Source organism: Erithacus rubecula (assembly GCF_903797595.1).
Source record: "Erithacus rubecula genome assembly, chromosome: 6".
Classification (NCBI taxonomy): domain Eukaryota; kingdom Metazoa; phylum Chordata; class Aves; order Passeriformes; family Muscicapidae; genus Erithacus; species Erithacus rubecula.
This window is the reverse complement of record NC_136688.1, coordinates 41,138,985-41,427,342: the sequence shown is the minus strand read 5'-3', so window position 1 is coordinate 41,427,342 and position 288,358 is coordinate 41,138,985. Positions and strand designations below refer to the sequence as shown.

Below are 288,358 nucleotides of genomic sequence, written 5' to 3'. Positions count from 1 at the left end.
GCCACTTCAGTCCTTTAAATCTCTGTCCAAGACAGTAAAGATTTGTGAATGAAACAGTCTAGGAGTGTAGTTCCAGAACACATTTTCCTGTCTCAAAAGATGAATAAGCTACAACATGAGGGCAACCTGTTAACCAGAGTCCCTGGTAATATCAAGGAGTCAGGAGTCCCACAAATGGCTCAAAAGCCTGTCCTTCTTCTGACCTGAAAGCTCCAGATGAAAAGAAGTGTGGGATACTGAAAATGTTTATGGATAGTGATTTTGGAGAGTAGTGTATCTTGAGACACAGAAGTTTGAAGAAATTTGGGCCCACAAATTTGGTTTTACAGGGTTACCACCACTCAAGCACAAATCTGTTCAATGAATAACAGCTGCTAGGAGTGAGGGAAATTTCTCCATCACCTTTATTCCTTTCTCTTCTCAGTAACAGTAAGAGAAAGCCCATAGGAGCAGAGAAACACACAGCAGCTTACCTGGAACATGGGGCTGATTTGCAGTTCCCATGAAAACAAGCATAGTTACTAAGTCATTGACAGAGAAGGGTTCTTTCTCCAAATTTTTCTTTAAGATTTTGCCAGCCTTCTTATTTTTTAAAAAAGTCATGTGGTTTAAATCAATGCAATTCTGGTTCTTACAATTCCAGATCCAGATGAAGTGGTTTTAAGAATTAATTCTATCTCTGTTTCCTCATTGCAATGAATTGAGAGAAACAACTAAGAGCAGAATTTGCTTCATTGCTTGCAAAGCTCAAGGGCTTTCTGCAAAGAAATTCAGAGTTGTGTTAAGCAAAAAATGAAAGAGCCAGTCTGGCTTCTCTCTTCTCTGTATTTGCAACATTCTTCCTATGTACACATACTTCCTTTGCTTGCTAAAACAACCCTTTCCATTATTATCAACCTTGCCTTCCTGAGCAGGATCCTGTGATTTCTGAGCCAAAGACCGTGCTTTGAAAGCAATCCTGCATATCTAGAGTAGACAGGGGTTGGTAGCATTTGCATAGATTTGTTTGGACAAAGAATGTCATATGTTACTTCAAAGACAGTAGTATTTTTTTTTGTCCCAATGTTTTCCCCATATGTTACTTGCCAGAAATTTTTAAGGTCTAGAGCATAAGCCAAGAGCAGCTTTTACTTGGTTTTCAGCAGTGATTTCATATTTTCATTAATTAGAAGTGGGAGAAGAAAATGCAAAATTAAAATAATCCAGACATACTATTTGGATTTTTACATTTATTCCTGCAACTGCTGACAGGATTCAGAACAATACACAGAAATAAGCCATGAAGAAATCAAAAAACCATACCTTCTTCCAAACTTTTAAACATTATGGATGAGAGATTCTCTGAAACCTGCACTTATTTTAACAGACCATGCTGAGCAGAAAGGCTTTGCAGATGATCAGCTGAAGGTCTAGGTCCGTAATTTAACTCAATGGATTTTTGCACAGAGATAAGCAAGGGCTAGAAGGATGCCAGATGGGAGCATTAGCCAGGTGGCTGATGCAATTAGTCTGACAATACAAAACTTAACACCAAGTCAGACACAAACAGCTGTTGTATTTATCACATAGAGCAAAGGCAACAAACAACTGGAAGGAAGAACCACAAGTCCTGATGTAGGACCTGCAACTGGATGATGGTATACATTAAGGAAAATATAAAAGCATAGTAAGCATGACTGGACATTGTACTGAACAGGACGAGCTGGTCAGAAATGATGGAGATGACACTAAAGAAACAGAAATTCCAATTCATGTCAAATCAGAGTCAGAAACACACAAATCAAGAATCGTAATGTGGTGGCTTTATTTACTAGAGGGGGGAAAGTGATATTAGCAACTACAAGGCTGATCTCAATCAGGAAAAATATGAATTAATGAATATCATACATAAAACACCATGACAGATAACATGATCTTATTTGCCAGGTAGGTGATTTTCTGGGGAAATTAGGTAAAATCTAATCCATCAGACTTAAGGAAATCAGTGAACATGGCCTTAGATGGAATATTATTATTCAAGGTGCAGAAAATACAGAAAAACTGTACAATATTAATAGTTATCTACCATGAGGGGAAGATTTCTGGTGATTACAGTTCTAAAGGAGTCTACTGTAATATTTGAATTAACAGGACATAAAGAGAAGAAAGTTATTTTCTTGTGACAAAAATGGAAGAATTGTCAACATTAATGAAAGTTTGGGGGTTTTTAATAGGAAGACCATGATGCTGATAAGTTCCAGAAGTGTTGAAAAAATAGTGTTTCATAGCATTGTGCTTCTAGGGTCTGTAGTAGAATTACAATTTCTGCTATTAAGTGGAGAAACATATGTTTTAAACAAACAAAAAGAAAGCACAACAGTTGTGGAGTGTTATCACTGTAAATATCAAGAAATGTGACTCTGAGCATGATAAGCTCAATTCATGGTATGCACACGGTAAAGTATTTCCAGTGAAACACACTGGTATTGTGCATTTACATCATAAAAGGTTAAACCAGAAAAAATGTGATTCAGTCTTTTTCAAGAAAAAAATTACTTAAATTTGATCAAAGCGTGCTCCTGAAGGGAAAGGAGCAATTGTTTTAGAAATTACAACTGTTTGTCCAATTAAAGTGTGCACAGATAGAGGATATGACTGCTCTTGTAGAAATAGAGGCAAAAAATTAATTATTTAAGCTCAATAAAAAGGAAAACTAACAAATACATTTACAAAACAGGAACAAATACAAGTATTCTAATCTCTAAAGCAGAGAGTACCATAAAAATTTCCTAGGTTTATGACAGAGCCAACATATGAAAAATATTTTGTAAAGGACTTCAAAGATCAAGTATCTGAACTTTGTCCTTGCTTGGGTGTGCCACACTGCTCCCCACTACTCCAATGTACCCACTCCACAGTTTGCCAACAGGCAGGTAGGTGCTCTCTCATATTGAGCCTGGGTCTGATGCAGTGGCTGCTCACCTCAGTTCTGTGATCAGGATTCTCTCATCATGCAAACAACCTTTTGTCAGTACTCCCTTAAGTATTTCATTTATTGATTTATATGTAAATAAAGAGTTAATAACTAGCTGTTGTATAGAAATCAGTTTATAAATAGAAATACAGTTGCACATAAGGATTTAATATTTCTCACTAAGATATATTCCTGAGTGTAAGCAGGGAAAGGACTGGAATCAGTGCTGTGCCCTTCCTTAGAGCCACCAGAGCCCAACATGAGACAGATGTCTCCATCAAGACCCACAGAAACATGAAATTTTAATATTTGGAGGAGCATTCAAATCCATCCAATCTCAAAGAACAGGCTCTGATTTCTAACTGATAGGCTATTTCTGCAGCTAAGGGTCAAGGGCATGCAGCTGAGCAGTCTGGGTCCCTCCCACTAAAAGACTTAACACTATGCAGTGCTCAGGGCACAGTGAAATTGAGACTGATGATTGTCTGCTAACTCCACTGACTCAGTGACAGCACACTTGAAATTTTTATTACCTGTTTCCTGGTACATTAACTGGGCTGACTTACACCCCAAACTGCCATAGCAGTCAGAGAAGTTCTTCTCATGACCATTATAAACAGTTGTATTGAATTCTTGCTCATTATTCCTTGTGAAAGAAAACCACTATGCTTGGATGATTGCAAATCTGTCTCCATTAAAGCAGTTTTGTGTTAGTCACTGTCTGTGGCAGTGGATATGCTGTAGTTCTTCAAACAGCTCTACTAAAATCTCCATGGAAATAAGGATCCTTAGCACTGGGAGAATGTGACCTGCAGAGAGCTCTGTCCCACATATCCTTCTTGCTGTGTGAGCATGGGATAAGTAACCTCAGACAGCAGTGTGGAAGGTCTCTTCTCAGTAAGAGCTACTAAGCATATTCACCTCAGCAGTGAGGCCTACACGGAGCCAGTGTTCAGGAAATGATGTATTGTTATCTGCAAATCTCAAGAAAAAAATGAATTTATTAGATGCAGAAAGCATGAAAGTGCAGTCAGTACCCTAAGTGCCTCCAAGAGTTTCCTAAGGCAGGCTCACAGAAGCTGCTTTCTACAGATCCAATATGACAGTCTTGTGGGTGTGCTACTCTTCCACTGCACTGTGTTCTGACTCAGAGAGGTGACATGATGCCAACATAAATTTTCTAGAAGCTGTGTTTCAGGCTTTGATCCCTGACATCCTGACCAGAAAAACTGGAAGCTTCACCTCTTCATTTCCTCCCTGTGCAGTGTGGTTATCTTATTTCCAATAACAGATCAAATCAGAAGATACATATACTTAGTTACACTGAGTATCATGTAGAAATGATCAAAGAGTACTATGTGTCAACATTTCATCTGATGAAGATGTTGCATAGGAAAAGATTCCCTGATGTTTTAAATTCAGAAGTTCCACATAGTAGAAAAACTTTTTATTAAATAACAATAATATATACACACACCTTGTCTTCACTCATTTTTCAATGAGGTAAGAGAAACCCTGTAATTAATTCCAAAATGTCATTTCCTTGCTAGAGACCTAAATCCTCAAAGGCACAGTCATGACAGATAAAGGAGGCATTCCCCTTAAAATAATCAAATGTCTTTCAAATCCCCAGTGCTTTGATAAGACTGGCTAGTAAGGCAGTTGCAAGAGAAGTTGCTCTGCACCTTGCACTTTTATTATCTTACTCCTTTATTATGCATATGCTGCTATCTGAGACTTTTCTTAACATTTCAATTTCCAGAGACTTCAAATCCCTCAGGCTTCTTAGAGGGTAAAAAATACAGAGCATTTTTTTACATTATGAATTTTTCTGAGTACTTCTGCCAATAAGAATATTCACTTGCTGTAGTAAACCAAGATTCAGATTTTGGGGGTGGCATATAAGCCCAAAATTTCAGGATCTAGGCACCTCTTTCTTTATAACTTCTTAAAATGTTGTCTCTTTTCACTCACAGACATAACTCTGTTTCCCTATTTCCTTCATCATATCACAGTTAAGTGATTAGAGAGGCTGCAAAATCCACCTAATTGTAGCAATGCTATTATAAATGGTATTCACCCTCTGTCTACTGTCATCTCTCAGGAAAAGTTCTTTTGATACCAAGTCAGCCCCCTCTTTTTGTTAGTAAGGGAGAAGAACCACATTCAGAGAAGGGTTCAGTCCACCATGGTGCACAAATATCCATGTTTCCCTCTACTGCCTTCAATTTATGATTCTTTATTAAATGCATCTGTTGAGTCCATATGACTTAGGGTTCAAAGGCTACTAAAGCAGGTTTGGTCAACCTGCTTAGGAGTCATCCAATTAAGAGGTATCTAGTTCAAATATAAATCATATCCCTGTTCTCTCTGAACTCTTCACAATATGGCATTTGCACTGATGCACAAAAACAGTAGCAGAGCTGACAGTTGTAATAGATCCTCTTGATTAGGAGTGGATGCAAATTCACTCCTCTACAGTCAAATTCACAGCTCTACCAGTCAGTAGTTACATGCAGTATAACAGATGAGATGTCTAAGGACTCTTAAAGGGATTTGATCTGAGTAAAGGATGCAAGACAGGAGACTTCTCCATTTCTAAGTGGTGATCTCAAAGAAGCTAACTGGCTAATTATTTAGTCAGATAGCATGACACTCAGCTAACAACAAGACCACAGGGTAAGTAGCTACAATAGCTAGATTAGATTCCATCAGGATAACACTCACAAATTCCCTGAATTAAGGGTGCTTAGAATTGTGAGTAGGTGGCAATATATTCTCTCTCCTGAAATTTGAAAAGTCAAGGCCCTCAAGGCCTTGAAGTCTCTAAAAATTCCTTGAAAATGAGTTTTTTTGATTGCCCTCTCACCTTCTAAGTGACTTCATCTAACACATATGGAGCTGTGACTTGAGACTTGAAAGAACACCCATGTATTCATATTTTACACCTACTACATATAGCAAAAAACACTGCTTAATAATGTGACTAAACTCTGTAAAAATCTTACTTAGTTAAACATTTATTTTAATTAGACAGAAGGTTAATACAAATACTCTTTACTGTGGCAGCTGCCTTATTTGGTGGATCTTGATTCCACAATTCTCATAACACACCATTTCTTCCAATCAACATGCATTCCAAAATAATTGGAGGGTGAAGAAATATGTGAAAATTATATTAATTGAAAAACATTTTCAAAGGCAGCCAGTGCTAATGAGATCAACCAGAAAAGTATAGCCAGCTATAAAAGTAAAATAGCATGACACTTAACCCTTTGCTGAGGATGTTAATTAGTAGGAAGTTTAGGCTTAGTATTAATGAGGTAGTATTTTAATTTCATTGAGACTAAATTTAACAAGGCAATTAGTCTAGGCCAGGAAGAACCATTTGCTAAATACCATCCACAGCAACATGAAGAGGCAGACAGAAAATATGCCACTTAGAAAGTGCAAAGGAAACAATGGTTACATGTGGAAACCTATGTTACGGGATACCTCTGGGTACTTTAATGGTGTATGAATGATTCAATAGGCCAAATCCTGGATCTTGTAATCTGAAGTAGTTTTATAGAATTACAGAAAGGGAAAGGTTGGAAAGGACCATTGTGTGTGGTCACTGGTCTAACCTCCCTGCTCAAACTGGATCATCCTAAAGTCCATAGCACAGGATTACATCCTGTTATTGAAGAGATTCGCCAGTGAGGGAGATTCTACAACCTCTCTGGCCAATCTGTTCCAGTGCCTGGTCATCTGTGCAGTAAAGAAATTCTTCCTTATGTTCATTCAGGTGGAACTTTTTATACATCAGTTTCTGCCTGTTGCCTCTTGTCCTATTGCTGGGCACCACTGAGCAGAGCCTGGAACCTTCCTCTGGCACCCTCCTGTCAGACACTGACAGACATTGATAACGTTCCCTCTCAGCTGTCTCCTCTCAAGGCTGAGCAGGCCCCGTTCCCTCCCTCAGCCTTTCCTCATGAGACAGATGCTCCAGTCCCTCAATCATCTTTGCTGCCCTCCCCTGGACCTGCTCCAGGAGTTCCACATCCCTCTTGTCCTGAGGAGCCCAGAACTGGACACAGCACTCCAGCTGTGGCCTCCCCAGGGCTGAGCAGAGGGGCAGGATCACCTCCCTGGACCTGCTGGCAATGCTCTTCCTGATGCCCCTCACGATACCATTGGCCTTCTTGGTCACAAGAAAGGGCACACTGGTGGCTCATGGACAACTTGTCCACAAGGAACCCCAGATCCTTCTCTACAGAGCTTCTTACAAGTAGGCCCACCCCCAGCTTGTACTGGTGCATGGAATTATTCTTCTCCAGGTGCAGGACCCTGCATTTGCCTTTGTTGAATTTTAGATGGAACAGGCTGCCCACAGAGGTTGTGGAGTCTCCCTGTCTGGAGACATTAAAGATCCACCTTTTAGTGCATAACCCACTCCAGGTGACCCTGCCTGTGCAGGGGGTTTGGATTAGATGATCTCCAGAGGTTCCTTCCAATCTTAACAAGTCTATGATTCTCTGCCCATCTCTCCAAGCTGTCAGGGTCCTTCTGAAGGGCTACACAGAACTGGAGGGTATGGGCAGCTCCTGCCAGCTTTGTGACATCAGCAAAGCTGCTGAGGAGGTATATATGCCCCTTCATTCAAGTAGTTGATGAATAAGTTTAACAACACTGGCCTCAGTATTGGACTCTCTAAAACTTCCAGCCTAAAATCTGTTTCCTGTCAGGAGTATGCACCATGTGGAGGTAATATGTGGGAAGTCATTATTTTCATCCGTGCAACCAGTTCAAAACTTTCCCACACCCTTCAAACTATTCATACTGCACAGTACAGTCTAATGGAGGACATCATACACTTCTGCCCTTGACCTCATAGTGACTGTTCAGCAACTTCATGTCTACAGTTATTTTATATTCATGAGAATGCTATTTTTCCAACTATCTGCATAATGTCTTGTCTCTTCATGAAAGAAAAAAAAAATAAATCCTCAGGAGACATGGGAAATGCTATTAAAATGATTCCTACAGATCATCTATTACTTTTACTCCTTTCCCAAACCAGGTGGGGATGGATTTGAATTCTCCTTGTGGAGTACTGAGGAGGAGATTACACACGCGGTGCCACGCCCACTGCTTCTGCCAAAGCAACTGCGTGATTTTAGCTGGCTTTGAGTCTTAAATTTTGACATGTTATGTCATGCTCAGAGTCCCTGTTCTTACTGTATGATAAGGTGTCATGCTCAACTTTTACCACTAAGAATATCTGTAGCTGGGTGGTGGGATCAGGCAATAAAAACCACAAACTTCATTCTTCACTCCCCTTCTCTTACAAGGATTTCTATTCTTCTGTGTGGGCATGAGTCCCTATGCATATGGGTGATTGCAGAGCAGATGTCTCTGGAATGAGGCTCCTGCCAAGTCTACAAGTGCACACCAGTGAAAACAGTGTTTAAAGTAACCTACAGGTTTGGGCCAGGGATTCTTCTTGCTACACTTTGTCTATTTTATCAGAATTCAGCAGAATTGTGACTTCTCTTTGCTTGGTACCAATGTCTCTACACTATGAAGCATAAACCAGACACTGTCCTCTTTGGCATCCACTTACTTTGGAATTAAGAGGATAATTAACAGGGAAAATTATGAAGAGAGATTTTGTTTAGACATATCAACAATAGATTCTGGGGTACCTAGTAGCTTTTGGCTTAATTGTTCTTTGCCTGTCTCCTTTAGTACCTTTGAGCCTCTACACTGAGCATCTTCATCATCACACTTTGGAAGTTGCTCAGCAATCTGTCATTTATTTTCAAATACTAAATACTGTTATTAAATAGCAAGTCCCATCTATACTGAGATAACACTTCTCATTATAGACATTAAGAAGACCACAGTATTTGTAAACTTCAGGAATCAGACACCTAGAGCTGTTGGATAAACCTCTTCCATCAGCCCAACCAAAACAGATTTTTTCTCCAACATCTTCAGGTAGTTAAAACACTCCAGAGAATCCTGTGAGCAACAGACAATTTTGAATAAAGAATAATGCCATATATATGGGCCTAATGAAGTACTGCCATATACTTCTTGCAGTCACACCTGTGAAAATCCTCCCTGTTTTTTCAATCCAGAAAATTGTAAATTTCATGACACAAAGGGATTACTGAAACCTATAAAGACTGAGAAGTTGGTTATCTCTGCCAGTTCTCACACTAGACCCTATTAATGCAGGTTAATGTGGTGATAAGCCATTTGATAACAGCAGTAATTGACCAATTGTGAGAAAATATGCTGTATTTAATGAATAATGTCAGAAAGACAGTGCACAGAAACCTGCTGGCATTGCTATTCATATTTTTGTTGTCTGTGGTACTGAATATTAGTAAATGGTTTTTTCTAATGGCAATTTGCTGTCAGAGCCCATTACCTCATGAAATAGCAGAACTGCACTCTGTAATAAACTACATAAAAACAGGAGTTCAAAGTAAACTCAGAAGTTTTCTCTATAGGAACCTGTTGCTCCCCAAAGGCTAAAATTTGATATATGATCTCCCCCACCAAAGAGATTCACTGATCTAACAGAAGAGCTAGCTTTTCCAAGCACTCCAGCAATTCCTCTGTATTAATCAAGAACAGAAACAAGGTCTTTGGGGTCTGTGCTCTCTTTTCTTGAGTCTCTGAAAGTGCTAAAACATAATGTGGAGAGGAAGGAGGAAGAGACAAGTATTTCTGTTAAAAATTCCCCAATAATTGTCCTATCTCCAAAAGATAAAAATTCCTGTCAAGCTTGTCCCCAAAAGCTAACAAAATGTGCTTCAAAAGATTTTCATCACTTTTATTCTCCCTCCCATTCTGACATTTTTCCTGCAGTTGAATGCAACATACTAAAAAGCATTCAGACTTCCTTTCATTGCTTTCTTATCACTTTTCTCTACTCCTATCTGACAGTACATCTTTTTGGAAGTAGAAGTCTTGAAATGTCATTGAGAAAGAACAAAGTATAAACAAAACACAAACCCTCCATTGGTTTGCTTCCACTAACAAAAAGCAAGGACAATAGAGAGGAAGATTAAAAAATATTATACTACTAATTCAACATCTCTAGTTCTAAATCTAAATGAAACTTTCAGTTTGAGGAAAGTTTTGCAAATACACTTTAAAAACTAGCATAAACTTTTGATATTACAAAGATGGTAGTGGCTCTAGAAACAGTCACAACCAAGGTAGGGCTATGAAAGAGTGTCACTAGGTAGCACTCAAGCAGTAGCCAATCTAGCTAAGGGCTCTTAGCTTGTCAATTATGCAATATTTATATGAGAACAAATTCATCTTTTCATATATTCCTAATGAAAGAAGATTATTGGAACTCCAATCATTAGAGCAGGAATTAAACACTTTATGTCAAAGAATGAAATGTTATCGTTCCATACTTCTACTGAAATTTGGTAACAAAAATCAGCTTCAGCTTCCATTTGTCTAATTTTTTGCAATTCTGGAAACAAAATTCATGTCTCATGGGATTCACTGGATTCCAGAAAAGAATTGAAGATTTCTTCTAGAGTATGCTTATCAAGGAAAGTGAAATGGTATACAGTGGAAATATGGCTCCAAATTAAGACAGTTTAATTCAAGTAAAATCTACTCAGCATAATTACAGCCTAAATGAAACAAACCAATGTTCCCCAGTTTAACTATAAAAAGTATTTGTTTTAAAATACTTGCTTCTGGAGGCATTGCTAATAAATCTTAATATTTCCCAAGGAATAATGAATGGCTTGTAATTTAATTTTTATTGAGCTATTACCAAGTCCTATTCTAATTAAATGAAGGCATCAATACCAATTCCTCTAAATCAAGATCTGAAAATATAAATAATACATTAAAATAAATACCATTGTGTTGCCCTGAAAAAAGACAAGCCAAGAACACAGAGCAAGAACTAAGGAATTTAGAACTAGAAGGAACTGCCTGTCTATCTCATGTAGATTTGTTCAATATTTTATAATGCCTGCTGTATTTTGCATGTATTTCACACCAACAAATTTCCTCTTCGTGTAAGTGTTAAGGATTGACAGCTAAGGTGCCTTCTTTGACCAAAGGGCTTATAAATGAACCTTTTCCCTGGGAATGAGATGAAATAAAAGATACAGAGAGATGAGAGAACACCAGACAAAAGAGCTGCCTCCAAGGGTTCCTCTCCCCATGCTGACAGACCTTTTTCCTGCTGCACCAGGAGTCAGACACAAAACTCCAACAGAGCAGGATCTTAGATGTGTGAATATCACATTTTAGGTGTGGGCATGGCAAAGTTTAATGCATGGATCACATGAAAAATAAACATGAAGGAAAAGACTTGTGAATCTTCCTCTTTTCTCTGCAAGATATTAATATGTCTTTTTTCCTTTATTAGAATAATATCTAGGGATCTCATTCAAGCTGCAGATCCACTCTATTTATATGGAGAAAATCCTGGAATATTTTATGATTTAAGAACACAAGGTTTGAAAAAGCAAGAAAAGAAGTGGTTTTGTCACATTTTGGATATCAGTTAATGTCAGAAGATTCCCAGAAGTAGCTCTGGTATTTGCTCATCCACCTCCCAACAGAAAAATAGGGCATGCTAATTCTATAAATGGAATGTGAAGGGCAGAAAGTCTGAAGAATTCATCCAAGCTCACATGAGAAGCTGCAGAGATAGCACTAAGTAAATCCCACTATAATAACACTGATTCTTCAGGGTTTCAGAAATACCTCCCTCTCAGGAAGTTTGGCTTCCATGTTTTATTAGGGTGTGCCAGAGACCAAATACTGAATCCAAATATCTGGTCAGATATAATAAGATTAGGAATCCCAATGGAAGATGATTATGTACATTTAAGTAACAGGAGATGCTAAAACATTCTGTCCTGAAATGAGGCAACAAACATAAAATAACAAACAAAAAGGAAAGGCACACTACAACTATTTGAATAATTATTTTTCTCTAACTATAGGCCATTCTTGGTACATAAAAAAACCAAAAACAACAGTGTCAGTGCATGAACAAGTGAATATGAAAACTAACTGCAGCAAAGGAAGGGGGGAGAGTCCCTGCTCACCATTCAATGTGTCACTGCTCTGTAAATACAAATTGTGCCACATTCATGTTAGGGTAGAAGTGGAGTGTCGATCTTCAGAAATATCTGGTGGGTTGAACGTGTTTTTTACCTTTTATATACAAATTTTTTTGGCTTTGGATTTTTGAAGTAAGTTCCAAGAGCTTCAGCAATATTCTGTGTTTGAACTGTATTTTGCTTTGGTCTGAATGCCAGCACATTTCTTGACATTAATTCTGCATGTTTATTCTATGTAGATTTGTTCATCCACTTGGCTTGGTATGTTACAAGGTTGCTGGCAGTTGAAGCTTTTTATTTAGTATTATTGGGTTTTTTATTTCTATAAGTCTCACTTAGCAAAACTTTCACCCTTATATTAAAATGCACAGAGCAATATCCACCAATTAATACAGGCTCTAGAAGTGACCATGCAGATGCCATGAAATAAGTCTAATGAAGGAAATGTATTCTTCCATTGCAGAACTTTCTATCTCATTTTGTCTTCTAAAAGAAGAAAAATGTTTCTGGCCCTTTCCAAAGTCATGTCCTCTACTAAATTACAGGACGAACACACACATGCACAAGCTCACTGAAAATTAGTCAGATTTTAAAAATAAATCACCTTTGTGTCTAAACATCAGGTACTCCCTCAAGAAATAAGAACTAACCCAAGATGCCAGTAAAATCAGAAGCAGGTATCAGAGCAACAGCTGTTCACAAAAGGCAGTCCCATGACACAGCTTCCCAGACTGCACAACTTCACAGGCACATAAGGCACCTCCCTCAGCAGCTGCAGTGTAAGGATGCAAAGCCACCACAAAAAGCCCACCACAAATATGATGGTTAGTACAGCTCTAAAGGTGTTTACGTCTACTTTTCTCCTGGCTTATCCCTTCACACCCTGAGTGCTGCATCTGAAATAAATCTGTGGTGGAGTGGGAATCCAAAGCACTGTGAAGAAGAGAGTGCACTTTCCCAAGGGACACCAAGCAGAAAATATTCACCCATAGCTGCTGGCATGCAGCATCACATTTCTCTTCCTTTCCCATGACCCTGGTACAGGTTGCTGAGGTAGCCAGGCAACAGCACACAGAACCAACCATTTGTTATACAGTGACAAAGATGAGGAAGAAGAGACCCCATGAGAAATGTGCAGCAAATGTAAAGCTCACAGCAAGTGTATGAGACTGGCTAAGCTAGACCTAAGAAGTGTGGGAAAAGGCCAGATGAAAGGTATTCAAACCCCTAAAGACATGGGAAAGGTGTAAGGGAACATATTGCAGACAACTCATCCCAAAAGTATTGTTGTGGGAACAAAAAGAATTCATTAAAAGCATTTTAAAACATTTTAAAGGTTATTCAGGAAGAAATTTGAACATTTTTAATAGTTCTTGTAAAAAGGGAATAAAAATCAAGTGGTCAGCCTTCTTTTAAATTATGAGGAAGGAACTATAACCATGGGTGGTATTGTTCAAGTTTCTCTGACATTGCAGAACACTCAGGTATGGGAAGCACATCAGGGTTACAGCTTTTGCTCCCCTCTGGATGTAGAGCTTATGTTGACTGCTGTGAAGTGTGTGGGCTTGAGGCAGGTTTGCTCCCTTGACTTTTATAGACTAAATGTCTCTTACAGAGGTATGTGAGAACTGGATGAATTCACTGACCCTGGTGATACATTCCTATTTTATGAATCTGTTTCTTCCTGCAGGGTTGATGAAGATCAAATTCAACATTTACAAGGATAATTGCATAAAAGGTAGAACAGGATTTATCATGTCTGGCCATCACATTAAACATGCTTCTGCTATTTTACCTACATACCATAAGCATAACTTTTTTTGTATTTCCAGTTATTCTGAGTTCCATAACAAATATCAGGGTTAATACAGAGCAGTCATGTAATAAATCCTGAGGTTTCTCTGGGTGGGTTTTGAGATGTTAATGTCATACTTCAGCATCTCATAAATAATTGTATACACTGCATTGTAAACCCTAAAGGGAAATTCAGCTATTATAAATAAACTACAAAAAAATTCATGTTTGGAAAATCAACTCATCCATACACGCTTCTTTCCTCATAAAAATCTCCCAGACATTTTCTAATCTGTTTTAATTACAAACTTCTATTCAGGAAACAAGTGGTTTATACATTACAAAATATAAATAGCTACCCACAGAAATCTCTTTTCCCCCTAGACAGAGAGTTTTTCAAATGCTTGACAACAGGTTAAAAAAATATTTCTTATGAAGTCCATTAAAACAATGCCACAAATAGTCATTTCAGTCCAGTCTTCTACATCATAAACATTTTCTGCCAGGACAATAGTGCTTAAAACAAATACTCTTGTGTGCTCCATCTACTTTGCACCCTTACTCCTGCAAAGTTTCACATGCAATACTCTCAATGTGTTTGGCTCTTACAAAAAAACAAAAAAAAAAAAAAAAAAACAAAAAAAAAAAAAAAAAAAAAAAAAAAAAAAAAAAAACCCAAACCAAAAAAAACCTCAAAAAAAAAGCGACAACAATGACAAACAAAAAAATAAAAAAAAAAAACACAAACAAAAAAACCCAGTGCATTTGCACAGAGGACCTATCTGTCAGATTATGCTTCTTGCTTCTCCCCAGTAATACTGTCACCACCCTTTGAGATGGCACCTGGACAATGACCCAAGTCCCTGAGAGGTGCTTTTATCTAACTGCAGCAGGAAATACAGAAACAAGTTTCAGATCTTCATATGGGCAAACATTAGGGCTGCCCCAACCTGCGTTTGTCCCCAGATCTGCTCTGCTCTTTGCCCATGATCAGGTACAGCTGCACACCCAGGCACAGCCTGCCAAACTCAGCCACTGGGACAGGTGCTTCTGCTTTTTCCTTTCCACCAAGTAAATTCAAGTTCCAAACAGATGGACAAATAATACAAGAAAGCAAACAACTGTAAAGCAATCTAAGGATGGTGACCCATTAACATGACCATTCCTTTTGAACATGCCCTTCATGATTTCCCTGCTACAGAACAGCACAACTTCTACTTACAAGCTACATTTAACCTTCATGAGTCAGGCTTATACTGTTATGTCAGCTTGCTAAACAAAGAAAGAGCAGTTTTGCAGCTGAACAAACTGAAGCACTGAAAAGCAATGCAATCCATCAAAAGCAAGATCCTGTTGGAAAGACTGAATTCTTCCTTGTTTTTTCTCACTCTCCCCTTCTGTGCTGCTCTGTGTAACAGAACAAGAAAACTACCATGAGTATAAGAATAGGAAAAATTTAATCTTACTTCATCCATGACTCTAAAACATGGAAAATGGGAAAGTTGTATATTAGGCAGAGTGGAAACCTGCATCTGAGAAAATCAATTTCTTGTATCAGGCATCATAAATCAAAATGCTCCCATACACAGAATTTTTCTATTCAAACTCACTGATTTATTGCTATAAAGCTAGACATAATTAATATAATTATTAGTTGTGTGGATAAGTCCATAAGGACTAAATTTGGTTTCAGAAGTGGAGGAAAACTATTTCTTTTAAAGTTATATTTTTCTGCCTGTTGTGAGTTTTGGACACCTCCTACTTTGCACAATTCTTGAGACAGATTCACAGGTTCAAAAGGCAACTTTCCATGAATGTGTAAGTGAAGGACAGCACCTTACTGCATGCCCTTTTCACACAGGATAAATATTAAAATTATTTAGCTCTTTGCCACACTGTAAGGTCATGGGGATGCCTCTCCTTTAAAAACTTATTCAGTAAGCACTCCTGCTCTTAAAGTTGCTCCTCTAACCTCCTTCTTACAAAATAAAAAAATGTATATGAACAGCAAGGATCTAAAAGCATTTTCTTCATTACTGGTTAAGCATTCATGCTTCATATGACTCTAGCATTTATTACTTTATGTGCAAACACATAAAGAAAATGTAGAGACAGGTATGTCTGTCTTATCAGCTGACACTCTATCAAGGTGACACTATCAGGGATACTTGCAGTTTTTAACAATATTATCCTGATGAAAGCCTTTGGGGACTCTGCTTCATGGAGCAGAGGAATAAACTGAATTATATGAGAGATCCTCAAATGTGTTAGATAAGGAGTGCTAGTGAAGTAAACCCCTCCTTCATAGCACAGCTGCATCTGCCAAACCTCACACCAAGTCAAATCAGAGCTGTACATATCTCAGAGGGCTACAGCCTACATTATCAGAGGGACTCAGGGCAGCATTACAGTCCATGGAAAGGATAACTTAGTGCAGACCACTACTTCTGACAGGCATCACTATCACTAGCATCATAATTTTCCCCCAGAGACAGAGGAGATACTGTTTCTAAAACCAATAGAATACAGCTAAATTTGCTAAGCCACACACTAGATTTTTAGTGGTAAGAGCAGATTTTTAGACATGACATATGAAACAGGCGTTTATGATCACTCATTAAAGAAAAAATGTAGCACCTCAGGAATACAGCTCACCCTCAACCACCAGTTCCATTCTATTGAAGAATAAAGACCCTCTAAGGCTGTTAGTGAACAACTAATTTCTTTGATCTGTTATTTTGATTCTGGAACAAAGAGTTTCTGAGCAGCATAAAAAATTAGTTCACTCATAGTACAGTATGTCAGACATACTGTTGTCTTGAATGTTTTTCATCTCCCAGCTCTGTTTAAGATATTCAGTACCATCTACTTTTTTTTTGAGCAATCGCATATGGACACTGATCTCTCTGCACAGTAAAGAACAGGCAGTGAGAAACTGCAAGTTCCAAGGAATTAATACAGTAAGCCTCATACTCTACTCTTTTTTTTTTTAGTCTTAGCTAAGTCTATTATATGTTCTTAAATTGAAACCAGTACAATTTATTTAGTTTCAATCTTTATTTGAATTCAGTCCAAACCTCTTCTATCTTCTCCAAAATGCTTCTATGTTAGTAGGTATGATACGTCATCCATACATCAGAACAAACATGTACTGCACTATATATTGAGCCAGTAAAACACACAGCTGACAAGTACTGACATTAAATATCAGCAGAACTGCAGGAGACATGAGCACCTGGACTCTAGTGGCAATGATTTCTAATAGCAGAAACCTTCTTAGCATCGTGCCTCATTACTTTAATACTTTGTGTGAAGTATTATATCCATTATAGGTAGAGGATGACATCTTTCATTAACAGCTCTAAGACAAAAAGCACTTAACTTCTCATTACTCTGAAGAGAGTCATATTCCAGCACTAAACTTAAGAGCCACTTACAAAGCATTCAGCACCTCATGCTGTCTTATAGACACTTGCATTGAATTTAGTCCTCACTTCTGCTTACAGCAAGAATGATGCACTAGATAATTTCACTATTGTAAACTGTCATGGCAAAAGAGTCATTAATTTACTGGGGGATAAGAACATTTTGCCTCCCCTCCTTACTATCCATTACTTTATCCTATTCTTGTTTCTTGAACTGACTTATGGAATCTATAAAGTCTTTCATTGAAGCACCTGAGGTTTTTTGCATGAAAGATGTCCTTCTACTCCACACAGAAAAATTTCAAGAAAATACATAAATACTTCTTAAGAAAATGAAAAATCACACTTTTGGAGAGTTGTGCTTACTCTATGCCAAGCTACATGCTAAAACAGATGATAAAACAAAAATTTATGTTTTCTTTTGTCACAGGGTATTTATTCTAAAACTGGAGACAGTTTGTAAAAAGGTAAGCCCTGAAACCAAGATTGGCAAGAAGAAAAGAACTGGCAGATAAGAAACACAAAAATTTCTTTTCTCCCCTCCAGAACATTATGCTTTAAAAGACACCAGTTGTTTCATTTTCTAATCTTGTTCTATTTTCTGACAACATTCTGAAGACTTGATTCCTGTACCCTTTACTTGCATTGTGAAGCATTTTACTTTGTGATTACTTCCAGTCAAATTCAGAAAAAACTATTTTTAAAGTGATTGCTAGCATGATTATGGATGACAAAACTCAGTCTGTATCTTGCCAAGGTCATGAGAGAGGAAAAAAAGTGATTTGGCAAATTTTTCTTTCTTTGTTTGTTACCTCTGAGAAGCACAGAATCGATAAGTGAAAGAAAACATAATATCTGGCTCTCAGTACAAGGTAGAACAATCTAGATGACAGACCTGCATCCTGACTGCAGCTGTCCTCCAGCAGGTGCACACACCCAGAGTCTTCAGACTGTCTCTTTCCCTGTCTCACTGCATTGGGTGGCTATGGCTGGTAAAGGGTTTGGACCACACCTTCCACACACAGACACACACAGACTCCTCCTGAGACTGTCAGAGCTGTGACTCTAACCTGTTGAACTCACTGCAGGACAGCCATTCTTTTCACTAACTATGTTCATGGCACCAAATGCTCCCCCTTCTGCCTTTGTATCACCATCCAAAATACCTTAACACCTGAGGCAACTTCAGGCCATTTCCATAGGCTCTTCAGCTTTTGTTCACATAATATAAAAAAGCTTCAGTAAAAGAGAAAACTGAAATTTACAGTCCTAATAAAACTTTATTTCCTTATCAGCAGCAATAGCTACTATATTTTCAGCTGTCCAATAAGTTACAGACTTCCTTACTCATTAGCTCAAGAAATAGACCAACTCCTTTGAGTTCAGGCATAGTAAATCTACCTATAGAGCTTCTCATCACTTCTAAGCTATGCAACCAGAATTCTCTCTTCATTTAAAACAGCTTCCTCATTACCTGTGTCTGACATTATTCACCTCAGTTGTTATCTTCTTTGTTCCTTTCCCATCAATTCAGAAAGCATTCTGTTTCCTAAACTACCTCCTACATTTCTAGACATCATTCAGTGTGCAGGTATCCTCTGATGGCAGAGGCTGAAAACATGATGTATCATCAAAATACTTTGCATTTTATGAAGTCTCCTTTTCTAGCCAAACATGACCTGAAATGGGAAATATGGAATTCTAGTATTTCAGTCCTCTAAAAAAAAGCCTTGAAAGACTATAGAACTGCAGGGCAGGGGAAGGAAAAAAAAAGGAGCACTGCCTTGGGGTTGAGGGGAGAACAATTTAACTTGATTTACTCTATTGGATGTGCTGTTCTTCAAGAAACTGTACATGAATGACTGAAAAATGTAAGAAGGAATATAATAGCACAAGTTCCAAACAGCAAACCTTAATTAATTGATAAAGAAATTTTTTTCTTAATATTGTATCTATTTAAATTTCTTCATAAATATTAAAGAAAATGGAGGTAGCAATAAGGTGTCAGGTTAAATAAGAATTGGCTACAAACAATAGGAGAGAGCTCTCCAGTTTAATATTCAGTTTCACTCACCAGCATGTTGAAGGGATATGAAAGCTCCCCATTTTACTTCATTGCTATCTATCTACTTTTATCACCCTGCCAAAGTCAAAGAATCACTCAAATTTTTTTAGAAATTACTGCTATTGATCTCTCTCTTTTTCCTGTTTTTGTAGGAGAAATATGACTTATGAAGGGTTTCTCTGGTTGACTTGGGTTTTTTTATTTTTGAAAGAAAACTTCTCATTCTTCCCTCCCATTTCTTCCCCCTCTGTATTCCAAGGAGACCAGAATGAAAACCAAGAAGAAAGACACTGACAGGCCTAGTCTTTCTAAGGTCAACCACCATAGTAAAGAACACCCTTGGTGATTTCCTTATTCTACTTGAAAAAGGGTACAGACAAAGCTCACATGCTCTTTGCAGATGCAGTGCACATAACTGAACCCCCACAGCCACATAAGACAAAATTTATCTGTGCAGCAGGAATCACATCATCAGCCTAAAGAAAAAGGGATCATTTGAGAATGAAATACAGCTAAATCTCAGGATCACAACAAACAAATAAGATTGGAACTACAGGGTAATCTCACCACCCAAATACAGTTGTTACATACTCTTTAATTACTAATGAGAACTCCTGGTCCCATGGAGGAAGCTGCTCATGGCTCATGTAAGCAACACAGCATTTACAAATATTGATTCACTCTCTCTGCTTGGTAGAAATATCCACAGACAAAGAAAGACTAGCTGCAGTGCATAATCAGAATTCATTTTGGTAGGATTTCTCTTTTCTACTCTCCTAGTTTGATTAACATATCCTGATTTCAAACTATTTTTAACAAAGTCATTTTTATTCAATCAAAGGGCAAATGCTTTTTTCAAGAATGTCACTCATCTAAATTATCCATCGTTTTATAGTTTCCTGACAAGCCTCAAGAGACTCTACCATAGAAATAAAAGCTACAGCTGAATTAACTTAGACTGTTTTATAGGCACCTGCTATTATGGCAGTGCACCAAATCTTGAAGATCATTGAAGGCTGTGGTCCTTAGCACTAACTTCAGTTTTTGCAACAATTATGCACAGCACATGAGAATACTGGGACCAGAGCTCTTGTTGAATCTACATAAAGCTGAAAGGACTCTAATACTATTGGTGAAATTATTTTGTACTTACAAGGGTAGAATTTAAATAAAAACCATCTTAGCAAGGATAAGAAAAGATTTTTTATTTTAAAAATGGGATAAATGGATGAATTTGAAAACACATAGATGGCCAGTCAAGTGTTTGTGCTTTTATTGAGTTGTTCTGAGCATGAAATAGCAAAAACATCCAATTTCTCAAATTCAGGCTCTCCTGAGAGTGCAAAACCACCACTACCAGCCAAGATTTCTTGCTTGGCTGATGGTTACCGATCTTGACACTTGCTGGTACTCTGTGTTGTGAATAATTCAGGGATGCTGAGTTGTTCAGTGACAAACTATGGAGGGTAAAATGAGATCTGACATTGCTGCTTACCTGTTTTTGCTTCAGAGCAGAATTAATAAGCAGGATCTCTCTGTTAAGCCTCAGAATGACTGAGAAGAAATCTGAATCAAAATGCCCTCATCAATACTCCCAGTGTTTGCTCCACGCCAGCTGAAAGAAAGAAAGCAAAGAATGCCTTTGCCCAAAATTGCTCAGGAACCTAAAGCAATTGTCCAATTGCTGTAAACAAAACATTTGACTGAATCTAGAACAATGTTGTTTACTTCTAAGCCATAGAATTCAAAAGAAAATAACTTTTTTTCTCTGAGAAAGTAAGAACTGAAGGTCACAGCCACTTTCTGCTAGATCCAGCTATGCCACTGTAAAAGGGAGTGCTTACCATGTTCTGCTCTACCTTTTACTGAGAGTCAAAAATATCTACAGAGATGTCAGCTGAGCCCTTCAACACTTCTTAATTTGTTCAGACAAAATCACTTGTGTATTTTTGGGCCTGGTTTGAGTTGACCTGCATGGATATAGCTGACCTGCATATCCTGGATTAGAGTGCACTTTCAGCACCTACTGTAAAGAAATTGATAAGAGTACTTGATAGACTGAGGTTAAGCTCCAAAATGGATCATGTCTCCTTAGGCTAAGAGCATTTGAAGAGGAGGAATCTTGATTTACACCTGATGTGGCTGTGGGTAATCAGTTGTGTACACCAGTGCTGCATGCTGTCCACATCCTACACTGGGCTCTCTTTCCACTAAGGTTAAGAAGGCCCTAGAGTGTGTTCTTTATAACATTACCTGACCTTTGAAATATCAGCAGAAAAACCAGAGCAACACAGCACAGATGAGTCAGTACCTTCTTCCACATCCATAGCTGGATCCAGAAAATTGTGTCGTCTTGGAACAAAAGGCCAAGAACCTGCAGTTCAATCTAAGAGTGTGCATCCAGGCCATTGGTAGAGTTTCTTCTGGGGCAGTTACACATCTCAGGACTTTTGTAACACAAAGGGGTTTTGCAAAGAAAAGACTGGCATTAACTGAACCCCAGTCAAAGCAAGCCTGTACAGCTATTGACCAATAACACTGATAACCATGCAGAGGAGTCTGGCCTTGTAAGCCTTTAGCCTTAGGGACTTTTCTTTATCTCACTAATATTTATGTTGATTTCACATTTTTAAAGAGAGAAATTTAGGGACTAGAGTAATTAAAACACACTTAAATTTCAAAATGCAAATCCCTGTAGTGCCTTGAGTTTTGGCAACACAAAACAATTGTTTCTTCCCTTTATTTGCATAACAAAGACACCAAATCCCTCTTTTCTCTAAGCCCATAGGGAGGGTTTCCAATGCACTTGAGGCACAGCAGATTTATCCAGTCAGATGGAGAAGCAGAGGGCATTTATACTGCTAGCTTTCTATAGCACAAGAGTGTGGTAGTAAGCACTTATTTTCTTTAAATCAAAAATGAAAAGGGTATGCTAGTAAAAAGCCTAAGCTTTACAAAATCAAAATGCAGTCCTATAAACCTTAAAGTGCACCTGTGATTACCAAGCATGAGTAATAGCTCACTGCTAAAGACCACTAAAACTTTCCCTGAAGGGCATCAATTTATCTGCATGAAAAATTTTCTCTACAGCATTAGAAATTCAGTATTACTCATGTATAAGACTGAGAAATCTTAAGCAAAAACAAGTGTCAGCCATTAAGTTGACAATTTTCATTTTACTGCCGCAGAGGCAAACGGAGTCACACACACACAAAAATCCAGCGTGAAGAGCGAAAAATAAATGAGATTTATGACCCACATTCAGTTTCACTGATCTGCCTTTTCATGGTTGTAAATTGGCAGCCTGTTGTATCTAGGAACTCCATGTAGTATCTAAAAAACAGGAGTGTAACAATTACTGGACCAACTTTGTCACTTGACATGAAAGATATTTTGGTTAGGTTAAAAGTACTTTAGTAGTCATAAAAATTGTCTTTATGTAGTATCTGCAATTATTTTTTTATTTTTACCTTAAATTTTTATTCCTTGGTCTCTTTTTATGATAAGAAGCAGATGCAGCTATCTTTAGCTGCTTTAACACTTGCAGTCTTTGTAGGAACACCACTGAGAAGTATCCTGAGAAGGCTGACTTTGTACTATGTGTTTACTCCCATATACTGGATGCTATACACCCTCTTATTAACATTTAGCTACCTAGGAGTTCTCAGCCTCACAGAAAATAACCTGCTGCAGAAGAAATACTGTGTACAAGATAGAATTACCTGATTTTTATCTTTATGAACCCTGGGCTGGACAAAGATGTTTTTTAGTCTTGGCAGAGTCTATAGCAAGTTAAGCTGTTTAACCAGGTACATTAAACTTTATGAGTTACTAGAATTACTATATGATTGTGCAGGGGGGTTCTCATGGTTTACCCTGGTAATGCAGATTAGATGAAGAATTACTTTGTCCAATTTCTCCCTTAACTCTTGATGTGATGCAATGTTAATTTTTCATGCCCAGAACTACGCCAGCAGTCTGTCAGACAGATTTTTTCAGGTTGAAGAAAAATTTGAGTCATTCTTAACAGTAAGTACTTAACACCAAATAACATTCACAAGAAAAGCCCCATACCAGAGACTCAGCCAAGACCATTTTGAATTTTCCATGTTAAAACTGAAAACATTTCCTGATCTATTTTTATTCTGACACAGTAAAACTGGTGGCCTGAAAGTCAACTTGGTTGTTTTTTTCCACTTCAGTTCTGACCTGTTCTGTGCTCCTGGTAAACTCATAAATTACAAGATCAAGGAGGAGAAGTAGGATCAAGTATCATTCCTGCAGCTGCAGGAGTACTGAGCTGAGAAAATAAATCTTTTCAAGACCATTCTTGACCCAGATTCATCCCCAGCTCTGTCAGCTTCTCACAGCTCAGAAAAACTGTGATTGTGATGGGAAAAATGACTCTCAGAGGCTTATTTTGATCAGTGGAACCCTGAAGCAGCCTTTATAATGCAACAATGAAACACGAAATATTTACATCTTTAAAATAAATTACAGTTTCCTGTTTCCTGACATGAGTCAGATGGCACATCAGAAATAAGTCAACACTTTGTAGAGGCAAAATCAGGCAGGTTCCATGAAAGGTAGAGGAATGTGCTACCTATTATCAGGCAAGAAAGCCATTCCACATGTCTACCAATGAAAGCTCTGTTAAAGCTGATATGTAACAAATTACCTAAAAGCCTTTTCTTTTTCATGGGACTGTACACAAAGTACATAAGAGTAACAAATATTTAGTGGTAAGGTGCATTCTAAAGTGCTTCTCTGCTAATGTTTCAAACCCACTGAATTTTAGCCTGGAGGCACAGCTGGATTCCTTACTGTATGTCATGCCAACATCCCACAGTGCTGTTGCTTTGGTCACTAAAATTATCAAATTAATATCAGAAATGAAATAATATTCTGTATTCAAGGTGACAGTAAATACAATGGCAACTGAACTTCAGTCTCTCTCTTCATTTCATTTTACTGCTTTTGCCTACTAAATTAGTCTAAAGACATCATGAAAAATGACACAGTTTCTTGAAATGTATCTGAATAGTTCTGACTTGTGACACTCAGAAATAGCATTAGCACATGTTCCCTTCATAAGTTCACAGCTTATGATAATATGAAAAATAAAATCATAAGACCATATGAGAGTTACTGAAAAAATGAAGCAAAAGGAGAAATATCAGCTTCCCATTGGTAGAAAATAAATAATGAAGTAAAAAAGACAAAGTTGTAAAAGCCACTGCCTACATACTTCTGATATACCACCTGCTCTGACAATAACTTTTAGATGTCTCCAGAGAACTGCCTCAGTTGCAAGGGACCTTAAACATCACCTAGTTCCAGCTCCCCACTGTGGGCAGGGACATCTTTCACTAGACCAGGTTTCTCAGAGCCCCATCCATTCTGGACTTGAACACTTCCAGGGATGGGATGTCCATGTCTTCTTTGGGCAGCCTTTTCTACTGCCTCACCATCCTCCCAGTCAGTAAAGGATTTATTCCTAGTATCTAATTTAAACCTACTCTCAGGTTGCAACCATTTCACCTTGCTCTGTCACTACATGCTCCTGTAAACAGTACCTCTCCCTCTTTCTTGCAGGCTCCCTTCAGGTACTGGAAGGTTTCAATTATGTCACCAGAAACCTTATTTTACAGGATGAACAATTCCAGTTCTCTTAGCCTTTCATGTGGTATTTTTTCCCTGTAACATTTCACCTTCTTCCCATCTCACAGACTTCAACTGAAATTGCAAGAAAAGAAATCTCTAATAATACAAAAATTTCACAAAAAACTCAGCTGAGCCAAAAAAATCAAAACAAATTGGACTTGGGATATTTATCTTGATTTGAACTTGCTTAAAATCATTTGGCATTTTCTCATTCAAGGTATTTCCTTAGAGTAGGATTTTCTTTCTGTTCCAGGAAACAACAAGGGCTATTTTCTTGTACATGCTTTTTAATACCTGGCTTCTATATTGATTATATGAAGATTTTTGTGAACCTCAAGTACTAAATTTTTAATTTCAAGATGTAAAGTAAGTCTGACTGCAGGACCCTGAATAATCACAGCATCTCCTATTTACTTGAAAAAGATCCTTCTTGGGTATTTCTATTTGCTTGAACACAACCATATCAACAGGAACAATGTGAAACTCCAGTTCTTTGAGGTGGTTCTGCATCACACAAGTTCACATGCTGATGTCTTCTCAGAGGCTCATCACACAGACTGCATTGGCAGAATGATGGCAGCAGCTCTTGATTCTGTCAAAATTTCCATGCAGAGCTGTGGGACATAACACTCTCCCTGCAGACTGAGGGCTGTGAGACATTAAGGCATATATTGTTAGGTCAACTTTCCAAATTTCACATCTAGGTAATTTTCAATATTTTTTTATAATCTCTTTCAATACTGATTATCTGTAGTTTTAGTTAAAGTTTGAGTAGAACAGAAAACTAATCAAGATGGCACTCTCTAAATCTGTAAATCCTTGTGTGGATACCAGCTTCAATAACCTTTTGCATTATTTATTTCACTTACATATGCTAATGATCTCAAAAACACTATTCAAACTGATCAATGAACCAAATGCAAGGCTGTCTTTAGCCAGCTCCATAACAGCACACAGCAAATGGGTGCAGTACCTTAAAGAGAAGTGGCTAACAGGCTACTCAAATGAGAACATATGGAGATTTTACTTCACTAACCTATAGCAGTAACATTCAGCCTAGCCACAGTGCTCTCCTCCTTCTTCCTTGGCTTCATTTGGCAACATTTAGAGGTGAGGCGAAGGTTGTGTCTCCAGCTATTCAGTGTTCAACCAGCACAGCTGTAATCTTGGTTCTCTGCCCTCCCTGACAAAGCAGAAGTCCTTACTAAAGTACCAGACATTCAAGCTGTTAAGTGCAGCCTGGCAACAACCATTCTACTACAAATTTTGGCTCTCCTTACCTCTCACAACATCTCTCTACAGGGCATACCACAGCCATGGGAAGTGGCAGAAGTTGAAGCTCAGTAATTGTAAGAATCTGAATTGCTCAGGCTAGTATAGTTGATGCCATATCCAAGATAGGCAAAACAACCCATTGTTCTTTGGTCAGCACCTGTTCTGCCTAGTGTCTTGAACTGGCTCCAGGAATGGTTTTTTGCTCCAAGAATAAACCCTTGACACAGAACATCCAATTTCCTAGAAATGCTGGTATTTAGCTGTACTGTATCTGCAGCCTGGCATTGGTGACAGCCAAGCAGGCAGATGACCTTTCTACTTACAACTGTCTTCAAATAAAATTAAAAGCTCTGATAGCTATGAATTTGCTTAAATTTTTAAAAGTCACTTTCAAGCTTGGTTGACAGCTCCAGCTGGAGACTAAACAACTTCTATCCACTAAGTAAAATATATCCAGTTGCAATGCTGTCTCTCCAGTGAGATGAGACAAAATGATTCTGTCTCTCCAGTGAGATGGGATCAATTCTGTAGATGACAGAGGAGTTCGTAACATTTAGTTTATTCTGTCTTATCTCTCAGGTGACAGTCAGCCAGGGCACCAGCAGTGATATCTTCTCCTGCCTTCTAGTAGCTCAGAAATTGAACAATGAGCACTAGTGACCTGGATCACATTTGAACTAGAATTCTATTTTGTACAAAGAGTCTCCATAGCTGTGAGCAGTTCCTTGTTCTATTTACAGCTAAAAACCAATCTGTGCTGCATGTAAACTTGAAAGTTCACCTGAGCTGTACATTGTCCTGATTTTTCCTCACATGTTGACAACAAAACCAGGTGAATGAAAACTTTTACACACACAGATTCAAAGCACAGTATACATGCAGAAGTATGGAATTACCTTAACCATCTATGGAAGTATCCTCTCACTAACAAATGCTCAGATCTTTTAAAGGGAAAAAAAATTTTAAAAAAAGGAAAATAAACAAGTATGGGCCTATTATAGACATATAATAACCACTTAGAACTCCTCTTGTCAAGTGCTTTATATAAGAAATTTCTTCGGCTCCTCAGCTGCCTTCAAATATGTGTGATAGGATTTCAATTCAGAAGGATGCTGGCCAGCTTCACTGTTCTCATAAATATTTTGCCATTTCTTCATTCACCATCCTGTAGTTCACAGGAAGTGACTGAAAGCAAAATCACAAAGAAAGTCAAAGAAAGAACTGAAAAATAACTCCACTTTTGAAAGTTATTCCAAGGTCAGATCAGGTATAACTTAAGCCATACCCAGAAAACACGGAATTCCAGTACAAGAAGATGCCAAAGATGTTTTTACAGTTTTACCTCAGAGTTGTTTGCCATGCTGCTCCAACAAGAAAGAATACTTAATAAAACACTTGTTCTTATAGACAATTTGTTCTGGCCTGGCTAAATAAGAGGTGAGTGTGCTATTTAGAACAGTGACAATTATACCTCTTCAGTAATTACACTCTGTTGTTTTTAAAACTGTTGAATGATGAATTACTGGTGTGATCTCCAGAGAGAAGTGTATAATCCCCTTGCTGTGCTGCAGAGTGCCCCAGGAGCACCATATTGCTGAACATGGTGCAGGTTGTTCTCACCAACTGAGACAGCTGTCAGGTGTTTTCAGGGCTCAGGGCACTCCAGCGACACAACCACCTATCTAGCATTAGTTGAATTCAATGCCAAAAAGATTTCTTTACATTCACTCACGTGTTGAAGCAGCATCCACAATATATTTCACCCTCCAAAGCAAGAATCCCTAGAAAAATCAACTACCAGTAAAAAAAAAAAAAAAAAAAAAAAAAAAGTACACATTGAGAGAGATTTCTCTGGCACAATTGAGAGTTGCTCTCTTAATATAAAAGGGCAATATCAGACAAGGATTTGGCCCATCCAATTCAAATTCTATAATATATGCATTATTTAAATACTTGAACTGTCAGCTTCATCTAACTGCCTCATTACTGTCCATTCATTTCCTGTCAGCACCACAGAAATAGTTAGGAGAAGGATATTCCATAAGGAGAGAGCTCACAATGGAAAGGAGAGGTTTCTGTATGGAAAAGGGAGAGAGCATATAGGCAGAAGAGAGATGAGTGCAGGGGAAGCAGATCAGTGGGCCACTCAGTACTGAGGTACAGGATCAAACAGCAGAAAAATAAACTATACCTGGAGCAATGAGGCTTGGAGGTTTTAAGGATGTGGGTAGCTATATAAGTAGTTTAAGTTAAAGGGGACATTATGTATCAGGAAAGACAAATTTCATGTTCCCTGTGTCCTCTGAGTGTAAAAAAGGTCCATAACAAGCCATTTCTCAACAGTGTAAGGAGAATATATTAATGCTCTAACCTCTAACCCAGCATTATCACATCTAGAGATCTCCTCTGTGCTCGGGCAGAAGAAAGCCCCACAGGCAGTATTACATCATTGAAAGCAGCACTGAAAACTATCCACTTGGCATCCAATGAATAGGACCTTCTTTTCCTGCCTTTCTTATGCTACAGGCTGCAAGACAGTCTGACCATCTGAATTTCAGAGCAGCTTCAGCATGGAAAAAGGCAGCCTAAAGCTGTAATACTGCCTGCCTGTACTAGTAGTCACAGTAATCTCTTATAGTAGCCCCTACCCCCATGCTGGAAGGAAGACCAGGGCTGTCTTCCTTCTCTTTTCAGAAGAGAACAGTCAGCAACAGAATCCACTAGAGAGTGAGAGAACTTCAGAGTTTAATGCTCAGCTCCTGCTGAACTCCAACTGACCTCTATTGCTGCTCTGTGTTCAAATGGGAGCTGGGGAGAGAGAACCTGTCCATAGCAAACCAAATGGGAACCACTCACACTAACCAATCCTGGTCTTATGCCTTATAGTCCTGGTCCTTTCCTTCTAGAAGAGCATTTAATTCTGTCCTTTTTTTTTTTTTTTTTTAACAAGGGCAGTGGATTAATGTATTTTTAATAAAGAAAAATTAGCTTACAGACACATCCCTACTGCACAGTGAAGTGCAGCCCCTTCTGATACTAAGCTGACTTGCCATGGCTTTGCCTTATGCCCAGCCTGGAGAGGTGCCATCCATCAGTAAGTACACTGAATTAAATTCAGTATAGCACATGAATAATTGTAGACCTTTAAACCACCAGTCTGTGGCAAAATTTAGTCATCTTGTATGGATGTGTACAAAATTTATGTATATATGCAAATCAAGCTATCACAAGATGTCAAAATAAACAGTGGAAATATAATTGATCACACAACTGTAGCAGCCCTTTGTTTCTCTCTTCCTAAGTGCTGACTACAGGAGCAACTATGAAATTCCAACCATCACTGTATCTTGATTTGGTAATAGGACTTTTCTGCATTGTGAGAATTTAAAAATGGGTTAATAACTCAATTATGTCTGATTATGAGACTAATATGATTGACATTCTGACTAACAAGGATACTAGAGGGAATTGTCTTGGTACAGAGAAATCAGCATCTAATGACAAAAGTCATGTATTGGCAGAAGCACCATAAAGATGTTTCATATAAAAGTCCATAGTCTTGCCAGCTTCAGAAATCCAAGCTGAAATCCAGCTATATCACGTTGATAGTAACTCTTCCAGTAAGTACCACACAATAACACACAGTCATTACATGCTGTTATTGTACAATGTTTTCATGCATAGCTTGCTTCTGTCTACATTGCCAAGAATGTAATTGCAGTAAGTGACTACCATATTACTAGCATGAATAACACCCTGTTTTTCTAGGGCTCAGTTTTTTCAAAATAATGACTGCAAATCAGAGTCCAAGGCTTACCACTTACTCTCAAGCTATCACTATATGCCTGCATAAGCAAAGATTTCCAAGGGGTTTCCTGGTGCAATAGATATGCCAAATGCTGAGCACCATTCCTCGTCGACATGTCTTCATAGGGAGGGTTCAGGAAACATCGACTCAAATAGTCAGGAAGAAATGGATAGAAGGTGATGGAACATCTCAAACATAAACCACTGCACTTTATATATAAACATTTTCACTGTACTATTTTAGCCTGTATTATTCTCCACCTTAAGTGCCCATTTAAATTGTATTTCCAGCTCTCCACAGAACTGTGTGTAGAAACTTTTGTGTCTCACATGGTTCTTCCCTCTTTTCTAAAATTTATCTTTTCCTCACATTAACACAAAGAACTCACTTTCTGTTAATTGCTCAGTAAAAGAGAGTACCTTGGGGCTTTATTAAGTAAGATTTCTGAGAGACTGAACCATGTGTGACCTAAATTGGCTACATAAGTGTTTTCTGGAGGGCATGGAGCAGTATTCACAAACATAATAGTCTTTCACCTTGATGTTAATTATATACTTTGCCATTCAAAATAAGTAATGGCCATGAGCTAAAGCATTTGTAAGGTAAACATGTCAGGAAAGCAAGATATGGGAGAATTAATTAAAATAGTAAATTCAGCACTATTAAAAGTGCCTTTTCTTTTTACTCTCAATCTGTAGTGTGGCCTAAACTGAAAACAATCACTGGTCTCTAAAAGGAAGACAGCAAATTTTCAGCTCTCTAGGCTGCTTTGTTTAAAAATAAAAATACAATGCACAGGCCTTTTCCTCAGAATACAAAAATAAATGGGCCTTCTTAGTTAACAAGAATTTGACGAGATAGAAGTCGACTCATAAAATATATTTTTCCTAGAAAAAAAAATGTTTTACATAACCTATCATTTTTACATTCCATTTTCTGTTTGGGTTTTTTCTTCCCTTTTTAAAATCAAGGATATTTATACAGGAACTTTATTTCTGAACTGTGCTCTACTTCACCAAAGTCAGTATGACACATTTTTGAGAGTGAGATTTTCTGTAGGATTTGTTGCATGCTGCTTAAGGGAGGACAAAAGAACACAACAAAAATCACCATGATCCAGAAATCAAAGTCTCTGACAGAAAGAGATGGCAACCAGAATTTATTGATTGCCTGCTGTAATTAATGATGAATTTAGACAATCATGTTCCAGACCTGGTCAACTTTAAAGTACTGGCTCAGCTGAAACAAAAGTACTAGTTGAGGCATTTAAGAAAGATTATAAAGAAGATGCTTGAAAAAAACATTGGAGTATTTTTGCTTCAAATTGTCATCTGCCAGACTGTTAACAGGATGCAGTACAGTTGAGAATACAGAACAGAGATACTTTGGGTTTTTCCTGTAATTTCAAGCTTTGAAACTACCCTGCCCACCTCCTACTGGATAGCCCCCCTCAGAAGTCCCACTGGGCCACTGCCTCTGAATCCAGCGTGTGCTCTCTCCTACATCGTCTCCTACACAAAAATTCAGTGTGAACAATTCCATTTCTCATTTGACTGAGGTCTCTGTTTCCACTCTTCTCCATCCACCATATTGTTTGCCTGATGCCTAAATTCTCAGTCTCCAGTGCTCCTCTGTAAACTCATAAAAAAACCAAACTAAAATATAAAATAAATGTCTGTAGCTTCAGAAAAATATATAACAGATTTATAGAAGATTTATTCACTGAAAGGTTCAGTACGTGGGGCAGTATTTGGGGAAGTTTATTTTGTTCATCTTTATGCTTTCTTTCTAAACCAGTGCTGATGAATTGTGTTAAAGCAGACTGCTGACACAAATAATCCTTTGATCTGAGCTAGCAGGGCTTTTCTTATGCACCATCTGTACAATACCTTCCTTCTCTGTTCACTCTTTTATGTTTCTTTATAAAAGCTAAGACTAAGCTTCTTGCAAAATAATTTTGTTGATATCTGACATACTTTATAAACTAAGTAATATTTCATAAGCCTGTAACATTACTCACTGGTGATGGTGAATCACACTGGATATTAGTCACAAGTATAATAGATTGAATGAATACTAGAAGTATCATTGTGAAGCACTTTCTTTAAGATTACAATGCTAAAGTTTAGACAAAGAATTTCTCTCCTCCTTCAGGATATTAACTGCAGACCAAAAGGAATGATGAGAGCATGGACTAAGCACACAGTAGAATAAAAAAAAAAAAAAATAGGCAAGATTTTAAAACCTCTTTTACTTTATTTTTACAGATCAAGTTTGGGGGTTTCTTCCCTTTATGAGATACAGTTTAAGTCTTAACTCAAACCTCTAGAAAGTACTAGAGTCCCCATGTACTGGGCATTGGAGAGACTGGGACCACTCACAACAAGAACATAGAGGTTCTTAAGTGTGTCCAAAACAGAGCAACAAAGCTGGTGAAGGGTCTGGGGCAGAAATCTGATTATGAGCATCTGAGGGAGCTGGGGGTATTTAGTCAGGAGAAGAGGAGACTCAGGGGTGGCCTTATCACTCTCTTCAACTGACTGAAAGGAGGCTGTAGCCAGCAGGGAGTCAGCCTCTTCTCCCAACCATCCAGACAGGAGGAAATGGCCTCAAGTTGTGCCAGGTGAGGTTTAGACTGGATATTAGGAAAAATTTCTTCATTGAAAGGCTGGTCAGGCATTCAAATGTTAACAAGGTTAACAAGGGAAGCAGTGGATTCACCATCCTTGGAAATGCTAAAAAGACACGTGCATGTGGCACTTGCTACAAGTTAGTGATCAACACAGTGGTTCTGAGTTAACAGTTGGATTCAGTGATAATGGAGGTCTTTTCCAACCTTAATGATCCTAAGATTCTATGAAAGACACTCTCAGTTTTTGTTTCAATCCTCATCTAAAATACTCTGTGAGATGCTCAGAGATTTCTACTTTTGTCTTCTTCGTAGCACTTCAAGCACAGTGCTTGAAGACACACTTAATAGTACTAAAATTCTTTTAATGTCCATGAACATTTTGAGGTATTTTGAAAGAAGATGCAAGATTCTCCATTACCAATTATTAGAAAAGTTATTATACACCATTCTTATTTCTCTTCTAATTTAATGGATTTTTATGTTCTTTCTTAGGAAAAAGTGTCAACACCATTACCAAGCTGATCATTCTGCTGGCACTTTGGATAAATATCCTATCCTAAATAATGGCCCATTATTAATAATCTTTCTGAAATGTATTCTTTTTGCCAGTACTGTGTTCCCCTCTATTTTCAAGTTGTTAAATAACAGCTGAGGAATCTCATATGCTGCAGTTGATTCCGATGGATTATTATGTTCAGGTTGCACTACTGTACTTGCCATATAAACTGCTAGCTTATAGCACACGAGAAACATTTCAGAGATTATTCTAAGCTAGTCTCCTAGTGTGATGTTTTAATTATGTAAATCAACAACTACCAAGAATAATGATTCAAGGTATCAGGTTCCTACAACAGTGATGTAATTTATTAATCCACTCACTGTTACTTGCAAAATAAGCAAAGTTGAGCTGAGATAAATAAACTTTAAAATGTCATAATGAGGATAGTATCTGAAAGAGCTGAATTGCTCATAGTAGAACTGAGACAGAATGAACAGACAGTATTAGTAAGTCACAGGCAGACACACCTTCACGTCATTCAGCAGAGTTGCAGGATCATTAACTACTGAATATCACATTCCCTAGGTATATTAAAAGATAGATTACTTATACTGAAATATTTTTAAAGTATCCTTTACTTAGAAAGTATTTTACAGAAATGGCAATATGGATGTCATGAAGCATTGGTGCAACAAATACATCCTAACCAACCTGTAACTGGAAAAAACAAAAGGAAGAAAGCAATAAATTACTTGGAAAGGCTGAAATATCTACACAAGAGAGATATGATGCAGGTAAGAATGTATAGGTGAAACTAACAGAGTAGCTGGAACTGCATAGGTCCCACAGTTACAAGGGGGGTTTATGCAACTGAAAATGAGAGAGATATTAGTAATTTCTCAGTGTTTATTAGTATTAGCTGTAGTAAATTATTTAACACATTTCTGATTAGCCGCACCTCACAAAAGTTTCAGCTGCAGGAAATTATTTCAGTAGTCACTCTTAAAATCAACTTTACTCCAAAGAATAAGAAAGCATAAACAAATTAATATTTTCACCACAGTTTTCTGAAGTACAGATAAAAGTCCTTGCATCTAGATACAAATATAGACATCTGGATGTGAATATAATCACATCTAGATAGAATAACATCTAGATTAATGTAAGTACTATGAAAATTATGACATGGGAAGTAGCAATAGAAACCAAATCCAGACTGATACAAGAACACTCTTTAAATTCAATCCTTTGCTTTCTTCAAGCTTCAATCTCCCAAAGGATTGTCTAGGTCACAACATTAATTAAATATACCAACAATATTCGTTACCAATCATAAAGCAGTGTTTTATTTCAGGTATTTACTAGAATATCTAATATACTTCAAAAATTATTATATGTCCTTTTACATTTTTATCCCATTAAATTGAGTGGGAGCGTTTCTATATCTTGCCTTAGTCCTGAATGGAATTCACAGAATTTCCAATGAAAGAATTTAAGTAAAACTAATACAAATAATGAAAAGGTTTATGCAGCAAATATATGAAATATATAAAATCTATATGAGGTAACGTTAGGCATAGGTCTGGTTTAGTATGCTGACTTTGGCAAAATGAAAGCTATCTTCAAGAATGAAGAGCCAGAATTCTCTCTGTTCTTCTTCCCAGCTAACAGAATTTACAGCTCTGTGAGAAATAGTTCCCACAGGCCATTTGGCCCCTGTTCCCCTGCTCAGAACACTAACTGGTCTGCAAATTAAAACATTTTCTACTACAGGGTATATATACCCTGCTAAGTCTACATTGATGCTAGATGGTGCAATCACTTTGGGGAAAATTGCCAAAGGCTACTGGGACAATCACAAACTTGTTGATATCACTTGCTGGTCTTGGAGCAAAAGCCTTTTTTATATCACTAACTAAACTAAAACTTTCAATCTTATTGAAACATAAAAGAAACTACACTGCTCATTTACAGTAATACAGGCAATATTTCTAATGTTAAAAGATACTGTAAAAAAAATACAAACCAACGACCCCTTTCACATAAACAACAAAAAACCCACATTGGATTCCTTAATTTGCAGCTATTTTCTAACTGATTTGGATTGAGACCAGTTTCCAAGCATTAAGAAACTGCAATCTCCGAGCACCAAACCAGAAATGTTTTCTGGTCAGCATTTCTGTTCTTACTCTATTTGAAAGAAGATAAATTTATACGCTACTACTGAAAACATCATAGCCCAATTCTTAAGAAAGAGAATTGAAAATTTTTTAGTAATCATACCAAGAATTAGCTGATTTTTCAGCAACATTGTGAAATAAAAAGTAAGAATAAGGTAAGAATTAAAATAAATAAGTGTTCCTAATAAAAGAAGTCGTTGCATCATCCTTTTGATGATTCATACAATTTTAGTGATTGCCATCTAATTTGCTGAGGTCTTTCTGCAGGGCCTCCTTGCCTTCAAGGGAGTCAATAGCTTCTCCCAGTTTTGTATCATCTGCAAACTTTCTTAGTATCCCTTCCAATCTTGAGTCCAAAACATTTATGAAAATGTTGAAGAGCACAGGACTGAGGATGAAACCTTGTGGAACCCCACTAGTGACCAGTCACCACTCTGATATCACACCATTCACTGCAACCCTTTGTGCCCAACTTGTGATCCAGCTGCTCACACATCATATGATGTGTTTATCCAGCTGTGTGCTGGATATTTTATCCAGAAGGATCCTGTGAGAGACGGTATCAAAAGCTTTACTGAAATCCAAAATGATAGCATCAACTGGCTTCCACTGATCAACTAGGTGGGTTATCCTGCCATAAAAGGAAAATGAAAGTCCTTTAAAATAAGCAGACTTTACCCTTTACAAAACCATGCTGGTTGTGACTGATGACTGTGTTGTCCTTCAGATGTTTTTCAGTAACTACCAGAATAATCTTCTCCATAACCTTATCAGGCACTTAAGTCAGACTAACAAGCCTGTAGTGTCCAGGCTTCTAGATCTTTTTGAAAACTGTGACAATGTGAGCCAACTTCTAGTCAACAGGGACCTCTCCAGATTGCCAAGATCCTTCAAATATAGTTGAGAGATCTCAATATCATAAATACCCTTAAGAGTTAATTCGCAGCATTTTCATTATTTCAGTTATTGCCCAAAGCTGAGAAAAACTAAAATAAAGCCAAAAGAAATAAAACTATTTTACCACACATACAGGGAGTTGATGGCAGATCTTGGAATGCAGCAGCCTGGTTTGCTCTTGAACCATGAAGTCACACATAACACCAGGGAAGGCACTATAGTTGGAGTGTTTTGCACTACTATCACTATTACTTTGTACTGCTCATGTCTAAGATAATAAAAAATAATAAATAACACAGGGCAATAAGTAGACCTCATTCAGTTCTCAGAGGGCTTTTCTCAAGTGTGAACTCCATATACCCTGAAGACAGCTTTCAGAACCTCCCTTCCACAGAGGTCTTCCACAGAATTCTTCCCTTATAAATAATAGTACATTTGAGCTGAAGCAGAGTTTCTATTGACACTTACAAGCATGGCTAGCAGTTGATTACAAGCCATCATGTTATGAAGTTTGAAGCATACCAGCATATTTAACTTTTACAGAGAAATTTCCATTAGGAAACAGTGCAAGTGACCAGTTTGTATTTATTTATTGAGCATCATTTAAGGACTGTTAAAGCCTTTTAGCCTTCTCCTACCAAGACAGTACCAGCTTCTTCTTTGAATACAATGATATAGAAGTACATAATTGGACAGAAGATTAAATTGCCAGTACATGGCTGTAGTGATAAAGGCCAGCGCAGCACTGGGTAACATCTTCAAAAGAACATGTGAGAAATGGTCCTGCTGAGGCCAGGGCAGGGGAGAAGGAGAGAGGAGGAGCTCCAGACAATGCAGCAGGAGTTCCTCTGCAGAAACTGAGGAAAACAATAGTTTAGCAGGCTTTCACCCTCCATTTGGTGCCATTGGCAAACAGGGGTGCCCCTGCAGCCCTTAAGCCACACTGGAGGCAGGTAATGCTTTAACCCCAGCCAGAAACAAAGTGCCGCGCAGGGGCTCACTGTCCCCACCAGCTTGCAGGGACAGAGAACTAGAGGAGTAAAGATGGGAAACATTGTGGCTTCAGATAAAAGCCTATTTACTAGGGATATCAAATATCATGCAAGCAAAGCTGTCAACGGCGTCACCAAGCAGCCATTGTGACATCAGCGGTGAGGTCAGCTGTGTAAGCTGCTGGCATCACAAAGGGCTCCACCCCGGCAGCCCTATAAAAGCAGGGCAGCGGCTCGCAGCGCTCAGCGAGCACCACCACCACCACCATGGCTGGTTACAATCGGCGGGCCAGACGCCGCAGGAGCCGCAGCCGGAGCCGCAGGCGCCTGCGGAAGACGCAGCGCAGCGGCCACAGCCGCTCCCGCCGCCGCAGCGCGCGGCCCAAGGCCCAGCTCGGAACACACGGGCCCCCTGGCATCAAGCGCCGCTCCCCCAAGAGAAACAGGCGCCATGAGGAGGAGGAGGAGACGGACGTCCTGGAGGACGTGGGAGGGCTCAGTGAGCCAGTAGATGACTTTGAGGTTTAGAGCCAGAGCCCCTGAGATGAGCAGCCGCCATTTGGGCCTGGCTGCAATAATAAAGCATAGCAAGCTTTCATGATGAGTGTGTGTGTCTCCAATGCACTGTGTACTAGCAGTAGAGCTCTTGGTGTCCATTTGTTTCAGGGGCGTGGGTGGCCCACAGGCCAGTGTGTCCATGCCCAATAGCAGAACGTGTGCATCCAGGCATGATGTTCCTGTGTGTAATCTGTATGTCTGAGGATGTTCATGTGTGGCAGTGCATGTCCAGGGTGTTCTTTGTTTAGGATGAGGTGTGATTGTGTCTGCAACCCAGAGCCTGTGGACAGTGCATATGCCCCAGGACACACAGACAACCTCTGCTCCTGCCACGGGTCCCCTGGGCCCCCTTTTTGGGTCCCTCTTATTACAGGGTCCTTAGGGGCTGAGCAGAGCCCAGGGAGAGAAGAGCCCTCAGTGCCTCGTCTCTCTCCTGTAGCACTGCTGGGGATTCGAGGGTAAAGGCCAGATAAAGCAGTGCAAGTTGCTCTGCCCATCCAACCCCTGACTCTCATCCTGGCCATCCCACCACTCCTGGCAGGGTAATCACATTGCTCTTCACGTATCTTCCTGTAGAGAGATTCTCCGACCCTTCAACGTTTCTCAGTACTGCTGTGCTTGCTCCCACCTCCTCCTGGTTCTCTGTGCCTGTACTGGACTTAGGTTGGTGAAGGCTGCAGAGTGAGGAGATAGTGTGGAGAGCATCTGGAATAATACGCCTCCAGTTGCCCTATGTCAACCAGGGCTAATGCCAGCCAGGTCCAAGAGGGACTTGCCACTGGTCAAGGCTGACCGCATTTGCCAAGGTGATATCGTCAGGGATAATGTCTTTGGGAATAGATGCAAGAAACGGCTCTGGAGAGGCCAGGGCAGGGGAGAAGGACAATGCAGCAGGAGTTCCTCTGCAGAAACTGAGGAAAACAATAGTTTAGCAGGCTTTCACCCTCCATTTGGTGCCATTGGCAAACAGGGGTGCCCCTGCAGCCCTTAAGCCACACTGGAGGCAGGTAATGCTTTAACCCCAGCCAGAAACAAAGTGCCGCGCAGGGGCTCACTGTCCCCACCAGCTTGCAGGGACAGAGAACTGGAGGAGTAAAGATGGGAAACATTGTGGCTTCAGATAAAAGCCTATTTACTAGGGATACCAAAAGCTACACATGCAAGCAAAGCTGTCAACGGCGTCACCAAGCAGCCATTGTGACATCAGCGGTGAGGTCAGCTGTGTAAGCTGCTGGCATCACAAAGGGCTCCACCCCGGCAGCCCTATAAAAGCAGGGCAGCGGCTCGCAGCGCTCAGCGAGCACCACCACCACCACCATGGCTGGTTACAATCGGCGGGCCAGACGCCGCAGGAGCAGGAGCAGGAGCCGCAGCCGGAGCCGCAGGCGCCTGCGGAAGACGCAGCGCAGCGGCCACAGCCGCTCCCGCCGCCGCAGCGCGCGGCGAGGGCGCCGAGTGGCGAGACGGCGGCACTCCGCCGTCAAGAGCCGGCCCTCCAGGAGACACAGGCACCATGCGGAGGAGGAGGAGGAGCCGGACGGCTTGGATGACTTGGGATCGTTTAGTGAGCCGGTAGAAGACTTCGAGGTTTAGAGCCAGAGCCCCTGAGAAGGCCAGCTGCCTCACGGGCCTGGCTGCAACAATAAAGCATAGCAAGCTTTCATGATGAGTGTGTGTGTCTCCACTGCGCTGTGCACTAGCAGTAGAGCGCTTGGTGTCCGTTCATGGTTCGGGGGTGGGGGACACCCACAGGTCAGTGTGTCATGTTCATGCCCAACAACTGTGGGTGGCACAATGTGTGTGAGAGTTTGGGATCAGAATAAAAGGCCGTGGACACATTCACACTTCTTCCTGGACACCCTGACTTTTATCTCAAGTTACAGTTTTTCTCAGTCTTCTGGTTGTTTCCCCCAGCAAGATACCCTCGAACTCCCAGCAGCACAAAGCACCAAATGTTATTCTCTGTATGGGCTCTGCTCAGCCCGTAGGGACTTTGCAAAAAAGGGGACCCAGAAAGAACCCCGGGGGGCCAGAGAAAGCAGCATGGACACCTGTGTTGGCATGTCACAAGAACTGCACAACTGGGAGACATTACATGTATTGTTTATATTCATCTATTCACACCTGAAGACCTTCAGAACTTCTGGCTGAATACCATCCAGGCCTAGGCATTTTTACAAGTATGTTTTATAAAATTTATGTATATTTTTACAATAATCTGTATGTGCATTAGCAGCTATGTAATTTAGTACAAATGTTCTCTCCCCTTAAATCTCCTCAGATGTCATTCTAGCAGTGGTATTCCACTTAAATATGCAGAAAGTAGTTTAGCAATTAAAAATTCCATAGGTTCTAAAACTAATAAAAGTTTGCCTTCATTTAAAAAGCAGTTGGAAGGATTAATGGAAGAAAATTCTGTCAGAGGCTATGAAATATAAAGACTTCAAGCCCAGGAAAACTTGGGCGTATCCTCTGAAGGAAGTATCATATTAAGTTTGACCTGCTCAAACAGAGCTTCAGCATTCACTGTTGGCCACTGTTGGGCATTCTTTTATAATTATGTCATAGTATGAGAAGCACACAGCCAGACAAAGAGAAAGTTCCATCTTTCACCAGAAACACCCATAAGTGAGAGCCAATTTGCAGCATATAAAATAAACATTTATTTATTTATTTGCTTTCTGTAGCAAAGAAAGATGTCTTTATCAGCTTGCTACATTAAATTAGCTCTGGTCTGACATGCACTTCAACAGATGCAAAGGTACCATGGTGCTGATGGACAAGTATCCTCTGCATACAAGCAATGGCTATAATTTGAAGCTTGGTGAGCCCAAAAGACTCTCTGATGAGTCAGTGAGGTACAGAGATTGAACCTGGTATTTAGACTTCTAGGAATCTTGAAGGTGTGATGTAAAGTGCACTGCTGTATGTTGTACTGCATAAGCAGGATCAAGGCTTCTGCTGGATGGAAACGTTCAGTGCAAAGTACACTTGCAGGCTCAAGAAAAGAAATAAATATGAAGGATGGGAGGAGTGAACAATCCAGCACCAAAGAAAATTGCTAGGAATGAAGAAAAGAGCTATTTAGCATTTCAAAAGGTGTCTTTCTTCTTATATATGTTCACAGTGTTCCAAATCTGTCAACAAACCCAGAAATCCTCAAACTAGAGTAGTAGCTATTTGGCTTATTCCAAAGGAGATCACCCTGATTGATGGTAATATATAGAGCTGGTATGTTACTGTGAGCTAATCTGAAGCTACAGGGGTGATCTGCCAATTCTAACAAAGATAAATACAGCTTCTGCCTCACAGTGTTTCACAATGCCAGACACTGGCCATTGGTTTCCCCAACATGATGGATCTTATGGTCATGTGTGGTGACATCTCATGACCTAAATAGCTTTCAGAGAACAGCTGGTTTGTTTTGAATGATGATGGATTATACTCCAGAACTCCCCGTGAAAAATGATGTCTCATGCTTGCAAGTATTGCATGGATGTGGATAAGTCCCAGACAGCTCTTGAAGTCAGTAAACATCCTTGTGGTTTTATTGCAAGTTTCTGTCCATATTTTTCCCATGCTTTCTAACTCCCTCCTTTATTTCTCAATCATCCTATATAAATTGATACTCACATCCTCCTCAGTACATCCTTGTTACATATGGGATATATATGGAAATATGAAGAAGACACTGAAGTCAGTAATACTGCTAAATGAAGGTACCAAGCAACATCTGATTACAGCTACAGATCATGAATTTTAGCCATAGCAGCAACAGTGACAGCAAACTAAATAAACCCTTACTTTTCTTGTGGTATGTCACTACAGAACTACACCAGTAATGCCTCTCCCTGAGGTGCATAACCACTGGTTATGTGCTCCCACATCCCCTGGAGGAAAATCCAGGATAATAGTAAGAAACAGGAGAATTGGGCAGAAAGAGCACAAGCAGGAAGTTCTGATCATGATGAAGCCCACTCTGCACAGAACCAGATTGAATCCAGCAAATTTCTGTGGTTAAACTGTATATACACTAAAGCTAAATTTAGCCCTATATACCTTATCTACCGAACTCCAAACTAGTGGAAGAATTTAATACCACAGAGCATTGATACTGCATTAAAGAAGGGGGTCCATGTCTGAATTATCTGGAACAACAGTTCTCAAGCTATATATACATACATACATATATATATTTAACTGAGTTTTGGACTTTAATAAGGCCTAATGAAGTACACTTTCTTGCACTACAGGCTAATGCACATCAGTAGTTTCTGGTTTGAACAGAGTGCTGCTGTTTTTCTTCCTTTCTGATACTTTCCACTCTTTCCTTTAAAGAATGTCAGTGTTTTGCCTTTGTGTTAAGAATCAGCAGTTTCAATTGAAGGCGCTTTTCTCTCTGAATGTTCTTGTCATGTTTTGAAAATCAGACAGCAAGCTGGCAGCAAGGAAGACCAGGGAGGCATCCACAAGCAATGCCTAATGGAGAAGCCAAATGCCACCAACAGCAAGAAAATAAACAAAATTCCAAAATATTCCTTCCATCTGTTTGCTATACTATGACAAAGTCCATTTTTAGTGCAATAGCCAAAGGGATTTAAAAAAAAAACTTCAGTACTGAAGGAACAGGGTTCCACTAAGGAAATTATTGTACCACAATGACCTCTTTCCTATTTGAAATGCATTCAATTCTGCAGTTCTTCAGAAAGTGAGGGACTGTTTGTGGACACAGGATGAATCCAGGAGAGCATCAAACAAGCTTTTCATGCACCAATTTTTGGAATGCCTGCCTGTGACCTGCAGTTCCCAAGCTGCTCCAGTCCTTCCTCAGCCCCTCACATTAGTCACATCTCACATCTGAGATTGTTGTTGTAGTATCATAGAATCACAGAATCATCATAGAATCCTAGAATCACAGAACCATAGAATCATAATAGAATCATAGAATGGCCTGGGTTGGAAGAGACCTTAAGCATTATCTAGTTCCAGCCCCTCTGCCCTGGGCAGGGACACCTTTCACTAGACCAGTACTGAATACCTATTGAACACAGCTCAGACTGTGCCAGACCCTTCTCCCACAATTCCTCTCCAAACCCAAACTGATTTTTGCAGATAAAAGATCCACGTTACCAGAGCCATTTCAAGCTCCTTCATAAACCAGCTTGAAACAGAGTTGAAACCAAAGCCTACCATTGTGATACAGGCAAAACTGCAGAAGTCACTGAGAATAATTCTAAAGCAATGATTTCCATAGGTATTAGGGCTCCTAGGTTTTTTTTTTTTTTTGGGGGGGGGGGTGTTTGTGTTTTTTTTGTTGTTTTTTTTTTTGTTTTGTTGTTTTGGGGGGGTTTTTGAGTGTGACTGTTTTATGGGACTGAAAGTAAAGGCACAAGATAATCTGCTTTCTGTTAGTTTAGTAACCCTGCAGGCTGGAATCTTATCACTGGAATCAGAAACACAGGGAATGCTGGAAGACAATTTTTAAACTCTCACATACCAGCCAGTAATCATACATACATCTCTCACTGGGAATATCCAAATTCAGCCACGGTCACACTTCAGCTTCAGGCTAATCAACTGTACTCCAATCAACCCTGCAACTCTGCTGCAATGCAGAAAGTATCAGATCCATCAACACCAGAGGCATTTGACATGGCATACACACAAAACAAGCTCTAACCCAAATCTTCACCAAAGAGGCAGCTCCTGTGACATAGCTCCAATTAGCAATTTACACATACTGCAATATCAGATAGACTCATTTCATCTTAATTTGTTTAAACAAATACACTCCTACCATTCACTTTTATTTGTTACAAGCAGAACTCTCACTGCTCTCACTGCAGGATGTTTAATATATATTGAAATCCTGAGAAATCATTCCCTGTACATTAAGAAAAAAAAGCAATTTCAAAAGAGTTTCTTCCAGCTTAACTAAAAAGAAAGAAAGGGGGTAGAGGAAGGGGAAGTGAGAAAAGATATGTTTGTTGCTTGCCTTTCTAAGACACTTAGGGGAAAAAAAATTAAAAGTCAGTTTCTCAATTGCCTATGTACAAGGTATTATAGAAAATCCAATGTATCTGATGACAGAAGGGGCAGAAGCCTAATCCTGCTTTATTCAAAATGCACAGGTTATTTGAGCCTGAGAGAAATTTCCTCAAGCTACTTTCACTGCAACATCCATGAGATTCAGTAAGCAGTTCTTACTTTATTGATAATGTTTGTCCCTGCCCAGAACTTGTGTATGGCTTTATTAATCTGAAAGACTCAGTAAGTGGTTGTCATGCTCTACAGTTTCCTTAAACAGACTGATACCACCAGAGCTTTCTAACATTCAGTCTCTTTGTTAACAGAATGGCAACTTCTGTCACTTCAGCAAGAGACTTCTGCTGCACTTTATAAATTAAATTGCATTAAAAAAAGAAACAGGCGAAAAGTTTGTAAGGATATTTGGAGAGTCTTCTAGTTTGCTGATGTTCAAATTCCCCAAATCATTACGATTCCTGACCACATGCAGAGACAAGAGAAAATAGAAGATGAGCTGAAGAAAGCAAAAATTAGCTTCAGCAATGTAGATGTCAAATGGGAAATACATCTTCCTAAAAGGGTAGTGGAAGTCCCCAGGAAGTGAAAATCAAATTTACTCAAAGATCAGCCTCAGAACTGAATTTTTTTAGTAGCATTAGTAATTCAGGCCCAATAAGGAAGAAGAATTATCTATATCTATTTAATCTTAGCATAACTATGAGTTACTGATATAACATGAACATTAAAGATCCAGACATGATTCTGGAAGGTTTCAGGTAAATATTAAAAACAAACAGATAAATAAAAATGTCACTATGATCTCAAATATGATGCAGTTACTGTGTAGGTCCTCTGACTATTAATTCTGAGATTATTAACTGAGATTAACCCACCTGGTTAGAGCATAGTATTAATAATGCCAAGGTCACAGGTTTGACCCCTGTACAGACCATTCTCTTAAGAACTGGACTTGCTGATCCTTGTGGGTCCCTTCCAATGCAGAATATTCTGTGATCTATAACAGGAGCAAGGGTTTTTTTCTCTGTTATTCCCACCTCAAAGAACAAGATCACAGAAGTAAAGGTTCAGGGAAGGGTAATAAAAATTTTCAAGAGATTTGAAAAGATCACACAAAGAGACACTGAAATGGCTTCAACTGTTTGCTGTAGAAAGGGGCTACAAAAGATGAGGCAAGATAAAAGTACATCAAAAAAGGAACCATAGCAGTAGAGAGAGATGGGGACTTTCTGTTTTCTATTGCATAATACCATAACAGGAAGATGTGCAATGTAACTGTGAAAAGTGAAAATTGAAAACCAGCAACAGGAAATAATTCTTCATACAATGGCAGATTTTTTTTCATTGGAGGCTGAAGACCTTAACAAGATGTTGAAGGAACTGGGTGTTTATAGGGCATAATACCACATTCTGAAACCACTGAGTAGCACGCACTCATCAGAAGACATTTCTTCCTCACTAACATCCAAATCATCAACCCCTAAACCTGCCTAGACAAAAGAGAAACTGCAGGTAATCCTTGGGTGTTACTTTGTATTCAAGAGTCTGATATGGCAAGAATCTGTCTGACAAGAGTAAACTCTTATCTCATGAAAGATAGCTGCCTCAAGGGTGGATACTTAAGTGACAGGATGGACACTTAGCTGTTGAATCAATGGGTAAAGAAGAAAATGTAACCTTAAAGTTTGCTGGCACTTCTCTTTGCTAGTATTTTCTGAACTTTCATTAGAAATCAAATTAATTTAATTCCTGAATTCCCTATATAAGCAACCTCCCTCTATATCCCTCTACTCCATCTCCTGTCAAACCTAGCAAACATGAGCATCTAAGGCACAAAATACTTCTGCATGACTTCTTCAACACTTAAAACTTTACTTCCAGCAAGAATAATGGATAGGGAACTTCTTGGGCTGTATCCATCAATTTTTATTAAGCAGTTCCTTCAAAGCTGAGAGACTATTCATTCCCCCACTTAGTGACAGCAAAGCTCTGATCTGAGGAAGAGCTGAAAGGTTTGAGGAAAAGAAGATGAGAGCCAACAATGTGAACACAATCACCAAAACTTCAATCTCACCCAAGGCTATTAGAGGATACATTGCTGGTTGACAGAAACACAACTGCTCTGCAGACTTCAATATACCTTGAAAGAATCAGATTTTTGTGAGCTGTAGGTTGCATTTTTTTTTTTCTCCCTCTTCCTACTGATTTGTTTCGATTTTTTTTCCTTCCTTTCCCAGTGTACTCCATACCCATTTAAGCAAATTTTCTCCCTGTTTTGCAGGCAGGGAACACTGTACTAAGTGTATCAGAGGCCTGGCACACTATGGACTGTTGGTAACATTTCAACAGGGTTGTGATGCACACTGCAGGAACAGTTCCAGATGACTGAAAAGCCAGTAGCTAGAAATCAGTGTCAGTTTGAAGGGGAGGCACAGGGAGAACACATTACCTCCTATGTGCTTGCAACCATACAGTACAGTACAATAATGTCCCCTGAGCCACTCAGGGACTTCAAAGTAGAAGAGAGAATGGAATGGACCTAGACCTTGAGATGATATGTGATTCCTACACCCTCAGAAGAACCCAACAGGAGAAACAAGTTAAGTGACTTGCTCATCTAAATCAAAGGACATCTGCAATAGCCTTGCCTTTCAGGAATGTAGAGCACTCACTGTAACTGACCAAATGGAGCTGTTCTGAATGGTCCTGTGGCAGTGGTGACAGACCTAAAAAACTTCTAAGTGTCCTCTTGTAGGCAGAAATGCTCTGTGGACAGCAGAAGATAGAGCAGGGTCTTCCACCTGATCTTCTAAGTGACAGTCATCTGAATCTATTATTTGCATGGATTACCCAACTGTCATGCACACAAAGAAAGTTCATGTCCAGATGGATAATAAATTAGGGCACAGCACCACAAACATGTTCAGACTTTTTAGTATCATCTTGGTTTCCCCTAACAGCACTGAAGAACAGCCCAGAGCTGGTACTAATAAAGTCTGCTAGGATTAATCTGGCATTATGCTGGCTCTAGGATTTGGAATACACAGGTATCCTGATCCTTTCCTAAGCACCAGCCAAAGGTCAGCTGCACTTCTTGCTTTAACCTGACTTGACTTCACAAAGACATTTCAGCCACTCTCCACTCCCAGTCTCCAGGAATTGTGTTCTTGAGCCCAAGCTCTCATGTACCAGCATCACACTGTGTTGAGACTGATGAGCCATACTTGAAATCAGCATATCAGGGAACATAAGGAAGAAATCCCCCAATTCTAGATCCACCAAACATGGTCCACAATCAACACTGATTAGAGCAGTGGGTGCCATGCCTTATGTATGGTGGGAAGCATCAAACCACAGCACATACTATTAGACATGCTGTTTAGTTTTCTTGGATAGCCCAACCACCCAGTACACTGAATTATGAAAAACTTTAAAAATATGTAGAAGCATACCAGAACTGACATTACATCTGTGGTTTCTAAGGTTCTATCTGCTAAATTTGAATCATTATTGTTCACCTCAAAGACTACTAAAACAGTAGTCAATAGATAAAAGAGCTAAAGCTCAGTAGAGTCAAGGTAGGTCCCATTTAAAAATTCATAAAACTCCTTCTGAAAGTTCCTTAATGCAATATTTTAATATATATAGGTCCTATTTGGAAAACAAAGAGATGGGAAAGTTGCAATCTGTGTACTGAAGTGAGAGAGTTGTTTACCTGCAGGAACAGTTGTGTAAACTAGCTTTTCCCCAGTATCACCAGAAACCTGGAAGATACCTTATGACTGATGCAAGTTGCATCCTTCTTTCCTCTTCAAATCCTCAACTATATTGCAAATTATATCTGGGAAGAAATATCTGTGCCACATTATTTTAAAGAGAGATCTCAATGACAAGATGAGATTCTGGCTCTGTTGCCAGTCGTAACACAAGATCACAATTGGATGTGACAGCTAAGCACAAGATATGTTGGTTGTTTCAAAACCACATTCTATCTGGTAATACTGTCAGACCAGGACTCTTATCCAAAGCCAAACTTTGCCCAAAGTAAGCAGTGCTTGATTCAGAAATTTGATTCTGTCCATTAGTATATTACATAATTCAGAAAGCATTAATTACAAGTGCTTGTGAAGGAAGGAACTGCTCCAAGGTCTGCTATAAAATGGTTGCATGTGCATTGCCAATCACTGCTTTCTCAATGCCTTGTTATGCTCCCCTGAAAAACAGGGTAGTATTTTTTAAACTGTGGAACACTTTGAGACATGATGTTAAAAAGGAGTACAGGCCAAATCTCCAGATGAAATGAAGCAAAATTATTCTCTCAGTTGTTTCCAGTGTACTGTGATTGTAAATGAAAAAATTTAGAACTGGAAGCACTATTAATGCCCTGCATCTCACAGGATATCAAAGGAAATAAAAAGGTTCAGACCCTTGCAATTGTACTAAAATAGATGTGGAATACACAAATTTGGAAAACTGAGGTGCAGAACAGAGAAGCTACTTTCTTATGACAGCACTGCTGGCAGGATAGCTAACAGCCACTTCTTGTTTCACATCCATATGCCTCAGGCTCTGAATTCTGTAGTGTCAGAAACACCATTGGACACTCAGCCCTCCAATTCAAGCACTGTATAGGAGACCTTTAATTCTTTGGAAGCACTTCTGACAGACCTGACTCCCTAAATATTCTGCTCAGCTGATTCTTCATTGTGTGCTGTTCATGTGCAATCATAAAGATACAATATACTCTTCAGCTGCTCAGGTTCCCAGAGTTCAGTCACACTAAACTTTCAAAGGCGTGAAATTCAAGCTATATCACAAGCTTCAGAAACCAGGAAATTTCTGATGTCAATAGGACAAAAAGATGTATCTCACTACCCACTTTTATGAGAATTTTCAGAATTACAGCTCTCTACATTTTTCATCATTAACTAACCAACTTTTTGATTGTGTTTGTCTCACCTGATCTTTCTCCAGCATTTCTCTGGCACATGGTGGGCTGGCTTTCTGCATCTTAGATCTCTGCCAGCCTTAATCCTTCAGCTGTGTCCCAGTGAGAACTCAGACTCTTGGCCAGCTGGAACAAGCATCCCCTTCCTGCACCTCCACAACACCAGGCACAGATTGTGGCTGTAACCCTGACTGGTTCATCAGAGTTGCAGAGTGAACGAGCCAGCATCAAAAGATGTTTGAATAGAAAATGCTACTCATCCACTTAGTAAATACATTACAGATATGACAACACAGGATGCTGTGTTACCTCACCCTAAAAACCAGAAAACCAGAGCAGAATTTTTCATGGCCCTTTTATTATTGCTAATTCAACCGCAGTGGCATGTTGGTGAGCTGCATCTAGAACCTGGCCCATGACCCAGCCACACAGCACAGCCCAGGGTAAACCAATTACTATTTCACAATCTCAGCAAATTTATCCTTTTCTAGCAGCAAGTTAGTTAAGTCTCAGCTTTCCCACAAGGAATTAAGTGAGAATGAATGGTTCTGTGTCCAGCATTCCTTGCCGGAGGGCAGATTCATTTTAGTCGCAGTTATTAGTTCCAAGATCTTGCAGAGGAAGAAAGCATTAATGAAAAGACACTGAACCTCATCTTAGACTCCCAGCTGTTTTGTGATGAGGGTGATGAAACAGGCCTGTTAAAAATATCCCATCAGAAATATAATCTAACCAAATATAGCTCTACTTCCTTTATGCGACTTCAAGAGTGTACACAGAGAGGAGACTGCTTCACATACAAGCTCAAAGGTTGTGCTATTATATCCTTCCTTTAATAAAGCCTTCTTGCAGTCATATGCTAAAGAGAACTCTGTTGAAAAAAGGAAAAACAAAACAAGAAAAAAAAACAAACAAATAAAAAACCCCTACAAAATGTATTTTTGGTACTGGATCCAAAGGGCTAAAATAATTACACTTGGAGTGACCATCAGGTCACTGTTGAAGTTTTTTCAGGTATAGTTTCATAAATTTTCATAAATCTTCTTCCACAACACAAATTTTCATCACTGAGAACTTCAGTGAAGCCACTTTTTTGAAGAATGCATTATCTGCTAAGATGCTACAGCAACAGTACGTGGGTAGTCAAAGCATAAGGTGAAGGAAACTGCTCTATCCCTTTGAATAAAAAGGAGCTTTTTTAGTTTAAGAGACCAGAAGTCTTGATCTAAGTCAGAAGATTCCATATACCAGCTTTAGACTTCTGAAGTGTTTGAATTAGAGACTCCTCTAACCTCTAGTAGGATTCCAGTAACAGTTTGTCTCTAAGGACTCTGTATTCTTGCTCTCACATGCAACATTACTGAGGCCACTGATACAGGCAGTAAGCATTTGTCAGATGTTTTGGTTGTGTTCCAATTCTGTCTAAAAACTGAGATAGAATATAAGAAACTAAGAGTTACTTATGTCTTTCATGATTTATAGGATTCTCATTCGCCATGGAAATATGCTGGATAGGATAATGTCAGCTATATTCTGCTTCAAGATCTCCACTCCATTCCAATGCAATGTCTTGCTGTATTCTATATGCACAGCAATAAGGATGCTGTGTAGCAAAATTACTGCTTCTTTCCCAAAGACAAATGTCAAGTTCCCTACTCCTAGCAGGAAGCCATCTGCTTCTGCCCCCAATGTGTTCCTGCTAAACCTCAAAACACCTGCTTTGTGAAACACTGAAAATGCAGAGCTGCCAAGCAGGAAGAAGTCAGGGAGCACAAAAAGTCTTCAGGCATCCCTCTTAGGGCATCATCATTCTTCCTGCTGGGCCCAATATTTGCATAGTCTCTCTTCCCACCAGGGATGAGGTCAGATGCTTGACCAAACCAAGATGCAGGCAGCATAGCTGTTGTCATTTCTTTCAGGGACTAGGCAGTACATATTCATTCCTCTTACTTAGGACCACTTACAGAGTGCTTCCTGTGTTCCTTCATCTGTTTAATTAATATCCCTGAGCCAGTGAAGGCCAAACACAGACATGGCCAATATTAGGAGCCTGGGTTTCCTTGCTTGGTTACCACAATGCTTTTACCATCACTCACAGTCTTCCCCCAAACAACCACCAGTTTATTCACACTTAATGCTGCCTATGCTCAAGGATATTTATATTCTACTTACACTATTAAGATCAAGTTAGATTCCAGGTAAATCAGAGTAAGAGTCCAATAGACAAGTGAGAGCTTTTACATACTTTTTTTTTTATGGTCAACCAAAAGGACATAAATTGTGTGAAAATCAAAGAAAAAATAACATTATTAGCTTCATTAATGGTCTAGCAAACTAATGTAAAAATAAGAAATACTTCTTCAATTCAAATTATCCCATTCCTATTGTGGATTATCACTAATGTAAAAAATGCCTAAAATGAAGTATTCAAATGTCAAGTTCTCATTCTTTAGGTGCAATAAGTTGTCAACCAGAGGAATTATGTTGATGGCGAGTTTTTTCTTCCTAGGTCTAGTATCCATTCTATGAGTACTTTCATGTATTTATACTCTACTTTGTAAACAGGTTACATTTTTTCCTCTCCAAACGGTTCTTAGCATTACTCACAATTCCTTCCTGTATATGGTACAATCCAATAAAATGGGGCATGTATTTCTGGGAAAGAACCAAACAAGTAAGTGACATAAAAGTGTAGAAAGACCTAAAATCAGGTAATAATATGGCTAAAAAAACAAGCTCAAAAAAACAGAATAGGCAAAAGCCACCTTACCACTGAAAAATTACGCTATTAGAGTTGGGACAGGCCAGTCATGAGTTATTTGATTCCAGAACTAGATACAGTTTAAGTAATTTTATACATACAGCTAAAATTAAGCTACAAAGATCATCTAAACCTAGACAAGGCCTGACAAGTTTTACAGGCTGGTATGGTTATTTATTATTAGAAAACTTGAGGTCTGTAATTAGTTCTAGAAAAGCCAAGTTTCTGGGGGACAGGATTATAGAGCTATGGAGAGAAAACAGACAAAGCCAGGAAGGCACCATTTCAAAACACTAGAAAAAATACAAATATTAAATCCCAGTCTATTCCAGCTAATCTGCATGGATCAGTCCAAAAGGACAAAGCAAAGACACAGAGACCAGACTGCAAACCAGATGGAACACAGGAAGGCCAGGGTGAGGCTTGGAACAAAATCACAAATCTGAGTAGGAGCTGAAAAACCACTTGGGAACCAAAGACTATCATGAAAAAGATGGAATCAAGTAAAGAAGAGGCCTGACTTGTTTACAGCTCATATGGAGCTTTTGTGTAGATCCCCACTTCGTGCCAGCACAGCACTGTTGGGTTTTGGGATTGAACAGTTCAACACCTCCACCTCTGCATGACTGCAAATGCAGTTGCTGTCTCTCCATGCATTCAACAAAGTCAAGAAAACAAGAGCCAGACATTACAGTGGTCTCCAACAAACAAGCAGGCTCTTTTGTATGATCTCTCATGCATTCTTTGTTTCTGGATATTGTTGGAAGCGCAAGTTTCAATTTAAAAGACAAGGAAGATACAGCAGTTAGCTGAGGACATTAAGTCATAACCACATTATGTAACTGCCTCCTAACTGGAAGAAGCCATAAGGGCAGTATCTCTTACACATGTAGATCTCACAAGACTTCTGATGTGGCAGCTCAAGCACGGAAAGTCAAGAGAGAAACAATTCTACCTTGCAGTTCATCAGGAGTAACTTCTTTGCTTTTCTAATCCTTCCTTATACCTTTGTAACAGCAGAAGTAAAGCCAGAAACCTCTCAAGCAAAGTGAAAAAATGCCTGTGAGCACCTTTTTCTCCTAATTGGTAGCCATATGTATTAACCAATCTCTCACCATTAGGGAAGAACCACGGATCAAACCCTTCAAGGCAACATCAGATCTAGTTGTGTTCCTGACAGGTAAGAAACATCAAACCAAGATTGCTTGTCTGCACAGGACACCAGTACTGACAGTCAGGAATATATAATCCCAGCAAGCATTAATTTTAATTCATCCTTTCAGATTGTACTGACACGTAGAGACTTGACAGAAGAACATGATGCAAACACATAAAGGAAATTATCAGATGAAAAACCTGCTCTAGATAGACTTTAACATAAACTGCCCAAGCATTTACCAGCAATTATTTCATAATCCTAATGAAGATAGGAGAGATACCTACATCTTGTTTTATGATAAATGACTGTGTGAATTGTAACCAGATCTGCAGGCCGTGAGACCCATGAGAGGGAAAGGGGGAGGGAAATTGGGCTCCAGCACTTTCTTGGTGGTTTTTTTTTTCCTCTGTATTTATATATTTCAAGACAAGACAGCTCTACTTGTTAGGCATAGGATGGTTTTGCCTCAAGGTTTCAAGGTCTTCAAAACCTAATAATGAAATGGACAACGTGCAGAGAAAGACATGTCTGGAAAGCAAGAAAGCATTGTGAAATTCAGGCAAAACCACACAAAAAATTAATGCATCTACTCCTTAGAATTGATTGATTTAGAAGGTGATTGAAAGAGAAAAGTATTTATATTCAGAAAAGTATGTCCAATTCCTTGAAAGAGCAATCATTAGTCTGAAATTTAAATTACAATATTCTCTACTTGCATTAGTAGAGCTCTAATTTTTTGAAGTGTGAGTTTAAAAAAGCCCATACTACACAAATGCAAATTTTTTTTCATACTTTAGATACTCATCAATAGAAATAGGTTCACAGTTACCTCTCCTGATCACTTTCAAATGCAAAAAAACAAGTTTCTCATCCTGATATTGCAAATTATGCAGGAAGATGTTTATTTAATACAAGATCAAGCTGAAGGTTTTCTAAAGTGTTATGCTTTTTCACTGCCCAAGACAGTCACAAGCACTACACACAATTCACACAAGCACATTCACAATGCACACACTAAAATGAAAATAAAGAATGAATCCCTGAATCCAAAGAAATTGTGCATTACTGATTGGGCATTACTGTGTAAGAAGCTCAGAAATTCGGTATACAGAGAAGTTAAGCTTTATTCCTACTCAGATTTCAGAAAGAATTCTGGAATTGTTGTTATGAGACAAGTTACAAAGTGCGTATTTTCACCATCTGCCTTTTTTCTGACAAAATTTGACCACCTTAGCCCTATTTCATTGGCTTTTTGTATTAGGTTAAGTGTAGTACCACTTGTACCAGATACACATACTCATAACTCAAAATGCTCCCATTTTAAACTGCATTCCTTCCTCCCTGCAGATGTGAGTAAATTAACTCACTCATGTGAGGAGAATAGGAGTCAGGCTAAATGGAAGTTAGAAAGAAGTGCTCATCAAAATTTGCTGAAATGCAAAATAATCTAAGCTGGCACTGCAGCCCTGCCAGCCAAAAAGCTGCATTGCCCTGTGCTGATGTGAAGTGTTGCTGGCAGCAGGACAGCAGCTCTGGCAGTGCTCCTGTGCCAGGGATGCCTGCAGGTATCTGGTGTATCTCTGGTACCTGCTCAGGTGCACATTTGAATCCAGGCAGCCAGTCTTTGAAACTAAAGGCAAAGTCAAGAGACAAACTTCTAAGTGCTTTCCTGAATAATAACAATATGGGCTTGCTTTTTGCTCCACCAGTTAAGAAATACCTCTGGTATTACCCATATCCCAGAATTCCCAATATCATTCCCCTCCCCAGTCAAAAAAAAAGGTTTATATTCTCTAGTGTTTGACCATCATACTCATTACAAGATTTTCTCACTGTGGGTGGGATTTATTACTATTTTAGTACAGACTAGAGGAAACAAGGTAAGTTTAGCAATAAGATTTTGCAAAGTTGAGATGTGGGCACCCATTAAGTGGTGGGTGTGTGTGATCAGCCACACTACTTGCTGGGAGAGCAGGTTGGCAGGCTGGTGAGTTAATCAAGAATGGGCTAACAATTCATGAAGCCCAACAAGAGCAAGTACAGTGTCCTGCACCTCAGCAAGGAACAATCCCATGCAACAGTACTTGCTGGGGATGATCCAAATGAGGTTTTCCTGCTAGAAATAATTCAGCTTTTTCAAATTATATAAACATAAAGGCCTTCTCTGCTATTTATTTTGTGAAACAGTGCCATACCTGCCATTCTGTAAATAGTCGGGGGAGGAAGATAAAATTTCCTTTTGTTGTTCAGGAAGTGGGATAATTTTCTTTATGATGAGTTTTTTAATCTTTGGCATAAGTTGCCAGCACATATTTTTTGAGCTTCTTGGCATTCTGCTCATGTCTCTGGCTCTAACACCTGCTTAGAGCTTGTGGAAAGTGTTCTCCTATTCCTAAAATTTCATCCTCCTTCTCCTGTCCACCCTCAAATCTCAGTAGATCTCACAAAAACTGGCTGTGATACCACTTCTGCTGATACACAGCAAGCTCTTCATCTCATTTTTCCTCAGCAACACATTTGCTAATTCTTCCCTGGCATCGCTTATAACCAGATATTAACAGATCCTGTGAGAACTCAAGAGTCAGTGATTTAAAACAGGCAAAGAGCAAGGACACAGGAAAGGTGACTTTTACAGTGGCTTGCCAGCTATCAGTTTTGACCCAGTATCAACCTGCTTCCCTCTCCATTCCCTCTTGTGCCTGGAGCAAGGAGCAAGCTGCTGTTTTACAGGCAATTTTCTGCTTAAATAGTTTTAGGTGAGAAAATATAAAACCAAGGGGTCACCAATAGATGCCAGTGTCAGCTACAGAAAGATTCCCAGCTATAAATTTAGGACACACTGCACACAGACACACACTCAGTGCTTGTTCCCCCTTATGGCTGAAAAAGTGGAGCATCATTAATTAATATAGGAAATGGATCCTCAGTGAATCCTCCCTGCATTCCTTCCCACTCAGGTCCCTGCTGACAGCACCTTGAATATACTCAAGTCCAGTACTCAATCTGGCCCCACTCAGGAAAGCAACTATCGATGCTTTGGGGCTTCTAAATATTTCAAGACCAAATACATCAATATTAGAAGTCATTCAACTTCTGCTGACTCAATTTTGACCATTCAAGCTGCTGTTTTCATCTCTTCTCATTAGGAATAAAGGTTTCCAGCAAAATGGTCATATAAGAGCAGCTTTTGTACACATGATATAAAATCATCTATCTCACTATCCTGTGGTTGTATTAAATCCACAGGATTAGCAGGGGAATCACTGAACTATTATTTCACTGTTCATCATGTTGTTTTAGTACAAGAAAGATGATGTACTAAGATCATAGGGAGCTGCTGTTGAGACCTAACTCTACTATGTCAAGATTTAAACTGGAGAAAATAAAACCATCAAAAATATGAAAAGTATCAGCAAAATATTTTGTTCTAATGATGCACTACAATTATTTTCAACATTTCTAAGTGATAGTACAAAACTGGACAGTAGGGTATAAACAACCTCACTGCTGGTGGAATAAAAATGTGCCATTTAATGAGGTGTTTCCAAAAGGAGACACAGTTTAGGGTAGAAAGTTATCTATTGCATCCTTGATAGTTGGCAACATTATTTAGCATGCTGTATGTTTTCATAAAGGACTGTTTTATTGGTTATTAACTAATAATTGCTCACAGAGTAGAGCATTGACATTACATCACTAACTGCAGGTTTGCCTGTATTTAAACTTGTCAGGTAACTGGCAATGAAAGAATTGTGGTCTTTTCCTTGTAGCTTTCAAGCAAACAGGAGTTATTTCTGTTTTTGTAGACAGCATTCATTTGCTAGAAAAGAAGTTTTTCTGAGTCTTCTTAAAATTAGTCAGGAGCAAAACTGTTTGCTAATCACCTGGTAAAGAAGCGAGAGCTCTTTCTAAAAGACACTGGGCAAGGTTTCAACTCCCACCAATCTGGGAATATAGGACCCTCTTTGAAACAACAGAGCAGAAATCACAGTCACAGAAGGGACTGGAATGGACCTGTGGAGATCACCTAGTGCAATCTGCCAAGGCAGGGACACCTAGAACATATATAACTGTTATACAGAAACTGTTCCAGGTGGATTTTGAATGTCTCCAGACAGGGAGACTCCACAACCTTCCTGAGAAGCCTGTGCCAGTGCTCTGCCACCCTCAACAAAAATAAGCTCTTGTTCATGTTCATGTTGATGTGTTTGCCAGTTATTCCACAAGGAAATATTTCCCTTTCATTTACATTATTTTCTACTACTCTGAAAAATCAAGCTTGCAAGTGAAAGCTAGAAATCAGAGGCTCATTTTTTAAAAGGAGAAAGACTACTCTACCTACTCCATCACAAAGGTTAGTCAGAGATAAAAAAAAAAAAAAAAAAAAAAAAAGAGGTCCCCTCCATGAAACAGGTCTCTAGATGCAGCTGGACCATAGCCATCATGAAGGAATTCCAGAACTGTCCTTCAGCTCTTGGACTTCACTGTACAGGTGGCAAAAATTAAGCTGAAAGGAGGAGATAGAAAGAGAGAATTGAGAGCTAAGGACAAATTACCAGTGAAAATGCACTTCTCAGGTGTATTGATGCAGAGTGGATTATTTCAAACTGTGAACAAGGCAGGACTGGGCTGCAGAAGCTGTTGGCACAATCCCCAGCCTACAGATTGTCCACTGTGCCCCCCCAGCACATGGTCCACATCAGACTGCTGTGCATGTACACTGCTGTAGCTGTATGTAAATTACACACTATTTATGTTTCTGAACTTGGCTTGTTGCTTTTTACTTTTAATACAAGCAGGCTTCTACATATGGCAATTAAAACTAACCTGGCAAATGGGAAAACACCTGTACAAACCTCTCATTATTCTGGCATTCCACACCAATCGTAACATATTTTAAGAATTCAGTATTGCCTGAGGTGGACAATTTTTGTGACTTCTACAGCCAATGAACTTCCACCAGAGGAGCTGACACTTTCCCTGATCCCACAGTTTTAAAATTACCAAATCCTGATGAGCTTTGTGGATTAATCATGTTTCAGGGCTAACAGCCGAGATGGATTTTACCTAAAGCTCTATTCACAGCTGACTGGGCAATACCTGTTAGAATTTACAGGCACTGGCAGATCTGCTTCAGATGGCTCCTTGGAAGTAATTATCTGTCTTGCCTCATGGATGCCACGTGTAATATATTCCAAAACACTACATTACATAGAATTTACTGATGTCTTGAGTTTTTTATTCAAAGTCAAGACTGATCACATTCATCAAAAGGGTCACAAGCCTGGAACCAGTTTCCAAAGAACTGCAGTTTGTTTATCATGCAAAGGTAGTGACTTCACTCTGCTGAGAGAACAAAGCAATTTTGATTTGGAACATGCTTTGCTTGGGCAATCTGTGACTACTTAATCCTGAAACTACAAAATTCACATCAACTCTCTGCCTGCGTTTTGAAGAGAAATCTAGCTTCACAAATCCTGCTACCAAGGCAAATTCTTACAATTAAAAAGATTCTGTTGTATGTACAGGATGCAGTTATAAGGACTGAGAAATACAAAGTTCTTCTATAACCCCTATCCTGGTCTTGAGGTCAGTAGTATTTTGGGCAGGCAAAAGGCTGCATGCTGACAGAAAGGAACAAGATACCACAAAGAGGGCTCACCTGTGTTGATACCAAAAGGGTTACTATACAGAGATATTCAAGGATGGGGCTCTGGGTAACCTGGTCTAGAGGAAGGTCCTCTGCCTGTAGAAGGGGCTTCAAACCAGATGATCTTTAAAGTGACTTCCAACCCAATCCATACTATGAAAACTTTGGGCTGCTTGCCCTTTTGAGCCTTGAGAGCACTTTCTGCATGACATTCCCAGACCAGTGATGATCTCCATATTGGGAATAAGAAGGGAAGCAAGTGATTCTGTGAATTTAAAGAAGGGAAAAACCTCTAGTCTAGTTTAATAGTGTGATCCTAAGATACTCAGCTATCAATGAACTGAAGACTTTCAAAATATATTCAAAATATTCAAAATGTTAAGAGAACAAACAGAAGAGCAAGGGAAGGAAAATTGCAAGGCATGCTGTTTCATTTTTAGTAGCCAAAATGATGCTACTAAAAAGAACCACATGAAAGTGTACTATTAATCTCACTACAGTGAGAATAAAAATAATAATAAAAAAGAAATTTGTAGAAGATGTTACCCTAAAAATAACTACAGAAATGCATTTATTATTTGTGGTTTGACAGTTTCTGTTGCAATGACACACCATGTGAAATTACTAAAACTAGAAGTTCAAATGATTCCCCAGAAGAAATTTTGCAGTGCCAATGCCCCTAATAACTTTGGAATGCTCAAGTATGCAGTTGAGCAAGGTTCAGCTATTTCAGTAGCAGAAGGTCTTAGAGCCTAATATTTTCAGTAATATCAACTTCTGTCTTCTTGCTCTCCTATCTTACCTACTTTATTTTTTTTTTCAAATAAGGTTGGCCAATTACAGATTCCCATGAAAAGATGGGCATTTCAAAAGTCATATTTCTAAAGACAAGTTTCTCATCCAAGTAGTGCAGGAGATGACTTTGCAGCAGTTACATTAGATGTCTGGAAACAAGAGGAGAAATCAAAGCCTGAAATATTTCATTATTTTTTTGCTCTTGGTATTCATTTCCTTTACGAGAATCTGAATCCTCTTCTTAAATTCTCAAAGCAACTAGTAATGGCTTTGGCTTTGGGTTTCACTTGGTTCAAAAATGTAAAGCAAGTTCAATCGGGTTTTATATAATAGAGATAACAAACAAACTTTTGTAACCTACTCTAATTTCACTGGCATCTTTTAATCCAAATTCTATTGCAGGAATTTTTAACAACATAAGTTGTAAAGTCTGAATTCAGATCCATTTTTCCCCCTATTGCTCAGACCCAGTTTTTCAGTGGAGCCTGCTATAGAAATGAGAGTATCCACAAAAAACTTCTAGATCCTGATGCTTTTTAGTCAAGCATTTTTCAAAGCCTGTTTAAGAATACACACCTCATACTTAGGAATCTTTGGAAGGCCTGAGTAAGTGTCATTGTACCTTTTCCCTTTGAACCATTGAATATTTACCTTTGTAACATCCTGTCCATAAGGAATTTTTTTACTTCATCAGCTTCAACCGATCCTGTCTTGCAGGCAGACCTATGTGAGAGTAAAAGACAGCAGGAAAAGCTAGGCAAAGTAAAGGAAAAAGGCAGCATGATTACAATTCCCAACAAATCCTGGACAAAAAACCTGAGAAGGATGCAACAGCATGAGGTTCTGACCCTAGCCAGAACCAAACACTCATCCTTCCTTGGCTCACTCAACTCTGATGTGAGACAATAATGTTAAAAAAATCAAAGGAAAGAAAATAGCTTATAGATAGAGATAGTGACTATTTAATAAGAAAACCAAAAGCTGTGTAAGCTAAGCAAAAAGAAGATATTCACACCTTGCTGTTGAGAAGCAGGCAGATGTTGAGCCACTTTCTGGGCAACAGTGCATCCCCACATGTAACAGTTACTTGGAAAGAAAAATGCCACTTTTCCCTGAACTTTTACTGTTGAGTACATCATACAGTATGGAATATTCCTTTGGTAATTCAGGTCACTGTCCTAACTATGTCCCCACTCAATCTCTTGTCCACTGCTAAACTATTCACAGGGGGAAGCCTTGACACTATGCAAGCAACATGCAGCAGTAGTCAAAACACCAGGGTTACCAACACTGTTTTAGCCACTAAGCAAAAGCTCCTTGTGAGCTGCTGTGAAGTCAAGTATCCCAGCCAGGACCAGTACAAATATACATACCATGGGAAGGTACAAACCCAGTCTAGGGTACTCAACTCAAAAAAGAGTTGGATTTTCTTGTTTTTAAGGAGTGCACCTCGTGCATTTAACTCCACCTTTCCATGTCTGTAGGATAACAAACAAAAAATGCAGGACTGAACTTTGGGTTTGAACACTTGTCTGCTAAGTACTTCAAAGAAAGTGTTAATATTATTTCATTAAATGGGAAAAAATGAAGTAAAAGCAAGACAACCTCTTATTCTTGCAGATTACTCTTAGACTTTAATACTTTCAATCCCAAGAGCTCAAGCAAGTTAAGGTTGGTTTACCCATGCTCCGCACCATCTTTTTTCCTTTAATTTTCAGTCTTAGATGGAAATGTTCTCTGTAAGTGGTTCTGCTGCCAGTCTTATGCCTGATTGCTTTAATTAAAATGCTAGAAGGGATGATTTAAGAGTCTCATCATCAGGCTTGGCTTAATTAGACTTACAGACCCAGTGTCAAATGCTCCCAGGGCTGCCCCAACCTTTCATTCTTCTAAGGCATCTGTAGGCAGTACTATACAATATGGTTTGCAGCAAGAACCATTTCTAGAAAAAAAAATAAAACCAAAAGCAAAAGCAAAAAAAAAACCTTTAGAAGAAAGGTTTTGTCTTCTTTCTTGAAACATAAAAAAATCCCCCTGGCACTTTTTCACAGAGTCCAGATTTCTGTTTATAACCACAGCCAAAGCAGCCCTAACATCTATGCCAGAAGTAGCTTTTTTTTTTTTTTAGTAATGCCAAGCGTATGAAGTTGAAAATTGCCTGGTGATCCTCTGGAGCAGAACGCAGTATGTAAATAGCTTCACTATTTATATCCTACATAGGGCCAGTTTTGAACAAAAATGAGAAAATTAAATGGGAAAAAGAAACCAGTGCACTCAGATATTCTCCAGCACTTGTCAGCATCAATTAAGCACAAAAGATCAAAGCATCAGAAACAGAACAAGACTGTTCTCAAGGTGTCTCAGATTCTACTGCACTGAGTTGACAGCTGGGTATGTACCATGAGGGCTTGCCAGACAGAGCCAGAAGTGAGCCACTCTGGTCACTGATATGGGTCTAAGTCTCTTAATTACCACATTTTCTTCCTGGAGATTAGGTACTAGTTTTTCCTGAACTATGAGTGCTGTTTTACATGCACTGCTTTCACAAATTAGAGGACACTGGGGCATCATCTTAATTGTTAAAAATTCTTGCCTGTTGTATAAAAGTAATATTACTATAAACGAGCAGCTAAAAAGTTAGTTTCTAGAAGACCAAGTTAAGCAGGACATACACATTACTAAAATCTCACAGCTGGGGCCTTGTACGGAGAACCTACACAGATGCAGTCAGTTTAAAAAAGCCACATGGTAATTTAAGTAAGCAGTTACCATGAATGATGCATTTTCACCACTGCTGAGGTCCAAGTCTTCAAGCTTTTCTGCACTCCCTGTTTCTATAAGTGTTGTTGCACTGCCATCTGGTGGGGAAAATCATAGGAAGATAGTCATGAAGGTATATGAACAGAGGCATGGTGGTGAGTGAGAATAAGAGAATTCTGAATACCCAATTCCAATAGTAGCATTTTAGGACCCAATTCCAAAGTAACATGCAGATACACGGAAAACTGCCATATAGTTTCTATATAATAAAGAAACAAGACCAGGAGACTTAGGCTGAGTATCAGTAAGATAGCTGCCACAGGCACCAAAGACTGTGACCAGACCATAAATTAAGCCACATGGATACTGACATTGTGACATGAATTATCTGAAAGCCCACAGGAACAGAAACATTTTCTAGGGAAAAGAGAAATCTACATTCAGAAAATAAATCACTAACTGGAAATTATTATTAAAATTATTCAGAAGTGCACAGTCCTCAAAGGGCACATGTAACTTTATGGATGTATCCTCTATTTGGGTTGGTCCTGTTTTACTGTCAATGCACTTAACTAAAGGGCAAACTATGGCCTGTTTTAGGCAACTAAACAAATTAGTGCCTTACTTTGTGCCACTGGCTTTAATCAATTTTGGAATGTTGTCCATTCTAACTTAGAACCTGTAAAAGTTCTGTTTACCCCATATTTCCTTGTAGGGTTGGTCCAGTAGGGTCCAGAAAGGATCCTCTGTCCCTCTTTAGAAGAGTCAAAGGTCAACTGGAAGCGCTGCTGAGTTCTTTTCTCTGCAATGTCCAACCCTAATACTGATGCTGCAGTTTTCTGCGTCTGGCTCTGAAGAGGAAGCAGAAGGGATTTTCCTGGGTAGACAAAGAAGTCCTCTAACTTCAGTGAGAGCCAGCTCTCAAAGATAACAAGAAAGTCTTTTGAGGTTATGACAGGATTTTAAGACAAAATGTATTCCATCAGTTGGCTTTAACCAATGAGTTTCAGGCAGGAACTTGAGATAATGACATGGAACTATGACTGACCTATCCATTAACACAGCATGTCATCACCAAATGGTATTATTTATGTTTTATGAGTCTGAATGTGTTTTGTATGTTACTGAGTGTTCTTCCATTAACTCTCAGTAAAAGGAACATGTTTGCATTTGGCAGCAGACTGCAGACTGTGTGAAAGCAGAAACTGGGAAAAGTGCAGCTGAGGGCTGCCATTCTCAGCAAGAGGCACTAACTCAATAGCAAATCCCTGCCTACGTCCTAGGATGGCATGGTAGAGTTTCAGAGGTCAGTGCTTTCATAAATACAAATTTGCTATTGCAAAAGGGCATGATCCACTTTATACACAGAGAGTTGCCAATAGTAATCAAAGCATTCTTTTTCTCTGAGTCATGTCAAAGTTGAGATCCAGGTATCTCAGGATCTACTGCCATGGTAATAACCAGACAAACATGGTTCTCTGGGTGGGTTATGGGCAGTGCTTGACCACAGATTTCAAAGAGCAAGTAACTGACTGAATCTTTACCACTCTGTTTTGAGTACAAGAACACATTGAGTTACTGTGAAGTTTTATCCTGAATCATTTTTTACAAATCTAGGAAACTAACAAGTGACAGACCAGGGGGTGTGCATCTCCTTTGCTATTTGGAGGACAAAGGAATGACCTTCTCAGGCTCACTACTTAGATAATACCAAAAAGAAAACTATACAGAAAGCCAAGGATATGCCACACATTTTGAATAACATCCTTGCATTGACAGAGTATCAAGTCTTTCAAACCATAAGCCCTAACCTAGCTTGGCTGATTTCTATTAAATTAGTCAGTGAACTGATATGCACAGTCAGGATTTGTCCGTATCATTATTTGTTCCAAAAATTCTATTAGAGTCCAAGTTAATTTAGTGTGTTTTTGGTTCTAGGTATCTCATAGATAAAACCTTTTTCTTCTTTTTTTTCCCCAAAAATGTGATTCTGCAGTTGCTGAAATTCACAGACTCTCCCAGAAGGGCATCTTTGCTTTTAACAGGAGAGATGGCTGACAGGCAAAAATTCACATTACTGTAGGTAAGGGAAATGGGGAATTTTCAGAAAATGGCAATTAACTCCTCAGGAATATCACAGTCTATCTGTTTGACCAGATAACAATGGATAAGCTGAGAAAAAGGCCTGTAAAAACTGCCTGAGCAAGAGGGAGGTGTAGAAACAGAACAGTGATGATAACAGTGCTGTTTATTGTTAGTATCTTTTGCTGCTTGCCTGTGTCTTTAATTAGAAGCAGCTACAATGCCTACATCTAGAACAGTGAAAAAGGTAACAGCAAATGCAACATCAACAGACATTTCAGGGAAAATCATAAAAGCATTGGAAAGAAAAATGGAAGCAGATGAACCACTGGAACAGAAAAGACCAAAATATGATGAAATTACACTTCAGAAACTAGAGGGAGACAGAAAAAAGAATGAGTTTACAGAAGTCAAACGTCTTCTCCTGTGGGAGATTGCTGGTCCTAAAAGAAGGAAAAAAAGAAACCAAACCATTAATTTGCTTCTCTTGGTAAATGTAATTGCTCCATTATAGCTTATAGAAAAAAGTCCCCCACAGAAACTAGAGGTAGGCAGATGAATCAACAGATAACTTTATCCTGAAGTTCCACTGGGAGTGTGCATAAACTGGCCACATTAAAAATGCTGGCATTAACCAAGATCCAGACCCTGTATTACTATTCAGACTTTGTACCAAAGCAGCCTGGCTTCTGAATTTCTCAGCAAGGTTCTATGTTTAACAACTTAAATCAAATAAACTTAAACTTTGTGTTTAGAGAGCAGCCAGTCCAAAATCCAGATCTGGATCTAATGCATGGAGAAATAATCTTGGAAATACCACCTCTTCTTCCAAGAATTTCCAACTGAATAGAATTCACAGAACCACAGAATGGGAAAGGTTGGAAGAGACCTCAGTTGGGTCATCTGGTGCAACATCCCTGCTCAAGCAGGGTGATCCTGGAGCACACTGCACTCAGACTCAGGATTCCATTTAGACTGTTCTTGAATATCTCCAGTGTGGAAGACTCCACAGCCTGTTCCAGTGCTCGGTTACCCGCACACCAAAGTTATTCCTCGTGTTCAGGTGGAACTTTTTATGCATCAGTTTCTGCCTGTTGCCTCTTGTCCTATTGCTGGGCACCACTGAGCAGAGCCTGGAACCTTCCTCTGGAACCTTCCTGTCACATACTGACAGACATTGATAATTTTCCCTCTCATTTGTCTCCTCTCAAGGCTGAGCAGGCCCCGTTCCCTCCCTCAGCCTTTCCTCATGAGAGAGATGCTCCAGCCCCTCAATCATCTTTGCTGCCCTCACTGGACCCACTCCAGGAGTTCCACATCCCTCTTGTCCTGAGGAGCCCAGAACTGGACACAGCACTCCAGCTGTGGCCTCTCCAGAGGGGCAGGATCATCTCCCTGGACCTGCTGGCAATGCTCTTCCTGATGCCCCCCAGGACACCACTGACCTTCCTGGCCCCCAGGGCACACTGCTGCCTCACAGACAACTTGTTATCCACAAGGAACCCCAGATCCTTCTCTGCAGAACTTCTTTTCAGCAGATCAGCCCCCAGACTGTACCAGTAAACTAAAGCTGCTTCTGTCTCTGCAGCAAAATAAATGAACTAACACATGGATGAAACTTCAGGTTCTCTGGATTTAAGTGCCCCTGTCCCTAAACCATTTGTACTCTCTGGCATCTGTGATCCTTTCAGCAGGGCATCCCCCCTTAGACCTTTGGACAGACTTCATACTCTGAGATCCTTCAGTCAGGGACCAAAGGTAATAGCAAGGTAAATTCTTCTGTTCCTCACTTTTAAATAGGAATGTATGCTAGTGATAAAAAGTACTGGAAAACCATCCATAATTCCACAGTGAAATTAACTGTGCACTTACAACCAAGTTGAAACCATTTCCAGCTATTTTATGCTATTCATTTAACTTCAAATATTTCAACTTTTAGATTTGTTATAAAGAGAAGGTACTAAAGCAAAGAGTTGCTAAGTAAAGTTTCCTCCAGTTTTCCACCCACCAGACAGTTATTATCCTTAATAATGCATATAGAGAAGAAAGCATTTCTCTTCCCACCATTTGATACAGGATGCATCTTTTGGACATTATAAGCTGTACCCTATTACAAACCTATCATGTTTGTACATACCAGCTTCCTCCCCCACCCTCCTGGGCAGTGCTTTAGAAATGGAACCAAATTAATTTTCAGGGAGCTTGCTGTAGTATTTTATTCTTGTGTTATCACGTCACAAACTCAGACCTATTTTAGCCGTCTATTAAATGCTTCTCTGCAGAAATTAAGTTACTTCAGTGAAAGAAAGGTGTAAGTAACAGGTACTATATTTCATCCTTACTCCTCGTTACACAGACTTCATTTGGGAATCATAACCTTGTTGCACAAGGCAAACAAGATGAATAAATAAGAATTCAAAGCAGTCCAACATTACAAGCCCCACAATATGAAGAGCCTCATCAGTTACAGTCAAACTACATTGTTATTGGCCAGTGGCAGCACAGCTCCATTCTCCTATCATGAGATTGCTGCAAGAGCATCCATAGTGTCTTTGTATCATGTCACAAGAACCTGTTTGGTGACTGTGCCAGAAGACTACAACTGATGTTGTCACACAAAGCTGTAATATCTTTAAGGGACAGTCCTGAGTCATTGTTGCTTGACAACATTACATTTCTGTCATAAAGGCAAATATCTCTGGGTGGCAGCACATGGGATCATTAATATCTGATATGTATCCAGATACTGCAGCATATGGGGAGAAATATCAAAAGCAAACAGGTTTCATTTAATCTGATTTTAGGTGCCTAAATTAGAAAGCTAATAACATCATCTCATCCAGAGACAGAAATACAAGCATTCAAAATATAATTTATAGTTACAGCTGAAGCAACATTGTCCTTAGTTGCCTCTTGAAAGAACCATTGCTACCACTAGGGAACCTGGAGAAACTAGTCTAAGATAAATATCCACATTTAGATGTTCAGTGTTTGAAACAGACTGGCTTGATTTAAATAATTGTTTGCATGATTATAATGTATAAGGCACAGAAAGATCCACCAAACTCAAACAAGTGAGTAAATCCTTGTATCTATAAGTTAAAATATCACAGTAAGTATCACAGTAAGGTATACTCAGTAAGTAATTAAAAACTTTAACACACAAATGCAAAAAAAAAAAAAAAAAAAAGAACATCCAGAGATAAGTCAGTGCTATATTTGTTGGTATAATGTTTCCTTCATTTCTTTCAAAATGCATTTTCAACAGTGTTGAGATGCACCTCACTAACCTCACTGAATGGTCAACAAGATTATCACCATTTTAGTCCTGCTGTTAAAAGGAACTGCATCATTTATATGTGTCTATAAAAGCTTATCAAACCAAGTTTTCAAATCAAATTGAGGAATTTCTTTGCAGTATTCTTTAAATACACTTTAAATACCTCTTTCCTTTGAACTGCAATTCAGAATTATCAAGATCTCACATAAGGCTACATGAAAAAGATCAACAGCAGGCAAACCAAGCCAAGTGCTTCCCCAGCTCTGCCAAGAATTAAACACAGAGCTCCATCAGCAGGAGGGCTTTCTTTGGTAACAAAATCTGTCTCAGCCTGTATGTAAAAGGTTTCCTAAGGCTGCAAATTAAAGCATAAAGACCACAAGAAAAGCCTCAAGACAAGAAGAGCTCCTATAGAAAAAATACTGTATAGAATTTCCAAAAATAAATAGGTGATAATTACTTCAGTAATAGCAACTATAGTCCCCCTTTTTAATGATTCTCCTTCCCTAGAGATCTCAGCATGTTTTATAATTTATATAAGCAGCAGTGTGCACTTCACTTAATATTGAAATCCAGCCATCTCTGAGCACAAATGAAAAAGAAAGTATTAAATTACATTTCATTATGAAAGGAAATAAAAAACTGTATTAATTTGAAATCACAAGGGAAGTTTCACAAGACATTTGTGAACACTCCTCCCTGGAAAACTGCCATTGAATATCTAACAAACTGAAATGGTCAAGACTTCTTGAAAAGGAAAATTTATCACTTCATCCCCTAAGCCGTGCCAGCACTGGTCTGAAACAAGCTGGAAAGGCAGTTCATAGTGACTGAAAGGGAGAAGCCCAAACTCTGTATGGGAGTGCTCTTAAGAGCAACTCTTAAAAGGTTTGAAAAATGCACAGGCACTCCTTGCCCTGGAAATGGATTTATTGGGAGCATGAAGCAGCCTGCTAGCTCTGTTCCATATATTGCATATATGCAAGCACAGGCTGACATATAGACCATACATCTGATTGATAATGTCATATTAGTCTGATTTGTCTAAGCACAGTATTGAAGACTAAGGTGCAGTATGATGAACAAAACTGTAGCAATACAACAGGTTTCTGAAGGAAATTAGTCTGATTTGACAAGAGTGTGCAACCCAAAGATAAGTATCTTTCCTACAGCAATTCTGCTTATTAATTAGTAGCAGTGAAGAAGGAGACTGAGCATTTTACTTCCTTCCCTTTTTATTAATATGCACAGTAAGTCAAAGCTTCCATCATACAAAGCAAGATGGAATACTGTTAGTCCTATCCCAAAGCAACATATGAACCTCCTGTGATGTAGCACATACAAACACTTCTAACTCCTTATGCTCAGCTTTTCCATCACCATCATTCACTCTCATCACTGAAAGCCACCAAGCGGGTGGTATTTCTCAAGTGCAGATCAAGTGTTGCCCTCAGAAAGTATCACAAAGTAAAACAAAAAAAATAAAAATTAAAAAAAGAAGGTAATCAGAATTAAAACAGAAATTTAATCTTGTTTTTCTTTTAAAATTATTCTTATGTTCTCACCAGACCAGAAACACTAGATTGGAAATTCTACATAGGCTGTCTCTTTGAAACTCCTGTCATCTTGGACATAACTAGATTTTACAGCTAAACAACCCCCATCACAAAGAGATTTTTAAAGAAACAAACAAAAACCAAAAAGAAACCACACAAACAAATGAACAAAAAATTCCCAAAACAAAACACAGAAAAAAAACAAAAAAGAAAAAACCAAAAACAAAGAGGCAAATAAACACATCAGAAACATACTTGGGCTCATTTCATATTATGGCCAAAAAAAAGGGCATCAGTCCCAGAGCTGATAATCTATAATACCACACCACAATTAAAACATGCTTCATTTACTTTAATTTAAAATAGCTAAAGCCAGCAAGACAGAATTGTCTTTTCATTTTAACCTGCTATGATGGCTCAACTGGCCTCTGATTACATCAAGCTTACAAGTCATCTGAACACATTAGTATGCACTATTTAATAACACTACAGTGATTAAGTGTCTAAAGTTATCTTAACCAGTTCAGTGAATATCTAATACAAAGTGAGATAAATTTACAGTGGAAGAGCAAGAGCTCTGATTATGGCGAGAGTATTACAGCCATTTATTTTAGTCATAATCTCCTGTCAAATTGATGCCCACAGATACTACAGAATTGTTTAACAATGAAAAGTGGCCATACTGCTGCATTCTCAGAAGTCTTGCCAGCACAAGGAATGGATCAAGGAGACTTAAACTGCTCATTAATGCTCATAAAGAGTGATCTTAAAAGGTGAAGTCCTGATATTGCACTGGAAGGAAGTTTTGCTGCAGAAAAGACACCAATTAGCACATTTTATTAACTTAAGAAACCTGGCAAGGAACAAAAGTCACAGCTTTTAGTAGCTCAAGAAGATCATGCTGAACATGAAAAAAAGTGTCCTCACCAGAGGGTAATGTAGCATTGGAAGACATAATCCAGAAAGATGGTGGAATCTCCAAGCTGCTTCCAGACAAAACTACAGCTGACCTAGTCTATCAGTAAGAACAATTGTACTCTCGGAGGGAGGCTGGGTAAGAACATGCTCAGAGACCCCTTCCAAACAACTTTTTCAAGATTCTGTGCTCTTGTGGTCAGATGCAAACCATGCCAAAACCTAACTGCAGCAGGAAATGGCAGCAAGAGCCCTAGTACAGCAGTAAGACCTTCCACCTGGACAACTCTCAGGTAAAGGCTCACAGAAGATCCTGTGCAGATGCTTTTATCAGCAACTGCAGTATTTTTCAAGACGCTGATTTTGACACTGCCTTGCACCTATCAAAAATATTTTAGCTGAATGACTGAAGCACACCAGCCACATCCTCATCTTTTCCCTGAGACACTTTGTTTAGCCTATCAAACATGCCTTTGCTGAAACAGGGAGATGTTCCACATGTTCAAGTTCCAGGGGAAGTCTGGCATACCAGGTTCCCCTCAGAGCAGCTGGTGCTGGCATGTAGCTGGTTACAAAAATGCATGAAGAATCTTAGCATAGCAATGGGAGTTCAGTAGAGGAAAAATGCTCTCTTCTTTTTCTGTTACAGTCTTCATGGTTTAACTTTGAAAAAATTCTCTGCTTCAAAAGCCTTTCATGCATATGAATGTGATTTTCAGCTTGTCTCTCAACTTCACTGTTACAAAGACTTGTTAGGGAAAAATAGTAACTGGAAGGACTGAGAATGAAATATACAAACTGACAAACGTTCCTTGTTGCACCTTTCACCCCCACTGGTACAAAACATGATTTTTCACATCACTTTAAAACTGTGTGCAATGGACACTCTTGTATATGCCAGTAAACATACTTGCATCTCAAGCTTTCTTGTAGTGACTGGTATGATTTGCTCTGCAGGATAAGCATAGTTTTAAACTGCTGGTACAGTTTCCAAGACGAATAGAAATCTTGGGAGGGGGAGAGAAAAAAAAGTGTGGGTGGTATGCAGGGGGTTGCGTTCAATAGCAAAATTTTTGCTCAATTTTTAACACCTCATATCCTTCTCATTTCAGCAGTAGAAGAGAAAATTAATAATAAATACACCTCTTGCTGTGACTAAAAATGTAGAAAATCTTTTAATCAAGCTAGCTGTCAGATATTGTATAACAAGCATTCAGAAATTCATAAATCTTCAAAATATTTATTCTGTAGTCCAGAAATGGAGTGGGCTAAAATTCAGAGTCCTGAATTCTTATGATTGGCTGCAAAATTTAAAAGAATTCCCTTTAGCCCATGTGAACCAAATTAAAAGGCAAGTTACTGAAATGACCAATAGATCATATCTGGCAATCATAGTAAAGTCTTGCTCCCAATTGAAGCATTTTATTCTTCCCCATAATGAAAAGAACCAGGTGAAACTAATAAATAAGGCATAACTAATAGGCATGAAATATGTACATGCTAAGACTGGGGCATCTGTTTGGAGTGGTTCATTCTCTAACATCTCTTTCCTTATTAGCCTTTTCTCCAGTTTGAGGGTTTAGTGTTTTCCTCTTACCTCACTAATCCTTCTCTCCTTGTTACTTCAGTTTCATCTTCCTCCCTCCAAATCATGGCTTTACATTTTACCTCACACTTTTCCTTAGAGATATTTATGATGTTCATTAGACAAAATCTTGACAAACTCACTCAAACCAGCATGCCCCAGCAAACCACAGATAATAACAGGTTTCAATGCCTGCAGACTTCATCTAGCATAACTTCTTTCAATTTTAATACAGATTTCTAGGAATTATATCTAAGTATGCTTTACAACAAGAAATCTTAAAATATTAAAACATCAGAAATGAGAAGTCCACCACATTCCCTAGTAAACTGCTTGAAACAACCTTCACTTAAATACTGCCTCTTTTTTAGAGTAAACTCATCTATTTCATTGTGTTATTGCAATGAAGACTGAAAATTTTCCCTACTAAGGCATCATGTTCTCATCTGGAATTATCAGTATATATTAAGTCAACTTTGAGACTCCAGAGAAAGAAGAGAAATAATATCTATGTATTTATGTATCTATCTATATTTAATCCATCTCCAACTATTTTTATGCCATTCCCTGAAGTTCCACCAGTTTTGGAAAGAAAGTTCTAAACTAGACATAAGAATGTAGCACTCTTACCAGTATTTCACACAGAGGTAAAATTACATGTGTTTGTATACCTGCTATTCCAACTTTCAGTAGAGTCACAGTGTTCATAGCCGAAACTTTTTGAACATCACTTCAGTAAAAACCTGTATTGTAATAGGTACTCACTTTGATAATTACTGCTCTGATTTATTTCCTTTCAGGAGATTCTTTGAATAGGTATGGCCAGTATCCTCTACTCCTACACATACTATGTTTTATTTATCTGTAAAGAATGTGAAGATTTTAATAATTTAGATTACACTGCAATAATGCAGTATTATAATTACAGTATTATTTGCTATTAAATAATTTAAATAACATTTCAGAACACCGCCAAAATGCTGAATAATATAAAGCAAACAGGATTCCTGAGGTATCTTGTTAGAAAACAGACATCCTGTTTTCTTGCCAGTAGCAACTTTTTAGATCTGCCATGAAGCCAGATTTTAATCCATCTAATATATAACCTCTTAGAGCCAAGTTTCATTGGTTTCCCCCATCAAGATGTTAGAGTGATAAGACAAATGCCTTTGAAAAATTCAAGTACACTATATTCATTCTGCTGTCTTTATCAGACAGATCTATGATCTTGTCAAGTGATGACAGTTTTGTTTGACAGAACACGTTTCCATAAAACCATCTTGACTGACAATAATATGCTCTTCGTCTCTAACCTTTTTTAGATGGCATCCAAACTGTTCTGTTCTGTTGCCAAGACTTCTGTGAAAATTGCTATTCTGTTGAGTGGGGGATAGTCCCTTATAATTCTCCCAAGTATTTGTATTACCATCGCATTCCTGCATTGTTACAGAGCTTCTCCACTCTCCAACACTTTTTAATATTTAATTAATGGCTCAGAACGCAAATGCTACATTTATTTATCTAGTAGGATTTCAGAACTGCTGGCCATAGCATATTTACTTTTACCCAGTGCTCCCCATACTGCACTTTGACTATAATAAATAAACGTATACTATCTATCCTGGAAGGGTTGAAAAATAGAGCAGAAACAGCTGCTAAGTATTTCTAGAACTTCTGCATCACTATTTGTAATTTTTCTTTCAATATAGCAACAGATAACTCGACCCAATTTACATCTATCAACTGGAGGCTGATTCATAATATATCTTATTCATAATATACTTTCATAATATACCTTAGAAGTGCCATCTTACTACTGTTAGATTTTGGTACTCACTTTACCCCCTCATGTCTTGCTTTAATATAGGGACAAAGTACACATCAAGTTAGACAAAAATGTCCTTATATCAGTTTTACACTGAAATAACTGGGGGGAAGAAACAGTACAATAAGTTTGTTTAAGTAACAATGTACATGGAACAAAATATACTTCATTGAAAATAAGCAAAACTGCAAGCAAAGTTTAGATAACTGCGACTTCAATGCTTTTCACTTGACTTTGAATATTGGCAATTACTTTTTAATATTTTTGCAAGATACAGGGAAATACATAAACCTAGAAGACTCTTCATTGTTGTACAATGTAAAAATAGAACTGTTGCCTGTGAGAAACACAGCTGAAAAAAGTCACTTTTAAGAGAACCAGAAAATACTTCACCTTGGATACCAACACCCCTGACACACACTCTCCATCTCATGGTTTTGAAGCGCTATACAGGGAGTTGAGAGACAGAAAACTCTGCAACCCTGATCTCTCCCAACACAATCAGAAAACAAAAGCAGATTCTGAGCTGTAATTAAAAAATTACCATCAGAGCTGGACAGACACAGAGGTGTTCTGAGTCCTTCTCTTGATCAGATCATTGCCTAAGGGTTGGTGAGTTTCCAACAGAGTTTTTTATGCAGCAAAAGTTTATTCCATTCTGTTTCTCTGAGGAGTGGGAGGAGATGGCAGAGAGGCATCCATACCTCTCCCAATATGTTCTGTGCTGTTGTGCTTAGTTGCACATATGCCAGGGACATGAAGCATATGGCCTGGGGGCTGGCACTGTCCCGTTTAGCAGATGTCTTCAATACATTCTGCCACAAAAATCTTTTGGGGGACTGGTTGACTGCTTTTTATCAGACAATTCTCTCTCTCTAGCTGATAGAGTTATTCACCTTAACTGAAATCCCACTAAGCCCCTTTAGAGAAACTGTACAGCTTTTCATATCCAGCAACTAGAAAATAAGATTTTATTACTCTCTCAAATTAAGTCTGCACCTACCAGATAGATTAACTGCAAACTGACTACCAGATGCCACAGGAAGACACAAATCTTCCTAAAGTAGTTATGCTGCTTTTCTTTTTTGGACCAAGGAATCAGAGACAGGAATCAATTTTCAAAGGCAAGCACTCTTCCATCTGTGGCATTACTCCAAAGCAGCCAAGGATGAATACACCTGCAATTTTTGCAGGCCTGCCATGCCAGCAGGTAAAGAGGAAGACTCACACAGCTTACAAAAAAACTAAGAGAGCAAGTAGCAATTTGGAAATCAACTGTGAATTAATCTACTATGTTTGCAATTGTAAGGATTGACCAAATTTTTCAAATGGTGGACAACATTTAATCCTGTGGGCTGTTTACAAACTCTGCACAATTAATTTCCACTTTGGGTTTCTGCATTTGACAATCCCTTCCCTGTGGGGGTTCCAGTGTTTGGCACATCCGTCAAGACGATCGACAAAATAATCCTGATAGAAATTATTCCTTTTTCCCTTTGTAGAGGACACACTGGAGAGTGGAATAATGGCTGGATGGGAGAAGAAAATGCTATTGCACAATATCAATGCCCTATACCAAATCACATGACAAAACTATAAAGTCAAAGCATCAAAGGCAATTAGCTCCTCATCAGTGAGCTCAAAGGCAGAAGAGCACCCAAAACTGACTTAATTTCTACTTTTTTACTTTAGCTCTTATAAAGGCTGTATAGTTTCACTAAATTATTTTAGTTGAGCTCAACACCTGTATCATCCTAAAACTTCGACATCCTCACAAATTAGAAGGGAAAGAATAGCACACTTTGTGATCCCTCATGAAAGTACTTTACAGAATAAGACCCAAGAGAACCCAGAAGAATTGCCCTTAAGTGTCTCAAACTTGGAAACTGATGCTCCACATTGAGCATCCTTTTCCCCCCAACCAGTGGTAGAGCATTTCTGTTCCCTCACTGGTGATATGAACATGCCAGGCTTCTACCAGGTAATTTTTCTGATAACCACACAAACAACTCACACAAGAGACCTCTTTATTGATTCCCTTATCAATGTGGTCAAATACCCTGACTAAAAAAGAGATTAGATTGCCTCAATGAAGTCCATTATTCAGTGGAGAATGGGAAGGCTTTTATAAATGACTCAACAACATAAATACTATATTTTCAATCAAATTAAAGAAAATCTGTAGTATTTCCCCTCCATCCCCTTCTGTGACCCCCTAGGGCCAGATTCCTTGTGTCTAAATCACAGATTAATCCATCTTTTGAGAACAATAACAAGCTTAGCTCCTCAGTGTTTTCACTAAGCAGTTGTAAATACCCCGATAGAAAAACTTCTCCCCTCTTTGGGAGGCTATTCCCTAACCTAATACATTTCACCATCCACTTGGGATTCAGTACTCCACAGATCACAAATTCTGAACAGATTAAGGAAAAAGTGTCTAATTCTCCTGACAAATTTCAGCCCATGTAACCTTTATGAATTTTCCTGTATCCTTCTCTGAGAAGGTAACCACCTAATTTCTGAGACTTTGACTAGTGTGTTACCATTTTGAAAGAGCACAAGAAGCTCTTATAAAAAGAAGCATATACAAAGAGATTTAAATTAACAGAGCTATTTTTGTCAATTGCTGCCTAATCCTTTTCATTGGCCCCTACCTTGCAAAGCACTTACAAGCATTCTTCCCCAACTAAATGCCCCAAAGTCCCAATGAATAAAATGTTTCATGTTTTCCATTCAATACACAGACAAGACTACTACACATAGCTGAACTATTTCAATCTAGTATGAGGGCAACCTGTGTGCACAAACCACTCAGACATCTGCTGATGACTAGACTAAGCATGAAGAATTTATACAAGTTTTACATGACTGCCATAACCTGTTCAAATTGAGGAGTGTAAGTGTCCATGTAGCTGTTGCTATCTACATAAACCCTTACTCCCCTGCAGCTCATGGGGCTGTTGGATCCATGACATGATCACAATCTTTGCTTGGATGTTAGATCTATGATATGATCAATCTGTGAACAGTCTTCTCTTCTGACTGTTCAGCTTTTCATCTGTGCAAAACCGTAATAACTCCACAATTTGACAATGGTAGTGCAGAGTGATTGCTTCAGGTGACCTCAGCAATGCCACATTTTCAGAAACTAGAAGCTACTTTAAACATTTCTATCCACAGTCTTATGATTAGTCTGTTAAACTGTCTATTCAGATAAAAAGCAAAAATTAAATAAACTACTGCCTTGACCAGGATTATTGAAGAAAAAAAAAAGAGCATAGAAAAAGTGATTTTCTTCATTCAACTCTTCCAGAAAGGTAAAAGGCATTTTCAATTACACTAAAAAGAAAAAAGTACCATCTCTGTAATGCATGGGTAGCTTGACGCAAACCAAGAGAAGGAAAAGGAAAGCAAAAGAATGTCAAGCACTGCCCATTTGTCTATTTTCTGTGGAGAGAAAGATGCATGCTGCTGGTAAACATAATAGCATGTGAATGGAAGTGAGGCAGTGGCACAGCACCAAACTGGTTTGTTTTATTTGAAAAAGCACTGAACACTGATGTATGAGATCATTTACTAGAGAAGCTGGGATAGCAACTCACAATAAACAATTTAAACTCTAAATGTAGCTCTTTTACTATTCAAACTGTCCACAAAGACCAAGCTATTTTATAGATGTTTGCTGTTTTTTCTTCTTCAGACAAGTATTTCCTTCTAGTTTATGCCAATGCAAGTCCTGGTTTAAGGATTCAGCACTCATAATGACAGCACTGTGACTGCTCAGGCAAGTCAGCTGGCATTTCTATTGCTCCAGTTTAGCTGCATATGCCAAATTCCTTTATACAGAACTAAAACTTCCCAAAGTTGCATCTCAGCATCTACATGTCTAGGGTTATTCGTCCCAAGGTTAGCATAAAAAAACCCTGCTCTTTCTGTACACTTCACAATGGATGTGAAGAAATGTCACCATAGGATTTTATTGCAAGGTTAGTAATTTTTTTTACTTACTTCTGCAGCTCTGCTTTAAAGCACACAGAGAAAACGAGAATTTAGTAGACAGTCTGAGAGACAAGACAGGTAGAATTAGTCCTTCTTGTTATATCTGCTCTGTCCCTTTCCTCCATCCTTTGAAATTCAATTTCTTGTTTGCTGATATAGCATCTCATAAAAGCTTAACCAGAATACACATAAAACATTTCTCTGTAAATCTGAGATTTATCTTTCAGAAGACAGGTGTAAGTGCAAGAGAATCTTACAGCTACTTTTCTAAATGCAACTTGATTACAGACCTCATACAGCTCCCAGAATTACAGCATGCTGATATCACATATCAGGCAGGTAACTTTATATACATTCACTGTAGTTCACAGGCACACTCTTTTTATTCATAATAAGCTGCAGCTGTTGGAGTACTTACATTTCAAAAAATAAAACCATTTAGGACTGTGCTCTGGGATTTTAGGAAACTGATGGAAAAGAAATGGGTTTTTCCCCACAATGAATCTCAATGGAAATACATCCAATTCCCATGAAGACTGTGATTCTTTGGGATAGTACAATTCTATATATATTAAAAGTCAATTTTAGGCACAATGCTCCCTAATAAAACTGGACATACTGCTTTATTATATCATACTTCTCTGCTTTCTGTAAGACATACAAAACTGAAGGGACAAAATACAAAATAAGGTTTAAATGCTATTGAAATCCTAGGTACTGAAACAGAAAAAAAAATCCGTAATATGGCACTGGAGAATAGATGAGATAAAAGGTACATCAAGTAGAAGATTAAAAGAAGACATCTGGAAGAGTTCAAGAAGGATTGTGCTATCTCAGAATTAGAAGGTTATCAGTCATTAGACACCATGTATTCCCTGACCTAGACGGGAAAAAAAATCAGAGAGCACTGTACTGTGCACTTGCTTCTGGTCTAATAAACTTTTCCTCATAATGAGCTTCTTTTCATAAAATCTGACCCAGTAAAGCATTCACCACACTTTGGTTTTAGGTACAAGTGACACTATGCATTTCTAGGACACTATTCACATCATCTAAGAATTCACTGAGTTCAAAGTTTGCTTCAGAACAACAAGATAATTAAGTTTTTGTAGGATTAAACCCATTACTAAACCTCTAAGGCACATGATTTCACTGGCACAGTGATAACCATCACATTGCTCTCTAACATGATGCTTTTTTTCCTGGAAAACCTGTCTCATTTCATTTTAAACTAAGATTTTTAGCAGTCCAAATATTAAGTAAATAATTACTTGTAATTCACATAAACAGAATCAAAATGTCTGTTTATTTATTTATTTCTTGTTCAAAAAATAAACACATTAGCAAGAAGGGAGAAAAATGTTTGACTGCAACACCTACTTTTCTAAAGCAATAATGAGATTTTTAATGCATGAGAGGTTTTAGAATAATTATATTTCCAAGAGATTACTCAAGGATTACAAGTCTCTTTCAAATACACTAATTTTAACCTAATCAATATTTCTAATTTTACAGATGGGGTAATTGACATAACTGACAGTTTCAAACTAGGTCTCCTGTATCCAAATTACTGTATTTACATAAGGAACTGAAGGAATGCAGGATCTTTGAATGTCAAGACAATTTTTTAGGAACCTATGCATTGACTAAGCTAAGAATTACAGGAGTTAACTTCTAGGAATTGTCAATATGATGAGACCATGGATATCACTAGGAAGAAATGGTTATCTGTTCAGTAGTTTGACTAGTGTCTTATTATAAAGTTAATAGCTTGGTGGTCTGCAGGTCCAACTGAAAGGAGGGCTCTGATCCAAAGAAATTCCTCATTAGCTCATAATACAGAGCCCTGAACACAGCTGTTGTGCATATGAGTAGTTAGCCACACCACAGAAGAAAAGCCACTCTCCATCCAAGCACGAGTCAAGGCTCAGTTCATTGACAAATCCTGGACCCTAATTGTTTCTCCATGAACTTTGGGGAAATCTGAGTTTAAAGCAAGGAACCAGCAGGCTACACTGCTTTTCAGTCACAAATTTTGAGCATGGTAAAGGAAACAAACTCAATCAATTCTAGTCTGTTACCTCCAGAAAGGTGTAGGACATGTTTGCAAAGCAGCAGCTGCAGCCACTTAACCATACAGCCTTAAATATCTAGGGCTGTCTCCAACTGAAATATATAATTAAATACTCATTTGATTTATATTATTGAAATTTTTTGAAATATATGATTGTAACACTCATGCACAATGAAACTCTGACCTTCGAACTGCTCCTCCTCCTGAGTCACTAAGGAGATACTGGAGATATTGTTCCACATAATAAAAAAATCCTAGGAAAACACTTATAAAATAACAATGCTATCCTGATAAAAATTGTATTTGTTCTCTTTAAAGTCTCAGTGTCTTTTGCCAATCCTCCCCACTAACAAGTCTTTATCAGCAAGTACAGGATACATTAAATGGTGACCTATTTCTGCCCTCACAATGAGCAAAAAGAAACAAAGACATAAAATTTGGAACAAAAACAAACATTAATCATTACAAAACTGGAACTGGATGCACTTGTAGTATCAAGCTTCAGCTATCTCTCTAGCAATACTGAAAGACTTGTTTTAAATTAGAGAGAAATAGTTAGCAACAGTTATCTGGAATGTGTTATATAAAAATTACACCATTCATCTTTCAGTCTCAAATCAGAAAAGTGTGCTTTTTCAAAATGCAATTCTTTTGAGTTATAAATTGCTTAAAATTCCAAAGTGAAAACAAATTTACCTAGTCAGTCCCATTTAGATAAAACATAGAAACAAAAAAAATCTAAAAACTAAAAAAACAAAAAAAAAAAAACCAAAAAACAAACAAACAAAAAACCCTCACAAGCTAAGAAACACCAAAGTAAAAGCAGAAGTAAAAAGAAAAGGATAGAGACATAAACCATTCCTCATGCTTTTGGATATATATACTTCATAAAATTAGAGATTAAAATGTCTTAGTCTCTGAACACTTGTTTCCTTGAAGAAATGAAGAAATCAGTAATTATTCTACAACTTGGTGACGCAGATTATGAACAATGATGCCACTCGTTATTTATTGTACTGAAGTCAATTTTGCCTTGCATTTGCTTTCTTTGTAGTGCTTACCCAGATATTTAAATAGCTTTATTATTAAAATATCAGAATATCACTCCACAAGCAAGTTCTTGTTCAGCAGAGAAGGGATGCATTGCTAATGCCATTTCACAGTTGAGCTATGTAAGTCTTGAGAGATTAGAGCAAGACTTCTCCAAAAGTGGACTCTGAACCCGACAAGCTTTGCCTGTTATTTTCACAGAATGACAGAATGGGGTTGAAAGGGATCTTTGGAAGGCGTAATTAGAAATCACAAATGATGATTTGTTCCCTTTCTGTAGTACTGAACAGAATCACAAAATTGTTCGTTTTGCAAGGGACCTCTGGAGATCATCTAGCCCTATCCACCTGCCAAGGCAGGGTCACCTGTCACAGGTGACACAGAAACTTGTCCAGGTGGGTTTGGGTATCTCCAGAGAGGGAAACTTGCCAACAGCCCTTGCTAAAGCAGGCTCACCCAAAGCAGGCTGCCAGGATCGCATCCAGGCGGCCTCTGAGTAGGAGACTCCGCAGCCTCCCTGGCCAGCCTGCTCCAGAGCTCAGCCACCCTACCACCAAGGACCTTTTCCTGGAGGTGGGACGGAGTTTCCAGTGTTCCAGCGGTGCTTGCTGCCCTTGTCGCCGGGCACCGTCCCTTGGCACGGGCGGCAGCAGCGGCCCCGCCGCAGCGCGCAGCGCACAGCGCTCCGCCCCTTGGAGCCGCAGCAGCGTTCAAGGTGTTTTTCAGACACTCAAAAGGAGATGCATTTGGTAAGTGTAAGGGCGGGGAAGCCCCTGAGTTTACGTGCAGAGCCTTTCTTTCTTTCTCTCTGCCACAGCCCCCGATCCGCGCATCCCGCACCGCGCCCCGGGCAGCCTCACACGGCCCCAGCCTGGCGCCGCAGCGACACCTGGCGGCTCCGGCGGGCACCGCGGGCGGGGAGCCCGCGCTACGGGCCACGGTCACGAATACACCCAAACAAGCATACCAAACAAACATACCCAACAAACATACCCAAACAAACATACCCAACAAACGTACCCAAAAAACATACCCAACAAACTTACCCACACAAACACACGCAAACAAACGTACCCAAACAAACACACGCAAACAAACGTACCCAAACAAACGCACATTGCAGGCACGCCTAGCTATGGAACAACATCGATATGCGCACATCTAATATACCTATATGGTACTACAACAACCTTAAAATACTTTGTATTGTGTTTATATATTTATAAATATTTTGTATTTGTGCTTGTAGCGTCCAACTGCCGCCACTTTCAGAAGTCTGGAGGTATCTGAGTTAGTACCCAGCAGTACTAACTGGGGAACAATGCTAAATTGCTAAACCAAATGTGACATGTATAGCAGCAGCACTAGTACAGACAGCTTTCTGCTCAAAAGTACTCTTAAGCCAGAACTTCTCCTGCACAACAAAAGGATAGTTGGATCTCTAATCTAGTCAGTTTATAGCCGAGGATACTGAAGTTGGCAATGTGAACACTGAATTCCATCAAAGCTGTTTGTGTGCTGTGGCTTAGAGATCAGTTAAGCAGAAAAAAATCCAAGATCACAACAGAAGTATGCTGGTCACCAGTATCCTGAGGGTAGGTTAAGAAGTCAAAACAGACTGATATGCCAAACATTTAAAACTCACAATTACACCAGAAGAAAAAAAAAATCAACCTTAAGTGTAGTTTGTTCTCCTTCCCAATGTGACAACCATCTATCCTTCCATGGTGTGAACTGATGGATGCTTACCCTCAGCAATCCACTGGGAAGCTCAGACTCCTAATGCAGTAGATGAATAACCTGCCTTAAATCACATCTGACTGGCAATGCCTTAACCTGAGCACTGTAATTCTGAAGCCATCTGTGACACCTGTGTCCTTTAACAAGGTACAAAATTTACAAGACACATAGCAATAAGAAAAATTAATTCCAATTTATTTCCCAGTCATTCTTACAGAATTTCCTTACATTCTTACAGCCATTCTTACAGCCATCTCACTTTGTAGCCCATAAACAGAAGTAGCTGAAGCTTTAGAGGAAGCTTTTTCAACAAAGCAAATATTTTCAAAATAAAATATGTTTGATACTTTTCAATTTTTCTCTCTTGCTGACATCTATTCTGAATATTCTAATATCAACTATTAGGTTATTTTACAGGTAAATTATTTCTACATACATGTTTCTAAATATATGCAATTAATAATTTTTACCATTCTCTGTTCCCAAATAACCTAAAAAAAAATTTCCAAAGCGTGTTCATTATTTACAACTGTTTGTTGAATCATTTTTCTGAATAAATTACACACTGCATTAATGCCAAGATTGTTTCTTTATGATTGATAGTTTAAAACTTGTGATTGTTTACTGTTTTTTCCACCTGAATGACTCAAATTTTCTAAGCAAACCACTACAAATACTAAGTACCCATATTTAAGAGCCAGCTCTGAAAAGGCCCAAGAAATAACAGTGTTGGCATACTGTAAACAAAATTAGATATCTGAAAGTTCATAGAAAATAGGGGATAGTTAATACAGCAAAATATGATGTTTTCAGAGATGCACTTTTTGTCATCTGACATTGTGTGCCTCCCAGAATTACAGCTCTGGAGATGTTTCCTAGTTAATACCCAGCCCTATTACTGTAATAAATATCCTGCTCCTTGCCTGATCACTGAGCAGATCTTCGGCTTTGGTCTTGAGCCTGCACTCTGCACAAAAACTTTCAAGAAAAGGGCTCAAAAGCTGGGAAGAAAAACATCAAAACTAGGTCCCACTTATCCTTGAACCAATTCCATGCTATATTTGCTATCTTGTCCTATTTTCCTTTGAAAGCTTTCAGCCCCGTTGAGGTTTTCTTACTTTTAAGTAATTCAGGCTACTTGAGAAATGGCCACAAAAATAACTGACACTGCTAAATCCATAACTGCAACTGAAGTGCAACATATATGAAAATTTTAGCTTGCAGGCAGCATTAGGTTTAATTTCATCTGCACTGCAACTCATAAGACACTTCTCTGAAAACCATGTGAAAAATACACTAATACACAAAAATCCACATGTATGTGCATGCTTCAACTTGTTTATCAACAGCCTGGACAAAGAGATAGAATGCACCCTCAGCAAGTGAGGAGTGGCTGATCCACCTAAAGTCTGTGCTGCCATTCAGTGGAACCTTGAAAGGCTGGAGAATTGGGTGGAAAGAAACCTGATGACATTCAAGAAGGCAAAGGGCAGGGTCTTGCTTTAGGGAAGGAAGAACCCCAAACACCAGCACAATCTGGGAGCTGTCATACTGGAGAGCAGCTCTGTTGGGAAGGACCTGGGAGTCCTGGGGATTGACAAGCTAGCCATGTGCTGGTCATTGCAGCCAGAAGGGCCAATGACACCCTGAAACGGGGCAGAGTGTGGCCAGCAGTGAAGGGAGCTGGTCCTCCCCTTCTACTCAGCCATGGTGAGACCACATCCTGCATGCCATGTGCACTTCTGGGCTCCTCACACAGCAAAGACAAGGAGCTACTGGAGAGGGTCCAGCCAGGCCACAAAGATGGGGAGGGGTCTGGAGCATCTCTCTAATGAGGGGAGGGGAGGCAAGAGGGGAGGGGAGGGGAGGGGAGGGGAGGGGAGGGGAGGGGAGGGGAGGGGAGGGGAGGGGAGGGGAGGGGAGGGTAGGGGAGGGGAGGGGAGGGGAGGGGAGGGCAAGGGGGGTGGGGAAGGGGAAGGGGGGGGAGGGGAGGGGAGGGGAGGAGAGATCTCATCAATGCATATTAATATCTCAAACATGGGTGTCAAGAGAATGGTGCCAGACTCTTTTCAGTGCTGCAACAAGAAAAGGAGCCATTATCATAAACTAACACACAAGAAGTTCCACCTCAACATGAGGAAGTACTTCACAAGGAGTGTGGCAGAGCAATGGCAGGTTGCCCAGGGATGTTGTCAAGTTTCCCTCTCTGGAGATACCCAAAACCCATCTGGACATGTTCCTGTGTCACCTGTTCTAGGTGACCCTGCCTTGGCAGGTGGGTTGGGCTGGATGATCTCCAGAGGTCCCTTCCAAAACTAACAATTTTGTGATTCTCTTCAGTAGTACAGAAAGGGAACAGACCATCATTTGTGATTTTCAATTATAGACACTTAACAGTTAGACTGTTTCTTGTTTTCTTCATTTTGTCCAGTTTCTGAAAATTAGGGGCTAGAATACAATTCTACAGATTTTACACAGCCTTAAAACAAAAATCTTAATGTTTTTTAAATTATAAATACTGTTTTCACTTTACTTGAACATAGGTCAGCCTGATGTCACTATAGTTCAGCTCCAGAGTAGGTTAGCATTTGTTTTGCTGTAACACCTGCAAACTCATTTGTGCTTGCTATTCATTGTCATCTAAAGACAGGACCTCGAGCACACAGACAACTGGATAACATCATTTTTAGTGCAAGTACACCAACTGTTTTTGCTGGAGGGTTCCCACACTAGGCACAGAGCTGAAGCTCTCAGCACAATTTGTTCACAGAAGAAATCTATATTAGCAACTCAGTCATGCTTCTGGGACTCTAACATTACTCTAACATTATGGCAAGCATGTAATACTCAGGTTTTGTTAAATCCTATAGGAAATCTCATTGAAGATAACTGGAGCTCTTCCCTTGAGAAAATGAACAGGAAAAAAGCAAGTGATAGCAGTAATTCAATAACAGAGGTAAAACCAGAACCAATACAAAAAGCAGAATGATTCCAGGACTTTAAATAAACAAGAGTATTTTTCCTCTATGCTGCTGTAAGAGTACATTAACTGTAAGAGCATCTGGTTCATTAACCTCTCTAGTTAAGAACCATTCAGTGTAATAGAAGTAACAAGTAACAAGGAAAACAATAAAGCAATAAAGTAAATGAATACACAAACATTAATAAGCAGGTAATAAAGCAGACAAAGACCAGAACCTTTCAGTCACTTATTGATGGGCTGTTAGAAGGAACTTTAGACGTAGACAGGGGCAAGGGGAAGGGGGGACCAGAGGAGGGAACAGAGAAGAAATCAGTGAGCATGATGGCATATTTGATGGTCTTTGTGAGAGTGTACCAAAATCATGAAAAAATAAAAAGAACTTGTGGGGGTTACATAAAAATTATAGGTTATTGTAGGAAGTGAAAAATGTAAGGAAAGATAGAGAGATGGATGGATGGATGGATGGATGGATGGATGGATGGATGGATGGATGGATGGATGGATGGATGGATGGATGAATGGATGGATAGATATCAGAGGAACAAACATAGGATACTTGCCTGAGCCACATGATCAATACAGCCTATCCTTTCTTCTTAATAAATTCTATTACTGACTTTGCCTTTGTAACTTCACTCTTATCCTACATGAGTGCTACAATGTCCAGTTCCCAGCAGCTGGAGAACACACCACGGGTCACCAGTTTGTAGATCCAGGTGACAACAGAGGGACTAGAACACAACTGAGATCGAGTGCAAGCAACAGGGAAAGGATCATTGCTGACTGGGAATAGGGTGTGTATTGGTGGGGTCTAAATGTCAGCAACTGAAGCAGGGACTGTGGTTCACAGGGCCCATATGTTTAAGTGCCAGCAAGCTGGAGACACCAGACTGTTTGTATTTCCCTACAGAATTTACCTGTGCATACACCTGTGTGCATTCACATCCACGTGTACACATACATATACTTTGCTAGCCAATATTAAGCTGGAATAGCAATGAAATAGAAGATCTGTATCTGGAAAGACTCCAGCTCTGAGTCAGCACCTATGTAAAGGACACAGTGTGTGCATGGATATTGGATCACTACCCAGGGGGAGATCTAATATCTGAGCCAGCATGCTTGTGAGAACAATGCATGAGTGTGCACTGAAGAACAATCCATCTGTGCTGTACTGAAGATCAAGCCAGACTCTCCTGGTAAGCAGGGAGAGGGGCATGGATATTAGAGCCCACACTGATATTACAGAGATCTCTGAGTGCTGGTATATTTGGGAAACTAGAAAGAAAGGGCTGATGTTTTCACTAATGAGCTTCAACCCTTACCCTCTAGAGAGGAGAAACAGGCCTGAGATATCTTCTGGTAGTTCACAGTGTTGCCTACCCTCTTCAATTTGTTACTGGCCTAGATTGGGTTACAGCTCTTTAAGCTACATCCTTCTTGTCCATCTTGACTGGAGTCTTCACAAAAGCCTTGGCAACAACTCTTTTCTAACATATACTGGAAGACTCTTCTTTCTTCTCTTCATTACTGCTCCTCTCTCCCTCATTCCCTGTGACTGGACACTTGATTTTAAAGACCAGGTGATATCAACCATGGCAATTTTCACCTTTACTCCCTTAGGTTGCTTAAATAACACCTGTGTTGTGTCTCTTACTTGGCATATAGGCCTTGCTAGAATTATAACTCTCCAACTGCCATGAACACTGGATATATACCACTAATTGTTTTATCAGAAATTAGTGTGCAATAGGTTTAAAAAAACATAGTAAAATATTTTTTTTAAAAAATTAAAAGCTATGAAAATTAGTCTGCCTAAAACTATATATTTTGTACACTGATATAAAAAATAAAGGAATTATATGCCTTTTTGCCAGAAAAATCTGTTACAAAGCCAATGTATTTTGGCACAGAAATCTTCCCTGAGAGGTGTCTGAAGCTTTCTCCTTTTAATTTTTCTAAAGCAAGCTGAAAAAACTTTATGAGAACATTGTGCAAGGAGAACTCTTGGGAAATTTCACTTCAAAATCTACCAAGCTTCATACATCTTCCCCATGTGCAGTTTTTCATTAAAAAAAAAAAAGAAAGTTTCTACAATCAAAGTAAAAAGTAATGTTAGTACAACAAAGATAGTTGTATGATCAAATTACAGAGACAGGAAACAAGAAAGAGAGTATGAGAAATAACCATAAAGAATACATATTAAAGTATTTCCAACTTTACTCCTTCACTTTCATTCTCCTAACTAGAAAACATCCAGTACTACATCATGACACACAAGCTAGGCAGTACTTAACAAGTAAAATTAAAAAATCTCTTGAAAATTTAGGTCAGATAATAGTTTGAGAAAACATACCTAAGAGTACCTAAAACAAAAAGGATACAATCTGGGCCCTTACCATTTGTCTGGTCACTTGGACTGCTGCATAAAAGACCATAACATTTTGGCACAGAACAGAGAGGAAGAATACTGCAAAAATACCTAAGATTCCATTCAAAGTTTCAGAGAAGAAAATGTAAAATGCATTAAGAAAATTAATGGGAATTTTACGGCTGCTGCACACATAAGTGGAAAGGCAGCAATAAATTTACCACACCCTTAGAGAACAGAATATACTAAATTAATTGGAACTAACTCAGTTGGCAATATTATCTAATTTTTTTGTTTGTTTGGAAGGTTATTAATTAATTCAGAAAAAAAAAATCTGTTTCCCCCATTGCATTTTTCCTCTTGTTCCTCCAGTTCCCTTAACCCCACATACAGAGCTTTAGATGTAGAATAAATTTGGTTAGAAGTGACATCCAGAGGTCATCTAGTTCAACCTCTGCTTGCAGGAAGGCTGACTGGGTCAAGTTGAGAAGAGATTTGTTCAGTGAAGTCTGGAAAAACTCATGGCCTGGGAGTCCATAAGGGCTCTGGGCAGCTATGATGGGTTGACCCTGGCTCATCACCAGGTGGCCACCAAAGCCATTCAATCATTTCCCTCCTCAGCTGCACAGAGGAGAGAAAATATAAGAAAAGGGCTGAGGGTCAAGATGAGGACATAGAGAGACCACTCACCAATTACTGTCAGAGCAAAACAGACTTGACTTGGGAAAATTAATTATAAATCTAGAGTAGGGTAATGTGAAGTAAAACCAAATCTTAAAGACACACTAAAGACCATTGCAGCAGGACAGGTGCAGCAGGAGAAGGAAAGGCTGTTATAGTGAATTCACCACTTTCTGCTGTTCTTCCTCCTCACAGGAAGGACTTCACACTACTGCTGCTACAGCATGGGCTCCATCACATGGGAGACTGTCCTCCACACAATTCTTCAATGTGAATTCTTCAATTCTCCTTCCCATAAGCTGCAGTTCTTCACAAACTGCCCCAGTGTGGGTACCTCCCACAGAACAGCCTGCTCCAAGGTGGGCTCCTGTCTCCATAGGGCCACAGAAGCCTGCTCCAACATGGACTGACTTCCCATGGGGTCACAGACTCCTCCAGGCATCACGTGCTCTGGCGTGGGATCTCTGCTCCTCCACTGACCTCCATGGGCTGCAGGGACATGGCTGCCTCACTGTGGCTTTCACCACCCTTCATGGACTGCAGGAGAACTCACCTCCCACACCTGGAGCACATCTTCTCTTCTTTCTCTGCTGACCTTGGTGCTTGCAGAGCTGTTTCTCTCATATATTCTGTCTCACAGCCATTGCCACTGTGCAGTAACATTTCCCCCTTCCCTAGAGGTGCCACCATCAGTGATGGGCTCAGGCTTGGCCTTGACCAGTGACATGGAGCCAGCTGGCATTGGCTCTGTCAGACATGGGGGAAGCTTCTGGCAGCTTCTAGCCCCCACCATGGCTATCTGTCGTGGTATGATATTGGCCAAACGCCAGGCACTTGCAAAAGTCATTCATTCACCCTCTTCTGCTATACTTGAGGGAAAAAAAATAATGAAAGGCTCATGAGTTGAATAAGGACTGGGAGAATAAAAAACTCCAACGGCAAAACAGATTAAAATTTACAGGTATAAGGTAAATTTATTATTAACAGAGTCAGAGAATGATAATGAGAAGTAAAATAAGCCTTTAAAACATTTTTTCCCTCCTCAGTCCCTTCCTCTTTCTTCTCGACAGTGCAGAGAGACAGGGCATGAGGGTTTTGATCAGTCCATCACATATTCTTCTGTTCACTCAGGGTAAGGAATCTCTTTTCTGTTATGCCGTGGGGTCCCTCCCATGGATAAAAGTCATCCCAAAACTGTTGTGGCATGGGTCACATTCACAGGGTGCAGTCCTCAAAGGACAGGCTGTAGTTTGGAAGCCCTGTCTATGTCTGGAAGCAGGAGCCCTCTGTCCCTGTTTTGGTCTTCCACTGGATCAGAGCTTTCTCTGACATCCACTCACTCTGGACATGATACAACTTTTCCCATGGGCTGCGAATGGATCTCTGCATCCTCCATGGACTTGACACATTACAGATGAACAGTTTGTTTTACCATAGTCCTCTCCACGGCTTGCAGAGAAATCTCAGCTCCGATGCTTGAAGCACCTCTTCTCCCTCTTTGTATACAGTGACCTTGGTGTTGCCATGTTATTTTCCTTGACATCCCCACTTCTTCCTCTTCTCTGACTACAAGAACTACTGCTCGTAGGTGCCATTGTTGACAATAAAAGATTCCTGCAGGCTCCCGCAGCACGGAGAGGTCGATCTCACCCAGGTTCCACGTTGGAGAGCCGCTCGCCATGTTTCACTGCTGGCCATGCGGCCCCAGCGGCAGCCGCTGTGGCGCTGGCCCTGTTTAATGCTACCAAAAAAATCAGGGCAAATCAACACACTGCCCAAACCTGCCTACCCACCCCTGCCCTCATGCCCTCTGGGCAGGCCAGAGCCATCTCTGTTTAGCTGTGCTGTAACTAGAAAAAACTGGCTGGCACTCCAGTATTCTCCTACTGTTATTTCCATCCAAGGCGCTTACATGTTCTTTAGACACCTCCTGTCAGGAGCAGGGCAGGCATTCCATAGCCTGCAGACCGTGCCCTAGCAGGCAGAAAATCCCTCGGGCAGCCCTGGGTGGGGCTGCATTGCCACAGCTCCCGCCACTGTGTCCCTGCAGCGATCCCAGCGCCGTAAGGCTGAGGCGGCTCGACACTGCTGAGACAGTGCGGGGAAAACGCAATTTGCAATTCAGCACGGCACTGTAACAGTATCGTCCTGTAAAGCGGCGACATTCACCACCCAGCTATGTTTCGCAGTCCATTAAAGGTTGGGTTGCTGGTTCCCTTCCTCGTTTGCCTTTTAACTGACCCACAGAAAGATGCAATTCCTACGAGAACTGAAAAGTTGCGTCTCACAGCGCGAAACCCTTTTTTAGAACTGATGCCTTTCTGAAGATAAAGTTGCACTAAACTCTTTATGTTTCACATGCTCCATCTGTGCTGGTTTGTGCATACACTTAATTAACTGCTGCTTCCATACTCTTATTCAACGAAGCGCATCCCATTCCCCGGAATTCTGCGGTGTGGAATGGGCGGGGCTGCGGGCGATGACGCCACGCTCGCGCCCTGCGCCGTTCGGCGCGGGGAGTTGTGGGTGACGTAGTCTCTGCCCCGCCACGGGCCACCGGGGCACACGCTCCCAGGCTGCGCCGCGGCCCTCGCAAGGAACTGTGGGTGCTGTAGGAACGGCGCACGAGCCAATGGACGGGGCCGTTTCGGAAGGAACTGCTCGCGCAGGGGCCCTCGCTGAGATTAGTGCGGCGCTATTCGCTAACGGGAGGGCGTGACGGGCGAGCCGGGCCTCCGCCGAGCCAATCGGAGCGGGCCATGTAGAGCCAGCCGTTCCCCGGGGTTGCGTCTGCTGCTGCCACGGCCCGTAGTCGGCTGCCAGCTCGGCAGCTGATTGGTGGCGGCGGGGCGGTGGGCGGGGCGAGAGAGCCGGAGTCGGGGGCGCTCGGCGCGGCCCCTCAGAGCCCAGCGGGATGGGGCGGCGGGCGTGCTGGGTGGTCGCGGTGCTGTGCCTGGCCGTGCTCTCGGCCGGCGTGCTGCCCGCGGTCGGAGCGCTTCCTGCGGCCGGTGAGTACCGCGGCTCCACCTCCCTACGCCCCCCTGGGCCCGAGCGCTGCGGCGGCATTGCCCCCCAGGGCCTGCGGCGGGGGAACGGGGCGCAGAGGTGTCTGTGCGGGTCCTGTCGCCCGCACCGGGGCGCGGAGGCGGTGACAGCGGGGGAGGCGACCCGGTGCCCTCGCTGGGGCTTTGGGGTGCCTGCGGGCAGCACCGACCCCGCTGAGGCGGCGGCGCGGAGCTGCGGGAGCGGGGCTCCTGTCAGCTGCGTGCCGCGGCTGGCGGGACCCGGCTGGCTCAGCTTTGCTTCACCGGCGCCGCTCCGTAGGCCCGGTAGCGGTAGACGCATTGCTCAGTGCGGTGCCTGCCTTTAATCAGCTCGTTAGGAGCCCACCTTTTAGTGCTTGCACTGCTTAAAACCGAAGTGAGGCAGTTTCCCCCCGAGCCCCTGATAATGCTGATTTCAGCCTTAACAGAACGGTTTCCTCACCTCGATATGTAGGGAATATTTATACATCCTGGTTTATGTCCCCATGATACTTTTCCCCCCCATTTCTATTTTGTTGTTATGCAGCTCGGGTTTTGTCTGATTCCCATGTGTTGTCATCTACTTCCTTTTCTGGGGTTTCTGCCTCCCACACCCTGCTTTCCACCATGGGCTGATGGGGGGGATGTGCAGTGCATTTATTTATAAAGCCAGAAGCCACTATGTTAACAGCAGCCATATGCGGTGCTACTGGGGATTTGCTTTTACTCTATTTCAGGAAAGTAACGTTTTCTCCAGAGGTAAGTTGAGTAGTTTGGGGTTCATGTTTCTGTATGCAGTATGGAGTTAAAATTTAAAGTAATATTACTGGCCTTCGGATTATGTGAGCTTTGTAGGTCACTTGATAAGCCAGCAGGGTACTTTTGAAATTACGGAAAGGTTACACACAAGTTCTGTGAAACCAGAGAGATGTAGCCAGGTATTTGAACTATGTGCTTTCATTTTTAGTGCATATGAAGAGAAAAGCTAAGGTGAGATGAGGCTGTGAAAGCCACATTAACCATCTGTTGTGTGCATTAAAGTTAAGTGGTAAGGGCTGGTAAAGTGTGTACCAGTGGCTGTATTACCATGCAGTTCTTCTGTCTTGACCGTTTGTCCACTGTCACAGAGTTGTTTGTGAGCATGAAGTTCTGATAGTTTAATTCAGCCTGTGTTAACAACATGTTTAAATTCGATTTAACTAATACAACTAATAAGCCAAAGAAAGCACAGTACATTAATGTAGGCTTAAGAGATGTTCCCAAACTTAAATTGCTACTGTGAGGTCAAGCTGTTCATTGATAACCACAATTAATTAGGAGAGGGCGTTAAGAATCCATCTTTTGGCAGAAAGGTATGAGAGGAATTGCTCCAGTTTTTGACAGGAGTCATTCTAAAGTTGTCCTCACTGTGCTTTGATTTCCCACAGTAAAAATTTGACTTTCTGTAGGTAGAGACTGGTATGAGCCTTGGGACTGTGTATGTAATGCTTCCTTGAATGCTTATTTGTTTCTAATGTCTAAACTGGAAAGAGTCATCTGTGAGGAGTTTTCAGAAGAATGAGTAAGAATGGTGCAAGTCTTATATTTCCTAACTTTAGGAAGAGCTTTTAATGAGGACTGTTTTTTTGTAGTGAACATTTTAAATATAACTTGAGTATTTAAAATGTAAGTCTTTTGTCATAAACTTTGTTGAAATCAATTTATTGACAGCTTGAGTTGAATGCAGGAAAACTCAGGCCTAAGGAGAAAGTTTCTAAACATATGATATTGCTGCAGGTTGTGAAGGTGTTTAAAATTAGGACTGGGGAAAGATATTATGAAGCATTGGCAAAAGCAGCTGTAAAATGTTAAGTGTGTATGTTCTCCAGGCAAAACTGGCTTTCTGGTCATTGCAGCAGTGATGGCCTTCCCCTGCTCATCACTTATTAAGAACATTGAAAAAAATCGTTGTTTTTGTTTGGGTTTTTTTTTTTTTGTGATTGCCAGTATTATTCAATTTCTGGGATTTTTTCTTCTTGTTCACAGACTAAGAGGTAAAAATGTTCTCATTCTGCCTGAAGAGAGGAAGCAATGCTTTCTCTGACTCTCCTGTATTTTTCATGGCTAACTTCAGCAATGGGCAGATGTTTTTATACTGTCCCACTGACTGATGGGACGAATGAGCACACTCATGTACCTGTAGGGAACTTCAGTAACTATTCCTCCATAAGACCTCAGTGGTTTTCCCTAGCCTTTCTGTTTTTATTTACCTGATTGAAAAATATTCCCTAAACTATTTGCCTTGTTGCCTGGTTGGGAAACTTCTGGAGAGTAAGTTCTGTAACTAGTTAGCCAGCAATTGCAAGGATACTGGGAAAAAGATTTTTATGCAGGATGAGGGTTGACCTATATCTCAGTCTTCTAGTTGAACTAAAATGAATATGTTGCACAGATTGTAGCTGGGAACAATTCACTTGCTGCCAAGGATACTTTGGAACTATTCTTGCTGAATAGGTGCCACTTAAGGATTTTATTTAGCTCACTGCGTGTTTTAAAGCTTCATATAATGAGAATAGCATCTATGCTATTGAATCTGTTTCTGTACTGAATATATCGGATGAAAATTTGATGAGAAGTAGTCTGAGGTAATTTTTTTAAGACTTCCTTTTTTCATGAAAGAAGTGGATAAACAGAGTTTACGTTCTATTTCAATGTCTATCTAGTTGCACAAAAACATTGAAAGAAATTGCCAAAAATATGGATGCTCTAAAGCAGTCACTGCCAAAAAGATTTTTGAGCATGGATTTTACATGTATTTTTTTTAAGTTAAACATTGATGTACTCTTGTCCTAACGTATTATGTACCTTGTATAACATGCACAAAAACACACAAACCAAAAAAGAATGAAAGAATGGTGGAATTACCATGGTATTAAGAAAAGTTTTATGTATTAAGAGTCCAAAAGTATGTCATTCCTGCAGCCCTGGTGGATTGGCTGGCATGCTCCCTGAGGTGTGCACACTCCAAATGGGAGATCCCTGCTCTTAACAGAATCCCACTAGTTGCTTTGTTGTCATTGCATTTGAGGCTTGAAGAACTTGGCAAAAACTGGAAGGAAACTGACAACAGTAATCAGTTAGGGATTCATCAGAGCTGTGGGAGACTGCTTTGCTTACTCAATTTTTGGCTACTTCCTGAATGTGAGTGACCTTTTAATATTGAAAGTAGTGGTATTTCTTGTCTGTTAGTAGCAGCTTTATGGGGTGTCAGTTGATCTGTTCTTCTAATACAGCAAAACTTTGGAACTGTTGACCTCCCTCAGTCTAATGACATTATTGCTGAATCACAATGCATGTCTCTTCTGATTTCTACCCTTCTCTCCTTAGTGCTCTCTTGAAAACAGTGATTCTCATAAAATGGTAGGACCTTTATTCAGCATATGGTAGGATCTTTTTCTCTAGCATAGGCTGCCAGAGTACTTTTGCTATATTTACATAGCATGCTTGAACACTGGCTTTTCTAATTGAGGAAAAATGAATACTTTTTAAAGCTGATTTTAATTATATATTAACTGGTCGATGGTTGAAAAAATATTTTGGTTCTGTGAAGTGCTTTAGTGCTTTGAAGCCCTATCTGGGTATGAGAGCACCCAGCAATGTCTGCAGCTCAGCACCATTTGTAGGTGAAGCATTCTGTGTGACGTTGTCAGCTGCCCACTTTAGCCACAGGTATTTTTGTCTACCTTTTCCTTTCAGTAAATCATTGCACTCCCTAGCTTGTTTAACAAATTGTGAGATTAATTTCCACTTGGCTTTTTTAGAGGACCTTTTATAGGATTGGACAGCCTTGGTAACAGATCCAATTTAAAAAAAACCCACAGAGTTACTTTTTTAAATTGAAGTGTGGAAAAGTAAGCTAAACTATCAGCTTTAATCTGTCTCTGAAGCAGGTGCATAAACATAACATCTGTGACTGTTCAGTAGCTCAGCCTTGACTAATAATCTGTTCCTAGGTCCATCTGTGACCTTTCATAGACCTTTCATTAGCACTTTCAGAATAGTTTTTAACTGTTTCATAGGAGTAAACACACACTTCTGTAAGTAGTGGGTGCATATTAGTCAGCACTTCCATGAAACAAGGCTGTAAATGATCTCTCCTTTAGTCATGCTATTCATTATCTCTGCAACCTCATCTGCCTAACTTAGAAAGAAGTCTTAAAGCTAAGAAAAGTTAAATCAATATTTTCGTTTTGCTTTAATGCCTTTTGAAGCCACTGTTTGAAAACAATCGGTCAAGTCAGCTTCTCAGTAACAAAGCTGGTTTCTTGAGAGAAAATTTAAATGATGCAATAGAAAGGAAATAGGTTTATTTGCTTTCAAGGAAGAAGAGCAAACACTTGGTGAGCTCTACCTTAGATTGCTCAGGTGTTTCTTGCCTTTCCATTTAGTAAACCTTTTGCTTTACATATGAAGTTACAATTAAGTTGTCCTTTCATATATATATTTCACAAATATCTATATTCATATATATGTGCATAGACAGTATAACCTATTTATATTTCTTTTTGTGTGGTCTTTTGACATAAGGTGAACCTACCACACAGATTGAAATCAGTCAAGCCCTTTCCAAAAAGCTGGAAAGCTCTAGTGCTGTCATGCATATAGGCTGATTTTGTACAGAGAAAAACAATTACCCTAGTTGGTGTGACTGTTGTAAAAAAAAAAAAAAAAAAAAACAAGCATGATGTTTCCTTCTGCAATAACAGGTACTTTCTAAGTGCTTTGTATATATTATAAGGAGCATGCAAGTACTGGGTAGGTTACCCTGTCTTAGTTTTCCTGCTCTCCAGAAGCATGTCTGGATGCCTTCACAAGCTCTGAAGTTTGAAGGTGACATTTGGTCTTAGGTCAAAAATGTTTAGGATAATAGATTGTAATATGTGGGGAGCATGGTAAATGACTTCTTTCATAATTTCAAGATAGAAACACCAGCAAGTATCTTAAGTGTGCCTGCATTTTTACTGAGTTTAAAGACCAATTGTCATATCCTGATCTGAAATTTCAAAGTTCAGTGGTAGAACTTCTTACGACTTATCACGATCACCTTGTTTGTTAGATTCCTCAAGCTGCTAAGCTCTGAGGTCTCTGCCAAAAATGCAACCAGGCTTTTTTTTTTTTACTTATGACTTCATAATGTTGCGTTGTTTTTTTTCCAAAATTGGTGTTTGTTCTTATTCTGAATTGGTTGCTCCTTGCAGGGTCTGTTTCATCTGGAGTGCTCTTTGCTATCTCCACAAGTTTTTCTGAAGTGCTCTACACATTGTCATTTTCAGACCTGTAGAGTACAGCTGCTTACCCACATTGGCTGTTCTAGATCCTTTTTAATTCCATGTCTGCTGGCAGCTAGACTCTTTGAGCTTTACACCCTCTCCACCATCCTCAACAGGCTGTTATTTATGTTTCAGTTGTACTCTTAATCATCTCATTACTGTAGTTCTGCAGCTTCACTTACAAGACTTTTAATTTTTTTTCTTAATTTCTGTTACGCTGTTACAACTTTAAGTTGAATTGTCCATCATCTTGTTGCTTGTTCCAATCAAAGGTTGTACTTCGATCTAAATTCCAGAAAGTGGTTTCTAGGATTGACCCTTTCATTGCAAGGGTTACAGTAGTAGACTTCAAAACATGACCCAGTGAAGTGTCATGTTTGTAATTTGTCTCTTCAGAGATGGTTTATCTTTGGTAAGTCACTTTAATTGCATGAGAATGAAAATTGTGCAAGTTTTGTTTGCTGCTAAGTGCTTACAGGAGTCAGCAGAGTTCTATAAACTGTTGGAAGTGTTTGTGCAGGTAGCCTCTCATGACTAACTATAGCATAAATGTATCTCATGTACAGGGCATGAACTTCTATCAGGTTACACACCTTTTCTAGTCACAGTGCAGGTCTCCTCCAGACCATCAGTGCTTTGCCACTGCTGCAGGGCATTGTGCACTCCAGAGCCTCAGAAAGGGGGATTTCTAAATGTAAGAGTTAGTGGTAGTTTTGCTAAGTGGTCTGTTTATGTTTTGAGCTTTTATTTCAATGTAGGTGAGTTGTGTAGGAGAGAGAGGGAGGCCTGCAGCATCTTCTTTCAAATGTAGGCGGGTTTGTGTGCTGAAATGAGGTGGTATCAAATACAGATGACTCTCAACCAGTCACAGTGATGTTAATTTTAGAGGCTTCCCTTCAAAATGATAGCACAATGAGTAGCCCAATTTAGTTAAAGGAACAAAACAATTTTTGCAGTAGCAATTCTGAAAAACAATGGTAAAGATGTCATAAATAAGCTTTTCTGATTATCTTCACCTTTTCACCTGTATTCTTTAGGTGTCTGCCTAATAGCCTTTCTTCTTTACCATTTCTTCTCCTTACAGCCTTTCTAATCAAATGTCATATAGCTTTTAGACAAGAAAGATGACAGTTAGACAAGACTTGCATCTTTTGAAGAGTATCTGAAAGACAAACTAATTCCTTACAGTTTTGAAGAGAAACCTCTATATAAAGGTTTGAATTTGCTGGTCAAGCAGAAGGAATTGGCATTCTTTAAAGAACAGTGTTTAATTACAAACATGGAGATATGAATACAGCTTTTTGGGTTGCAACTGAAGCTGTTCATATGAAAACTGACTAAAAACCTTATGTTCCATAGGCTTTTTTTACTTAATGCAAAACTTTTTAAGTAGTTTAATTGGACTCAAACCATTCAGACTGTGATTTGAGTTTAGAAAAACCACACTTTTTTCCACTATGGAACGCGTAGTTGTGTTGGCATAATTTAAGGAAGAGGATCACTTGTGAGATATTTGTTTCCTCCTCTTCCAAGCGGTAAGGTTTTTCTGAAGTGAATTAGTCAACTTGCTACACTAGAATATTTCAGAACCATATTGTAACTAAAGGATTTATTTTTGAGATAGCTACTCATGGAAGAACATTTTACTGACTTATAATGTCTCTTCTAGATGAAGAAGGAAATCAAGATGAATCACTGGAGTCAAAGGTGAGGAGATAAGTTTCTAGTCGTTCTGCTTTACCTGTGGAGTGAGAGCAAAGGTCTGAAATTCAGAACAATAATTTGATTTTAGATTTTAAGCTGTTATCTAGCTCTTGCTGTCTCATTGTTTTTTTTTCTGTGCATCAGAGAAATTAATGTATTACAAGTTTGAAGATTTTTTTTTTTCCAAAGACCTGAAAGGGATAGAGGCAGTGAGAACTGAAAGAGGTAGCTCAGCTTAGTTTTGATTTGACTGTTTAAGTTAATTAACCATATCTTTTAAGAAGTTTTTAAATGGATTTTAAGGTAGCTGCTGCTTCTCAGTTACTAATCTCTTAAATTATATGGCTGTTTTCTTTCAGACTTTATCTGCAGAGGACCAGGTAAAGGATCATTCTGCAGGAACTCGAGTGGTAGCAGGTCAGATCTTCCTTGAATCTGGGAAATCGGACTCGCAGTCAGAGAATGAAGAGAACTTTCACAGTCAAGAAGAGGAGAAGGAGAATTCACTGGAAGAGTTGAACTCTCTGGAAATGTCAAATCTATTAAATAAAGATTTGGAAGAAGCAGAAATACAGAGTCCAGGTAACTGCTCACAGCCTTTTGAACAAGTGGCTGCATAGATGAGTCTGAGTAACTCCAGCATGTGGGTGAACAAACAGTAATTTTGAACATATGAAATAACTAGTGTCTTAACCTTTCTGCAATGGAATGGTAATTGCTGCCTTTTTCATTAGAAAATAGCATCAAAATGTTTTGAAACGTATTGTAATGCTCTTGAAATGAGTAGTTACATTTTCAGTTGAGAAATGCATTTGAAAGAATTTTCTATTTTTCTTATTGTTTCCACCTTGCTGGAAAGCTTTAACTATCAAACAGGGAAGGCCCTGATTTCTTCAAATAGAAGTCAATTACAGGTCCTGTGGTCTGTGTATGTACACCAGCAATACAAATTGAAATTTGCATCAGTCTTTTTCAATCCCCTGGCTGTTTGCCTGCTGAGTCAATTGACAGAAAGGAACAAATAGTAGTGTAAAACAAGCTTCCTGGAACAGCATTAAAAGCCTCAGGGAAGTACCTAAATTGCATGTAAACTTCAAGAAGTTTTTAAATATAGGTAAAACCTTTTATCTTGGGCCTAAATTCCCAGGAAATTCTAATATGGGTTTTTTACTACATAATTTTATGACTTTTTAATTTGCAGTAAGTAGTCAATGATAACTGGATGGCACAGTTCAGTACCTTAACCTATGCAGTAGACTTTTCCATGAAAGTAAATCTTCAATATTACTGAAAAATGCAGTTATGTGGTATTTGTCTTCTCAATTCCTATTGAAATGTCAAAACAAAGTGGGAGTTATTAAATAATCTCTATCATGCAATGGCTGAGTGTTTTCTAAGCTTTTTCCTTATTAGCGCAGAACTAATATCAATTTGTGAAAACTCAGTAATAGGTTTAACCAATGCTTTTGATGCTGTGTTGTACAGGAAAAAAAGTTTATAAAATCTACTAAATATCTTCCTGCCACAAAACAGTGAGCTAAGCACCATATTTAGTCAGTGCAGTCTATTTCAAAAGTAAACTTTAAGATACTTTTAATCTCATACAAAAATATATCCAGCTGACTGATTCCTCGGGAACTAAGGTTTTTAACTATACCTATCAACATACTGCAAGTGACTTTCATTGTCAGTTGCATGACTTTGCAGATGAAGCTGAACCCAGCTGTTGGATTTAGCTTAGTGAAAGAGGTAAACCTTTATAAAAATCTCATTGAAATAATTCGGTCTTCAAAACCTAGAGAATTCTTAGTCTTCGTAGAAGATTGATTTTATTTTAAAATATTGTGATATTGGAATCAATAACCTTTGAAGTTTTAGTGAATGAGAAATTATTAATTGTGCTGTTCAAAGCCATTTTGAGTGCTAGTAAACATATTGGAAAAATTAAATAATGATTTTAATCTAAGTATTTTCAAAAGTAGAAGATAACCGAGCTTAGAGTGATGAGAATTATTTCATCTACATCATAGTGATTTCACTTAAGTTTTTTCTTATAGATGTGTGTTCCAGTGTACTCCCTGCTGGTACTCCAGTACTTTCAATATAGCTTTTTGTGATGTGTGGTGTTCTGTCATGATTTTGTCTAACCCTGGGGTAAAAGGAATGTGCTCTGGAATGCACTTCAGGTGTGCATTACAAGGTCTTTCGCAGAGAATAGAAAGTGCAAGAAAAGACTGTTTCTTTTGTTAGGCAATAAAAATGTAACTGATATTTTCCTTTTCCAATCAAAATGTTATTTTCGTTGCTTAAAACTAAGAATATAAGAAACTATGTACCTTCTGCTTCGTTTCATAATTAATTTCAAGTGCTATTTAGAAAATTTGCTTTTTCAAGCTCTTGTAAATTAGAAATTTTATGGAAAACTTGATTAATTGTAGTTGATAGAAATTAAAACCAACATAGGAGCACTTTTCTATATGTAATATATGATTTTAATTTGGGAGTAAAGGAAAGTAATCTTAATTGCTGGGTGTGTATTTTCAGTTTTGACTGCTATTGGAGGCACTGCAGATGGTGAGCCCTGCCACTTTCCATTTTTGTTTATGGAGAAGGAATATGCAGAGTGCACTGCTGATGGGAGAGAAGATGGCAGGCTGTGGTGTGCAACAACCTATGATTACAAGAAAGATCAAAAGTGGGGCTTCTGTGAATGTAAGCAACCTTTTGTCTTGTTCTGGGAATGCTTTTATAGGCTAGTGTTTTCAGTCCTCTTAACCTTCTTTATTTCAGGATCTAAAAGTCCCTGGCCAGTTCATACCACAATAAACAAGTAGTTATAAAGTCCAAGTTTACATGATGGGAGAAATTTTAAAAAAACACCAGTTCCCAGACATGATTTGGAAATCTTGCAGTGAAGGCATTTATAAAAGTGTTTCTGAGGCTATAAGAGGGTAGGGATTTGACAGTGTTGCACTTAGTGATTTGTTGCACAAAGGCATTCCCTCTTTAAGAAAGGTCCTTCTGAAGGAGGAACCTGCACAGCTTGCTTTTGAGTGATGAATGAAAAGAACATTTTATCAGCAAATTTGTACATGAGAGACATCACACAAGAAGAAATAGTTTATTAATGTATCAAACACATGCATTAGACAGCTTTTTGTGATCACTTAGTTTATTGGTCTTCAGAACCATGTTTCTGGCTGTACTTACCCTTTGGAATGAATAGGAATTTTGAGATAATAGTCTTGAGTGGTATAATTGGAATTCTCAATGTACACTTTTTTTGTTTGTTTTAGCCGAAGAGCAGTCTAATAAGAGAAGACAGATGCAAGAAGCTGAGGATGTTTATCAGATTGGAATGAAAATCCTTAATGAGAGCAGTAAAAAGGCTCAGAAGAAAGTGTAAGTATACCTCATCCACCCCCACAGGAAAAGGATGATATGGCCAGTCACTTTTGCTTAACTCAAAAAGAACTCAAAGGTTGTGCCCTGAGTTTGAGCTTTAACTCAACATCAAACTATGCAGTGATAGAAGTAGATAGTAAATCCAGGGTATTTAGAAAAACAAATTTATGCCTGCATTCCTTTGAATGCAGTAAAAATTGTGTAAGATTAATATCTGAAGAGTGGGTGTCATCAAAACACTGACTTCATGCAAGATGATGCTGCAGTTCTCTAGTTCCAGTTTATACCTGGCAACTGCCCAGGAAAAAAACTGAGAATGTGATACAATTTTTCTTTCTCAGATGTTTCTGACAGTGTCATTTGCATTCTGCTTCAAAGATGAAGTGGGGAAAATTGGCATTTCTTTTCCTGCTCTGTTATTCTCCTGCTTTCTGATGGTTTTGGTCACCATAAAAATAGTATTAAACTTCAGCTCCACAAATCATTGAAATTCTAATAATGAATGTTGTTAGAAAGAAGCAGGTAGTGCTTGTAGACAAAACAAAAAACAAGAAATCACTGTTCTGTTCGTTCTTGTTTCTACTTTCTCCTGTGTGCATCCAGTTACTGATTCAATAGCACTATAATTTAGGATTGCTATGTTAATTTAGGTTTTCTTCCTATTCATGTTGACAACTTCCTCAGTAAGTGATGACTTCTGCTGATTAATATGTGAGGACTATTACTATTTTAAATTTGTTTGCAGAAATAAGAGAGCATACTTCTATCAGGGAACATGAGGCACACCTAAAGTTGTCTGCACCTTAGCCAAGACAAAGGGAGATATTATCTGTTGGATTCTGTGTAGTATTTTTTAGTATAAAAAACTGTATATAAAAAGTTCCTAGTAGTGTAAGAATTCTAAAACAGTATTAGGTGTTAGTTCTCTTGTACACCTTGCACTTTCTTAGAGGATTAAGTTCTGTCAGGAACCAGGTATGCCTCAGACTGTCCTAAAGAGCAAGAACAAGCCTGATAATAGAAAGGAGAGGTAAATGAAAATCTTGGAGTGCTATGAAAGGTCCCTGAGGCTAAGCTGAAGTAGGCTTGGTGATACTGTGTAACCATGTGTAAGGGGATTTTAATTGATGTGAAACCAGCTGCTGTGAAATTACTTTGAAGGGCTACTGTATGTTCTGAGACTGAAATAGAAAGACGAGTTTCCAGAGATTCCCTGATTGTTAGCATGGCTTTTTCAGCACAAAATTGATCAGGTATGCAGTTGTCTTGAGCCCAAGGCTTGGTGTTTTCACTGTAGTGATGTTGTACTCAAATTATAGAGACCCCATAGCCTTTTTCAGGCTCCTTCTTTTTACTGCGATATATGAGATTGTTATGGGAGTGGTTCTACCAGATACGTAGTACAGAACTAAAACTTGTTGCTACAGAAATGGGATCATTAGACCTTAAATTTCTTGTATGTCTTAGAGGACAGAAAATGCATACTGCTTTGTTTATGGGGTAGAACAAACATTAAAACTCAGCTTGTCCATTAAAGTCATGAGTTGTTGCTTATGTTGATTATTTGTAGCTGGAACAAATGACTGTAGGTAGATGCATTCTTAGAAAATAAAGGCTAAAACAGAGAAACAAAACCGCTCTCCAGAATCTTCAGGTTTATGAATGGAATTTGCTACTTTGCTTTAAGTTGACAAAGAAATTGTTTTCTCTCAAGAGCATATCAGTATCTTCTGAAAGCAGCTGACATGAATCATACCAAGGCCATGGAGAAAGTGTCTTATGCTTTGTTGTTTGGGGATTACCTGAAGCAGAACATCCAGGCATCAAAAGAACTATTTGAAAAACTAACAGAAGAAGGTTCTCCTAAAGGACAAATGGTATGTATATCCTTAGATTCTACAGATGATTCTGTAGGTTTATAAATGTTTTCTAGATTGTACTTCCACTAGGGTGTGTTTATAGATGGCACCTGCACCCTCAAAATAAACACAAACATATCTTCTGTTTGAGTTTTAAGAAATGTTTAACTACCAGTAGTATGGGATGGTGGTGGTCTTGTAATTTAATTTTTTTCCTGTTATTTGACTGACAACATTGGATGTATAAGTCAAAGCAGGTAGATATAAATGACTCCACCCAACAACTTTCTGAAACTGTGTACTTTTTAAGTGGTTTTTTGTGCAATGTTGTGGCTTTTCATTTCTATTTTATCTGAGATGACACCAATTGATAATCTAGGAAATAAAAAACTCCTAGGAAACTTGACATATTTAGTGGATTGAGACTTGCTTTGTCCCTATGCCTTTGAACATAAAATTATTAATACTTACTGTTACAAAATGTCATAAAAATATGGGTTGATTTTAATGTCTCGATATCTGCATATAGTTATTGCTTAGCTCTCACTTGTTTTGGAAGTGTCAGCTTTTTAAGGAGCTATTAACTTCTCTTCTCTTTGGCTACCAAATCTCCAGCTGTTCCCTGTTTAATGGTGGAGTCCTGATTTACCATGGAAAGCAGGAGCATGTTTTCTCTAGAGACTTTATTTCTCAGTGATGGCCTTGACTTTTATTGATCTAGAATTCAGTAGTCTGCATGAGATAATTTTTGTGTATGCTTTCAGATTGCCTAGAATAGTCTTAGAACATTGTGAAATATAGACATCTTTACATACACACTGTCTTCTGTGCTTCTAGTTTCTATTCTGAGCTACCAGCTGTAACAGGTGTGATAGGTAGGCCAATAACTATGTAAATCTTAAGTACAAAAATAACTTCTGAAAAACCAGATAGCTCAGTGTATTCTGATTGTTTATATTTATAGTCCCAGTTGCAAGTAACCAGTGGCAGAACAGATGCAAAACTGTAAATTCATAGGATCTGTGAATCAAACAGTACAAGTGTTCTGTGCAAGGCTGTGATTCACAGATGTTTATGCTGGTGTCTGAGACAAACTGGGTGCATGAATAAACTGACAGATACTGTTTAGCTTCAAACTTTAAACTGGGATACTTCCACTGTTTAGGACCTTTGGGTTTACACTTGATATTCTACAAGTAGTTGTTTGTTCCTTGCATTTGATTTGCTCATCTGAATTCTGGAGAAACACTAATTTACGTTAGCAGTCTAAGCAACTGAGCAATTTAGAAACCTCATACTTTGAGAGGAACAGGGAACAGCATAGATACAGGTAGCACCAAACTGAAGGTAGAGCTTGGCATATCTTTGCAATTTTGAATCTTTATGCCTGTGTATTCTAGGAAAACTCATTTGTTGTTTTTTAAAAGGTATGCTGACAAACTTTATTTTATTCTAGGCTCTTGGATTTCTATATGCATCTGGCCTAGGAGTCAATTCTAGTCAAGCTAAGGTAATCCAGAAATTTTCAGTATATGGACTTATATTTTCTCATGGGAGCTGATGTTAAATAACCAATGATTTTGTTTTAAGGCCCTGGTGTATTACACTTTTGGAGCTCTAGGAGGAAATCTGATCGCTCATATGATCTTGGTAAGTAAGATGGTTAATAACTTTAAACATACAAGAGTATTTTTGTACTCCTACATTTTCAGTGTCAAGATTTCCTTTCATATGAATACCCTGTCCAAATACTAGATCATTTTGCATGCATTGAGTGGGCAGTAGTATCTTCCCTATTAGTCATTTTTAATTCAAGAATGAGTCTACTCATTTTAAACTATATGCTGCTGTGAATTTAGATGGACCATGTTTGCATCTCTTGACTTAAATCAGAATTGTTTGACTTAAAATTTTTATAATCTAATGAGAACTGTGAAAAATCTTTACAGAAAATGCTGTTTCAATCAGTATTGTGAGATTTAAGACAAAGTACAATATGTAAATAAAAGGCTTTACGTGTTTACCTTTAAGCATCATTCTGCTTATTTTCTTTTTCTTGAGTAATATTGGAACTGTACTGGCCACATTTAACCTTTCATATTGTCAGTCATTCATTTTTTATATAGCTACAAAACACTCATGGCCTTTGTCAAGCCTATTGTCTTGTTAAGCCTTGATCAAGTAATGTGAAAAAAGTTTGTAGCATGTCAAGCAGTATATTCTCAAGTAACTGATAGTCCCATATTTATGTCATTTCCTTCCTAGGGTTACCGGTACTGGGCTGGGATAGGAGTCCTTCAGAGTTGTGAATCTGCTCTCACTCACTACCGACTTGTAGCTAATCATGGTAAAAACTTTTTACTAAAGTAATGTTCTTGACTGTCTGTGTACTTCTGTATCATTCAACTGGAACGTACTGAAGTCCTCCACAGTAGTAGTATAAATAGAGAATTCCTGCTTTAAACAAGTTAGTCATTTGATTCTGCATTGTGATATGCTATTTTTATCTCTATTGAAATATTGTAGAGGGTATCAAAGTAATTAATTCTCTTGAGTAACAGCTTGAACCTCTGTAGTCATCTGGTTTTACTAAGTTATAGTGTAACTTCTGCATTGTAAAAACCTGTCTGAAAATTTATTTCATCTGTTTTCCAGTTGCCAGTGACATTTCCTTGACTGGTGGCACAGTGGTTCAGCGAATTCGCTTAGCAGATGAAGTAGAAAATCCAGGAATGGCAAGTGGGATGCTAGAAGAAGACTTGATCCAGTATTACCAGTTTTTAGCAGAGAAGGGAGATGTACAAGCACAGGTAAGATTCAGTTCACCTGATGGCATTCAGACATTTTGAAAAATTACAGGAGCAGCTTTATGAAATACAGGAAGACTTTGGAGCTTTAGTGTTCTCTTCCTCCAGAATCACCCTGTTTGCTATGTCCCCATTAGTTTTTATGGTTTTGACTTATATTTGTGTTTAAGGTAGAACTTGGACAGAAAATAAAATTTATTATTTTTTAATTAAATCCAAAATGTTGCAACTTTAGTATCTTGGGAATGAGATTTTGGCTTTCACTAGAAACTAGCCAGATTATTTCAAAGATCGCTTCAGATGTTGTGGAGGAAGGCTAGATATAAAAACTGGCCTTGACAAAAGATTTCAGTTTAACTGCTCCTGCTCTTGCATGACTTCTGCATCCTGCAGGCTGGACCTCTTTTACACACAGTGCAGGAGGGGAAGATGCTAAAAGAGGCAAATTGTCCCAACACAACTTGGTCATGCATGACTTAGGCAGGATTCAAATGAACAGTTGTTACTTTACATCTAGGACAGGATGTTGCTTCTATCTAGGATAAATTTCCATTTAGACTAGTGTGAAAAAGTAGGACAGTACTGTAGTTATTGAAGCAAATCTGTGCCTTCAAACTTTGTGGCATCTTAACTCTGATATTGACTATCTTTGTGCATGTAATTAACTCAACTGTATCTCTATTGCTAGAAAAAGGAAGTTCCAAGGGAAAAGTAACTTACTTGCAATGTAAAATCTATTTTTAGGTTGGCCTTGGACAGTTACACTTGCACGGGGGAAGAGGAGTAGAGCAAAATCATCAGGTACCTTTTCTCTATACCTCTGACGCGTATTACACTAGGCAGAGGGGGAGAAAGTATAGCTGAGAAAGCAGTGATGCAAAAGGGTATAAGTACCACTCCATGGTATATAACAATTTCAATAGCTTTGTTCAATAAAGCTTAATCTTTATGTGGTTAAATTCTGTGTAGAAGTAGAATAGGAATTGGCAAATTTCACCAATTCTAAACAGGGTTTGATGGTACAATAAGAAAGTAAAATTTCCCTGTGTAACTTGTGCATAGTAATAGTTGGAGTTTGCTGGTTTTTTCCCCCTTCTCATTTTTGGAATACACTGGTTAGAGGGATTGCAACTTAATATTGCAGTTATATAAGTGAAGAGCCCTGTCACATATATTAAATTAGGTGGGACTGGTAACTTTTATCCCCAGAAGAACTTGGTAAATCTACCAGCCTCTACTCCATTTGCAAGAAGTTACTCAAATCATAATGATGGTGATTGAAACACTTCATTTCTCTTTACAGCGAGCATTTGAATACTTCAATCAAGCAGCTAACGCTGGCAATTCCCATGCTATGGCCTTTCTAGGAAAGGTAAGAGAGACACTCTCAAAAGTAAGAAAACTGCCTTGCAATGAAAAATAGCAAATGTTTCCTACACTCTGATATCAGGCACTCTAAAACTTGAATTCTGGAATCTAAGTCTTGCCATTTAGCTTCTGGTTTGAATTTGTCTGCAAGATTTGAGTGTTGTAGTCTGTTATGTCTTGTCTAAATTTACTTTAGGAATTTTTGGGTTTTTTTAAATAGTGCTTGAATTAGTGTTTTTTGTTTTTTAATCAAATAATTAAATATCAAAATAACCTTTTTCTGTGGTGAAATTCAAAACTCTAAATAGGCAACTATTCTTTTCCACACAATGTATGGGAAAAGCTAGGCTTCTAAAAGTTTGCCCAGCAGGAAATAGTAAGTCGAAAAAGGAAATGCAGAGGAAATTCTTCCAGTTTCATTCTGTGTAGAGAATTGAGGCATCTGAGTCAGAATTGCTGGTAGGTCTGTACTTTACACTAAAGCCTGAATCTGCCTGCAGGGTGGGCTATTGTTTCAGTTATCTCAGATTTAAGGCCATTTTGTCTCAGGGCAAGTCGTACCTGACCACTCTGGTTGCCTTCTATGATGGTGTGAAAACAGCGGTTGACACGGGAAGAATGTCTGATATCAGCTCTCTAGACTTATGTAAGGCTTTGGTCCCATACAACAGCCTTGTCTTCAAATTGAAGAGACATGGATTTGAAGGGTGGAATGTCTTGGGGATAAGGAATTGGCTGGATGGATATTGCCAGAGAGTTGTGGCTAATGGCTCTATGTCCAGGTGAAGGCTGGTGCCCAGTGGGGTCCCTCAGGGCTCTGTCTTGGCACTGGTGCTCTCTGATACCTCTACCAGTGGCACAGACAGTGAGATTGAGCACAGCCTCTGCAAGTGTGCAGATGACACCAAGCTGAGCAGTTCAGTGGCACAACAGAAGGATGGGATGCCACCCAAAGGGACCTGGACGAAACTGAGAAAGTGGGTCTGTGAGAGCTTCATCAAACTCAGTAAGTCCAAGTGCAAGGGCTGCATCTATATAAATATAGTGCAGACTGGGAGATGAAGTCGCTGAGAGCAGCTTTGTAAAGAAGGACTTCAGAGATCTCATGGGTAAAAAGCTGGATGTGACTCAGCAGTGTGCACTTGCAGCACAAAAGGCAAACAGCATCCTGGTCTGTGTCAAAAGAGGATTGACCAACAGGTTGAAGGAGGCAATTCTCCCCCTCCACTCTGCCCTCATGAGACCCTACCTGGAGTACTGTGTGCATGCGTGCAGTCCTCAGCACAGGAGAAATACGGACCTGTTGGAGTGAATACAGAGGAGGACCATCAAGATGGTCAGAGGGGTGGAGCACTTTTCCAGGCTGAGACAGCTGGGATTCTTCAGCCTGGAGAAGAGAAGGTTCCGGGGAGACCTCATTGCAGCCTTCCAAAACCTAAAGGGGTCTTACAAAAAAGAGAGAGCGCAACATTTTGCACAACAGATAGTGATAGGACAAGGGGGGGATAGTTTAAAGCTGAGGAGATATTCAGGTTAAATATTAGGCCAAAGTTCTTTAATCAGAGGGTGATAATGGCAGTGGAACAGGTTACCCAGAGAAGTTGTGGGTGTCCTATCCCTGGAAGTGTTCAAGGCCAGGCTGGTTTGGACCCTGAGCTTACCTGTTCTAGTGGCTCACATCCCTGCCCATGGCATGGTAGTTGGATCTAGATGATTTTTAACCCAATCTGTTCTATGGTTTTTAATTCAAAACATGGTTGGCAAGCTGCTGGCCATGATGATAATGTGTTACTACTTAGAAAGTATTTAGGTCACTTGTGTGAGATCTGGATTGTGGACTACCTTCAGCCTCTGAGGAGCTAAATCCTTATTACTCGATTTGAGTACTTCTAAGGTTAGGCTACAATAAGCACCAGCTCTAGCTCATCTTTTTCAGGCTGTGATTGTAGTAGAGGATACAAAATTAATGTCCTTAAGGCCTAAAAAGATAGTATAATGTGCTGTCAAAGGCACCTGGCAGAAGAAATTGCAATTCCTGCTTTCTCTGTTGAAGTGAACTGTGTTTAGTAACCAATTTTTACTTTGTTTTCACAAAGTTTTTGACTGCCAATACAGTTTCATTTCTACTGGTCTCAAACATACCATCAGGGAAAAAATCTTTTCACTGCACACACTGGTAGAAATTAAAAACAAAAGGTATTGTCAAAACTTTTGATTTTTATGGGTAGTACATATTCCATTAGAAAGTTAAAATTTCTCTGAATTTTGCAGCAGAGAGATGTATTTTCTGCTTCTGGACAAGTTTTAAAGATTATTCAGTAATGCAATAGTCAGAATAATCTAAGTACTATAAATCCCTCTCAATATGTAAACTGAAGATGCTTCATGGTCTTCATGCTAAACTGATTACTTTAGCTTTTCTTCAATAATGGCTTTCTCTTTCAGATGTACTCAGAAGGCAGTGATGTTGTACCTCAGAGCAATGAAACAGCCCTTCAGTATTTTAAGAAAGCTGCTGATATGGTATGAATATCTATAAGGTAGAACTACAGCATGGGCACTAAGAAGTTGATTAACTCTGAAATGCTGCAAATACTTTGTGTTCTTCCATGTGCACATACCTACTCCTACTCTCTGTTCCAAATTAATTAGCTCATAATCTTGCTTGCTTAAGATATCAAAAACTGCTCTGGCCATGATACATCATGAAGCTGTGTTCAGTATAAGGAGTCTAACTCTCATGAATAGATTCTAACTATTTCATCAATGTGAAATGCTGTACACCTAAATAGTCTGCAGTTCTGTGAACTGCTGGTGTTTGTTAATTTGAAGTTGGCACAAAAATTTACAGTGCTTTTGTTTTGTGAATATGTAATAGTTTTATACCTCTCATTTCATTGGACTATTTGCTTTTTGGGGTGATGTTTTTTGATTATGTTAATCCCTCATATGATCTATCCATTATGGTGGTGTTTGTACCATTAAAGCATGAGTAGTCCTCCAGGAATGGGGTTTAGCATGTGAAACACAGTGAATTAAGTTCTGAAGGGACTGTTGTAAGTCTTGTTCTTATATTCCTCATGGTTCTTATATTCCACACTCAGAATGCTGTTGTGCATCTCTGTGCTAAAATGAGGATTTTTAGTGACATTAAATATGCACAGTAGACTTTCATAACTAATACTGAAAGTTTTTCCCTTGTTCATCAGGTATAGTTACTGAATAAATGCTGTAAATGTAAATGCTGTTTCTTCCCTAAATGAGGGAGGAAATTACTAGGGACAAAAAATTAATCTCTCTTGAGTACTATATGTTTGAATGATGTTAAAAGCATACCATATTTGAAGAATGTAGGTATAGGTTTTGCCTTTGATTGCAGAAGTGTTTTTCTGTGTTTTCAGGGTAATCCTGTTGGACAGAGTGGATTAGGAATGGCTTACCTCTACGGAAGAGGTGTTCCAGTGGTAAGCTTTTGACAGTCGTCTTTCTAATCATAGGTGATTGTGTGACTTTTTGTTGTCAACAGATTTTTTTTTTCTCTGGAGGGAAGTACTGTAGAAGGCTTAATTGTGAAAATTTCTTTTTCCCTGAAAATTCTTTGAGGAAATCTGTTATATTCAAAAAATGTGCTATGGAATTAGGATGTTTTTTTCATAGCTGCTAGTTTTGCTCTCAAAATTTTGAAAATGTGGTTTAAACTACTAGAAATGCATAAGATTGTGCATTTTAGCAGGAGATTTGAGTTCGTCTACAATTTTCTTGTAAATTAAAGCAAATCTCTCCCCGTTTGTGTCTCTTGTGGGTGTGGATGAACACTTTAAAACTTTTAATTAGTTCATTTGTTTTATTGCTTTTCCCATAGGAAGGTTTTTTGTCAAATGTTATATATTTAGCTATGCAAAGAGATACTCTGAAGTTCAATTAGCCCAAAGCTGTGTTCTATAAGCAGAACAGAGCTTCCATTCTGTTAAGCATAACTGTTCATAGCAATGCTGTATGTGGATGCCAGCTTTGAGATGGCTGCAGAGTTTACAGCAGACTAAATATCATTGTAGTCTATTTCATTTTTTGCTTCCAGATTTTGAACAAAGGAATATTTTCACTGGAAAATATTGCTGTAATTTTTCTGTAAAACAGTTCTGTCCTTTCACATATGCACGTGCATATTTTCTCTTAAACTTGGGTGCATTGCAAAGCTCTAATGACTGGACCAAATCTTCCTGCAGAACTATGAGCTAGCCCTGAAGTATTTCCAGAAGGCTGCAGAACAGGGATGGGTTGATGGACAGCTTCAACTAGGTTCCATGTATTACAGTAAGTGGCATCAACATTTGCAGGTCTAAGCACCTGCCCTTTCAGCCACTGTTCACTAGGTGGCATTAGAAGTGTGCATACACTGCCTGTAGAATGCGCTTACTATATTGAATTTGTATTTCATTCTGTGTTTTCCTAACATTTTCACAATGCTTTTCTAGAGTAATTTTAAAGAGTACTGTAATTCATACAATGATGCTTTTCAAGAGGAATGAATAGCAATGATTTAATCTTTCTTTTAGATGGCATTGGAGTCAAGAAAGATTATAAACAAGCTTTGAAATATTTTAACTTGGCCTCCCAGGGTGGCCACATTCTCGCTTTTTATAATCTGGCTCAGATGCATGCTACTGGCACTGGAGTGATGCGGTCCTGCCATACTGCTGTTGAGGTAAGGTCACCCATTTACAAAGGTCAGTAATACTGATTTGCAAGAGATTGGCTGTAATCACATCAGCCTGTATAGGACATTTCCAGCAGTGACTGCAGAGTCAAGGCTATCAAAAGGAAAAGTGATATGTTTGCAAACTTGTTTGTATTTCATGAGAAAAATCTTTGGATTTTATGTTATGTCGGGTTTGTATTTCCTTTATTAACTTCTAAGAAATTCAAGTAATGTAATACAAAGCAAGCAACAGTAACTTAAAAGTACCAAAATCTTCCTTTATACCTCTAAGTGACAAAACTAAGATACTAAATAATTCTGTGTAAGCATCTGAATCTTACAAGTTACTATCTTTACTTGCTAAGAATCTTACTGCTTGCTAATCATCTCTCTGCTTAGGCTTACTTTAAGATTCAAGTTGCTATCTTAAACAGTGGAGTTTGCTTGTCATGTTTCTCATGTGAAATATAAATATTTTGAACAGGCATCAGAATGTTAAAGTGTTACTTCTCGCAAAACCTAAATTTTTTAAGTTCCTGACAGCCAATGTCCTCCCCCTTCCTCTTTTCCTCTGCAGTTGTTTAAGAATGTATGTGAGCGGGGGCGTTGGTCTGAAAGACTGATGACAGCCTACAACAGCTATAAAGATGGTGATTCAAATTCTGCTGTGGTTCAGTATCTTCTTCTGGCAGAACAAGGCTATGAAGTTGCACAAAGCAATGCTGCTTTCATACTTGATCAGAGTAAGAATCTAAATATGTGCTGAAAAGGGTTTTTCTGGAAGTGGCATGTTAGAACTTTAATGAAGCTCTTGCCCTCTTTCCTGGTCTTCATGTTGGAAAATAATCAGTTTTCATTTTCACTTCTAAGGATGACATCATAGACATGCATTTAATTTATGACTTACAGATTTTAAAATGGCATAGACAGAGAGTCTTTAGAAACTTGCACACTGCTAAAAATTTTCTTCCCTGGATTTCATGAGCATAGTTGTAAAAGTAGGAATTGCACTAGGTTGTTTTTTCTCTTGTAATGCATTTTCTCAGCACCTTCTTTGTGTAACTGTACTGATGCTACTCTTGAAGCAGGGCTAAGGAGCTGGTTCTCTTATATTTGAAAAAGAATTTGTCCCACATATCTTGCTGGAACTAGATAGCTAGAACTTGGATTTATTAGAATTTGAAGTCATTGGGAGACAATGGAAATACAACGGCAAATCTTTCTAGAAACTGCAAAACTCAGTATTTTAAATTTTCTCTATACCAAATCTAGGTCTCATTGCTGGCTTTATATCTTAGTATTGGAAGCACCTATTTGTGGCTGATGGGTTAATCTAACATCTTCATTTCCAGTTTCTCAAAGGTGTCTGAGTGAATAAGATACTGTACCTTTAGATAAGGTACAGTAATCACAGTCTTGGTTCGAAGTGCATGCTTGCAAAGAAACAGCATTTTTCCCTATGTTAAAACTCTGATTGTCATTACTCAGATCTGCATCTCCACTGGAGATTGATTTAAAATTACTTGGTTTTATACAGAAAATCTTTGTGTCAGCTGTGGGTAGTGCAGCTGAAACTATAATTACAGTAGAAGTTCACATAATAAATCCATTGAATTGTCTGAACTCTGATAGTTCATGAACCTTTAAGTTGTGACATGAGCAACTTTTGAAATAGCTGAAGCATAGCCATGTAAAAGAGAGACTGCAGTCTGGCTGGTTAAGGAGTTTAAGCCTTTGTTTTAGCTGACTAGTCCTGGATTTCAGATGACCCAATTATAACAGGTTATACTTCAACCTTGTATTTGTCAAAGTCCAAATTATGTGCTCTTAAGACCTGTATTTTCTGTCATTCCTCAAGTATGCATCAGAATCTCCTACAACTGGAATGGGAGAGATGCTTGGTAAGCCATAGTTCAGAGTGAAATTATATAGTTTGTTCCTAGCTCTCTTATGTGGGCAGAAAAATGGAAAGGCCATATAAATGAAAGGGGTTTTTATAAGTTTCAGATGAGTTGAATCTTGTTTGTTCTATAACACAGATTGCTTCAAGTTTTTAACTTATTTCAGCAGACTGAAGATAAGCAGGGGTTTTTTGTGGTCATGTGTGCATAGACCATAGTTGTATTTAACTAGATTATTTTCTTCTTTAGAAGAAGCTAGCATAGTAGGAGAAAATGAAACCTATCCCCGAGCTTTGCTTCATTGGAATAGAGCAGCTTCTCAAGGTATGTCTGTACCTCACAATTCTACTCTGTTTTTGTCTTGAGGAATACATTCAGTGTAGGTTTGCAGCTGCAGTGTGAGCTGTGGGTGGGAGGAGCCCGAGGCAGGGGGCCATGAACTGCTGATGTTTTGCATAACAAAGGAAAAGGGGGCCTGTGGCCCAGGCAGGTGAGGAGACACAGCAGGAGCTAACGACCCCAGACTTAAATATAAACAGATTGTGAGGGTATAAAAGCCCAGGGATTCCTTTGTTTGGGATTCCTTCTTGGAAATACAAGCTCAAGCTGGTTTTTGTATTACTATACCATTATTGAATTGTTCAAAAGATTCGGGCATCTGAGACCCTGCTCTTGGAAACTCAGGGTCAAACTGGTAAGGAAAGCTTGTTTGACTGTGTGAGTACAAGTAGGGAGTCAAGCACCCATCAGCCCTTGCAGCCACCCATGGAGAAGGGGGAAGGAGCTCCAGTCCCTGCAGTAACAGTGAGAGTGGGATGGCCAGAGGTCACATGGTCAGACAGGAAGGTTTCCTTAACATTTAATAGAGCCATTAAATGTCTGATTTCATGTTTTGCTACAAAATATGTGAAGAGGGAAAGTTTACCTCTTCCTGTTCAACAGAAGTTGTATCCCAGGTAGGGTAGTTGGCATTCTTTGTTCCATGGTTAGCTATAGTGTCATTACAATATCCTTGCAGGTCTCAGCCTTTCTGTGATTCTGAAGGCTAAAAGGACTAAATACAAATATGTGTTTCTTTTGCTGTTCCATATGGAATTGTAGAGCAGTGTTAAACAACATTAGCAATGTTTACACTGACTTTTGTAAAAATATGTCTGCTTGGAAAAATAGATCCAAAATCCTTAAGAGTAAATTGTTAATTTTTATTATTTATAAGAAATGCAATTTCCTATTCAAACTAAGCAGAGTCCATGATGAAGAATGCAACCTTGATGTCCAGACAACTGAGTTTTAAACTCTGGTGCTTGTGATCCTACCCTAAAATAAGCAAAAATTAACTTTATGATTAAATATCTTGAGGTGTCTAACTTCTAAATGGATGCATCTGCATCTAGTTTTTGACTTTAGAGTAACAGTACCATGCAAGTTGAGACTTTCAAGGCTTTTAGTTGAAAGTTAAGAAATTGAGATGGTGACGTGGATGATGAGACGCTATTTTTCAAGTTTCCAGTGTCACTGCTTTTAAAAAAAAAGTTAAATCTTTTAAAGGCCACATAGCAAATGGTTTTTGTTTTTTCTGTAAAAAGGACTGATTATGAACATGTTACTAGTTTTCAGTTGATACCACTTCATAGCAATAAAAATTTTGGTAAGATTACTAGGAAAAGGTCTTAGCTGCAAATAGAACTTGGTTATGTTTTGGTTAGCTGAACCAAATTTAAAAAATAAAAGCTGTTTATATGAGGGGGCAGTGAAAGATAAAAGTTTGTACAAACTGTGAAAAGTAATGCTAATGCTCCTATCTTCACAGGAAGCCAAAAGGGTTTCTTTGCCTAACTATTTTATCCCTTTTTGTTGTTTCTTGTTTTACAGGATATACTGTTGCAAGAATTAAACTTGGAGATTACCATTTTTATGGCTTTGGTACTGATGTTGATTACGAAACTGCATTTATTCACTATCGACTGGCATCAGAACAGCAGCACAGTGCTCAAGCAATGTTTAATCTGGGCTACATGCATGAGAAGGGATTGGGCATCAAGCAGGTGAGTAAGCTGTAGACTGAGAATCTGCTTTTCTCATACTTTTGCCAGGCTGCTCTCAGTAATGCCAGTTATGTGCATTTTGGACAAGAAGTAAAATCTAATTTGTGTGTATCTGCAGAAAAAGTTAGAAGCTCCACTCTGCAGCAGGCATACTGTAATGTAACTGAGAAGAACTGCTGCTGCATATTCCTCTAAAACTTGGATTTTCTTAGTCTCTTATGTTTCTTGTGGTGTTGGAGATGTCAGAGTACTAGAGTTACTGAAATATTTGCCTTGGTTTACACTGAAGAGGTTGAATATGTTATTACTAACCTGTTTATTTTAACTGATGCTAGAATTGAAGTTCACAGTTTCATCCTCAATTTGAAGCTTTCCTTTACTTGTATATTCAAAGGTGAACATATCTCAGGGAAAAAAAACAAAAAACAAAACTATAGTTAATCTTTCAAGTTCTTCAAACCTGAGCTTTGAATTTTCTTAACTTTAGGACATTCATCTTGCAAAACGATTCTATGACATGGCAGCTGAAGCAAGCCCAGATGCTCAGGTTCCAGTCTTCCTAGCACTTTGCAAGCTTGGAGTGATTTATTCCTTGCAGTACATACGAGAAATCAATGTAAGTAATGCAGTATTAAAAGAAAACAGCAGATGTGGTTTTCATTTTTAAATAAAGCTCAATTTGTAATCTTACTTAAGTAGAAGTATTGCTTGAGCCTTCTGCAAACTTAGGATATATTTGTTTTCTACTGTTGCATATTAAGAAAGGCACTGAAGCTTTCATTCCTATTTCAACTCTGTGAAACTGAAAATGTGCACAGACACTGCTCTTCTATGCTGCTCTTCCTTTGAAGACAATTTCTCAAAACTGCTTGACTGTTCTTATCCATGACCATCTGCTATCAAAATGAAGCAGATTTAACTGACATAATTGCTCAGGGGAAAAAAGTATATCCCTAATTCTCACACTGTTTTATATTCAGCTGTAACAACCCCATTAAAGTTGTGTTTTATCTCTTTCGGGGGAAAAATATATTTGTATTAGTGTGTTTCTACTGGGAGATGGTCCTGGAAAAAAAATTACCTGGAATTAAAGGGACATATTTCCAATATTTCTCAGTGTTCTGATATCTTACTGCCTTTTTGGATTAGTTAATAAATTAAAATAGTATGGAAGTTTATTACTACTTAGAGCAAATGCAGTTTCAGGCAATTTGGCAAAGTTTGAAAAATTATAGTAGTCTTGAGGCTGAGGACAGTCAGTAAGTTAGTCAGACACATACCCACATAGCACTCACAGAAGCTAGTATGCAGAACACAGCTTTTCCTAGTTTTAAGTCTGCTGCTGCAGATTTAAATTGGCAGTGACTGTGTAGTGTCATCAGATACAGCAGTGAAGCATCAAAGTGTGTATTGGTTAATCCTTATGCAAATGAAGTCTTAAAAAAGGACACTTCAATCTAAACTAAGTCACTTCAATTTCCCTGTCCATTACCTGCACAAATCTCAGCATTATACCACATAAGTGTCCTGAGGCTTAATGCTCTGTTGTTCATGGGAAAGCCACAAAACTCCACTGTGAGAACTTTCATCTCTAAAATAGAAAAAATAAGTAGCTCATTGTATATAGCATGGCCCTTAATCCTAATTGTATTTTAACTTCTGGAAGGTAAGTGTCACTGATGTGATACTATTTTTTCAGAGAGGAAAAGAACCACTAAATTTTAAAACTGGTACTTGTACATGAAAAGTTACAAGTCAAAATCCATCTAATTTCCCATTTGTGTTCTTTGATGTGATGTGGACTTTTTCTTTCTTAGATAAGAGAGGTGTTCTCACATATTGATATGGACCAGCTGCTGGGGCCTGAGTGGGACCTCTACCTTATGACTATCATCGCCTTGCTCCTGGGAACAATTATAGCTTACAGACAAAGGCAACACCAAGCAATTCCCAGAGCAGCAGGACTGCGGCCAGCTGTGCCTCAACAAGAACCGCCCCCAGAGCATCAACCACCACAATAGCAACAGGAGCCTCAGTCAAAGAACTGGATTTTTCCAAAAGGAACAATTTTCATTGTGAATTAGGACTTTGGATCAACAGTCCCTCCCCCAAAAGAGGCACAAAGAAGTTTAAAAAAAAATGTTTGAAAGCTGCTTAGAATGATGCCTTTTTTCAGGGATAAGAAAATAATTTTGAAACTGATTCGAATGTTATTTCAGTGCCAATGGAATAACACTATGGCTTTTTTCATGGAAACACAAGAGTGCTACTACAAAAATGTTGCCTGCTGTATCTAGTTCCTCTTTTTTCAGAGTCCTTTTCATGTCCCAGAGAGACAGAAGTCCAGCAGTGGAAAGTTTTTTTTCCTGCTTGATAACAGTTGACCTTTATAAAAGTAATAAATTTATGGCCAATTTAAGTCCAAGACGCTGAACTATATTAAAATTCTGAAAAGATTAGAGCTGTTAGGAACTTAAATTCTGACCTGCATCCCAGGTATCTCTATAGTCCTTATTTCATTTTTTTTTTAATATTTCTTACACTTTGGTCTTTTAGGCTGTGTTGGATGGTTTAACATAGGTTATTGATAAACCCTGTAAAACTAAGCCAGCAAACATGCTGCTCTCCATTTGTGCTTTTTTGTTTTGGATATTTTCCTCCATTCCCCTTAGACAGTTCTCAGCAGTGAGTATGTAGCCCATGAGGTGGAGTGGGGCAGATTGGGTCTGCAAAGCTGGCCAGTTGAAAACTGTCCACACAGTGCCCAGATCTCACATACTTCTAAAATTTTTCAGGAATCTGTGTACTTTGCAGTCCTTTATGACATGAAACTGTATTGATAGTGTTCCTAAATTGAAATTGTCTTAATTAAAGAGGCTGAGTCTAGATTTCAGAAAGCACCAGTATTACTGCGCACACGGAAGAATGCAGAGAGCCAGAAATCTCAGTGAATTAGCTGACTTCCTTTTCGATTTGGAAGTTCTGTGCTTAATTTTCAACAATCCTGTTAGTGATTTGCACTGCAAGAAAGAAATGTGTGTATCTCATGCATGCATCTGCTTAATGCATCTACAAAAAAGAGCCACAAAAATGCATCCTCTCTACAAAAGGGTGTGGGCTTATGCCAGTGATGCTACTCCAAAGCTACAGGGGTGCTCTGGCTGTCACCAACCTCTCTTGGACCTGGCATAGAGGAAAGTCACAGTAATGTTTTTGGCCTTGCCATCTCAAGGGCCCCTTGGAACAAGAAAATCCAAAGAGAAAGAAGACTAGTGGCTTCTTGATGCCACCAGGTCAGTGTAAAGGCCTTTTAATGAGTGTAAAGAATGTGACCTGTGGACTGATGATTTAAGACTGCAAGAGGAATCTTCACTTAGTGATGATTATCATTGAACTATAATTTCTGGGGCTAGGGGTGGGAAGCAATGGCAGAATAGTTTAGAAGCAGGAAATGCAGAAGTGTCTGTTCTTATTTACCAATAGTAGTTAAATATTGGTTTCTGTCCTAGCATTAAACCCTCTGGATATATTATCATAAAGTTGAATGAATGCAAATAAGGAGGCTTTAGCTGCTTTCTGACAAAAGCTGTTGTGTTTAAAGGGTTAAGGGCTTCTTTTCATGCCGATGTTTTTGCAGTGTATTGGCAACAATGTATCAATACCCTTTATTTAGAATTGAGATTTTGGTGTGGTATCATATTTGGTACATTTGCAAGGAGATCATTGCACAATAGATCTCTAGTTTGGGATAGAGGATTAGCAATCCATTCTTTTGTAAATGGAAATGTCACACATGACTAGTATTAAAGATACTAGTATTACAGGTAGAATTCAGTACATCACAATGCTTATGCTGGTCATATAAAGACAAATCTTTAATTTTAGTGTGGAGGGTTGCAGCGTGTGGTAGAGGAATGTGGTTCAGTTGTAATCATCATTAGCAGATGAAACAGTATTGAACTTAAATGTAGTGTCTTATATGTACAGCATTCCCCAGCTGCATTTCTAAGATATCTGTGATTTCTGAACACTCCCTCTGAAATATTTTGCTACTGTCGTTTAATATCTCTTTTTAGCTTGGCATGAGTAAATTAAAGATTATATGGAAAATGTTTTTAAGTTAAATACCATTGATTCATTGATATTGACCTCCTAGGCAATTTAACAATTCTGTTACTGCATTATTAAAATGTTTTGATTGTTGATCTGTTAGAACTAAATTCTAAAAGCTCTATTCTACTTGCACGAGAATCTCTCATCACTGCTGCTATATGACAGTCTTATAGATGACTTTCAGTGAATCTGATGCATTTTACATCCAAGAAATCAGCAGAACAAAACAATTGAAGATCAGAAAGTTACTTCATTGTTAAAAAAATGCTTTTTGAAGGAGCAATAAGGAAGTCTTTCTCCTGCTTTTTTTCCCTTCCACCAAATTACTACCACTAACTTTTCAGATGACATTCATTTGAATGTGGTGGTAGAAGAAAAAAGGTACTTACCATAAATAATGGCAAGTTAACTCAGGGATTAAAGAAATGAGTAAGTTTTCTAAATCAGTTAGCTACACCATGACTTAAGTTTTTTTGACAATCCCTTACTACTCTCTTCTGAAACTTGCATTTTGAGGAAAGTATATTTAACTCTTACTAGCAATATGTTCCTTGTTGTGCACTCAGTTAGTCAAGCATCTTGTTCCAAAAGAAGCTGAGTTGTTTAGTTTACTGCAGTGAAGTACTTTTCCCTTTTGGTAGTACACAGGTTATCTTATAGTTTATATGCAGGAGTATTTTAGAAGGGAACCTGGATTTAAGAGAAGTCTTTCTGGATGTATTCAGCATGGTTTGAATGAAAAAGTTGTATTCCTTGTGTGTAGTAACATAGGCCAGAGTCTGCCTGTTTGACCTTCATAGACACATGCTCTTCTTTGCCTGCACAGAAAATGGAACTACAGAGCAGTAAGTGTTACTGGTGGGATTTTTATAAGTAGGAGAACCGTGGGAAAATATGGAGAAATGCATTATTCTGCATCTCAAATTATTAATCAAAGACATTAGCTGTTCTTGCTAGTTCAAAGAAATACTGAACTATTGAGAAAACAGGATTTTAGTTCATCACTGGTGAAAATTGTCCCAGAGCTATCTGTTGAAATAACTTTCTTGCTTTATATTGTCCATGATGGGACAGTGTAATAGAAGGTAGGGCCTTTGATACAAACATCCTAGTGAGACTCTTGTGAGATAGTTTTACTCACTTTTTAATCATCTTCCATAAGTCAACTACTCTTATTAAAAAAACAAAAAATTATCAAATGTTTTGAGTGAAGAACATTGATATGGCTTGTGAAAGGACTTTTAAATACTATGCATTATCTAATTTCCACCTATTATATGCTAGTTTTGGCCTATAAAAGGGGATTACACTCACCTTTGCAAGTTGCTTTCCATTTAGATAGGCAACAATGAACTGAAATTCTATTTTTGTTTCAGAGAATATTAAACTGAAAAGATTTAGTTTGATTCGAACTACTGCAAATGCATATGGCAAATAGGGACTATTGGGGGGAACCCTTTGTTTTTATCAGCTACAGTTCTTTAAAGGGTCTTGTAGGAGTTTTGTAAATTTATTTTGTATTTAAAATCAGTATAAAGGCTGGTCAAATGTAATATAATTGTGTAAACAAATTCTGTTAATAGAAAGATGTACAGATTCATTTTGTACTGTATCTTTAATCTTGTGAAATAAAGATACCACCTGTGTGGTTACCCTCAGTGTTCACAGTGGTTATGATAACAGAAGATGTGAATTGCTAGTCATATGCACTGGTATATGCCACTGTTCAATGCATCTCTTCCTATAAGGATTCTCATACTTTTACTTCCATTACTTAGAAATGGCAAAAAAGGGGGAATGAATCATGATGCACTTTGTCTTCAGTTATGCTATAAACTTACCTTCTGTCTGTATATGTGTGACAGTTGTATATAGCATTTGTACCATGTCTGGTAGACACAGAAGTGCTGTGTGAGTCAAGAGTAGTGACCAGTAACTAGAATTACTACTGCATCTTCAATACTGATGCAGGGATAATTCAGTCAGGTGGAACAGATACTGGAGGAGGGACTACTCCAAGCTGACAAATCTGTTTGCTTTTCAGGCCATTTTTGACCCATTCATTCCTTCAGGCTCCACCTGTTGAGACCAAGTCATCCCTTGTTAAATTCAATAAGTTGGTGGGCTTTCCAGTATGCTTGTTCATTGGAGAGAAGGAAAGTAAGAGCAGTGGGGGAGCAGTAATGGCTAGAAAAGGCATCAATAGGTAAGTGATCCTGAGCATCAGCCTAAATTACATATTTTTTTGAAGTATTTGGAGCCATTCCATGAATGCTCCTGCCAATAGCACTTGTTGCAGGTAAAAGCAGAACTGTAGGTAGTAAACCCAGCTTGAGTTTGACTAACAAAGCTCAAGCTTAGCGAGGTCAACCCTCACCTTCCAGAAAAGTCCATTGTTGGAGGTACAATTGCTGACATACTCAGTTGAGGTGGGGTCAAGTATAGATACTTGATCTTATTGGTAGCCTGTAGTCAGTATGGAGCTGTGTTCTGAGTACCAGGTAAATATGATGTAGTGTGGGAAAGTGAGGATTTCTGTTGTTTGTTTGTTTGTTTGTTTGTTTGTTTGTTTTAAAAAGCTCCAGAATAATGTTCATTGAAAACTAGTATATTTTGTTTGGTTTTGGTTTTTATATTGCTGTATTCTCTATATTTTAGACTTGAGAGTAAAACCAATTAAAATATTATTAGAGAATATAGTTTCTATACCTACAAGACCTGTTAGAATAGAATGTGTTATTTGGTATTATGACAAAATGTTCTTCCTCTTCTCTAAATTGTCACGATCTTAATGGATTTTCTGAATCATGACTTCGATTCCTCTTTTTTAAAGAAAAATTGAGGAAAATAGCCTACTTATTGTCAAAAGTCTTCAGACAACTGTAATCAACTTCTTCTAAAGCCAAGGATGAGGGAGGGCAGTGTACCATCTCTCCAGATAATGAAAACTGTAACATGTAGTCTCAAATTTTATTTTCAGAAAGAAAACTAAGTGAAGATGGAGTACCATTGTAGTTGCACTTCAGATAGTAAGAGATGTCATTTGGCTTCCACAGAGATGGGTTGCTCACATTTTCATTTCTTTGGTATCCAACTTTTTCAGCTTTCCATATAACGTGGGTTGCAATTCCTTATTTTTTAAAATAACTTTGAAGAATATCAGTTTTTTTGCCTTGCAAAATACTGAAATCATAGCTCTTCAGTTCTGCTGTCATTTTCTATATTCCTTATTTTTTATATGCTTATTTTTCTTCATTTTTCCTCCTGAACACAGGCTGTTCTGTCAAATTTGTTGTTCCAGTTCCCATCTGTTATAAATGTGGCTCCATTTCTGTACAAGAGCAATATCAACTTTTTTTTTTTCTTCTAATTAACTGGTTTGCTGGGGGGGAAATAATGTTTTACCTGGGGTGTGTGTTTGTAGCCACAAGGCTACAATAATGGCAGCTTGGATTTGTTAAATACCTGATGTCTCAAAGATTGGGAATGGATTAGCTTCTACACTTGGAGTCACTGACATATCTTCAGAAAACACATGTATGTATGTACACACACATACACAGAGATCTAGGAAGTCCTTGGTTGCAGCTTCAGAAACTTAAAAAAATTAAATAATTCAGTACTCTTATTTCTCTCGTATTTGTGGAGCAAAAGTTCAAAATTAAAAATCACTGTAGCTTCTGGTAAGACCTGTTAAATAATTACCTTCCCATGACTATTAAAACATTTTTTAGTATGTAAACCATTCTAAAATGTGCCAGACTGTCTCCCAGCATTGTTTGGAATATTATGTACGCAGCTTCCAGGAGGGTGGCCTCTTTTGCTAAGTTAAATCCATACTTTCTTAGAGTATAAAATCTTTCTTATTAAATAAGTGAAAATGTTTAGCAGCTGATGATGAAGAAATGTTTTAAAATTATTTTTCACTGAGATCATCTGGTGCAATATTGGACCCATCCAAATAGCTTGAAAACTCTAATTGAAAATATTTTATGTTTTTTGTTTCTGTTCAATCTTACTTTAATGTTTGTTAGGCTCCAGACTTCACTAAATACTGAAATTCTATTAATTAATGGCATTTTAGGCACTTCTAAATAATTTATTATTACTGCTACTACTATTTGGAAAGTTTCCCAGATGTTATCAACAGCAATTTTAAAGGAAAAGCCAATTTGCATTGCTAGTATTAAAAAGGGATATGTGATAAAGTCTATGAAGTGTGTTTGATTTTCAAGTCTTTATTATAGCTGATGTTAAAATTACTGAAGAAATATGTAGAATGTTCCAGTTTAAGGGTTATAACTTTGCATTATGAAAAAGATATTTCTTGAGCAATCATCCAGCTTTGAATTCAAAGGGTGATGGCCTGGTGAGTTTTCCAAAGTGATTTTGTTACCTTCATTGCTGGCGTTGTGAGATCAGGAGTACTTGAGTTAATTCTTTTCAAGTTGTATTTAGTTTCATCTCTAGGTTATAGGACTGGACAGTCCATTAGGAAGAATAGCCACAAAAATACATATACATTTTCTTGTGGAATCCACTGTTATGATAATGTTCAGCTGTAATTGAATAACTAAAGGTTTTCATATTTTTTTATAAATAATTCTGTGTTTGATTTGGTTGTTGAAATCCGGGAAACATTGCACAGAAGGGAGGTGACTCTAGTAAGAATTCAGACCCGGTGAGATAAATGTGGTGATCTCACTGCACGCAGCTGTGTTGGCTTTTCCTGCCTCTTTGCTAAACTAACAGTGTTCTGAGTTCCCTGCTAGGAGTCCAGTTTTTTGGAAGCCAAAGACTGCAAGTAGGTAGGAACTTCTGAAAACAGCAAGAAAGAAGGATTTCTTCATTGATGAAATCTCTCAACTAACAAACTGAATGTTGTATATTACTGTTTCCCTACTCTTATGCATATTCACTGAATAGTTCCATAGAGACACAAAAAAATACTTCAGGTTTTTTGCACATGTAATTACAAAAAATTGGCTTAATTATTATGCTTGGGATTACAAACCCCAAAGAGTTTACTCTTGACTACATTTGTCATTCTTAGTTCAGTTCCAAAAGATAGATTGATATGAAATACTTCTAGATGTTTCTGGTGATACTAGTTCAGCATCATGAAATACAGCTCTCATGTTTAGAGTAAACAGTTTGCAAATAATCCTTTGGCTGAAAACTGAAAAACTCTATGGTAAATACTGAAAATTAATAGAAAAGTAAACTAAAAATAAATCCCCTTTAAGATTTCAGATCTAGTGTGTCATTAATCTCATTTGGCACTGTGAAAGGTGCTAGAACAAACGATATTCTGTCATTTTAAAATACTAGTCCATATTTTAACACAGCAAATAAAATATTTATTTCCACTGTCTCATTGGGATTTCTAAATGCCAAATCATGAAGACTTTCTTGCAGTTACAGAAAAGGAAGCTTTCAACTTGCATAAAATGAGTATGTTTGATAAGTCTTTATAAAGCTCTCTCTATGCTTATATTAAGCATTTGATGCTTCCAGATTTCTGCACTAGCCATTACACTCCTGGCACTGCTATTATACAAATTCTTCAGTTGCTCAGATTGCAGGCAGAACAAGCTCTGCAAATACTGGTAATTTGTTTTGCTGCTATAAGGTAAAACAAGGGTGTCTGGTAATTGAGAAATGCCTTTCTGTGGGGAAAATGTCATCTGTGAAGGGGAAGTGAAGGTGATGGCTTGCCATGCTGAAAATAGTGCATTTGTCCCAGCAATATTGGTTTTAAACTAATCCTGCCGTTACTAAAGCATGCAGTTAAACAAATTTCTCCTGAAGTATATGATCTTCCTGGCTGTGGCAGCTGGAGCAAACACCACTCAGGTGTGTGCACAGGTCTGAGGCAGGGAGCTAAGCAAACACTTTTGGGCATTACACATTTATTTTCTTTTACTCCTCTGTGTGTCAATAGCAGCTCACTGGCTAAGAAGTAGCACTCCTGTGAGACTCCTTTGTTATACAGTCTAAAGAAATATGTGAAGTACAGACTTAACTGTGGAAGCAGGTCCAGATAAATAAAATCTCAATGCTTCCATATTCCATATCCACTTCTGAATTGAGCCTCTGTTGGCACATCACTAAGGGTTGAGTCACACTGCCTCATTTAATATGATGAAATGTATTGAATTCTGTTAACTGACAAATTTAATTAAATTTGCAGTAAAGTTTGCATGAGAATCGTGGTTTTGTATTGGAAGAAAATAGCATCATTTTCCAAGATATAATGAATTATTAATATCTTTATCATTAAATATTAACATTAAAAACCCTAATTAGCTGTCAAGTTGAAAGAACAAAAAGTCAGGTGATGTGTATATTCAAAATAAATTAGAATTGGGACCACTCTAGCCTTTAGTTACTCAGTACATGTGTTTATAGAATTTCATATGCTCTAACCTTGTAGAGTCATACCATAAATATATCTTCAACATCAGTGAAAATATCAAGAATATAATGTTGTATTTTTATGTTTAATGTGATTAATATTGTCATATGCTAGAAAAATGGAAGAATATCATCTCTGTTCTTCAAACCCAAGTTATTTAAAATAGGCAAATCAGACTTTCTGGAGTATGTTTGATTTTTTTTATTATTATTTATTTTTTTACAATTTTTTCCCCCCCCTATGTCTTTACTTTGGTGGGGATAAATGCTCAAGTGTATTCTAACTTCTCTTTCTATTGTAGGAACAGAAGGGTTCAACCAGAAATTGAATATACTTATTTAAATAGAATAATTTTGGGTTTGACTCTCTACTGTAATAAAATATTTCAGTGGAAAGGACCTATAGTGGCAATTAATTTTACTACCTGACCACTGCAAAAAAATATTTTCTGTGATTTAGATTCTGAGAAAACTTGAAAAATATAAGAATCTGTATCAGGTATGTTGCCTGCTACTCCTTCTATTGCAGATTTTACTAGTAAAAGAACTTCAGAAATATAATGCAAAAATTTCTTCCAAGTCCAAACCAAATGATAGCAGTAAGCAGAGTTCTGTCATGTTATGGTAATGATGTCATAACTTGGATGGAATAAATAGTGTAAGAGAATTAAATGTTGTAAAACATGTTTTTACCCCCCCCCCCTCCTTTTAAATAGGATGCTTAATACAGGAACTTCAGTTTACCTCAGAAAAAGTAGTTGGTGCTAGAGGAAGTTTAAGTCTGGTGATCTACATAAAAGGAAAAAGTGCTAGAAAGTGTAATGTATTATATGCGAGCCTTTTTCCTTTAATGATTTCTTAAATGAGGAAACATCCCTTTCCAAAAATGGAAAACAGATTTCTGGTCCTAAGTCTTAATTTTAACCTGATTGATGACATTTCATTCTTTGTGCTTTAGCAGTGTGAGATACAGCAACCACTGCCACTGTTGGACTGTTTGTGACAGTGTTTGTAGCTGCTGTTGTGACTGTATGTTCAAATACTGTTGTGAAAAGTTAAAAAGCAAAAGAAGAAATAGGGTTCACGACTTGACCAAAACCAGGGAAGGATCGATGACCTTCGAGTCTCTTTCTAGCCAGGATCTTTCACAGTACAGTACATCAGAGGTCAATAATGTTATTCTGGATCCTGGTTTTATTAAAGATGAGGAAGATAAAGGGAAACAATGAGAGCTAATCTGTAGTTCTTTTAGCTCATTAAAAAATCCTGAGAAGAAACAAAGACACTAATTGTACTTGAGTTGAACTATTCATTTCCTCGTTGAATTTACCCTGTACACGTATAAATGAGTGGGACAACCAGCCTAAACCGATTTGGGCCCATGGGCAGATAATTCAACTAAACATCTTCCAGGTGATTGGCTTTGTCTGGGCAATCGACATCTGCTGCTGGATAAGACAGCAGTTAAAGGAAGTCTCGTTTGGGAATGTGCAAGTTGTATGGGGTTTTCTCCCAGCCACCTCTAGCTGGCACTCGCGTCTGTGCTTTGGGACCCGCCATGTCCCGGCTGTGCCCTGGGGCTTTGGGCTTCGGTTCGAGTGCTCTCTGTACTGCGATCCCCACGCTACTCTGGACCAGGACCCCCTTTGAAACCCCTTCACTCAGGTGGACAAGATGTGCTAAGCTCCGGAATGTAACATCAGTTGTAATTACATGGTTATCTTACACTTTGCATTGGAGATTTTCTCAGTGTCTGCACTTCAAAAAAACCTCATAATTCACACGGAGAAGAATAAAACTGCAACTTTTTTTTTCTTCTTCTTTTTGCAGCCAGTCTTCATTACTGTTTAAGGCTGTTATTACAATATTTCTTGAGAATGTTAAGGTCGTTAATATTTCTCAGCTTGCAATGTTCAATTTTTAGGAAGCTCTTTGGTGACTTGCTTCTCCCTCAGCTTCTCTGAATCTGCTAATGGATGTGAATGTACACATCTGTGCTCACGTTTGGGCTAACGATGCACATGTTCATTTTGCATAAACTCTCTTCAGCTGGAGTCTCGGAATTATACTGGGGTTAGATGTTAATTCCTCCTTAAAGACATTTCCATATGCAGATTGCTTTCTGAATTATTTAAAGAAAGAAATACAATTTCTATTATTAGGTTTGTAATGCTCTTACAGTTTAACATCTTAAACACAATTTGGTTCATAGACATTGTATTAACTTTCTTATACCTACCTAATCCCTAATCCATGAAATTCACTAAGATCCAAAAAAATAAGAGAGATGCCTGTTAATTGGTGTTAAGAGTGTGTACACGAACAGATAGCTAGCGTTGTATTTAAGCATGCCCGTTGAATAACCCCGAGCAGAGGGCTATTTTGTTTGCATTAGCGACTGTTATTTGCACATTGCTATTGATTTTTGCCGTGGGTGAGCGGAGACGGCAAAGTCGGCGATGCCCAAGGAAGCTCGAAGGGCTCGTTCCGGGAGCCCCTCCGCCGCCACCTGTGCGCGGGGCCGGGCCGGGCCGCGCGGGGCGGGGCGGGGCGGGGCGGGGAGCGCCCCATGGCGGCGGCGCGGCCGGGCCGGGCCGGGAGCGCGCCCACAGCGCCCGCCGCGCAGCGAGCCCGCCGGTAGGTGAGTGGGGCTGGTGGAGCGGGGCCGTACTCTGCCTTCCGAGCGCCGGGGAAAGGGGCCGCGGCTCGGGGCTGGCGGGCGGGGGACATCACAAACTGGAGCGCTAGAGCGAAGGCGGGTGGCTCTGCTGGCGGAGCCGGGGCTGCCCCCCGGTGCCGGCGGAGCGGGGCCCCTCGGCTGCGCGCCCTGACTGAGCCGAGGTCCCCTCCGCGCTCCGCCGGGCCGTGGCTCCGCTCGCAGGCGGACCATCGTACCGATGTGGAGCCGCTCCCCTGGCAGCTGGTTCCTCTCGGGGCCGTTCTCCGCGGAGGGGGCTGTGCCGGGCAGCCCAGCAGCCCCGGGGTGCGAGCGGGTCGCTGCTGTGCGGCTGCCGAAGGGTTAACGCTCGCTAGCAGCAGCACGGGGAAGCTGCTCGTATCCACCTACCCCTCAGCTGCTCCCTCTAATTACTCATGGTTTGGATTTTTTTCCTTGCTTGGGACCGCTGAATTGTGCTGCTTTTGAAACGTTTATCTGCGGTTCGGATAGTGCAAGGCAAACAAAAATCGCTCGCTCGTCTTTCTGTTGTCGCGTTTGAATACGCTATGTAAATTGTAGGTTTAAAATGCTCAAATTACATATTTTGGTGCAAAGTAGATTTTTGTGTTGATACGCGATCAGCCTTTTCTCTGCCCATTTGTTTAGTTCATATGTTAAATATTCTTTCTGTAGTGCATCTCCATTTTTCTCTGGTGATTTTTGTTGTTTTGTGGATTAATTTGTTGTAATCAGCCTCAACTTTGCTGATTCTTTTTCCGTGCCTTAATCTTTTTGGGACTTCAGGTTTTCTGAGACACAAAAGTTTAAAAAATGCTTGATTGCTTGACTAGATCGGGTGATGCTTTGCAGCTCGTGGCTTCTCATACTTTAGTTGTGCCTTTTGCTGAGAAATATATTTAGGATAAGATTGCAGTATTGGTCTGACAGCACTTTTAGTAAGGCAGAAATTTGGCAAACTTGGCATTTCTGTACTTGTCAGTCAGATGTGAATCATTCTTGTCTTCTGTGAAATGTGTATTTTGCAAACTTACTAGTCTGAGCAAGTAAATTTCAAACTACTGGTTGCTTGGAAAATGATTGTGTTAGTTTCTGGCATGTGACTGATTTTGTTTTTTCTCTGCCAAGGTGAAAGAAACATATCTTGCATTACACAGACAAGTGAGACCTGGGCTTTGCCTTAATATTGTCCAAATAAATAGATTTATTTTGATAAAGTTTGTGTTATCACCAAAAAGCTTGAACAGCAGTTTCCCACATCTCCGTGGGATGCATTATGTGGGGTTATGCAACACATCAGACTTTACTAAATACTTAGTTTCCTGGTGGCTAGGTTGTCTCTTCTCCAGAATTTTTCAGATTCAGTTGATTATAATTTAAAGCAGTGTTTGCTATGAATTACTTTGTTATGTCATACTTTTTTTCAGGTAAATCTTTGACCTTTTCTGTATATTATTAATGGCTTTTCATTATATTCCTATGATGCTTTAAAGAACAAAATGAGTAGCAGTAACTCCCTAGCAGATTTAACATGCAGATTTCCTCATATGTAGGAATGCAGCTGGCAACTTTAGTGATCTCTGCTCTTTTATAGTTTTGGCTTTTAAATTATTTTTAAAATATCAGTGTCATCAGGAGCATGACCATTAAACTTTCCAGTAAGAGAAAAGGGTCATATTTTTTCTTTTCTCACATGATGCAGTGTATCTCAGTTCTGACTAGTTGTATGATCTTATAATTTGTGTCCTTCATATCTTGCATACCTTGCTCTTTAACTGCAGAGCTTTCCTTGAGTTCCTTGTATCTCTCACTCCCTCATAATGGCATAATTAATACTCTGTGTGGTTGATTTAGATTACAATCCAAGGGAGGCAAGGTAAAAAGGTAACAGCTACATTTCAGGAGTGCCCAACTCCCCATGCTGAGTTTGTGCTGCCTTGCCAGCTTTCTTGTTAAGAGCTAGCAGCTGGTGCAGTTCCCTGGTTGAGAAACCCAGACTGTGTGTGGGTTAAAACCATATTGTGAGTGGGCTAAATACATCATGTTTATGGAGTCCGTAATTTTCAGCTATCTCAAGTCTGGCATCAGCAAGTGAAGATGAGAAGTGTTATCTAAGGGTGTTACAAACCTCTCAAGGTGTTTTGCTCTGCAAGGCTTCTGTTGCCCCTGAAGCAGTGACTTTTCCAGTCAGTGAGACAGTTTCCAAGGTGCCATCAGCTGTAAGGTCATGGTTTGTGGATTCTCCTGCTCTCACACTTGGCTCCTGGTAGTACCCTTTCTTCATGCAGCTTTTAACCCAGATATTGCACTGAGGCTTTATACAGTAAGCTAACAGGAAAAGTTTTGAATTGCTGAACTCCTGTCATAGGCCATTTTTGCAGCACCATCAGTTTTCTCTTTGGAAGCTGGAAAACCAAAAAGATCATTAGGAACTAAGATATAGAACTATAAGGATTCGTGTGGTGGTGCAATCTTCTAACATAATCTTTGCAATCTAAAAATTGTGTTTATCCAAGACAATCATTTAAACTCACTCTGCAGGTCAGCTAGGAAAGGGCAACCTTCAAAAGACAATTCTTGGCCAATTTGTCTGAATTATTAGTTGTATTACACTCACACACAAAAAAAAAAATGGTACTCAACTACAAAACCAGATTATTTTGTTCTCAGATGTGTTAGTACATTTCTTTGGAGTCTGTCATGACAGATGTTTTCTTACAGGATTGTGAATCCTGCTAATGGATGTAATAACTTCACCAGTGGTTAACCTCAAGGAAGGAATGCCTCTCTTTGTACGTGTCGGGTATGAGCATGTGTTGTCTTCAAGACTAGCTGTAATTATGACCACAAGAATTTGAGTCCTAGGAAATTAGAAGCCTTACAACTCAGCTTGTACATCAGGAAACTTCAGGGATTAAATCTTTGCTCCTTGTAGGTAATGAAAGTTTACCAGGACCTTAAACAGGGCCAGAAATCCATCTACAGGTGTCTGGTAAGTAAGGTAAGACTGCTTCCCAGGAAGGGACTCTGTGTCCCCTATTTACTTCTGCCATCAATTTTCACTGTCTTCTGAATGTTCAAATAAGATGAATGGTATGGAATGTCCTATTTTTTTCAAAACTGAAAGGGAGGGAAAACTGCAGAAATTGTGATTGAAAAAATTGAAAAGATGCAGTTCTGTGACAATACCAGGAAACATACATCAGTGTTCCAGATTTCTTCTCTTTTCTGAAAAAAATGTATGTGCAGATACATAAGCACATATTTAGAGTGGGAATTCACTTTTAAAATCAATGGCTTGATTACCTGCATTTCTGCAGTTCAGTTTGCATCTTGGAGCACATAAACTGACTCGGTTTGGGATAAAACTGAGCAGAAGGAGGAGCTCATTTAATGCTCCAAGCTCTAATGCAAATTCAGTCTACAGGATCATTTTGGAGATAATTGTAAGTAAAAACCACAAAAAAGGTCGTTTGAAAGTTGTGCCCTTAATGCTAGGTATTTCACTCTGCCACTCTGCTATTAAGGTTTTTTGCTGTTTGCTACGGTAAACTTAGGATATAGTCTCTTGACCAACTCGACTACCCATTTTTTACATTTAGCATAATCATTATTATATATAGACAGAAAAAATACAAGAAAAAGAATAAACATCATAGAACAAGGCTAAAAGCGTTAATATCAGACATCGACGCTAGGAAAATGTCTCCCCTAGATAAACACAGAAACAAATAGTGCTTTTTAAATAGGAAATAATCTAAAAGAAGAAGATTACTGGAATGTACAGCTTTCTTATGCATCATTTCTATAGAGGTACAGTTTCTGAAGGGAAACCATAAAATTAAAGAACTTTTACTCTCATCAGTCCCGAAAATCCTTCAATAGGTGCTTTTTTGTCAGGAAGTGTTTCCCATAATACTGAAAATATTTCTCAGCAGTGATGTATTAAGGTTTTTCAGTCAGCTACAGTGAAATGTCTTGAAATGTGTGTAAGACTTCCTTGAGGTTTGCACTCAGGTGTGTAAAAGACATGCAAGTCTAAGTTAATTTCCATACTCTCCTTGGAGAGGGATTCACCTCATTTGAAAACAGATCAGGCAAAGGACCCTCTGCAGGTGTTGTGTTCCTTCTGTAGACTGTAAGCAGAGCATCATGTGATTATCTCAGATGTCTGATGGGGTGTCTGGAGTTAAAGGAGGTGTGATTCATCTTGTTTTATTAAGGTAACTGAACTAAATGTCTCAGCACAACTCCTTCAGTTTGAAACAGAGGACAGAACTGACCAATGTGCTTCAGGATCCTACAGAGGTGCTCTAGTAGTTCAAAACTGTGCTGGTATTCAAAGAGCAGACAGTGTGCTCCTGCTCCAAGGGCAGACCTGCCTGGTGAGCTAGAGAGAAAGGATGTGTTTTTGCTGAGCTGTTTCTTAATTCATTATGCTCTTTTAGGCCAAGTTTTAGTTGGCATTTATAGACATGAATATTTATAGAAACCAGTTCTCTCTGTGGGCTCTTAGGTTTGCCAGCTGTGAAATGAAATGAAAGAATTATCTTCAATTTAATTTTGAAATGGGGGTGGCTACATGATACAGTAATTTTGCTATCTGAATCGGGGCCTCTGGTGAATAGAAGGTACTATTTTGCAGAACTTCATGGTGGTTTTGTGGTTGTGTGGGTGATGGAAATGTATGAAAAAGCCTCTAGTAAGCATTTTTGAAGAGTAAAAGTATTACTAGCTACAAAACTGAAACCAGAGCTGGTCAAGCTCGGCAGCACAAGGCCTGTTTATTTTCTAATAGAGCAGTTTCAATTGGATAGCTGTAAGGAAGAATTTGGCCTATGAAGTTTAATGATTAATTGCTGTTTAGTTGCCAGCTGCTCCTAATGACAGAAACTTGCCAACAGAAATTCTTCTTTCTCTCTGATCCTTGCTGGGTTGTTTCAAGTTCACCACAGTTCAAGTATTTACCTGGCTAAAGCTTATATTCTATATATTAGAATTATACATAGTAAAAACATCAGGTGCATGCTCCCAAATTTATCCTCATTTATCCAGTACATAAGTTTAGCATGAGGAGTGAGATCTCAGTTGATAAGTGCATAGGTTACTTTTGGGGGCATTCACAACCAGAATCTCAAGTGTCACTGAAGAGGATTAAACTGAGATAGAATAAATTTGGCTGATCTGGGCTTTCCTCTCCTAAATAGCACATCTCTGACCTCTGCAGTTTAATTGTCCCATCTCTCTGAATGGAGGCAGCTATATTAGTTTACTGCACTATATGTGGGCTCAGAGCTTGATACCAGCATTCAACTCTTTTTTCCCCAAAATGTTTGCAGGTTCTCCCTATATCCAGTCCAGGCTATTGATGCAAATGTGCTTGGAGCAGAGGCTGATTTGAGAGCTGCAGCTCCAAACAGCTACATTAGCTCTTCAGTGACACTGAAACAGACAATAACTTTCAAGGAATAATCCTTTGTTTTCAGAAAGTTTGTCTTAAAAAAAAACAAACCAACCGAACAAACAATTCTTCCAATTCTGCTATTTTTCAATAATTTCTAACATGCTTTTGTGTCTGTGTGAATTGTGTCAAATTTGCAACTCTGACAGAGTGAGTCTTGGTAACAGAGTGTCTCTGTCCATTTGTGGGCCTGTGCCTTTATGAAAGAGGAAGTAAATACCTCAAATATTTTAAAATCTACTTGTCTGTATCCCACTGGCAAAGGCTGCCATATCCAGTGGACAAGTTTTGGCAGAGGTTAGCTGGATTCAGCCTCCCTAGAGCTGCCAGGAGAGCACTAACACTACATTAGCATTGCCATTAATATTTCCACCTTTCATAATGCTCTGCTACTGAGACTCATTGTGGGCTGAGGAGCAGAATAACCACGGTCACTTTGGGCTGTGTAAGGCTGGGTGGGAGGTGGGGTGATCTGACTGCTTTGCTTCCATTCCCAGAGCAGGTTCAGAAAGCAGCCATGCTGTCCAACACACTGCACTGCTGGGAGTGTTATCTAGGAGGGCTGCACAGGCTGGATATTCAGATTCCAAACCTTTAATGAAGAAGGGTCTTGCTGGTGTGACCTGAGTGCCCAGCATCCATCCCCAGTGCTTTGTATTGTTTGGCTCAGTGAAGGGAGTGAAGTTTTCATAAAGGCCTTTTTTCTTTGTTTTCCTGCCTACACTCTAGAGTTTTCAAAGCAACAGTAAACCTGTCATAAACTTGTGGTGGCTTGGATGGAAAGGGAGTCTTGGGGTTTCTTTGGTGGTTTTTGATCTTGTATTTTTGTGGGTTTTTTTACACGGTTGCTCTACTAAAGCTCTTGCATAACACAGAAGAGGTCATGCATTAACCAGAAAAAAGAAAGTTATGCAATATCTGACAGCACTCAGAAATGTAACATGAATTAAATTCTTGTCTAAAAATTTGGGATACTGCATTACCCAAGCCCAGCTGAGACCTGGAATATGTTCATGCCTTCTCTTACCATGTGACTCTCATCTTACTCTGTAAGTTTCCACATGCATAATGCAGGAGAGCACAGTTCTAGCTATATAGAATGCCTGGTCACCTACTGCAGTTAAACTTTACATGATTTCCTCTTCATTAGGAACTGCAGTGATAAGACAAGGAATAGTGGGTAGAAATGGAAATAGGGGAAATTTAGGTTAGACATTAGGAAGAAATCCCTTTCTGAGAGGATGCTGAGACACTGTAACAGGTTGCCCGGGGAAGTTTGCATGCCCCAACCCTGGCAGTGCTCAGGGCCAGGTTGAATAAGGTGTCCCTGCCCATGAGAGGGGCTGGAATTGGGTGATCTTGAAGGTCCCTTTCAAGCTTTAGCATTTTATGATTCTACAATTAAATAACAACATACATGTCAGCTATTTGAAACTGAAATGTTAGCTTTTTGAGAAGGAAGGAAGAGGGAAATGTCTTGCTGTGCATTATCTGCTTTCTTTTCCTTTCTCTTTCTTTTCCTTTCTCTTTCTTTTCCTTTCTCTTTTCTCTTCTTTTCCAGTATTGATTTGGTGTATACAACTAAATTTTCATATATCTTCAAGACATGAAATTTTGAAAGATTGAATCATATTTCTATGCCTGTGTGAAAACTGGAGATTTGTTTTTTCCTATGCACGTATAAATAGTGGGATTTTTTTAGTTTTGGTTCTGTGTAGCCTGAGCACCTGCACACAGCTGCAGCACGTGTGTCCCACTGGTTCAAGCCAGGCATACAAGAGGGTGCTACTGCACAAGTTCCCCAGCAAATGGTTTGAGCTCCAGGGACCTTCCCCAGGGTGTCTGCACAGCTCTGTCATGCACACAATATGCAGTGCTCCCTGCTAATCCTGTTTTGACAGTTCACTTTGGCAATAATGCCCCTACCATTGAGTGATTGCCTATTGTCCCACTCTGTGGGAGCTGGTAAATATGAATTTTGATGTAATACTGCACACTTTCTAAACAACCTGCTTTCTTTGTACCTAGACATTTGTGTCAGGTTAAAAGATGATCTTGTGGAAGCCATGCAATAATGTTGGTATTAATTATTTGATGTCTTCTAGCATGAAGTGCAACCAGCCCTTCCTGCAGTTGGTATCAGACTTGCCCTGTCTCCCTGCTGAGGCTTCCTCAGCAAAAGACTGAGTGTAATAAAATATGAGTGATTTGCTGCCTCCATATGCAAGAGGGGCCTGCATCACTTACACCATGTACCTCTGCACCACTTAAAGATTGCACCTTGATAGATGGCCATGTATCTTGGATTCCTCTTTTGGAGTGCAAAGGTTGCCTGCTGTCTCACAGGCTCTATCATCAGGGTACTGCCATAGAGTAACAGTTATTAGTATGTGTTAGTAAAAGCAAAACCATCCAAAACCTCAATAAAACCAAAACCAAACAATAAAACCTGAAGGATTTTCTCCTACTCTCTCTGTTCTACATCACGCTAGTATACTATGCATTCTTATATTTTGACAACTAAACAAATACACTTAGACACAAATGCATTGGACAGTGCCATTGCAAACATACTCTTTTGTATTGTGTATGAACTTGACTTGTCAGGAACTGTGTTTCTACTTCAGGTATATTTTTTGTAATATAAAAAATACTGGGTACCTTTAAATTCACTCTTTGCACAAACTTTTTTTTTTTTTTTTCTACAGCTGTTTTTTTTTTTCATTCCCTTGAAACAGGAGTAGCCATGCTAAAGTAATAGAACCAACATGTCTAATGGGCTATATTTAGGCTGTCTAAAATAGAGAGTGACAACAAACATGATATTTGTGGGTTACCCTGAAGGACTGCAGTGTCCTGGCATCACATTATGTTGCATTTGACTCTTCAGACACTGGAAATGAGGAAAGACCAGTTGGATCATCAAAAGAATTTTCTGCTAGGGCAAGAGTGTTCCCGGTGATACTTCTCTGTGATACTACTCTTCCAGAGTATTGGGTTGTGTCTGGCTTTAAATAATCAAACAGGGTTTCCTTAAACGGGGAGACAGCTTCACATTTTAATGTTGCCTTTATCTATAATAATAAAGAAGGATCTCCTTTATAACAAAAATCCCTTTTTAAACTCCTTTTCATTGGAATGATGTTGCTGATACAGATTAGAAGTAATGAAAGATGTCACATAGAAATACAATTATAGAGAAATTATTTATATGTAAATAGTTTTTAGCTGTATGGAAATGCAGAGGCTTGAACAGAAGATGACTTTCTTGCTCAGTGTTTCTAATCACCCTTTTGAGCCAACATTCAGCACAAGAAAACTTCTTTGCTTTCATTCACGGCTGCATCACTTCCTCAATAGTCCTTGTCTTCCTGATGCTTTCACAGTTGGATTCTGTGGTTTTTTTCTCACTCTGAATCTGTTCTCCTGTTCTGTGCATACTCACAGCTCAGACAGATCAATGCCCATCCTCTCTGTAGGCATACAGCCTTCAGTGAAGCAGCTCTCTACAGAATTCAGTTCCTCCCTTGTCTTGAATGTGGCTAGTGTTTAGGAGCTTGACTTCTTTCTTGGAGATTTTTGTTTTGTTTGGGGTTTCTTTTTTCCTCTGCCCCCATCTGTCTTAGTCAAAATGAGAGTTTAACTGATACTGATTGATGGCAGATAATTGTACTCACCATCTTCACTGAATGTGTTTTTTACCTGTCTTCTAGCTTTTAACTTATTTTTATTCAGAAAAAGAGCCTGATTTCATTTGTGCAGATGAAACTTGAGGCACAGGTAGAATTCTGCTAGCCCTTCTTTTAGTGATGGAAGCAGATCAGTTTTTGAGTTGTACAGTGAATACTTGAAATGTAGTTGTTTGTTGCATTGCATATAAGCAGTGCTGGAAAGTTAGTATCAGAATGTCAGAGCAGAATGGCATTTTGTACAAGCCAGGTTGTATGTTTTCTAAAAGAGTGTTTAACACCCAGCATGATATTCCAGTAAACTCATTATCACTTACTCCCTTCCCTGTTTGTTTTGTCATTAGTCCCCGTACAGAAGGACAAGTAAATAGGATTTTATGATCTGTGTTCACTTCTTGATAGCTTTCTTCAGTGATGTCAGGCTGTGATGGCATAGTTGGTTAAGAAATAAATTCTTAAGCACAGTTCCCTCCACATACTGTGGAGTGGAGCATCGTTTTTTTTTGTATTGTGTTGTGTAATAGTTGTGACTACTGCAAATTCACCATCCTGAAGCAGAGAAGAATCTGTGACACATGTAATGGGCAAGTGTTGAAGTCTGGGATCTGGGTGCTGTTTTGGACTTTTGCCCTGTGAGCCCTAGAGAAAACAAGGAAGAGTAGTAAGGACCCTGTACGTACCCTTTCCTAAGGGGATGTTAGCAACCTCTCCTCTCTTACTGCATTTAGATTTCCTGCTGCCTACTATGATTGCCAACAGAATTTTGCTGAACAAAGTAGAGTTTTGCTGATCTGAGCTATTCTAGTTTTCTGGAAGAAAAATCTTAAATTAGTGGCTTATTCTTCTATTTGTTGTCCTGTTTGTACAATACTGACTGGGTGAAAAAAAGTGCCAGATTTTAGAGATGCAAATGTTCTGCTATAAAAAATTGACACATAGCTTGTTTGATCTTGTCCCAGTCTAGTTTTATTGCATTGTTGCTCTATACGGTAAGAGAAGCATTTGACTGATTGTTGCCTCAGATTCTAGTTTGAGTTGAAAGGTTGGCAGTTTGGGAAGTTGTCCTTCAAGTTCCCATACATTTACATGGCTTCAGCTACACTTTGAAAGAATCATGTATCCAGAGTGAGCTATACTGAAAGTCCTGAGATGCAGAACTTCTGCTTTCCTGATGTGACTGGTGATGTGAACTATCACTGTCAAACATTTTGTCTCACATCCTCCCTTGTTTTTTGCCTGCTGTATTACTTTTAATACTAAAAATAAATAAATAAAAATTGCTATTTTGTTTTGCACTGCTGGTCTTCTACTGCGTCTTTCTACATTTCTCAAGTTTTTAGGAGAACAAGTAATGGAAGAAGTTATACAGTTTTTCTCCAGCAGCAGACGTTGAATCTCTGTCTCTCATTATGAGGCATCCAGAATCCATGAAGTATTTCTGAGGCATGGCCTTGACAGGAGAGACATTATTGCCTTCTGAACTGCCTGAACTCCTGCAGGTAGAGCCTGCAGGAGAGCATTTTACGTGTCTTCTCTCTCTGTGGAAAACAGAGAAGCTTCTGTGGCAGATAAATTTTGGTGCAGAGAAAACAGCAGCTGTTGACCTTCCAGATATTAACCTTGATGCAAATATTCCTGAGGGAGATGCTTATGACTTCTTACCAATGCATCCTGTACAGACTCTCCTCTCTTACTGTCACTGAATTGTGAGCTTCCAGGAAATCTGGGATGTGTGTTTGTGGCATATGTTTTTATGTGTGCTGGTTGTACTGGAGAAAATAAGGTTATTCCAGGTCACCTCAGCTTTAATGCTGCATCTGCCACAGAGTTGCAGTGTGGGTTTAGGCAGATCACTTTGTATCTGTTGGAGTAATTAGGATCAGTCTGCTTTTCTGTCATTCAGTGTGCCAGATGGCTCTAGTCACCTTCAGTACCTCACTCCACCTTCACTCCATCTCTGCCTAAAATCACCAGGAGACAGCACTAATAACCTACCTTGTAGTGGCACAAGGTGGATTTGCTGTGGCTCTGCAGACACAGCACTGCCAAGGTTTTTGTTACCATTCACTTAGGTGAAATCCACATTGGGAAAAGCCATGCTTTCTCCCAGAGAGGCTGCAGGACTTTCATAAGGCATGTCCATTTGTCTCCCTTTGGGCCCTAATTCTTCCTTTCTTATTGAGAGCTTTTGTGTGTTACATGCACCAAGTAGTGACTGAGCTTCTTAAGCTACCTCTGAAATCATGGAGCTCATATAAAAGCATGTATCAGAGAAAGTAAAACTGGCCTAAGAACTAAAACAGGGTTTTACCAGACACTTTCTCAGAGCAGTTTACAAGCTGGCAGAGCTTTATGCATGGAAAAATATTGTCAATATTAAAAATACAACAGTCAACCAAATACAACTTTATTCCTGTTATCACCTAGGTAATTAATAAGAAAATCTTACTTCAGGCATTTAGACAGATATTGGTAAATTATTTTTTTTCCAGTAAGAATGATATCCAAATCCACTTATTTTATTTCACTGGGTTTTCAAGTTTTTTCCTGTTGTTTAGCACTGTGTTTTGTTTATGCTGTTGCACCTTGGAGTACTTGGGACTTGGTTTTGATGCTGGAGAGCAGAGTTCCAATTTGGAGTTTGTTTGTTATTCAGATCATGATGTGCTGATGGTCAGTGTTTATTTACAGACCAAGCTGAGAGGAAGAGCCACGAGCTCTCTCTCACTTGGAAATTTGCCCAAGGCAGCAATCACTCCTCCGTTCATGCTACTAGAATAGTTTTATCTGTATAGGTTTGCCAAACACATGGTCAAGATAAAATTACTTATTTTTCCTTGAGGCTTTCCTGGTGGGAGTGAAGCTTGTTTGTTACAAGAAAAGCTCTGGTCAGAGTCTTTCCTTTTCTTACTGTCCCTTTGGCTTAGTTTCTTTTCTCTTCTATGTGAATTTAACAGCTTGTCTCGTTGTTTTCCCACAGTGGTCTCCTACAAAACCAAATACAAACTGCTGTAACCAGTGAATGCTTGTTTCTGGGATTGTAAGGGAGTGTATAAGGAAGAAGAACAGAATCACTGTATGGATTACAGGATTTTTTTTCAATAGCATTGCCATGTAAGGCAATAGAATCTATATACTTAGCACGACCTTGCTATTGATATTATATTTGGAAAACAAGAAAGTGAAAAACTGAATTTTATTCTCAGTATTTTTATTCTGATTTTTTCTCCTGTTTTCTCATATAAGTGTAACCTAGTAGTTCTGGGTAGTGATCAGAAAGCTGGCTGCAGCCTGCATCCTATGGATGTAACTTGAAGCAATTGGAGAAATGACCCTTAGTGTTTATAATTATTAACTGTGCTAAGATGTTTCTTCTAAGCAGAGTGGTAATCTGCTGAGAAACTGAGTTTTCTGTCAAAAAACACATGAGCAATTAAATACTTTGAATGGTATGTTTACAAAAATACCATGCAATTACAGATGCTTCTGATACTTCTAAACCTCAATAGTGCCACAAACATTTATTTATATCAACATTACTACTGTTTGTGTTTGTACTCACATAATGTGTGAATATCCCACCTAAAGTGAGGGCTCATTGTACAAGGTGCTGAGTGTCAGACTTCTGGCACAGGATAATTACCTGCTTTCTCAAATATATGGTTTTGGTTTACCAAGATAAAGGGAGAAGGACAATGATATTCCTTTTCATCTCTTGCTAGAGTGGAGCTGGACAGATGGATAATCACGTCACAAGAAGAAATGGCTGTAGACTGTGTTTACATAGTTTTGAAATGAGAGGTTTCTAATTATCAAAGCAGTTTTGTCATTTTGGAATGAACCTTCATCAGTTGTAAAAAGGGCTTGTATAATGTGTTTTATCAAAACACTGGGAGGAATGAAGAGACAAGGAGTTGTGTTCTAGCTCTATGATCTCTACCTTCTGGACAACTGGAAATAACTGTCACCTACTTGTCACTCAGATTTACATGTACCACTGTGAAACTGTAAAGTGAAAAAGGGACATCTGAAGCAGAAATTTCAGCTTCCTATAGGGCTTTTTTGCCTCATGGTCAAGTCACTGCCTTGGAACTGATGGTAAGGATCTTTGGGATGCATAGGTATAACATCTGCTTTACCTTGTATTTACTTTGTAGTAGTAGGAAATAAACAAACAAACTTCTGATTCACAGTTTTTAACAAAAAATCTGATAAATTAGCTTACTTTTTTTTTAAACCAGTTCAGCACCAAAAGCTTAGTGCACAAATAGCACAAATCCAGAAGTAATGTTCTAAACAATCCTGTTCATGTAGAGAGAAATAATTCTGATTTGGCCTGGTAATATCTTGTTCCAAGAAATGTGTTTCCATCTGCTCTCGTTTGGGCTGTGCAGCATAAACTTTTGCTTTAATTGTAGCTCACTTGGAGTTTAAAAGATCCATTTGTTCTTAGTCCTAGTAGGTTCCAAAATTCCTTCCTCTACAAATAGTCAGCAATATTTGAGAAGTCTGCAGAACAGGAAGGAACACTCCAAAATTCACATACAAGTACTCTCTGCAGTGTTTAAATAGTGGTGCTGACTGCTTTGTTACAGAGAGGATTCAGGTTTACCCCAATTCAGATGGTTCTTCTGGAGAGATTTAGCTCTGTAGTAGTTGTGCAGATTGCAGCATCATTGTGTTTACTCCCTGCACTGCTGTTGTGCTGGCTGAGGCTCTTTGGTTCACAGTGGCAGTGGCTTAGGTCTTTCTCAGAGGAGGATTTTGGAGAGTGGATGAGAGATGAAAACTAATCAGTGGATGAAGTATTTTGTCCACTTAGTTGGCACAGGTGTTAGCTATACATGATTCATAATTCTGTTTAGCATTTAGGTCAACGGGTGGGATTGAGGCTTTTTTGTGAATGTTGAAAGAATGCAAAATCCTGTCTTTTTTTTTTTTTTTTTTTTTTTTTTTTTTTAAACCTAGCATATGCATCCTCAAAATTCCTCTATTCTGAATACCTTTGAAGTTATTAGCTGCTCAGACTGCCTTTCCTCTCTTTCAGGCTGCTTGTCTAAAAGGGCGTGATAACCCTGATAAGTCAACACAATGTCTCTTATTTAGCAAACTGGGAAGTCTCTAGAAAATTCCAGTCACGGGGAACTTGTGTAACCCTCAATGCAGAATATTCTGATGCTTTTCTGGGTTTAAAGTTCTCACTACTCATTTTAAAGTGCAAGTTTTAGTCTAGTACTAAGTGGATTTTAAGAATTATGTTTGTGACAGGGCAGTAGGGCACTAGAGGAAATCCATCTTAAAATGTTGGTATCATTCTCCCACTGCTGAAATAGTCCATTTTATTTTCTCATTTCATATCTTTCTTCCCCTTGAAATTAAAAAGAAAAAAAGTAATTTAAAAATTAGCTCTACCACAGTCTCTATGCATCAAGGGCAGGCTAAACTGTTTTCTTTTTTCATTTCCTGCCACTTCATGCTTCTGTCAGGACTTTTCCAGGAGAAAGGGCAAGTCAGTATACAGTTGTCTGGGAAAAGAAAACTTAGTTACAGACATTTAAACAAGCCCAAAACAAACAGCTTAATTGGTCACATGAGGGAAACAAGATGCCAAGGTCATCCTCTCCTTCCCTCATATGGCTTCCAAATGACCCTAAACATCTGAGTTTTTTTTTTTTTTTTTTCCTCTTAGCTTGCTTCTATGTTTAGCTTTGTAAGTTTGTATTAACAGCACCCAAAATAGATGTTGTTCAAGGCAGGCAGGTGTACCTGCCCACTCTGCATGGAGACAGGGCTCTGCCATGGCCCTGGAGGAAAAGGGCTCTGCTCTTCTTGCAGGAGGGAATTGGTTGTGTAACAAGGGAAAAATGTGCAGGGTGACTGGCCAGGGGGCCATAGGCTCTGGAAAGTCTGTGGCAGTCTTAAGGCATATTGCACTTAACCATTAGAATTATCTCTAGGATTCCCTTTTTGTGTTTGCAGGAAACTGTACATTTTGCACTCTATTCTGCTCAAAAAGATTAATCTTCAGACACTAAACGCCAATCCTTTCATTGTCAGGCAGGTTTGTGACTTCCAAACTTTTGAAGTTTTCAGCTCTTTCTTGATTGCTGATCTATCTTCTGCAGACAAAGCTCTTTATGTCCTGGAGGAGAATAATAATAATACTGGAAGCTATCTGATGATCAGTCTCCTTCAGGAATTCTTAAAGATTGAATGCATTTAAATATGTCTGCTTTTTAGCCCCTAATTTTATATAATTAAGATAGGGTAAAGAGAAGTCTTGGTGAAGTGTCTGCTTTTGTACACTAGCATGAAATTTCACCCTGAAAAACCCTTTAGAGAGACAGGAGGCCAAGAAACACTGGTTAAAGCTCTTTCAAATAGTCAGGTCTGAGTTTCAGTATTTTCAAGTACTTCAGTACCATGGCAACAAGAGCTTCAGTGCTTGAGATAATTGGGGACAGAATTAGCATATTTCCCTAGGAAGAGTCTTCTGAGAGTTTTGAAGTGGTTTGCAAAACTGAGGTGGTCATGGGTGCTTGTCAGAGAGAATTTCTCTGCCTGGACTTGACCAGCAGTTAGTTAGCTTTTTGTTAGTTACTAGCTAACAACCAGAGCACTTTCCAGTGCACAATTTCCATCTAGCACATTCACAGATCTGTGTGGGGTTCATACCATTGGAGGGCCTACTAAATTCAGTTTCCACATCTCTGAAAATATTTGCTGAGCTACAGCAAAATCATGCTAAATTCTGGACAAGGTGTAAGATGGCTTTTAAAACCAAAATGTGAAGTTCCAGTCAGGCAGCAGAGTGGAAAGTGCAGCTAGATGAGAGGGCAGCTGTCTATACCCAGACCATGATAAGAATCATTGGCTACTCAGAATCAGCTACAAAAACGTTATTGATAATGAAATATGCAATTTATTGCTTGCTCTGGAGAGGGGTTAGACATTGTAAGCAGCAAGGTGGGCAAAGATACGTTGACAACTTGGAGTGGGGATTAAGTTACATCATAATTAATTTTGCTGAACCTGGGAGGGTATCTTCATCTGCTCTTGCTGGGATTATGAGAGGCACGGCTCCTTGAATAAGGACTAAAATACTGGTTTTGGTGATGATTTGTTTTAATAGGAAGATATTTCAAGAACCCTCAGTTGCTTTATATGAAGGAGTTGCTCAAGTGTTACCCTCCTAGACACAGGTGGCATTCCTGTGTTAAAAGTGGTAGTGCTTTGACAGTATGGTGACTGTGGTACATAAATTGCTTTAACATTCTATAGTATAAAAAATGGTGGCTCTATTTTCACCCATTAAATTTTCTAAAAGATAAAATCTACTTCTTACTTGTCTTAACAGCAGTTGAAAAACAAGTGTGAAGGAGGTGTTTCTTCTCTTGGCTTTTCTTCACCATACCTCTCCCATTCTGCTTCCTCATCCTTATGATCCCCAAGTGAAGATGAGTGACCTGGTGCCAATATGACATCTCTGACAAGTGTCATTGCCTCCCACCAGTCCGAGTGGGTGTCCTTCACTGATGAGCTGCTCCTCCCTGTTCACCCACAAGGTAAGCTCTCTGATTTTCTTTAAAACTGGTGAGACTTCTTTTGTTTGATTTAGACCAACTACTGTCATATATCTAGCATGGGAGAGCTTGCCTTCTACATGGAAGCACTTTGTGCAGAGATTAAATTATCTCCTGCTACCCCATGTAATAGGTGAATTTGGACCAAAAAGGCAAATTACTCTCCTCGTGCAAGGTAATGTAGACCTGCTACAGGTTTTGGATCCGTCCTTCAAAATTCAAGACAGTATCTAACCTACCATGGAGGAAATATCACCTATTATAATCAAGTGCAAGACTGCCCAGTGTTAATCCCAAAAACTACATTAGGTGCAGGAAAATTCCATACATTTAATGGCAAATTTTAGATGTTTCAATAAAAAACAATGAAATTATGGTTCATCCTGTAAAGCTTTCTATGTTGTCTCTATTTTAGGTAGCACCGAGGCTCCTCTGGAGAAATGTTTTCATTCCTCAGACACATCCTCAGGAGAGAACAACAATGCAAATGGAGAATTTCAAGACCTTTTCTGCACAGAGCTAGAGGAGGCAGCTGAACAGCCCAAGGTGGATTCTGCTGTGCTTGGTAACCATGTGTCCCCCAGCACTGATCTGTCATCATCCCTCAGTGCTTGGGTTCAGTTTGAAGATGCACCATGGACCAGTGCTTCATCAACCCACCCACAAACAGGTGAGGCAAAAGCACTGAAAAGGTCTGTTTCAGTAAGATAACAAAGTACAGTGAGAGCTTACAGGATTTTTGCCTTGCTGTTTGGCTTCTCAAAGGTTTGAGTAGTTTGCAATGTATTTTAATACAATTAATGTTATCAGAGTTTCAAAAAGGGCTCATACTATCCTTCTGGATTGAACAAGAAATATTTTCTTTTTGTAAAGAAAATGAAAGCCTTTTGTGATTCACTCCACCTGTGTCTTGACTAAGTCTTGGAGATTGCCAAAATGCATTAATGGGGAAAGAGCATAGAGGTGTTTTCAGCAGTGACATTTCTTACCAAGAGGTATAAGCAACCAGTGAAAAAGTCTGGGCCGTATTTGCCTCTGTAAACTGGAACTGAAAGAATGGTGATCACCTCTGTGATTATAGCCTTTATCTGATCATAGTTCTTGTATGTTTTTTGCCAGCAATTCATTGATACCAGCAACTACTGTGCCAGTGCTCATCAGTACTTCCTGCTGTCTTTTGATGCTGTGATTTCACAGCTGGAGAATTACAAAGACAACAGAAGTTTATCTTAATTCCAGCTCTGCATGCACTTTTCTTCAAATAGAGCAGTTCTTTCTGACATACTTTAAACACACATGCAAATCCTCTGGCTTGTCTCATCAGCTTGTGGTAACTGATGTGGCTGTATGAGCTTCTAGCTTTTCTGCATGAACAGACTTCTGTCCTTCCTTGCTGGAGGTTGTGGAGTAATTGCCCAAGAAAAAAAAAACAATAGTTTACTTTTTCATTTTTGAATTGGGATTCTCTCTTATCAATTCCACTTTATGTCTGCTATTTACTAAAGCAGTTTAAAGAGTTATAGTTTTTCTCTGCTCACTGAGTCCATCAAATAATCCCTGTAACATGAATAATACTTCTGTCAGAAAATTTGGATTGTCAACTTTGGACTGGGTCTTGGGTAAACCCCATCTGGTTTTCCATCTGCTCTTTTGATGGGTGCTACAGACTAGTCCTTTTGAGACCATGTGGTTTGATCTTTGTGCAGGAGTAGGGGAATCTTCAGGCTAAAAGAGATTTCTTTGACCTTCTTTTATTTATTTGTTGGTTCTTCATTGTAAATACTGATTTTTCCTTGTGATGGGGAGAGAAGGAGAAGAGCACCCATGGAGTGTAAGTATGTAAAATTGATGTGCTCTACTTCTCTCTCTAGTTTCATGGCTCTGTGATCCTTATGCTTATTCACACAGCCATGTACTTTTTCAGTGGAGCTGTTGGTTGCTCTGACTTGGTATTTCCTTCATAATGATATATCCTTGTTAACTGAAAAACTTGTAAATGCATTCTTCTTAATAGAAAAATAAAAATCTTTGCTCAACCTTAATAAAGCTAATCACAAGAAAAAGACTTCCATAAAACAAATTTTGTCATATATTACTTGATGTCCTACCCTTAGAGGGATGTGGCCCAGTCTTAGGGTATATGCTTAGCAAAAGCACTGCCTGTTGGTGTTGGTGTGTGTGTGCAGTCACACCTCTGTAGGCAGAGGTCTGGGATATCCAGATGAGGAGAGTAAAGTAGACTTTCCAAAAACATTGCACTTTTGAAGAAGACACTCATTTGTGCCCCTGCAGAGGCTTGTTCTGTGTGACCAATGGAACTGAGGGAGGATATTTACATACTAACTTTAGCATCTGACTGACAGTCATGGAGGAGGGTGGTTCCCCTGACAGACCAGGATGTACTCCATGCAATTCTTGCATGGGGAGCTATTATTCTTTGAACTGTATAGGAGCCCTAAGGATGTGTTTCCTAAGGATATTTTAAAATCCTTACATTATGAGCTGGTCCCACTCCTTTTCTGGGCCCTGTATGATAAATGGCCAGACCAGTGCAGCTGACAGTCTCTAAAGCAAAGCAGAAATGACAGCTCTTTGTTTCTGGCCCTTTACTTTGAGGGACATTTGACAGCAAGAGGTAGGATAAACTTCAGCCTAGTTGTTCTCCATTATTGTGCAGATCACGATTTTTTTCTGTGGGTGTACACTGACACCCTCAGTTGAAAGCCCCTGGTGACAGCAATTATTCATTTCCAGTAGCAAACATTCTGCATAAGAACAATAGCAAATACCCAGACTGGGGGAGGGAAGAGTATAAAGGCCAAGTACAAACAGAAGGATTGGTGGGAGAAGGATGGACACATTTGAAATCTGTTTCCTGTGCAGGCAGCTGTGAAGAGCAATGTCCTGGAGGCTCAGCACCCCTGGTTGTGTTCCTGTCAGGGCTCCAGCACTGTTAGGAAATCGTCTGTCTGTCTGTCTCTGCTTGAGTAGCTGCTCAGCTGACTAGATAATTACAGGCTGATGGCCAGGCTGCCTGGAAACACATTTTGAAAAGGGCTTGCAAATTGGGATTTTCAGAGTGCCATGAGAGCAAAGAGGATGGGTCCTAGGAGAGAGAGGTGCTGTCTTGCTCTGGCATAAGGGCTATAGTATTTTGGGGCAGGTTCCCCCAAAAGTAAATTTTTGTCCCAAAGTGCTCAGGAAAAAAAAAAAAAAAAAGCAATTTAAAACAGCTAGTATGTAGTGGTTTTCCTATAGGAAGTACATTTTGAAGAAAACCAAGACTGATGCTGGACCCTCATTCTGGAAAAAAGTGAAGATATTATTGGGGGAGCAGAGATCAGGGGATTGATGGCAAGAAACAAGGCTAAACAAACAGGCAAAGAAATTGGAAGATTAAAAAAAGAGGTCAAAATCTGAGGTACAGAAATGAAAAGAACCCATAGTAAGCCTCACTGTGAAAACTATCTTTATTTAGGATGTTCTTGTAAACCCTTCTACCAGGTTCAGGCAGAGTAAATGCTAAACAAAGTGTTTGTTTCAAACTATTTCTGCATTTGGGATTTCTGTATAGTTAACTAACAGCTGCCAAATTATGTGGATTTCTTCTCAGGAAGCAAAAACTCTTGAGAGAGGCCATAGAAATATTTAGTCACAGAAATTAGGTATTGTGGTGTGCCCTTCTCTGTTTTCCTTTTGCTGGGAAAAGAAGAAATTTGATTTATGTTATGATTATTATCAGCCTAGTGAAACTGTTACTGCCAAGTTAAAAATGAGATTTTTAGGCTGACCCAAATGTTCCTATCACAAATGCTACACAATCTGTAAATGATCACAGCCAGCAGGTGACAAAACATTTGCATTTGTCACACAATGGGCCTTCAGCTCACAGTCTCTCCTTCTATCAGTGTTAGCTGCACTCTTCAATTCAATAAGGTATTCTTAGTCACCATAATTAGACTAAGGCAAGATCTATTACGTCATCCATCCTGCTCAGCCACGCCCACTTCTTCCCAAGAGCTTTGTCTGGTTTTAAATGGCTCAAATTACTTGGACTCTTACCATGTCCCTTGGGAGGCTATCCAGCAGCATATCTGAGCTTAACTATTTTGTGCTGCTCTCTCTGAAAGTAGGGAGAATTTGCAACACAAGATCAGCAGCTGGAAACTACACCTGTCACTAGAAACTGTGATGCTGTGCTAAAATCAGAAAAATCTGAAGTCCCATGTAATAAGAAAGGAAATGATGCTAACATGGTTTATTGTAATACTGTGTAGGGATCAAGAAACAGGTCCTCCAAACACCAAAGAGGAATGAATGCTTCAAGGTAAACCTGCATATTAAAAGCCAATTCATTGTTTTAAGAATAAGCATGCCAAGAAAAGTAAAATGCATGTTGAAGGAAATGTTTTTTGTTTTGGGAAGAAATTAGTTGATTTTCAGTATCCAACACATGCTACAGAATTTGCGTTTTAAGGATAGTTCTGACACTGACAGAACAGATTTCTGAGAAATTCCTACAGCAGAAAGGCTGTGACTCTCTGGCTATTGGCATTAGAGACTGAATTCAAAATTTCTACAAAAGTGCCTCATTTAGGAATTTGGCTGCAGCACTTCCAGGAATGTGAAGAGCAGCAGCAGAAGCATCTGAAGAGAGATCTTAAACACATGTAGATGTTTACTTTTGCTTGTCTTGCTTTTTGAGATTTCTAGATGGCCTTTTGGCTCAACATAGGGGAAAATGCACTTCTGCTAGTTTTAATAATTAGTGTTGGGGAACCTGGAACAGTCACAGGTAGAAGTTGACTGTAGCAAGAATTTAAAGATCTGTTGCAGAAAAAGCTGCCCATGATTTCAGTTTTCCAAGTGCAAGACTCATTTTAGGAAAAAAGCAAACAATTTTGTTCTTTAAAGATGGCCCAACTTAACTGGAATAAAATTAATTTGCCCTTATATAGAAGCATTTGGCAACACTAGTCCAGTCAGTTTCCTTCTTAGATAAAAATTTGGTTTGGAAAGCACAAAACTAATTGACAGTATTTGAGTTATTATATCTTATCTGTTTCTAAATTAGCCTGTTTTTTCATGTTGTTGTGAGTGATTTTTAAAAAGTACTGGAAATCAAAGTTTTTTTAAGTAAAATAATTCCACTGTTTCTAGGATATAAAGCACACTTTAAAAAAAAAGACTTGGCTCCTGTTAGTGATCCATGTACAGAGCTCAGCTTTTCAGTTTGTCCTCTATGCCCAATAAAGGGCTCTGTCTGTCAAAGCAATTTCAGCTGAAGTTTTCAGGATGGCTTTTCAGGTGCCTCATGCCATGTTTAACAAAAGGACTGAGAGAGGGACTGACAGATTATAATCATACATTCATCATCTTTTCTCTACGGGCACAACACAGTTACTGGAAGGAGGAGGGTGCTCTTTGCTTGTTATCTGACACAGCAGCTGTCAACCTGTGCAATAAGGAGACAGATCTGACTTTCAGCTCCTCATCCTCAGGGATGACTGCTCAGAAGCCATTCAGTGTCAGCAGGCTCACAGCTGTATATCAAAATACCACCTCCTGCTTACCTGAGGCTGTCAGTGCAGATATACAGAATAAATCCACACTTCTCAAGAGGTAAGGCAGAGAGCACTGTTTAGATGTCCTGTCTATGCTCACAACAAGGTTGCCATAATGAGGAAGTTTCCCATCACATCACTTGGATGGAGAGAGATAAATCTTTAACATTAATTTGTCATTTCTCTCCAAAGTATCTGTCAACTTAGTAAGGGTTGTTTGTTTATTACATACTGAGAAGAGAATCTGCGTGTCAGTAGTTGTTCAGTAACTATGAGATTTGAGGAGCATCAAGATGTTCATTGGTTTAACAGCTAAATATACATGTACTAATTTAGAAAACAGTTATTAAGCAGATATGAAATTAGAACTAGTCTCTACCCATACACTTTTTCTTAGTTCAGGAAGACTTTTTAACCATAACTTTCTTTTTTTATTAACATTATTTCCTCACTTGAGTCACCCATTGTTCCTAGCATTCAAGTGATGTTGTGGGCAAAGAGTATGCAATACAAAGACTACACAATACAAACTTGTAGCAGTGGATGTGTGTGATTGTGTTCTAAACTCTAGGTGATGTTTAACAGGACTGAACTGCAAGTCTGGCAAATGAGTAGAACAGTATTTTTGATCTACATTGAGCATAAATGTTATGTAGTATATTCAGGTTGGGACTCTACATTCTGCATGCTCAGAAACAAAAGCCAGTCCTAGTGCACATCAATAGATCAATTTCAGGTTATTTTTATACTCCCCCTCCATGCAGAGCATTCCTGAGATGATGACTGCATTTGAGTGGGTGTCACAGATAGGGAATGCTTGATTAAGTATAATAAAACCACTTTAAAAAAAATCTGTGGTGCTGTAAAAACTCCACTGTGTTGCACAAAACATATTCAGGTCTTGTCAGCAGTGTCAGAAACATGAAATCTTGTTCTGAAAAGTCACAGCTTCTCCAGTGCTTGAGCAACAGGAAAGCATATGGCTGCCTGCAGTACAGATCTAAGGCAGGCAGCTGAGTAGTGCTGGAGGGTAACAGTGCCAAGCAGTAGCTAAGTTGCTCTGCATTTGTTATAAAATAACTGTGTTGCTGTGGATGTTGGAATTTGTATTTACAGAGCCCAGTACACTGATCTAGCATGTGTTTGGAGTAGTTGTGATCTTTGAGCAGATTGCCCTGCATGTTTCTAAGCAATACCTGTTTTCTGTAACCAGTGTCTGCATCAAAAGCACCCAGCTGGACTTCCCCCTCTTCCAACTCTTCTGAGAGGCAAGCCCGTGCCTCAGAGAGCAGCTGGACAACCAACTCAGAGGACACCAGCAGCCCAAGCATTGCTCCCTCCTACACAGATCTGCAGTCACTTCATACTGAGGACTTGACCAGTGGTAGAACATCTGCAGCAGATTCAGCTGGTAAGAAGGAAGCCTTCAAGCTTCCATCTCAATCTTTTTCATGCTACTTAAACTCACTGTTCAGAGCTGAGCCACAAGGAATGGACCCAAAGCAGAACAGTCTCAAGGATTAGGCAGACCAACATTTTGTTCTACTCTAATTAAAAAAAAAAATCACGCTTGGATTTTACACAGCACAGACATGTGCAACTCCTGAAGTTACAGCCAAATGTAGCTATGTACCTGTTGATAGACTTAGAGCAAAACTTTTTGATTTTCACATTCCACATGATCTTAAACTGGTCTAGGAACTAGTATGTCGTGGGAGAGACTGGATGCCTTTCCTAAATTTCCATGCAGAAATTTTCTCAACAGTGTATTCAGCTTGCTCCTCTCTGTTTCAGTGAATGCCAAGACACAGATCCAGTTTGCTGGAGGCATTCTTTGCATAGTGCTTTGCACTGTTCAGTTCCTGAACAGTAAATGCAGAGAGAGTGTAAGACATGACATAAGATGGTTCAGTAGCAGATTTTAACCATTTAAGGATCTTATATCTGACATTGTAGGGCTCTATTCAGATACAATCCTGATTGTGGAAAAATGTGCTACATGGCATTGGTAGCTCTTTGCTTCTCAGTTGTACTCTGAGTAATCTGAAGCAGGAGAAATAAAGCAGAGTGGTGCCAGTCATGTCATGGAGGATGGGAGCTCCTGAATGACAAAGCTGACTTTCACAGTGCATAAAAAAGCTGACTAGTCAGGACACAGAAAAATATACACAGCTCCAGGAGGAAGCACCTGTGCTATGTTGGAAGCTGTTCAAGCCAAGCTGAGGAAGGTCAGTAACTACCCAGTTTGGTGATGAAAATTTCTTCCCTAGTGTCCTGATAGCTCAGACCTGGGAGATATTTAATGTGTTTTCTCTCAGGTGGTGAATGTAAAAATATGTGGGAAATAAGATCTATTTTGTGAGAATGGGCTAAGCCTTGCTGAGGTCGTATGTCCCTTCCATAAGAAATGTGTGTGTGTCACCTGCAGAGAGTATTATTTGGTGGTTCAGTGAAGCAGGGTTAGGCTTCTAGGCAAGTTTATAAACAGCAGCATGGTAGGTGCTAGCTCAATACTTTAGACAAAGGATTTGTGGAGAAGTAGTAGTTACTTTGGATAAGTAGAGCTGTTTCTTTTTTCAAATAATGAAGTTGCCACAAATCTATAGGACCATTTTTATTTTGAAATACTCTGCTTCTCTGTGCCTCTGAGAACCACTTTTTGGTAGAAAGGTAGAATAGGCAAGCTGGAGTATGTGCTAGATACTGCTATTTTGTTGATTAGGTACAGGCTGCTGTCACTGGGGCTGTCTCCATCTGAGCAAAGGGAATGAGAGATGCCCAATCCATATATAATGTCACATCATATAGGCAAGTCAAAGACAAAAGGGCTGCTGTATATGCCTGTTACACATGTGAGATTATATCCTATATGTGGCCCAAAGTAAAGCTGATACTTCAGTAAAAGCTTTGTGTACAACTTTCTTACTTTATCTTTCTCAGTCAGTCACAAACTGACAATTTCATTAGCAAGATGAGTACAAAAACTCACTCCTGTCACCTAAACATTTTCATAAGTAAAAAAGGAGGTAATATAAGCAAGGCTGTGCTATTAGTTAAAGCATGAGATACATAAAACATAAGATACACTTACACTTCCAGTATCTTAGTGATACTGGAACTTGAAGTGTGAAATGCATGGGGTGTTGCTGTCACTAGGTGTAGAGTTTGCAAAAGGGCAGCATGAACAAAGTGCTGTTTGTCCTGTTCCTGGGATGCTTTACAGTCCACTTCCCCAGGTGGCTGCTGCATCAGGAAGGTTTGTGGAAGTGGGGAAGCTGAGGACCTAGTGGCCATGGAATTGTTGTGCAGTTCTGGTTGCTTTTCTGTTGTTCAGTCCACTGTCATCCCACCATAGCACTGCATAAGTGGACAAAAAATGTATGATCATTTCCTTCTCTCCATCCTCTCTGTTCCTCTCCAGAAATTCAGTTCTTTAAACCTGACTTGATTCAAGAATTTGATTTGCATTTCTCCCCTCAAAGGGCTGGCTGCCTCAGTCTGTAGTGAAGTTTGAAGGCTCCATCAAGACAAGGAAATGGCCTGTATTTTGCCATGAAGGCAAAGAGAAGATTCCTCATGCTCTGTGTGATGATGAAATCACCTTGACTGTTAGCTAGGATGTTGACTCCAAGGTCAAGCTTGCTGGAGGGGAAATAAAATAAGACTAATTTCACTGCTAAAAGCCCTATGAAAATAATAAATCAATGTTTGATCTACTTAGTGATGGTAAAGAACCAGGTCTGTAAAACAGTCTGGGTTTAATACTTTTCAGGTGAGAAAAACCTAGTGATGAGAATAGCATGAAAAATTCTACTCATGGTCAGATGCTAAGTAAAATAACTATTTTAGCTATGGTGAATTTTTATTGCTTGGACAGGATAAAAGGACACTCTGTTCCATAATTTCACCACTTGCCTTGAATTTATCATGCAAGCAAAATGCTTAAACATCAACTGTTTGTGGTAGCTCAGGGCACAGGGTTTTGTGTGGGAACAGATTAAATCCTGAGGTAGCTCTGACTGCAGACATACACAGAGACAAGTCCCAGCCATAAAAATGTGTTTGTTCATGTCCAGGGCTGGTAGGCTCTAAGCAGGTAAAATCGGCTGGGAATTAACTTTCTCACAACTGACACAAAATTTCAGTGTAAAACCTATAGGCTTGAGCTTATAAAATGCTTGTGTTTATGCAAGATATGGCCTAGGAAGATACCTGAGGAAGATGAGAGGGACTTGAATGATGCAACCTGAAAGTTTACCCTTGCTACAGGGGACTGCAGAAAACCTCCCAATTGATGGATTTGGGTTAAGCAGACTGATGTCCTGTAAAAGCAGAAGTGTTCACAGAGGTGAAGGTCTTGTTGCATGAGCAGAACTGTCAAAGTGCAGCCAGAAGATGCTGCACTTCATTGCCTGTGCTTGTTTGAACTCTGGCACCAAGAAGCCTTTTATATTATCCTCATCTTCGTCAGCACAAGGGACTCTAGCTGCAGCAGCTCGCCAGTAAATGTGGGCCAGGTGACAGCAGACTGTCCATTTAAGATGGGCATGTTTGTGTGGTTATAACACTTTGCAACAGCTGGGGTTCCACAGTATGTGTGAAGCTATTTGGTGCTGCTGGAGTGCCCCTTGCCCAGAGTTCTTACCATGCCTCGCCGTGTCGCTCAGCTTGGATCAATGAGCGTGAAAAGAAATGGGAACTTTTGGCCTTTGTGCTGTGCTCTGCAAGATAAGTAACACAGGACATCTCTGTTACTGATACAATACAAGTATTTGTTCCTTCTGTAGCAGATGCCTGTCTCAGCTTAGAAAGAGGCCAAATATCTGCGAGACAGAGGAGCAGGGGAGAGGCCTTGTAACTGTGGTTATGGATCTGTTCCGAGGTTTTGCCCAAATACCTCACAGCTCGATTTAGATTTCTGAATTTCACCATTCTTCTTTGAAATAATTTTATTTATATGAATTAAAATCATATTATATACAAAATATAAATAATTATGTATGGTCAGTATGTATATAATAGAGAAGATATATATATTTACATAGCTAATAAACTGTATTCTATTATAAACTTAATAGAATATATAATAGAAACTCTCTGTATTATATAATAAAGCTCTGTGTGTGTATGTCTATGTGTAGGCATAAGTTTCCTCATAGCAATTTTAGGTGCATCAATGCTAGTTGTGTTGTTTCTGTTGTGTTTTGTATCTTAGCAAAGCTGCAGCTATGCCATGTTTGATGCTAACAGTTCAATTTGCTGACCAGTTGTTCTCTTTGGCACTTTCTTGTATCTCTGGGGTTACTGGGATACTGAGGAAATTGCTATGTTATTATTTTCTGAGAACATCTGTGTGTTTGGAGATAGAAGGTTCCATGTGTGACCCCTAACTTCTCAAAATCCAGACAGTTCATAAATAGCACAGGGAATTAATTCTGAGAATGCTGTTATTTTCAAAGTAAAACACAAGGTTTAATGGGGTTCTGGTGCTTCTGTTCAAAAACTTGGAAATGGCAATTCTGACAAGCTCAGCTCCATCTATCTCTTGTAGATAATAGAGGGCAAATAATAACTTTTCAAACCTTTTCCTAATGCTTTTCTGCTGGAGTTCTGTTACATTCCTTCTGTAACTGTAGCCAGCTAGATACTGAATCCCAGTATGATGGTTGCAAGAATGGTGTTCTGTGAGTTCCAAACGAGCAGCTTTGAACAGATTATAGAGCTGTGCAATGTGGTTGCACTGAATGCCATGAGCAACCTGGAAGATTTGAAACTATTCCATGTTAATTACCATGGCAAGGGGGAAAATAATGTATGCTGGTGATTACCACCTTCCATCCAGAACTGCATTTCAGTTATGCTGTGTAACCAGCTTGTGCTGGTGTCCCAGTCCCAGACACATGAAAAACTTGCACATGAGAGCCTGCCAAAGCCAGCTGGAGAGGCTGCAGAGAGGAACATCCAACCCTTGCTTCAAGGAGGAGGGGACTCCAGAGTACAATGAACAAATAGCACCTCAAATATATTCTTAAACAGCTCCAGCCTGTAAGGGCTAGATTCAGCACCAGAAGCAGGTTGATTTTTATTTTTCATGTCAATACCAACTAGTAATTCAGGAGTTTTATATCCTAGCTGTCATCCCAGATTTTTCTCATGCATTTTTAGCTTCTTGAAGAGTAATGAATTAGTGGGACAGATCTGGGAAGCTAAGCCTAGATAATTCACAGCAGAAGAAGTGTTGTGATCCCAAGAAAGACCTGTGTACTGGGAATTAGCTCATGTTCAAGGCTTCTTGGCTGCAGTATCCCAATGAGCTCTCCTCTAGGGTTCAATCCTCATTCCTGTTCTGCAGTGGGGAAGTCTGCAGCTTGGTTGTGTGAGCTGGACCTAGGTGAAGTAGGAATAGCTTTTGCCATAAGGACTGACAGTCTTGCTCTTTGATGAAGGCTGCAGGTGAAAGCAGTGGACCAGAGTCACTGTCTCAGTCCCTCCTTGTGGCAGGAAGGAAGGCACAGAACATCTGCCAGGAGGAAGGGGGAAGTGTTAGAATGAGGAAGGAACAGGTACAACAGTAAACAGATGTTTTTTTCCTATCTATTCAGTAGAGAGAGTTACAAAATAATGTTGGTGTGCAGTCATCTGATTCATAGGCTTTGAAGCCAGAAAGGAGGACTGTGCTGTCATTGTTATTGTCCAGTCTGGCCTCCTGCATGTCTCAATGCCAAAAAACCTCACCTGGTCATTTCTGCACCAAGTGCTTCAGTGTGAGATTCCCAGCATAACTGCAGGCTGTGCAGTGAGAACAGCCCTAAGGAAAAGGATGTGAGGCTGTTGGTGGATGAAAAGCTCAACATGAGCTGGCAACATGGAAGAAATTCTTTACTGTGAGGATGGTGATGCACTGGAAGAGATTGGCCAGAGAAGTTGTGGATGCCCCATCCCTGGAAGTGTTCAGGGCCAGGCTGGATGGGGCTTGGAGCAAGCTGATCTAGTGGAAGATGGCCCTGCTCATGGTAGGGTGGTTGAAGCAAGATTATTTTTAAGGTTGCTTCCAACCCAAGCTGTTCTATAATGCTACCATGTCCTGAGCAAATATTTGCATAATATCTTTCTAATTTACATCAGCTGAAGCAAAGTAAGTTCCTGATCAGCCATTTCCATCCCTTCAAAACTTAATTTTTAAAAAGGACTGTCCTAGTGATAACACTTAAAGCAAGCTGAGGTGTCACTGAGCTCAGCTCTGCCAGCTCTTGTGGGGCTAAATGTAGTCTGCTGACTTCAAAAGATCCAATATCTGCCTCCACTATGCCCCAGAAAATAACACTGTTATTTTCTCTGTTACCTTGCCTTACAAAGAAGACTGGTTGATACTGCTACAAGACTATCAGATTCTTGCTTTTTCTTCAGGAACAATGAGAAATATCAGGGTGTAGGAGGACAGGATTTAACATTGTTCGTGTAGTAAGAAAGGAGTTAGAAGAAAGCTCAGAAGTGTCTGCTTCTACTTATGCCTGCTAGTCTTATTGTGCTTACCCCCATGAATTAACTAGGCCTTCCCTGCTCCTCCACATTCTAAGAAAAACAAGTCTAAGACAAGGAGGAGGCAAAGTGTGAGAGGAGAAAGTGATGGCATGAAAGAACTGAGTTTAATTTTCAGTATTGCTCAGAAATATTATAATTTAAAAATTTACATATATATCTAATTAATTTTTATATATTATATATAAAGAAATATAATAACTTTTCTGTTTAATTGAATATTTTCTTGTCTGCTTGCTAGCACAGAATCAGTTCTGATGTCATGCATGTCACTGGCCCTATGCTGCAAACAGCTAAATGAGCATCTTCTAGTTCAAGTGCTGAGTTTTCTTCTCATGGCTATTAGAAAGTGCAAGGTACAGTAACTGTGGCTTTGTAGCAGCATTATCTTTATTATAGAAGAGCTAAATGCCGAGCCTTCATTGTATTCTTGATGAAGTTCACTCTTTTCACACCTATTCATCAATGTTTTCACATAGTCAGATCAGCTGAAAGGACAGCAGAGAAGTCTGGGGCAAGTCACAGACCTTCTGATCTGCCTTTATATAGGCACTATCCCGAGAAAACAGATGTGAGTAGATGCTTTGCAGCTTGTCTCAGGCCAGTGAGGCAGACTAGGTGGTGCAAAGCCCTTTATTTGTGTTTGTAAGGCTGTGATTCCTCAGCCACAGTGTTTACATTGGCCCCAGTTGATCTCTAATGCAGAAAGCTGCATGCTGATATGATAAGCCTGAGGAGTTCAGCAGGAGATTTTGCAGCTGGACAGGACATTTCATTGTAAGGCTTAATTGGAGACAATGCTTAAGTGCAGCAGCTATCTGTGATTGCTGTGTTCACAAGGAACAGCTTGGTTTATTTGGCCTGATTCTGCAGGATGCAAAGTGCCTTCCAAGTTTAAAGCTTCTGGGAGAGAAGAACACCAAGATATCTCCCCACATCCAGCTCTTTCAAAGTGGAAAACCTCATTGGCACTATTCAGTGACATCATCTTGCCTGTTGCCTTCCATTCCTGGCAGCATGGTGCTGTCCTGCTGACAGGAGGCAGGAATGGCACTGTAGCCATAGAGTAGCTCTGGAGAAGCACTGTCCCAGCTTCGTGCTGCTCAGCACCACAGCCAGTGCCCTGCAGCACTGGCTGCACCCCAAGGAACACAATTCTGCAGCTCCTGAACCACAGCAGGACTCACCACAGGGAGAGGTCACCCACCTGAGAACTGGCATTTTCCACCCTTGATTCTACATGGCAGAGAAGCAAGCAAGGCTTCAGCAGCTGTATAAATTTAAAAGAGTTGTAAATCATTGTGCTCTTCATTAGAGATCCCAGTTCTGTGTGGAATTTCCTGTCTGATTATGAAGGGGCTGAATGGACCTGGCAGAGTAAAAGCCAGTGAAAAAGCTGGCACCAGCAGAGAGCAAGTAAGAATGAGAAATTTCACAATATCCAGATGCATGGATTTGCTTGTTTCTCTCTTGCTGTTATCATCTGAAACCTAAGAAAGGCTTGGGGGATCACTGGACTGCACATCACAGGAATTGGAAAACTGGTGAATGCTTATAGGGGATCAGTTATAGAGTCATCTCCTCAAAAAACAGTGTGGGATAAAATGGGAAACAGACAAAACAGGAATAGTGAACAGAATAATTTAAGTAAAATCTTCAGCTTCTATGTTGACAACTTATTTTCTTGTGCCCACTTAGATACTTGTAATAAATATCCATTTTTATCAGGACTTCTGCCTCTTTTTTTCTTTTATTCAGCCCCACTGTTAGGGGAAAAATGCAACACTTTCTGTTCTTTCAAGGCAGAAATGAGCGGAGTTGGATTACAGTACTCTAGAGAAATTGCTGGTTTGTGTCTTTACTTCAATATCTCTGGTTTTTACCTCATCTAGCCTTGATCAAATCATATAATACTAGAGCACAGATATTACATGAATCTTAATAATCATGTTCATCTGTTATTAGAAACAATTTGGTCTTAATTGTCCTCATGTTTGACAGAGGAAACCAAAATTCTCTGCTTTTATAAAATGGTATTTACATTATGACTGGTATTGCATTATGCTGGCTGAGGGTGATTCACATGTGTATTACATGAGAAGAAGAGGAGACTTCATGCTATTTCTTCATTCTGATCTTGGTTAGCAAGAATGAGAATTGTGATTCTGGGTTTTGTCACATGGATGCCAGTCCAATTTACTTGTCAGTACCCTTGTGGTACTGCAGTATATTTCATGGATGCTGATTTGAACTAATCACTTAGGACTTAATTTTTTAAAACTATTAAGAGTGCTTAGTACTTTCTTTGAAGTCCAGATCTGGGTTTTGCACCTAAAACTGTTTCCAAGATTCTCATGTCCCAGCTATTCTTGTTACAGTTGAACAAAATTTTCAAACAGCTTCAGCTCAGTATGCTCCTCTCCAATTCCAGCCATTTAATTTAGTGTCTAAAACATTAGAGGTCCTGCCAACATATGTGCTGTAACTCTCTGTTTTCAAGCCCATTACAGACTTTATAGAAATTATTCCATTTAAGTGAAGAATTTAGTCAACAATTTATTGAAGCTTCTATATTTTAACATGTAGACATTTCAGAGAGCTTTAAATATGATTCATTTAAGATCATAGAAATGAAATCTTTTTCCCAGGACCCTGATGTGAATCTACTCATGACCATTTCCTATCCATGGGTTCCTGTGCCAATATTGTCTTTCAAATAGCTTTTTGCCCTCTCCAGTGTAAGCATTTTAATATATTTATGCAGGGTAATTATCTCTCTCTTTGTGTTCATTTGCTAAACTGAATGAGACAAGCTTTTTACTATTCTGGTTCTCCATTCTCCTTCTCATCCTAGAAAGCTTTTCTCAGCTCATGTTGTTCTTTGAATTAACTTTCTGTGTGTGTGGTGACCAAAACTGTGCAAGACTGAGGTCTCACCACAGCCTGATATCAAGATATTAGTTTTCCCATCTTCAGGAATTGCCTCCTTGATTCATCCCAGGATCTTATTTCTGTTTGTGCCAGTGCATCAGGCAAGTACCCTTGCAGTATATTCAAACTGATTGTCTATATGTGCTTGCTGTGTCCTGCCTCTGTTACACGTGCATTTGTATGCTTGGTGGTAGGCATGAGTCTTCAGGAGGGACTGGGCAGGAAAAGGAGCACATGGTGCCCAGGCAGGGCAGACAACTGGAGGGTGTTAGTGCATTTGTCACGGCAGCCACAGCACAGCAGCCTCAGGCTTCCTGTGCCCCAGGGCTGCACAGAGTGCCTCCAGCACGGGCAGCTGGCAACACAAGTGGGACACGAGGCTGGCCCAGGGCCATTCACTGCACCTCCACTGCAGCAGCTTCACCAGCCAGCCAGAATTAGGATCTGGGTGGGAAAGTTTACATAAAAGAAGTAAGGGGGGCTTTCCTGAGGGCTTTGCTTTCATGAACCCAGCACTCCTCCTCCCCCAGACTGATTTGTTTGCTCAGGCTTGGTTGCCTCCAGCAACACATTATTAGTGTGAACTATGGCGTATCCTGGGAGACCTGCAGGATTCCCCACAAATCTTTTGAGTTTTTCATCTCCAAGGAGGAAGAGACACAAAGGCATTTCACTCTGTTGACGCAGTTGCATGTGCATTGTTCCCCTTGTTTGAGTGTTGGTGTGTCTCTTCAGCACATGCTGTCATTGCACTGCACAGTCCTCATCTTGCTTCTTCGTCTCAGTGAGTAGATTATGCTTTTCTTGCCAAACTGCACTGCTTTAAAGGCTGTATTTCAAAACATGCTTAGCTGAAGAGGTTTCAACAGATCCGTGTACTTATTGCTGCACACACAGATCTGTCCTTGCTGATGGTAGATCTCAGCCTTTGAGGGTAAATCTGGCCTTAAGATAAATACAGATTGTATTACACATGAGCAGTTTTCCTTGATTTAGCGTGGCTGCAAAGACAGTGAAGACACAGTGACATGGTTTAACAACCATATGCCAAGACCATACATCTCTGCTAAAATCAATGCCACTGCAAATTCCTTAGGTATAACCAGTGTTACAAGAACTTCCCCATGATGTGATCAAACTCTGCAGGTATGCTTTTGATCTCTGCTTGGTTTGAAATTACTGGACTCAGCTTTAGCTCCTTTGGCTGTTCTGTGTCACAGGCTTGCAGGGACCAGCCTGTGTGTCACAGCACAGTTCAAACATCATGAAGAGCACTTGATTTCCTGATTAGTCACGTATGTGTCCAGAGATGGACAGCATCAGATGAACTGATCTCCCACAAAGGTCAAGGCAGCTTAGCTAAGAGAGGTCAGTGCTCCAGTAGATAAGACATCAACAACAGATGGCATCTCAATAACAGAGCAGTCAGAGGCAATGGACATGAGGGTTTTCATAACAGTGATGCTGTTGGTAATGGGAGGCTATTGAGAGGGCAAGGGAATTACAGAAAAGCAGAGGAAGTGTTTTAAGTGTGATCTACATTCACCAGGTGATTAATTTGCCAAGGGACTCATGTTATACAGTGGTCACTGAGGCTTCAGCCCCCTGCCAAGCTAATCCAGGTCTGCCAGAGGGTGGGGGACTGCTGGGGCAAAAGGGTGCTCTGCTGAGATTGACAGTCCAGCTGCATCCACAGAACAAAACCAGCTTGTCTCGCATGTCTGAACAACCCAAACCTGAACTAATGGAGCAAACAGGTGTGAAAGGAGAAGAGTTTTGCCAGAGCCAGTAGCTCCTTGTCTCCTGGATAAAAGGAAAAGGTCAGTAGAAATCAACCCATCCCTCATCAGATGGCAGGGAGAAGAGTCACTGTTCAGTGAGCAAAGACACTTGAGAATAACCTGATAATTCCTGGATCATTCTCAAGTTAAACAGCAACAGACCAGGACCCAGGAGGCTTCTCCTGCTAGACCTGGAAATCCAGCTTATGTGCCTCTTGATATCTTTCTCCAGGGAAGAAGTAAGAAGGAAGAAAACACAAGGGTGGATGACTAGGCTATTGGAATTATTTCTTAGTGAACAACTTTAATCCTCATGCTCTAGCCCATCTCCTGCTTCACAAGGTCTTAAGGTGGCTCTCGAGCCTCCCAGCTGCCATTGCACTAAGAAATGCTCTTTAATCCACACAGTCCTTTTTCCCTTTCTTCACTATGGGATTTTCTCTCTCCCTGCCCATTTTTCTGTTCTAGATGCTGCTCTACTTTAATTTCTTTCCAATTTAAGATAACTAAAATATTTAAAAGCTTGTTTCTAGTAGGTGACCTGCTGCATCCTGCATTCCCTTCCAGCAGGGAAGGGAAAATTAGTAAAGGGACTGTCATTCTCCTTTACTTGGCAGAAGGCCCTTCTGCATGCAAAAAAATTTCTTCATAATCTGCTTCAAAACATAAATTTCGTTTGTTAACTGGATAATTGAAGTAGGAGTGTTGCAAAATAGTGAGGTAATGGTAAGCTTTGAGAAAATACATGCCAATTCTAGCAGTAACTAATGCCTTACTGGAATGCTCTGCAGTATCATTTAAATTTCATCAATTCAAGTGACAATAATTTCTTACAGGAATCTGAAGCTGCGATATTTCCCTACACATTCTCTATTTTGTACGGTGCTGTAGGAGTTGGACTCTTACACCTGGATTTCTACCGTTGCATTAAAAAAGCATATTGTCTTTAAAACTCAATTTTATGGATAAAAATTTTGTGGATATTTTAATTTTACTAACTTCATTAAATCATTCCCTCGCCCCTCAAAAAAAAAAAAAAAAAAAAATTCTGTACTTAAACATAGTGTTTGAGTATAGAAGTCTTCACTTAAATTAGCATAAACTAGGAAAACGCCACTCAAGTTGATGAACAAGTCTTGGAGGCAAATGGTCTCTATGCTTAACATCATAACCACCTGGAGCCCCCATGCAATAGTCTAGAGAGACATATAATACAGCCAAATTACTAGAGTCACACTGAGCCTGTCATCTACCTGAAATGAAAGTGTAAAATATGTTCTTGTGCCATTTTTAATCTAATTAACTAGTAATCATCAGGAGGTAAATACTCCTCACTATCTTTCCTGTAAAGTTTTAGAACTTAAAGCTCCCTATATATTTCTTTGGGTTTTTTGTTTCAAAAGCCTTCAATCCCAGTTCTTTTTGGCAAGTGTAGTATTTTTTTTTATTTTTTCATATAAGTGGAGCTGGCTTTGCAGTGTGTTTAATAAAGTCAGTTTCCACTTTGACTATGTGCAAACAAAAGGGAAGATGCTTAAATAGAAGAAAACACTATGGTAAATATACAGTAATAGTCTCAGAATTGTATGCTGCATCTGCCAGTACTGTTTACTTGAAAGCAATTTTCAAGTCAACACTTGCACAAAACAGTGAGCAAATGGTAAAAATGGTGAAAATGCAACTTCTGTTAAAAAATAATTGGTAGACTCACTAAGGCAATGAACCATGGCCATGGCATGTTTTGTGCTATCATCTGTGATGAATGGCAGGACTGTTGAGCACTAGAAGGATAAAGTAACTTTTAATTCCTGTGATGAGGTAAGATGGTGGGAACAGTGAAGATCCTCCAACATAATTTTCAACTCTGTGTTTACTCCTGCAGAAATTTGAATACAAAGGCTGCCTTTATCAACTGCATGAGTTTTTTTTCCCTTCAGCTTCTCATACTTTATAATTTGGCTATGAATTTTAAAGAATGGAGCAGAGATTAGAAATTAGCACCCTTTGTGTCCTATTGAAAGCATATCAACCCTTCCTCCTTAGACACTGCAAAATTCCTTGCTAATAAGGCTGACTGAACAAGTCTTCATTAAACTGCATGTTGCTGGGCTGGAGAATTTGTCTCCATCAGCCATTCAGACCATGACCTGGACAAATCAACCGTGATGCCTCAGATGTGAAAAGCCTTTGTTTGGCTTCTCACATTCTAAGCACAATTAGTAGCTCTGCAACTCATCCCTTTGGCCAAGGTAGAGTCATGCTGTCCCTTGCTGTAACTACTGGTCTTGAGGTAAGTCACTCTGAGCATTCCTCAAGTGATTCAGTAGAATGTGATTTTAACCATGTAATTCCCAGTCTCATGGAAATGAGTGGCAGGTGGAAATAGAGCTGGTTACACCCAGGTAACATAGTCATTTTGTACTGCCAACATTTGTGTTGGCAACCTAATAGGAAATGTAATTGGAGAAAATTTCCACTAAATTGGGGTAAAGACACTAACTTATGCAATATGTCTGTCATTAAGGTGACTGAGGCTTCTCTCAGCTTCCAAACACCATGGTCCAGATGTTTACCACCTCTTCTTTCAACCAGGAGTAAGTTACAGTAGATGTGACTTTTGTGTAACGTGGCAGAATACACGAGTCTTTCATTAAAAATCGCATTCTAAGTGAAGGTAAAGTTATAAATTATATAAAGGGAACAGCTTTTTGTAATAGTCATTAAAGGCCTAGGAGCTGTTTCACAAATATGTAACTCCTTAAGCATGTCAGAGTTTGCTTTGCTCTAGAAGAATGAAAGGCCAGAATTTTAAGTTGTGTTTCCTCTTCATAAATCCTTAGGATCATGCATTTACTTTGGCACTGGTTTTGCTGCTTCTTCAGATCATGTCTCTGTTTTCTTCAGTGTTACTGCACTGGAAAGATGGTATGCCTTCTATTCATTATGGTCAGGAGTTAAGATTTCAGGTTTTTTTACCTCAGGCACTGGTTGAAGCTTTTATGCCTGAAAGTCCCAAGGCAGTGGAAGCATGCAGGTGAGCCAGGATACTATCTCTTTCTGTCTGTCTATGCATATAATTATCTGTATTTCTGTGTATCTGTGGGGGTGTGCATGTATGCATACTCTTATTTGTAAATTCTTGCAAGTTTCAGACAAAAATCTCAGTTGTGTTTTTTTTGTTGGAAGGGATGGATGAACATCAGACCAACCCAACCAAGTGGCTCTTCAATCAGACAGGTCTTAACAGTGCCCTGTGTTGCCCCCTGGCTTCCTTACCCACCCCATCCCTCTCTCTACACAGATCCTGGTCTCCCCAGCCACAGCACAGATTGCTTCACAGCAGCAGGAGAAATGCTTTCTGCCAGTGGGAATCCAACCAGGTTGTGAGCATTCTCAGACCCTTCTGAGCTTGTCTTTGGGGCACAGAGCTTCTGCCTACAGCTCAGAGGCCAAGAAGGGCTTGGTCACTTGTGATAGGAGGTTCATCTGAAAGGATCTATTTCAAATGGATTTAAATGGCAGGCGTGGTTAGGACACCCTTAGGGTTGAAGGAGGCATCTCTCAAGAGTTCTCAGCGTGAGAACTGGACAGCTGGATAGTGGTCTGTGACTTGTGAACTTCTCTACACATTTTTCTTCTCACAGACCTTAAACACTTATTGGCAAAATGCTGCTTCAGGCATGTGGATTTTTGCAACAAGCAGAAACTCGTCAGACTGTGTCTTGTAGATTTCCCAGGTATCTGTGGGTTTGGCTATTCATATTTTCAGTCACGAGAAGTTGTGACTAGTGCCTGGATTATACCATGTATTGTATATCTGAGGAGTATCTGGCTTTCAGTTAATCTTTTCTCCTAATGTATTTTGATGACTCTCCTCATCTACGTGGTGTTTTTTTTACTTTGATTATATGCTGGCCTAAACCTTGTCCTGCTAGGATGATACTACAGAAACTCATTCTGGACTACTGAGCTTTAATTTTGCCATCTTTTCCTCCCAAGAAAGGGATCCTGGAATAGAAACTGTTCAGAATTCAGTGGTTGCAACATAAATGATAAACACAAGCCAAATGCTGCTGACTGAGAATTGTGTTCAGCCTGGGCTTGGTTCCCTCTCTCTTTCTCAACTGCTGCAGGATGAATACAGCCCAGCAGTGACAAGATACTGATCAAGTCCTTATCTGTTACCTATGCTTCAATTGCCTCAGGAAACAGAGTTGAAACAGACTTTCACACAGCTTTCATATTTTATAGGTATGAATAGGAATAAATGAAATATGAATGTGAGGTGTGATGAAAATTACACCTTCTCAGGTGTAGCTGGGTGAATTTAGAGATCCCTCAGTGATTTGCTGTGCAATGAGATCCATTAGGCAGCCAAACAGGCTCCAGCAGTAAAAACTATTGGTTAGCTATCTACAACACTATCTGCCAGAAAGGTGTCAAACATCCAAAGAACAATCTTAGAAGTGCTGAACTGGACACAAAATATTTATCAGCTGGTTTTAGTTTTTCTTTAGGGGTTGTGGGAAAGGTGTTGTGTCCACACTGGATTTGACTGAGCTTCTGTCAAGGTCCAAGGTGGGGCTTTGACAGACTGGACCCAAACTGGCAATAGCAGGGTGGCTAGGATCCTTCTCTAGGGTGAGAGACGTGAAGTTCAGGTTGAGCCCCTGTGTAAAGAAAAACAGAGTTGAACTTAGGTTTTCCATAGCCAAGCAGAGGCTGAGTTACCAGCTTAACAGGCATTTTGGAATGAATTTATCTTTTATATTTTTCACAAAGACTGTTGACAGTTTTTGAGACATTCTTCTTAGAGATAATAACAGCTCTATAGTGCATGTATTTTTTGGAAAGCAGGTTTTATTTATTTCCCCACAAATCTGATTCTGTCCCTAATTTGAGTTAATTAATGTGCACATTTTAAAAGGTTTTTTTGTATTAGACAAAAGGTCAAGGGTCTGCCACCTTATGAGGAAAAAACCTGTTTCCTGAGAAACAAGCTTGCTTCAGTATGTCTATGACATCCCAGCACCCCATGCAGTGCTCTGTCGTGGTGGCCAGATTAATTATGGACCCTAATTGGGAACAAGAAACAAAAGAGGGAGTCTAGGGAAAGATGACTTCATCTCCCTGCTCATCTTACATTGCTGCTCCACACAAAAAGATTGAGGAAACAGGCAGAACACCAAACAAAACTTTCTATATAGAGTTTTCCCTTGGCTGAGGAGAGAAAGGATAAAATGAAAAAAATGAACACTGTTCACCTGGAAAGCCACAAGAGCAGGTCTGAGTTTTCATCTTTTCCAGCCAGCATGTTTGTTTAAGCCCACACCTTTAAAAGTTTTAGTTCAAGAAGTTTGTCCTTGGGCTAATTTCTCCATCTCATTGTGTTTTAGCCTCAACTTGCTTTAAGCCTGGGAATTTTAAGCCTCTGTGAGAGAAGCTTTTTTTCAGCACTGACAGAGAATGCCTTGTCTGCTACATGAAGTTGTTACAACAAGGTGTGGGAGGGAAATGAGGCATGACAATGTTGCATAAGGGACAGCTTCACGGTTGGCACACCTGGGGGGATTACAAAACAAATGTTCTAGTTCTTCCATTAATTATTTAATTTCAGATGAGTAGTATAGGCTCAGCTTGGCAGAGGCCTAGACAGATAGATTGACACAAGTAAGGACAGCATCTGGCCCTCCTTAATTCACTAGTGGTTTTGGGATTTTTTCTGAGGAAAGGCATCTAACCATTGATTCTGACTCCTTGCCTATCAACACGTACATAACCCTCCAGCAAGGCAGTGTCTCTCCTGCAGGCTGGCAGGCACCAGCTTTGGAGCATGCTGTTGGGCACCTTTCCCACAGAAAAGACCCACACAGTTGTCCCTGCAGTCCCTTATTACATTCATTCCATCACCTACCCTCACCTCCTTTCATCATTTAGTTGACAATCACCATTGTATCAACACTCACAATCAGACCTAAGCCTTTCATTTTTTGGTTCCACATGCTGCCACACTCCACCACTCAAACCATAAAGCCATTTACCTTCTGCGGGTAATTTTGTGTACTTAAAATTATTGCTATACTGATATAATTTAATGGCTAAATGATGAAGCAATAACTTTTCTGTATGCCAGGTACTTTTTGGCATTACTTCCCAATTATCCAGACAACCTTGCCTTCAAACAGTCTTTCTGTTTTCCTCAGTGTCTCAAAATATCACACTTGGTTTTTTTTTTCTGTAGTAATCAATAAGGGGAAATGAGAAAAACCTGAATAACCCAAGAAATGTCACAGAGAAGCAGAAGGATGCTAGCTTTTTATCAGGCACTGACAGATTGTTCCTCTGGTTTTCAGTCTCACACCTGAACTGCTTGGGGTAGAGCTAAGGGCAAGGAAAAAAAAATACAGGCTAAAACAGGACATTTGGGAATACCTAGAAGTGTATTAGGCAGGTGGAGCACTCTGTGTTGGTGGACCTGGTTGTTTTGTAGGTAGGTTGACTCATCTTCTCCTTCCTTTTATGGCAAGAACTGGAAAGAGCTTCCTGGATCATTAAGTCTAATTCCTGCTATCAGAAATGGATATATCCTGTTATTGATGTCATAAATTTGTCTTGATTGGTGTTTTGAAACAGGTGGCTTATTCCTTTAATTTTCCCTCTGTAAGACTGCACTGGAATATCATATCCTTCCAATGATCAAAAACCATCCTTGAATTCTGTCCTTTAGTTTGAGAGAGACTCATGTCTATGATTGAAAAACATAGGAAAATATTTCCAAGAAGATTAGAAATGACTGGCTGACTGAATTCTTTAAAATGTGATATGTGCTTTGCATTTAAAAGTTATCTCTATATTCACCCAGCCTGGAGTAAATCCAAAACCGTGCACCTGGGAGGACAAAAGGAAATCCCAGTCCTAAAGCCAGCTGGTGACGGAAGAGTTAAAGGGACACAGTAGTTCAGCCTGCTGCATTTCTGCAAGGTGATGAGCTGAAATGTTTGGCAGTTTGGTTTAGTTTGGAAAAAAAAAAAAAAAGGCAGCTTTTTTACTGGAGGAAGAAAACCCAGAACTCCGGGAGTTTTGCTCGGCGGAGTTTAACGTGCAGTTCCGCTGCCGTTTCGCCGGCCGCTCCCTGCCTGTCCGTCCGTCCGTCTCCCACCTCCCGCGTTTCTGGGTGTGCCAGTCCTGCCCCCAACCTGCGCATTCCCCACCTCCCCGCCCTGCCCAGCGGGCGGAGAGCAGCCGGGCCGGGCCGGGCCGGGCCGGGCCGGGCGGGCGGAGCGCCGGCCGCCGGCAGCGCTGCCGCTCGGGACAGCCCGCAGGCTCGGCCGCCCCACCGCGCCTTAGGAGCAGGAGCCGCGCACCAAGTTCTTTAAGCAGCAAGGTAATGCAGCGGCGGGCTCGGTGCGCGCCTGGGCAGGCGGAGGGATGGCTGATCATACAGAGAAAGGAGATGGGGAGAAACAACTCCAGCCCATGAAGTACAAGGGAACCTCCAGCACGATGCTTTTGGCTTGGGAAAGTTTTATTTACAGGCAGAGTTTGGTGCTCTGAGCGCTACTGGATGAGGCAGGGAGATGACGTCTCGTCCCCTGAAAACAAGTGATTAAAGAGAGAATTGTACATTTTATATTTGCAACTACATTTAATTTCCTCCTGTGCCTTATTCGCTGCTCCCACTGGTGTGGTACGATCGCACCGTGCTGTAGAGCCGAGGAGGATGTGGGGGAGGAGGGTGGCTTGCTTTGTGAACTTCCGTGGGACGCTATTTCTCTCTGATCAGACGGAGGAAAACTTGGCTGCTTCTATGTAGCAGAAGATAAAATGAAACATACGAAAAGAGCTGTACTAATTTTCTCCAAATACTGCTGAAACTATGATGGAAATCTATGTCTGTATCCGCTGAGATGTTCAAGAAAGGGAAGGTTTGGAAGCAGGTTTTGCTGTGAGATTAACAACTCTGAGCTGTTCTGTATAGAATTTCAGTGGGTGAGTGAGCAATTCAGATTCGTCAAGGCTGCATTGTTAGGGGATTTCAGCGCCTCGGTATTTGTTGAAAGCACAAGCAGTGTATTGCCCTCATGTATGCAGAAATAAGCAGCTGGATTTACACAAAAGTGTACATCAGGCACCAAATTTTGAAGTGCAAAAAAGAAAATTTCAGCTAAGTTGTGCTCTATAAGAAAGGATAATCTCATGAAAAACATTTTATTTCCTTTGTTGTTTTCAATACCATTTAGTACTGCAGTATCATGTGTAGGAGCATGTATGTCTGAGTACTTAGCAGGTTGTGTGAGGACATCCTCACAGATATGTTTATATTTGGCCTTCTGAATATTGGTCTGGCTTTCTTTGTAATTTGATTTTTTCATTTTTACAGCCAGTTCCAAGATGCTCAATTTGACATCAGCTCTCCACATCTAATTTAGTTTTATTAATATTTTTCTGTGAGGGAGCAGCACTAAAATTTATTCAGCTGTTTTGAAATTCATCACACAACTGGGGAGTGAGATGGAGGTGCTTAAATAACCATTGCTATATTTTTTTCCCATGCAGATTAAAAGGTCAAAAAGCTTTAAAGTGATCATGTAGCTGAGCTTCTGCATATCACAAACCATAGCACATCCCTGACTTAGGTCCTGTGGGAACTAGAATAATCTCACTTGCCTAAAGCACTCCTGTGACTTCACTGAAAAGAGGTTTTTTTTGTAAATCAGTTCAGTGGTTAATTGTCTCTGCATGGTTTTTAATCTCAGATTCTCCATGTTGCCTACCAACTACCACGTATCACTTATTTGATCACAGCAATTTTTCTTTTATAATTTTCTGTGTAGGTGCTTACAGACTGATTGTTCCTGAATCTCCCGTAGAGCTGATTAAATAGGTTGAGCTTTTGTCTTTTTGTGTGTGGTAGAGTTTTTATTCCTTTATATTGTTGTGAATCTTTTCTGAACAGTTCTCAGTTTTGCTGTGTTCCTGAATTCTAGATAAAACCAGGTTCCACCAGGAATCAGACCATATTACATACACAAGTGAAATTATTTCCCATTCCCTTCATGTTTTTCTCTTCCTAAGTCCTATTGTATTGGTTCTTTTAGTCTCAAGATCACATCAGGTGTGATAATCATCCAAGTCTTCTCCAGAACCACTACTTCCAAAGGTGCCATCCATCCCATAATGTTGCCTGCTTCTCTCTGACTCTCCTTACTTAAGGGAAATCCATGCACACTATCCCTAAGTACGTATGACTGAACATGCCATTTATGGTAAAACACCTTTACAGTCAACAGTAAATGAGGTGTACAAAATTATTTCCATCTAAAAGTGTCTCCTACTGGCTCAGTGTAGCAAAAAGGCTCCCTTTTGCCACTTCAGCAAAATTGCTGCTCTCAGGATATAGGAGTTCTGCTTTACATATCTTTTATCTGCTGCATCGTGCAAGTGCAGACATCTGAGGAATATATTCACTCAGTAGTGCAATCTGCTTGGCATCTGGCCATCCATGGGCAGACAGGGCAATATCCCCTTTCCAGGTGGTCCCTTGTTAGGAAATGAATGAAGTAATGTAAATGAAAAGAACCAACCTGAACTTTCTCCTTCCCAAATTTAAGCTGAACTCCAGAGCTCCACCAAAGCTGGAAGCTGTTCAGTTGAGCTTATTGTCTGTTTGCAGCTGCCTCAGCATGTACAGGTTCCAGCTGGGACCAACAGAGAATCACTGAAATGCTGTCAGGAATGCTGATCCAGGAGACTCTGTCCTGACCTGAAGTTCATATACTCTCTTGAGAGCTCCTATTCTCAAGAGATTTTCAGGTTGCATTGCAGTTCAAAAAGACAATGAAGAAACAGTCAGACTTTGGTGTACTTACATAAAACTTACAGTTTACAAACTGCTGGAGTGGACAGCTGCTGCAGGCAGGATCCTTGTTCTTTCAACCAAATCAAAAGTAAAGCTGGTCCTGGCTGCAAAGGGAATTGCTTAGTCTGCTTGATGTTGTTTCCTCAGTTTCTGTACCCAAGCATTACAAAGACTAAGAAGGGAAATAAGGTAACAATAGATCTTTTTTTTCTTTTTTGTCTTCCATCAAGGATCATTGAGGAAAAGGTCTTGCCTATCACAAAAGCAACCAGAACTTTTCAGTTTGGACAGTGAGACTCAGGTGTGAATTTTAAAAATTTGCATACTGTAGAGCTGCATGTACATACATGTACATACTCGATGCTGAGAGCCAAAAGTTGGGGAAAGCATATAGGATTTCAGTAGCTGCCTCCTGTTAAACTCTACCTTGTGTTTACAGAGGATTATGCTACCAATGCTATCTGTATTTATTCTTTGTGTCAGGAAGGTGTTGCCACTTCCATTGAATGACTTTCTGGTAGTTCGTGCTATAGCCTGCTGTGCTGGAGAAAAAGTATGTAGAATCAGTTCTTGCCTTATGTTAAAATTGCAAACCATCCACTCAACATCCTTGATCAGCCAGAGCTTCCTGTGAAATGACTATAGCCAGTGACTTGCCGTGTTTTTCCAACTGTTTCTGGTGTATCCTGAAGGATGCCAGTTCCAGGCACGCAATGCTTTTAACGTGTTTGGTGCGTGTTATTTTGATCTAGTTCAAATTCTGTAATTAGCGCCCAGGCTTGTCCGTACAAGCCGGTCCGTGGAGGAAGGAGCCTGGAGCGAAGTTCGGTATGCAGGGAGCGCGGCGCAGCCCCGGCTCTGCCCTGCCCGGACACAGCCCGGAGCTCCATGCCCGGGCACCAGCCCCGGGTCCCGGCACAGCCCCGGTCCCTGCACAGCCCCGAGTCCTGGCACAGCCCCGGCTCCCTGCACAGCCCCGGTCCCTGCACAGCCCCGGCTCCCTGCACAGCCCGGTCCCGGCACAGCCCCGGCTCCCTGCACAGCCCCGGCTCCCTGCACAGAACCGGGCTCCCTGCACAGCCCCGGCTCCCTGCACAGCCCCGGGTCCCTGCACAGCCCCGGGTCCCTGCACAGCCCCGGTCCCTGCACAGCCCCGGCTCCCTGCACAGCCCCGGCTCCCTGCACAGCCCCGGGTCCCTGCACCCAGCCCCGGGCTCCCTGCACCCAGCCCCGGGCTCCCTGCACAGCCCCGAGTCCTGGCACAGCCCCGGCTCCCTGCACAGCCCCGGTCCCGGCACAGCCCTGGGTCCCGGCACAGCCCCGGTCCCGGCACAGCCCTGCCCTCCGCGGGCCGCTCGCACACCCAGCCCGGGCTCCGGCGGGCAGGGCAGCCCGCTCACCCCGCTGCCATGGCAACTGGCCGGGAATGCCTCTGGCTCAGCCATCCCGCTCTCCCATCCGAAGCGCCTGCTCTGCAGACAGCTCCATTGTCTGCCGGACAGTTGTCTTTCCATCGGCTTCCAGCGAAATAGCCTCTTCCCGAAGACAAAAGGCTCGGCACAAAGAGACTGAACAGAGCTGAAAGTTTAAAAAACGGGGGGCGGGGGGGGAAATCCCCTTAATTTATGTTTTGATTATAGGGGAGAGAGGAGAAAAATAATTCTGGCTTTTCCTAAGTGATAGCTGGTGAAGAAGGAGAGGGGTCATAACTAAGTTTTGTTGGGATTTGGTAATTGCTTCCTGATGCATCCTGAAAGTATTCACAAGGAGACTGGCTCACCCACAGGACTGTGGCATGGTTTTTATCCCTGCACAGTCAGATTGCTGCCAATTGACAACTGTTCAGATCATGTAATGAGAGATCTGGGTTTCAATTTGCTTTATGGGTGAACCAGTTTTCATATCCAATATCATCAGAGTTGGCCCCAAGAAACAGTTTTGTTTAGATCCAGCTCAGGGAACTCAAGTATGGATTTGCCAAGTGTCAATAGATACCTTGTTTTCTAGAGTTACCCCCTTATGTTGTGGTGTGGTGATGATGGAGAAATTTAGGGGGGAGGATACTGCTGAGTTAGTAAATACAGGATTTAATCTTGCAAGCTGTCAGCATTTCTAGAGCATTAAAATTCTGGTTCAAATAAACACACTCCCAGTACATTCTCATTTCTTGTCTCAAGCAGAAACATGTTTTCCTGGAGCCAGTGGGAAGACAGAATTCTGCTTCGTGACTTCAAGTGCTCTTATGTGTGTTTCTGAACAAAGCCTACAAGAAATGCCATTCCATGTGAGGAGTTAAATTCAAACCTTTCCATAGGGTGCATATTCTTATCCACATGACTGGCCTTTTTGTTTCCACCATTTGACCTTGATGTGACCTAGATGAGTGGTACAGATCTGCAAACTGAAGAGAGGCAGTGCAAAAGATCAGAATACATTATATTCCTTAATGAGTTTAGATATTTCTTCTAGACTTGTTAACCTAGTGGAAGTCTGCTGGTGGTACTTTCTCATCTGACAGCTATTTCTGACATTTTATGGAAGTCCTTTATTCAAATAGAACACTGGACAAAAAAAAATTCTCCCACTCCCATTTTCATAACATACTGAAGCAATTTTGCAACATTATCTCATGAAGAAAAAAAATCTCTTTTCCTAGGACGTGATCACCTCTTGAAATGTTAGAATTGAATGCTCACCAGTGAACTGAGAAATCATTCTTGTCCATAGCAATGTTCTTCTTAGGTAACTCCTGTCAAATTTCCTCCACCAGTCAGTGCCACTATGTAAGATATTGTGTTTGAGTATTTTGGTTATTCATTAACTGTTACCCATTTATTTCTTGAATGTTCATTTGATATTTTTGTAGGAATACATTAAAATATATATTTTATAATCTGTGTACCTTTTGTTTAAGCTCAGTAAACTCCTCATCTCATTACTATCCCATGTTCCTCATTTCTCTAATCCCTGTTGTTTCCTTTGGGCAGACCTCAGTTCTTTCAGGACTCTTCTGCAAAATCTCACATGGCCCTTCAGAAAGCTGAGCTTTGTTTACAGGGCACAGCAGCTGTGGGGGCCCTGTTGTTTTCTTTCACATTGGTCACATTCTGTACTCAGCTCTTGTCTCTCCGGCGCCGCCACCAAACCAGCTACACAGTTTGGTGATAGAGGCAGTGAGGCTTCCTATCACACTGTCCATGCCTTCCTTCTTTTTCATTTTTTTTTTCTCCCTAATCTTGCCCTGTGCCCTGAAGAGATCTGTTAGGTTCCTTCCACATTTCCAGAATCAGAAGTCCATTTCCATTAAGCTTTTTGTGGTGTATTTTGTAAAGAGATTGTCCTGACACTCTCAGAACTGCACCCTATCTAGCCCTGGCACCCTGCCTGATTTCTACTCTGGTGTCTCAGGATAGAAATTTTCAGGATTCCCTGTTCTTCCCCTCTCTTCATTCCCAACAAAGGCACGATGAGCATCATTTGGAGATGAAATAGGACACACAGCTAAGACTGGATGGTGATGAGGGTTGCTAAAACTTAAAAACTAGAAAAGAAATCAGTTGTCTCAGGAGGTATTCAGAACTAGCATATGGAAATTTGGACCTTGTATACTCTGTATTTTGCCTCCAGCCAGAATCGTATTGGATTGAAGATGCCTGTTAAAGATGGAAAAATGGGAAGTTAAAATCAGCACAGAGGACTGAAGTATGGGTTTCTTCTCCCTTTCTCACCACAGTGCTGTGATACCATAATGAGTTATATCTTCCCATTCTTGTATGGGTCACTTTTGCTCAAACTTTCACGCTTAACAGAGTCCCATGCCTTTCCATTCACTGTAATCACACCTACACGGTCCAAGGGAGGGAGGAAGAAATTGCTTGTTGGATCATTTCTGTTTGGCTGTGTCTGTGGAGTGACCCTGAATAATATTGTGTACCGTGGCAGCTACACACATACGTATGAAAAGGAAAAACAAAACTCCAAATTACATAAGATAGGCAACAGCCCAGTATTTGGTTCTGTTGATTTCCTGCAATTGTGAATAGCTGCACAACAGCTGGGGTTTTATGGTGGGAGCCTGGACTAGTTGTGCTAAGGGAGTCTCAGGCCTGGAGCAGATGAGTGTGGAAAAGGGGGAATGGCCTCATCAATCACAGCAATATATCGTAAAACGAGCCAGTCTGTCATAGCAGCCTCCAGGCTGGTCAACAGCTGCCTTGAGGTTGGAGATGACCTGCTGATAACACCATGATATGATAACACCATGGGATGATAACAAGACTCTCAGACTTGGACAGAGGGCTGTACAGGAGGACAATTAATTAAAACATTTTTGGATGAACAAGTTTTCTGTCTTCCACCTTCTTTGGGAGTCCTTTTGTTATATGTATGCACTGGGTGAGCTGGGTCAACTCTGTTATTTTCCAAAGTTGGCTGAAGCTGTTGATGAGGTTGTGCTCATCAGACTGGCAGGGCAGGCACAATCTCTGACGCTGCAGCTGTGCTTTTTGTAACACTCTCCAAGACACCCCCTGTAGCATCACTCTTTTTTTGGACTGGCAAAAACTGAGATCAGTGTCACTGTAAAGAAGGTTGGAATTAGGTTACCAGTAGTGGGAATATTTCTTCCTTCTATGTTCTGTCTCTCTAGATTGTTGTGCTCAACATATATCCAAAACACATCTCTAAAGACCTCAAGAGGCAAAAACCAGCAATGCAGCATCCTGACTCAGCCCTGCAACCACCTTAGCAAAAGCCCAATATGACTTTTGAAGACATTAACAGAACAATAGCCAAATAAAGTGGTGCCTATCTGACTATAGGCATGTTTCACAATCTGCAAGCATTTTCTTTCCAAGGTCTTGGTAAGTCTTTTTCGCTTGCCTCCAATATTTTTTGGTAAAATCCTCCTTGCCTCTAAATAGTGTGAACAGTACCCTATTTCTCAGCCTATGGGAGGAGCAAACAGGAAGAAGCAAAAGCCTAGCATTTCTCCTTGCAGCTCACAGCCAGTCTGGCATGTAAGCATGGAGCTGTTTACTTCAGTTCCTCCACCTTTCTCTTTGTTTTCATCCAGATACACTCACTTGCAATGGCCAGTGCACTTCGTATACATAAGTTAAGTTTTGCTCAGCCAAGGGCCACAGCTTCTACCCTCTACAGTAGTTTTATTCCCTACAGGAGTTTCCCTGCTTATTCCCTTTATCCTGTATGGTTCCTAGAAAACCCACAAGCTTTCACATGACTTATGATAGCCTATTTATCAAACACACATGACAATAACCATTAATGCTTCCCATGACATCATTACTTTTTTTTTTTTGCTTTGCTACAGAGAGAAAACTTGTGGAACAGAGGCCATAAATTGCTAGCTGAAGGTCACTTAGACAGTCACATGGTTCAGATTAGCACTCAAGACTTTTGCAGCCCATTCCTGTGTCATATCCTTTGCATCATCCTGCTTTTCAGGCACCTTTAATTAATATTTTTTATTGAGGGTGTGGGTGTTGAGCTGGCAGGTGCATCTTCAGTGATATCTATGTGGGTCAGGCTGACCTTTCTGTTTTCTTGCACTTTTTCAGGTCAGTTACCTTCAGTCCTCTGTGTTATGTTTTAAAAATCCCTCCAAAATTAAAAAAAAAAAAAAAAAATCAGATACACATGGCTTTGTTATAACTCTTCTCACCTTTGCATTGAGTACCTCACCTGTTAGCTCATAAAACTTCCCTGTAGCCTGGAGCTCACATATACTTTGAGTCAAGAGGAACTAGCTACTCTTATGCAATTAAATGGTCTTCTCTGTATTTTAAACAGAAAATGTTTGCATAACAAGCTACAGGGATGAAAAGTATTAGTGTTAGGCAAAATTTGAGCACTGCTATCTTCCATAATTTATAGCTATGTATCAGCTGTGTTGTCTGTGGAACACATTTGTCTTCACAGTTCACCAGGTAACTAAACCGTTAAAATACATAACTGAAATTGAAATTTCCACAGAATCTTACATTAGAAATTTCTAAATGTGTCTTTGGGTTTTTTTAAAAATATCAGCAATTACATAAGTTGTAAATAATTTTGATATTGCTCAGGGTAAAGGTAACATATAAATATGAGATTACCTCTTGACTGCATGACCTGAGATATGCAGACATATCTGGCAAACAGGATGTGAGCTGCTGACTTGATGTGATACAAAACTTGATCCTGGGAAATGCCTTGGGCACGGGAATGAGGAAGTTAGTGCTACTATTTTTAAATGTTGTGAGGAGCCAGAAGTGTTTGCAGTAGTGCATTTTGAAGATGTAAAATATCCTATCTCTTTCTAAATGATGTACACTGTTTATTTTTGTGAGCAGTGGGTTGAGCTTGTTCAACATCCCTGTGGTACTGACTTGTCTCTTTTTGCTAAAGAATCAGCACAAGACTAAGCAGACAGTTGGGGTGACACTGCCTTCAGCCATGCATGAACTGCCCACTTAGGGATCAGAGAACCAGTTATTTTGTATTGACTACCAAGTTGTCATCAGCTGATATCACCATTTGTGGTCACTACCAGTACAGTCTGAACTCATGTACTGGCAATAGCAAACCCAGAGTGTTTCAGCCATTTAACACACATGATGGTCTCCTGCCTTGAATTCTCCTATGGCTGTGGGAACATTTCTCACATTTATTCAGCAGGACCAGACCTCACACCTATGCAGTACTGCAGCAGCCATTTGAATCCATAACTCAGTGCATGAGACCCTAGTGTGTTGCTTTGCTATCAAAGGTTGTGTTGCTCAGTGGGACCTCAGGTTCTGAGTGGATCCAGTAGCTGGCACATTTCTACCTGCAATCTGGCACTGCAAGTGTCAGGCTTGTTCCATGTGGTATTACCTCAAGTACTCAAGACAAAACTAACAAGGCCTGCAAACCTCTGTATTTTATTACTGGTCCATCATATATTGCTTGAAAAGTTATGGCATAATGAGGTAACATATTGTCTGTGTATGAGAGATTTATGTGATTGCCTTTTGCAAAGTAGAGCTTGTTCAATGGATGGTAGCATCAGCTCCTCCAGGATGGAGTGGGATTGTCTTTGCATTTGTAGGCTGGCTACATATTTATTCTGCTTGCCAAATCAACTTCATTAAATATCCTGAGCTTGCAGACACATTTTTCTTTCCTTATTCATTCTCATTTCTTCACAAGGTCAATAGTCTCATCTCAGTGGCAGTTCTACTGTTGAAAGGTATATTGTATGTACTGTGGATTAAAATCAGAGAGAGAGGCAGACATCTGTGGAGAGAAGCAAAGTCCAAAGTACGTTGAGGACAACTGTCTTCATTTATCTTTGCCAAAGTACTTTTAAAGGAACCACTTTTGAAAAATGTTGTGCATGTCTTGTTCTTCTCGTTTTCTCCTTGTTCTCCTTTTGGATGAAAGATGAAGCAGCATGATTCATTCTTCTGCAGAGAATCTCTCATTTCTTATTGATCTCTCTGCTGGAACAGGTTCAGTTTGGTGTTTCCCAGCTCTGCTCTGTCCCTTCACACACAGGCTTTGTCTTGCCTACCCAAACTGGGAGTGTCAGTATTCCCGTGGCAGCAACAGTGACTAAGCCTAGGGTGTAGTCACTGTCTTGGTAACCTCTGGGCTGAGCACACCTTGCTGAGAACACAGTTAGATGACATAATGGTAAAAATATGTCAGTCATATTAGTGCCATGTCTTCAGGGGTAGAAATGAAGGTGCTTTGTAATGAATCATGTAGGTATGCTTACTTGCTAAGATATTTACTTTATGAATATACCTGTTTGTTTAATAGAAATAAGTTCTCAGGTAGAAGGAGGTTTTAATCTTTTCTCCACCACTTAGGTGAGATCTGTTCTCTATTTGGCTCTAATTATAAACAACTAGTATTATGTCACGTGTAGCATGTGAATTCTTTGAACAGGCATAGTCTTGTCTAAATCTTTTAAAAATCTTGAACACTTCTTCCAATTATATCAGTGTTAATGTACCACCTTCTGGCCAGCTAATAGAAACACATGGACTGATCTCCAGGAGCTTTCCTGATCTGTGGCTCTCAAATGGGCAAAATCAAAAAGCTTATTTTTCTATAATAGTTCTGAGACCCATTCACTACTGTTGTTATACAAGAGAAGAACTCCACTCTTTTAAGTATGTAAAGAGAACAAAAAATGTTTACCTTGATTTCTTTTTAGAGTAGCCATTTTTACTGAGAAAAAACCCCAACACATCAAGCTATGTTTCAGTGATAAGCAGTGCTTTTACTTGGAGTATGAAATGTTTTCTAGCTGTGACTAGGAGAATATTATTCCTTTTAAAAGTAACTGCCTCTAACACGTAATTCCTGCCTGATGTAAGGATGTAACAGTGTATTCAAGACACTAACAACCTGGTCCATTACTTGCATGAACTATGTCTAATTTGGAGTCTACTGTTCAAATGATAAATTGGTATGAATTTAAGACACAGACACACTTCAAAGCTATATATCTCTGCTGCAATGTTCGGGTGATTTTTGAATAGGCTGTATGCTTGTTCTTCACTGTAATTCTGTCTAGGAGTATCAGTACACTAACTTCTAAGTGTTTACAGGCTAAAAACTAAGCAGTACATCTGGAAAGAACATTTTCTGAATATGGATATCTCCTGCACAAATCTAATTTATCAGTTCTGTGCACAATGTGTTGCAGGTGCTTGGTTTTGTCTTAAGACTAGCCAGATACATTCTGATTTCTTAGGGCACTGCATAGTTCAGACTGCAGAACACATAAGGAACTTTAATAAAACTGTGGTTACAGCCAAGCTCTGTACAAGAGAAAGGGGAGTTCACTGTACACAAACTATGAATTGCTGAAATATTTTTTCACTTATTCCATACCATATCTGACACACTGGTGCTATGAAACTTTTTTTATGAACTAGAGTTTTAACTATTCAATAAACTTAACACAATAAAAATATTGAGTATTTTTAAATTAAATCATGCAAGAAAGTTCTATGTTGCAAACTAATTTTGTTATCTTGAACATTTTCTTTATTTAAGGAAGAGTGAAAGGGCTCTGATTGAATTAATTAGTTTCTCCAGTTGGATAAACAGAGAAGAATGAAAATAATTGATAGCGTCCTGCATAGTGCAATGAGATTTACAGCTGCAACTTCCACTGTTCTGGAAACCAGTGTCTTAATGATAAGTTCAGTCTTGTTTGTTGGGAAGATGCTCTTTTCCTTCTCCAGGCAGCAAGGGTGGTGTGAGTGGAGGAGACACCAGGCAAGTAATTCAGGGTAATGAAGCGCTGTAAGCACAAACACCTGAAATACAGTAATCCTCCTTACCCATAAACACAGACTTCTGTGCCAAGAGGTAATTGTTAGAAAAAGTCAAAACATCAATGGAAAACAAAAACAATGGTGAACAAAAACTTCTAGGATCCTTTAAGATAGTACATAGAGGACTGCCCTTTTCAACAGTTCTCTTGCAGTATGAGGGCTGCTGCTACCTATCTGTGAGGGCTGTGTCATCATTTTCTTGTATTTCATCTTCAGTTTAGTATCTACATGATGGCTTACATTTAAAATGAAATATAGAATTTTCTTATAGAGACTCGTGGGGATAAATCAATTGAACGTAGATGAAATTCATTGTGTTTTAAATAGATCTGGAAGCTCCACGATATAACGCCTTTGTAGCTTCAGATGATTTAACTTCTTTTGACAATTAAACTTCTTTTAGGACTTAGAATGAATTTGCAATAGTTAACCAAGCAACAGCCATTGTATTTAAGTAGCCATTATGCCACTGATGGGAACAGTCTATGTAGTACTACTGTAGTATGGATTTGGGATGCAGCTACACTAGGTTTAAGCAGACCAGATTTGTGCAGCCTAAATTTAGACAATTGTGTTCAAAGAGATGTTGTAATTTGGCAGAGTATTGTGAATTGAAAAGTTACCTAAGGATGAATCCATTCAACATGACCTGAGAAGTCAGTCAAGTGGGAGGAGAATGAATAAGAGGAAACCGCAGAGATCAGATCTGTGACTTCAGTCTTTCATCTTGCACCTTCTGCTGCTGCTTATTTAGTCTGTGGTGATTTTGAAATCTCTCTTAGCTGTGCCATAAAACCTAACTTTTGTACTAACTGTTCAACATGGAGAACTAAGTTGCTGTTAAATTTTTGCATGTGGTGAGTTCAGTAGGAAGAGCAGAGGGCATGGTCTGTGTGAGCAATCACCTCTTCTCCATGCCAGAACTTGCAGGGCCACTCAAAAGTCGAAGGAATGCTTACAGATCTATCTTGCAACCTGCTGTGTGTTGGTGATCAACAGGCTGTGGTTCAGCCAAATAGAAAAATTAAAAGATGATACATTAAAGAGAACCAAAGCTTTCTTTCCTTGTCACAAGGAAATTATAATTGCAGGCAGGGAAGAGGTGGTCTGCTCTTGAGCAATCCAGGTCTTATAAACACTGGAATTTTAGAAGTCCTAAAAGAAACAGGCAATGTTTTCCTGGAAATACCATAAAACCTTTGCTTCAAGGTGCTGCATGCTGGACCAAAAGTCCTGAAAAGATGTGAGAAAGCATAGACAACATATTGGTGTGGACTGAGAATCAGAACAATGTCAGATTGTTCTTCCTGGGTTCTTTATTACTTTCTCACTCAGGTGTGATTGTGGATAATAGATAGTTGGGTTTTTGTTTCCCTCCCCCCCACCTTAACTGTTTGTAGCCTTGTGGCAATACTTTAGCAGATAAAGAATCCACCACTGCACTTGTGGTGTGATCAGCAGCAGGGGCTACAGACAGGCACTGTGTAAAACTGGGAGTGAGATGGGAGGGTAGAGAAGAAAATCTGAGAAACAGAGACAATAGCACTTCTTTTCATATACCCTTTGCAATGCATGGGTGGTCTTCAAAAGCTATCTGTTCTGGTTATTGCTTTGTACTACTGTGACTTGAAAAACAAATTGGTATCATTCATCTTCATTTATGATTCTCAAGTATAATAATCCTTAGAATTGGTTGATGTGTTTTGTCCTTAGATCAGAAGGTTGGCTAAACTTACATATTGCTGGAATGAGAGGGCCAGAATATCAAGTTTGCCAAGAGATTGTAATAAGCTCATGGCAGCACTTCATCTAGCATGAATATTCCCTATTTCATATTCTAAATGGTAGCTGAAATTAAAATTCAAATTGTCTGTTATGGTTGAGGCAGAATGGAAATCAAGCTTATCTCTTTTGGGAGCTGATGGCAATTTAAATAATGACTTAAAATAGTTTGTTGTTGTTGTTGTAAATTATGCTCAAATCACAGGTGTACTGCTATACCACAATGCTACATTTTACATTTACTTCTCACTTGTCCTGAAGAACAGGGAATTGTGTAAAACATGGATGTCTGGGAGAAGTAAAAAGCAAGAATGCCAGCACTGCTGTATCATGTAGAGCAAACATGATGCAGCTAGAGTATAATTTCATACTGGCTGCCCATTTTTAGGAGCACTGATTCATTAGCTCAGTAGGAAGAAAATGGGAAGAAAATCATTAAATTTCTTAACACTGAGAATTTGTGCTCATTTTTGAAAACACCTTATTACCACTACAACAATCCTGGGAAGAGCTGAAATAATGCACTGTGATACAGTTTTCTACAAAGTGTCTTGGCAGAGCCTGAGAGTAGGAAAATAGCAGTCAAAGGTGCCCTGTCCTGGGAGGATGAGGACAGCTTCCACAAATCAAAAACATGCTTTTCCTTATCCTTACATATTATCCTGGATCACAGCTTCTCTTAGAGGTATTTCAGAGATATCCAAGGACTGTCAGACTCTTGCACACTGGATACAACAAAGAGTGTCTTTACTGAACACATCCTGGGGGAAAATCACACCTGGGCATCTTTTACAGTGCTGTCACCATACCCCATGTGCTTTTGTGGCAGTGGCAAATGCACAGACAAGTATGTGGGGACAGATTGGAGATGAACTCTTCCTCAGTGTTCATCCCTCTTCCTACTGGATTATTCTCTAGAGCAAAGGGTATGAGGACAGAAAAGGGAAGAAGATGATAACGAGTGAGGGAACATTCCAGGCAAATAACAGAAGATAACTGTAGAGAAGAAATGCATCCTGAAAGTTTAGAGAGGGAAGTTTTAAAAAATCACTGTGACATATGATTTCTCCTTTAGGTCATTGTATTAGGCTGAGATCAGTACAATCATTGCTGTCATTCCTTTAATATTTATTTGTGGATTCCTTCTCTGTGTTCAACTGTGTATCTTTTAATTAATTCTTGTCAGACTTCTCAACATTTTAGCCAATCTTTTGACTATCTTACCTATTTGACTATCTTGACTACTCTTGCCCAGCATATGAATAGCCTTCCTTGAGTGTGCAGACTGGGGGGTTTTATGAGGAAAGAACTAGGTAACTTCAGAATAAGTAGCTGAAATTTCCTCCCCTCCCCTCTTTTTTTAAAGACAATTCCTCGTCTCTCCAGGAAGATGAAGAGATAGATATGGAGGCTGTCAACTGGCAGCTGAACAACACCTCCATGAATGGCCATTCATCCACACCGACCACAGTTCGCTTTCCCAGCTGGGTGACTTTTGATGACAATGAAGTCAGTTTTTCACCACAGAGCCTTTCTCCCTTGAAAACAGATACCCCACCTGCAGAAACACAGGCTCCAGATGTTAACTTTAATCACACTACATCCTTAAAGAAAAGAGAACGTCCTAAAAGCACATTGGGAGACATCTCCAAAATTCAAAAACTAGACCTCTCCTCTTTAACCAAGTTGCCTTCCGTTGAAACACCACCATGGAGTGCTACTAATCCCTTTCTGGATGAATCTCTTCGAGATGTCCAACCCTCACCCATCAATCCATTCAGCTCATTCTTTGAGGAGCAAGAGAGGCGTTCCAAAAGCTCTTCTGTCTCCAGTGCTCCAGGCAAAAGCCAAAGAGACTCTCTCATTATTCTCCACCAAGAGCCTGATACCATCAGTTTCCATGAGGCAAACAAAACTGTAACCCACACGGATGCTGTAGAGCAGCTCAAGCAGCTCCAGATTGGAGACCCAGATCGTGTGAGCAGTCCTACCTTGCCTGATGATGACCCCATGATGCCATATGATCTGGATGCAGCTTTATGTAACCTGGCACCAGCTCAGCCAAAGGATGGATGGCCAATGATGCTGAGGATCCCAGAGAAGAAAAACATTATGTCATCCAGGCACTGGGGACCAATATATGTCAAGCTGACCAACAGTGGATGTATACAGCTTTTTTATGAGAAGGGACTAGAGAAGCCTTTTCGGGAACTCAAACTGGAAATCAATCATGAGATTTCAGAGCGCAAGCTGCAGAACTACGATGAGAATGGAAGGATACACAGCGTGCGGTTGGATCGCACAACATACAAGGAGAAAAAGAAGTATCAGCCTAAGCCTGCCATTGCACACACTGCAGAGAGAGAGCAAGTTATCAAACTTGGGACTACAGATTATGAAGACTTTCTTAGCTTCATCACTGCTGTGCAAGACACACTGATGAACTTGCCAGCTTCATCAACAGATCTGAGCACAGTGGGACTGAATTATCAAGAAGAAGAAATCACTGTGGATGTCAGGGATGAGTTTCATGGCATCTTGGCCAAGGGAGATAGTACGATTCTCCAGCACAGTGTGCTGACTCATATCTATGTTCTCAGCTTCCTTTCTGGTCTGGCAGAATGCAGACTGGGTCTTAATGATATCCTGATTAAAGGGAACGAAATAGTTGCAAGGCAGGATATTATGCCCACTACTACCACTAAGTGGATTAAATTATACAGCTGCCGGTTCCACTCATGTGTGGATGAGGATATGTTTAATAACTCCCGTATTATCCTGTTCAACCCCTTGGATGCCTGTCGGTTTGAACTGATGAGATTCAGGACCGTCTTTGCTGAGAAAACTTTGCCTTTTACTCTGAGGACAGCTGCCAGCATCAATGGTGCTGAGGTGGAGGTGCAGAGCTGGCTGATGATGTCCACGGGGTTCTCTTCCAATCATGACCCTTTAACTCAGGTCCCTTGTGAAAACGTGATGATCCGCTACCCCGTGCCAAGTGAGTGGGTGAAGAACTTCCGCAGGGAGAGTGTCCTGGGGGAGAAATCTTTGAAAGCCAAGGTGAACAAGGGAGCCACTTTTGGATCAACCAGTCTGTCTGGTTCTGAGCCAGTAATGAGAGTAACTTTGGGAACTGCCAAATACGAGCATGCCTTTAATTCCATTGTGTGGAGGATAAACCGACTGCCTGACAAAAACTCAGGTGAGTGACACATACCATCTCTGCAGGAATAAACTAAAACAAGTTATGCATTTTGAAAGATAGGAAATACTGAGTTTAAATGATGGGAGATTTATCATCCTCTCTAGTACAAAGGGCTTAATTAGTTACATGAAGTATTTGTCTGACCCTTTATTGTAATAGTTTTACATATACTGCAAATATAGTTAATGATAAAAACAGTTTTAGGTTTTCTAGATGCAAAAATATGTATTCTGTCTCTGCTTGAAGGTATTTAAAATAGGTAGTACTTAGGAAAATTATTTAGTGGTAGACTAGAATCATGCTAGGTTAATGGTTGGGCTTGATGATCTTAAATATGTTTTCCAATAAATGGTTCTGTGATTCTCTGATTATTAAACCTAGGCATCAAACATCTGTGTTCTCAGTACCATTATTGGAAGCAGGGCTTTTTCAGAAATGTGCAAAAGCAACATTCTATGCTATGGGACTGAATGACAGAATCAGATAAATGTGCTCCAGCACATGTGGTCTCTTTTCCATGCATTGCCAAGCATAGTGGGTCAGTGCTATATATTTCAATGCATATGCCACAATTAATGCCTCTGAATTATCTGAAATGGGAATTGTAAGAGAACAGAAGACATTGCTCAACCATTAAAAAAAAAAAAAAGACATTTCCAAACACCATTTTGTGGCTATGTTTCTTTAATCAGTGCAGACAGAGAATTGCAGCTTAAACCTGAAGAGAGAATACCAACATGAAACCCACTTTGTATTTCTATCCCAAGTGTTTGTTTTCAAGTAACATGGTCATAATTAAATGTTAAAATACTGTAGGCAAGCTACTGTTCCCTTTGGCCATTTCTGTCATTTCAGTGTCATCCATGGTGCACAGTAAAGCAGAACAACTCAGGTTTATTTTTATTTGTAGTGAATTCCACTTCTTGACCTCTCTGATCTAGAATATCTAAATAGCTTTTTACATATGTAATGGACTTTTCAGTATTAATGCTGTAATAATGCATCTGGGTGATTGGAAGGGTTTCTGTATTCAGTGTTCCCTGAAGGAAAGTTCATTGTGGTACCAGATTTGGCAGTCTCTACATGTTTTTCCTAAGTTTGACTTACAGTGTCAGCAAAACAGTAATTCAAGTGTCCTGATCTTTTGGGTCACGTTTCAGCCCAAGTACACTAATTTACACCACCAGTTACAAATTTGGAGGGATATCACTGACAAAAGGGAAGGCTCCAGGCTTCCTGTAGATTGAGGGGTAAAAAGACTGTGCTTGGAAACTTGAGAGAAATACAGCAATGAAAAATTAACCAGGCTGTTTATGAGCAATAACATGCTTGTGAGGAAAATCTCAATATGCCATCTGCCTGAGCTCTGGGAATGAGAGGCTGTGAAATTAGGCCTTCTGTGGCATCTTCTCTCCAAAGATCTCAGTGTACCATACAGACATCACAGCTGAGGAAACAAAAGCCCTCAGACTTTGACACAATCACAGAACATGCCAGTAGCCAACCAGGAGGCAAAACCCCTGTCTGTACTGCCTCCTGCAAGGTGATGTTGCCTTACCCCTTGCTACACTGAGGCAGATACTGATCTGTGCCTCTTGTTTCCTTCTTTACCATTGTGACTCTTTATTGTATATACACTGTGACAGGGGGAAGGAAATGCTTTACAGATTTGTTGCTGCTGTTGGACCCCTGCCACAGAGCATCTATCCATCAGTGTCATCATGCAAAACGCAGGGCAGTTGGTATTTGTTTACATCCTGAGAGGAAGAGAGTGTCCTCACCCCTCCGGTCAGATCAGATGTAATTTCAGGGAAAGGAAGAGCCTTGGAAGCACTGTCTTGGCCAAGACACATGAGGTATGTGAGAGGGAGGGAATCCCAAAGTGATGACAGGGCAGGCCAAGTTTAGTTCAAATATGACCTTGCCCTTCAGGGACTATTTCTGTTTATTGGTGGTACTTCATCCCATGATTCTCCTTTCTCAAAATATATGGCAAAGAGATATCCAAGTGGTACTCAGAAGCATTCATTCCCACTCCTTCTTAGATTTGCCTGATGGACAGCATATGCTTTTGGCCAAGTGATACTCATGTGGGATTTAACTGCCAGACTTGTGCACATTTGGCCACATTCAGCCCTATCCACAAGTCATACAATAACCCAGCTTCATGCATTTGCAAAGTTGTTATAAATTATTCAGTTCTCAAGCACTAAACATAAAACTACTCCACTGGCTCACATTTTGTACTCTCTTACTGTGATACCTGTAACTCACTCTAAGAGCACTCTGGCTCTTCTGTAAGTATCTGGTCTGCTAAAGAACTGCTTGGATGCCTGGGACTCCAGAGCAGGAGAGAGGTAGTGGCATCACATTGGAGCTGAAGGAAGTACTGCAGGTGACCACAGCCTGCAGCTCCACCTGCCTCCAGAGGCCACACACCAGGTCCACACCTCTTTGGGCATATGCATTGCATGGATGCTCCAGCACATGTGCCTGTCTGCCAGGCATGCTCACAGGAGTACGTATGTAGGCACACATTTTGGGACTCTGTTCATACACAGTGTGTGCTCTGACACACAGTCCCTTGCAAACACAATGCCAGAACTCCAGAGGTCTCCAACTGTGCTTCACTCCATTCCCTGAATGTGGACTGGTGCAGTTTCTGTGTAGAGGTGAGGGGCATGACCCCCAGCCCTGCCATCCACAGGAGAGCGTGTCCCTACCAAGCTCACTGCTTGTATGCACCCAGATTGTTAAGAATTATTTTAGCAGCTTTGCACTCTTATCTAAATTTTTTCTTTCTGTACTTTCTAATCAGATGGGGCCCTTTGCACTCTCACTCTAGGAGACAGTGTTATCAGCACTGTCTGTATTATTTTGTAGCCAAACTATCTGCTTATGACTGAACATTGAAAAGCATGTGACAAATGAAGGACAGTTCATACTCTGACTATGATTTAACCTAAGGAAAAAATATAGACTGGATTCTACTGAGCACATTGCTGAAATCCAAATAGCAAATATTTGTCAATTTTTACAGATTTGTAAACTTTATTGCCCATCTCATATTTAAAATTAATATGAAGAAAAGAGTTGATGGGGAACACCTGTTTGCAGGGTATTTACAGCTCCAGTTGCTGCTGGCTGGGCTTTGCATGTTCTTTTTTTTTTTTTTTTTTTTTAATCCACCAGCAGAATATTAGAGAAACATCAAAATAGTTTTTGATTGTGGGAAAACATTCTTTCTGTGAAGCAAGGATGTAACATCTATGCAGAGCCTTGGATCTGGATTTGAACTTTGCTCTAGTTTGGCTATGGATTCCAGGCATGCTGCCTGGAATACTTTCTGAAGTAAATTATATCTTTTAACCCAAACATATTGGGACATTTGGAGTGTCATGAGTCATTTGGAAGAGATTCTCTCCAATCACAGTTACATTTGTGTATATATGGATTACCAGAGTTTTGATTGTCAGAACAAACTGGTAGAAGTTCAAGGAAATAAGAGGTGCAGAACAAAAGCAGTGTGTTGATTCTTCCTGATTTTACTAAGAAGGGTACCAGTCCATTAGAGAAAGCAATCTGAATGAGGCTGTTGAACAGTCTGTAGAGGTGGTGCCTCGTGAGCCTCATGCTCAGGACAGCAATGAACCCTGATGGGACTGGTAATTTTGCAGTAGCTTCAGTGGAGGAGCTCTCTTAATCTGTTCACCTTGTTATCTACCACAGTGAGTTGGTTTAAATTAATAACTTCCATAGGTTTTATGCATTTGAGGGGGCTGGGGTGTTACCAAGTGTCCAGTTGAAATTAAGAAGAGTGTAAAAGCTCAGCTCTCCAAAGCACCTGGTATGCATTGTGCTCAAGCCCAGCTAAACATTTCTCAGTGTTACCTTCACACATCTCCACCCAAAAGCAGCTGAGCACGTGCCAGCTCAGGAGTGTTGCAGCACAAGCTGAGCGTTCTGCAGCTGTGGATGTGGCCTGCACCAGAGCACAGAGCCACTCCTGGGCTGTTGGCATTCTCCAGTCTGAAGGAGGGAGCAACCCACAGCAAACTAGAGAAAAAAAGCATATCAAAGCAGGTGAGCAGGAAGGATTACAATGCAGAGTCTGCTGAGAGTCGTGCAGTGTGAGCAAAGAGATATGAATGGATGGGGAGCCTGAGACTGGGGGTTGATTGCCAGTACTCAGTGCTGAACACAGATTTTTGGAGCCAGTTTAAGGCATCTTCATAATGCAGTACCAGAGAGCAGTGCTGTGTCACCAAGGGCCCCGTGGCAGATGCTGAATTGTGCTGCCACCATGGCTGTGCCCACCACAGCCAAGCTCAAGAACTGGCCAGAAGCAAAAGCACTGTGATGCTGGAGGGCACTGTGGTCAACCTGAGAGCTCCTGGGGCTGCTGCTCTCCTGTGGTGGGTGGGACCACCAGGAAGGCCTCCTGTGCACCACAGCTTTTGATCCAGAAAAAGCATGTCCACGTATGAAAAGGCAGGAAGGGCTGTCAAACAGAGATCCTGGCTTGCTCTGGAACCAGGGCAAATTAGTCAGTACTTTACTTGGGATAATTAATCCTGATGAAAAGCAGATGTATTTTAATGCTTGCAGAACTTGAGCTTCTATATCTGCTTGATACTGCACCCATTCATTCATAACTTGGCTCCAGCTATGGTGCTGCATGTCCCTGGTCTCTGCTGAACTGCACAGCCTCTCACTGGATTTGCTGCACATACATTAGTTTACAGACCTTCCAGCAGTGAGGGAACTTGGGCTAGACCATTCTGAAATATGAGGCTGACTCTAGATTAAATTCTTACCCAGACTTGCACCGAGTAGAATTCTTTTCCACATCTATTTCAGAGGTCAAGTGGGATGTTGCAATGTCTAAGCCCTCTAGAGACTGACTAATTTCATCCTATTGGGACAAGTCATATTTCAAAATCCCACATCTCGCTTTTCAGGCTTCAGTTTAACAAGGCTGACTTTGGGCTAAGCAGGTGTATTCCTGCTTTTCCCAGTGGGAGCTTCTGGGCTTTCCCCACTCAGTTCTCCTTACTCTGCCTGCCTTCCTCCTTCCTTGTCTGTGTCCTGTACACCTTGCTGACCTGTATGGAGAACTTTCCTAGTGAACAAGTATTCAGGAATCCTAAAGCCTGTAATAAAGGCAGGCAAGGATTCCATTAATTTACTTACATATTCATTTTCACAAATATAGATAATAGGATTCTTTCAATCAGAAAGCCTTGTGTGGCTGTGAAGGCCTTCATCCTCATTTTGCAAATAGAGAAACTGAGGCAGAGACATTAAATTACTTGCTCAAGAGTTTAAGGAGTTGGCAGCAGTCAGAGAAAAAGCTAACTTAGTTTGACTAGAAGTCCCTATTTTAGTTTTTAAAAATCACTGCTGTCCAGCAAAACAAAGAGAAAAAAACAATAAGGGTCATTTACATATGACAGAGCTAAGCATCACCTCCTCTCCTTGCCATCCTTAATGACAGCCACCTTGTCCTGGGTTCGAGTGAGGAATAAATGGTCATTCTGAAGCTTTGCATAAATTTTCTTTTTTAACACAGGAAAGTTATTTAACCTTATCCAGTAAACTTTCTTCTGATGAGGAGGGAGATAACAATTTCAAATGCACATCAAATATTTTCAAATTCCTCCTTTCCTTACTATTTCATAATATTTCAGCAGAATATGCCATGATGTACTGAGCATGTGACAGATACTGAGGGAACCGAGAGGACAAATACCTTTACCTTTCAGGGCTTGATTTACTTCACATATATACACATACCTACTAAAAGCAAACTAGAATCATTACCAATCCTTTTTGCATTTTGTTTAATTCCTTTGGTAACTTCAACCACACTGAAGCAGGTAAGACACTTGTTGTGAGCTAGTTCACCTAGGGAGATCCTCAGTTTCCTGCAGTCCTAGGTGTTGTTTGATTCATCTGACACAACTCTCACGACTGTTTACTCTCTTTTTCCAGCTTCTGGCCATCCTCACTGCTTTTTCTGTCACCTAGAGCTTGGCTCTGACCGGGAAGTGCCTTCCAGCTTTGTCAGCTATGTGGATGTGGAGTTTGACATGCCCACCACCTCTGCCTCCAAAGCCGCCGTTCGCTCCATCTCTGTCGAGGACAAGACTGATGTGAGGAAGTGGGTCAACTATTCAGCACACTACAGCTACAAGGTAAAACTGAGCAGTCACCATGAGCTGATCACCATGGTTACTTTGCATGCTTCATTGTCTTGAAAAGTATGGGCAGACAAATAAAATACCACGGACAAAAGAGGTGGGAATTTGGCACATGCCAGGCTGTGTGCACTAGCTACCCAATGTGCAGCTATTGATTCATGGCAAACAAGCAGTGGATTATCCCTCAGCAAAGATGGAATAAATTTGCTTGCAGTTGCCTGTGGAAGAGCGTGCACACAGCCAGCTCCTGGGGATTAGCTGATATTGAGAGTTTGAACAGGGAGTTTTGCTGCTCTTCATAGTGAGAGTGCTCTGGGAGTTCTAGTGCAGACAGAAAAATCACGTTATTTCTCCCCTTAAATATTTCTTCCTTTTGCCTGCCCTAAGAAGAGGAGCAGATAGGAAAATGCACTATCTATATTCCTGCCAAAATATCTCAGTAAATTTGCATGCTAGCTGAATACTCAGCAGAGAAATTGGCATCCTACTTTGCCTTCGAGTGCAATGATAAGAGATTCTGAAAAGACTCTCATGGCAAATATTTTTACTGGTAATTGTAAGTATATTTTTAGTAGTTTCTTAAATTCCCTGGAGATGGTATTTGATCTTCCTAGGTATCCCTTTTAAGAATTAAAACATTGGAATATTCCTGAGTTTTCAGAGATGTGGAAGTTTAGAATGCAAACATAGATCTCCTTGGCCCTGTCCCAGTACAAATTGGTATCTGTAGGCTTAGGCACCCTGAAACTGAGGACAGCAGGGAGTGTGCTGATATTTGGGGTAGTGTTAGGCACTGCTTCAAGAAGCAGGGAGTTGGATTTGATGATCCTTATGGATACCTTCAAACTCAAAATAATTTTTAAAAACCTCTGCTTTATACATCAGTCTTCACAGAATTTATAATTAAGGATGGTTTTCTGCTGTCACGTAGGAAGCCACCTATTTGCAGATTTGGTTCTGGATTTGTATTCAGGGTACAACTGGGAATGGTAATGAATATAAGATCATATGAGTTCTCTGTGTGACATTACCTCTTCTAGTAATTATTTCATGTCACTGCTGAATTGTATTGCTTAGATTAGACTGAAAATCCTTATAGAGTAAATGAAATCAAATTTTTCCTAATCCTCAGTATATTTTTCCTCACAACCCTTTCAGTTCACCAAGAGTTTCTTCACCTGAGCACAAGAACCACCACTGATGAAGATTTGTGAATCTTTTGTTTTCCTTTCTCATTACAAATTTTCTTCTACTTTTTCTTCTACCAGGTCGAAATAGAGCAGAAAAAAAGCTTGAATGATGATCTGAAGGGAGAAAGTACTGCAAATGTCAATGAATGTGCTACACAGTAAAGGAAGATCAGTCTGCAAGTCCCAAGAGGGGTGGTCAAACTAACAGACCTGGAAGAAAGGACTTGCAGGGGTTGGGTATTTATATTTTAAAAAATTCGGGACTACTACATTTAAAATAATGCTCTGAAGAGTATAATTTTTTTCTTTGTGTTGATCCATACTTTGAGAAGAATGTGGTCAGTGGGTTGTTTGGAGGGGATCCATGGGCTTTTGCTGGAACAGTATAAGTACAGTTGTACAGTCAAGCCTGCCTTTTCTGCCTTTTCATCATTTAGGTTCTGCACTCAAGAATGGTCTGGCAACCATCACAGCCACACCAGAAAACAGCCTTTATCTCACAGTCTTGCCCTGCCTCATTAAGCATTTTGTTTCAATGCCATTTGGTTTGGCCATTGACTGAATTGCATCCTTCTGAACTGCCAAATAAAATTCAGGGAGGATCAAGTGAAAAAATTATATAAAATCTCCTTTCTGAAATGGTCCACAGAGTGAAAACCCTGAGCATCATTCTGGAGAATCAACACACTGCATCTCAGACAGAGAATGGTTTCTGTGTTTTAAGTAGATGAACTACAGAGAGGACAGCTGATCACAGAGCTGTTCCTCTGTTCAGCCCTTCCTGTCTCATCCCTCGAATGACAATGTCACTGTGCACGTTTTCACAGGGTTTGCACAAGTTACAAGAAAGCCTCTGCAATTTCTTAAAATTTTTACTTTGTAGTCTGAGCCATTCTGGTATCTTGACTGAACATGGTCGTGGCTGCTAGCAATAGGGAATGTGTATTACAATAGTGGAGATACCAGAGGGACTTTGCTGACATTAGATCATTCCTGCCTAGAAAGATATTTAAGGGAAAAACATGGGGGTTTAGTTTTGGGTTTGGGGTTTTTTTGTATGTTTTCTTCGATGGGTAAAATGGTGGTTATTGAAAATGTCAGAACACAATTACTTTAACAGACAATGTTGTTTATTTTCCTGAAAATCCTTGGAAGTCTGTCCAGCACAATATTGTTTTCATGTTCTATCTTGAACCTAGAATATGGGTAACTTGTATCTTTATAATATTCCCACTAACTGGACCCCAAAATCTCTTTCCAAAAATTAACAAACTTCTATCCCCACTTTTATCCCACTTAGCTGGAAGTAATAGCAAGTCTTAAAACCTCTTTCTAAATAAAAATGCAGAAGACATAAATCATTCATTTACACATATTTTCAGAGAAAACAGTGTTAAAAGTACCCATTTTTACTTGTTTCTATGGCTTGTGTAATATTTTGTTTCATAACGATAAATGTAAAGTAAGTAATTTATTAAATCATTTATCTTTTGAAAGATTACTACTGACTATAAAATACACATTTGGAAAACTTTGGCAATGTAATTTAAGATCATAATGAATTAAAATGAAAGCTTTTTTATACATTTATTTCATTTTACATTTAATATAAAAAATTAATACACTCTTGATTTACCCCATGACTCCTATAAAAATTACTACAATGTTAAAATCCCAAATAAATCATGAAATCAATTTCATTGAGTCTGACACTGGTAGTGGTAGAATTTAAAATAAATTGTAGGGAACTTATAAATGCCTTTTTTATATACATCTAAATTTCAAGCCTGCATTATCCTAGTGACACATACTTACACAGGTGCACCATTGTAAATATGTAAAGTCTCAGTCCTTGTAGGACTTTCTGACAAGCCTGTAATACTTCACTGCAGGTAGCCCTTCTGTGCCCAGGATGCTCCTTGGAGCACACCAATTAATACTAAACATTTGCAACATCTCTCTGTAAATGGAAGAATGCTATTAACTTTTATGAAGAATTTTGAGATCAATGGATTAAAATTTCTGATATTATTAATGGTAATTTGTGTAGGTTGTGAAATATCTGGGAGCACAGACTGAATCTCAGCTCTGGCACAGACTGGCTGGGATGAGTTGCATGGCAACTCCTCTACAAAATTCACTCCTGTTCAAAGGCACTCAAAGAATTTCTGAGTGGTCTTCCTGCTTTCCACTGCAGCTCCTAATGTACAGTTTCTGAAACCCACCATCAAGAAATAAAAAAAAGACAAAACACCAAACTGAAACAGTGCTGAGATGTTACTGAGGAAATGTAAGAATGTTTTGTGAAAGAAATGGAGAATTTCTACTCTGGCTCAATGTCTGATTTTTTTGCCTATTGCCCCTCAGCTCATGGAAACACAAATAAGTAATACAAGTTAGCAAAGTTATGTTGTGCACCTTAAAAGGGGAGAAAATAAAATTAATATAATTTTCCATCACTGTTGAATTGTTAAACTATTCAGTCTCCATCATACTTGTGCCACAGAACATTCTGTGTTCCAGTAACAGAAAGATAAACATACTGGAATTTTATGGATTTATTTAATTTCTTTACCACTTCATTGCTGATTTTTTTTTTTTTTTTAAATTCAGAATCAGTGAATGAAAAACCTGACTCTCATCTTTCTTGTGTAGTTGTACACAGAAGTATTTCTTCCAGTCATCATGAATTTCTTCAGGCAAAACTGGAAAAGTGTTCTGGTTTATATGAAAGCTGTTTTAATCCAGTCTCGTCTCTGGAGAGTGTTTTTAGAGGTACCTGCCACTGAATTTTCAAGAATTTAGGATTAATACCTCAGCCAGAGTTTCAAAATATCTTATTTCCTTATTTCCTAAGGACTGTAGTAAGTAGTTTGAATTTTCAAAAGACTGCTAATAACCAAAATCTTTAGAAAGTCTATTGTTGCTGTCAACAAGGTGTCTCAACTGAATTATTTTTTCAGTCCAGCACCATTATGATCATTGAGAATTTGAACACTGGGATCCTAAGTGCCCTTACTGAGGTCTCCACTGGTTTTTATTGATTAAATAGTGCAAATTTTTGAGTGTTACACGCTGTCACATATGTACTTTATGTACATATACTTTTCACCCATGTGAGTATAGCAGTAATTTGAACAGACTTTGATTGGAGTGAAAGGAAATAATCTGAGAAATTTGTGAGTTTGAAAGTAGCAGGAATTATTTTGATACAAGCAGTGCCTGTAGTGGGGGTGATTTTTTTTCTGTTTTTTTTTTTTTTTTTTAATCATGTGGAAAAATCTCTCTGACTAGTTTCAGATTACTACTTCTTTTAAGAAAGATATGCCCTTTGGTATATTTGAAAGCTTTGTAGTGCTCAAACACTCCATGCAGGAAATGTGCCTTCAAGGTAAGCATACATTTACTCCCTGAAGCATTTCTCATTTTCAGTCCTCTTTCTATTTCTCATGGTTTTAATATTTGTACTGTGGTAAGACTTGAGGTATCGTATGGAATTTTGCCTAGAAATACAAAGTGTCTTTGATCAGAAGGGGTAAAGATGAGCAATATCTCCAGGCAGCTGAGCTTATTTTAGTTAATGTCTCTTACTTTTAACTATTGACACTCCTCTAGAAAAGGAAAATGGGTGAATTCAGCTGAGAAACACTAAAACTGACTGATGTTATTTTTGTTCTTTCTTTTATTTAGATTTAAATTTAGTCATTCTATGAAGGAGTCAGATACTGAAGTGTCATTAAAAACACTGCAGAAATAATTTTCCTTCTCTGGTGGGTTGCTGGCTGACAGTTACTTGATAGGATGTCCAACACCTGTCCACATTATTTAGTAGCTGCTAAAACTCCCTCTTGAACAGTCACCTCCCAGGACAGAGGGCAATTGCATGCAAAGGAGCATGAAAGCAAGTGGAAAAGGTGTATAAAGTTCATCCTGGAGGTGCTTGCTCTTTTGCTTGCATAAAATTATCAGTAATTTCCTTGGCCCTTCAGTTCACTAATCAAATGCTTGATAGGTCACCTGTGTTCCAGATGGTGAAAAACTTCCTTCAGTGACTCTTAGCAGTTTGTGTGCATAGCTATATTAATCTCTAGAACTGACCAGCACCAGAATTTGCAGCACACAGAGATCACTTATGGATTAATACTTACCCTCTTCTGCCACTGAAGTTAAATCTACATCATGACTTGTCTAAGATATAAAATTTTGTGTGATAACAGGCACAGCTGTTCCTAATGTTGCTGTTTTGTTCAGCCAGCCAGCCACCCCCCCCACATCCAGCCATCCATCCTCCCATCCGTCCTACCCTCCCTCCTCCCCTCCCTCTCTGTCTCTTTCATACTTTCAATTCATTCTTTGCACTATTGACATTAATTGGTTTAATTATTATTTTGTAACATGTTCATACCTTCTTGTTTTGTAAAAATAAGTAAGTCTATACACTGGCAAACTTCATAGAAGTGATTTATTTTTTTTCTTTATATCAGTTGAAACGGGATGTCATGTTTTGTTTAAACTACGTGAAAATTTAAATAAATGTTAAGATAAAACAGCATATCCACATTTTCACTGTGAAATTGAAGTTGTACTGTATATTCTGATAAATCAGAGGTTCTTGAATTCAGAAGAGGAAAGGGAATAGTTTGAGTAATGGACAACATAAACTAGAAGCAATGGGACTACATAGAGAAAAGAGATTACTTTATTTGATCATGCAAATTGAACAATAGACTGCAAAGGAAATAGAGCAGGCCTAGAACCTGAGCCACATAACAGTTTGGAGTAGTACTAACATAATATGGAAGATGGTTCAGCATTTGAACAAATCCCTCCTGAAACAAAGTAATTGAGGATTGAAGCCTCTGCTCAGTGATCTCTTCCTTGACCACTAAAACCAGGAGTACATGAAATGATGGTATCTTCCTGCCATCAGAACATCTGTTTGCAAAGTGTAAGCTCTAGAGTACATAGAGTCCTCTGCTATGATTCTCTGTGTTCAGTAAGCCATGTGTCAGTTCATACATCTTTCCACTTTTCTCAGAGTCACTGAGACATACTTCAGTCTGTTGTTTTTCTCAGAAGCGTTCCTTGTATCAGACTGAAGAGCTGGGCACTTCTCTTGGCCAAATAAAATCAGATATTCATAACTGCTGTTCAGAATATTTCTCTGAGCTCAGTACAACTGACAGTAAGTAGACTTGGGGAGTCCCAGTCTACAAATACTAATCTTGGGAACAAAGGAACAAATACTGTAAAAATTAATATGAATATTATGAAAAAATGGAAGGCTTCTGAACAAATAGAATGAGATTTGGATGTGAATCGCATTGTCAAAATCAGCTCTCAAATTGTTCAGGGCCAGCAGGCACAGCATGATGAATTTGTGAGTTGACTGACATTTCTGCTTGGTGAACAACAGACTGGAGGCACTTAGCTGCATGTTCACACTCCGTGGGTTCTCAGAAATGAAGGGACTGTTGCTCTCTAGTGGTCACTGCCAGGTTGTTTTCTGGATTACTGACCTGCTGCACCACACAGCCTCAATGAATCACAAATATCACTGGTTTTCAAGACTCTGAACCCCATGCAGAATTTGGTCTGTTGTACACCAGTTGGATCTCAAAATTGGGTGTAAGAGTTGACTACCTCAGTTGATTCCATGTTTAGCTGAGAAAAGGACAACAGACAAATTAATTTTTCAGTGATGTTGACTAGCCTTTTCACCCAAGTAGTCCTTACCTGTCTGCACAGTCATGCACATATTCAGTTTAAATTTATATCCATAATGCACTTCAAATACCTCCAACAAAAAATGCTGTAATTAGATAATGTTTAACTATTTCTATAAAAAACAAAAGCATTTGTTTGTGTATGGTATAGGCATGCATTGATGGAAAGAACAATTTGACAAAAAGATTTGACCTTTTTATTTTCTGGACACTCTTAAAAGAGACAGCTGCTCCCCACTGCCCTGGGGTAAGCCACTGTGGCTCTGTCCAAGTCCTGGCAGCCAACCCCACTAATCCTGTCTGGTCAACCCCCATGCAGCTGCTGCCTCATTCTGGAAGTACAAAAATTCCTAGAAGCTCTCATAAATATGCATGAAAGATGTCTGCAAACACCAACTGTTCCTGCATGTGACCCAAAGTACCACAGTTCTATACAGCCAAGTTCAGCTTGGGTTTTCAAGCCAGGTATTCCCCTACTCTCCCTGTCTTGAGGATTCCAACCTGCTGCTGTGCTCACAATGAGCATTGTGTACTACAAAGCTCTGCACTTGTCAGAATATTGCATGGCTGGGAGCTAAGAGGTTTGGGATCCCTTTCTCCTCCTTGTTTGAGGCTACCTAGATGGTCCATACAGAGGTGGAAACAACACAATACTGAAAAGAAGAATTGAAGACTTTAGAGAGTTTAGAGTACTGACCAGGTTTGTCAATCCTTGATTGCAGTTTATGAAATTCTGTTGAGAATATTATGGAAATAGTTCACAGAGCAGGAATTAAACACCAGACCTACCCTCTACCTTCATCCAAGCTGCTTTCCCTTTTGAGCTCACTGAATCTAGAAGACCTGTTGCTCAGTGAAAGTAATTAATAGGATAAATAATAGCACCATTTGAGGCTATTCCTTACCTGTTTGCTGAGGTGCTGTAGAAATTGAACTGCTTAAATACATCCTTACAATGTATTTTCTAAGAAGCAAATTTTTATAAAATCTATTCTTCCAGAAACAAAATGATCTTTCTGTATTAGAGCCTGGCACAAATATAACTATATGCCTTTGAATAATGAGGGCAGTTTTCCTTCCCATCTACAAAAAAGCACATGACAATCAGTTTCAATCTCTCCTGAGGTAGTTTCTTACCAGAATTATAGGTTTAAGAAAATGATATATTAGTTACTAATTTTCAGCTTGCATTAACCATTCAGTATTTCCCATGCATTGAGTCTACATTCATAGGAGTTATAGCCAACGATCATTGTTCTCAATGCAAGGGCTACTGGGCAGTTTCAGCTCAAAGAAAGAAAATTTGAAAGTGCATTTCTCCAATTTGTTTTTTGCTGGGGTTACTATACTGCCATAGGAGTTCTACCTCCCTCTTGTGGCTACCTCTTTTACTTTCAGCTTGGAAGAGAAACATTCACAGCGCAGCCATGATCAGAATTCCTTATAGTTGCCTTCCTTATATGTCTCCTCCTTATAGTAAAGGAGTTTAGTAAAACCTCATTATGTCCGGATTCTCCTGTACAACAACAACAACAAAAAAAAAGAACCAAAAAAAAAGAAAAAAAAAATTAAAATCATAATAAAATTGTCTACCTAAAAGAGAGATTCTTTTTCACATTCATGTGGGAATAACTGAACATTCTTTATTAAATCAGTGGTAATTTAGGGTGGTCACATTTTGTAATCGGATCTGAATGTTTGGATTCAAGTCAGCCACATGTAGGAGCTCCACCTAGAAGCTACTAAGATATACTTCAGGGGACATGATATTTTCAAGTCATGCAAAAACCCATGGCCTATATATTTTAGGATATTACTTTTTTCTTTCCTATCATCTTTCATTTAAATATTAGGTTGTTCTTTTCAAACATTAAGAAATCAAGCTATCTGAAGAGTTAAATAAAGGACTGTACTTCTAAGATGATAGGAAAACCAAGACAGCATTAAATGTATGCCTTGGAATTTTAGACCCCCAGCTGAATGCAGATATTATGTCCCTTCATTGCTTCCCCAAACCATAACATCTTATTACTTCAAAGTCCTTAGCAGACTTACAGCATTTGCAGGGTGACCGACCTTGAGTGTGCCTGCTCTGTGCCCTTCATTCTTTTGCAATTTACACTGATATCAATATAGCACTTTATAGCCTGACACACCATTCAGAAAGAGATGTGTGTTTAATCTTGAAAGGCATAGCTAGAAAGTGGGCTGGAGGGACATGAACATTCGCAGAAGAAGTCTACAGTAATGGAAAGAGAATAAGCTGTACAGTTCAAACACTACTGCTGATCATCTTGCTTTGTCAGGTCTAAAACAAAGTGTCTTTCTAGTTCTACACTTGGTTGCATCCTCCAGCTTCACCCCCAGCTTCATCTGGCTTTGGCAGCAGGGCAAGGAACTTGCTTTGACCACTCATGTATTTATGTAACTGATGTGGATAGAGACCTCATCACTTTGGCTTTGAAGGTCCTCTCACTCACTTCACATTAGATGACACCCAGCAGCAAATCCTTGACAGTGAAAACATTCATGGGAGCTGAGCCCAGCTGAGCTCAAAGTACAGACTACCAGGGGCTGGCTGCAGTAACAGCTAGAACTTCTTGGGAAAAATCATCCCTTGTGCCTACAGACCACATCCAATAAAGGCAGCATTGCGTCCTCACCCTGTAACTTTAACTCTGTGTCTGCATCTGAACACATGGGTCAGAGCATGGGTCAGTCTCTCCAGCAAAAATGCAGCTGTTTGAAAACTATAAACTGGAAGTTCTGTTTTCTGCTCAGTGGGTGCTCTGTTCATACCATAAAATAGTGCAGGTACTGCAGATGTGATGGGATGCCTCACTAGAAATACTTCCTTTCAACAGAGACACAGCCACACTGACCACTAATCTGCTCAGAGCCTGGGTGGGAGAAATGAGATGGCTGATGACAGTAGGCCATATTGCAAATCTAGGAAAATCTATAGTGGAAGATGTTTAAGATGGAAAAACTCCCTTTCATCCAAAGCAGCAAGGCAGAGGACAGGAAGCAGCTCAAGGAAAATGTGAGTTCCAGTGTATAAGTGCAGCTTCCAATTTTTTAACGTGTTGGCAGCTATCAAAATCTTGGTATGCCAAAGACTCCCAGGTTATATCAATTACCATGAAGACTGGTGCAGAGAGGAGCTCTGGAAATGGGTCACAGGTTAGGAATGGCTAAAAATGCCTAGGGTCCTACAGTTCCATTACAGCATGAACTGGGCTGGCTCATTCCTGCTGTTATCCTTTCTCCTAAAGCCAGGGACTCCAGCTGCCCAGCAGTTCTCACTCTAGTGCAGCTTTGCAGTTAGATAATTTGCTTCAGAATGAGAACTCCACATTAGCTACTCATAACCCATAGGTTGGTTCCAGCTGAGTTTATGTTCACTGCTCCTCACTGGGGAGACTAAATTCAGGTAAAATTGAACTGGAGTTGTTTTCTGCAAATCCCACCCAGTCTTGTGAAAAACAACCCTAGCACTCATCAAGAGAATAAAAAAAATAAAAATATTTGGCTTGTCTGTCTAATGCCTTGATGTCTCCCATGCTGGGTCCCAGAGGGGACAAAGGATCACCTCTGAACAGGCTGCAAAGTGTAGGACACACCTATGGTTTTTCCATGAAAGCTGTACACTCCTTGCCCTTAAATCATCTCTATGAAATTCTCAGCTACCCAGAAACTGCTGTGGATTGCCAGGCCACTCACCTGGGCACAAAGGAAGAGAAGTATTAATTGGGAGGCAGTGAGCATCTAAAGGGGAACAAACCTGCCTTGCACAAAAGCATTTTTAGCAGACATGTGAACATGTGGCTGAAGGAAAAGCCACTGAGTAAAATACACCACAGCACATCTCTGCTTGGCAGCAGCAGCCTGTGTACCATCTCCACTCTGCCAGCTGTGCCAGAGAAGCTGAGACTACACAAACACACACATTCCCAGGAGAATCAGTTAACACACACACAGGCCAGCACCATGCCATAGTCACACACTGTACCTGTGTTCTGGTGTACCCCAGGTGAATTACTCCATTTTAGGTCACCACATGGAGCCTGAGCTATGTAAGGCTTCCAATGGCACACTATATAGGTCACTCTGCAAATTTTTCTCTATGGATATTTCATCCTCTGATGTTTGTACATACTAAGAATAACTTTGCTAAAGTTAATTCAGTTCTGCTGTGAACCTTTGCACATCATAGCTGATGGTTGGAATATATGGCAGTAGTCAGTGAAAACATTTATCAGCATGCTACATACATCTCTGATTTGGATCAGTAAAGTAGGATATTGTGTATGAGGACACTAGTTGGTATTTTAAGTCTGGCTTTTTTTTAATCTGATTTCTTTGCTGTTAGGTATCACAGATCAAAGCCAGCAATATTTTGGCTGTTGCTGAAACATCACCACAGCTGAGTAGCTGTGATTCATAACAGTAACAGTCGGAGTGATTAATGTTACTACTTCAAAAGCATTTCAGTTCTAATGCAGAATTTGTAACTTGGAGGTACTCCTTCACTTCACACTCTTTTAGAGAAGCTCTAACCTTCAGAATTTTAGGGACTTTTTTTACCCATTCAAGCACTGGTACTCTGTATTCAAATTATGAATCATCCAGTTTGTGGAGACTTCAGCACTATGTAAAACATGCACACGTGAAAAATGAAGGGGTGGTCTATGCTCTAAGACCAATAATCTTCCTGCTACAAGCATGAGACTTTGATTAGAGCAAGCAGGGTATGCATTTTAGTAATGGCCAATTCTTCTTCAATAAAAGGAAGCCTGGAGACTTTTCTACATGACAAAGCATTTGGCAACAATGTTGTTTTGAAGCATTTCCTCCTCTGGTCACTTATTTCTACTCCTGTCAGCTCTTTCAGTTGCATTAAACACATCTTTTGTAGAGCTGCCCTATGAACCAGATCAGGAAACTGATCCAGGTTAAAAATTAGCCAGCACAGGAGGAGGAGAAAAAAAAAAAAAAAAAAAAAAAAAAAAAACGAAAAAGAAAACAAACCCAAAAAAAGGCACAGCAAGGAACTGGCAAAATCAGAGCGTTGTGGCATAGAAACAGAATGAGCACAGTGGTGTGGGAAGGAAGTACTAATGCCTCAAATCCTCATTATCACTGAATACTCGGGGGTCGTGAGAAAAACTGAGTCAGTGTCTCAATTAAGTTTTGCCTTTACAAATTAAGTGTAGTTTTGTCGACCAGAAACATGAAAAAGCTCAGTCCCTGGTCCACAAAATCCACGATGGCAAAAACCTCTGCTAAGGTGTAAAATAAATGCTGTATATGGCAAGAGCCTGGAAAAGACCGACTCGTCTCCTCCAGCTGTAGCTGATAATTTACTAGAAACAGCTGTTATAAAGACCACGGTGCACAGGTTACAGATTACTCGAGAAAAGGCAATTTCCTAAGCAGAGAAGACACGAGTGGTTCTAGAAAAGGAATGGTTTCTGCAAAAGTTTACATGGAGTTTGTATAAGTCAGATAGGGAACTATGATTCTGCTAGAAGATAAATCCTGGCATTGACAGGAGAGAGCCAAGCAGCTGCTAGTGGCAGCTTTAAGAAAATCTCTGACTGATCCCCTGGCTTTTGTGGTGCTGTCCTTCAGTCTTTGAAGAGGTGAGAGATCTGTTGAAAGTAGATGGGGGCAGAAGCTACAATAATGAACAGTTACTGGTCACCTGTTTATGCAGTCTTCTGTGAAGTTGCAACTTGGGTATTTAGCTTGGGACAGGGAAGATTGCTTTCTTATGTTGGTAGCGATGTAGCTCTGACTGGATAACCAAGTGCATAATTTTATTGTCCGGTTTATGCCCTAATGAGAAAGGGATATATGTAAGTTGTTATCAAAAACTATGTGTATTCTGACTGTAAACAGTTTATATTAAAGAAAAAAATATTTGTATTTCCTACTTTGTTTCATTAAGTACTCGGTAAGAGTAGAGCAGGCCTGAGACTCTACAAATCCAATAATGAAATAAAAGCTTAATGTGTAACTGAGAGGCACTCCTTTACCTCACACCCTTTCAGAGAAGCTCTACCCTTCAGAATTTTAGGGACTTTTTTCAGCCTTCTTGAAAGCCTAGCCTGTTCTAGCACTTCAAAGATGAGACGTCACTGAAACATTGTCTGTTCACTGCAAGATCATGAGATGCAAAATACACTGCTGTAGGATGAGAAGGTTTAGTTCTCTGTGGGTTGTGAGGAGGGATCTTAAATTCTACACATACTAAACCCTTAAAAATGGTGTTAGTGTGCTTTGGTAAAGCATATTGCTGTGCTTTGAATTCCAGATATGAGAGGAGTCCCACTAGAAGAATAGAGGGGCCTTGCAGTAAGGGTGATGTGAGCTATTTAATTCCATTTGTGCCTTGCTAAAAAAAAAAAAAACCTGTTTGGAAAACCTGTTGCTGAAGGCAAAAGGGACATGTTTATTGGTTCTGGCTTCCAGCTACTAGATCATGGCGAGCAGGCTATTAGGAGAATGTCAATTAATATATATATATTTATATCATTTAATTAGGGAATTTTTGTTTATTACCTGAACACTGTCTGAAAGTCATATAATGTAATTTTTGTTATGTGGTAGCCTCCCTTCTGACTCTTGAGGGCTTGCTGCATGCAGAAAAGCTTCATTATGATATGTCTGCTTTTAACTTCTGCCTGTGCCCAACATTTTGGATTGTGGCTCAGGCCACTTATTTTTTGGTTTTAGCTCTGTATGGACACTTAAAAACCCCAAAGAAACAAAAAGAACAAAATTAGTCACCCCTCACAAAGAAACAAAATTTCTCGAATTTTATTTAAGGGTATATTCTGTCTTTGGTGCTGCCAATGGAAACAATGAGACTTAGAGGAGAAAATAAGCTCTAATCTAATAATGTATGAACATAGCTTTAAGAAGCATTTTCCCTTAAGAACATTTTTTAGACTGCCTCAGATCTTAGTGTATGTTCCTGTTTCATCCTTTAACACATGCTATTGCAATTTGAAGTTTAAATGTGTATCTCACTCTCCTGGAAACATGCTGTTTCAGAGATTGGGTGAGAACGTTTACTTTTTGACTAATACTAAAGTGTTGCCAAAGCCTTCTGAAGTGTTCAATGGCTGTTTGTTTTTAAGGTAAGAGTGTAATAAATATACTGGGTGAAAATGTCTTCATGCCTAAAGTAGGACACTTCAACAGTACAAGAGCAGATTGGTAATGTGGACAAGGCAATGATGACAACTCTGGATGGTGTGCTGACAGTGAGCATCATTCTGTCATCCTGTAATATAGTTAAGACCAATTTTTTTTTCCTTGCTTGACCACTGTCCTCAGAGAGAAGGGGAACTAGTAAGACATAATGACAAGCCATCAAGAAAGCAAGTTTTATTTTGTTTTGAGAACTAGGAAGGAAATTAAAAACTACTGTTGTCAGCAACAGCTCATATTAAGTACTCTATTCTTCACTATGATTTCAAAGAAAAATGAGTGTATGCTGATACTGCTCTGGTAGTGGTTTCTCCAGGTGCAGGAGATCAGGCATACTTATGATCTGTTTTTAGGGGCAGAAAAGTAGTTTCAGATTTTTTTTTTACAATTTTCAGATGAACCAAAAAATCCAACTAAACAACAGAGGAAAAATAGAATTTAAGATTACAACTTACATTGAATGTATTTTAACTTAACATCAAGATTTTTTGGTTCTTTCTTCCAGCTCACTCCTTGCTCATGGTTTTCTGTGGCAATCACAGACATTTTGCATCTTTGACTTTCTAGATTCAAGAGTGTCCCACGCCTCCCCCATTAGCAAATACTTATACAGCAGTTATCACTTTGCAAATGCCTTCTTGAAAGATATGCTGTGTAGAACAACCCATTAGTACTTGTCAAGAACTTTAAAATGGAAGGGTGATCAACCCAAAAACCATACTGAAGAAAATTTATTTCTTCCTTCCCCACCCCCTGCAGCTCCCTATTCACAAGTTCCATGATGGACTACAAAGAAGATGAACTACAGATATCCCCATATCTTAGACCCTTTGTTTTAATTTAGCTGCTGTTGCAGTGGTAAGTAATTTGCCCTGCTGAGGAGAAGCAAGGGATGCTTCTGAACAGGCTAGGAATCATTCAGGATACTCAATGCAGACTGTGTATCTCTGAGTGCGAAATGTTTGCTGTAAAAGATGGATTGTCTTTGTCTCAAAACATTTGGTAGAGAAAGAAATATGATTGTGTCTAGGATTGAGTGGGAACTTTTCTACATTATTTCCTTCTCTAACACACCAAGGATCAGCTTTTGATCTTGTGCACAAATTGTTTTTTCCCTACACTATCTCACATTTGGCACAATTTTTGCATTGAAGGAGAAAGTTTACCCAAGTGTCATTATCTTGGCTCTCAATCCAATGCCCACTTTCATATGGGGCTCAAGTCTAGACAGGCCAATAGCTAAAACACAAGTGCCCACACAACAGTACAGCTGTTATTGCTAAACCTGGTGAAGCCATCCTGAGCTGTCACTGGTAAAAGCCTCAGGGAGAAAGATGACAGACCAGGTAACACACAAACTTAGGAAGATTCATGCTTGCCCAGCAAACAAAGGAGAATGCTGGCAGATAAATGCAGATAACTGTAAAAGCAATGCTGTTATGTAGCTTATGCCTTCTGATGCTCCCCAGACTATCAGTGTTGCTCCTGCACTATACACAAGCGTGTATGTTATGCCAGTCTAACAAAATGCTAAATTAAATAGAATCCCTTAACATCCATACAGCAGGCAGCCAGGGTGAACAGACTGCAGGAAGTGGCCAACTCGCTTGACTCCCCAAGCAGCAGCTGAATTGCCATGAATTAAATGGACCATTAGTCTGACTCAATGGGGCATTTCTCATGAGGGCTTGAATTCGTTCAGCAATATTCTTCAGAGGCACTCAGGGGTTTGCAGTGCTGTGTTACAACTGGATATTAGTGCCTGAGAAACTGTGAGAGGGCTGTGCATATAGGTCTTGCCTTCTGGGAAGGCAATCTGATGAAATATGGAAAGGAGCATGACACCAGACTGAGGCAGTACTGCGAATATTCCCACATGTTAATTTTTTTATCTATTTAGTAAGCAACTCTGAAAAACTGGGAGGGGGTTCCTGTAGCAAACTGTAACCATTCAACTGAAGCCTTATTTTGAAAAAAAAAGGGGTATGAATGGTAAACCTGATTCTTCCCTGGTAATATGCCAGTCATTTTGGCAGTTTTGTTTCACAGTGAATTACAAGAATTTTCCAAGAGACTACTACCTTGCTATTGGAAGTCAAGTAACACCAGTATCTCAATCAATCCCTGTAATTCATTCATCAGACTATGAATTAGGTCTTCTGAGTGGGCAAATCCTCTTCAGTCCTGTTGGCTGTGCCATGCAGGTGGAAAATTCCAGCAAAAAAGGTGAGGTTGGACAGGTGGGATTGGTAGAATTTTGTAAACTATGCTATTTTTTGACCAGGGCTCCAGCAATGTGCACAGTGAATACTGACTTAATTAACAGACCCACTCTAAACCAACCTGTCATGTCCCTATACAAAGCCTGCACTCCAGCAGGCCAGGTAGTGTGTTACTGTAGAAATAAAAGACTTTGAGGAACCAGAGGGGAAGCCTCCTGTACCCACTAGACACACTAACAAACTCCTCCCTATCAAAATACACAAGACAGGAGTTCCTGAACTTGTTACTAGGGCTAGTTAATAGAGAGGAGTTCAGGCTGAAGGTTACATAACAAATGTAGTTTACACCACCACAATTATTGAAGAAATGTAACCTATTATGTCTTGTGTGTGCCAAGTCAGAATTCAACGTTGTATTTCATTTATGCTTGAGCAGACTTCACACAGGTGAGTTATTGGTGGAGCTCTAAGGGATGAGTGGAGTTCAGAAGGTGTGCTAAGGACTGAGCACTGTGAACAGTGGGTGGGAATACTCATAGTTGAGAAGATTTTCCCATATCACATGCTTCTCATAGGTTACCATTGAAAAAGAGGATAAAGAGGGAATGAAAGAAAAGACAATAAAGTGGGGAAAATGGAAGTTAAGCCAGCTGGCAGAGCTCTGACAACCAGATAGGAGATCCTGTTGCCACCAGCTCGATGAAGAACTTAAAAGCAGCAATGTTGCAGATCAGTAGCACCTGTGGGCCTTGATGAGACCCTGAGTAAGGACATCTGTAAATCCTCAGGTTGTGCTGCCTCCCTCTTCCTGGCCAGCTCCAGCCTCAGCTCCCAGCCCAGGTGGTGGCACACTGCCTACAACAGTGACACCTAGGCCTGGGCAGCCTTTAATCAACTGCTTTTGAGAGAAGGCACCAGCGCTCACAGTGCAGGGCTCATGAGCTCCTTTCTTGTGGGCCCACAAGAGCATTTCTGCCTTGCAGCCATTACTTGTGGTTTTTAGTTGCCTTGGAGCGTGTTGATTTCTGCAGAGCCTGGCCCTGGTGGTGACCAGCAGCACGGACAGCAGGGCCTGCGCCACCTCCTCTGTGAGGGCTGCCAGCCCTTCTCCATTGCTCTGCCCTGGACAGCCCAGCCCTGGCCAGCAGCGGCTCAACACGGGGCAGTGTGTGTGTGCCCAGGCGGCCAAAAGGGCGGATGGCACCTTGGCCTGTACCAGCACTACTGTGGGCAGCAGGAGCAGGGCATTGATTTTCTCCCTGTATTTGACACTGGCGAGGCTGCACCTCGAATGCTGTGTTCAGTTCTGGCCTCTCAGTTCAGGGACAATCGAGGTGCTGAAGTGTGTCCAGAGAAGGGGAAAGGAGCTGGTGATGGTCTGAAGCAAAAGGCTGAGGAGCAGCTGAGGAAGCTGGGGGTGTTTAGGAAAGGAAACTCAGGGTTTTGGTCTCTACAGCCACCTGAAAGAGTTGCAGCCACGTGGGGACTGGCCTCTTCTGCCAGGCAACCAGTACCAGGACAGGGGAGGTAAAGGTTGGCCAGGGTGAATTTTTTCACGTAAAAGGTGATTAGACATTGGGCTGCCCAGAGAGGTGTCGGAGTCAACATCCGTGGAGGTGTTTAAGGAAAAACTAGAGGTGACACTTAGTGCCCTGCTATAGCAGACACGGGGTGTTCGGTCATTGGTTGGACTCCATGCTCTCACAGATCTTTTCCAAACTAAACGATTCCGGTTTTCTGTCCCGCGCGCGACCACGGAACGTCCGGTCCCCGCCGCCGCGCGCGCCTCGTGACGTCACAAACCGAGCAGGGACGGCGCCCCGGAGGAAGACACTTCCGCCTCGATAGGGCCTGCCGCGCGCAGCCACTTCCGCCTCCATAACTGTCATGGCGGCGAGGGCGGGGCGGCTCACGTGACGCCTCGGGCCCGGCGCGGTCTCGCGGCAGCTCTCGCGGTGCTTGCACCCCCCCGCCCGCGTCCCCCGCTCGCCGGCCGCTCGCGCAGCGCTCGACTCGCGCTATATAAAGGGGCGAGGCGGCAGCGCGGCGGCTGCAGCCCCGGGGCCGCGAGCGAGCCCGGCACAGGCCGCGGGGCCGCCCGTCAGCCGGGGCGGAACGCGCGGGCGCTGGGGGGACGCAGCCGGGCAGGTTTATTGTTTTAGGGGCGACTCCCCCCCGCGGTTGGGGGCGTCCCGGGGGGCTCGGGACATGGCGAGCTCGACTAACACAAACCCCGTGGTAAGGACCGGGTCGGGGGACGAGGGGGGCCCCGGGGGCAGCGCGGGCGGAGGTGGCCGGCGGGGCCCGCCGCCCCCTCCCCCGCACTCCCTTCCCTCCCGCCGCCCGCCTCAGGCGGTCCCGGCCCCGCGGCGGGGGGCGCGGGGCAGCCTCGCCCCCGCGGCGGCAGCCAACTTGTGGCGCCCGGCGGCGGGGAGAGAGAGGCGGCGGGAGCGGAGCGGTGGGGGCGCGGGGCGGCGGCCCGGGGGCGGCCCCGCGGGGAGGCCGGGGGTCCGGCGGGGAAGGGAAGGAAGGGCCGGCGGGCGGGGGGCGCCGCCGCCGCCGCCGGCGGGAGGCGCCCGGGGAAGGGGCGAGAGCTGGAGGAGCGCGGGCGCTAACGCCCGCCCCGAGATGAGGGGAAGGGGCGCCCGAGCCAGGTTTCGGTTTTGCGGTGTCGGGGAAGCCCGCCTGGGCTCCGCTGGAGCCATTTTATGTTGCTTTGTAAGAAGGAGACGATGGTTGAAAAGCACTTTTCCCAGTCCGGCCAAATCGGCTAAGCCGAGCGAAAGCCCTCAACTCTGGCGAGCGAGGCAGTATTTATTTTAAAAAGAGAGAAAAAAAGAAAAAAAGCCCCAAACCTCTCCCCCGTCCCCTTCTCGTGCTTTCTGCACCTTGGCGGGTGGCTCGCTGCTGCACTTGTACTCACAGAGGTTTGCAACAAGCAGTCACACAGACCTGCGCGGCCACCGAGCCCCCCCGGCCGCCGCTCCGCTCCCCGGCGCGCCCCCGGCCGCGACCCCCGCCCCGAAGCGCTGGAGGAGACAAACCCGGCGTCCCGGCGGCGGGCTCGGCCCCCTTGTTTGTGGCTCTCAGATCCATCATGGCTTCCCCCTGCCTTTCTGCCTCCCTGCTCCTTGTGTTCCTCCTCCCTGTGGCTGCCCTGTTTATATAGCGCTATTGCCGCTCTCTAATATAGACTCTGCTAGGATGGGAAGGTGCTTTCCAGCCCCACGTCACCGCCTCTCCATTTAAACACCACATCAGCCTTTAAATAGGGAGCGAGCCGCGGAGCGCGGGCTGGGAGGTGCATGCGTCCGCGGCGGAGGCTGGGAGGCGGGCGGCTTGTCCCTCGGATCCCGGCCGGCCTTGCCCATCGCTTCTCTTCTCCACGCTGCCCGTCCCCGTCGCCCCCGGGTGCGGAGCCGTGGCGCTTTGCGGGGGCGAGGGTGTCTCCTGCCCGTGTAAATGCGCTTTCCTTTGCTTCTACGCATCGCACAAAGACATTTTCGTCTGCTCCTGCATTTAAGTCTGTTTTACCTTTTCCTTCCCTTTTTTTTTTTTTTTTTTTTTTTTGTTTTTTTTTTTTTTTTTTTTTTTTTTTTTTTAATTTTTAAAAAAATTATTTTGCTTGGATGGTTTTGGATTTTGCTGTGGGGTTTTTTTGTCCTTGGCGTGTAACTCGCACACGTTCCTGTGCTCCTGTAAAGTCTTCAGAATAGCTTTTCTGCTGTGTGGGGAGAGGAGTATTTAAAAGGTTCTTACCCAGTGTATCAAGGGGAGTTGTGGTATTTATTTTATGGCACTTTGCCAAGGTCTGGCTACAGCTGTCTCCCCAAAAGTGAAGTTAATGTTCAAGTTTTATGCATGGGTCATGGGCTGCAGATGCTGCTCAATGATTTATGTGTGTTTCTAGTGCCTAAAGTGTGCAAATATTTTTTTGCAGTCCAGGCAAAGCAGTGGTTTTGAAATTTTCACTACTTCATTTCATTACAGTATTTAGTGTACTACAAAATAAAATGTAAAGCATCTTAGTTTTCTTTTCCTAATCAGAAATGTTTGTGACCTGTTTGTGAGTTAGGTTAATACAATTGCAAGGAAGCACTTTTGATTTGATATTTTCTTAGCTTTTGTATCAGAAAATTTTAGGGAAGTAGTCAGCTGTTGCACAGGGCAGTTACTTACCAGGATGCATATTGAATGTGTGTGATTTGAATCTTAGTTGTCCTTTTGTTTCTTGATTTGTGTTTTTATCGTAAGAAAGGGTTTTATTTCTGTGTAGTAAATTAGAGGTTTTGCTTCTGTTTCTTGACCGAGGTGTAGTACCTAATAGCAAAAAATACATACATTGAATAAAGTCCAGAGGACTTGTAATTATTTTTGACTTAAAAAGTTACTAAGACTTGTTTTCTTTCGCTGTATTTCTATACTGGAAGTTCTTCTGAAAGATGTCAATGTCTGGAATAGTAAAAGGCAAGCTTAAAAACAGCCTGTTTCAGATGCTTTAGGTTAATCTTCAATTAAGTAGTAAAATCTTACAGTTCTATCAATTGAGTCTCATTCAGTGGCAAAAGGTACATTGCTTACCTGAGGGTTGCCAGACATGAGTAGGAACATTTTGAAATGCTGCAAGCACGTGACTTTAGGAGGAAGCTGGACTTGGAGCCTAATGTGTCAGTGGCATCACATCAGCATCTCTGATCATATCTGAATTGCTCAAAATCTGTTCTCTGCAGTAAGGGACAAGTGTTAGATGTGAACAGTTATACATAGTATAAAATTTTACGGGCGATAAAGGTAATTTATTTGTAAAAGTCCACAACAACATTAAACTCAACTTGCAATGCTTACAATATAGATTATATATGTTACTTTTTTTTATGCACATCTTTGATGTAATTGTGACTACAAGTAGTTACCTTTACTTTGTGCTCTGCTTGCTGCATGTGGCCGGCTTATAGCGGCAGCTGCATGGCTGGGAGAAAGATTAGCAGTGTTTCAGAGAGAGCTGCAGAAGCAACCAGGAACAAACTGTTGTCAGATGTACAAAGTATGCTATGGTCTGTCTCTCCATAACATGTTGGTTATTGGAAACACAAATTGCTGAAATCCCAAGTGTTGTGATAATAATTACAGAGGATTGCAGTTTTTGTACCCTTGAAGTGGAAGGAATGTAGGAAGTGTAAGCCCCCAAAGGCATGTGGCATTTCTTAAAATAGCTTGCTGGTTGCTCCTGGATTTGGAGTGTGTGTTTAGCAGTGTCACCATACTCAAGTTTTCTTTTCAAGATGCACAGAGAAAGTAAAATATAATCATTCCCTTATGTTCCTGGAGGGGGAAATAGTAGATTCGAAATCTCTTCTATGTGTTTGTGGTTTTATCTAATAAATCAGGAATTTTAATTGTTGTCTTTAATCTGTAGTAAGTGCTTGGAATAGTGTTTATTGAAGAGCAATTTGAGTATTTTGCTCTTAAAAGAGCTTGACATTTACAGCAATGTACTCTTTATGAGGGAGGCACTTTAATATAAACCAGATGAAAGCACAATTATTTTAATAGCAATCTTTAAAGTTTCCATTTGTTCTCATTGCTTTCTCTGACTGAATGCAGAAACTTACTGGAAAGCACACCTGCTATGCCATCTTTAGGCTTATTCAGTAATTGTATTACAGTGTTTATTTTTTGAGTAAGCAATGTATGCAAATAGTTTTGTCATTCAACTCCAGAGTCTTAGATGGCTTATATAAACAGCTTCAGCATCATTTAAATAATGCTTGAAGCTAACACTTTGTGTATGCTGAAGATAGTACTGTGTGGTTTCTTTTAGAAATTCTTCTTTAGAATTTCTTTCTTTAGAATTCTTTTCAGAATTTCACTGTGAATGTCTCTTGAAGACATTGCTGCCCCCAGTGTGAGAGATGTTCCACCTAGGCTGGATGTTCAGGAGTGTACAAAAGAGAATTTTAACTGGACAGGGTATTTCTGAGTATTACATAAATGTTTATTGGTGAAATCAGACAGACACTGTTTAATTGTGAGCATGCAAATGTTTTGTTCTCCCTTTTCTTCCTTCTAATCACAGAGCCATGAGTGTATCGTGTATATTCCTGTGTGATTAGAACAATGTCTGAAAATTCTGACTCATTTTGAGATGCAGTGCACTGTGAGGCTCATGCAGAGAGATTCATGCATGTACAGATTGCTGGTGAGCTGCTTAACTCACATGGCACTCAGCTCACTCCACCCCTGCAGCACTGTCATTTTTGGGAGACTTACCTGCTTACTTGGGCTTTTGGAAGTAATGCAGAAGGATCCCGTGTCAGCAATGACAGAGTGAACATCTGTGCTCTTAACCTGCCTTTCTGAGGTCTTGCTAAGCTAATGCTGGGTGCTAGAAACCAGTAACTGCTTCTATTTGTTTTTTTTCTCATATCCACCTAGAGAAAAAAAGAAATTCCCAAGCAGACTGTTGAGCTGTGGAGTCAGTTTGTTGTATCTGAATGTTGGTATCTTTCTTATAGGGCTTTATAGACTCAGAAGGATTTGTGAATAAACCTTGTGTAAATACCTGACTGTGGACATAGGAGGAAGTAGCTACTGGTGGAAATTATATGAGCCTGTTTGTGTAAAATCTGTTTTATTAGAAAAGTAGACCTAATAGGTAATTTCAGGAGAGGAGGATCAAAGGAGAAAATGCACCCTCTATCCTGCAGGAATTTTGATTGTAATTTGAGGCATACAGGTAATAGTTCTCTTGACTTAAATAAAATAACTTACCGACTTGAGGTTAAGCATGTTTATTTGCAGAATGTGGTTTTGGCATTAAGTAACCAGATGCTTTTAATGTAATAAGGAACAATATATGGAATAGGTTAAGTAGTATTTCTGTGCTAGTTGAATTGTATAAGCTTCATGCAATTTTTTAATTATAGAAATAATAGGACTTAATGCTATTAAGTAGAATGTCTTTTTGCATCTGTTATGAATTAAGTGGAAAAATAATCCTGTTAGTGGTACTTGGTATTTCTGAGTACTACACAGATTTAAAATACTAGCACTCAAGAGAAGTCTGGCTTTGAAAATCTGTTTCAGTGTTTATAAGATCAGGTATTTCAAACCTGGATAAGAAAGCCTGCTTTATGGTATGTTTTGTTTCTTTTGGAGAAGTTAAGTTGTGGACATAGGTGCTGTAAATGTAGTTGTCAGAGATTGCAAACTTACTCTGTTACTTGAAGCCAGAAATTTTTAGTGGGTCTTTGTTTGTTTTTTTTGGTTTTTTTTTTGTTTGTTTGTTTGTTTTGTTTTTATGGTATTTTTAGGGGATTTTCTATTTTTTTTTTAAGACCATTAACAAAAGGATGAATGACAACATTTCAGCTAATGGATTAGCAGGAGAATGTTTTAGAGTTCAAATGTGATCAGTAACATAGAATGGTATGTTGGATTGTGTTGGGAATTTTTGGTTTATTTTTGCACTTCATTTTCTTTTTTGGAGGAAGGGGCTGGGGTTATTTTTTTAACAACTTGAGCATGCCCCAGTGTGGAGCTTTTTTAAACAGTAAGGACATAATGCACTAAGCAGCCATCAGACTGCTTATTTCCAGGTTCCAAGTATGTTCTTTTATTCCCTTGTAATCATTATGCATTTTCTTAAGTTTCATTTTCCTATTTTTTCCCTTGCATCTAAAAGTAAAGATATTTAGCTTCTTTTTTGTGCTAATTGACCACTCAGATTTTCCCTGGATTAATAAATCATGGGCTACTAGTCTCCCTACATTATTCCATAATTTAGGCACAACGATTCCATAACACTTGAAATACAGTTTTTAGAATGTCTGAAATAAATTCAACACTTCTGAAAAGCACTAAGAAAATGTCTGTGCACAAAATCAGTCCTTCAATGAATTAAGTAAATTTGTGTGGTTCTCACACCTCTGGACTATCTGCTTGTGTTTGGTGCAGATTTCCCATGTGTGTGTTGGAGGCACATCCTTCCTGGAGTGCCAAATCCACTGCACCAGCACAGGATGATTGTTTTGTGTGTGTACAACACACCTGGTGTGTGTGGCATCATTCAGGATTTATTGCTGAAGGGAGTTAGGCAGTGGGGCTGAGGAGAATGACAGTTTAGAGAGAGTTGTGGCTGCTCTCTGATAGTTTAAAATTGGTGTATTCACAGCCCAAGGAGCAGTGAAGTATATGTGGTTCGCAGGCTGTAAGATGGATCAACCATAATTTGCAGCTTGCAATGCTACCTTACAATTAGATGGCACAGATATTTAAGCCTAGCCAAAATGCCATTGAGGTTCATACATACAAAGAGAGATCTGAACTGTGCTATTTAAAAGGTACAGCATGTGCATAGTACAGTTCTCATGTAGTTCTATGAATTAAATTTTGTTCTTTAATTGATCGTGTTAAGTGTTTACATTCTCTATTTTAAATTGTACCTTAATTTTAGAATTCTCAAAATGGTTGAAGTTGGAAGGGACCTCTAGAGGTCTTCCTGCAACTGCCTTGCACAAGCAGGGCCAACTGGAGCCCAGGATGATGTCCAGATGGATTTTGAATGTCTGCAGGAATGGAGGCTCCAGAACTTCTTTTGGCAACCTAAAGTGAACTGACAATTCCCTTTCTTTGGTAGTTTAGGTGTGAAAGTATAATAATAATATAATATTAGTATTTCCCCATGAAAAATTTGAAACATAAAAGCATAAGTAATGATTGAAAACAGAAGTCTGTCTAATCTAATATCTTAAGAAGTTTCTGAAAACAAATACATACAGGACTGTCATATGAATCCTTCCAGTTTTTTGAGCCTTCAATGTTTTTCAGCTCAAGATCATTCTCAACCATACAGGTTGCCTGTTGAATTAGTAAGCAGTAACAAGTTTCCTGTCTTTAATATACTTTGGAACTTTGAATGTTCTTTAATGTATTTTGCCCATATCCAAGCGTTTTTGCATGTTTAGGATCAACATTTGCAAGCAGAAAACAAATTGACTGAATGGAAAATCATCTCCTTTTCTCTGTTTTAAATTACACTTTTTGTAGCTTGATAACTCTGGTGCCGTAGTTATGGCACAGAAAGTTGTGGGCAGTTGCTTCCCTTTTCACCTTGTTTGAGCTGTTCTTCCTGATTTATACCTTCCTGCATATTTTCAGTCACTTGGAAACATGTGGTGTATTCTGAAATGCAGTTTTTTGTGGGGGGAAGTCTTATTTTAATGTCAAAGTGACAGATTTTCTTCAAAGCAGTGCTAACTAGTTACTGGTTTCTTTAAAGCCTAAATTGTACAGGTCTGTAATTGAAGATGTCATTAATGATGTCAGAGAAGTTTTTCTGGATGAAGGAGTGGATGAACAAGTTCTCATGGAACTCAAAACAGTAAGTTTAACTTAAGAGTTATTTTTAATAGACCAATACAGCAGTTAGTTTCCAAATGTGGCTATTGTTGTTCACTGTAGAAATACTAATTTTTAGTTAATGCACTGTAATCTGCATATCTGTAACTACATATCATTTGAATTGCACTGTTGTATAGACAGCTCTACTCACCCTGTTATTTTCCCTAATCTGGCAGCAGTCATCTGAATGCAGTGTTACTTTGATCCCTGTAACACTGCATCTTTAAAAAAGGGAAAAATACATTTATTTTAGAGACAGAGAGTTTATCTGCAGGAAAAACAAAATGCCTGTACTGCTTGATGTTTTTGTCTTTCTGAAGAAGAGTTGCATTGTTGAATACATTGTCAGATTTTTGCATGTATGGTTTGTTGTTTGCAAAAGTATTGCCATTCATGGGGTTGGTACCTAACAAATCACACTTTTGTGCATCACACTTGCCTGAAGCTCTGAATCAGAATAGTTTTACAGAAGTGGGTTTCAACTAAAGATCCAAAATAAACGTATGATGTTAACGTGAGCTCTAGTGGGTTTCCTATAGCTTTCTCCAAATTCTTCTGGAGTAAAAAAAAACCCTTTGAAGGGGAAGGGTAAAAGTAGTGGGGGGAAGGCAAAACAAGACAGCAAAAAGAAAGGAAACAAGGAAAGTAGGGAACTTTTTGTCTCATCTACTTCAGTGAATATGGTGTCCCACATTCACAATATTTTTTTAAGTATTGAAAAATAGATGGAGTGGGAAACAAATTGAATTGGACTAGACAGAAACGGGTGAAGACTTTTCCCATGACACCATGACCTGTCTTGGTGGAAACACAGTGAGATCTCTAAAAAAAGTGCTTTGGTATTTATGTCACAGATGTGTTCTGCAGATTATGTCAGAAAAAAATTAATGAGGAAAGAGAGAAGGAAAGTGAAGTATTGAAGAGGAAGGGTGCCCTAGCAAATTTTGAAATCATGACTTCTGGGTGCCTGTAGTCTTTTAGACTTTGATGTATTACAGAATACTCGTATTGCTCTTTTTACAAGAGCTCCTTTTTTGCACCATGTCTGTCCTTTGGAGACATGTCAGCTGACATAAAAAACTATAGGGCTGGAGAAGCTGAGTATGATAGTGTGGTAGAAACTGTATAAATTATTGTACAGAGGTGTTAGCTATACTGCTACCTTCTGTTGTAGGCAGCAGTAGTCTTTAAGCAACTTTTATTGGGGAATTCCAAGAAAAAATGGCTTGAGGAAGGCTGTAATAAAGAATTATTTTTGTCATTAAAGAGGTAAGAAAGAGAGTATGGGGAAATAGAAAACTTGAAGCCTTATTTAAGGTTACCAGTTTATCTCAATTCATGTTTCTATTAGGGTTGTTGTGAATCCTCCACACTTGGAAGAAAGTAAGAATGTGAAAGCTTGATCTTGGACTGACAAGGGATATTTAATTCCTTTTCTTAACTTTTCAGTGGAGTTACCTTTTGCCTATATCTACCTGAAGGCTTTTTGCACAAAACAAACATTGAAACTCAATTTTGGAGTACTGTCATTAAATAGTTACAATTCCTGTAGAGAAAACTTACACACAGATATTTTTCTTTCCTTTTCCAAACTAGCTGTGGGAGAACAAGCTGATGCAGTCTAAGGCTGTAGATGGCTTCCATTCAGAAGAACAGCAGCTTTTATTGCAGGTGCAACAACAGCAACAGCAGCAGCAGCAACAGCAGCATCATCACCACCACCATCACACACCTCAGCCGCAGCAGACTGTGCAGCAGCAGTCTCAGCCACAGCAGGTCCTTATTCCAGCATCTCAGCAAGGTCAGATTTAATCTCTCAACACTCTGAAGTTAGTCCAGCTCCATTGCATATTCTAAGTCAAGGGCAGGATGCTTGTGTGATGGTTAACTTTCTGTCTTTCTACTTGGCCTCTATTCAATAGGCCAAGAAAACTGTCCCAGTAAAAAGTGATTTGGTATTTGTTTTTAAGTCATATTTAGAAGATCTTGAAAAAAGCTGAATTCTTCTCTTGATCTCCTGTAGCATAACATGCTTTCAGAATGCACAACTTTCAGAATTCCATTTGCAGCTCTAATTTCAAGCCAATCTACATAAGCAGTTGACAGTTTAGTCACAAGGTGGTCATGTCATTAGGAGCAAATTATTTCAAAAAAACATTATTGGTTAGCAAAACTCAATACTAGGACATGAAAAAAACTTGTAGTCTATGTAGGGTTTTTTTTTTAGTCTTAAAATATTTCACACTGTAGATGCAGATGTACCAAGGTGTATTTTTGCTAGGTGTAACAGTATTATTTCTTGTAATAACTGTCTTTTGTATTCATAAATAATTCAGTGAAATTTTTTTTCAGCCATTATTTTATTTGAAAACTGAGATAAATACGCTGGATTTTACTGCATATATGTTGAGTAAACATATCTGCCACCTATGAAAGACTTGTTTGAATTTTCAGTCTATTAAATTTGTGACATAAAATATTTATCTATGGTAGTCACAGAATTCAGTCTTCTTGTCAGATTTTGGGGATCAGAAAACCTGTGTTATCATAGGCACGAAAGACAGATATGAGTTGATACCCCTTGCTGTCTCCGCCCAAAACCAGCCAAAACCCAATCACCGTATATTCAACACAGTATGGAACTAGTGTGACTAGTTTTTCCATGGTGTTTTGGGGTGGTTTTTTCTGGTTGCTTTGTGGCGCTTTTTCGATAGGGAGGGAAAGATGGGTGTTGGTTGCTTGTTTTCTTCTTATAGTACTTTTTATTTTGGCTAGTGATAAATGAGTTTTGTACGTTGGGGTAGAATGAATTTTGAGATGAAGGCCCGTCGATAAGCGCGGGGGCTGCCAAGGCGCGGGGCCTCGGCGGGGCGGGCGCTCTCCGCGCCCTCTGGCGGCGCCGTGCCGCAGCCGCCGCTGCGCTGCCCCGCGGTCCCTGCGCTGCAACATGGAGGCTGTTCCTGTGCTCCCGCCCGCGGTAACGCGCTTCAAGCTGGTGTGTTGTTGCGGCAGCACGGAGACTAAATGAAATTAGGATATCAAAGCACTTCATCACTGAGAGGCAGCTTTATAAATTAATTGACTTCCTATTCCGTGGTGGAGATGGTATAGTAAGTTCCTCATATGATCTGGTGCTGTCCCAGGGAGGGATCAGGATGATCACCATGGTGATTCCTGCTGTCCTTTCTGTGATCCTGGCACAGGTTCATGAGATTTCCTTAATCTTCTGCCCTCCTTAATTTCCCTGAAAGTTGGAGATGCCCTCAGATTCTTTTCCAGTTTGTTTAAATGATTAGATGGAGAATAGTTTGTCAATGATTACTTATTCAAATTGCTCTGTCACTTCCAAGTTTACTGTCACTGATAATAGCAATGGTACCCTGCTTGTTCCATGGACTAGGGCATATGTACTTCCCAGGTGATCATCAGGTTGTTGGTATAGTTTAGCTATCTCTTTTCTTTAGCTCACCAAAACTGCTTTGTTGTGTGGGAGAGGTGGTTTATCACATTCCATCTGCTTCTGCTGCACTAGAAAGACAGTGAATATCATGAGGTTACAACTGTGCTGACTGTGCATAGCTCAGGCTAACTGCAGCATCCTGTTACTCTTCATCTTGGAATAATCTTGCTCAAGTCTGTTTTAAGAGTTAACTATTTTTGTTTTTGAAGAACTCTGATATTGGGCATCATAAATTTTGTCAACAGCTCACTAATACCTTTAATTTCAGAAACACATTTTCAATCTTGCTTTACATAGATTCAGAATAGGTAACTGAAGCTCTTGAAATAGAATCTGTGAAGTCAAAGTAGTCATATCACACCTCAGAGCTGCTGTTGAATATTGTTTTGAGAGTAAAACTTACTAAGACCAGAGACTTCTTAGTATTTGTTTTTGTGATGAAGCTCAGCTGATATTTGGGTGATACTCTTTCTGAGTTACTCTGGCTTGGACGTTATTTGGGCAGATTGTGTATTTTTCGTTAAATGCTGATTTTTTTTTGTTTTGTTTCTAGCACCTCAGCAGCAGGTTATTGTGCCAGATTCCAAGCTGATACCACATATGAATGCATCAGGCATGGTAAGAGGAGAAGTTTATAGAGGGTTACACTGTCATTATGTAAATTGTTTTGATTAAATAGTAAATACAAATTTCTATAAGTTATCAGATGCTTAAAAATAATTTAGGATACACTGGTAAACCTGTCTGCCACCTTTATGAATTTTGCTGGTGCACTTACAGTCTAGGAACAGTAATCTATAACTTCAGTTCAGCTAACAAATTTAGGATTTACTTTGACCCTCTGCTTAAATATGTTTAACCAAAACTTTTTTAAAATCAGAAATTGGAATACTGCTGGCATGAGTCTCCATGATGTGTTCATATACCAGTACACCACCATTAACTGATGCAAGCATAACAAATTTGCTAGATGCAGGAAAAATAATTAAATATGCTGAAACTTAAGTTTATGTTGAATGAGAGATGATTTAACATTTCACATAGTCACATTAATTTGATTCACTAATTATGTAACAACAAAAATGATCATTTACAGTTTTCTTGCACTCTGTATCTCTAGATATTGCTTATTTTATCTTGCTTTAAAGACCCTGACTTTATTTAAAGAAAAATAAGTTGTTTGCAAAATTTTGAAGACACCCCTAATATAAGTTTAATGTGTATTACCATCAGAATTCATTACATTCTTGCCACTTCTGTGGTGGAAGCTCATGAAGCAAAGTTCATGATGCAACAAGTTTTGAAGCTGGAACAGCCTTCTCTTACATTTTACTTCTCCATTATCTGCTGATCTTGCTACAGAAAAGAGCCTGAACTTTGTTACTTGAATAGCATGATTTACCCACAAGCCACAAGCACATAGACATTCACCCATTTCTTACGTTTGACAACCATTTTAATGGGATTTGTACAAGTCCAACAGTTAAATGTGTTTTGTCTGTCTCACTTATCTCAGGGTATAGAAAACATTGAGTTGGCAAGCTTTTTAAACTCCACTCCTGTTAAAATGTTGATGCTTTGTGTACCACAGAGAACTACTGTTTAGCAAAGAGTTACTATCAATTTGGAAATATTGTTCGTGTTTATTAGAAACATGTAAATTGGTATAAAAGAGTGGATCTGGCAGACTTTGAGTATTTTGGAAGGCAGAGAGTAATGGGAGTTCATTCATCTGCTTTTGCTTGGGATGTGAGAATGCATACAGGCGAGTTTTAGTTCTGTGTGGTGATCTCTAATCTTGTCAGCTGTAGCAACTGTATTGGCTAGACAGTATGGGGAGATCCTGTTTCTTCTAACCAGGACATATGCGCTCTGCCCGGTAATGAAGATTAAATCCTTTCAGTAGCAAAGAATAATCTCTCACAGTTCCCTTACAGTAGGGGAAGGGAGGCTTTTCTGTAGGCACCTGAAGTTGGACCTTTGAAATGGAGAGGCTTCTAGAGAACTCCATCATCCTCTGCAAGTTAAGAATTTAATACAGATTTTTCTGTTTGGAGCTCCCATAAATGTGTTGGAATTCAGTTTCCTTACAGGTTCAAGTTGTTACTCATTGATAGTTTCACTTTCTCTTTGAACCAGCTGTCTTGAGAGAAAAAAAATCAGTCATTCTGTGAACAGTCAGTACACAGCATGTGTAGATTCACTCAGAGGAGCTGTGTGATATGGGACTTGGCATGCAAATCACTTGCAGAGTGAAGAAGAGTGCAAACCTGATTACTATGCCTTGTGAAAACAAGACAGGCAAACCTAATCATTGCTTCAGTACCTTATGTTTCCTCAGATCTGTAGGCCCATAGCCTCAACTGCTTTGAAGAAGTGTAACAAAAGTTGCCAGATGAGCAGTGCAGTGTTGTGTTGTATTGGTAGATCAGCACAGAAAGCAGAGGGTCTGCTGAGCTTGCAGATAAACCAAGAAACCACATGGAGTTGCATTAGGGTGTAATATTTAGTGATTTTGCTTCAGTCTTCTTACTATTAAAGAGGGAAAATAAAATAATTTATATGTAGTATAATTTACAGTTGAAACGCCTGCATTTTAATAGCTGCGGGTACTTGTGTGCAAACACTATAAGTAGCAATAAAAAGTTAGGTAGGTTCAGGCAGCATGTTGTGAGATGAAATACTGTCAGTATTGTGTTTGTGGTTAAAAAGCTTTTTCTTGTATTTCAGAGTGCTGCAGCCACTGCAGCTACATTGGCTCTCCCTGCTGGTGTTACTCCAGTTCAGCAGATACTTACAAATTCAGGTAACTCTCTGGTTGTTGAGAACAAATACAGTTTTAAGGGGATTTAAGAGGGAAGCATTCTGAGCCTTGTTATTTACTGTTAAAAAGCAGGATCTGGAAATCCACCCTAACAAGGTAGTGCAGTTTCTTTACTTCATTCCTGCGATTTTTGTTCACTTTCTTATGAACCTTGTGGTTCTGTCCTATAACCACAAGGTGTTGCATGCTAGAATCTATGTAAGTTTTCCCCACTTAGAGAAGTTCTGGATGCACAAGGGTTGGTGTTGGGAGTTTTCCCCTTTGTGTGTTTCTGAGCTTTGTGATGCATTATCTGAGCTCAGGTACTGTGCTGGGTATAAAAGTAGGCTCACTACTTCTGTGACTTCAGAAGAGTAATGTCCTAAGGTTTTTTCATACCTGCTAAGCATGCAAAGTGGAATTTCTAATTTTGCTAGCAATGATAACTTGATTTCATATTTATTGTTTCTAAATACTCTTATGCCATGCATTTAGCATATAAATGTTACTTTGATGAGCAGCTTATACTTGTACTTTCATATTATGCTGATTTTATAAACCTGATTATAGGTCTACTGCACAGGAAATCAAGAAAGGCCCAAGAAATACCATGTTCTATATCTAGTTGCTACTTTTCCTGGAGTAGTTCACCTTTGCTCAGAATCACTTGGGATTTAACCCTCCTATTAACACTATAATGTGTAATATAGTTGAAATAAAATTTATATATGCAGCTGTTTTAAAAATCAAAATCTTCCCTGTTTTAAGGAAGCACATCTATATTTGTTATAGCACAAAATAATCTGCAGCCTCCTTTTTTTACTTTTGTAGTAATACTTCAGTCTTGAACGTTCATAGTAATTTCTTAGACTAGGACTGGGGAAGTCCTTTCAGGTACATTTAACTGTTTCAGTAAATAGGGCTTTGCATTTTGCTGTCAAGGGAGAGCAGGAAATCTATCTGAGGGAAATTGTATAAAGTTCAGGATTATCTAGTTTAATTTCTTTCTTCTTACTCCACCTTTCTTATAAGAAATGTGAAAAACTATTGTTGGAGTGTATGTTAGCTCTTACTTTTCAGAATTTCAGGCTATTTCCAAGAGTAAGTTTGTCTTGGATGTATTTTATTAAGTGATGAAGGGTAGAAAATGGCAAAGCTAAAGGATAACATTTGATTAATTTGATACTTATTTTACTACAGGCCAGATCCTCCAAGTAGTTAGAACTGCAAATGGAGCTCAGTATATTATTCAACCACAGCAGCCAGTGGTTCTACAGCAGCAAGTTATACCCCAAATGCAGCCTGGTGGAGTACAAGCACCTGTTATTCAGCAGGTAAAGGAATTTTCTTCAATAGGTACACTTGGAAGGAAAAAACATGATAATTACTAAAGGAACTTGAGTTTTTGTGAGTAAATTGAACTAGAACAAAACTCAAAAACCATATATAATTTAAAAAAAAAACGTTCTGTCAAGTGTGGCAGGGGTTTTTGGGTATTTTTTGTGGTGTTTTTTTTTTAAATGAACAGTCTTGAAATGTTGTTTTCAATGTCACTTTCATTCTTGTCAGATACTGACAGGATGAAGTTTAAAATTTCTTCTGTGCATCTCCCGATGAGTTATATTATGTGCATAATCCTAGTTTACATACTTTTAAATTAATTGAAATTATTCTGAGTCACATAATACTCAGAACAAAATACCTAGAACTGACACTCCTTGGTTATTTTAGTAGTGAGTACAGTATGTTTTAGGAATATTATTGATCACCTGAGATCAGCTGTGTGTCCAGACTGTGTTAGCATTGAATTTAGTGAAGTCTCATTCTCAGTGTCACAGTTCTGCAGTTTAAGCATGACTAACAGTTTGTAAGTGTTTAATTTTTTTATGAGGAAGATTTTAAAAAACAATCTTTTTAGTTGAATTAGAGCATTCCATTGATGTGTTTGGAACTCAGGTGGGGTAGTAGTGCTCGTGTTTTAGACTGGATAGAGTTTTAAATTTTTTCTTAAGTATAGCAATGCAAAATGCAGAAAATTAACAAGTAAAGCAAGAAGGTATGTGATTAAAGTTAATACTATGTGCCTGATATTGGTGGAATATTTGTAACTCTTCCATAATTAGTTCAAGTCAGATTGATACACCTTAATTGCTTCTTTTGAGTCTGATGTAGTAGTCTGTCACATTAGCAGCCACAGTACTTACAATGATATTCCATCAGGTTTTGGCTCCTCTCCCTGGAGGGCTTTCCCAGCAGACGGGAGTGATTATTCAACCTCAGCAGATCCTGTTTACAGGAAATAAAACTCAAGTTATACCTACCACAGTAGCTGCCCCTACACCAGCTCAAGCACAGATTCCTGCAGCTGGTCAGCAGCAGCCACAGCAACAACAGGCACAACCACAAGCACCACTTGTTCTCCAAGTTGATGGAACAGGGGACACATCATCTGAAGAAGAAGATGATGAGGAAGAAGAGTATGATGATGATGAAGAAGAAGAGAAGGAAAAAGATGGCGGTGAAGATGGCCAAGTAGAAGAGGTAAACTTAATGTTATGGTTGTTTCAATTTTTTGGTTGGTATTTTAAAGAAAACTATCTGTATCAAATAATGCAATTACTTAAGTAGTTTTGAGAATGTAACTTTAATCCTTGTACTTCAGATTGTTTATTTCCAATATTGGAGTTGTGCAGACGGTATGTATTGGCCAACAGTTCAGCTGGGTAGGGTGTGGGGGCACAGCAAAAATTAGCTGGGATCGACACCATTTAAAACACTGCAGTAGGAATATTTTTGATGCTATGGAGAGGTCAGTCATGAAATTGTTTAACTTTCATGAGCAAACAGAAATGGTCAACTCCACTTGGGACCAAGTGTGTAGAAAAGCAGGGTGTTAAGATTGACAAAAAGGAAGGCAGTGTTTGGCTCAGTGATGGCACCAACAGATGTGATTTACCTGTATCTCATTGGCTATCTGCTTTCTGTTACACAGGAGCAAGCTTGAGAACTCAAATTTGATTATAATGCATCTTCTAGAAAGACATCTTACCTTGATTTAATAAAATGAGACAGGAACTATAGTGAGTTGTTGCATTCTTAATAGTATATGCTTAATTTAGACTTGGAGTTGGCTTGTTTTTGGACTTCAGCCAGTGGTTCTTACTGAGTTTTGGTGTGTTGTACCAAAAAGCCCCATGAGAATAAGAAATTGTAAAAAAGGGGTAAAGGGTGAGGAAACACTACTAAGTTAAAAGTTTTGATACTTAATCTCAGACAGGAAGCTTGGTACTCCCTAAATCTTTCCCTAAAATGCATCTTGCTTCCAAACTTCTCTACAGCCTTTCCAATTATTTTAGATTCCATTTAAAATGCCAGTATGAACATTCACAGTCTATATCACCCATGCAAGATATACAGGTAAAACTTGTAAATAATCAGATTTTCTGTGGTACATATACAGTGGTGTCTTAACCCTGTTTTTCTGTTACAAATTAGAGGTTGGATTCATATCACTTTTCCATTATATCATTCAGCAGTGGTGTCAGTTTGAATGTTTTAATATTAAGTATAAGTCATCATTCTTAAATATTAAGTGTTCCTTGGCCTTAATGCTAGTATTCTGGAGGGAGTTTATTAATAAACCAAGATTTCATAATCAGCATGTCAGAAATCTTCTGGTTTTTGCTTCCTTTGCTCCTCAGCAGCTACTTTGAGTGGATCACTTCCTTAAAGATTTTAAACTCAATTAAACATAGTATCACTTTGAATGGAATTAGGACCTCAAGTACACCTTCTCTCACTACCATCTCCTCCCTTTAGCTTATGTATTTGGAAGTATATTTGTTGTCCTGTGTTTATTAGTTACTGTTTCAGCTGTTGAAGTGTTCATTATTCACATAAGAGTGTGTATGTTGAGATTTGTTTTCAGTTTTGGTACATCAAATGTGAACAAGACATGGAGTTTTATGGTCACATCACTTCTTATGTGCCCTTAAAAATGCAACTCCGTGTCTTGTTCATGTTTTATGTCACTGCTTAGATGCTTTACAAAAATGAAAACCTTTGTTCTTTTGTACGAACATTTACAGTGAAGGAGCAAGAATGGAATAGTTGTAGTGATAAAAGGCTGCAGTGCTCAGAATCTGGCCTGGACAATGAAGTCCCAGACTAAAATTCATAAGAGTATCTTCTCAGGATGGAGGGTAGGAAGCATCAGCTCTCTGTTGGAAAACCTAATGCTGCCAGTCTTAACTGCATTTTGGGTCCTGTGGTTCATAGGCAACACTGTAGCCTCATGTTAATAATTAAAGTGACTGCTCTAATCTTGCCAACCATCATAACTTTTTCCATGTGTTTCTTTCAGGAGCCTCTGAACAGTGAAGATGATGTGAGTGATGAGGAAGGACAAGAACTGTTTGATACAGAAAATGTTGTTGTGTGCCAGTATGATAAGGTAAATTTCTACAGAAAGCAACCCAGTTAGTTTGCATTCTCTGTTCTTCCTATCAAATTATAATTTTTTAAAGTAGTATCTGTGAATGGAAATGAGAATTACCTATTGTTTTTAAAACATGTTTGTGTACCATGTTTGTATTAAACTTGGTAATGAGTAAAGCTCAAAAATCTGGCTGCATTTTATTTTTATTAGTAGTGTCTTTTTGTGCCATTTAATAAAAGGACAGCCTTCTGGGACCAAGAGAGGTGAACTGTTGTTAAGTTTGTGCATTTATTGTGGCTATAAACAGGAAAAGTAGTCATCAGGATTTAGACTTGTGGAAAACTGTTTCTTTATCATTAAAAGTGTCTTTTCTGGATGATAGGATAGTTACAAGAGGAAAATCATCTTTCTGTGGTGTGCATTGTGCTATATGAAATGGCAGTGTGGAATGCTAGTGCTTGTTTTGCTTTAAATTCTGCTGAACTGTCTTGCAAGAATTTAGTCATTACAGGGGATCATGTTTTCCCTGGAATCTACAAGGATTCATCTGTGCAGGAATCTTTTAAAATGTGTCTAGGTGATATCAGAAGCTTTTGGCTGAGGTAGTACACAGATTATTTGATGTGGTTTTGTTGGTTTTTTTTTTCCTTTTCCTGTACTCAATTAATTGGGCCAAAATGAATAGGGATCCTTTTTAAAGCAGAAAAAAAGTGTAAGCTTCTTGAATAAAGGCTTCTATGTTGCAAAGAGTGGCTGTGTTAGCAAGTCTTCAGTTATGCCCAGACTTTGCTTAGACTTGTCATCAGATTAAACACAGATTTTAAGACCTACATCCCAGCCATCTGTCTCTTCTAAACTGTAATCCAAAATTGTTTTGAGGCAGTTTATAAGGAATAGTGAGAGACCTCAGACCAGCAGTCAGAAAAGCTTATTGGGAGCTGCTGAAGCTGAGCAACAGGAACTACTCTGAAATCCTCACTCTCTTAAAAGATAGAAATTGGAACTTGGTAGGGAACAGTGTCCATTATTAACTTCCAGTGCCACATATTCTGGAAGGACTTAATCTCTTTTCAAGAAATCATTATTCAGTTTGCCTCTAAAATACACAGGATTGGCTTAGGTCTGAGCAGTTCCTTCCTACCCAGTGTTCTGCATCAGCTGATGGTGGGTGCTTTTGAAACTTCTGTTCCAGAAGAAGAAGCAACAGGTAGCAATGCTCATGCAGGGCTTTTTGATACCATCCTTCTGTGTACTGTCTGTTGAGGAAGAGAAGGTGCCTTCTCAAATGGCCAACAGAGGATCTTTTTCTCTACTTGTTAGAAATCAGTTTGATTATTTTTGAATCCTTGGAAACTTTGCCTTATGACATGAAGTTTCATAAATGTATTGTGTGATGTGTGGAGGAATGCTTCAATTTTAAAACCCTCTAGTTTTGTATGATACTTCCTAGTTCTAAAGGGTATTTTCTTGTTTGCTTTCTTGGTGCTGTTTATTATATTGCAGACCATCATAACCCTCCTCAATCATATCCTTGAAATCAGACCTGCACTTTATTTGTACTGTTCAAACTTTTGATTGCTCTTACTTTCATTCTCCAGATCTGTTTGATTTTTCTGTATCTTGGAAGGGTAGATAAGGTTTAGGGAGGAGCACAGGCAATTTATTTGCTGGTCTAGTAGTGTTATGCAATAGTTCTTGTGTGCTTTTGGCCCCACTGGAAACAGAGCTGATACTCTTATGGGAAAGTCTTAGAACATTGGAATCTCATTCCTGACTTGTAATTGTTAGTTCAAACCCACCACTTCTACTGTCTATGTAAATTGAAATTTAATTTTTTCCCGTTGTTACTATCTTTGTATGCCTTAAATGCCACCATTGTTTTCTTACACAATGAGTCAGGGCAGTAACATCCTTCTGCAGCTCTTCAGTAATTTTTTTTTTTTTTTTTTTCATCATCAGTGCATTGTCATTTTTCAGATCCTTAATGAGCTCTTAAACTGTGTAGACTCCAACCAGCACAAGTCTTTACTGGAATGAACTAATTTTCCTGTAAAAACTGCGTTCTTTCCTTTGTTTTCTCATCTTTAGTCAGTTGTTCACCTGAGGAACTTCTTTCTAACCTCATGGCAGCTGAAATGCTTCTTATGAGAGATTTTTGTGGAATGCCATTCAGTAGGACAAGTAGTGTATATCAGTCAGACTTTTCCTTGTTTCTGGCTTTTGCCACTGACTGCCTTTTTCAGCTTAAAGTGAAAACAGTATCAAAAATAATTATAGTAGAGTGATATAGTCATAGCTGTTTTGGTGCTATGTTACTGTTTCTACAGCACTAATGGTAGATGGTGAAACTTCCTATGCTTGATGAAAATTGAAAAATTCCGTAGGGTTTCCTGGTTTTATGATTTATGTAAAATTTTAACATTTTCTAGACCATATTTGGTATAGAATTACATTTTTGTTCCATCTGTAAAAGTTTATGATAAACTTTCCTTTTAGACATCATTTCAGCTTTCTGAAAAGTCTTTGCTTTCTTTGAGTATCAGGTGATCTTTTGCTCTTTCAGATGCAGTTCTTGATAGATTGAAAGTATTTGTCTGCTCTGTCTTTACAGTATGTGGTGGGGGGGGGGGTGCTGTTTTTCGGTTTTAATTTTTCCAAAGTTTGCTCGTCTATCTTTAGATTGAATTTTGTTCAGTTTTCTTTAGTTTTAAATTAAACATATAGGCTGGATATCAGGAGCAATGCCTTCACAGAAAGGGTTGTTAAACCTTGGAATGGGTTGTCAAAGGAGGTGGTGGAGTTACTGTCCCTGGAGGAGTTTAAGGAATGATTGGATGTGGTACTCAGTATTTTTAATAATTTAGTAATGTACGTCTGATAGCTATTTTTATTTTTCTTGCCCTTATAATTTACTTATGCATTCTTACCTATTTCTGATGCAGAGTAATAGGTTAATGTTTTTGTTCTGTTTTTAGATTCACAGAAGTAAAAACAAATGGAAATTTCATCTCAAAGATGGCATCATGAATCTTAATGGAAGAGATTATGTATTTTCCAAAGCCATTGGGGACGCAGAATGGTGAAGTTTTAAAAGACAAAACAAAAGAACTCCCTGTAAAAGGAAAAAAAAAATACAAAAGCAGGAAAGGTTGAGACTTGGATGTATACTCCAATCAAAATGTGTATCTGCACATCAGAAATAAACAAAAGTATTGGAACAAAGGTAAAATGTGGCAACAAAGACACTACTTCAGATGAGCAAGCCATGGACTGTAGCAGCTATAGCATTGTCTGGGAGCTGGTTTTGTGTGTTAGGAATACCTTAATTATAAATTCTACATACAGGTACCTACAGCTGGTATTTAGCATGTAAGGCTTTGTCCCCCCTGCCCTTGATTTAAGATTTTGAAATACTTCTTCCACTGATTGAAGGAACTATTCCCTTTGATAGATCATTAATCTGAAAATGCTTATTGTGTGTACAAATCTTTGCTTTGAACACTTCCTTTTGGTAGTGAGGATGGTCAGAATCTTACTTAAACTGCGTGCAAGCTTTGTACAGAAGGGTAAGAATTAAGGTGTTAAATTTTAAATAACTTGTATAAGGAAAATATTTTTAATTCTGATATGCTCATTAATTATTATATCTATTTGTTGTTTTCAATGCAGTTCCCCATAAACAGGTTGTTGTTCCTAGCATCTACACAATGGTAAAATTATGATTTATATTTCAAAATTATTTTAATTTCATGTGATAGGTTTTATTTAGGGCTGCATTTTTCAAATTTGAAGCACCTCATCCCTCACTAAAGTCACACTGCTTAACTTGTTAATTATATTCTTGCTGTTTCGTGGTGGTTCAGCATCACTGAATTGAAACAAGTTTCCCTTGATTTTTTTTCTTTTTTTTCTTTTTTATTTTTTTTTTTTTTTAGAAAAAAACCAACATTTTTTAAAAGGGTTTGGAGACCCTTTGAATCCAATACCTAGGTAATGCCATAGTAGATGCATTCCTTTACCTGCTTACTATGTATGTAGTCAAATACCCACAAGTAATTCAACAGATCACAGCAATGACTAAATTTTTAATATGGAAAATCACATTAAAATTCTAACATCCTGGCTGCAATTCTGCTTTACTAAAAAGTATAGCCAGAAGTTACCTGCAGCAGTTAATCTCTCTAAAGTTTCCAGATGGCATGTAATTTCACGAAGAGAGCTGCACAGCTTCTGAGAACACAGATTTTGGTAGAGTATCTTTAGGCTGTCTTGGTAACAGCAAATCAAGCAGTCAGATGCACTAAACCTTGTGTAGTCACTTTTTCACTTGCATTTTTTATTGTTTGTTTGTTTGGAGTTTTTTGTGTTCAATTTGTGAAAAGCAACAAAGTTATTCCCCCCTCCTTCCCTTTCTTACCTCAGAAGTTGAAGAACTTTCCTTCTTGCAGGGTCATTGTTGCAAACCCTGCTTTTGGAAATGCAGTTACTTTTGAATGAGGAGAGGGAATGGGCATTATACTTCAGAAACTGTTGAGGAAGGAATGTTCATGTGGCTCACCATTTCAAAAACAATTTGCATTTTGTTGGGTGCTTGAAAAGATGATGAGAAAAGGACACAACAAAGATAATTTTTATTAACTTAGATATGACCATGAGAAGCAGACATGATTTCTGATTTGATTTTTTGCTTGAGAATGAGACATCTTTAACATTATTTTAAGAAGACACAAGTGTATTTTAGCAGTACATAACAACTGCTTTAATTTTCATTCTCTGATTCATTTGCCTCCAAGTGCATTTGTAGTCTCACTAGTATGTAGAAAAATCACAACAAATTGTAAAGGTTTTATTGCTGTGATTTTGTACATCTGTGCTCTCATTGATAATGACTAAAACTGCCTGTAGACTATATCTAGAGCCATATGGTTGTTAGAAAGTCGTCTACATTCATAAGCTTTATGAAAAGTTAATTGATGATTCTACTAATTGAGATTCTTCAGTAGTGGAATCATTTAGACTGCATTTTTAGCTTGGGGCTTTCAAGGTATCTCAACCTAATTGGTGTTTGCTTTCTTTTGAACAACGCAGATATTTTATTTTTTTACCACTGTTGACACTTCTGTGTAAAACTGCAAGGAAATCAATAATATACCAACTAGTTTCTTCCCTCACCTTTTCCATGTCTGTTACCAGTAAGTCTTAAGTAGTGGACTTGAGAAAAATTCCCATAATGCTGCACAACTAAACCAATAAAAGGAAAAAACATCCTCTTTAGCTATAGATTCCTTTTTATACTACTAGAATCCAGTTTACTTATACAACACTTTGTTTTCATACAACTTGGTGATACTTCTCACCCACATACATATATTAGAAGCTGCATAGCCTCTCTATTTTAAGGGGTAGTTGAATTTTAAAGGTAATTAAGCTTAGTCTGTTCTGAAGGATGTTAGATGCTTTCTGAACCTGCACAGCCTCTTGCAAGCTAATTGTATGTTATGCTTTCCAGATAGGTTTTGTCTTCAAATACAAATATCTGTGAAGTTTTGGGAAAGCCAGTCAAACCATGCACATACCAAACTGTGCTCTTATTGCTACATCAAGTGTTCCTTTTTATAAGTCAAAAAGCATGTTTTAATTTCATTTTATTGTAGCAGCTTGCTGTAAGAATGTAGTTTGCTTAATTTTATTATTATACTTGAATTTTTAATCATGGTTTTAACTATATAATTGAACAGACCATTTCATTAGGTTCAAAAGAAACCATTCCTTTCAGAGGGCAAGGGATTCCCATGTTCATAAGTGATTTTCTCCCCCCCCCCCCCCACCTTAGAAATAGTTATTTTCTTTTTCCAGTTTAAATAGTTCAGTATTATGGAAACAATTAATGGTTTCAAGAGGGCTTATGTTTAAATTTGCACAGATAATGGAGCACCTTTTTTATGATGGAAAAAAATGGGGAAGGTAACTTCAGAAATATAACCATGATGGCTGATGGAAACTTGTAGAGCAACTGGGCAAAATTGAGTCTTGTGCCTTTTCAGTTTGCAGAATACCTGTTTTGCCAGTATGACAATGATTCCTGAGAGAGTAAATTTCCTGCAGTGCTTCAATCAGAAAAGCAACTTTTTTTTGCGCGAATTCTGTTGGGTTTTAGTGTGTGCAATCATTTAAAACCATCTAAGTGAAAAGCAAAATTAAATGTTTTCTTTTAAGGAGATAATAGAGAATTTAGTCACATAAGGAACTTTATTGGACTATTTAAATAAAATGTTTTTATTCCCCCTCAGTTGCTAGTTAGCAACAAGATTTCTTTGAGATTTCATACTCCTTGTTCCTGCATTGTACTCACATCTTGCATTTAAACATCGTTCAGTTTCCTCAACGCTATTTAAAGTGACAGTTGTGGTCCAAGTTTATTTCCAGGATTGATACGTGATTCTGAAGCACATTTTCTCAGAGCAAAAAACATGTGTCATGTAACAGATTTTTTTTTTTAATAAATATTTTCTTATCTTTTTGTTGCGCAATTAGGAGTGTTAAAGTAAACTTCATTGAGTCTGTGAAAATAATTTCACCTATTGATAGTTAGCAGTAATTATGTCACCACATGACACTACCAGAGTAAAATTTCTTCATGTCAGTGAAGGAGTTAAGAGACCTTGTTAACTAATGTTTGTATTGATTTAATCTCTTCAATTTGTAAAAGCTCCTTTCAAAACAATAAAGTCCCCCAGAATTTCCCCCAAAGTAGAAGCTTCCTGATAGAATGCAATAAGATGTCCAGGAAATGAGCAGTGGTTTTAGGGCAATGCACACTGGATTGATACTGGGCTGCCTTACACAGCACCGTGGGGTTTTTCTGTGTGCCATCCCACGCAACCCATGCACCCCCATCTGATACTAGAGTTCTTCTCAGACTTTGAGATTAGTGACTATACAAGATGAAGAAACTTGCATATTGTTCTGTATTGGTGTCTGGCATTTAAAGTCTCGTTTTCCCATTGCTGTGATTGGTTGGGAAATGTGTAAAAACCAGTACATTGGTTTCCATGTCGTCTACCCTTTTCAGGCAGTTCATGCAGTGTGTTTTTAAATTATTATTTGGTGGATTAGATGTTGTGGAAAAAAGGAGCTTTTTTAAACAGGAAAAACTACCTTGGGTTAGCTATATGTACAGTCATCCAATGAGACATGTTCCAGAGTGCATAGGGTACCAATAGATTATGGAGTGGGGGACTATCCTTTTTTGCTGTTCTGAGCTACTATTGTCAACTGCTGTTGTACATATACTGTTATGTGTAAGGGGGTAAATATATTTATTATGTTTGTAAAATTCATTCTGTACAATTGCAGATCAAGGTTGCTCCTCTGTGATATACAGGATATTATGTTTCAAAGGCCATGCTTGGAATACGATTAGAGAACTTAGTATTTTGATGTACTAAGACCTATTTTAAGTTTAATATTTTGCCTTTGCAAAAACTTTAATTAAAGATGTTATTTAAAAATGTTTGCCACTTCATTTACTATCTTGCATGTGCATTTGTTTCATATATGCGACTCTTTACTACTCCATAATAATGTTGAAGATTCCGAATTGATTTTCATCACATGCAGGTAATTTCAGTGTCAGTTGTTCAGTTTGCCGTGCAGACTTTCCATTTAATACCATCACAGTGTTATAAAATACTGCAGCTCAATCATGAGGCCAGACATGCGTATTTAAGGATTTCTCCCTGTGGTAGCCTAAGGCTTAAGTATTGAGAAAAGATTGGTTGAACATCTTTGTAAAAAGGCCAGTGGTACCTGAGGTGGATTGGGAACAGTGGCCTGTGTGTTGAGGGAGGTGATCCTCCCCCTCTGCTCAGCCCTGGTGAGGGCACATCTGGAGTGCTGTATCCAGCTGTGGGCTTCTCAGTACAAGAATGGCAAGGAGCTACTACTGGAGAGGGTGTAGCAAAGGGCCCACAAAGATGGCCAAGGATGTGGAGTCTCTCTTAGGAGAGACTGAGAGGCAAACTCATCAATGCGTGTTAATATCTCAAAGGTGGGTGTCAAGAGGATGGTGCCAGACTCTTCAGTGATGGCCACTGACAAGAAAAGGAGCAGTGGCCAAACAAAGGAGTTCCACCTCAACATGAGGAAGAACTTCTTTACAATGATGGTGACAGAGCACTGGCACAGGCTGCCCAGGAAGGTTGTGGAGTGTCCCTGGTGGGATATTTAGAGCCCACCTGGATGAGTTCCTGTGTGACCTGCTCCAGGTGACACTGCCTGGCAGGGGTGTTGGACTGGATGCTTTCCAGATGTCCCTTCCAACCCTATTGATTCTATGATTGTGTGTGGCATCTTCATAATTGTCCTGTATGTGGAAATGGGAGAAAATACTGGGAAGTAAAATGCAAAGTTCTTGCATGATAACTGGCCTATCAATAAGGTTTTGTCTTCATCAGTTAATATAATCTGACAGAATTGCTTTCTGACATCTTTTCAGTTCCTGTCTAAAAGTAGTATCTTGAGACATGACTTGTGGTTTATTTTTAAATCTAAATTTTGAACTTGAAACTCTAATATAATCAGAAATGTATGTAGGCTACACTGCCTGTATGGGTGGTTGTATTTTAGAATGTGATGATTTTGAAATAATTTTTTTATCTACAGTGGTATCAATGTATAGCAAACCAAGACTCATGAGGAGTGGTGTGTTTTGTTTTTTTCCCTAGTGTTCAAGGATGTACCCCCTCCTCTGCCCCCCAGTACTCCTCTTTTTTTTCCAGCCTTCAACACTTAAGGAAATCTAAAAAAATACAATACTGCTTTTTCCATAAAATTTGCCTTACTTTAAATAGAGTTGGGATTGACTCTGGATAAATAACTATTTACTATTTAAAAATCCATTGTTTTTTCCAAAACAGATCATTGCTGTTGCAGCTTGCACATCACATCAGAAACAAACAGGTCAGAAAAACGGCCTGTTGTTCTGGCCAAAAGATTTTCCAAAGGACCCTAACAGAAGAAGCAAAGCAGAATGTTGACAAATTAATAGCAAATTTAAATTAAAATACAAAAAAATCCTAGTTTTTATTCCTGTGAGAAAAGATGAGTATGTTACAATTGAATGCTAATTGTGCTCTGCTAGCTGTGGCTGAACAAAGTATTTAAATGATTTTTTTTTTTTTTTTTTCAAAATCAAGTATATTTAAATATTTTTTCTTACCCGATTTTTATATGGTCTAATTATTGTCATTGCAGAGGTATGAGAGGATAAGAATATTGGGATATTAGCATAGCTTTCAGTATATCCCCACTGATTTTCAAGTCTACATTATTCCTTACAACTTGTCTTAAACTGCATCAGCTTCTGAGTGTGTGTATTGTTTTTTCTAATGCAGACTTCTCTGTAAAATGCTGTTGAAGACTAGTCCCTTGTTTTTAGAGCAGATTTCAGCACTCTTTACCACTAATGGGATTATGCCAAAACTTAATCCTTTCAGAGATAAGGACATCTGCAGTACTCTCAAATGAACTGCAGTTGAACCACATTTGACCTTCAGTGTGGATATACAACATCAGAAAATTTGATTTAGGACAATCTTTTTCTTTGGAGTGAATTCTTTTCCAGTTTTTTTTTTCTTTGTGAAGTGCTTATGTAATTCCACGTTTTACATAGTATAAAAGTGTTTGTCCCTGTGTGATCTGAAAGAGGGTTATATTAAATAGATAATATGGAGAGAGAATAAATGCAAATAGTGTTTTATGTTACAAATTATACTGAGTTGCCCAATCACTTCCACAGGTTAAAAACTGCTCTGTGAAGATGGATATTCACAAACTGCTATTTAATAGGCTTTTTAATGATACCCATTTTAAAAATACATCTAGTTCTTGTTTTCCTTTTGAGTTCAGTTTAGTAAATAAAAATTTACTGAAATAAAAACCATGGTGATTAATTTGGAAAAGTATATTTCAGTAGCAAATCCAAAACAAAGACTATCAATAAATTGTAAAAATAATGAATAATCTTGTAACAGCAAAAAATGTTATGTATGCATGGTGATTCTGTCAAGGGAGAAATGCTTTTCCTTTGCTAGAGGAACCAAATGAAGGAGAACAGTGTTGTGAAAAAATCCCTCTAAACGCCTGGAACAGAAGACAAGTTGGAATCCCAGGAGAGTCCAGACACTGCTCTAAAAGTACTAGAGCTGCTGGATTTAATGTCAAGGTAAAGAACAGCCCATCCTTGCTTGTGATGGGGAAAACCATTTTGATAGCAAAATAAGGAAGGCATTTCTTTCTGCTAAGGCTCTTGGCTGCCTGGATTTTCCCATTTCTCCTAGGAATCCTGCTGTGACCTCACTGCAGATAAGGTTCCTCATGTGTCCTGCTGTACCAGTGTCTAAGTATTTCCTACAGAATTTTCTCCTCAGAGGAACAACTGCCTGACTCTAGGTGGGCTGTGTGGTTCCAACAGGTTATGTATTCTGGGAAACACAGTATTGCAGGAAGTACAGCATTGAAAAAAAAAAAAGAATTTATTGCAGAATTTACTTGCTGGGAATACTGCTTGTAGGTTTTGTTTCAGCACAGGTTGCCTTTATTTTCAGAAAATTCAAATTGTTGCAGGTTGGAAGCCCTTTATTCCTGAGCTCACCTCGTTCATGATTTTAATGAAGAAAATGCATTAGTGCTAGGAATGATATTTCTGATGTCCTGATTTTGTGGGCTGAATTTGTCTGTCAGATTTCAGTAACTGTCAGGTTTTAGTCTTAAAACATTGAAGTAGCATCTAGTCAAATTCCCTGTATGTTTAAAGACCTGGCAAAGGGCTTGATAAGTGTGATGATGATGCTGGTGTTAAAAATCAGATATCTAAAGGTGAAGTATATTCATATCACAGACTTTTTTTTGCCTGTATCACTTAAATCTTTGGGAGGGAGCAGAGAGAAAGTAGAGCAGTTCTTAAATTTACCAGATCAAATTGTTAATCTTTGTTCAGAGTATCTTTTAGCTTTCATTTTTGCCCTAAATGATTTTCATGGCCTAAAACAGCTTTGTTATTTCTCTCAGAGGTTTCTGTGTTGCCAGGTAGCATAAATCACTTCAGATAGTAGGTGGGGAACATAAAGTAACTCTTAAAACAGAGTGTGGGGTTTAGAAGTAGCAGTGGAAGGAGGTGTAAAGAGAAACTGGAAAGAGGAAACAGTACAGAGGAAAAGATAAAATAATGCAGCCAGCCCTTAAAAAAATGAGAGATTGCAAACATACTTTCACAACAAGGGAGAAGTTTATGTATGAATTGTAAAACCCCCTTTTTGCCTTCTGGACTTTACATGGGGAAAGTGCATGTGCCAGTGTTGCAAATGTGCTCCTAGCTACTTTTTAATGAAAATACTGTTTTTGCTGCTTTATACTGATCATTGCAGGGTAAAGCTGGAAATCTGTAGATAGCTAAAAAAGAAGTAATTTGTTGTTTCCACAGCTCCCTCTAGGCAGCAGCAGTAATCCACATATAACTCAGGGAATTCTTACTACAGTCAGACTGAAACCAGCACAAGTACAGCTTTGGTGCTGCTTGGTATTTCAGTGCTATCCTGCATATGTCAGCAGCAAGCCTTGGGGAAGACAGACATCCAGGTAATACCTCAGATCCTGCAGGGAGAAGGTTTTTGTTAAAACTCATGTTACTGCTCAGGTTTCATTTGCTGTAGCTTTGCCTTCATAAAAGGCATGAGTGCTGTAGTTTTTCTTCACTTTTTAAAGAAAAGCCACGGCCATTTCAGCTGAAGCTGCAAGACAATCAGCATGGGCTTGGCAGTCCAGCCCATTACCAGTCTCAGTGTTTGAAACTGAGGCTGTTCCTGGCAGCAAAGTAGGTCTTATAAAATATCACAGTATATATGAGTAAGAATCCAATAGTTTGTCACACTCTGACTATTTAGCGAGCTCTTAGATACAGGTTGTTAATGAAGTTGATGTTCACAACATATTCCTTTCCTTAAGAGAGAAGAAAAATAACCCAAAGGATACTCCTCATCACAGCTGCATATTGAATAGCTGAGAACCAAAATGTGTGGGTTCCTTCTCCTTGAACTCATAATCAAAGCTTCACAAGCTTCAGTGGAACTGCGCAGTCTGCCTCAGTAAGGATATGACTTGAGACAGCCACAAGTACAAGCCTTGGATTGCATATGATCAGGATGGCACAGAGAAGTCCTTTCAAAAAGGTGAGCTAAGATTCAGGTTGATTCTGTTAATCCTGCTGAAGTTAAACTCTTGGAAGGAGTAAGTTCAGGATGGCCTCAGTGAGGTCCTAGACTCCTAGACACCTAGAGGTGCTACAGTTCATGAGACTTTTCCATGTTTTGGAATAGTTACCCAATATATTCAGGGTGGAAAGTAAGGCCAGGCAGTTATAAAACTACACAGGATTGATATCCTGTCTGAGAACCTAGAAATGTGGGATACTGTGGAAATTCATACCAATGTGTGTACATGGGGGCAGGTGTGGAATGGGAATAGGAAGTTAGAGCTGATGGATTCTGATTAAATACTCTGTGTATTGACCTCACATAGCCTTCATTTGTTCACTTTCACATCATGACTTCCAGTCACACAAAAATAAGTCCAGTCGGATGGCAGTGACTAAACAGATGGAAAGTATTCCAGCTTATTGGAGATGTGTTATTGACCAGTGTGAATTCTAGGTTGACAATGCTGTCAGCATCTCCCAATGTACGTCACTAAGACTCTTAACCATCTTCTGTTCCAGAGCTTGATGAGGGCCCTTCAACATCTTGTGCCTCAGTCCATGAAGCCCACATGTAAGTGCATTATGTCATGTATTTTCAGAATTCCTACAAAGGAGGAGGAGAGTGCCTAAGGGAAAAGCATAATATCCAACTAATTTTGTGCCTCACTGTCCAATTTTAACACAACCCAGAAACCATTTGATTACTGAGTGGTTTTAGAGTGCAGATGTCTGGCATCTGTTAGAAAAACAATACAGATTATGCTGCTATTACTCATCAGCCTGCCCAAACAGCCTGGGAGGGAGGGTTTGGTTCATATCAACACATAATAAGCACAGGCTTCTAATCACATCAATCTTCTCTTTCTAAGGAGATTTTTTGGTACAGGTCTTCCTGTACTGTAAGCATTCATACTTTATCCACAAGAAAGGAAGCAAGAGGGCATTTCTGTTAATGAATCAAAATGGTATGGTAGTGATGTGAAATTTATCTTTGATTGCGTGTGCTATTTTCAGAATCCAAATACCAATAGCAGGGCAGGGTGTGCTTTGACTATAGCTGACCTGTTGCAGATGATGTCATCTAGAACCAATACCTACTCTGTGAAAAACCAACATCTCTGGTGGAGAGAGAGGAGACTAGGAGACAAAGGTCACCTAGAGCCATTAAATTGCTCAGAGGAAGTTCCAAGTGTTCATAACTAAGGCCTCATCTCAATTTCACAGCTTTTTTTTTTCATTTGGATTATCTTGGATGTAATGAATGATGGTTGTGGAACCCCTGAGCCCAGCAGTACTACTGCTGTTCCTTTCTATCCCTACTGCATTGAGATGATAATGGCCATTTAGGACATCCTTCTCACAGTTAGTAATGGAGCTAAAACCCCCAAACCTGCATCAGACAGTGTGTGTCATGGGATAGGTCAGCCAAGGAGAGCAATGTTGAATGCAAAATAAATAGTATTAACTTCTTTTATAGGAAAAATATTTTAAAATTTCCTGAAAAAACTTGCTGAACCTCTTCCAATTTCAAACAAAACATTTTATTCCCATACTTTGCATTATTTCTGAAGTATTTTAGAGAACATAAATGCTACATGCCAGAAATAATACAGCTTGCTGAGACAAATTTAAAATAGCAAGTATTACATAAAGGTGCAGGCAAACCCAAAAATGGCTCAAGGAATTGTTCAGAGAAGGAATGGAATAAAATATCTATAGGATACAAACATTTACAAGAAAAAGATCTGGCAAATTATTTAAATTCTATTTGCCTGAACCTTTCCAAGACCTTCTAAAATATTTTTTTACCAAGTTAAACACACGAAGGACTATCCAAGACAAACTGGAAATACCAAACTTCATCGATAAAGGAATTATCTTAGAATTCTTGTAACAGGCATAATGTATATGCAATGATAAGAGACAGAAAAGTTCAGTAATGTGTAAATATATCTGTCATCCATTAGTAGCAGCAAGCAGCTGCATTAATTTACAAGCAACCTGCACCAGTCCTACCACATCTTAAAGTTCTACTAGTTTCTGTGAAAGAAATATTCTGATTTAAGATCCATGTTGCTTTTAAAAGCACTTTTAACAAATTTTTATTTATTCTTTCTTCTTTTTCTGAAAAAGAATATGATTTAAGCTTGGATTTTCTTTTCCATTGGTACACTAGTGTTTGTGAAGTCTGTAAGATAGACATTAGAATTTGATTGCCTTTGCTGCTGCTGAGATACTAAATAAAGGCACTCAGGAAACTTTTTCTCCCTTTAATGATTACTCTAGTATCAGAAGGGTGGCAGAACCTGGCAGGGGAGGATGTTGCATCTGAAAAAGTCTCAAGTTTGTATGGAACTGTCAGGCATGGCCAGAGCATTACAAATGCTGTTTCAAGAGTAAGGAATTTTTCTGATCTGGACACTTAATGAAGCTGTCTTTGTTTCTCATGTAACATTGGGCAGCCTCAGATTACAGAAGAGGAGGTCATAAATTATTATTATTTGCATGGATTTCAGCAGTTTTGCTTTGAGGTTGCTAAGAATCAACCTAAATGGAAACATGCCTCTTCCCCTAAATAAGCAGCTAAATTAGTCTATAATGCAATACTGTAGATTTTTAAAATGGCATTAACAATGATAAATTATTTATTTTCTATAAGACCATCTCATGGAATTAATCAATCTAGGCCCTTGCTTCTGCTCACCGAAGCAGCCTTTGATTATACTCTGAAATACAGAATCAAATTGAGTTTGAAATATTTTGAAAATACAGAATCGAATAGAGTATGTACATGGCATTTGCAATCACTCAGTTTCCAGCTGTTGTAGCCAGCAGTTCAAAGGGCTCTACCATTATGTTTTATGGATACTACTAGCCTGCATTATGTAAGTTCTGACTATTGTCTGATCAATTTAATTATAGTTCCACAAAGACTATAATTCCATAAAAACCAGCATAGCTATTACAAAATTAATTTAAAAATACCTACCTGAAGGCAAATATTCACACAGTATTTTCCATTCTTATGTCAAGGCTTTCAAATAGATGAGTGAAATGATCCGTGGTAACCTTGGTAGCAGTTCTGCAGAGCCAGTCTGTGGAGCTGGCTGGGAACAGGTGTGATCCTTCCAGCAAAGCTGGGCACTCAGACCACTCAGATGTTAACAGTGCAGCTGGTGAAGAGCAGCTCCTGCCCCAAGCCCTGATGTCTACAAGAGGTGTAGAGAGCCAGGCCTCCATTCATTTGTTTGTGGTGTATGAATGAGCTGAGCACAGCCAGGCTTGATCTTGGTCTGGCCTATCTAGCAGCAGGAATGGCAGAAGGATGCTTTAATGCTTTAGACTGGGGGTTGTTGGTTATGTCTGAGCATAGATTTCCTTAAGCACACTTTGGAGAGCATATGTCCCAGCTACAGTCAAGCTGTGGTCAGATAGAAGATAACTATGTGGTTCTTGTAGTTGTGCTGCAAAATTACAAAAATTCAGGTAACAGTTCTCACTACAAGATAGAGAGATGTTCTTAAAACATGTTGGAAGAGCTAGAAGTCAGCCTTCAATGCAGTGAACCCTTCAATGCAGTGAACTGTATGGTATGAAGTAACTTAAAGGTGTGATCCACTCCCTTGGTCTTAAGTTGAGGTGACTCAACATAGAAAGTGCTAAAAGGAAAATTCTACCCTGTAAGACAGAGGTAAGTAGGGACAGCAGAAGTGGTAAAAAAGCAGGAATTACAGGGTATCCAGAGCAATTAACATGCTCAGATAAAGCAGCACTGAAATATGGCAACAGCTGGATCAGTCATCCAAAAAAACCCAAACAACCATCATTAACTTGAATGGGTACCCTGGTCATCAAAACAAATTCAAATAAACCAGCTCCTAAATAGGTTTATCAAAAAGCAAAAAACTGATAGTAGTTTCTTACCTGTTAGCTTATGAGCAGCTGCAAAATCAGTGATAATTTGCCTTTTACCACTATAAAGGTAGTATGAAGAAAAGCTTGTTTTCCCACCTTACTGAATTAAACCAATAACAGCAAATGAAAGACTAGATTTGCTTTAGGTCATGGTTACAAAATGAGAAGAAATCTGTTCCATTTTAGGCCTGGTGGAAGTTTTAGAAATCTGCTATTAGAAAAAAAACAACCTTTTGACATGTAGGGTATTTGATAGCTTCAATATTTAATTTTTAAAAAAATATTATTTTAATTATCAAACTTAATCTTTTTTTTTTTTTTTTCAGTCATGTAAGTACCCCCAAGTCTTATTGTTGATCTCCTACTTCTTACTTTTAAGGTGCAGGTATGTTTTATATTTGCTCAGTTTATATATATGTATATATATTTTTTTCCCCTATTTAGGTAGAGCATTCACATCTACTTCTGGAATTATAATCAGGACCATATGTTTTGCCCTGCACTGATAAGAGGTTCAAATAAGTGGTTTGTCTAAAGACCACTTTGGAGGTACTTTCAGCTATAGCAAAGCATAATATAGGGGAAAAGGATATGGAGAATATTGACTGACTATATGCACAATCACTTCTCATGATTGTGATCACTTCTTGTGATCACTTCAGGTTTTGGCTGTGATACTTTGACATGTTATAGCTCAGTTTGCTTGCATTCTTCCACAAGAATTTGGTTCTGTGTTGTCACAGCAGGAAGGTAATCGTTGACTGGGTCTTGAATGCTTGTAAGAATCTGGCCTATCCCTCGGCTGACTCTCTGCCCATAAGACCCACTACTGTTTTTGGCTGAGACTGTCTGACCTCTGTAGACTTGAGCCTGATGCTCACATACACCAAACTTGCTTAGCAGGATAAACACATCTCTGCGGAAAGCTTTGGTGAAAATAGCGTAAAGAAAGGGGTTGGCACAAGAATTGAGTGGGTAGAAAAGTACCAGCAAAATCTTGGAATTGGAGACAGTTATCAGTGGTTTGTTCATAATGGCAGATAAAGCGTGGAAAGAGATGGGAGCCATGCACAGGAAGTCTGTGAAGATCAGCACAGCCATCCGCTTGGCAATTTTGGTGTCTTTGTCCCCTGATTTGTACTGGGGGTTTCGCACAGTTACGTAGATTTTTATGTAGCAGGCGCAAATGATGACAAAAGCAAAAATGTTGCATATTAAAACGAAGACAATGTAGGCTTCAGCCACTGGTGTTTCAGTGTCCATAGGCAAGCAGATGCTGACTTTGCTGTAGCTGCTGACACCAAGCAGTGGCAGAAGGGCGAGCAGGATGCAGGAGAACCACCCTCCCAGCATGATGAGCACGGCGTGCCGGAGGCGAATCTTGCGGTCGGGCCGCATGGCGAAGGTGATGGCGTACCAGCGCTCCAGGGTGATCACGGTCAGGGTGTACACAGAAAGCTCACTGGCAAAGACCGTGAAAAACCCCGCTGTGTTGCAGCCAGGCCCGGTCTGCCACTCTATGGCATGGTTATAGTACTCTGACCTGGTGTAGAGATCCACTGAAGCGATCAGAAGAAGGTATAATCCCATGCAAAAGTCAGCAAAGGCCAAGTTACACATCAAAAAGCGAGGTACGGTCAGTTTGTAATGACTGGTGAGAAGAATGAGAAGGACAAAAATGTTGCCTAGGATGGCAAGCAGGTTCACAAACCACACCACAATCCTCAGAAACTGATATCCCATTATATCCTCACAGGGATTAAACTCATCAGGCTCTGGCGTGCAAATTACATCCTCATTGCCTCCACAGACAGGATAGTCATAATGACTGTCAAAGGTCTGGGCATCTTCTATTTGAGGATTCTTGAGCTCTTTGCCAAAGCCAAGATTTCCTTCTCCACGCTCTTCCAAAAAAATGTAATAATGGGGATTTTCGTGAAAACTTGTGAACTTGGTGTTTGTGTCATCCACAGCGTTGGTGTGGTCTGTGTATTCTTCTGCATAATCTTTGTAAAATGCGTCTCTGAGAGTCTTGACTGATCTCTTATAAAAGCTGTGGCTGCTCTGGTTACACATCAGGTACTCCAGGATCCTGAAAGAGTAATGTTGGAAATCACTGCTGGCATTTATAGTCTGACTGGTGCACAGCATGTGAACAAAGGGAATGCTTCAAAAGTAAATCATCCTGAATGAAAGTGTAGCTATAAAAATGTGATTGGATATATTTTTGTTAACAGATCATATAATGTACGATAGCATTTCTGGGCTTTTTTGTAGCTGTATTTTTAATTTTATCCTCAGTAGTAATTTTACTTGTTTGGCATCCATAATCCATCTTCTTTTTTGAGACCTACATTCTTAGTAGGTAAGAAGACATTTATCTACTGTTTATAACTTCTTGGATAATATATACAGTATTATTTTCTTTTTCACTGTTGCTCACTATTCAATTTCTCCCAGAACTTCCATCAATCTAATTTCTGTTCAGTAGCTTCTTTACAGCTAATTAGCAGTGCAGCAATTTTGAATCCTGTACCTCATGGTGTGATGCAGCTGTATTTACAGTCAAAAAATTTTCATTGGCCAACAGATTCTCATTTAGAAAACATGAGACCTGAGGCTATAACCTCTCCAACACCTTTTTTCCCAGGCCTTGCTTTACCATATTACCATTTTCTTTTTTCTTTTCCTATGATTCTGGGTTCAACAAGAGGAGGAATTGCTGAAAAAGGTCCTACAAAAAATTCTTCTATCAGTTTACAATTGTAATCTGTTTCAAATAGCACTGTCTATACCTAGAAAAAAATGGTTACAAAAGTGCCAAAATATATGTATTTTGACAAAAATACAAAATACAAAAATACATGTATTTTTATATTATTAATAAAATGTTGTCTTTACTGATATATTTAAAAAATAAATGCCATTTAGTGAAACTCACCCACTTTTTTTTTTTCCAGCTCTTGAAAGCACAGCAGTGACTTGGGTATGATAGGTCAGCTCGCATTAGCTGAAGAAATACCTTTACAGCTGGTAATTTCTTTAAAGTCCATGTATTTTTGGCCATTAGTTCTTTTAGGCTTTCCAATCCTTTGGCTGGAAGGTTGGCAACAGCTGTTCTAGAGATGTCCCTAAGAAAAAGGTGACTAGATCAGATTTTTTTTTTTTCAGCTTTTTACAGTTCTTCAGGAGTTTCACAGAATTCAACAATAAAAATCAACACCTAAGGAGGTAGAGACTTCCTATCACATTGCTGAGTTCTGATACCATTCAAATTCAAGTAGGCTGTTAATTTCTCTGTGATTTTCATTGTCTTTTAAAGCTCTTGTCTTTAAGGTCTTATAGCACAGAATATGACTTAAAAAGAAATATCACAACTTTTAAAGTTACATCTTTAAAGCCAACCAGATACAAGCAACATTCATAGAGCCAGACCAGACTTCAGCTTCTGAGTAGCCATGGTCTAGAGCCCACTCAGGTACTGGGAGTGGTTGTGTAGAGTTCTACACTGTGAGTCTGAGCAGCAACTAAAGTGCTCTCAACCAATCTCAACATTTGGGCTTGGTAGCAGTTTTGTTTCGTTTTGTTTTGCCCTCACATATTTTCTTATAAATCTCACGTGACATTTCTAGGCCGTTGCTTATCTCAGCTGAAATTTACACATTATAATAAATGTTAAAGAGACATTGGAGAGGTTCAGATAAATGTGGGAATAAAACATAGCTTATTAATTCAGAGGTGGTGTCTTCTGAACCAGCTGTATATTATAGAAGTGTTAAACAGATATTCAGTTGCTCTGATTTTTTTTTTTTTTTCCCTGGGTTATTATATTTTGGTCTAATTCTGTTGGTTTTATGAAGTCATTCTTTCAGAACTAGATCTAAGCGATAATAGCTTTTGTCAATAATCCTTTTCATTGCTGGAAGCATGCAATTGTAGTATGAAATCCAGTAATAACAATAATTTAAAAGACAGGTAATTAAGAAAATGAGGTTGAATTAATCATAATACAACTGAGAATTTTTACCTAATCATAAATTTCTGAGTACTGGAATAGATAAAGCATGAAGTGTATAATAGATGGACTGCAGATAGTATTTTAACTCTACTGAGATTTTTTAAATCTAGAAGTTAACATTGTTTGAGTAGCAAAATATAGAGAGCTCCTTTTGCTCAAAGACTTGTGTCCTGTGGGAGGAACCATTCCTAGATTAGGAAATTATGCTTTAAAAGAGCACTTCTGCATTCTACAGATAATTAACTACTCACATGTATCTTGTGTGATTGTAACATTTTGTAAAATCTAATGGAATAATAAGCCTGATTGTATTTTTGTTGCACTCTGAACTTTTGCTCTAGGCAGCAGCTCTTGTGTGTAGTAAATCAGGTTCACTGAGTTGCTGAATACTTGCCAAGGTTTCATTTTGAGGTGAAGAGCAATGTACTGTCATCATACTCTTAAAATAGTAATCTCTGTATGCATCCACATACATCTGATATACAACAGTGAAAAAGGAACCATGATTGCTGACATCTATTTTCCTCTATTCAGTGATCACAGTCCTGCTTCCTCTGCTGTTGTAAGTTACCGAAAAAATTAGCTAGCTTTTCAATACTTACTTAAGTATGCTTAATTAGGTGGTCCGAGAGCATGTCCAAACTCATACAGCATACATATAATCAGGCACTATTCTTTGTAGTTAAATCTTTCTCACTGTGTTTATTTAAAGCCAAAATAGAACATTACCCCTTAGGATGGATCCATGGTCTGTGTTCCAGCCTTTAAGTTCTGTTGCTGCTGAAATGCTGATCAGAAAAAAAAAGCACTATCTGTGGGGCAAGTGTTCCAACTACCATAAAGTCTTATCTCACTTGAAGAGTGCATATAGGGAACTCAAGACAATAAGTTCTTCCAATTTGGTAGGGAGGCAAGACAGAATTTCTCTTTAGAGCTCCATAAATGTTCCTTTTTTGAAATTGTTAAATTTTTTTTTCTGTCCATACTGCTGCTGCTATAAGCAACTGTATTCATTGTCCCAGAGAAAAAAACCAATATTCTCACAATCCTTTTCCATAGAGTTTATTTTCATGAAGAAACAGTTTGGAAGTAAAACTTTATTTTGAGGAAGATCGAATGGTCAGCTAACAACACCAAAGTGCCTGAACTAAAAATGACTTAAACTATTCCTTATAACAAGTTCTTTACACTGCCCAAGGGAATATGGAAGGGCTGTATTGGTCAGACTTTTCAGACTGTTACATGAGTTAACAAATCTGGGCAGTACTTACACACAGCCAAAGCATTTTTTGTTTTTCACACATCTGACCAGTGAGGAGGTTAAGGGTGCAAAATAATTTGGGAGAGAGGATAGCTGGGACAGCCAATCCCAGCTGACCAAGAGATATTCTAGACCTTATAAAATCATACTCAGCAGTGAAGACTGGATGGATGTTTGCCAGGACTGCCATTGCCAGGGGACGGGCTGGGAATCAATGGGCTGGTGGTGAGAAATTGTTTTTGTTACATCACTTGTTCTTGGGTTTGGTTTGTTTTCTTCTCCCTCCGATTTTTTTTCCAACATCCCATTTTTAATTATTAAGCTGACATTATCTCAACCCATGATTTTTCTCATTTTTACCCTTCCAATTCTTTCCCTCATTGCATTGGGTGCAGGGGCAAATATTCAGCTCTGTAGAGCTGAGGTGTAGGCCAGTGTTAAACTGTGACAGCATCCTAGGAGCTTTATCTTAGGATTTGCATATAAAGTATCATGATGTGAAATTCTCTGGCTTTTTAAATCCACTGTTGATTCACTTTACTTACATGCCATTTCTGGCCTTCTGCCTTTGAGAACCAAGGCTTCTCTCTGTAATGACACTGTACTAAGTACCACATCTCTCTCCAGTTATAATACTGCTAGGACTCTCATTAGCCATGAAGGTATATCATTCTAAGAGGAGGTGGGTAGCTGACTGTTTAGACTGCAAGTATAAAACATGTCCTAAGATCAAGGATCAGTAGTAGCTGGGATAGCACAATAGTTATGGAAGACTAGAAAAAATTCAAATAATTTAAGATCTCTAACTTGAAAACAGGGTGAAAAGGAATTTCTTTACATTTGGATATGCACATCCTAGGAAAGCATTTCTAGCCCCTAAACCAAGAGGTTTTGTGTAGCTGATACATCTCCAAGCTAGCCTTTGCTCAGGAAGCTTACCTGCCTCTTAGAGCATACAATTAATCACCCACACCTTCTGCAGCATATTGCAGCATAAACATTACTTGTTTACCTGTCATCATAACAACAACACTGACACTTTAAATACACACAGAAACCAAGAGTCAAAAATCTGTGCTTCTGCATGGTCTCACCTGCCTCTCAGCCAGGCAATTTCTGGTGTTGAAAAGATTCTAAAAGAAAAATAATGACTTCTGCACCTTTTGTTATTGCAGGTAGCTGCTAGGATTCCTTCCAAGTAATATATAGTTATTCTGCTATGAATAAGCTGTTTTCCTGAAGAGCAGAAAGTAAAACTTGTTCTCACATGGACTGAGCACTGCTGGCATCATCTGATTTTTGCATTGAAGAAATTCCCCTTTCAGTATTTCAGTTCTCCTTGTGATCATTCATAGGTACTACGTTACATACTAGACAATTTGAGTCAGAGAAGGTGATTCTTCTGGATGTTCTTCATTAAAGTTTTATTTTTATTCTGTATTATGATTCCTAATTTTAGTGAAAAGTTCTTTTGAGGGTTATAACATCAGACTGGAAGCCAAATAATGCGACAAAAAAAAGCATCAGAAATAACTATTTTTGTCTAAAATAATTTTTTCCTCTCTTTCAATTTCCTCTACATATGTGGTACAAGAGTCCTTCCTTTGTGTTACCATTGTACAGCCGTAAGACAGGTTGTAGTACAGAATCTTACATAAGAATAATTGGTAGGAATAGTATATGTAATGTAGGATGCAAGCATTTCATAAATCAGTTCCCTAAAGCACAAGTTTTGTTGCTGGTATTATTTTTTGTAAATATGCTATTCCTGTCCCTGCTACTCTGATGGTAATTGTTGTAAGGAAATTGGAAACTAAAACCGTGTTATTTCTTTCCTTATCTTATTTCTCTATTTAATTTTTACCTACTTACAGTAGAGTTGGTCCACTGTGCACTCCCAGAAATGCATCATCATTGATAACTTTGAGGTATTTGTTCTTGTGTAGATAGCTGCAGAAACAAACAAAATACAGTGATTTGGAAGTAGTTATGCATAGGTTACTGAAGATCTCGAGTTTATTTGCCTGTATAGATGTACAAAACCAAAACGTATAAAGGCCATCCATTCCCAACCACATATTGTAGCATAATTAGTTTCTTCATTTTCTGTGTACCCAAGAAACAAAATACAGGTTTTCCTTTTTTGAAAAGCAATTAAATTCCTCAACAAGTACTTTATTTTGCTAATTTATTTATTATTTTTGTTCCAATTTTTTTTCCTGTCACTGTCATAAACATAAGGGCACACGCATAGACACTGTATCTTCAAGTGCATACGTGTGAGGATTTGGTGAAATAGTTTTGTTTTCTTTTGTCAGAAAGGGGTATAGGGAATTACATGATGGAACACATAATGAACAAACAGGAGAACTAGTTCCCCTATGTTGTGATAAATAAAATTGAGTAAAATAAATAAAATTCAATAAAAATTTTAAATGTTTAAAAATCTCAATACTCAAGTGGAGGTTTCTATATACAGTCCAAAATTTAAGACAGAAGTTTTGTTACAAGAAGAGCAAGGAAAGTGTGAAGTTTGGTGAGGTAGCTAGTAAGATAAAAAGTGCAATAGTAAGGTGGTCGCAACAGATGTGAGGGTGTCTGTGAAGTTCATAAAATCAAAACATTCTGAGTTAGAAGGGACCCACAGGGATCATCAAAATCCAACTTGTGGTCCTGCAAAGAATGGCCCCAAGAGTCACACCATGTGCCTGAGAGTGTTCTCTAAAGGTTTCTGGAACTCTGTCAGGCTTGGTGCTGTGACCACTGCCCTGGGGAGCCTGTCCTGGTGCCCAACCACCCTCTGGGTGAAAAATGTTTTTCTAATATCCAACCTAAACCTCCCCTGACACAAGTTCAGGCCATTCCCTCAGATCCTGTCACTGGGTGCCACAGAGAAAAAATCAGTCTCCTCTCCTGGAAGTCATAACCAGCTGCTCCTCATACATCCCCTCAAGGCCCTTCAGCATCCACCCCTCCTTTGGACACTCTCTAATAGTTTAATATCTTTTTTATATTGTGACCAAAACTACTCACAGTGAGGCTATACCAGTGCAGAGCAGCAAAATCCCTTGCCTTGCCCAGCTGGCAAGATGTGGTGTGGAAAAAATTAAGTAAAGATTCTAATCCTGTCCTGGTTGAAGTCATTGGCAATTTTTTCATAACATTTACTGGATATAAGCTTATATTGATCACCAAAATGAGAAGTAAATGCACTTCATCTGGGTTACACAACAGAAACTCCTAGGGAGCCAAATAATGCTTCTGGCATGTTATTCATTGGACATTACTCATGCCTTAAGCCTTGTTCCTTACAGAGGAAAATAGTTTACATCACCTTCTCATCTGTGTTGTTTGAAATAAGCTTTCATTCTTTATAAATATATGGCATTCTATCATCACCTGGTGTTTGTGTTTTCTGAGAACTGTTTTTAATATTCTGTAAATGGCACACTATTGTTGTGAACATTTCCTTTAGTGTGCAAATCTCCTTATGGCTTTTTCTGCAAAATGAATGCAAAAATTAAAACCAAAGCACCAGTTAAGAATTAATCCAAGATTTCAGTATCTAGGTTGTAGTGTTGAAGGACACAAAAACCTGCTTAACCTAATAAAACCTGTCTGTTTTAGTAACTAGACACTATTATACAACCAGTTAATTGCTTGTCCAATTTTGAAATATTTTTTCCTGATGTTTGAGTACTGTAGTGACTAATAAACCTGAAATATAATAACTAATATGCCTGATAAAAATCTTCAAAGATACAAATAGAAACAGCTAGAGACTTTGGGAAGTACCAAACCCTGTGTTACTAAGGAGGGGCTACAATGTTAGCTGCCAGTTTTCAAATCAATGAGTCAGGCCCATCAGAATGTACAATTTCCTGATGCTAATTGGTTTCAGTTGTTTAAGCCCTTATATTTTGATAGGTACTGCTTTCCAATGGAAAGAATAAGGCTTTGGTAAATACTAATTTGACAAAGAAAGCTTATGGAGAGTCAGTTCCTTCTGAAAGTGCCATTAATTCTGTTGTTACTGATAGCTAAATGATGCAGAATGTAATTTAAATTCCCTGCAGAAGAGAAAACCACAACAGTGGTATCAATATGTCTAAACAAATCTTAGAAGTTTTAGAAATCACATAGGTGATGTGTAATATTTAGCCTCACTGGGGACACTAGAATAATTGTAATTTGAGAGAATTGGTGGATGGTAGTCAGATGCACATGAATACCCCAGGGCAAACCACAGGAAATCTGTAGTAGTAAGTGCAGAATCTGAAGTAGGAGATGCTGATATTTGTGTAGTGCTGTAAGTAAATGAAGGCCCTTTTTCACGTTTTTCAATCCAGTCAGGGCAGTATACCACCTATACTCATGTCTCAGTCTCTACAGACTCAGGGTCCAGGGTGAGGGGGAAGAATATTGCATTAAGCCTCAACCACACCAGAAAACACCATGAGTGCAGCGTGCTGAGCAGGACCTTCTGAGGGCATGAAACACTAACAGGATGTCTCAAATGCTGAGTAAAACATGTGCATCCAGCTGGATTATGAAAAGAAGGCTAAAGAAAGGGAGAATGGGCAAAAAAAAGATGCATTGGTAAGTGAGCAGTACTAAGGATTCATCATATGATTTTTCCACAAAATTGTTTATCCTAACTCTGAGCTGTGCCAGGCATTATAAATGAACTCTAGAAGTGTATACTAAAGTAAATATATTCCTTTGGAGTTTATTTTTGTGATTAGATTTTGAGATTGCACACTTTCCACTTCAGTAATTTAGATCTGTAAAAGCTCATCACGAATATATTTTGCCATTCACTGAAAATATCTTTTAAAAACTCTTCTTTGCTCACCAATTACCTTACAGAAATAAACATTGGTGCAGCAGCACTACTTTGCAGGAGTGATACAGTTTATGGACTTTGATGATGGGTTAAGATGAGGGATTCAAGTGTCACATGAATACTTTCAGTAAAAGGGTCATTCAGCTTTCATTCCTGATTCCTTACTTCCCTGCCCTTGTAAAACTTACACAGAAATATGGTGGTTTGCTGTTAAACACCAATCCCTGTTGGATGATGAGATCAACTAGGTAGTGTTATTATTCAGTATGATAATGGAAACCCTTTATTTATGTTTTTTCACCTATACCTGCATTCATAGGCATTTTAATGCTGCAGGAGTGGAAGAAAGGCATAATGCATAATGCATAGCAGAAGATAGGCTCCAAGATTCCCAAAATGTTTTCTGATTAATGGATGGAAGTCTTTGAATAATTTTGCAAAATAATTTATTACTGTTTTTGCTTGTTTTTCTTTATTACTTATTTTTGTCCTTGAGATAATAATCCAAAACATGCAAATTTCCTTCAACCTTTTTCTATAAGTTTATTTTTACTCCTATTTTTGTTAAATTCAAATGCTCTTGGATCAGACACAGAGAAAACCAGGTACTTCCTTTACTATACAGTGGTAGATAAACAGTTCAAATTAGAAATGTCAGAATAGAGAAAATGAAACATTTGCCTCTTACATAAACTTAATGTCGCTGCTGCAAACAACAAATCTCCAAGCTTGCACTTAGCAAAATTATACTTTATCCTGTCATATGGTAACCAAACTACTTCAGAAAATTAGTTTAGAAATTTCTGTGTAGTTTATCAAAGAGATAAAGGCTTTACCACTCATGTTCAGCTCCCTAGTTTGCCTTGTACACCTGGAGTAGTGCTCTGCTCCAAGTAAATGTCATATGATTTAATTAGGAGAAAAGTGTTTGTTGTAATAAACAGTTTTTACTGCTGGTAGATAAACCCATGAACATAAGTCTAGCTTTAGTTATTCTGTTGGTTGGTTGTTGTTGGTTTTGATTTTTTTCCTTTTTAAATTTGATTGACTAGTGCATCATGGCCAGTCTCTCGTAGGATTCACTTAGGATCATAAATCCTACAACATATCAGATTGGAAGGGACCCAAAAACACCATGGCATCCAACTCCCTAGTCCTTGCAAGACAATGAAGAACAAAATTGTGACTATGACCATCATCCAGATGCAACTTGAACTCTGACAGTCTTGATGCTGTGACTACTCCCCTAGGGCTCTTTACTCTTGAGAGTGACAGACTCTTCAGTCAAGATTCTGTAGGACAAGAGTAAGCTCTGCCAAAGTGAATGGAGTCTCTAGAACTGAGATTTATTCTCTCTTAATGATTTGATTTTGGGTATGGTGTAAAAAGGATATTCACTCAATAAATATTATTTTTTTTCAAAAAATACAATAAGAAGTTGCAGGGAAATATGAAATGGTTGGTTCATGGTTTTGAGATGTGCATCTCATTTCCAGTGTAAGTGGCTGGTTTCTCTGAATTGCTCCCAGCACCTTACACCATTCTCTTTTTTGCAGATACCTGATACCTGAAAAATACCTGAAAAAGAGCTGCTACCATCAGTGCTACACTTACTGAAACAAACAGTCTTGTGAAAAAAAAGCATAATTATCTTCCAAATTGTCTTAGAAAAGTTACTGATGAAATGAAGTTTTACTGTAGCCTCAAACCAGAACAAAACTCACAATGGGATTACTTGGCATGATTTCATTTCTGAGCTATAAATATACATACTAAATGAAAGCACACTGCAAAAGACATTAAGCAATGATACTGTTATTGCTGGCTGAAATTAGCATCCTCTCTTTGCTCCTTAAAAGTAATTAAAATAAGGTATGTATTTCAGAGCCTCAAATAAGCAGAAAAGTTTGTGGTTTTTCTTCTGGAAGAAGAGAATTACCTGCTACTTACATAGCATCCAGATTTGTCCCATTGAAAGCATGGCCTTGAATACTGGTAAAACCATTATTGTAGAGTTTCCTGCAAGTAAAAAAAAAATTACATCAGTGTATTTTGGGCTGCTTCGATACATGAATACTTAACATTTTATGCATAGTTTTTCTTTACAACAGCACATTAAATTTTAATCTCTTGAAGAAGCAGTAGTTACCATGCAAGGTCAAACAAATGTCCAGAAGTTTTCCTGAGTGCACCTGTATCAAGGACACCATGTGGCAGGTGTGCCATCTACCTCTTTTTACAGCAATGATAGACTAAACCACTTTGATATAATTTTCCCACACTTAAACTAAAAGCAAGGAAACAAAATCCTGCTAGGATGATTAAGGAAGGCTAAAGGAACTAATACCTAGCAAAAAAGGTCTGATTATGCTATCAGGTGTGCCTTAAATTTTTAGAATTTATTCTTTTACTCCCTTCGGGCAAAAGGATTTTTTTTTTTTTTAGTATTTCTTTAGAATTCATCTGTTCAATTCTAATGCTCTTCCTCCCAGTTAGGGTCATAATCCATTACAGTAATTTCAGTCCCATCAGTTCTTTCTTTGTGGCTCACATTGACTGACTTGCATAACTGAATTTTATTTAACAATTTTCTTTCCAGTATGACTCTTCTGATGTTTGCCATCCATTAGTTTCCATGGTATGTACCACTCAGGTTGAAAAAAGTTAGACACAGCTATAATCCTGCTGTAGTTTTACAGGGGGAGAACTTTGCAGACTTTCTCCTTTGATTTTTTTTTAAAATATGACCGTTCACTGGCACTAGGGTCATAGAAAAACAAAACCACTATGGTCAAGCCAGTTTAAAGAGAAGAGCAGGACTTATTAAAATAGCTGTCAATGTACAGAATTTGTGCAAACTAGAATATAGATATTGTCTGTCTGTGGTGTTTCTCTGTTGCAAACTACTAGAGAGTAGGACAGGAATAATTTTATTTTTAAACATTTTAAGCATTACCAGACAGGTAATTGCCTTGTGGCTTAAACTGGAAGAACTTACAGGGTTAGAGATTCATTGCAAAGCCCATGGAAAGCATTTGCAGGCACTGAAGTCATATAAGGATTATCTGCAATTTCACTGAAAAAGGAGACAAAATATCACAATCAAACATCTGCCCAAGAGAGCATCTGGAGAACAGCTTTGTTATTAATTGTTCTCTGCCTTGATAACAAATCGAAGTTTAAAACATAATTATTTAAGTAAATTAATTTTAATGTATTTTAATATTAATATATTATAAGATGAATAAAATGGTCATATTTATTATATTACAAATTTACATTTATTTATTCAAATAAATAATTTAAAAAGAATAACCTTTTTTTTTTTTTTTTTTAATCTAAGGCCAGAAGATACATGTAGAATGAAGGACTGTAGATATTCCAGCATCCAGGAAGACAGTTCATGAGGTAAATAGGTTTTGTGGTTCTGGTGAGGGGTGGCAGCCTGTGTGATGATAGTGGCTAGTGGCACAGACAAGTCCCTGGTTTCATGAGCCAGAGAATAAGCAGAGTGAGTAAGCATTACCTGCAGTCAATTGAACAACCCTTATGGCTTTAGAGCTGAAATCCTGCTCTCTAAATTCAGATAAAATATCAGTAATACACTATTCAGGACAGAGGCATTTTTACTTTACAGAAGTGCATCTAGCACATCTCTTTCACTAGTAAGTGAAATAACTTCCCAATTCTTCTCACCTCTTGTCCAAAGGAATGTTTCACTACTCATTTCTCAAATACTTTTTTTTTTACTCCTACTCTGCAGTCTTAATAAGTACTATGTATCTTCAGACCAAAATTCTGTTGTAACAAAAGGGAGAAAAGAAAGCTAAAGAGATTTACTGTTACTAAACTGGAGAAAGGAGAGATGAAAAAGCTGGTAGAAACAAAGCAGTCTTTGATTGCCCCTTTTCTGATTTTACCCAAAGATATTATAGTTTAGAAATGAAAATATTTTGCAAAGTTTTGTTTTTCTTCAGCTTTCATGTTAGGTATGGCCTAGTAAGGCCCATGCATAAAGTCCATGGGCTGAGAAGTCCTAACAATTACCCATGTGCCAGAAATAACTTCATTCCTTTTCTGTGCTACATTTGTGCATTTATTTGTGCTAACACTGAACAGTACCACAACCATTATCATTCCAAGTAATTTTCACTGATAGGTGGTTTCCACCACAAGTTATTTGGGTTTGACATTTTGCAGATTGGCTCATTGTTTCTAAATAAATGTTTACTTGTAAGTTAGTTGACCTCAAAGGCAAATAGTATTATAATTAATGGGTTTCCCCCAGCTATACCTTATTCATTATTTAGAAATGTATTATTTTTTAAGGGCATTTTTTTTCTTGATGGAAGAAACAAAAAGTCTTTCATTGAATAGCAATATTTAGAAATATATATCATAGAACTATCATCCATGAAAGTACAGTTTCATTTTTTAAAAACTCTGTGCAGCATATAAGACCTATATTTATCTTTTGTTAGTAATCACTATTAAAAAAAAAAAATCAAAGCAGATGTAAAACTGTGTTTGGCTTTCTGCCAGTTAGAAAGGCACTGAGTTAGTTGGAAGTAAGAACACAGATGGTTGTATAAACTGCTTTATTTCATCTAGCCTGTTCAATTCTTGGTTCTCTCTGCTATGCAGAAGTAGATCTAGTGGAGTTTTCAATCTGAGTTGAAGCCCTTCTGGTCTTTGAGGAACTCCCCAAGAGTTCTTAAGATGTAATTATATCTCACTCAGAGCTCTGACTGATTCAGGTTTCAATCTTGGAAATGGCCAAGGTGAATGTGTGTTAGAACAAAGCTTATCTCTCAGAAGATCCTTGGAAGGGAAGATCTCATTGCTTCCTACAGGTCTACACCTTTTAGCAAAGCAAGCTGCATTTCTCTATTGCTCTGAGGTTCATCTTGCAGACCGTGAATGCAGTGGGAACTGACCCTTCTTGACCAAAGCCACCACTTAGCAGCACTGAAACAAGGCCTGCAGTAGATCATCAATCACATCTTTGCAAATCACAGTCTAACATATCACTTTTCATTTTTAATTGCCTTTTGTCTAGCCCATCCAGCATTCAAGCCTCTTCAGCTGAAAACTGCTACAATATAAGATTTCTAACTCCTCTCTGGGTCCAAGTCTTGTGTCAGCCTGCAAGTCTTCATCTGAGCTACTCTTCCTCCTCAGCTTGATTACAACCCAAAATTCTGACTTCAGGTGGATGTTGTCTGTACTTTTTAAATACCAAAAAACTCCTGCATATTTCAGAGTTCAATGTCGAATTCTTTGTTTCTGAAATTCCTTTAAGGATAATAGTGGGAAACCTCCTTGTCCCCATTTGCATTCCTATTTTCTTTCATCAAGAAATTGTTCTGCAGTTTGCTTCACCATGCCAGCACAAATTTGTTAGAAGAATTTTGATAGGATGACTTGATGTTAGCAGGATGTACATCAGCTCAGGTCCTATGTGTCACACTATTCTGACTTCATATTAATTCAGGTATTGCACAACCATTGCAAAACCAAGAACAAAATGAAAGCAAAGGATCTGTAGAAGTTGTGTATCATGAATGTGCTGTGTGTCCATGTCTCTAATTTGAGTCAAGCATATAGTGCTAGATTACTTGGCCTTTTCCAGATTTGGTGCTAATAATCATTGAAATATTGCTTGAGGAAAACTGATTTGTCAAACTTAAATAATACTTTTCTCAAAACCAGAAACCTTCATTATAAATTGTCATGTGGCCTGTGGATGGCAATATTTTAACCAGTTGTGAGGACAGATACTTACAGTAAAAAATTCACATCAAATGAATAGATTTTGTTGAAGTCTGGAAATACTTTGAGTCCAGTATTAAAAATACCACTGAAAGAGAGGAGAAACAGAAAGAATTGCTGCATCACTGAACAACAACGAACAATGTCTCTAAAATGTTCAACAGGGCAGGATGGTTATTGCATCCTCTCTATTGTCAATCAATTCATTTATAATCAACTATCCAAAACAGAAGGATGCAAGAACAATATAAAATATTTAATATACCAGACTTGTGATAAATTACAGAATCTAAAAAACAAGAACATAAACTAATAAGACAGCCAGGCAGATCTGCAGAGGGAAGCATCTTGTGAGGTTGATAGGAAGAAAATGAATAAAACTTTGGTCTATTTTAACTTGAGACATTAAGGCTACTTCAGTTAATAGTCTGGATCCCTAATTATTTTTCATTGAGACTAAGAGCTGTTCATACAGCGCTAAAAAGGGAAACTGTCTTAAAATGTGAAATGCTTAAAGCCCCTTTTTATGAACTCCTGTAGAGTGAAAATTACTGTAGTTTTCAATTTTTAAAATTGTTCTCCTGAAATGGAATTTTTTACTATCTTCTTTTTTATTGCTTTCACATCTATAGGAAAAACATGGACAAATCTCTCCTCCTTGCCACTGCCCCCACCACACACACACACAGAGGCTTTTCTTCCAAATACCACTCAAAATCACAGAAGTTTCCTTAGAAAATCCTGGGAAATTTTCAATATTTCTTTCTGCCATAGAGGTGATATGAAACCAGGTGTCTATAGGTGAGTTTTTCACATTTGGCTGACAGGTATGCTTTAAAACCCTGTGCAAATGTGTAGTAAATACTGAAGATGTGTATATACCTGTTGTGTCCCTTCTTTTCCCCTTATTTCCTACAAAAAGAGAGTCATACAGCACTTACCACAAGAAAAGAGCTAGCTGTGGAATTTTGCCAAGGAATATTAGTGTATTCTAGATATTTAATGGATAAGACAAATGGCAAAACTACTGATGAATTTGTGAACATGTTTTCCTTTCTCACAAAAGTAGTAAGAGTTCCAATCCCTACCCTTTCTGGCTTTGTCATTAGAATAAAGCAACAGGGAAAAACACAACATCAGTTCCAAAATCAAATGCAAACTTACAACACTGCTATAACATAAAGAGTCATTTGTGAGATATAAGTACCAGCTATTTCAGGAAATTTATACAAACCATCACATACAGGTGCTAAGTACTTACAGGTATCTCAAAAGTGGGAGGTTCTTAAAGGCATTTGGATCTATATAATCCAAGTTTCTAAGATTACGAATTTCACTGTAAAAAGGGAGGAACATTGATAATTAATATTTAATAATTTATCATAACAGAAATCAGCAATGATAAACCTAATTCTTGCAACAAGCTTTTTGTACTGGCCAGCACTAGCTCAAGGCCAGAGCAATTTCACAATGATGTCTTATCATCTGAATAGGTGCCATCCTGGGGACTGGCCTTTTGAAGCAAGGGGGTAAGAAGTACCTAAGATTTGATTATGGATCCTTTGTCTGCACGGTCCTAAAATCAAAACAAATACCCTGTGGTACTTTGAACATGGTGAGGTTTTCATGTCTGCAAAGCTGAATAAAAAGAAGAATAATAAAGCCTTCAGTATTTGTATATAATAATCCCATCAAATTACAACCATCTATGCACCTTATAATTTCATGTGGAATTTTTCTGCTTACTTTCTTCATGTGTCTGACAGTATTTTGTTTTATTTTTTCTCATTCCTCCATTTTCTGTTAGATTTCTTTCTTTTCTATCTGTAACAACAGTCAGCAGTCTGGCTGCACCAAGCAGACTCTGTCAAAATTCTCAGTATTGAGGTAGATTCAATAAACCTACCAACTTTTGTGTTTTATGAAAAATCCCTTCCCCATCATAGCCACAGTTTTAATTTCTTGGACTCTTCACTATTTCCAGAAGGATATGGATAGTTTTGCATGTTTGCTTCTATTTCTTTACCTTAAATCAGTTCTGGACACTGGTCTCATAACACTTCTGAAACAACTCTCAGTCTTTCTTAAAATAGAAACCATATAGAAAGAATGGTGCCAGGCTTCCTCCTGATACTAGCAGGGGAGCAATGGGTCTGAAAAAAACATTTCTAGCTACTTATGCAGAGAAATTTGATAAAGATGACAGATCTAGATGGCATCTAGTAGTGCAGGTTATGTGGGTGATGTTCCAGCCTTAAGTCAGTCAAAGAAGTGCTGCTACTGGGCAGAGACAGAATCACAGAATTCCCAGAATGACGAGGTTGGAAGAGACCTTTGAGATCATGGAGTCCAACCCATGCTTTAACACCTCAACTAAACCATGGCACTGAGTGCCACATCCAGCCTTTTTTTAAACACATCCAGGGATGCTGACTCCACCACCTCTCCAGGCAGAGCATTCCAGTACTTGATCACTCTTCACATGAAAAACTTTTTCCTAATATCCAACCTATATTTCCCTTAGCTCAGCTTTAAGACTGTGTCCTCTGGTTCTGTCAGCTGCTGCTTGGAGAAAGAGACCCAATGGGCAGAAACCAGTAGCATTTAATTAACCATGGCCCAATTGTGCCAAGTAACCTATATGATCAAGTTTTTGATATAATAATCAGAAAATTGGGATTTAAGACTACCTCTGCCTTGTTTTAATATGGTAAAACCAACCCAGACAAGTTGTGTAAGAAATAGAAGTGGGAAAAGAGACAGAAGTTAGTAGATAAATCACAATGTAGACACTGGTACAAAGACTTCAACCTCTCCATGTACTATTGTACTGACAAAACAGTTCTGCTTCTCCTTTCAAGTCATCAAGTTTTCCCTCTGTTTACTAAAACACTGCAGGGAAAGGAGGATTTACCATTTACTTGCATGTCATGAATTGTTATAGTACTGCTACTGCATTCAACTCTTCTTCACATCTGTCAGCTACTTTGAACTGTAGCCATGTTTCTGTATTTAAAAGAAATCCTCTTGGAGTCAGTTTCTTGCTTCTCTCCAATGATTTTATTAGTTATGCAGCTATCACATTCCCAACAGTGGAATTTGCTTCATGAACATTAACTGACATATTTTTTCCACCACTGACTGCTTTCAAAATGTTGGATTTGTGAGCTTCCTGGCCTGAGACTCCTCTGTGGACCAAGCATATTCCAGGAAAGAGAGACTTCAGCCTTTAGCCTGGAAATGGATAATGCTTTGGAATATCAGAGTCATCAGGTTTGGGGTTGTTGCTATTCATAGTATTCTCTGTAAATTATTTGGATGAGGGTACTGTCAAAATCAGCAGATGGTACTAAAATTAAAATAAAAAGCAATGCACTGAGATACAATTTTGATTTATTTAATAATTTGGCCATGAGAGGACATTTGCTGATTAAAAAAGGCAAATGAAAAACTAATTAATCTGGGAATAAAATATTTTAAACAACCAGATGAGACAGCACAGTAATGAGAGAAAATCTTAATGTGAGTGAGGGAATCAAAATGATTCAACTTAATATTGGGAAAAGGTTTATATCCTTGCTGTTCAATTTTCTTGAACTGGTAATGTTGGGATTAAAAAAGAAGTATGCTTTAATATATACAGTATTTATATTTGCATTTCATCCTACATTTTGTACTACAGAGGTGTCTTAAAGCCCAAAAGGAATAAAAGAGCCATTGTGGAGCAGCCAGCCAGGCTTAGAAGTGTCTAGTCAAAATAGATGAGACAGGTATAAAAATAAAAGGTGATTTGACAAAAGTGAGTGTTACACTTAAAAAAATGAGGACAGAAATCCAATTTTCCTTACTTCTAGTCCAGTCAAATGTGTCTCCTGCATTTGACTGGCCTGGATATGTGGCCTCTCATTTTATCTGGGTGAAAAAGAGGAAGATGCTGTGTGCCGTGGATAAGTGTGGGTAACACCAAGACGACCATGGCACACAGCTGAGCTGCAAAGAATATGTTTATTATTTATTATTATCATGCTGCTGGCTGGAGGATTCAAAAAGAGCAAGTGGAGACACACAGACTGCTAGGCTCAAGTTAGCAGGGGCAAAACACAGGGAGGCTTGAGTCCTGCCTTGCATATCATAGGGGGTCTGGACACGTGCAAATCTCCACCAGGCTGTGTTTTACAATCTCTTATCTCCTTCCCCTGCTTACAAAGAGGACCCAAGCCTATAAGAAGAATGCTTTTAAGTCTTTCACAGTTTTCTGTTATCTTGTGAGAAAATTTCACTTCTTTAGTAGACCAAAAAAACCCAGAAAAAACACAAATACATGAATTCTCTGACACTGTTTTTTAACATCTCCCCGGTGCAAGACTGGTCTCTGAATGAAAACAATTCTAATCCAATTTTTTTTCTCTCTTCTTGCCACTCTTCTCTTTTCCAAACCTTCCTCCCCACAGATTTTCAAATTTATTTCCTTTCATGAACTGTCCTGCTGTCCTTGTTTTAAATACTCAAACATCATTAGTCCTAGAGTACTGGAGGGAATTCCTCCCTGAAATCACAGATTTAAAGGATATCTGTTGCTCCATTGAGGAGGAAAGATATTTGAATAGTTCTGATCTCATCAATTAACAGGACAAACTGAATTTCACAATTTCTTTTGCAGTAATCAGTCATGAATAATATACTCAAAGGCACATAAATGTTATAGGATTCTAATTTTCAAACAGTAATCAAAAGACTGCTGTGATGTAAAGATTAATCCCAAAAGGTCCATAAAGATAGAAGAGCAAGTTGATTATCAGTAAACTCATTAAGCAGGATTTACACTTTTCTCATTTTTGTTCTATGAACTGGTGAGTAGAAAAAATTGAAATTTGTGAACTTAAAAAGTTAAAGTTCTTTGAAAAGCAGCTCTAGGAAAACTATTAGGTGTTTAAGTTGCCTAAAATGCAGATAAAGCCAAAGAGTATATTTAAAATGCCTAGTAAGTTAGTTCCCAGATATCTAAGTGCCTATGAAAGCTGATTTTAAATTACTTTTGAAATGTAAATTTGACATACTCTACAAATAGAACTACCATGGCATACAGCAGTGTAACAATTCTGAGTCCTTCTGGCCATAAGTGCTTTTAAGTTATAAGAAAACCTAAGGCAGTTGGCATTTTTTTGTTGACCATTAATGCAAAAAGGGAAATAGTGCCCTGAACAAACATTTCACTTTGCAGTCCTAACTAAGATTACTTAGAGATGCTCATTAAAATAAGGATGCTGCTACTTGCCCACAAGCTAAGATAATTATTTGTGGAATATTTACAAAAATATTTAAAGTCACTTAACAAATTCTACTCTATTCTTGGAAGTACAGAAACCATTCAAAAACTGGCTTATTTGTGTTTTAAAGACATTTGATGTTTGAAATTTTTGTTCTGGCACTCAGACTAGGAATTAAAAATGTACTAGGTTCACAATCAAATCACCACCTGACTGTCCAAGAACAGCAATTCACTTTTCCTTTTTAATGAAAATGCACAAAAACTTTATCACATCAAGAATGGATGTCCAGAGAAAGTCAGTTGATGTTATAAAGATATGTGTCAAGCCTTACAAATAACTATCAACTTATGTTTAGTTGCACAGCTATAACTACTTTGGAATTCAAATGAATCTAAAAATGAAACTGATAGTAAGAACTATTCAAATATTAGGCTAATTAATTAATTGAGACATATGTTTGCCAGCTAACTTTTATAAAGGTTAATAGGCTATTTAAAATTCTATCTGAATTTGGTAATATTAAAGAAGCACAAATATTTACATATTTAAGGGGAATCTAAATTTCATTTACCAGACATGTTTTTATACCTGCCTTGAAATATTGATACATTCTTGAGTCTGATTAAGCCCAGAGTTCAGAAATTGCAAATCTGGCTTTAGAGTAGCTATATAACCATATATGCCATATACTATGTAGTATCTATATAACCATGTTATGAGATACCTACAAAGACTATGGATATTCAGGTCAACTGTGAAATGTTTTAAATAAGCTTTTTTCATTCTCTTGTAATAACTTGGGCCCTCCTCTCTATCTTCTGAGACTTACTTTGTCTGTGACTACTTTGGCTTCTCTTACTTGTACATTTACTTCCATGTTTTATTCTCCCTACAGCCAAACCATCCATGTTATTTCATCTGCATGCACCCTTAAGCCTTTGCATCACTGGCACCAGAAAACTGTCTTGGGCTCCCAACAGTCTACTCCCTACCTCCAGTCTTCAGATTTTAATAAGATTTTTTTGCACAGCACTTCCCAGCTCTGAAATCCACTGCAGGTACACAGCATTCCCCCAGAGATCTCTTCAGGCTTCCTCTCCAGCTGCCTCCCTCCTCTCCCTGCAGTGCTGTACCCCATGGCCTGGCACCACAGGCTGTCCAAGAGCCTGGTGGGACTGCCCTGGCCCTTGGCTCCATCTCACTGCAGAGCTGGACAGTTCCCCCACCAGCTCTCCACATGATGTCACATAAATGAGAGAAAGCTACTTGAACCATAACCTTTGGACTTGTTCCCAAATGCTGAGAGGGGTTTTTATGTGGCTGTATAGGAGCAGAGTGCCCTACAAGTTAGAAGAGAGTAGGGAGAGACCAGGGGAGGATGAGCCAAGACACAGAGAAAGGAGGAAAAGAAAGAATGAATTTTTCTGAGGTTCTGTTTGCAGGAAGGTTTCCTTGAGAACAGAGACCTAATTACAACAGGTTTTTATTTAGTGTAATGTTGCAAAGCTTCAGCTCTAGTAGTAAGGCAACTATACAAAGACACTGATTACTAATCAGACCCTTTCACAATTACATTTACAAAAAAAACAAATGCATACTTATGTAATTGTATGAGACAGTTCTGAATTTGTAAACAGACATCCTTTAAAAAGGTAAATACAAAAAGAGGAAACAATAAACCATTGTGAGACCAATTCACACAATTGAGAAGAAAAAAAAAACCAGCAAAAGTTCATTCCTTATTTACATCTTCATAGGGTGCAAATTTTGCAATTAATTACCAGCAAAATGAGATGTGGCTCATTAAAATACAGCAGGTGATGAGAATCCTTAGTTTGCAGAAGTTGCTCAGTACTTGAAAGCCATGGATTCATAAATACATGACCTATGCTTAAAGAGCTGAGGTCTGGAAGGAACAGAAAGTCAGGACAGAGGCACATGAAGCAAATAAGGACTGAGAAAATGGGTTGCTGAAGATCAAGGCTGAAGTGCACTAACTAAGCTTGGCAGGCAGATCATGATGAACACAGGATGCCTATTCACATAACACTTGGCATCAAGCAAAGCATTAGTTCCTCCTTTCCACAACCACTGAATTTTCTCTTAAGAAGTTCTTATGTCTAAAAACAAATGTTTTGAGAATGAAACTGTGTGTATAAGTTTCAGTTAGGGTAAAAAGATTATTTACATAAAGCTGCACTTTATGAAAATTCAAAGAAAAACAAGCTGTAAAAATAAAATTCAGAAATTACTTTTCAAAACTGTTAATCTCAACCTCCTTTAAAATACTTTGTGATAGTCTTAACCTAGTATTATTTTAGCAATAACACTTTAAAAATACTATGTAAATGGAGAACATTAAAATAATTCATAGCACAAGACACAAATTTATCCTTATATACTCATATTGTTTAGAAAGTAAATCAAACTAAACAGTGATAAGTTTTAACAAATCAAGTAATAGAAACAATTCATAAAAATTATCAAACCTATAAATTGCTTTCTTTCACAGCTTATATGCAACTGTCTAACTTGCCAGATGCTTGGATATTCCCTGATTAAATCATCCATGTACCTTACTTACAAAAAGATTTTATAAACCTGGTAAGCACTTTTGAGTGGTAGAGGTGGCCCTTCTTTGTGGGCTATCTGCAAAGATGATGTTTTCTGTAACTTTTGTGAGCAGAATTCTAATGTCTTGTTCTGGACAGTATTTTTGGCTCTTGTGTGGAAAAAAAATAAAAAAAAAGGTTTATCTTGTATGTCTGTGTACAGTTTCTCTTTTGGCAGTGCTTTGTGAGAAATAGAAGGGGTCCCACAGGGGTTACCACACCCTTGTGTAGTGGAGACATTCCCTGTACGCCCTCCCCACAGCCCGTGCCAGGGGTGACACGAGAGTAGAAGTCTCATGTCTGTGAACTCTGCTGGCTCCTGCACAGACCTGCAGCTTTCCAGTCATGGACAACACATCCAGGCCTGGGGGCTGGAGTTGGTGTGATAATACGGTGATTTTGGAGCTTTCTGGAGCATTTTATCTTTCATTTCTAATAAGGTGAACCACAAAAGAAGTACCACATGAGGAATTTGTAGTGCATAGTGGCAGATGCTTTATTCATTGCTGATAAAATGTGCAGCCAGTAAATGTTTAATTAAATGCTCATTTGTGTTAAACAAGAAATTTTAAAGACACAACAACTATGAAAGAGGATGAGAGAACATGGACACGACAGTCTTGGGAAAAAATCTACAGAATAGGGAATGGTATTATTACCCAAGGTAAGTACAGATATCACACCAAGGCCTTGCTGTGGAACTCAGGAATACTACTGGAACATGTTGTTAGCCTGAAGTAGATGTCAGGATCCTGCACTCTGCTTCTAGATATGCCAGTCAGCATTATGTTCTCTTAGAGGAGTCACTTACACTCTCCAGCATTAGTTTCTCTCTTTATCTTCATTAACAATAATTACATTTTTCCCCTATAACTTTGTTAGTCCTTCTCATTCACACTATGTAAAGTAAAAGGAAAAAAATATCATAAAAAATATAGCAGTGTTAAATCATCATCTAATCCAATCTCTTTCTCTGAGTGAGGATTAAATAGATCTATGGGATTTCAGATCATACAGCCCCCTAAAGGTCTGCAGTAGTAAAGATAATGTCTCCAGTAAAACAATTCTAGTGTTTACTTATACCAGCCATAGGAATATATTTCTTAGAGGCTGATATGAGTCTTGTCTAATCTACTATAATATTATTACTTTTTAAAACATTAGTGTGAAAATGGGTATCTTTCACCTCTTGCAACAACCTTAAAAATTCAATTTGCCTCTGGCATATTTTCTTTCTGGATACAAAAGGCTTTTCACTGACAAGGTTTTCTGGATCCAATGTTTTCTGGTGACCAACAGTGCTGTCCCATGGAACCTCTGCAAACAAAAATCTCTGAAATATGCCAAACTGTAATTCAGCTGAGCTTTACAAAAGTGGCAATTTCTAATCCAGCCTTTGAATCAGTAATGGAAACATGGAAGAGTTTCAGATACAGGATGGATCCTATGGAGATCTCTATTCAATACATTACTTTCTCATTTTGACAGGGTCCTGATGGATGACAAGAATTCTCTGGATGCATCCTACCAGTTCTGTAACTGCCCTTAGAGCATCACTTGGTGCAGATTTGTCAGAACATGAGAACAAAAAGGTGTAAAAACACTTCCCAGAAGCCTTTTTACATATTATTCTTGTTCCATTTAATAACCATATAAACACTCTTAATTTTACTAGTGCACTTTCAGAATGATTACTTATTCTTCATGTCTCCACCCAGTGCCATTTTGCTCTGTGCTTTGGTCCTTCTGATTTTATTTCTGATGCTTATATTACTGTTTTACATGTACCTGCTGTAAATTGATAGAAAGAATTCTTAGTTGCCATCTCATCTTGACATCAAGCTTATGATGCATTCCCACATTTACCTACATTTTTACAGGAAGATAGAGAAGAGCAAGGAAACCAAGAAGATGTATGGAAAACAAACAATAAAATAAGTTCAAATAAGAGGCTGACTCACTCCACATTATGAAGAAAGGAAATTAAAAAAGGAATATTTAGCTACATAGGAGACAGGAATGACAAACATCATCATGAATGTTATTTCTATACATTCCAAATTTATTTCATCTCTATATTCTTTTATTTAATTACAGTACTTACATGTGAGTGACTTTGCTTAAACTGTTGAAGGAATGGGCCTCCAGACTCTGAAGTGTTTCATCTATAGAGATGTAACTAAACACCAGCAAACAGAAAAATAAACAGGTCTGAGACACTGGGAAACCACAGCTAGTGCCCATCATGCCGCTTGATTTGTCATCTCATTATTTTCTCATCCAGCTATGATGACACTCAGAAAGAGCCTGAGAGTGCAGGTTTTAAATCAGATCAACAGTTGCCAGCAGCTACAAGGCATTCTCCCAGCCCTTATTTTCTTCCTTCTCCCTCTACCTTTCTTTGCTTTTTCCATCCTCAGCATCCCCTGTGTTGGTGGCCACCAGCTGCCCTGTTGTCCTCTGCAGCTGATGGAGAGCAGCTTGGTGACACTGGGGCACTCCAGGAGAGGACAAGCAGCACAGGTTAGGCAATGGAAACTGAGCTGAGGCTGTGCTGTGCCAGCTGGCACAGGAGGTGCAGATACAAGGAGTGGGGAGCTGTGTGGTGGCAGTGCCTGTGGGACAGCAGTGTGCACAGGGTGTGAGGGGCACTGTGCTGCACAGGGCAGTGGGCACAGGAGAGTTGTGCTGTGCATGGGGCTGCTGGTAGAGAGCACTGTGGGATGCTCCTTTATCTGGAGAAGCTGTGGAGAAAATGCTTTGAGGAGCTGCAGACCAGGTGTTTGTGAGATATTCATGAATGTGACCCCAAAGCATTGTCCTAAACCCAGAAAAATTGTTCCTTATCCTTGACCTTAAAAGTACTGAATGTTCAATATGTCCTTAAGTCAGCAGAAAAACCAGGTGAAGCCCTTTTACCAAGATTTAGTGTATTTGCATTATTAACAGTGAAAACCAGAAACTTCTCTTGCATTTGAATATCCTATAAAACTTTTGTTTATTCAGTGATGCCTTTCTGACAGGAATTAGCTTTGCAATTAAGCACATAATTAAAATGTTTTTTCTTTCATTCATGTGGAAAAGCAGCACAGGGGAAAAGTCTCTACTTCTGGCTATCAAGAGTACATAGACATGCATTCATTTAAGAGAAACTGAAGCTCTAAAATTTTTGTTTAAACAAGGTTCATAAAGAGGACAACAAAATTTTCTATTCAGTACAGATAAAAAAACCATGTTTATTTGTGGAAATCATATAGTAGGCACCATATAGCAAAATGAACTGCTGTACTTTGAACAGTAAACACAGTATATATTCCCCTGTTGAAACTTCAGAACATTTTCTAGATGAATTAGGAAAACCAGGAACGATCTGGTAATTTTCATAGCACAGTTTTCATTGCACGGAAATTATGGGCTGGGAGAGGCAAATGAGACGTGGTACATTAGAGGCCAAGACATACACATAAAAGTTGTAGTTAAAACACAGGTACTAGTTCCCTAACCTGAAGTTTATATCAAGAAGGTGGGAGTTCATGTTTTGTGGTAGTAGTAATGCTATAAGAAATAGTCAGATGGGCATGGACACTATTTAAATTTAAACTGCCAGTTGGAGCTTTTGGAGCCAAAGAAGGGCTGACACCCTTTTATATTGAGTCAAACTCTGTTCTAAACTAAGTTTATCCTTTTTACATATAATACTATACATCATGTAAGGGATATTCCTCCCTCTCCACAAACACCCCAAACAATACACCATGTATCTGATTAAACTGAGATGGCACATGAAGCTTCAGATATCCAAGAACAATTACTTAAAATGATTTTGGGAAGTCTTTATTTCAATATATCTGGATGAAACTATAAAATACAATAGGGAGGCCATATTTCCCCCAAGTCCTTTTTCATGAATCTTTAATTGGTAATCTTCAGCTATTCAGTCAAAGCTCATAGAGAATTGAGACTTGCAAGGAGCATCAAGGGCAAGAAGAATTCCTCTTGCTACACTAATAATAAAAAGTTGAGCAAGAAAAAGTGGGCCTGTTGCTGAATGAGGTGGCTTTTTCAGTTAGCAGTGGCCAGAGATAAACCTGAGCACCCGACTGAGTTAGAGCCCTATGCATTCTGGTTGGATTGGATGAACAGATTGTGGACTAGAGCCCTCCTGAGGTCCCTTCTCAATTACACAGCTCTGATTCTGGGCAGTGAATTGTGAGGTGGCAGAGAAATCAAACAGACATGCACAGGATCATAGATTATGGGCCAATTACAAAGGAAAACAAATGTGGGACAACATTTTGTCCAGACTGCTGACACCAACGAAGAGTTCAGTGCAAGGGCAGCTGCTGAGGAATGCATTCAGTGCAGGGTGGGTTTGCAGCTGCAGGGTGAGCTCTGAGCAGCAGGAGCCCAGGGCAAGGGGCCAGGAGCTGCTGACCCTTTGATAACCAAGGGGACCCGTGGCACAGGCAGGTGAGGGGCACACTCAGAGGCACAGCAGGAGCCAGTGACCACAGACTCCTGCGGGCTGAAACTGTGAGAGCACAAAAGCACAGGGATTCCTCTGTTTGGGGTCCCTCCTTGGAGGCACCAGACTCGGGTTATTTTGTTATTTAATGATTAAATCAAGCTTAAACTATAAAAAGATCTGGACATCTGAGACTTTGCTATGGGAAAGGTGGGGTCGAGCTGGTAATGGTGTGAACGTGACTCTCACAGTGGCTCCTGGACAGTCAGGCAAGTTTCCTTAACACAGCCACCTTCAACAGGAGAAATGTGGACACAGCTGGTTCTGCTTTTGTGGACTGTATCTATGCACATGTTTGCACACAAAGGAAGTGACACAATGGAAGAAGTCTCTCTCACATCATGCAAATATTGATGTTTTGTGAATGGTGGTGAAAGCCCATTTCTAGTCTAGAAATGCCCCTGGTTTCCAATGAGATGTGCTACAAATCATGCTGGCAGCTGGAAACAAAATTTTAGCCAGGACCAGCAATTGAATATGTTAATCTGTTATGAGTGAAATTATTTCCTGTAATTTGCAAACTAAAAAAAAATGCTTTATATCTTTATTTATCACACAGATTTCAACAAAGTAGAAGTGGTCTTGTTCACGAATGCACAGGATGCCCTCCTATAACTGGTTCAGGTTAAAAACAATAGAATTACTAACTTCAGTTCTAAAATGTAAGTGGTGAGGTAGCAAAGTAACATAAACTTTTTTATTTCATAAGTCTTTATATCCAAAGACAGAATTTTGGAGAAGGAGAGTAATTTTAAACAAAAATTTAAAGGAATATTATCAGAAACTGAACAGAACTTACATCCTAGAGATGTTGGGGAGATTGGAAAAAGCATCACTTGGAATTTTTCTTAGATGAGTCTCCAAAAATCTCCTAGAGAAACAAAAGTTTGGCAGTTAATATCCTTTGGTAAGAACAATTTAACATTAAAAAGTCCTAAAAGCAGTAAAAAAAAAAAAAAACCAAAAAAACAAAAAAAACCCAAACAAAAACCAGCTTAAAAGCAGCTTCAGCTCTGCTCCAATATTTTTGTTCTTATCTTGCCTTTTTTCTGTGTTGCCATCCTTATCTCATTCATATTCCTGTTTCATTATGTGGCTTGTTTTGTTTGGTGTGCTCCATCAATCTAAATTACAGGTTTCTGCATCATCCCTCCCAAGAATTCAGCAGTCAGTGGTGATGATGGACTTTCCAAAACTCCAGAGCATGACCAGCAAAACATATTTGCCCATTGAATTTAATGAAGTACTAAGAGAATTCATTTAATAATTTCAGGCTCCACAAAGATATCCCATCCCTCATTCCGAGCAAGAAACTCAGGTATGTCAACCAAAATTGAATTAGAGCAATTGCATGCTACCTCCACAGAATTCTCCATTTCCTTTGTAATAAATACTACATTCTTTCTCCCCAAACATCTGATGTAGGGGTGGCATGTACCTTACCCATCTGCAGGAGATTTCAGAAAAACCCACAATATTTAAGCAAGATACTTATCCACAGCCAAGCTCTTAACAGAATGAATCTCCTGCAGACTCACTCCTCTAAATAAGAAAGGAGGAGATGCTTTTGAAAATAGCTGTTAACTTACAGTTACAACCTGTTGTTGTTAATCTTTGCTTTTTCAATACAGTTTGGGAATACCCTTACAGAATATCTAGTCTATGAATAGTTTGAAGAATAACCAAGAACAAATTATAAACTTTTCACCTAGCTGCTATTTAACAACAGTTAAAGAAAAAATAAATAAACAAATTAGGATGATTTCCTGATTCTGTTTTGTTTCATAATGCCAAATATCTGATTACTATGATTATATTTGATTTACATAGGCAAATATATTATCTTCTTGAGATTTATCAAGCTTCTGGAACTTGCATACAGAAATAGAACTGTAGAAATAGAGTTTAATAATAACAATATATGTAGAAATTCTTAAAGGTTTTGTCCTGAATTAAAGTATAAATTAAGAGAATGTACATTCCTATAATCCCAAGGGAAGAGTCTACTTCCCCAGCCTACCTTCTCTACTCCATATACTTGTCACAAAAATGAGTAAAGTCTTCTACTTTTCCAACAGTGGGTTGATGTTTCTCCTGACCTCAATACACCTGCCTCCAAACAAGGTCCAGCCACAGGGATGTCAATTGGTTCAGAGGTTATGTCTATATAGACACGTTATTTTAACATCCACAGCAGTATCAGTGATATTACTTCAGTAAGATATATAAGGGAAGTAAATACATATTTTATGTAGTTGCATCTCAATTTTAAAATAATTTTTAAATGCACATCTACGAAACACAATAAGTAAATACACACCACCCAAAGAATTTCAGATTGAAATATTATATATAATTTGAATAATGTAACAAAAGCTTTATGTATTTCAATGTTCTCCACCAATGCAACCATATGGCAATATGAAACAGAGTTTGTCAATTTGAAACAAAGTAAAAAAATTTACATCTTAATTTCATTTTTATGAGAAAATTATAACAGCAATGACCTTCTAGTTTTTATATAGGAGAAATAAACATGACAGCAAAGTAATGGCTAGGTAAACAGCTATTGACACAGTTTCTAGGTTTTTACATCCAATTAAATCCAACACAAACAAAAATATATTTTTGAAATTATTCTGAAATAAATGCATTGTAGTCTTTCAGTGGTGCAAAAATAGCTAGAAAAAAGGCATTTCACGTAGTGATATTCGTGCAGAGCTTACCAGAAGATGATTACCACCTAGTGTCCAATGCTAGTATTACCAATGTGGTACCAATGTGCTAGGGAAAGATTCACACAGCAAAGGAGCTGTAGGGAATCACTTCTGAGTATGCATGACTACATAGCTGCTTTCCTACAACTAGCAGTTCCACTGAATAACAAAAAGTATCCCTCAAAATTGGCTCAGCCCCAGGAAATTAAAGAAATACTAGATTCTTTCAAAATGAAATTGTACAGGTCAGTGTTTGGGACACGTAGGCACTGAGAGTAAAATCTTACTGGTAATGTGTCCTCTTCCTACAAACTGAGGAACATATGGACACTGTCAGACTGACAGGCAAGAATTTAGGTTGGTTACTTGCTAATTTATAGAAAGCACAAATTCCCAATATTGGAGCTTATCCTTGCTTGATTTGTGATCACCCAAAGCTTCTGACTGGATTTGAGTAAAATAATACTTTACAGGAAGGAATGATCCCATCCTCAGTCAGTTTTCAGATGGGCAGGAATGTTGGTCTGCTGGAGGGTAGGGAGGCTGCATGGAGGGTTCTGAGCAGGCTGGAATGATGGGCCAAGGTAACTGTATGAGGTTCAACACAGCAAAGTGCCAGCTTGTTGTGTCCCCTCCCAGCTCCTTGTGCACCTCCAGCCTGGTGGGGTAGTATGAGAAGCAGAAAAGGCTGTGACTCTCTAAGCACTGCCCAACAATAATTAATACATCCCTGAATTACCAACTTGTTTTCCAGCACAAATACAAATCTGATCCAATCCATTGCACCATACTTGGTACCATGAAGAAAATTATTCCAGCCAAAATCAGGCCACTTTTCTGCAACTTTTTTTTTTTTTTTTTTTTTTTATTTGCACCCAGGCCTCTTAAGTCCTTTGCCTGGCATCACAGCTTGAGAAAATGGAGTAGAGGATAGACCAAAGAAGCACTGAAGTGTACCAGACATACAGCAATCCATGGGACCAGACATGTTGCACTTAAGACTGCTGGCTGATATCATTCTGAGGCTGCCCTATCATCTTTGAAATATCATGATGATCAAGAAAGGTTATATCTAATAAAGAAAATCAGCATGCACATCTTCTAGTGAGGCAAAAAGGAGGATCTGAAGAAACACAGGCTAGTGGCTCCTATGTATTTATTTTTTGTGTGCAAGTAATTTTATACATTTGAATGTCCTTTTACAGGTGCCATGTATACAATCAGAGGCAAAAAAATCCTCTATTTTAATCTGTATTTCTATCTTAATAATTCCTAACATTCAGTTTGACTTTTTGACCTCTGCTGAGCAGCTGGCAGCAATTATAGGCACTTAGTGGTTCTCTGATTAAGCACAATAGTAGCCAGCAATTACAGCCTATTCTTATTCTCTTTCCCTGTAGGAGGTGAGCCTCTTCAGATAGCTCTTTTCTGAAATTTCATGGTCCTGTTTGAACTTTCTTTGCAGCAATTTATAGGCTTTTAGTTCAATATTTCAGAAACACAGCTCTTCTCTATTGTAGTTAGAGTCCATTTTATTGCAAGCCATCATAAAATTTTGAAGTTCAGGGTAAAAAAAGTAACAGTACCGATTTTAGGTCAAAATCAAAATTTAGTTCAAAAGTAATGGAATAGGTATGTCTGTGATCACAATTAAAGAAAATATATGAGGCTGTGGTATTTTCATATGGCACTCAGGTGAAGTCTCAGGTGACTGGAAAGGGGGAAGCCTTGTATCCATCTTTTGAAAGGGTAGAAAGGAGGACTGTGGTCACCATTGATTGGTCAATCTCATCTCTGTTCCTGGGAAGATCCTCCCAGAAGATAGGCTAAGGCACATGGAGGACAGGGAGGTGACTGGGGACAGCCAGCACAGCTTCAGCATGTCCTGTCTGACCAACACAGTGGCCTTCCCTGATACAGGGACTACATCAGTGAATAAGGGAAGGGCTACAGTTCTTTATCATTTTCTGATTTATCTGGCCTTCTGTAAAGCGTTAGGCACAGTGCCCCACAACATCCTTCTCTCTAAGTTGGAGAGAGATGGATTTGATTAGTGAAATGTTAAATAAGAAATTGGCAGAATGGTCACATTCAGAGCATTGTGGTCAATGGCTCAGAGTCCAGATGGAAACAGTGAAAAGTGTTGTGCTTGTGCCCAGCAGAGAATGGTATCTTTATCACTTAGATAAACAGCTGGGTCAAGTGAATCTTCAGCAAATTAGTTGATGACACAAAGCTTAGTGATGCAGTTGATACACCTGAAGGATGGAATGTCATCCAGAAAGACCTGGACAAGCTCAAGAAATAGGCCCATGGAAATCTCGTGTAGCTCAACAAGAACAAATGCAAGGTGCTGCACCTGGGTCAGGCAGCCCCCAGCACCATCACAGGCTGGGGATGGACAGGCTGGAGCAGCCCTGCTGAGGACTGGGAGTGCTGGTGGGTGAGAGAGAGGCTGGACAGGAGCCAGCAACGTGCACTTGGAGCCTGCAGAGCCGAGTGTGTGCATGCCAAGCCGCCTGGGCAGCAGAGCAAGGGAGGGAATGCTGCCCCTCTGCTCCAGTGAGACCCCACATGGAGTGCTGCATCCAGGCCCAGAGAACAAAGCACAGAAAAGATGTGGAACTGCTGGTGTGGGCTCAGTGGAGAATCATGAAGATTATCAGAGAGCTGGAACCCCTCTCTATGAGGAAAAGTTGAGAAAGCTGGGCTTTTTCAGCCTGCAGAAGAGAAGCTCCATAGACACTTTATTGCAGCCTTTCAGTAATTAGAGAGGCCTTCTAAGAAGTTTGGGGACACACTTTTAAGAGTGCCTTTTGGAATAAGCCAGGGTGTTATGATTTTAAATGAAAGATGGTCAATTCAGACTAGATATAAAGAAAACATTTTTACAATGATTGTGGTGAATCCAGGCACAGATTGCTCATAAAAATGGTAGATTAATCATCTCTGAAGCATTCAAGGTCAGGCTGGATGGTACTCTGACCAACCTGATCTACCTAAAGATGTCCCTGCTCCTTGAAGAGGCAGTTGGAATAGATGATCTTCCAAGGTACATTTCAACTCAAACAACTGTATGATTCTATGCTAAATTATAGTATTAGGTTTCATTTCAATTACCTTTACTGGCTATTTAGCCTCTATATTTATGTATCTACTTTTTTGTGAGAAAAACATAGCTCAAAATTTTCATGTTGTGTGATTCAACCTTTCTTCACAGAGTGCCATTTAAAACGCCTGTTTCTTTAGATCCAGACAGATTACACCCACTGGCTGGAGTTCAAGAGAGAACTAATCTTCTTTTAGTATGTGTCAGCAGCTAATTGCCTTCATTTAGGCTTAAATTGTAATGTTTACTGTAGCTGCTCTCATTGCTTCAACTTGAGTCCATAGCATGGCACTTTGCAAAATCCCGAGTATCATTTTCCAGTGACTTGGGTAAGGTATCAGGGCACTGGCTGGATTGCACAATCTTGAACAGAATAGAAGCTGTTGACATAAAATGGCCTTTTGCAGATGGCTCACTTCTCATTTTTGAGTAAAACAAGCTACTTTTTTTCCTCTCTAAATTTTGGCTACCACATAGCTGCCACCCAAGTGTGGTTAACAAGCTGCTATGCTATTAGCAGCTTCACAATATATATTGGGTTTTTTTTTTGAGACTCTTTATGTGTATTCTGTGAACATGAGGATATGTAGTGGCTGAGTCCAGCAGAACACAAAAGCGTATTTAAAGTTGAGATTTTAGGGAACTGAGACTGTATCTCATTTTTCTTATTTCTGTTTTGGAAGATTATCATTTCACAGTTGTCTCTCTGAACTGCATATTGGAAGGTTCAGTCACACTTGGTGATGAAGGCAGATGATTTAGACATTTTTAAAATACTTCCTGAGACAGTTCTGTTCTCAAAATATAATCACCATTTATAGACTCTTTTGAGGTTTTATAAACCCATGTTAAGGAAAACATCTCTTGATTTTGCAAATATATAAACAGACTGTATGAGTCATATTCATGAAAAGTTGCCCTCTTAACTGATTAGCTATTTGCAAAAACACCTATTCCTTAGCAGCCACATGGATTTTTATTTTTTTTTTTTTAATATGTAAGCTTTTTCATTCCTTTTACAGATGTATCAATAAGCTCAGTTTCCCAGTTCAAGAGAAGGCTGTTGTGTGCCTCTGAAATGTAATGGGTTGGAAATGTTATGTCAAAAGGAAACACTGTAATGAAAACTGACTCCAGTAGCAATTCAATATTCAGTGTAGTGGAACACTTACAGAATCAGTCTGCTAAACCACTGTTGAAATCAACTCAAAAAATAAGAGATTTTAAACTCTGACATAAACTCTTTTGCTACTATGATGATCAAAACTCATCATGTTCTCAAACAAGGAAATTATACAAATGAATTTCTACTGCCTTATCACCAGTAAAAATGTGTGATATTCTCACTGAGGTTAATCTCTTCACAGCATTTACAAAATAACTAGTTGCAGTCCTTCTGCTTTCTTTTGAGCAAGCTATGTGTGTAGTTAAAAATGCTGAAGTGATGCTTGTTTCTACCAGGAATGGCAACAGCTTTTTGGCTTGTGCTTGTACAGTTCCTAGCACTTGATGGGTTTCTGTGCCACAACAGGAAATTTAAACGTTCCAAATGAACAAGAAGCTTTACCTATACAATGAATGATAAGGAATGAAAGAAAATATTGTATTCAGTGTTCACAATATATAATTTTGATCTTTAGCAGTTTCTCTGCTCCCTTAGTCCCTCATTCCTGTTCATCTGCTCACTTTGAGTTGCCCTGTGCATGTACAGTAAAGCACTGCACAGTTTGTAAATTACTTCAAGAACCCTTAGAACAGTGCTACAATTTACCATTGGGATTATGAACAAATCCTTTCACTTTAACATTTCACTTTAACTGAGACAATAATACATACTAATTTTTGGACCAGGTGTATTGGACCAATGCATGTCAGATGCAGGATTGTTTTATGTTAACAGCAGGATTATAGAAGCAGCACCCTTTCTAAAATATGTAGGTAAATGTAATAAAAAGCACAAGAATTGACAAGAAAGTATAGTTTTATGTAAAATTTGGTATTTAGGAAACATTTTATGTTGCAGCCATGTACATACAATTATTGAAATCATTGCCTGAGAGACAATTGATAAAATGATTTCAGGGGTTTGGTAAGAATAATGGTGTTTGGTAAAAAAATAATTAATTATTTTAAGAAGGTTCAGATCTGGCTTTGTCTTCAGAAATAGTCACATGATTTTACAAATGAAAATAGCTAAATATTTTTTGGAAAATGAATTAATTGCAACTAAAACATTATTCCAAAATGTGTAGCCATTCTATATTACTTACAGAATATATAGAATATATGGGCATTAATCAAAAGGAAATATCCTACCTATGGCAAATACACTGGAGCAAATGCAGAACTGTAGCTTAATAGCCAGTGTAAAGACCATATTCTTGAAGACTGTACTAGTTTTGTGTCTATATATATACCTATTTATTTATATTCCACTGTCCTTGCCTAACATCCTCTTGTTCAATTTCAATCAAGTTTGATTATGTTGATATTAAAATAGCACCTGGGTACAGGATAGAAACCTTATTAACAAGGGAAGGGAAGGGAAGGGAAGGGAAGGGAAGGGAAGGGAAGGGAAGGGAAGGGAAGGGAAGGGAAGGGAAGGGAAGGGAAGGGAAGGGAAGGGAAGGGAAGGGAAGGGAAGGGAAGGGAAGGGAAGGGAAGGGAAGGGAAGGGAAGGGAAGGGAAGGGAAGGGAAGGGAAGGGAAGGGAAGGGAAGGGAAGGGAAGGGAAGGGAAGGGAAGGGAAGGGAAGGGAAGGGAAGGGAAGGGATTCAATTATTTTAATAATTGAATGCAGGAGATGTAATGCACACTGAATAAGAAGCAAAACTTTATTAATTTTATTGTCAAAAGAAAAATAATTAAAAGCAACTAGAAATAGATTTATAAAATGAAAATGATTGAGAAGTGCATTGAAGTGATGCTGGGATAGTGATACCATGTGAATATGTCATCATAATGATGACAAGTAGCATATTACAATAGCTCAAGAATTATGATGCAATTATATATTTGGAAAAATGTTCAGTGATGTTTTGGTGATCTGTATGTATAAGTAAACTAAAAAAAAAATTAAAAAAAAAAATCTTACACTGGAAAAAGGACATCTCCAAGATCAATATCTGTGCATTCAGGCATTCTGAATAAGCACCTGCATTAACCATATTTGGATAAATAACAGTTTAAAATAAACACACTTTTCTGGCTTAAGTTGTGTCACTTTTCTATGAGAAGAGTTAGAAGTAAACATTTATTGGAATTTCTTATAAGCATATCTTAAAAAAAAGGTTTTCCCCATTCTCTTAAAGTAGGGTGGAGAAATGAGAACACTTCTGACTGAATAATCAGAACAAAACTTTAATTGGAGTTTCAAGATCCTGTGTGCTGAAAAGAGCTCATCATCTCCAAAGGCTGGCAAAGTGTCCCTACACTCACCAGTCTCTTAGTCCTACAAACCCTACAAAACTGAATAGCCACACAAAAAAGTTTTTAAATTGGCAATCTTGAGGTTCACATGCTACCACCAAGAAGCAGAATTACTTTGCCTAAAGTAACAAACTTGCTGCATTTAGGGAAAATTGTAGAGAGTTTCAACATAAAATGTGCAGATATGTACAGCTACATATTTCACCTCAAAGAAGTGTTCATTTGTTCTTAAGGTTAGCAGAAACTTCAATTATTTTGGAATCTCTTTGATTCAGAACTGCTGCCTATTATATGGCAAAAGGATGAAAACATGATGGAATCAGGGGCACACACTTTACAATCCCTCACGAAATTCTGTGTGTTAACTGCCATGTGCAAACAATCCAGTTTGAAGCATCTGAAAGCACTCTGAACAAAAAACACATAGAGGTAACTTATGACTCCAGTTCAACATATAGAGGGAAACAATATTAAGACATTTGCAGAGAGCAAGAGACTACAGGATCAGGTACAGTCACCAGACTTCAGCAGCTCAAATAAGAGAACAGTAGGAAAACAAGCATACTTTATCCAGAGAGAAAATTTCAAACTGAAGTAAAAAAACGTGGTGGTTTTTTGTGTTTGATTAGGTTGTGTTCTGTTTGTTTGTTTGTTTGGTTGGTTGTTTGTTTGTTTGTTTAGGGGGGTTGTGTGTGAAAAGAGCTCTGTTTTCCTTATCTCCTCAGATAATTCTCCCATTTGCTTTCAAATACAAGACTATGCAGCACATGTTCTACTGCTTCTGCCATACACTATAAAATCACAATTGCCACTACGTGGAATATTTTCTTGATATGCTAGGGAGTAGATTCCTTGAGAAGTTTGCAATGGACACTCTAATAGGAACACATGATTAAACTTCATGCCAAATAAAGAGAAAAATATTTCTCAGTTGTTTTTGTTAATTACTTTTCCTAAGGAAATAAGATCTTCACAGGGTGTTTTTTCTTTTCAAAACAATGGCTTATTATTTTACAGTCCCCATTACTACAGGTGTTTAAAACATTAGAATTCCAGTGGCCAAAGTGCTTTATTTGTGGAGCTGTATATGGAGAGGTACTTCTTAGCCATCAAACCAGCACATTTCAAGGAAAGCATCAAATTTAATTATGTGATCTCATTATTTCTATTAACTATATTAAATGCCTGTACAAAGGCATTTTCTCTTATAAACTGAAACTGCTATATTTTCTAACTTGTCATGGTAGATTTCAAAGAACATAATAATTGATGCATGGCATAAATTTACTGGAATTTCAACCTAAATAAACTGTGTATATAAAAATATAACAAAAAAACTTTTATAATTTAAAATCTTATTAACTGAAATAGTGCAGTCTAACCATTAAAAAAATTAAAGGCAAGCAAAAATAATGGAATTAACAAATATATTTTTATTTCTTTCTAGGCAAGTGACCAATTTAAGCTTTTACTTTCAGTGTTAAAAAATCTGAGAAGCATTCAGATAAGTTCAAATAATTTAATTCTTATTTATAGAAGGTCCTGAGAATCATTATCAAGACATAAACCAATCAATCTGTTACTGTTTTACCTTGCAATTAAATCAACTGAGTTTGAGTTCATTCACTTTATTAGAAAGTAATCTATATTTACAAATGGACCTTCCCACTGAGATTATAAAACTTTTGTATCTCAAGAAACAAAGAAAAGCCAGGAGTGATTCATCTGCTCAATTTTAGCCAACAGGTGCCATTTCAGTCTCACTGCAGTATTTAACTGACAGATATGACACAAGCTGCTCATCTGGGTTGGCAGCAGGAACCCAGACAAGATATTCTAGCATGCCTGTAATGTACCAAACACTTAGGCTGAGGTACCTGAATCACTCTATCACTTTGGCAAGCTCTAAATTTGCTGCTTTATCCCATACCCACACTCTCATCTGAAGTACTCTGTCTCCCAGACAGTATACTTGGATTCTCAATTCCCATGAGCTGTTTTCCCCGGCTTTGACAAAGAAGCTGAAAATGCACAGAGGATTTTATAGAACTCTTTGTGAGGCAACACATCCAACTCCTATTAGTTTTTAATCACAAAATTGTGTTCGATCTACCTTTCCTTCCCCTCACCCCCTTGCCACACAGAATCCAGCCTACTGCTCACTTTGCCCACAAACAGCCCAGTTACTTATTTTCCCATGTTTTACACAGACCTCTTAAGATCCAGTGAACCATCTCTTCACAGCCCTTTAAGGTTTGAGAGCCGCTTTTCCTACCTCCTCCTGCCACACGCAGTCTGCCGTTCCTGCTATCCCGCACCGCCCAGGTGACCTGCAGCACTTCTCCCCTCTCACCACTTCCTCATCTCACAGGACAGTAGCTCAGAGCATCTCCTGTCTGAAAAGTATGAATACTCACAGCTGGCTTCCCTAAACAATCCCAATGTACTCACAGGGTCTGGGTGTCCTCCGGAAGGCTGGGAATAAAGTAGATGTCCCTGCAAGTGATTTTGTACTCCTCCCAGTCAGAGCACTCGCAGAAGGCTGAAGGACACCTCTCTATACCCTGGCTGCACAGCACCAGCAGCAGCAGCAACTGGAAGGCTGCCGTGAGGCACAGCATCTTCCGCCGTGCGCTCCCGCTCTGCCTCTCGCTTCTCGGGAGAGCCCAGAGCGGCGGGGGCACACAGCACGCTGCCCCGCCGGAGAAGCTGCCGGGAAAGGCGGCACCTGTGCGGGACAACGCCGCCTCCTCACTCAGCGGGGTCAGGAAAGGTCTCAGCAAGCCCTGCGCGCCCTCGCCATCGGGCAGGGTCCCTCTCCTCGCCCCGGCCCCGCGCCCATCCCGCCGCCCATCCTGGACCTGGTGCCCCGCTCCTCCGCACCCCTCCCGCGGGGTTCCCGGGACCCGTTCTCGGGCAGCGCCGCTCCGGTCCCGGGACCCCGCCGCTGCCTTATCGGGACCCCGCCGCTCTATTCCCGGGACCCCGCCGCTCTATTCCCGGGACCCCGCCGCTCCCCTTCCCCGGGACCCCGCCGCTCCATTCCCGGGACCCCGCCGCTCCATTCCCGGGACCCCGCCGCTCCCCGCTGTCCGCCCGCAGCCGGCGGATCCGGCGCAGCCTCGGGCCTCCGGGGCCGCTGCCGGGGCCGCTCCGGGACTGCGCGGGGCGAGCAGGATCTCTGCCCTGCCCTGCCCTGCCCTGCCCTGCCCTGCCCTGCCCTGCCCTGCCCAGCTCTGCTCTGCGGCACCGGCCGGTCCAGCCGTTTTCAAAGGCAGCGGCGAAACATCGGAGCCCGGCCATTCCTCCTGGCGTCTCTGCAGACAGGAACAGGAGGAACGGGGCTGAGTAAGAGCCATACTAACTCACCTGTGGAAGCAGTGAAGTTAAAGCAACCTTTACAACAAGCAAAAATTAACTGCAAGTTAGGTATGCACTTAATGGTAAGCAGCCAAAAAAGCACTGAAAATTCAAAAGAGTGATTTTGAAAATGACAGGCAAAGGAGGAGAGAGTAGTATTTCCCACATTATCAGATGATAAAATCCATTCACCAAAGGAAAAAAAATGGAGGAAAAATCTAATCTTGACAAAAACAAAGTGGAATTATTGACACCTTAAGTAGGTACACCACAAGAAAAATGTCAGCATAAATGTGTGTAAGCTTCAGAGGAGGAAACTTTAAAATGTAACCTATGCACAGTATAAATTAATTACAATATTCTCAGATAAATAGTCCCCCTCCAGCTACATTAGAGTTATTAAATGTTTTGAGTACATTGGATACAATTTCGATAAAACT

General features: G+C 39.2%; 3 protein-coding genes across 4 annotated transcripts; 2 read left to right on the top strand and 1 right to left on the bottom strand.

The window, feature by feature from the left end:
- Positions 1-90,904: 90,904 nt before the first annotated feature.
- On the top strand, positions 90,905-121,993 carry SEL1L (SEL1L adaptor subunit of SYVN1 ubiquitin ligase). Of its 2 annotated transcripts, none has more exons than XM_079309902.1 (21): positions 90,905-91,116; positions 98,110-98,147; positions 98,504-98,726; positions 100,689-100,856; positions 101,441-101,546; positions 103,264-103,426; positions 104,865-104,918; positions 104,999-105,058; positions 105,674-105,755; positions 106,064-106,218; positions 106,960-107,016; positions 107,519-107,587; positions 110,029-110,106; positions 110,985-111,047; positions 111,810-111,897; positions 112,140-112,288; positions 112,860-113,025; positions 114,433-114,507; positions 116,056-116,228; positions 116,716-116,844; positions 118,046-121,993. In XM_079309902.1, exons 1-21 carry the CDS (start codon positions 91,023-91,025, stop codon positions 118,247-118,249), a joined length of 2,394 nt encoding a protein of 797 aa, XP_079166028.1. In that variant the 5' UTR covers positions 90,905-91,022; the 3' UTR covers positions 118,250-121,993. The 2 variants fall into 2 exon arrangements, with proteins under 2 accessions (XP_079166028.1, XP_079166029.1); XM_079309903.1 differs by having other exon boundaries at positions 90,952-91,116; positions 114,436-114,507.
- A 23,949-nt stretch (positions 121,994-145,942) lies between these two features.
- LOC306803551 (stonin-2-like) lies at positions 145,943-238,345 on the top strand. Its single transcript, XM_079309099.1, has 17 exons — positions 145,943-146,150; positions 146,584-146,838; positions 152,946-153,143; positions 186,329-188,164; positions 194,162-194,364; positions 195,639-195,687; positions 210,557-210,733; positions 211,761-212,256; positions 212,646-212,967; positions 220,010-220,111; positions 221,728-221,932; positions 224,145-224,209; positions 226,322-226,397; positions 227,595-227,728; positions 228,615-228,935; positions 230,758-230,847; positions 233,808-238,345. Exons 1-17 carry the CDS (start codon positions 146,063-146,065, stop codon positions 233,913-233,915), a joined length of 4,725 nt encoding a protein of 1,574 aa, XP_079165225.1. The 5' UTR covers positions 145,943-146,062; the 3' UTR covers positions 233,916-238,345.
- Positions 238,346-247,665: 9,320 nt separating this feature from the next.
- Positions 247,666-287,211, bottom strand: TSHR (thyroid stimulating hormone receptor). The gene is made up of 10 exons (XM_079309905.1): positions 287,010-287,211; positions 276,104-276,175; positions 272,884-272,958; positions 264,159-264,233; positions 262,911-262,985; positions 260,124-260,201; positions 259,076-259,144; positions 254,152-254,229; positions 249,946-250,131; positions 247,666-249,092 (listed from the first exon to the last, which is right to left on the bottom strand). The coding sequence occupies exons 1-10, from the start codon at positions 287,177-287,179 to the stop codon at positions 247,688-247,690; spliced, it is 2,283 nt and encodes a 760-aa protein (XP_079166031.1). The 5' UTR covers positions 287,180-287,211; the 3' UTR covers positions 247,666-247,687.
- Positions 287,212-288,358: the final 1,147 nt, after the last annotated feature.

Bases quoted from the DNA above. Each gene is read 5' to 3' on its own strand.
- SEL1L (XM_079309902.1), top strand. From the start codon at position 91,023: ATGGGGCGGCGGGCGTGCTGGGTGGTCGCGGTGCTGTGCCTGGCCGTG. The intron at 110,107-110,984 runs GTATGAATATCT...CTGTGTTTTCAG, and splicing joins TTAAGAAAGCTGCTGATATG to GGTAATCCTGTTGGACAGAG. The intron at 114,508-116,055 runs GTATGTCTGTAC...CTTGTTTTACAG, and splicing joins GAATAGAGCAGCTTCTCAAG to GATATACTGTTGCAAGAATT.
- LOC306803551 (XM_079309099.1), top strand. From the start codon at position 146,063: ATGACATCTCTGACAAGTGTCATTGCCTCCCACCAGTCCGAGTGGGTG. The intron at 194,365-195,638 runs GTAAAACTGAGC...TTCTTCTACCAG, and splicing joins CAGCACACTACAGCTACAAG to GTCGAAATAGAGCAGAAAAA. The intron at 228,936-230,757 runs GTAAACTTAATG...TGTTTCTTTCAG, and splicing joins AAGATGGCCAAGTAGAAGAG to GAGCCTCTGAACAGTGAAGA.
- TSHR (XM_079309905.1), bottom strand. From the start codon at position 287,179: ATGCTGTGCCTCACGGCAGCCTTCCAGTTGCTGCTGCTGCTGGTGCTG. The intron at 264,234-272,883 runs GTAAGTACTGTA...CCCTTTTTACAG, and splicing joins TTAAGCAAAGTCACTCACAT to TGAAATTCGTAATCTTAGAA. The intron at 249,093-249,945 runs GTGGGTGAGTTT...TTACTCTTTCAG, and splicing joins AAGAGCTGGAAAAAAAAAAA to GATCCTGGAGTACCTGATGT.